Source organism: Strigops habroptila, chromosome 8 (genome assembly GCF_004027225.2).
Source record: "Strigops habroptila isolate Jane chromosome 8, bStrHab1.2.pri, whole genome shotgun sequence".
Lineage (NCBI taxonomy): Eukaryota > Metazoa > Chordata > Aves > Psittaciformes > Psittacidae > Strigops > Strigops habroptila.
This window is the reverse complement of record NC_044284.2, coordinates 30748446-30987840: the sequence shown is the minus strand read 5'-3', so window position 1 is coordinate 30987840 and position 239395 is coordinate 30748446. Positions and strand designations below refer to the sequence as shown.

At 39.8% G+C, this 239395-nt stretch overlaps 3 protein-coding genes across 8 annotated transcripts; 2 read left to right on the top strand and 1 right to left on the bottom strand.

Moving 5' to 3' along the window:
- Positions 1-58102: 58102 nt before the first annotated feature.
- On the top strand, positions 58103-156066 carry SPATA16 (spermatogenesis associated 16). The gene is given in 15 exon segments (XM_030496217.1): positions 58103-58377; positions 67374-67383; positions 68413-68425; positions 70983-70996; positions 75924-75983; positions 75986-76564; positions 90739-90884; positions 101710-101799; positions 113334-113418; positions 126954-127101; positions 130295-130441; positions 130681-130793; positions 137787-137951; positions 142298-142378; positions 155752-156066. Coding segments are annotated over 15 exon segments (2241 nt in total).
- A 10140-nt stretch (positions 156067-166206) lies between these two features.
- On the bottom strand, positions 166207-198422 carry ECT2 (epithelial cell transforming 2). 6 transcript variants are annotated; one of them, XM_030495739.1, is made up of 25 exons: positions 198351-198422; positions 195155-195312; positions 194063-194142; positions 193862-193954; positions 192744-192926; positions 192003-192092; positions 190862-190969; positions 189622-189695; positions 189334-189464; positions 188337-188452; positions 188053-188115; positions 187444-187666; positions 185726-185862; positions 184950-185069; positions 182942-183010; positions 181844-181954; positions 180737-180833; positions 179729-179810; positions 178718-178796; positions 178409-178528; positions 177074-177212; positions 175107-175261; positions 172963-173070; positions 171648-171821; positions 166207-168264 (listed from the first exon to the last, which is right to left on the bottom strand). In XM_030495739.1, exons 2-25 carry the CDS (start codon positions 195282-195284, stop codon positions 168175-168177), a joined length of 2772 nt encoding a protein of 923 aa, XP_030351599.1. In that variant the 5' UTR covers positions 195285-195312; positions 198351-198422; the 3' UTR covers positions 166207-168174. The 6 variants fall into 6 exon arrangements, with proteins under 6 accessions (XP_030351599.1, XP_030351600.1, XP_030351603.1 ...); XM_030495740.1 differs by having other exon boundaries at positions 171648-171794; XM_030495744.1 differs by lacking the exon at positions 166207-168264 and adding an exon at positions 169477-169922 and having other exon boundaries at positions 171648-171794.
- A 4411-nt stretch (positions 198423-202833) lies between these two features.
- Positions 202834-224372, top strand: NCEH1 (neutral cholesterol ester hydrolase 1). Its single transcript, XM_030495369.1, has 5 exons — positions 202834-203390; positions 213135-213363; positions 215425-215494; positions 217891-218062; positions 219478-224372. The coding sequence occupies exons 1-5, from the start codon at positions 203253-203255 to the stop codon at positions 220093-220095; spliced, it is 1227 nt and encodes a 408-aa protein (XP_030351229.1). The 5' UTR covers positions 202834-203252; the 3' UTR covers positions 220096-224372.
- Positions 224373-239395: the final 15023 nt, after the last annotated feature.

Sequence of the window (239395 nt, the reverse complement as noted above, 5' to 3'; positions counted from 1 at the left end):
TAGACCAGTGTTGACAAGCTGAAGAAAATGATACACTTCCATTCTGTGTTTAGGCAAGTTTGTGTTCAGAGTGAGCAGTGCCATGCAATTCTAGACTGAAAGGATTTTCATTTATGTAAAGGGTATAGAGCACAAGCACCAGCACAGTCACTTAACATGTAACCAAATTAAGAGTTTTAACCCAGTTTGAGGAAAAACTACTAAAAAAGTCAAAGCAGAGAATGCTCACAGCATCTAAAGTCAAGCTGCTTCTGTGCTAGAAAACTGAATTAGGTGCCTAAATTCTTGCAGATTTTGACTCGGTGCTTTTGTTACTCTCTAAAAGGGAAGATTACAAGTACTTGCCAGATTCACAGAAATCTGAAGAGGATGGATTGGTTTTTGCAAAGATCTCAGATAACATGTAGTAGTAGGCATTACTCATAGTTCTGGGGTTAAGCTAAATTTGACCCAGTAACCTACAGTTGAAAGACAGGATCAATCTATCTAGTTACAAATCTTTTAAGACAGCCAACTGATTTTGAATGTTTTCAGAGTCACAGTGATAAAATATCAGCCACATTCTTTTCCTCTAAACTATTCATGTAAGTCTAAGCAGAGCTTTTCAGTAGATAGAAAAATCTAGTTATTGATCACTTGTAATGCTTAATTCAATTCTGAGAGGAAATGGCCTACATTTCATGGATACATTTCATTAAAAAACTAGTTATTCTTTTTGTATTTTGTAAATGCTTTAGCAAAGAGATATCAATGCGAGCTCGCAGGGTAGTACGATGAATTGGAAGATGTTACCAGTCTCCAGCAAAATGTGAGCAAAATGACATTAGTACAGTATGCTTTCCTAATGTGATTGATAGAATCGTGGGAAAATTGGGAAAGAATGGACCCAGAAAGGTCATCGTGTGCATCTCCTTGTCTTAAGAAAGGCTCAAATATAGTTATTTTGCATCTGGCAGAAGTTTGCCTAACTCAATCCTTAAAGATCTCTAATGACACTTTATAGCCACCTAGGAAAATCTATTTCAATGACCTTTATCTGCATCACTAGGAAGTTTGCAGCATTTTTGCTTTGGTTTGGTTTTTTTAATGTCTAGTCTGAATCTTTTTTGTTGCAGTTTATGCTCATTGCAATCTGTCCTACCACCTGGAATACAGAAAACAGTTTACACCCTTCCTTTCCTACAAGATCCTTAAAGTTTTCAGAAACAATGTATTCCCTCCATCAGGTTTCCTTTCCTCCATCCTCTAAACTACTTTTGGTTTGTGTCATTCAGTCATATCTTGTTCATGAGGCTCTGATCATTCCTACTGCTGGTCTGCATCTTGCTTTAAGTGCAATGCCCAAAATTGAACATTATATATTCAGCTAAGCTTTTACCAGCACAAGTTACTTGTACTTGTAAGAGATAACCGTAAGCTGTGCATGTCAAAGCCTTGGCTTCTCTGCTTCTTTTGTGCAACCATGTGATCTTGGTCACTCACTGGTTGGCTTTTAACCCAATATAACTCCTACCTCCGTCTTTGAAGACAAATTTTCCCCCATTTTGAAGTGAACATTTGATAACAACCTGGAATGCATTACTACAGCTCGTCTTGCACTCCAGCAGCCGCAGCTCCAGCATCTGCCTACCCAGCTTGTGAGAATGCCACGAAAACAGGCTGGCCTCCACAAAGCTCTGACAGTATCTGACACCTACAGCATCTTGCCTGTCCACGAAACATGCTGCTCTATTGTGAAAGGAAATTAGACTCATTCAATGCGATGTGTGCTTAGTAAACCCACACTAGCAGGTTTTTTTTCCTTGCTATGTTCAAGTTGCTTATGAGTATTTTAATTTTTTTTTGGGGGGGGGGGGGGGCATCATTTCTTAAGACAGACACTGGTTTTGTTTTTTTTGTCTGTTTTCTGGTACCTCATCCACCTTCTGCTAGTTTGTTGGACCCGAGGAATAACAGCTCAAACAGCACTACAGGCTATTTGTTTGCTGTCCTTGATCTAAATTCAGCAGCCCTAGCTGATCCAGAAGGTTCTAATCTCTTGAATCTATTAAGTTCTTTTTGCCTGTTTCCTTTCTTCCTTTTCCAGAGATTGCATCTGCCAAATGGAGTTCACAAAGTAATGCTCTTTCCCCTCCCTGCCGCCCCCCCCCCGACCTTCCTGAGCATGATTTATCACTTTTCTAACAATATTCCAGCATATCCCATCAAGGCTCTGTAGCAGTAAGTAAAAATCTTGGTAAGTATTAAAAATTCTGCAGATAGATCTTGTGCAGGCAGCTAAATCAGATATTCAGGCACTAACACAGGACTTGCTAGATGAGTTGTGGAATGGAAAGGGAGAAGCTGAGAGGAAAGGTTTGGAAATTGTGGAGTTTTTACTAAAGACTGTGAAAAAGAAATAAACATCTCCTACATGTAGAATATTGGAATGACACAAGCAGTGTTTCACAGCATAGGCCAGAGAAAGATTATCATCAAATATATGCATGGACAGTGTTTGTTGTACAGTATGCCTAGAAAGGTGTGCAGGGTCCTGTGGCCATGTGCCAGCATAAAAATACATCTTTAACTAGAGGCAAAAGAAAACCTGCATGAAGTTGCATATACAACTGAGCACTACAGAACTACAACCTTAGCGGGTACATTTTAACATACAGTTATGCTGTATGAACAGTTACTCAAACTTCTGCTTTTTCTTCAATTTTCTGGGTGTTGCCTTCTTTCAAACTTGTGTACTGGAGATTTACAAAATCATGTATGATGAATCACTGTCTATTTAATAGTTCCAGTACAGCAAGATTGTTAATGATTAATAAATTTGCTTTAAAGTTCTAGCCCACATCCACAAAAGCAACAATAACTATTTTATATATACACATATGTTTATAAGCTTAGCTAGAACCCAGTAAAGAATGAATCCTAAACTTCAGGATTTGCTGTTCCCTGGAAAAAACCCTTGAGAGCTGGTGCTACCTCATATAGGGTGAAGCTGCCTTATGTAGACATCTGCATCAAAGACTTGATTATCAGTGAATTAACACTGATATGAAAATCCTACAGTATTAAGGTCCTTCCCCCCCCCCCCCCCCAGCTTCTATATTTTATAACTTTTCATCTTTTAACAACATAGCTTTTAACAATATAGCCTTGGGACTTTGTAGACAAACACTATCAACATTCATGCTATTAAAAGTATTACAGGTTACTGTAAAATTTATTTACACTGCTATTATCTCTCTTTAAAAGTTTCAAGTTTTCTGTCTTCAAAAGAATCACTTTTCCAGGTTCAGAGCTACTGGGGCCTCAAATGTAGCAAGCTGTGGTAGATCAAGCAGAAGGCTGTGACAGCCATGGCTGAGGAAGCCAACCTTGTCTTCTCCTTTATTCTTGAAGCAAGAGAATAGCAAATGGCAGCCGCTTCTCCATTGGAGAGAAGTGCCATGGATCTGTGCAGGGACATGTTATCTTTGTTCCTTGTGTAACCTGTATTCCAAAATATTACAGCACATAAAGTCATGTAACAATCTACTACCATGTACATGTTCTGGTTTTGTGGCAATTGGGCTTCTAGAAAAGGCAAGGAATTTTATGCTGAATATATTACTGTCATCAAGATGGTTTATAAGGGAAAAGGATCCCCCTTCACAAGAGTCACCAGCACAACAGGAACCCGTGTTAGCTTCACCAACAAATGACTGCACGTTACAAGGAGGTACAAAAAAAGTCTATGCTTTTTCCTTTGGGTTTCACAGAGAAGGAAATCTAGATTAAAACTCTATGACTGAATATGGATGGTCTCACAGCAGCTGTAAGGAAGGAAGATTTTGTGAAGAAAATAAGCTTACAAGATTGGGGGTCATCTCTGAACAAGTGTGTAGGGAGGTGAACTGCCTACCAGTTCATAATACACCAGCACATGCATATCAAAGAGGAAGTTAATTCCATAAATACGTTTTAAAGTCACTAGATCTGAACACTTAATTTACTTGTATGCTCAGCCGCAATTTATTTATAATCTTTATAAGGCCTTGGGAAAAGCAGGTCAACATAAATTATTCTTCAATCTATAACCACATCAAAAAGTAGATGAACGTGTATTCTTAGCTTTACATACTTTTTACATTAGTTACCTCAGCAATTTGATGACAACGGATTTGTGGACTACCAAGTAGTTTTCGTGAATTTTTTTATTTTTAAGAAGAAAGAGTAATTTGCAGGGACGTAACAGAGGAAAGTTTATAATTGAAGTAAAAGCAAGGGGGATGGAGTTGTTAAAGTCAGTTTCAACTTGTTTGATATCCAGAATCAAAGAAATAAAACATATTCTAAAGTCCATGGTTGTTTCTGTTACATTAGAAAAAGCGGTATTTTTCCATTTGGAAAGGTAATTGTTGATATGGTCGTTTGCAAGATTTAAAGTCTATTCTCTGTCAAAAGACCTAATGTTCCTTCCACTGAAGTCAATGACAAAACTGAAAAAAGCTGTTACTGTATCTATACAGTCTCTTTATTGATGGGACCAGAGGTGAAAGAAACAGGAAAGAAACACCTTCTTTCCAATATTTGGAATGACAATATAAAATACTAAACTTTATCCAATCATTTTCAGTTGCTCAATTTCTAAGTTTCAGTCTTCATTCTCTATGTGAAATAATCTCACCTTAAAACCTGCACCAGAAACAGCCTCTAATAAGACACTACTCCCAAGTGCTTTTGTTCCTGAAGGAAAGCATACATTACAACTACTAATCATTAACTTATTTGTATGCATTGTGTCCCATAATGTGAGCATGAAACTACTTTTACATCTTTCAAAGCAAAGAAGGAAGCTGAAACCACATTAGAAAGGCTGTTTTCACTCTGCTAAGTTTCAACAACATGTTTTCCTGGCCAGCAGAAGCCAAGGGAGCTAACTTCTTTTGGAGGGTACCAGAGGAGCACATGGAATTAGCTCTGCACTGATCCAGCCTTGTCTTTGTTTTGCCAGTTTGCCTGCCTTTTTAATAATCTGCAATTGGAGAGAAAGGTCTACAAATTTCTAAGTCCTACATACATTTCTCTGCAGCATATTCAGTTTATAGCTGTGCAAGTGGTTTCATATGCCAAAAATCTCACCTGCTGTTTTCAAATATTTCATTTAGGCTAATAGAAGTGTTTACTTTTCCCTACACACATTGCCTGGAAAGAAATCTTGGAAGATGAGAGTCAGAACTTTGACTTGACATCCTTCCTTCAGCAGACAATTTATATTCGGGGAGTTCATGCGTATTTAACAATATTGTTTCAATGCTAACCTAAAAGCAGAACAGGATTGTCCTTTTTCTCTTAAGTTTGATCCCGTATTCGTTTTCAGGGGACAGGAGTTTGTACAGAAATTCAAAATCTCCTTTCACTCCGATGTTCTGTGAAGAAATCATTCCCAGAGTTCATTCCACAAACCCCTAAAACCCAGGATCTTTCACAAATTAAGAAAGATGTTTCTTTGTATACAAAAGAATTGCTAATCCTGAAAGAAGGAAGATACAGTTGTCCTGAAATCATAAATTATATTTCAGTGGCTTCACATGAAAATTCCAGGTATCTCTCCAAGCATTAGCCTTCTTGTAGGCATTCAGACTAGAAAGTCCCACTGAAACAAAACTTATTTGACCCTCTGTTCTTGTTTTAAAATTCTTGTATGCAAAAAGTTCAACATATGAAAAGGAGCACTGTGAGCTTCTCACAAAGGCATGGACAACAAGGAAAAAATATAATTCTGAAACAGGAATACCATCTCTATAGCCACCGCAATGTGCAGTAGGATTATAATATTTATAACCAATTCCTATTTCTCAATTTTTTCCTCCCTGCTATTTTATTTTCAGTCTGCTTTGAGAACACATGTTCCTTTTTGGCCAGATTTTTTAACAAGAAGGAAGATGGGAGAGAAAAGCAGTACTGCTTAAAGCATGGGTAGCTGCAGAAAAGGAAGTTACACAGAACCCTCCTTCAGCTGGTGGAGAAGAAATGTTCCTTCTACTGAAAAAATTACTGCATGAAATTCATGATATCCGATACAGGGGACATCCATCTAAAAAGTCAAAATAGTCTCTTTTTACCTGAACAAGAATCTGTAGCTCAGCAAATATTTTTGAGTTACAACATGCCCACTAATTCTTCACTGCATGACTTCTGGCCAACTGTTTGGTTCCATCTTTCCTGTTGGTCCATTCCTAGCAAGAGTGAATGCCTCCATGCCAAAGCTCACATGAGATTTTTCACCTTCTGGGGAGCCTTTCATGAGGATTCCTCAGAGTAATAGAATCCATTTTCAGAACAGATTTTTAAGAAGCCTTAGAACCTTTTTGGTGCTCAATCTCATCTGCAACCATGACGAAAATGCTCCACCATCAATTACAAACCCAACAGTTCAGTAAGAAATTAAACACACTTTACTATTAATTACTGAAATATAAATACTGTCCTTTCAGCACACTAGAGAGAGAATATAAGTACAGAACATGCCATAAAGATAAATCATACAGCTGACTTGGTAACTTAGGTAAAAGTACAGAGGGTATTAGCGTTCATTTGATAATCTCCCTGGAATGAATTTTTAAGGTGTTTAAGCTTACGACATCAAAGGCAAACTATCACAACTGCAAGTAAAGTAAATAGGAGGAACTGACAAAGCTTGTCTACAATTCATGTTAATTCTAGATAGTACAAAACCAGATTCATTATGGAATCTCAGAGAACAAACAGATATAGATGTCTGAAAGAAGAATCTTTCAGACATAGCAGATGCCTAAACTGACAGGCCATTGTGTAAAAATACAAAGCAAGAAGTCTGATACATATTGCATACAGAAATCCATTACTGTTGCATATATATTCCAGTGACAGACAAAATGAATGGAGAAAAGCACAAACCTACAATTCATGTCAGGTATTATTGAATTAGTCTGAGAATTCAAAGGGAAAAAATGAAGCAAAAAAGGAAGCCCTCTTGTTTTGTCCACTCACTATCACCACAGCCCAAAAGGGACAACAAAAAGATCGACAGATGTCTGCATTTTTATTCTAGACTTTAACACACCAGGTACTACTGATTTTTCTCAACAAATTAAAGACACAAATTTATACACCCTGTGTCCCTACTGGTCAAATATGAACCTTTTTCCTTCATCAGACATCTACTCATATGAACCCTTTCTGTCCAAACTCAAGATAACAGATAAATTAAAAGGAATCACTGTCTGGTCTTTGGAATTAAAAAAACCAACCAACCAAAAACCACAAAAACAACACAAACAAAACAAAAAAAACAAAAAAACAACCCAAAAAAACCAAACCAAGCAAAACAAACAAACAAACAAATAAAAAAACCCACAACAAAAACAAAAACAAAAACAAAAAAAAAAAAAAAAAACAACAACAAAACAAACCACCACACAAAAAAGTCTGGTCCTGGATGTCTTTTTCAGGGAAAGCTTCTGCTTTGTGTGACATGTGGCTCTTCTGCAGGTGTGTGTATCACTAGGCTGCAGCAGCCTGATCTCTTTATGGCTTGCTTGCAACTCTATGTACCAGTCTTGACAAGGGAGGACTGCCTATTTTGCCAGCAGGAACAGTCCCAAGAAATACAATACAATCCCAATCCCAAGAAACATTGTTCTTCAGAGACACACTTTTCCCTTCACTTCTGACTTCTGTGGTTGGGAACAGTAATATGTTGCCTTGTATTAGAAGAATTAATTTCCTGCTTGGCACAGAATCAGTTATTCTGTCCAAAAGCAGTGGAGGCAGAGTTAAGATTCCTCCCATGCCCTTAACTGAGAGTATAGCCAGCAGCTTATCTTGCTTTCTTACTTTGCATCTGGACCTAAGGAAGTCAAAGGGAGTAAAAACACAAGTTCAAAGGAACCTGCAAGGGCATTTCTTTTTATTTGCAAGTTGTCTGTATTGCAATCAAGGCCTTGAAAGAGCAAGAAGAGAAAGGTAGAAATGAAATCTAGTACCAGTCCATTTGCAGGACACACTGTAATCAGGATACCTGTTTTACAGATGTGCTCGAGCAGAAGGGAGGGGAAAAAAGGCAACACACAATTTAGAAGTCAGTGCCTTCGGACTTTTTGAGCAGAATTCCTAATGCTTAAAATTAATCCTACATACATTAATAACAAGTGAGAATCATGACAGTGTCCATTCCTTGCCTCAGAAATCATGGACAAATGCACATAGCCTAAATTCCAGCTGTCTCTACCCTTACTGTCACCCATTCACTGGGTTCCCACAACAGCATACAGGTAGACAACAGTAAATACTAGTCTAAGCATCCAAAATGTAATTAGATTAGAAAAAAAGTTTCTGCTGAAGTCAGGAACATCACCTGAATCTCCAGTCTTATGTTTCTGAACTGTATTTCAGTTTCACTTCACAGCCTGCCTGAGTCATAGCAAATGCAGAATTTCTTCAAATGCAGACGAAGACTACATCCAAGCTGCTATGCAGAAGTTTGATTGAATATGATTTAACCTAAAAATGTTGCTGGTTAGTGGTTCAGAAAGCAATTAGACTAAAAACAGTCTCCCCCAAATCTCATCTGTTGGCACAATAATGCTTCTACCTACACTTCTACCACCCATCAAGCAACATCGCACCACAGTCCCTCCTTCACTAGCCCCATGAGGGGCTTTTCCCCCTCATTAGCTCAAAAACGGTCACCCACAGGTAAGTGGACTTGTCATATATTCATTTCCAATCCTTGCCTGGTGATGACTTCTACACTGTTACTGCTAGAAAGATACCACGAGAGTCTGAGCTGCTCAGCAATCACTCTGATGGACCTTACAGTGGGTATCTGCATCTTGTATGTGCGAATTCACTAGAAGAGGGAGAGATTAAAAGGACTTCAAACATCCTCTCCTCCCCTCCTTGCCATTTTCTTATTATAGCGTCAATACTGTTCTCCTCTACAGGATTTAGGGAATTCACTGAAGCGATGCATCCTGGTTTCAGCTGGGATAGAGTTAATTTTCTTCCTAGTAGCTGGCACAGTGCTGTGTTTTGGCTTTAGTCTGTGAATAAAGTTGATAACACACCAGTGTTTTAGTTGTTGCTAAGTAGCACTTACCCTTATCAAGGACTTTTCAGTCTCTCATGCTCTGCCAGTGAGGAGGGGCACAAGAAGCCAGGAAGAAGCAGACAGGACACCTGACCCAAACTAGGCAAAAGGGTATCCCATACCACAGCACAGCATGCCTGGTATATACACTGAGGGGAGTTACCTGGAAAGGCAGATCGCTGCTTGGGTTGGGCTGGGTATCGGTCAACAGGTGGTGAGCAACTGCATCATGCATCAGTTGAGTTTATTGGGTTTTTTTGTCTTTCCCCTTTTTCTTTTATATCCTCTCCCCTTGGTTTTTCTCTCGTCATTGTTGTTAGTAGTAGTAGTAGCATGTTGTACTTTAGTTATTAAACTGTTCTTATCTCAACCCATGGGTTTTACATTCTTTCAATACTCCTCCCCATCCTGCCTGGGGAGGAGTGAGGGGAGGGTGAGCAAGCAGCTGTGTGGTACTGAGTTACCAGCTGGGTTTAAGCCAGCCTGCTCCTCCATTCAAATGGTTCCCAACTGGCCATTATTGACCTACAGCAAACGTAAGTAAATGAGTAACACTACTGAACCAAAACAAAACTTAGACCATGGTGGCTAGGTTCTTTTATCACATAGGAATTAAAGCTTTTAAAGGCTTGTTCACATGAAATTCACATGGACGTTTTTCTTGCGAAGCATCCTGCTACAGTAAGGATTTTCTACGAAAAGGATACTTGATGTTCAGAAAAGGGTAGTGGGGCTTAATGGTCTCACTGCAGCACAGGCCAAGCTCCAGAATAAAACAATGTCTTTTGCTCTATGAGTCATATACTCTTGATCAAATAAAGACAATTCCATTAATATGTCTCGTGACAAAACTTTGAGATATTTGGTGGTTTAATATACTGGTGAGAGCAAGAAATTATAAATTCACCCTAGTGTACCTCATCTTTGCTCAAATCCCTTCTTCCTCCTGGCTTTTTTGCTTTCTATAGTGTAACTCCACTGATACTGTTCCTGGATGTCTCTCTGTGTGTATATATTTTTAGAGGCATATAGGAAAAAGAGATGAGATGCTGTGTTTGTAAGAGATAAGGCTCTGATTTCAGGCTTGCTTTCAATTTTAACAGAGATTCAGCCTCACTGTGTGTATTTTAACCATGAAGAACTTTATCTTCCTATTAACATCCACAACAGCTTTTAATTAACATACAATGGCCAAAATGGTGCCCAGTTACAAGACTCCTTAGTATTATATTGCATACATGACAGTTCATTGCTAATGCAACCCATCTGGTTTCTGGAAAGCAAATGTGACTGAAAACAATTGTCTACTACTTTTATTTGGACTGTTTTCAAATGAGTTTTTGTATGAAAGAATGGCCTGTCATGTCAAAAGTGACTTTGACAGGGTAATAAGTACTGCACCTATAAAACAGACTTTGATCCATGAGCAGAGAAAATGTCTCCCAACAATTTCTTACTGCAGTGACAGTGAAATAATGAGAATGAAATCCAGACGGAGTATCATTCAGTATGTTGTTTAACTCCAAGTACTTAAACAGTTGCTTGTGAACCAATTTATTCATTATCCGTTATGGACAGAGTTGGAAACAGCAAGATAGGTCTCTAAATAATAAGCTGAGTCAGCTTGCTTTCTGTCTTATATAGCAGGATAACATTTGTTTTCTACTACTCTGATGGAAAAGTTCCAAGGCACAGTGATAAATTGAGAATATAGGTGATAGGGCCTTGGTATTACATGAGCAGCCAGTTTAAAAATTTTTTGGAGATACACCAGCAACACATCCCATAAGAACCTGCTGCTGCCATTTCTACATTTGCATAAGCCAGGCTGTCTCACAAACTGCTGCTCCTGTTCCTACAGCTTTCCCAAGCCAAACTCTGTCAATCTGTTGCAGTTTTGAAGGCCAAACCTCTTCAATCTGTTGGTGCTGTTTCCAAGTGTGGCTCCAGCAGTTGCCCAAGCCAAGCTCTGGAGTAGTCTTCTGCTGTTTATTCTTAGCTTGCTCAGCTCCAATCCTGGCTAGCTTTAGGCACTTGACAGGAACCCTAAATTATGAGCCTACTCACCACAGACCCCTCTCTATTCAAACAGGAAGGAAGAGCCAACCCTAAAGGTTTGTTTAAGTTCTAGGTAAGCTGAATCAGTGAGGTAGCTAAAGGAGCTGGCATGAATCTGATCCCAAACCCTCCATCAGACTCCATGACGATTGCCTCTTTTCTGTTGAATCACATAATCCAAATGGGGAAACAATTCTAATATGATGCATTTATGCAAATAAGTTATAATGCTTCAATGATATCTTCACTTTTTATTATTTAAATTTCATTTGTGTCTCTAGTGTGGGAGGATGAGAGCTCTGTGGCCCAGTGTGCCATGCGATCCCTACCATGTCATAAGAGACAAGTAGGGCTATCATACCCCTAATGCTTTCCACAGTCACATCTATCCCCTAGCAAGGCTTTTGTAAGTTGCATTAAGCTCATCCATTGGTTCTTACTTGCCCTTACAGAAACAGCAAGCAAAGATAGTGCCTAAAGGAAGACCTCCAGCAGCCCTTTTTTCTTCATAGACAAGAGAGGCATGGGAGAAAGAAGAAATGTGTGTTGTTCCTGAGCTGGGATGATTTTACAGTGACTACACTGTTTCCCTTGCCAATTCTAGATTTAAAATTCCTGCTGGCTTAGTGCCCCTGACAGCAATGCTAGCTGCCTTGAACTACAACAGGTGAAGACCTTCCCTACAGTAAGTTTACGTCTTGTTAATATAGGCCATGCTAGAAACAGGCAGGCAATGTCCCCCACCCAGGATTATCTTTTGCAATTCCAAAAGTGTCAGACAAACAAACCGTAGTGATTAAACTAACTGCACCTGTCCACTTCTGCTATACCTCATCATCTCTAGGAGACAGGCACACAGGTCAGCCATGCAGCCAGAGAGCTACAACCTCCAAAGATAAAGACATTTTCCCCTATATTCTTTACTTTCTGGATTCTATGTGCAAAATTATTTTATTCTGTATCTTGATAAGCACATGTTACACTCAAACAAAGAGTTATAGCAGGTCATATATATCCCCCAGCAGCATGTTCCCATTTCTGTCTGCATATGCTTGACAAGTGTGTTTATTATAGCTTCCTGCTTCTTACCCTCAGAGATGTGCTTTAGTGTTGCTGCTTATTTCACAAGGCTACACAATCAATGTAAACACTTTGAAACTTAAAGGAGGATATAATTAAAAAGGAATATGATCTATTGAAATATTGGCTACACAGCTTGAAAGTAATACAAGTAAATTTGCTATAGAATCAAACTAGAAATACTCCATTTGAAGTACAGTTGAGGTTAACAGCAGGTATAGCTTTAATGGAAAGTCACTCTCTGTGCTTGTCTTGAAGTATATCCCTTATTGCCATGCTCTAAGCGTCAAAACGATATGTAGAAAGTTGGCAAAAAAAGGTCTGGGCCTTTGACTAATTTTTTTTTTCTCTTTTTTCCCCCTCCTAAAAAAACAATGCAGTGTTACAGATACTGCTACATATGTGAGAAAACAATAGCATTTTTTTGTTATAAGTGTTTACATATTTTTGTGATCAAATCAACAGACCTAGCATTTTTGATCTTCACAAAGCTTTAGAAACAATACTCAGTAATGATCAATCATTATAGTACAACCCATGAATACTAAAAATAGCAAATAGCTTTTGCTTTGCTTTCATGTTTGGTTTTTTTTTTTCCTGAAAAGTTGTTCTTTGCAATGTTGTGATCATCTAGCAGGCTGTAGTAATTGTCTGCTACTGTATCTTTATCTGTCATGTGACCAAGATACATTTGAGAACCAAGTGTGCAACTTTTTGCTTATAAATCTGTCATCTATTGAGAAAGATGACTATTTAGAAATCTGTTTCTCTTACTCTGGTTTATTCTGTTGTACCTATTTTCAAAGTGCAGACCTAAGTCTTAAAACAATAAATAACTATATAAACACAAAAACTTTGTACTGGAATAAAAGGCTTCCCTGATTCTCCAGATTCCCATCCACTGTTCAAATAATATATTGCATTTTCTGTATGAATAAGTATATCCTGACACAATATTTAATAAATATTCATTTTACTCTGGTTCACGAAGAACATGTTTAATTCCCTGAAGACTAAGTACACTGTGTAAGAGAGAAACCAGAGATCATCCTAAGGCATACAGCACATTAACCTGTACTCCCATTCTGAACAGTTACTACTCAGAAAAGCAGCAAATGCCCCTGAACACTGGGAAGTACTTTGATGCAAATGCAAAATACATACATAAAAACATAGTGCTTGTATAACTGCAAATTAATTTATGTTGAGAGGATCAGAATGCTAAATACCTTTATCGGAGACAAATGATGTTTTTTCTATTCTCTGAGGGTGTTTTATACATCTCTTGTCAAGTTGTTGCTGAGATACCATGTTATCCAAGCACTTATATTGTGATTTATAAAAGAAAAGAAAGAATTCTGCATGTATTATCATTGATTGTCTACCCCCTCCTTTGCTACTTGTACCTATTGTTTACAGCAGTGTTCCAGCCCAATCAGGTATGGAAGGCTGCTAAATTTCAGTGGCTGTATTTAGCCTTAGAGTTCATAACTTGAATAACAACTGCTAATTTAATGCTGCATAAGGGATAAGTAACTTAAGCACATGTAGTTTTACTTTTTCAAATAGTGTTTTTTTAGAAGAAAAACCCAAGTGACACCCATGCAAAAATCTTGAAACACTTGGAAAGTTAAGTAGTACTACAGCAATAGAATAGGGACCACCCAGCCTCATTAAAGGAAAACCCTCTGGCCAAAAAAAGCTCCGCAAGACAACAACAGTGAAGTTATAAGCAGCTGAGATACCAAAATAAGAAACTTAAAGAAAACCAATTAAAAAAAAAAAAAAACCAAACCAAAAAAAAAAAAAAAAAAAAACAAACAAAACAAAAAAAAAAAAAAAAACCAGCAAAGCTTTCCAAGCCCCTAGCTTTTTTTCTTTTTAAATCCACACCAGCATCACATCTGGAAAATTCCCCTTAAAGCAATCAAATATGATACATTTTTAATCAATCTCAGAAGCTGCAGTCACACCACTTTGATATGCTAGAGGGGAAGTTTTCCATACTTAGCATATAGACCTGTGTCCACTATATTTTCTTCCAATTGAATAGTAAAGCAGGTGAAATTTAACTTACATGCATGATGAACATTCGATGTGTCTACAAAAGAGGACAAAGACATTTCCTCACAAGAATCAACAATATATTTGCACACAGTTATTGGCTAAAAATAAACAGCAGGGCAGTTCATTTTTTGGAATCAAAGGAGAAAGGTGCTACACCTAGCTATAGAAAAAGCTGGCGTAAAATCAAATAACTCTGGAAAAATGATTTACGTGTGTATCTTAGAACTACTTCTACCTCAAGGCTAATATAACAGCATTTCTGAACTTCAAACACACTCTTCAATCATAAATACAGATCATTAACACCAAATAATTAATGCCATGAGTTCTGTAATATCAGATGTATAAATTACTTCCTCAGTGAAAATGACTTGTTCATACCATCAGAAAAGACTGCGAAGTGTATCAGGATGCTGACTTAATTTTATTTTTTTTGATTAAGTGACGAGCCCAATATCAAGATACTGTTTTCTCAGTTCCAGAACTCCAGAAATAAATACCTCCAAGCATCAGAGGAACCATCCTTCCTTGCTCTGCAGTCTGCCAGCGAGTGTGCAGTGACTCCTTCATGGGCAGGGAAGGGAGGGATCCTGAACAGCATTACATGCCTTTGCGAAGGAAGAAGCCCTGAATTTATATGACCCATGCCACAGATGTCAGAAAGAAGAATTTTGCTTTCTAACTTAATAGTTTGTTGGGGTTTAACTCCAACCATCTTCTAGATACCACACAGCCACTTACTCGCTCCTCCCAAGCTGGGATAGAGGAGAGAATCAGAAGCGTAAAAGTGAGAAAACCTGTGGGTTGAGATAAACACAGTTTAAGCAAAGCAAACCAAGGAATTCGTTCACCACTTCCTATGGTCAGGCAGATGTTCAGCCATCCCCAGGAAAGCAGGGCTCCATCACATATAACAGTTACTCGGGAAGACAAATGCCACTGCTACAAGCATCCCCCTGCTTCCTCCTTCTTCCCCAGTTTTACATGCTGAGTATGACGCCATATGGTATGGAATTTCCCTTGGGTCAGTTGGGGTCAGCTGTCCTAGCTGTGTCCCCTCCCAACTCTTTGTGCACCCCCAGCCTGCTCACTGCTGGTGAGAGGAGCAGCAAAGACCTTGACTCTGTGTAAGCACTGCTCAGTAGTAACTAAAACATTCCTGAATTATCAGCACTGTTTCCAGCATAAATTGAAAACATATCCCCATACAAGCTACTATGAAGAAAACTAACCCTACCGCAGCCAAACTCAGCACAACAGGTCATATAAGCCAAATATATAAGGACACACAGAGATGTCTTACCCTACTGTTCAAACACTTTATGAAGACTATATCATATTATCCTTTAGAAAAGGATAACAGCATCCCAGTATATTACTTGGAAACAGCAATGTTAACTAATTCAAAGTTCCTCCCTCCCTCACACACACAAATCAGAAAAAATACCTTTAAAAATAAATGACAGTAAAAGTACCTGAAGAATATAATCTGCCATTAAAAAGTGCCCTAGGCGGTCTGGAACAACAACTGCTGAGTAACCATGATCAATAATACATCAGCAAAGATGCAGCTAATCTTTAAAATCCGTAATGCTTGTTTGAATGGGGTTCTGGGGTCATGAAAAGTACCATGACACAAATTGTATTTACTTCTCTATGAATTAATCTGAAGATGACTTCAAATATTTACTGACTTTGGTTTTATAATTTTTGGCCATTAAATGCAATATTATAAAAATCAAGTTAGATAATTGTATTCGTTGTGGCTATTATACGCACATTAGATTCATAAAGCTCTTTGTAGGTTTTCCTCACCTTTTACCACCAGAGAATCATACAATAGTTTGGGTTAGAAGTGACCTTTAAAGCTTAGCTAGTCCAACCTCCTCTGCAATGAGCATCTGCATCTTCAACTAAATAACATTGCTCAGAGCCACATTCAACCTGACCTTGAATGTTTCCAGGGACAGGACATCCACCACCTCTCTGGACAACCTTTTCCAGTGTTTCACCACCCTCATTGTAAAAAATTTCTTCCTTTTATCTAGTCTGAATCTCCCCTCTTTTAGTTTAAAACCATTATGCCTTGCCCTGTTGCTACAAGGCCTGCTGAAAAGTCTGGCCCCATCTTTCTTATAAGGCCCCTTTATGTACAGGAAGGCTGCTAAAAGGTCTCCCCAGAATCTTCTCTTCTGCAGACCAAACTGCCCCAACTCTCTCAGCCTTTCTTCGTAAGAGAAGTACTCCAGCCGTCTGATAAATTTTGTGGCCTTACTTGGGACCTGCTCCAACAGGTGCATGTCTCCCCTGTTCTGGTGACTCCAGAGTTGAACATGGTTGGTCTCACCAGAGCAGAGTAGAGGGGGAGAAACGCCTCCCTCAACCTACTGGTCACAGTCCTTTTGATGCAGCCCAGGATACAGTTAGCTTTCTGGGCTGCAAATGCACATTGCTGGCTCATGTCCAGCTTTTAATCCACAAATACTCCCAAGTCCTTTTTGGCAGGGCTGCTCTTAATCCCTTTATCCCCCAGCCCACATTGGTACCAGGGGTTGCCCTGGCCCAGGTGCAGGACCTTGCACTTGGCCTTGTTCAACCTCATGAAGTTCATATCTCAAGCTTGTCTGGATCCCTCTGGGTGGCATCCTGTTCCTCAGGCATGACAAACACATTATTCAGCTTGGTGTCATCTGCAAACTTGCTGAATGAGCACTCAATCCCACTGTCTATGTCACTGATTAAGATATTAAACAGTACTGGTCACAATATGGACCCCTGAGGGACACATCTTGTCACTGATCTCCATCCAGACATCAAGCTGTTCACCACTACCCTCTTGATACAACCATACAGACAATTCCTCATCTACTGAGCAGTCCATCCATCAAATCCCTGTCTCTTCAATTTAGAGAGAAGAATGTTGTAGGGGACCATGTCAAAAGCCTTACCAAAGTCTAGATAAATGACATCTGTAGCTCTTCCCTTGTCCATTGATATAGTCACTCCATCACAGAAGGCTACCTAGGTTGCTCAGGCAAGACTTGCCCTTGGTGAAGCCATGCTGGCTGTCTGAAATCATGCTCCCTGTCCGAAATCATGCTCCCTGTCCTCCATGTTCCCTAGAAGATACGCAAAGAATATATCCATCAAAAATAGTTCAGTTTTGCTGAAACTTCTAGGCACCATAAAATGACATAGCTTGAATGTTCACAAACTCATACCACTAAAATAAGGTGCGTCATATTAGTGTAAAGTCCTAGTAGCAACAATTGCTCATCCCCTTACTCTAGGGGTATTGCAGTGTAGTCCTTCAAAAAGACAGAAAAGTCAATAAGCCTAAAATGACTATGTCTAAATAAAAGAGGAGTTTTGACAGCATTAAACTCCTTTTAATACACCTGTAAGTCATTCATCTCTCAAGTTCCAAGTATTCTCTGCTATCATTCACTTCCACAGGAGGCATTAGGACTTAGCAGGATCCAGCTTATAATTCTAACAGCAAGTAGCATATCAAGAGCATATTACACTCCATCACTGGGATTTTGAAAGACTGAGCATTTTTTAATATAGTACCCCAGGTGTTTGATGCTTAAAACATACTCTACATGAGCATCTGCAGATGGCATGTCAACAGGGAGCCATCTAGATTCAAAAGCACTAGCATTCACTTTGGGACCCCCTGCTGGGACCCTAAACAAAACAACCCTCTCCCCCCCACCCTTCAACAACAACAACAAAAATGCACATACAACCCCCTCCTCCCCCCAACAAACATAACAAGAGGATAAAAATAAATAAATAAAGTTCAACAACATGTTGGATTAACCAGTATGAAATCTTCTCATGTCCAGCAAATACAGGACCTGGTCCTGTAATCCTTATTCAAGTAAATTGCCCCAACGAAAATAAACAAGACAGGCAATTCAAGCAGACTACTACAAAGGTAACATTCTCCATGGATAACTCAACCATGAATAATTCAGTATAAATTAAGCTCAAGTAAGACCATTACTATTTTCACGTATGGTGAATTGATTTTCTTTCCCTATGAAAGGAGACTCTGGTTGCAGTGCTTCTAAAATGAAGACACAGGACACATTGATTTGATTGAAGCATGCTGCAGATGATATACTTACGTTTTGCCTCATACCACACGGGAGGGTGGGGAGGGGAATCTTCTCCATTGCAATTTTGCACAGTTATGTACAGCATAGCAAAAATCAGTTAAACATGACAGATCTAAAAAGGAACATAAGAAGCAAGGAAAAGTTGTGCAGGTATTTCCTGGTCCTGTAAGCTAATTGCAACATTTAGAGGCTCTAATTCTAGACAGAGGTTGTTCAGACTACAAACAACACTAGTATGACCAAAAGTATCAAATAGTCAATAACTGTAATTTATACACAGGCTGCATAGACAGGAGGCACATTATGAATAAATGGCACATAAATCGAGACCTATATGTGAGCAGAACACCAATTATATTTGACAAACATATGTAAAGCACTGCCTACAGAAAGGCTTATATTCAGAGATTTATAAGAACAAATGCAGAACTACAGTGTATAGATTATGTTGGCTTTCTGAGATAAAGAAAAGCAACTACATTATGGAAAAGGAATAAATTAGTTGTTAATTTTCCATGATACCTTAACATAGTCATTTACTAGCATGAAAACATCTCAAATCTAAGACTATTACACTCTACTGTGACACTCTAGACAGTAAAAGCTATTCTATCCACTGCCATCATCACTTAATATAATAACAATCTAAAATTAAGATAAATTGACTCTCTAAATACTTGAAAAAGATTATTAGAATGAACCATGATGGAAGAAACCACTTGCTTGAAATCTATTTTTAAATAATTTGCATTATTACTGTTCACTTTCAAGAGTTACTTCATAAAAGATAATCCAGATATTTCCAGCATAAAGTAATTGTTTATATCTGCAGCTGTCCTGTAATCACCTATTCCTTTTAAAAAAATAAGTATTGCTTGCCAATGCTCATAAAAATTGGAACTGTTCTTGCATGTTAAAATGCAAAACATTTTAAAAGCAGATCAAGATAAACCTGATATAATTCGCCAATGAATAACAATTGTAAATTAATTACAATTAATTGTTACAATGAATAACAATTGTAAATTAAAACAACCATTAGCCGGTTGTTTTATAAAGGGTGTAGTCCCAGTACTTTTTGTTGTTGTTGTTCCTATGTATTACCTAGTATATCAAATTTTCTATTAAAATCGAGCAATTTGTTTAAAAGATTAGGAATAGTGTCTACCACAGAGAATTACTAGTTTATGAGAACTGTCTTGCCTAGTTTCAACACTGTAATTGGAATATACCATAAAAACTAGCCTTAGCTTATGTTTACATGTAAAACCTTGTTGCATGATAAGTAAATGAAAAGTCTTCTAAGACAGAGGCTATTTGACTCTCTATGGGCAACACTTAGTACAGAGATTAGAAGCAAAGTCTAGCACTTGCACACTAAGTTTTACTGATATTGAGCAAAGAGTTAAACCTAAAGTGTTCTGAAACAGGAGTCTCCTCTGAAGAAGGACTGTAGAAATACAGATGTTGAAAACTGTGTTTATTGCCACTTTAAATAGCGGTTATGTCAGGCACATAGTATACCATCTACAGCATGGTTCTTTCGGGTGTCAGCCCTGCAAATGACTTCTAGTTTGCCCTGTTTGTGCATCATTATACATTTCAGAAATTTTATGCTCTTTCTTATGCATCTGCAGCACCAAGGATTTCAAAAATGGAGTTACTCTTCAGTTAGGCCACAAGAAGTAAGGCATGAAAACACCAGAGTCCTTCAGTCTACTGAGATGCACAAAGTTAGATTTACGAATGTGTAGGGTACTGAACTGAAGCCTCACTAAGACAAAAATAGGGGAAAATCCCCATAATTTTTCATGGCTGCCTTGAAGTGGTTTTTAAGAGGAAAAACTGTACTGCCTCGGCAGCTTGTTACTTACTTTGCTAATGCTACTGAAAACCCAAGTTTGCCAAGCTAGGAGAAAACAAGTTTGATTCAGTCCTAGCAACAGATAGCAAACAGAAGTAAAGAAACAAGCTGAAAGATTCCTATAAGCTTCAATAGACTTCAGATCAAACACATAACAAATTTGCTTTGCTTTTCTAATTAAACTTGATAACGATAGCCCTCCTTCATTGAGCAAACTCCTGGAATGTAGATATGACCTGCAGAGTAATTACTGGAATGCTATTCTTTAATGATCTAAGATTGCATTGTTCAGTTAAGAAAAAAGTGGACCATCTATCTGCATGCACATTCAGAAATTCAACATATTTTCGTTGCATATGATTTGAGCTAAATACACACAAGAATATTTCAGTCAACTTTGCCAGTTCAAATTCTTCAAACTGACTAATAATTCTAAAGGTAAAAGAACAGGCAGCATGCCATTTCTTAATCTCCTTTTCCTATCCTTCCTCCTATTTCCCTATGGAAAATAAAGAAGTAGTAAATCCTAGCCCAAAAGAACAAACTTTTAATGTTCTTTTCATACCTTACACATTGTTGCCAAGTTTATTTTGGTTTTGTTTTTCAAATGAATCATAGAATTATAGAATAGTTAGAGTTAGAAGGACCTTAAGATCATCCAGTTTTAACCCCTCTGCCATGGGTGGGGACACCACACAGTAAACCATGTCACCCAAGACTCCATCCAGCCTGGCCTTGAACACTGCCAGGGATGGGGCATTCACAACTTCCTCGGGCAACCTGTTCCAGTGCCTCGCCACCCTCGCAGTAAATAACTTCTTATATCTAACCTAAACTTCACCTGTTTAAGTTTGAACCCATTATTCCTTGTCCTATCACTACAGTCCCTAATGAAGAATCCTTCTCCAGCATCCTTGTAGGCCCCCTTCAGATACTGGAAGGCTGCTATGAATGAACGAAAATATATTTAATATAAAGTACTAGGAAATTTACATTTAATTTTTATTATATGACAGAAATAACCATTATGGTGTGAAATACACATAAATTAGAAAGTACATACTAAGCAACACACAGTACCTAATAAAAGTCAGTCAGTACTTGTCTTCCATTTGGCTGCTGAAACAGCAAATATTCTGTCCTGTCTGTACTCTGGGCAAGAATCTTACAGAAAAAAACCTCCTTAACAAAACTAAGTATTATGATTTCACTTACTTGATGTGAATATAATATACATGTTTGCATGTTAATTCAGTGACAAGTTTCTATTATAAGTTTCTATACACATACTGTAATATTTCTCTTTTTCTCTATAAACCATTTCTTAACAACAAATTATAGATCAGAATTTTGTATTTCTAATTTAGCCATTTGCTCAAGGTGCCATTTGCTCCATTTTCAACAGTGTAATTCATGAATGTATACAAGGACATGAAAATTAGCATTAAAATCCTCAATCTGATAGAAAGTAAATTTGGTAATTAAAACCAAGAAAACAGATCTTTGGTTTAGGCAATACTGTCTTCATAGTCATTGGCTGAATACATCAATTTATCTCCACAGCAGCCCTGTCAGTTTAAAAGCATGTCTGTCTCAGTAGGGTGAACCAGGGTGGCTGAGACAAGGTAATAGCTCCCTGCCTCTCTGCTGCTGAAAGGGACAGGTCTTGTTCCCCACCTCCCCTCCAGGCTCACTCTGCTCAACCCAGACCTTGCCCAGCACTGGCTGTGCCATCATGTCATCTTCTTGATTCCATTCACAAGCCCAGCACAAAATTAACCATCTTTTTGTAAGCTGGTTTTTTCGTTCGGTTGGTTGGTTTGTTGGTTTTTGTTTGGTTGTTTTGGGGTTTTTTTTTGGCTTAGTAAGTTGAACTGACCCAAGGATAGGTAAAGATAAAAGCTACAGCTGACAGTAGCTGCACAGATAAGCCCAGAAAGCAAGAGCGGAGGAATGAAGATGGAGGAGAAAATGGAATATTCCCTTTAGCTGCAATAAGATCAGCTTGAGCTCATGAAAATCTTGGAAATGTCACTGATGGAAAACCAAGATAAAGAACATTAAGAAAAATTCCAGCTGAAACCAGACTAAAAGCCAATGTCAAACACTGTGAGCTTAGAGAAACAGTCCTCTCTGTGATCTTTTGAGGGCAAAAAGTGCTTCAGCTAGCACTAAGGGTAAAGGCAATTGTATTTACCTACAGTAAAAGGTATAGGCAGCCACTGAGCAAAGATCTGAGCTGTGCTGTTTACTGCAAATAAATGGATATAGAAATGGCAGCAGCTAGAGACAAGTGACATACTTAGGATGGGCAGGGGAGTTTGAAGCATCATTTTGAATTGTGATACTGCATCCTATTGCATATCATGCTCATTATTAGTTTTTTTGAGGTTGGGTTTTGGTTTTTATTTTAAACCTTAGATGCATTTTGAAGTTTGCCAAACAATACTGTGAACAAATATTTTCAAAATGCATACCATCTTTTGCTTTGAAAGCAGGCTACCGATGATGATGAAAAGCACTAAGACACTTTTTTGATAGGGTGTCTCAACAAAATAGATATTTGTGAGCAACAGGAAGGCTCCTAAATGATGAATACAAGCGCATTTGCAAATCCTTCCCAGAAAGACCAAACAGTGTAAAGCAATATCTTAAATTTTATTTTGCCTTCAATTTAGTAGTTCAAATCCAGCCTAAGCTGATAGTAGAGGCAAATAACTATTACTATCTGCTGGCTCCTGAGCAGCCTATGCAAAACGAACTGCTAGTTTTAGACCTGTTTATATTAGATAAATTCTCACTTTGTAAAAATCACCTCTGTAACCAAACACCTTCATCAGCAACCTCAATGTCCTCAGCATGTGGAAACAGATATACAAAAACTTTTTACTCATAAATTAGCTAGTTCTTTCCTGTCAGTGCAGGAATGGGGTTGCTGTTGATGAACTATATTGCAGTTATGCCTAACCTATTCCTGAAGTACTTATGTTTTGTCTAGGGGCTTTTACACACCGAGAAGCAGTCTTTTCCATTATTTCCCAGGTGACCTAGATCTAAGTGTAGTGGAGGATTTCACAATTAGCCTATAATCTCATGAGATGCAGCCTAAATTTTTCTTCTTAACTCAATCACATTTTTCCAACTTAAACTCTCTTCTGTTCCACATAGTTCTTGCCTTTTCTGTTATCTGAATTATAGTAAAGTTTATAATGCCTCCTTCTCCCCCTGTACATCAGAAAACAAAATGTTTCAGGTTTCCAGGGGTTTTGTTTGGGTGGTTTTTGTTGGTTTTGGTTTGTTGGGGTTTTTTTTGTTTGTTTGTTTTCTCTCTCCTTTTTTTTTTGTTTGTTTTAATTTTATTGTTGTTTTTGTGGTGTTGGTTGGTGGGTGGGGTTTTGGGGTTTTTTTTGGGGGGAGGAAGGGTTGGAGGGTGGGGGTGGTGATTTTGTCATCCCAACTTCACATCTCGCTGGTAGCTTTGAGATTCATTTCCTATCTATATTTCGTATCTCCTAGACTCCACCAGATCACACAACAGACTGACTCCTGAGATGGATGCTGGGGTACAGACTCCCTCCAGGAGCCATAACCCCCACTGCAGGACTGCAGTGTGGCTTTCACTAAGGGATACCAGACATCAAGCCCAAAACTGAGGCAAGCTCCAATGCTTGCACAGTGTGCCAATATGAGAGACATGGGTGCAACACCAGAAGAAGGAAAGGAGGGAAGAAGCAAATTTGTTCATTACTGAAACCGTGAAACTAGACAAGTCCACTGAGTTTTCCCAGCTTGAGATGAAAACTAGGTCCTTGGCACAGCTCCCCCCATTCCCTCCTTTTCCTAAAATACTGCTTCATTAATATCTCTGATTTAAATTGCTGAACTTGCTATACGAATAGAGCTGCGCTTTCCACCATATGGACCATGCTCATGTACCAGGGCATGAGGAGGTCCCCTGAAGCCTCCAAGACCATTTCAGGCCCCTTCCCCATTCTTCTTTCTCAGGCACTCCACAAAAATTATCTCTGACCCTGATCTTAAAGGTAATCTGCAAAGGTTTTGCTGAAAATTAATAGCTTGTTTGAGATCCCTGAGGAAGATAAAAGTACACAGCTTCTCTAAAATGGAATTACTGCAGTACTAAAATGAGATGTGAAGGACAGACTGCCGATTACTTTACATCTTCACTTGGGACACAAAGCTGTGGAAAAAGCAAGAGGTGACTCAGAGACCCCTCAGCTCCCTTCATTTCAGAGGCAGCCTGGAACCTGCTCAGTCTCCACATGATGACCCCATGCCAGGGGTGCTGGCTCAAACCCTGTCAATGGGGAGCAAAAGGTAGTCATTCCCATCCTGCTAGTCACGGCCCTACAAAGCCCAGCATGGACTGCAGGCCCTGGCAGCATCCTTCCCTTCCTTCCATACCTTCCTACTTTCCTGTTTCACAGGCTGGGAGTCAAGCCAGCACCTACCATGCATCAGAGCCATGCAGGCATGAAGGAGTTTTGGTGGGACAGGCCTTCAGCTTTCCCCACCAGACAGTTCTCATGGGCAGGAGGTGCCTCCAAAACACCCTGTACTTAATTCATCACCTCCAGAGCTCCCTAAGAATATTTCCTGAAGACCTGAATTCTCCCCGCTAGCCTTGAAGAAACATTGGAACACAGTCAGGTCCCATCCTACCTACATCTGGAGCCTCTTCCTCATTTTCCTCAGTTTTGGTTCTTTTTCCTCCTCTTTTCACTTTTTAAATTTAACCTGACTCGACAATTTACAACATTCTTCACTGCTTTGCACCTTGCGGAGCCCCATCTGTGTGTGCAAAATGCTTCCAAATACAAATGTTAGTGCTCTGGATTGCAGTGTAACTGCTGGAGTTTCAAGGATTTGTGTTTTGGGGGAAAGGAAAAAGCTCTCTGTCTCCCACAGAGGGGAAAACAAACCTGTTCTTTGCATTTAGGTTTCTTAAGTATGGGATTTGATGGAAGGAGAAACATTGATAAAATGGTAATATATATAGTATAGTCGTAAAGGAATAGGGAAATATTCCTTCTTCTGCTGGAGAAGGAATTACAACAGCAACACAAGTCCAGCTGTTCAGTCGCCTTGCTGTGTTAATGGCAGTGAAAAAGAACAATTCAGACCCTATCTTCTGCATGTCTTGCAACAAATGGGAATCCAGCAACCCTGTTACCACAGGCTGCCATGGTTGCACATTTCAGCATCTGTGGTACATGCCCTGTGCCATTTATTCAGTGCCTGGGCCCAAGCGCCTCATAGGGGAGGCATTATCTATCACGGGCCATTTGCTGATGTGGCAGCAGCATGAAATCTGCTTTATGGTGTCTGCAAATGCAAAGTCAGCTATAACATGTCTGTAGCAGTCACCTCATAGCGCCAGGTTTTCCATCTTTTTTTTTTTCCCCAACTGTGAAGCTCTAATCAAAGGGAATTAAATTCCCTTTGAATTTAAGTGAACATATATGTTTTAAGTGGGGGGGGGAAGGTAGAAAATTCAAGCAAACTTCATTGAGAAATGCTGATGTGGGATTGAAGCTGACTGCAGCGTTTTTTGGTGGAGATTACAACAGCCTTAGTCTAAAGCTGTCCTTCAGCTACCAGCACCATTAAAGGAGCAGCCTGAGCAAGCCCCAGTCACCCTGTCTCACACAGCCACCCCTCCCAGTGGTGCTGCTCCAAGAGGTAAGCAGACAATCACTCCCTCAGACATAGAGCCTTACACCTGAGGAAATGGCTCTTCAAGTGCTGTGCACCCCATCAGCACAGTCTGAAGTAGTACATGTGTGGGGCAGAAACCATTTTACTCCAAATAAAATACTGGAGAAGGGAATTAAGGGAGACAGTTAAACCGTCAACTTGGGGCATGAAGGGTGGGATTTTTCTACTTTAGAATGAAAATCTGACCAAGTTGCACGGTCAGCTGTTGACTTTTCTTTAAAAATTTCTCTACAAACTGTGGAAGGGAGCCAGTCACCAGCTTCAGCAATTGAAACTTGATATAGTTATGGGAACTGTACGTGCTTGTTGTAATGAATATTTTCCCTGAGTCAGAGGAACATAAGGAAATCCAAGAATTGCAGAGAATGAAGGAAAATTGATTTACAGGGTAAGTTGTAATTGTTTCAGACTTTGTATGCTACAGAAAATAAAGGGGGTTATGTTACTGTTTCCCTTACATTACTAAAGGTTCTTTTCTTAAGGCCAATGGAAACTTTCAAAGTGAACTCTACCTGAACTACAGTAATTGTTTGTATGATGGTTAAAATGATGCAATGTGGCATATTCTGAAATGTGCATGTAGTTTAGATTAATTGCACAGCATACTGACCTTTTACAGCCTGCAGTGATACTGTAGCTCTGTGGCAATACATAATACAGTGAGGCAGGAGAACCAAGTTTAGGGTTAGCCTATGACTGACTTGAGCTTTCCAGCACATGTGGGTACCAGTAAAGACAACAAATTTCCGTGGTCCTCACCTTACTGCAAGATCTGTCACTACTCATGATTCTCAAGTGAGTCATTTCAGCAGAAGGCTCTGACTAAAGCCTTTTGGTCCACTCTCACAAAAGAAACAGTAATAATTACTCATATCAAACTGAATAAAAATGAAAATAATTGACAAATTGGGTTCCTCAGAACTCACTTCAAACACTGGTAGGGCTCTTACTGTGTAAGCAGGCTTCACTGAAGTCAATAAATTCACTAACTGATATAAGCTGACAACTGCCCACAGAATTTAATGGGAAATTATATACTTTCTATAGATTTTCTCTACGGCTTATAATTACAGTTCTCAAATTCTACAGGATGATTCAGTGATCAACCTTCTACTTCAGACCTTTTCTTACAAAGGGTCTCAGCCCACCATTTTGGAAAGTAAGTGAATGAGAGAGATTCAGAGCAGCTTCCAGACTAAGCACAACCCCAAAGTTACTACTTATTGCTACACAATGTCCAAAAGATTACATTCACAGAAAAAAGTTCCTTGCAGTTAATACATGAGCAAACAAACTCAAGAACGGTGGCACTGGCCATCAGGGAGATCCATCTGGGTGCAGGAGCCTCCTTGTGTGGCTCAAATAGCCACAATCTACAGTTCACACTTCGTCCCTTTTCAAACCAGCCAAATTTGTTCTTAAAAATAATACAAATTTGTATTTAAAAGTTGAGAAAAAAATAAATCTTTTACAGATTTCCAAACGCATTCAGAGCTCAAGAAAAGTTTGGAGCTTTGTTGGCAATATTGTTTTAACTGGGGCAGAATATACATGAAAAGTAATTTCTTCAGAGATGGAGAAAAATAAATTTTAGGACAGAACCTTAGGTTATATCAGTTGAATTACACTGATCTACTGATCTAAGATAAGACTTTATTAACTTGAGACAAAACGGTGGAATTCATTTTTAAAAGTTACTGCAAAACCTACACAGAGAGCAGACCCTCCAGTTCTGTGAGAAGTAAAAGCCGTCTCTTCCAGTGGAGTTGCAGATTCATTTGTCATAAATTTAGAAAATACTTCTCAAGGTAGTGGAACTTGCTTTGCGGAGAACTTTAGTGCCTTTAAAACACTCTTAAAGACATTAACCTCTATATTTAATGTTACAGTGCTCCGTAGGTAAACTTGGGGCAGAAACACCTCATTCCAGGGTGCGCATCCCCGAGGTGCTGTGACAAAGATCACCCCAAGACAGCAGTAGTGTTCAGACTTCTTCCCTTTGTGTTACACCCTCGTAACACCAGCAATATTAACCCACCTTTCCTCCAAGTAAAGCAGGATCCTGCTTTTAGAAATAGACACATATAAAAAAAAAAAACCAAAACCCACAAACAAAACAAAAAAAACCCCACACAAAAAAACCCCCAACAACCCACAAAACAAAACAACATTAAAAGAGTACATATATCAAAAAATAAACAAACTAAACAAACCCTTCAGCAAGCTAAGGATAATTGTGTAGGCAGATCAAGATTGATGGTAAAACCCAGGGTACTGAAGTAGTAATTAAAAATAAACAAACAGGAGATAAAAATAGAATTTAGACAAAATATTTTCCCATAAAGTTTATACAGTAGACAAGCACCCTATCAAAAAACAGCAGGAGAAGAAATTTCTATTTTAAGTAAAATGAGATTCATTCCCCTGTAGCAGGCAAACTGCAACCTCCAATTAAGCCAATTATCAAAACCAGACTAAATTCCAATTTTTGAGATTTGTAAATACTTCAGAATATTGGAAAAATTCAGAGACAGCCTGGTATGACCCCTGCAACGTACGCCAGTTACATTGTCCTATATCACCTACAAGGCCAGGAAGAATATGGTGCTAAATGCTTTATCCTAGCTCCTGTACCTTACTTATTTAACACAAAATCAGAATGTAAGTTCAAGTGCCTTCTACTTAAATGACAGTCCCTTGAAAATGAGAGAGTATATTAGGGCACATCATCAAAAAAGCACAAATAAGCTGGAAATCTTGCTTTAATTCTCTCTTTTTCCGTACTTTGAGAAGTGCAATGATCATGAATAGGTGACACAGGAACTCAATAATTAATGTAACAGACATGTAAAATACAGAACCACAAAAGGACGCTCTCACAGCCCACTAATGATCTTTGTGCACAACATCTTCGTATTTTGCCTTTTGGGAGTAGACTCAACTTAATTTCAAGTGAAAAATTCAGAAAGAAAATGGAAGGGATAAAACAAGAAGGAAAATTAGTCTGCAGTTTTTTACTTTTATGTAAAATTTTTGATACTTCATTATAGATACAATGCAGTTTTACTTAAACAGCTTTCATTAACAGTGCACAGAGTAATTTAGAGTCTTAAAAGATACAAACTTGTAGTTAAGTTTATAAATGCAGGGCAGTCTATTTCTTCACTTGAGAAACTATGCAACATGTCCAAAAAAATCACACTTAAATCATAGGATACCAGATTGAAAGGAGCCTCAAGGATCTTCTGGTCCCACCTTTCTTGGCAAAAGCATGGTCTAGACAAGAAGTCTCTGCACCCTGTCCAGCTGAATCTTAAAAATGTCCAGTGTTGGGGAATCCACCACTTCCCTGGGGAGATTATTCCAACGGCTGATTGTTTTCACAGTGAAAAGTTTTCCTCTTATGTCCAGTTGGAGTCTCCCCAGGAGTAACTTGTACCCATTACGCCCCTTTTCCATGTGACTCCATGTAAAAAGGGAGTCTCCAACTTGTTTGTAACTACCCTTTAAGTACTGGAACATGGTGATAAGGTCTCTCCTGAGCTGCCTTTTCTCTAGGCTGAACACACACAGTGGCAGGGGAGGGACAAATAAGTTCAGCATCGTTGGTAGCACTATTAGGTCATTTTGCTCTATCTACATTTATACTCACATTGTTCCAGTTAAGCTATAGTTACTACTGTTCCATATCTTCAGGGTAAAACAGGTTCCTTGAGAAATATCCCTGTTAAACAGCTGCGCTAAAGCACTGCATCCCAGTCACTAGATGCACCATAATTCAATTTTACATACAGATAGAACTTTTTCTTCTGGACGCTCTTGAAGTTTTACATAAAATCCACCAAAGATTTGAGGTGGAGTGTGAACAGCAACAGAGGGCTGTGGGCCACAAAAGGAAAAGACATTTAGGGCAGCAATAGCAGAGCCAACTGTAATTCACAATCGAGCACCTTAATATCCAGATTTTTCATGCTCTGGTCTGAAAAATCTGCTCAATATACACAGCTTCTCTTTAATAGGATCAGGGCTCTGAAATAAGCCAAACCTACCTATTGCTTAGCTGGCACTGAATTTGCTAAAGTATTTTTTCAGGCTTATACCTACTAAAAGTCTTGAAAAGTGCAAGCCTTACTGAGGTCAGTAAGAATAGGAATATTCCACAGAATATAGGGAGTTTTGGCGTCCGCTCAGTCCTGTCTGCATCAATGAGAGGAGTAGCTCTTGGTCACTGCTTTAACAATAAAATTATTACTAGGACTAATATTCTCAAATTCCTCTAAAATCATTTTGACAAAAAATAGAGTTGTGACTGCAAAATGGGGGTAATGAGAACTGTTTTATCCTAAATATGAAAAAGTACCAGTGATAAAGCACAAATTGTTTCAGAATTGATGGAGAGCAGCTTTGCATAAGTATTGTTGAAAAGTCCAATGACCCATGTTACAGAGCGCTAGCTGGCAAGCTCGGGGGGGCGGCAGTTCTCAGGAGGGTTCAGTGCTCTGCTGCAGTTTACAGCAGTCCTGTCAGCAGTGAAGCTCTCTTGGATTTTAGCTATGGCCTGGGATCATGAAGCCAGATTCCGTGGAGAGCCTAAAGGCTGTTTAGAGAAGTTAGAGGTGTTCAAGTCAGCAGGAACTGATTTAATTTAGCTCATTTTTAATCCTCAGGGACTACCTGACACTACATTCCCAGCCTCTAATAAGTGTTTTTTGGGAATTTAGTGAAGAAAGACCATATCCCAGAGGAAGGGCATGCAGCGATTGAAACAATTCACGGTTAAAGGCTAGACTTGTGAGATTGAATGCTTTTCTTAAAAATAGGCATCACATTTTAGCTGTTGCAGATTTTCATTTTTTGAAGTGTTAGTACAGAATAATTATGTTACTAACAATCTGGAATAATGGAATTACCCAAGCATGTCCTGGAACCTGAAACAAAGGTACAAGTAATCTCCGGCTCCAAAAGTTAAACTAACCCATGGAAGCATGAGAAACTAGTGCTGGTTACATGACAGCTTACTGCAGAACTGTTGCGTCGCCTTACTGTGTACATTGGCTTCTTTGAGAACCAAGACAGTAACAGTCTGATCAGATATAGCCATTTAAGTGTCCTGTCAATGATAATGGTCCACAGAAACTCTCCAGCAATCCAGTAAGTTATAGGTTAATTCACTTGAATACATGAATTGAGTTTTCACTAGCCTGGGAAGAACCAAAAACTCAAATCAGTGAGCCAGTGGGATACACCTGTATTTCTTATCATATGATTCTGTCATTTTACCCTTTGAAATTTAAGTTATTGAGAAGATTCAAAAGAAGTACAGAAAAAAAATACTGCACCGATCCACATTGTGCAACTGCTAGTGTCAGATACCTTGCCTGAACTAACATCCTCTAGCCCAAAAGCACCACCTTAAACCTCAGCATAGTATTTTCTGTAATCTTTATAACACACTTGCATCCTTGCCAAAGTATGTAGCTATGTATGCACTTGGCAACATAAAAAAATTCGAGTAACATAGGACTATATTAAATTATGCATAATACAAGAGCAAGTGGCAGATGGCATTGTAGAGTATGCTGAGATACTGGTATTTATACAATAAGCATTAAAATATATGTGTCTAGATAAATGAGGTTATTTGAAGGTATGACGCACCTAATGCTGAAATAAATGTTTATTTTCGGGTTGTATGCATCATGCACAGGTTATTTTAGACACTGTATCTGTCAGATTGCAAGATTGATGTCACGCAGAAATGCAGACACTAGTAAAGGGAGCTCACAGTAGCATGTAGAGGAGAGATGAGTATTAAGGAGACAAAGGCTTCATAAAACAACAGCATGGAACAAAAAAGCTAGCTTGACACCAGGGAAAAGAGGAGGGACAAAGGGAGGTGGCAGAATGTTTCAAAATGCTTGAAAAATGAGATCAGGAAGTTAAGAGATACGTCTTGGGGGAAAGAAAAAATGAACACAAGATATAATAGCAGCTGCTATAGAATGTGACAAACTCCTAGGAGAGGGAAAAATCCTACAGCTTATGTTTCCCTCCTGCCCTTCACTCTACTCTCTTACTAGTGTACATGACAAAGGAATGGCAAGACCTGAATATGAAAATACTGTAGCAAATCAGACCAGTGTCCACCTCCTCCAGCACTCTACAAGTCCTCCCTATTTGGACTTGCACTAACATCCTGCTACTGAAGTGAGCAGTTGAGGTGTGGGTCCCTTCCACTGCCTAAATAAAAAGGATGTATAATAAACAACCAGTGCAAACAGCAGGGAATAGCATTGCCTTAAACTACCTTGTCAACAGGTTTTTGACCTTAAGTATTGTTGCCCCAATTAGATACTTGTGACCCTCTGGTTATAAAAGGAGGTAAAGATGCACTCACAAAGACCTCCCATATTTTTGTGACAAGCAGCAGCAGAGCTGTAGGAGGAGACAGGTCACATTATATTCTGTAAGGTTTTACTTGGAAGAAATTAAAATAATCACATGGGAATAAAAAGGAAGCGTTTGAGGAGGGTGGCAGGTTTTGAAAACTTGGTGGGGACAACAGTGAGACTTGGGTCATAAAGAATATTAATGATGGAGGAAGAACGCAAATACCACAGCTTCTGAATGGAAAGGCAAAGTTCCCCTCTGCAGTGCTCCAGACACACTAACAACCCTGCATGTTTTAACTGTTGTCCAGCCTTTCTCGCTTTGTGATAATATCACTGCTTAATTTATCAGGCATGTAAGCGCAGACCTTTCACATACGGAGGTGAAGTGTCTATGACAAATTAAGCAATTTTTTTCCTTTAAAAACTTCAGAAATAAAATGAATTTAAAGTCTCGTTCCACTGGTGCTTTTAGAAGCTCCTCAAATAGTCTATTCCAATTCCACAGCAATTCTATAAAACAAAATGAATAGCACAAATCCAGCAAATATATCTCCTGCCAAGATGAGCTCTCCTGTTTTAAAATCTTTTATAGCATCTAATGTATTTATTTGCATCAAGAGGGCATTATGCCAGTTAACATCTGTGTTCTCTAGAGTTGGTAATTCTGCCTCCCATAACTAGTCATCAATTCTGCATGAAAATACACAACTGTCTTTCCACTATAGATTCTATGTGCTGCTTAATTTTTCCATGGACATTTAGAGAAATGTTTAGTGAAACACTTCTGCACAAAAAGATACAGACAGGAAAGGATGATTCAAATGTCTTTGGATGCCCCACCCCTACCTGAGGTTGTCATTTATGGACCTTTGGATTCAGATCAGACATTCCATTATGAAAAAAATTAAAGGCAAAATCTTCTGCTAATATAAATTGACATAGCTTCTTTGAAACATAGAGAAAATTTCCTAGATGTCTATCAGCTAAAGATTTGGTCCTGAAACCTTGAGGCAGTTCACAGCATGCGAATGAAGTACACATATACTTTAAGGTGGATTAAATTACCTCAACCTCAACAATAAAATCAAAGCAGGTGTGTCCTCCTGAAAGGCAAGCATAACAAATTTTATAAGTAGTAAGTAATTTTCCCAATTTAAAGTAGCTTGAAAAACTAGATACCAGAATTGTAAACACATTTAACCTCTTCAAGTTTAGGTGCCTGAATACCTGTCAGTATTTAGCATTAAACGACCAGGAAAGAAACCCATTCTTTGCCTATGAGAAATTATAAACAAGAATCAAAGTCATAAGAGACAAAGAGAGGAGCTGAGATTTGGGCCAAGGTCGCGAGCAACTGCATGGATCAAAGGTAAACCATGTGCCAAGCAAAATTATGTAATTCATTAAAATGTAATGAAAGATCCAATTTTGTTTCCAACATCAAAAACTTTCCTTCCTCCGCTGACACTCCTGCCAGCCTGACTGTTGTGGTTTGAGCCCAGCCGGTAACTCAGAACCCCACAGCCGCTCGCTCACCCCCCCCCCCCTTCTTCCTCCCCCCACTCCCGGAGGGATGGGGAGGAGAATGGGAAGAATGTAACTCCCACGGGTTGAGATAAGAGCAGTCCCGCAACTAAGGTATAACACAAAACCACTACTGCTACCACCAATGATAATAACGATTAGTGAAATAACAAGGGGAGAGGATACAATTGCTCACCACCTGCCGACCGATACCCAGCCCGACCCGAGCAGTAATCTCGGCCTTCCGGGTAACTCCCCCCGGTTTATATACTGGGCATGACGTGCTGTGGTATGGAATACCCCTTTGGCCAGTTTGGGTCAGGTGTCCTGTCTCTGCTTCCGCCCGGCTTCCCCTCCTCCCTGGCAAAGCATGAGACTGAGAAAGTCCTTGGTTGGAATAAACATTACTTAGCAACAACTAAAAACATCAGTGTTATCAGCGTTGTTCCCAGGCTGAAAGTTAAAAAACACAGCACTGCACCAGCTACTAAGAAGGAGAAAAATGACTGCTATAGCTGAACCCAGGACAGTATCCACCCCTTATTCCATACCATTCATGTCATGCTCAGATCCCACATCTCTCAGCACACCATCACCCCTGTCCCATATATATACACATATATATATACACCCACACCCACACACAGAGAAAGATATCATTCCCTAGTCCATGGACCAATCCCTGTAAAATTGCTGAACTCATCCAGTCCATGATGTCAGGCTCCATCTCTTGTAATAGTCTTTCAGGGCAGGACGGACGGTATGTAGTGTTGGGTTGTGGCCTGCTGATGATACCGCCAAACTCGTCTGGTCACTGCTGAGCTCATCTGGTTTCCTCAAAATTCATTCTTTGTTGAGGTGATGATCGGAGGGAAGTCAGGGTCAATTGCTGGCGACCTGAAGATATCTAGCTGGTGGGCTATAAAAGTGTTATAGAGCAGGCAACAGCGTACAATTGAGTTCATTGGCTGTTTTCCCCCAAAATCAAATCCCCTCGAGGTACACATCGGACTTCCCCATCTTCCCGCATTACCCACCAAGTATATCCAGGTCCCTGAGCAAAAGCAACCCCACGAGTGGGTTTGCCTTTACCTGAAGCAGGAATAACCCAGACTGTCTTCCCCAACAAATTCTTTATGTGCACCACAGGAACTTTATCCCCCTCTACGGTACGTAAAAGTTCTGATTGGGCTGGGCCAGCCCTGTTGGCAGATCCCCTACTGTTAACCAACCAGGTGGCTTTTGGTAAATGTGTATCCCAGTGTTTGAAAGTCCCACCACCCATTGCTCTCAGTGTAGTTTTTAACAGCCCATTGTACCGTTCGATTTTCCCAGAGGCTGGTGCATGGTAGGGGATGTGATATACCCACTCAATGCCATGCTCTTTGGCCCAAGTGTCTATGAGGTTGTTCCGGAAATGAGTCCCATTGTCTGACTCAATTCTCTCTGGGGTGCCGTGTCGCCACAAGACTTGTTTCTCAAGGCCCAGGATAGTGTTCCGGGCAGTGGCATGGGACACAGCGTATGTTTCCAGCCAGCCGGTGGTTGCTTCCACCATGGTAAGCACATAGCGCTTGCCTTGACGGGTTGGTGGGAGTGTGATATAGTCAATCTGCCAGGCCTCCCCATACTTGTACTTCAGCCATCGTCCTCCATACCAGAGAGGCTTTAACCGCTTGGCTTGCTTAATTGCAGCACATGTTTCACATTCGTGAATAACCTGGGCAATAGTGTCCATCGTTAAGTCCACCCCTCCATCACGAGCCCATCTATATGTTGCATCTCTGCCTTGATGGCCTGAGGTGTCATGGGCCCACCGGGCTAAAAATAATTCACCCTTATGTTGCCAATCCAAGTCCATTTGAGCCACTTTAATCTTAGCAGCTTTATCCACTTGCTGGTTATTCTGGTGTTCCTCAGTGGCCTGACTCTTGGGTACATGAGCATCTACGTGGCGTACCTTCACCACCAGGTTCTGCACCCGAGCAGCGATATCTTGCCACAATGCAGCAGCCCAGATGGGTTTACTTCTGCGTTGCCAGTTGCTCTGCTTCCATTGCTGCAACCACCCCCACAGGGCATTTGCCACCATCCATGAGTCAGTATAGAGATAAAGCACTGGCCATTTTTCTCGTTCAGCAACGTCCAAGGCCAGCTGGATGGCTTTCACCTCTGCAAATTGACTCGATTCACCCTCTCCCTCAGCAGTTTCTGCAACTTGTCGCAGGGGACTCCACACAGCTGCCTTCCATCTCCGATGCTTTCCCACAATACGGCAGGACCCATCAGTAAACAAGGCATATTGCTTTTCACTCTCTGACAGTTCATTATATGGTGGGGCCTCTTCAGCACGCGTCACCTCCTCTTCTGGTGACATCCCAAAATCTTTGCCCTCTGGCCAGTCCATGATGACTTCTAGAATTCCTGGACAACTGGGATTTCCTATTTGAGCTCGTTGTGTAATTAGTGCAGCCCACTTACTCCATGTAGCATCCGTTGCATGATGTGTAGAGGAGACCCCTGCCTTTGAACATCCAGCCCAGCACAGGCAACCGGGGTGCCAGGAGGAGCTGCGCTTCAGTTCCAATCACTTCTGAGGCAGCTCGAACCCCTTCATAGGCTGCCAGTATCTCTTTTTCAGTGGGAGTATAGCTGGCCTCGGATCCTTTATATCCCCGACTCCAAAAGCCGAGGGGTCGACCTCGAGTCTCCCCTGGAGCTTTCTGCCAGAGGCTCCAGGTAGGACCATTCTCCCCAGCTGTGGTATAGAGCACATTTTTCACATCTGGCCCAGCCCGGACTGGTCCAAGGGCTACTGCATGAACTATTTCTCGTTTAATTTGTTCAAAGGCTTGTTGTTGCTCAGGGCCCCATCTGAAATCATTCTTCTTCCGGGTCACGTGGTAGAGAGGGCTTACAATCAGACTGTAATCTGGGATGTGCATTCTCCAGAACCCCACAACACCTAAGAAAGCTTGTGTTTCTTTCTTGTTAGTTGGTGGAGACATTGCTGTTATCTTGTTGATCACGTCTGTGGGGATCTGGCGGCGTCCATCTTGCCATTTTATTCCCAAAAATTGAATCTCCTGTGCAGGTCCCTTGACCTTATTCCGTTTTATGGCAAAACCGGCCTTCAGCAGGATTTGGATTATCTTCCTCCCTTTCTCAAAAACTTCTTCTGCTGTATCACCCCACACGATGATGTCATCAATGTATTGCAGGTGTTCTGGAGCTTGCCCCTGTTCCAGTGCAGTCTGGATCAATCCATGGCAGATGGTGGGGCTGTGTTTCCACCCCTGGGGCAGTCGGTTCCAAGTGTACTGGACGCCCCTCCAAGTGAAAGCAAACTGTGGCCTGCATTCTGCTGCCAAAGGGATTGAGAAAAATGCATTGGCAATGTCAATTGTGGCATACCACTTGGCTGCCTTTGACTCCAGTTCATACTGAAGTTCTAACATGTCCGGTATGGCAGCACTCAATGGTAGTGTGATTTCGTTCAGGCCACGATAGTCTACTGTTAATCTCCACTCTCCATTAGACTTTTGCACTGGCCATATGGGGCTATTAAAGGGTGAGCGGGTCCTGCTGATCACTCCTCGGCTCTCCAGTCTGCGGATCAGCTTATGGATGGGAATCAAGGAGTCTCGGTTGGTGCGATATTGCCGCCGGTGCACTGTTGTGGTCGCAATTGGCACTTGTTGTTCTTCGACCTTCAGCAACCCCACAACAGAAGGATCCTCTGAGAGACCGGGTAAGGTGGACAGCTGCTTAATTTCCTCTGTCTCCAAGGCAGCGATACCAAAAGCCCATCTATACCCTTTTGGGTCTTTGAAATACCCTCTCCTGAGATAGTCTATGCCAAGGATGCATGGAGCCCCTGGACCAGTTACAATGGGGTGCTTTTGCCACTTCCTCCCAGTCAGGCTGATTTCAGCTTCCAGCATAGTTAATGCTTGGGATCCTCCTGTCACTCCAGAAATAGAAATGGGTTTCACCCCTTGATACGTTGATGGCATCAGAGTACACTGTGCACCGGTATCTACTAGAGCCTTATACTTCTGTGGGACTGATGTGCCAGGCCATCTGATCCACACAGTCCAGTAAACCCGATTATCCCTCTCCTCCACCTGGCTGGAGGCAGGGCCCCTCTAATAGTGATCACAAAATTCTCCACTTCTGTCTTGTAGAAAGGGATTAGTATTCCTTATCACAGGAGCTGGAGTAAAATCGGCTCTTTCGCTCCATCTGGGAAACTGCTCGCCAGAGACTGGAGCAGCAGCTTTCCTGGGAGGATCATCCTTGACCATTGTTCTCCTCTTCAGTTCACGCACCCGTTGCTCCAGAGCTGAAGTAGGTTTTCCATCCCACTTTCTCATGTCTTCTCCATGATCCCGCAGGTAAAACCATAGGGTGGCCCGTGGCGTGTACCTCCTATATTTTCTTTCTCGAGCAGTAGGGCGCCTTCTGTTAATAGCTGAGACATGGGTTGGTACGCGTGGGGAGCTGGATAGATCGGATAAATCATCTCTCAATTGTTTGAACTCCTGGGACAGTTTTTCCACAGCTGAAATGATGGAAGGGGTGAGATTGTCTTCGAACTCTCGGAGTTGACGAATCAGGCAATCCACTGTTGGTGATATTCCGTCATTCCAGGTCATTGATGCCAATGTGTGGGCATATGATGATGGCGCACTCCGTGTAAGTTTCCGCCACATGGGTCGTGTACATTCGACTTCATCTGGGTCTACGGATGTGTTCCTGGAATCCGGCCTACGATAGATCATCTCTATAATGGCTGATTCCCTCAGGGACTGGATGCCTTTCTCTATCGTGGTCCAGTTGGCTGAGCTATTCGTAATATCGTCTTTGTAGGGAAACCTTTCCTTCACAGCTGCCAGGAGCCGCCTCCAAAGACTGAGGGCTCGCTTCTCTCTTGCAATCGCTTTGTCAATTCCTCCTTCCTTAGCAAGTGATCCCAGCTGCTTGGCTTCCCTACCTTCTAGTTCGTGACCGTCGGCCCCATTGTCCCAGCACCGGAGCAACCAGGTGACAATGTGCTCCCCTGGAAGACGGGTGAAATCTTTTCGCATATTCCGCAGTTCGGTTGAGGTCCGGGGTCGAGAAGTGACCTCTTCTTCTTCTTCCTCTTCCTCTGACCCACGTAGTAGTAACTCTTGTTCAGATGCTGTTGCATGTAGTAATGGCATTGGGTCTTCATCTTTCTTCGCTTCGCGGGTTGCTCTTTGTGCCTTTCGTCTGCTTTTGCTTACAGGGGCAACAGACATTGTCACAAACTGGACATTTGGTTTAGCTGCAGTGTTTGTCACTGTGGTTGGAGTGGCTGCAGTGTCTGCCACTAGGATTGGAGTGGTTGCAATGTCTATTGCTGGGGTTGGTGCAGCTGTTGTGCTTGGGAGTTGAGTAACACCAACAGCTGCATTATCTGTTGCTGTCGGGGTTTGAGTAGCTACTGTGCTTGTCACTGGGGTTGGTGTGGCTGCGGTGCTTGGAGTAGCCACATTGTCTGTTGCTTTCGGGGCTTGAGTAGCTGTTGTGCTTGTCACTGGGGTTGGTGTAACTGCTGTATTTGAAGTTGGAGTAGTTGCCTTGTCTGGTGTGGTCAGGGTTTGAGTAGCTGTTGTGCTTGTCACTGGGGTTGATGTAGCTGCTGTACTTGGAGTAGCTGTGTTGACTGTTGTGGTCAGGGTCTGAGTAGCTGCTGTGCTTGTAGTTGGCATAGCTGCGTTGTCTGTTGCTTTGCCATCAGATCCAGAGACATTTTTTTCCCTTTGAAGGTGCTGGATAGTGTTGAGCAGGGCTCTGTAGGCATAGGCCAAGCCCCAGCACGTTGCCAAGATTTGTCCCTCTCTGGTATAACCAGGACGACAGCACACCTCGTTTAAGTGTTTTACTAGTTTTTCCGGATGTTGCACTTGTTCAGTGGTGAAGTTCCAAAGCACTGGAGGGGCCCACTGGCCTAGGTACTTGCCCATACTATCCCACACACCCTGCCACTCATAACTGTCCAGCCTCAGGGAAAATCTCCTGGTGGTCCTCCTATATCGTCGTCTAACCCTAGACCAGATTCGAACCTGATACTGCTGAATTTTTGACATTAAACGAAATAGGATGTTCCTACGACGGGATGGCCGTGGGTAAAACACACTCCGTATGTTTGCCAACATGCTGATCCCCAGCACAATCAGCAGGCAGGTTTCAAGGGTACTCAAAGGCCATCTAAAACCTTCAGAACTCTCAACTGCTGTTGCAAATAGGCTGGTGGGGGAACGGGGGGTGAAAGAGAATGCTTCCTTCGTAAGTTTACCCCCCGAGGAGAAAAAAAAAGATATGCAATTGCTAAAATATTTCATTATATACCTCCCAATGTATAGTGGTGATGGCCACGCTGGAAGCACAAACCAGACCAGTTTCATGATCAATGAGTCTATTGTATTACAAGTCATTACCATGAAGTACAGTGAAACAAGAACCTTAGCCCAGGCCCCCCAGCCGATAAACACTAAAACAGCAAATAGTGGCTGTAAGTAAGGTACAACATGCTGAAACTCTGAGATCAAGCGCAACACGTCTGAGAGCCAAATAATCACCATTGTGACGAGTAGTAACAATGAATGCTTATCACAAATATGATTAAACACACTCTGGTCAGATCTGTCGTTATCTCAACCTTTTGAGCCCCACGTTGGGCGCCAAAAAGAACTGTCATGGTTTGAGCCCAGCCGGTAACTCAGAACCCCACAGCCGCTCGCTCACCCCCCCCCCCCCCTTCTTCCTCCCCCCGCTCCCGGAAGGATGGGGAGGAGAATGGGAAGAATGTAACTCCCACGGGTTGAGATAAGAGCAGTCCCGCAACTAAGGTATAACACAAAACCACTACTGCTACCACCAATGATAATAACGATTAGTGAAATAACAAGGGGAGAGGATACAATTGCTCACCACCTGCCGACCGATACCCAGCCCGACCCGAGCAGTGATCTCGGCCTTCCGGGTAACTCCCCCCGGTTTATATACTGGGCATGACGTGCTGTGGTATGGAATACCCCTTTGGCCAGTTTGGGTCAGGTGTCCTGTCTCTGCTTCCTCCCGGCTTCCCCTCCTCCCTGGCAAAGCATGAGACTGAGAAAGCCCTTGGTTGGAATAAACATTACTTAGCAACAACTAAAAACATCAGTGTTATCAGCGTTGTTCCCAGGCTGAAAGTTAAAAAACACAGCACTGCACCAGCTACTAAGAAGGAGAAAAATGACTGCTATAGCTGAACCCAGGACACTGACCAACCCCAGGATGCAATTGCACAGCATTGCTAACTGGCAACATCCTCAAAGTCTGCAAGCTAAAGCTCTGCCTAAAGCACCTAAATCTCTAACTCTCAGCCCTAAAATTCAGTTATTGCAATGACTGGCTTGTCAATGTCTATATCTTCTGGACCTGGTTTTATGAGAAAAGCTTGCGCTTCTAACTATACTTTCTATGAAGAATTACATTGCAATTAGAAGTCTATCCAAGAACTCTATTTGCATGCAAGCAGCCATCAAATGGAACCTGCTAGCATGGTCTGATGTCTAACCTTCTAGTCATCGAGCTAACCATTGCCTAAATGTGAGGTAGTTCATAACGGCTGCTTACAGACAGGCTGTGGAGTATTAGCAGAAGGATGACTGACCACATTTTAGCACTGCATTCAGTAGTTGCTGGGCACATTTTATTGTCTGAATTTTTCCCCAAGACCCTTTATGACTTGCATGGTTGGCATCTATGCTTTGGTTTCTGCATAGCTTCAATTGTACAAGAAAATAGCAATATAACACTTCAGCAATCAAAACAAGGAATTTCAATGGAAGTGCCATGTGCTCTGAATATCCACAGAAGAAGAAACACTTTTGAATGATTAGGTCAACAACATGCCCAGCTTCTCATCAAGAAAACACATAATGGTTTTTACTACTTCTTGAGGGGTTTGTGAGCCAAATTATAGTTCCTATATTATTGTCAAACACAGTACTCAGGTTTCCAGTTTATTAGTTAGAGGCAGTCATTTTATTTATCTGTTGTGGTTACTGGTTTTTCTTTTTCCTTCAGATTTCTCTTTGGCTTAGTGTTTTCTCTTGAAATTGCTCATATTTTGGACAAGAAAACAGATTTTCTGTGATATGCTTTCAATTGGTGATATCAGAAAACAAGTAGAAGAATGTGATATAGGTTTCAGGTTACATGTAGCAGCCAATTTTCTAGGATTAATGTCTCAATTAAATAGAAGTATAACTTCAATATTCTTTTCAAAAATGTGTATCAAATCACACTGTCTTTCTCCTTTCTGGCAAATGTTTTAGTTGCTTTATAGACCAGTGAAGTTCTGAGAGTCAGGTCGTTTTCTGCCTCAATCACAACAGAGTAGACTTAATTTTCAAGCTTGTATACATACAGATTTCTTGCAGGAAGATTTATAGCAGCCCAACTTCAGTCAAGACCTTAGCTAAAGAACCAACAGAGCTTTCAAACTAGCTATGACTGTAAACTACTCTTTACCTCACTGTTCAGATTATTAACTCAATTCACTCTTTTGTCTAGAAATCATCACCTTATAGACAGTCTTTATAGATAGTTCTGTAGAGGGCTAAAGGGGAACCATTCAGCCAAGGCACCTTTTGCCTTCTCAGTCTCAATATAAATACTGAAAATTGTTTCAATCTGGTCTCATATATTTAAAATGGGAAATGCTTCATTTCTACACAAAATGGCTAATGTTGATTTTTTTGGAGGGGTTCTCACTGCATGACGCAAGAATCAAAAGCTAATGAGCAAATCCCAAGTAGATGAAAAATCCTCTGGGGGGATTTTCCTTACTCTTTCTAAACACCCGACTGTGGCATTCAGAGACTCTTTCATTAAAAAAAAAAAAAAAAAAAGTGTATTCCATATTCTTATGTGATTTTAAGAAATTCTCCCACACACCTGAGTCATGGTCAAGCTGTTTAGCCTAAACATACTGTGGTTAATATAAATAGCAAGTTAAATTATTCTTCTCAACCAGGATATTTTAACTCCACCTATATTTTTTCCAGTTACCTCAGACCTGAATGTAAAGAGAAATGGACTACTCAGAACCATTGGAATAGTTTGGCAGGGACTGATGCCAAGCTTATAACAGACTTACTTCTTCACAATGCAGACAGCAAGGATAGGCACTGCCATCTGCCCTAGAATTGAAGTGCAAAAGCCCTCAACACATTTGGTGTTCTGTCTCAGAACTTTAAATTCTCCAGGTTGCCCCTAAACACAAAATAACACAAAAATTCTATTGTTCATTTTATAGCTAAATATTTCAGCATTGTAGCTTGTTGTTTGAATAGTAATTAAGTATTTTTAAGTGCTTTTGAGTGCTACTTTTTTTATTTAAACAGTTTTTGTTATTGAGCAAATTGAGGTATATTCCTGGCTTCCACACTACAAACAATTAATTCGGCAGATGCTGCACCTGTCACAGTTTTGTGTGTCTCCACAAAAGAACAGAGAATTGCATTGGTGCAAATGTCCCTATTGATCTGCTTCTATCAACAATGCCTTCTTTACAGTTTATGCTGACATCCGTCAATTTTCACTGCATTCACACCAGATGATATAGAAACACCATGCATTCCAAACTCTGGCCACAGTCTTGGTAACACAAACTTAAACCATTTGTTTCTCAAACTTCACACTCAACATTCTGGAAAAAATAGTTACTACAACACAAATTCTTGAGTTATATTATTCTGTTCAAAAATCAAAGAAGTTTTTTGTGCATCTGTGTGCATGAAGATCACATATTCTACCAAAGCGACAGAGGGTTATAGAGGTTCTTGTACTTTAGTGAAAAGGTCATTAGACATTTGAAACAGTAATTACCTGCACCTACTCACTATCCCCTATGACATCCCTAATAAGAGGGTCCTTTATGATGCCTCTTAGACAGTATCCTTCACAGACATTGTAACAAGGAATGCAAGAACTTTCTTCAGTTATTTTTACATTTGAAATAAATTATTACATAATACTTTGTGGGGTGCCATCCTTCTTTTATGACCTTTGAACAATAAAGTGCAATGCCTAGTAGCAAAAACACTGACAAAGTAAGGTTAGTTTTCTCTGTAAAGGACTATTAATTAAAGCCCAGAGTACTGCAGTGAGTTAAAATATCTATTGCTAACTTCAGTCTTTTGGAGGTAGGAGGAGGCAGCAAGGGGCCAAGAGAGTTACCCAAGGCAGAGATGTTGCGTGATGCTTACGCCGCAATCAGTTGTTTCATAAAAACAAGATCAGACTATGAACAGCAGCAGCACCAGCCTAGCTACACTTACCTGGGGTTTTTTTTGTCCCAGAGAAGACACTTAATATCATGTTTAATAATCCAAGATTGTCAAATCCAGGATTGCTTATAAAAGGTTCTCTCATTGAAGGCATAGAAAAACTGGTTGGGGTTTTTTTGTTGGTTTTTTTTTAATTTAAGTCTTTGTACTTCACATTTCAAGTGCTTTTTGCTTTTCCTTCTTTTTTGTACCTTTAGTATAAGCTAAAAATATTTTTAATAGTGATTGCCATGGCAATAAGTAAGCTAAGCTCTCAGTGTTTGAAGTTCCAACTAATGCTTGACAGTTCAATGTTGTAATTGACTCGATTTATTTATTATATCTAGTTTAACACAACAAACTCCACACAACACTTAAGTTCATCATGACTCCACACAGGGCAGCACAGGGGGAAATTTGGATCCAGCTAGGACAGGAGCAAGGACATGTGAAGTCTAAGCAATTTCTTGAAAGCAGCAGTGCTATGGGAACACAGCCATAATAGACTCTGCTTTTAGCAAGGAGACTGAGGGTAGCTCTGAATTCCTTCCATTGGCACCTCTACCCAGTGCTCCTGCTTTGCCTTTTTCTTCAGCATAAAGCCTATTTTACCTGCATTTTTGCAGAGGCAATAAATCCAGTCCTAAATGAAGAGACAAATGCCTTTGGAAATAAACTTGAATGTACTGAAAATGCCTCAATGTCTTTGGTGAGATATCAAGAAAATTAATTTCCATTGATATCATAAGAAAACTGTTATTGATAAGGCATTAGGAGCAATTTTATCTCTCTGCTTTTTGTATGGTATTGCTGTTCAAATCACTCTGGAATTTGGTATCTGATTACAGGGGACGTAAAAGACGGGTGATCAAGAAAACTTTCAATGGTTGTTCCTGTTTGACTTGCAATATAAAGGCAAGGAGCCTGATTTGAGAGACTTTAAAATATAAGAAGGACTCAAAATCCAATATAGAGCTTTTGTTTTGTTTTTGTTTGCTTCAATAAATCTACATTTTATCTCTCTGTGGGGCACAACTTTATCTTCCAAACAACGTCCATTTTGAAGATACACTCATCAGCATTGCAGTGATAATTTTTTTGAGATGTGCTGCAGGATTTCTGACTCCTATGGGGTATGAGTAATGGAATAATATAAAGATTACAGCTTAAAGCATAAGTACAGCAGAGTATATTTGCCCTTGCCTTTTGCAACAGACAGTGCTTTGGTATAAAGCCGCACTATTAGAAAAATGTTCAGGCTTACTCAAATCTGTAAGTAAAAATCATATCATGCAGGTATACCAGGTGCAGGTAAATATGCTTGATTCTGAAGCTACCTGTAGCTAGTCACCTGCAATTTACAGATTTTCACCAACTTGTATTTTTGCACCTCCGTTTATCTTTCCTCAAATCAAAACCCTAGCTCATCATACTGCACATTACCACTAGGAACCATTACCACAGCTTGATCCTTCATTAAGGTATCAATACTCATCTCAGCACTCTTTGTTCCAGAATCCCCAATTAAATTATTGCTTTAATTGTCTGCTGTCACTAACAGATAGGGAAGTGCATGTGCCTAGTCCACAGCAGCGACCAAAGGTACTTCCTTAGTGCAGAATTACAGTACAGATTGAAATGTTCTTTCTTTAGGCATAAGAAATGGTCATAAATCACTGCTTCAGCACAGCCATCTCCAAATGATGGAGTTTGGGGTTTTCCTTTTTCCACATTGTGATTCACACTCGTACTTGCCACTGGCCTAATTTTAAAGTTATGGTCCTTTCTGCTTTCCAATCCTTATCAATATTCTGAGACTGCTGATACGCACAATAAGTATTTCCCTGAAAATGGAGGGACTTTTTAAAGTAGTTGTCCATGTTTTAAGTGTCTGGGAATCCTTTTTACATTTTGATGGACATCCATGAATGAGGAAAGGGATTGACAATGACAATAACTGGAGTTATGTTGGAAGGCCAAATTCTCCAAGTTTCAGAGTAAATAATGCAATCGTTTTACCCAGGCTAAGCCTCAATCTCCACTGCATGCAGAACAAGACCAACCCAAAATAATGGGGAACAGTGACATACACCTGCACACAGTTAAAGTGACAGTGCCTCCAACTACACAATATTCCTTTTATGCTGTTTTGATTGTTTCATACTAGATCAGAGATTTAAACTGTGCTGAAGTGGTTTATAGTTCTAGCTAAGTTAAAACCTGACATTTTAATGGCACATTTGAGGAATTTATATAGACAAGTCATATGACCCTGACATGATAGCTTAAATGTAGCCCTGAGTAATTCAGCCCAGACCCCAAGGGTTCAGGCAAAATCATAACTCTCTTTAGTCTTCTGAGCCATTAAAATTCAGCTAGACTGTGAAGTTGACAGCTGTTTACTGTAAGGTTACCTCCTGCCTGCCAAATAATAGGGCTGCAATTGGCACCCTTCCACCCTCTTAGTTGAGAAAAGACTTCCTTATAGTCAGAACAGAACTAAAACCTTTTCTCAAGCTGGAAAGGTGTGTATCTTTAAACAGGCTTAAGTAAGATTGAACTGGTCCATTACCTTTCTTTGGTTCTTTTCAAAGTAAACGTTATCACAACATTTGAGTGGAAAATAAATGCCAAACTGGGATTCAGCCTAGTAACACTAGAAGACCCACAAGAAGATAAAGAGTAATGGCACACATACTTCCAAAGCCCCCCAGCTCTCATTTTTCTCAGGATGCCCACGTTGCTGTAGGAAGAAAACTAGACTTCCTGCCTTGATCCCTTAGCTAAGAAATGAAAAGAAATACTTTCTTCTTTGTCACATGGAAAAAAGCCATCACTTTTTATCACCAGCTGCCAAGAAGATGCATATTAATGATGAAAAAAGATAAATGTCATGTTGAGGTCAAGAAGCAGTACAGAAAGGTCAGCAATATCCTCTTACTGGAGGCCCAAGCCCTTTTTCTCATAATTTTGTACTTCTTTGTTTTACTGTTTCTAAGCCCACTCTCAAGCCTGTTGAAAACATTCTGCATTACACCAGTATTAGCTAAAAACAGGGTAGGGGATACAATGAATCCTCTTCCTTTCTAGCTTCCTAAGTCTCCTGTGTGCTCTCTCTAAAAGCTCATGAGTTTTTGCTCCCTGCCACAAAGCTTGTGCATCTCATCAAAGAGGATAGACCCTCCTCATTTTCCCTCGTAGTCAGAAACACAATGCTCAAAGGTACAATATTGAACCACTCAGGACACATGCAGACAATGAAATCTTTCATTTTTAAGTCACTCTGTCTCTAGATTACATGAAATGGTCTAATCCTATGACTGCTTCTTCTTGTCATGTTTTAAAAGAAAATAAAGAAATATCTGTTCACATCTCTCAAAAACACAGAGTAGGCACCTACCTGCAACAGCAGAGCCAATCAAGGAGCACTGCCATTCCACACTCCAGCAGCCTCAGGTGCCCAATCTTGAGGAAAGGTGAAGGCCTAAAACACCTCTCCTTTTAACAGTTTCTGTTAATTAGTTAATTACCTTTTCATGCACCTGGCTTTCTTAGGTCTTAGGTTCTGTGTAAGAGACCCCAAGTCCCAAACTCAGTGTGGGAGTTGGCTGTAGTGAGCAGCAACTGCTCTGTGGGTGTTTCAGGAACTGACTGGGAGGCAGCAGAATGCTTACTGCTGCTTGTAGTTTTGAAGTCATTTGATACTTCTGAAAATCTTATTTAAGAGCTTTGAACAACGCCAAATGTCAGCAAAAATGGAATGCAATTAAGATGCTTCTTGTGAACAACAAAAAAAAGCCCTTTCCTGAGTGGATCATTACGAAAGCGTTTCCACCTTAAAATGAGCTGCAGAGCAGATATTTGTACAGTCAAGTCATGGAGGCACCAGACCCAGGCCTAGTCCTGGGGCTAGTGCAGCTCTAACATCAAAGGCTCCAGAGGAGATGGCTCAGTACAGCAGCCCCATGTGCTGCATGCTATTGCATTCCTCTCTATGTTACACACTGAATTTTGCTAATCTGGGTTGGTACTCCCATTCTCTTCAGCATCCACCAATGGTCAGCTGTTGTGTTCTCAATAAAAGCAATCTGCACCATTCATGGACATTAGGATCAACTGCAATTCCCATTTATTTTACTTGTCTTGCTCATTATTATTTAGCTTGCCTTCCCTTGGCTTTTGTGTTGTTAGTTCCTCTGTTTTCCATGACTAAGATGGATGTTGAATTCTTTGCAAATGGGACTGTTCAACAGATGGCTGTTCAGTTCATGCTCCATTGGATTGATTGTTTGGTCTTTTTATAATTAGATTTTTCTGGTGCTTCGTATTATTTTAATGAATCCTTATTAATGGATGGGGCTAAACAAATAAGCTTTGCTCAAGTGTAACGACATTAAACAGTTAAGAGCATGCCATCTTACACAACAGTAGCTAAAACCATTTTGGCCTGAAAAACATCTTCAGACTGTCCTTGTGCAAGTGCAGGAAATTGTTTTGGATGCCATTATTTTTAAACACTTAATTAATTTTCTTCAAGCCAAGACTATTTTCTTCCTCTAATGAGAATTATAAAACCTGTCAGGTCTGAGTCTTCTATCTTTAGTCATTTTTTGGAATTATGCAAGTCCAGAATTTAAAATAGAACACATGGAGGCTCCTCAACTCAGTTCAAAAATGGCAGAACTAATTCCACAGAAAGAAAAAGCTGACTTGGAAGCCAAGTGGATCATGGAAAATTTTAGCAAAAAGTGTATTTTGAGAAGGTATGAGTTACTTAAAATACCATGTTGCATCTTAAACTTAACTTTAGCATTTGCTATCAGGAATGCTATAATAACATTATAATTATCTATAATATCAGAGAATTTTCTGTTCATCCTACTTAAAGGTAATACACTGTGAGTCACTAAAAATTATGAAACTGAATTGCCATTTTAATTTCAGGATATCTTTACTTCAACTTGCATGACCCAGATATACCTAGCTAGGAAGCAAGTTTTCCATATATATATATATATTTATATATGTATGTATATATTGACATAGACCTTTGGAAAAACAGACTCAATAAAATTTAACATCTCGGATCTTTTGGATAGTATGCTGCTGGACATTGAGACGAAGTGACTCTGTGATGCTTCTCTTCCCATCTGTTATTTCTGTGATTCTTGGCAGTTTTTCCAACTGACAACTCGGCGGTGAAGGTCTGAATCCAGCGATCTGAGTGGGTGATATCTATCAATCTTGTGCCACACGTATGCAACATTGCTAGGCAACAGGTAGCAGCATGACACCCACATTCTGCAATTTCCTTTTGGTGACTGAGACTTTTACTATATTAATTATACTGAACTTTATTCCATGTATTTCAGGCATTAACTTCTATGGAAAATATTTTTAAAAACTCTTTGAGCTAAGATTACTTTCTGTTGCATATTAAATGAACATATATTGGCAACTGATAAAATCATCATTCTAACAATTGCTAGATATGAATGGTGCACAAAGCCTCCTAAAATTGCAGATAAGTGGGATATCAGATTATTTTGTGTTGAAGATAACTATGCTACAAGGAAAAATTTTTACAAGGACTTCAAAACATAAAAGACATAAAAATGTGAAGTGAGGAGATAACTAGGTAGGAAGTTCCTTTTTTCTCTGCTTGCTTTCCCTACTCTATTTTTTTGCTGGCTTCTCTTTTTCAGTGGCTAGGATGCTACAGAGGGACTAAGCTACAGATTTACTTTTATGCCCCATCACAGACTTTTTGTGTGACCACAGGCAGATGAGCTATGTTACACTACAGAGAGAGCGCAAGTGAGCTGCACTCACTTTACTTCTCTTGAATTAGCCTAGCTTAGGAAAAATAGCCAGCCCTTCAGCATTATTACACCCTTGCAGGTAATGTATTTTTCTATGGATCTGGGATTTCTCAAAGATGTGTTCCATAGTTATTTAAGCTGCAATAAACTGGGTCATTCTACACATTTAATTTTGAAATAATTTGCCTGTCCTTTCTGAATACACAAAGGAAATCCCTGAAATGTACTCAAATGGAGCTAGTCTATTTGTTGTAAAGTGCTTGTGTTAGCCGCTGATGAGTAATAATAAGTTCAGCTTTAGTTCACTCCCTCTGAGAAACCAGCCAAATCAAATTAACAGCAGCAGCATACTTATATTCAAAGTTTTGCCAGCAGTCAGAACGTTATTCAGGGCAGCCCTTGAATCACAACCCAAACTCTCTTTGCAGCAAGACAAGGCTCTTTGAAGGCATCTTCAAATGATTATGAGTGATCAAGAGCAATCAAATTACCATTATTTGCAGAACTACCATTGGTTCCCATGTCTTGGCTAAACATGAGTAACTCAGTATGCCAGTATCATTTATGAGAACTTGGACATAGCTTTAATCAGCTTGGGCTTTCGATTCTCACCTGTATCACTTTGTCTCCCACAGTGTCTGTGAGCTGCTCGTAACCTGTATGTGCAGGTACATAGTTGCTTGATACATGCAAATGCCATATCAAGGCTGACAGCTCCCTAACTACCAACTTAATTTTTACAATTTTAAGATCAATGGAAAGAAGAAAAAATACTCCAAATCTTTATGTAATTTGTGGTCAGTGAGACAAGTACACTTATATGCTGTATTTATAATGCAACTACTGTTATAAATGAAATCTCTTATAAATGTGCTCATGGGATACTGAGTCTCAGAATCAGTACATTTTACAGGCATGCTGCTCATGCCTGCACAATACATAGCATGTCTATCTGAGAGATATTTGCTGCTGTTACTTATCAGGTTTTATGTTCAGGTTATATCTATGACTGGAATGTACTTTCTGTACAGAAATTTTTATCTGTATACAAACGGAATGACTTCAAGAATTTGAAATGCATGAAGAATTTTTCTCCTGCATCTGTTCCTTCCTGACATTGGCTCAAGACTGCAAAGGGAAAAAAATTCCAAATCTGAACAGCAGACCTAAGTAAGCTAGGAAAACGTACTTAGCTGTGAGATATACCAGGAAGAAAACAAGAGAACAGTTGCTTCAGAAGACATTTTTCCTCTGCATTTAGATTTAAAAAACAGTGTTGGGATAGTACCAGATGGGTAGCTTTGTTTGAATACTGTAAGTTCTGCTGGATGATGGGTGGGATCCAGAAGGAAAGTCCAAGTGGACACACTGTCTACTAGCTTAGAGCAGCTGGTTAGGAAATAGTCTGTATCTCTTTTGCTAGACAGCAGCCTGGATGAGGTATTATGTGAGGTACCTGTTAAACGTCCAGCTGTGATTAATGAGGTTGGAGAACGAGCTCTTCTGTTACCAAACACACCTTTTTAACGCTGAGTCCTGCTGGCTTAGGGGAAAAAATGCAGGCTGACAAACACACATAAAAATCTGCATGGATTTTTAATTAGGTTGTTCCCTGTTGCTGCACATTTTTGTGCCAGACATGAGCCCAGAAAGAGCAGAAAATCCCACCATGCTTGCAAATACCCATTGGTAGTCAAATAGGAGCATGACTTTGAGAGTCAGAATTTATCATTGAAAAATACTGTTGTTTAAGCAACAGGCTGGTTTCAGTTTCCCTGTTAGTATTCGGATTTTTGTAATTTCTACTAAGAATTTAGCTGGCAACATCAAAAGCTTTGGCTTGGGGAATTCATAAGCAGGGATATGTTTAATACAATTTCAGATGTATTTGTAGAAGATGCCAAAACTGATAATTTAATTACATTCTTGTTTATGTGATTCATATACCTAATATTCTGAGTACTCTATTAAAAAATAAATACAACTTAATTTTTCATAGGGCATTGCTTTGTTCTGCTATACAAGTAAACAGTTGATTACATGGAAGGCACAGCTTTGATTGGCTGTAAAAATTAGGATCTCATTGTAGCGTGAAATAGCTTTCAAATATAGCTAAAGAAAACAGGCTGCATATACATAACTACATAAAATCCCCAGGGAAAAATTAACACCATATTTGGGAATTTTATGTTGAATCTCACAAATCATATCAAGTCTTGAATACCAGTAGCTTAAACAGAAAAAAAAAAAAAAATCTCATAAACTATTTATCATACACATTTCTTAAAATGTTAACGTTCATTTTTGCACCAAGATTTAATGCAACTGGCATGAGACTGTTAAGTAAAGTCTCTCTCATATCTCTAGGCTATATACTGTGATCAACAAAAGTGTTGGCTTTACCAACATTTTTTTTTTCATAGACAAGATGCAGCTGTAGTTCTGTGGTAGTCGATGAAATTACACCAGTGAAAGCAAGAGAATCAGGCCCACATTTATTAAGTGGGCCTGATTCTCTTGCTCATATTTTATCATAATATACCACTTTATTTTTCTGCAAATATAAAAATATTTCTTTATAGGTTCAGGAGATGCTTAATACATGTCTGCATGTATCTGATCTGCAGCGAAAACCATTTTTCTCCTGGACTGACTGCATAATTTAAGATGTATATGCACTGGGTATCTCTAAAATCTAATGTAAAACAAGTTTGTTGTATTCGTGGATACCATGAAGGTCAAAAGGATTTTTATAGATTTTTTTTCCTTATTTAAACAGTGTTCAGTGATCAAATCCTGCCAATTGTTAAAACCCTGCATCTACCTGCAACTAAGCAAAATTCTTACAATTTACAATAAATACAGTGGTGGAGCATCATAAATCTGGGTATACAGAAATTTAAGACTTTGGGATCTAAGGAAAAAGAAATCTCTGACAGAGACAATATTTGTAGATTTTCTATACAAAGTCAAGATCAATCTCCTTTCAGTAGCCTTTAGAAAGCACAAAGAATGCTATGTGTGTCACCCACTGCAAACAGGTAGTAATATTTGTTATAGTCTTTTAGAACCTATTCCATCCAAATTGGTGCCTCTGCAGAACCCCAGCTGCTATTTTTTGTGCCAGGGAAGAAAGAGAAGTGCAGCAGGTAAGCCATAAAATCACACACATAGTGAATCAATTCTGCACTGATTTGCGCAGTGGAGGGCTGAGAGGAAACCATCGTTGGGAGGCCAAAGCTGGGCTCCAACCACTATGGAATAACTTCACTGTGTTGTAAACCTGCCATGTACAAGAAAGCAGAGAGACCAGACGTATGTCCCAAATGGACCCATTTCACAGAATTCCTCCTTTGCAAAGTGCCCATTGATGCTGCAGCTGGAATCTGCCCAAGTCAGAATGGTTTCACGCTTCAGGAGAAGTGGATGCAAGGGTACAGTTGCAGAAAAAAAGAGCGCTATGGTGAAGCTGTCCCTTATTGCCCAAGAGGCCCTATCAACTAAAAGTATTTCTTCCAGCAAGTGTCAGAATTTTTTATTTTATTAAAAATTTCAATAGGATTTAGTACGTTTGTATGCATGATTGCTCTGTCTTTGTTTTCAATTTTCAGATAATCTGAGCTACATGTTTATAAAATTTAAAATACCAAAAGTATTTTGACACTCAGAGAACTTCAACATCTAAAGCACCTTGGCTTTTTTTGCCCTGCATCTTTTCCCATCCTTTACTCCTCATCAGAGTGGACAGAGAATGCTACCAGGTTGCAGGGGTGACATCTGGCTTATGCACAGGGCAGCTGACAATAAAAAAGGCGATATAGCTATGTATTGGGCATATGTGGGTTTTTCTCAGTGCTGTATGGTTGGTTCAGCTTCACAGAATGATGATTTTCTATTTGCTTTCAAAAAGCTAGAATTATCTTGAAGCTATTCAGCCATTAAACTTCCTCAGTACATATACGCATACACAGATAATATAACTAGGAGACAATGAAAAGAACAGCACAGCTTGATTTCTTATTTCTTTTGTTGCATTGTTTCAAGTTCTCTTCTTGGAGGAAGATGTGTGTCTACTAGTTTCAGTTGGAATATACAAAGCTAATGATGTACATTGCTAATGTACAAAACAGATTTCCTATTACAAGGATTCTTAGACAATAAACATATAATGAGCCCGCAAGAAATTTCTCACTGAAAGCTAATGGTTCCAGAGTCCTTGACCTACGTGTGGGGTTATTTTTGTCAGGATGGCCAAAGTCATCACAAGTATATACATTGACAAAGGAGAAAATGGCTACATCAGTATGTCCAGAAAACTATTCAGACTCATGAATGCAATCTACGGTAAGATCAGCCAAGGTTATCACCAGATGATTCTTGTCGAACTTGCCGCAGCTTGATTGTATTGTAATCAATTCAGCTGAAAAGTCTCTGTGAGAACTGTGTTTTCAGCACAATTTCAAGTTTTGTTTCAAATACCAGAAATCATTTCTGATTTCTTAAAACATCCTAGACAAATGTGAAACTCAGCAGTTAAAGTATGCCAGAAAGTACTTTTAAAAATTGCATTTAAAGAGCATTAAAGGAATATTCTCAAAGTAGTTACCATTAAAGCTAGAGCTTTAAAGCTAGCTCTAAAGCTAATTCAGAAATTTAGGCATGTATAGCATGAAGTCTTAGTGCCTTATTCAGTAAACTATTTGCCCCAGACCATACTGCAAGTTTCAGAGGTACAACAGAAATTTGAACTTGGGCTTCTGTGCCAAACCATAGTATTATTTATCCAGTTAGCCATACCTAATACGAATAAACAAAAAAATCGATATTTCCCAAGCTATTTTATAGCTCATCCTCCATTTTTTTTATGGCATATCAAGCCAAAGACCTACTATATTCCTGTTGTGAAGAAAGATGCTTTCAGTTATTTAAAGTTTGAGGTCTATTTAAAAATGAATTTCATTATAGTTAGATATTCATAAGCATGAAGTTAAGCCATAAATAAAACTGAACATATTTTATCATAATATACAGCTTTATTTATCTGCAATATTTGCAGAAAGAACATGCTGAAATGCACTTCCAAGATACTTTGAACCTGATTCTGGACAACACAAGACAAAATGAGATATGTTAAAAATTATGCTTCTGGTCTTCAGAGGTATTGACCAGCAGAGCCTATATTTAACTTCAGGTAGAATTGTGTTCAGCATGCCTGAAAATTTGCCCTGAATTAAAGATAAGTGCTTTTATGTGGGTAACATCAGCTGAAGTACCACCCACAAATTATACAGTGATAGTTCTTCCCACTGGAAAATTGTCTTTTGGATTATTTTAAAATAAAAGCACAGACCAATGTCAGCCCTCTTACAACCTGCATAGTAATGTGAGGAGGGGAAGAAAAGATTTATTTGGAATCTTCTAATTGACCTCAGTGGAATTGGGCCTGGACCCATTAAAACATTAATGAAAAGCAGTTATGGAGCATGAATAGTACTCAATCTAAAACATTAATGTCTAGGTAATATTAAAAGCAATTTGTTTAAAATTTGCAGGGAAGGGAGGAGCAGGACCCCGGCTGCATTAACAGCTAAATTCCTCCAACTTTCCGTTAGTAGTTTTTATCATTATATTTTAAACAGTTACAGAGACAGAAGTTCATGTTTTTCCTCGGGCTTCTCCTTCCCCACTAACCGAGTGTTAGCAATACTCCTCATTTTCATCTCAGTCCTGCATTATCCTGATTTTTAGACTAATGTGCCAACATACCACAGCTTCATCCTTTCTCAGGAATGGTGTAGGCAGTTACAGATATTAAAACAAGTAGGCCTTCAAAATTAATGTGTTTTGCAGGAAGTAAGCATGAGGGCATCCAAAGCCAGAGGGTATGTTCACAATAAGGGGATTCAATTCCAGCATGTCACAAAATGTTCTCCATCACCACAGCATGGCAGAAACCTTTTCTTAATGCTATGACAGATGTTTTAAACACACCACTTACTCAGAGTTATTGGATATGGGAACATGCAAATCTACCAATAATGCAAGAGCCTATGCTTTACAAAGGGCACAGCTACCAGAGAGGCAACTGCTTCCCTGAGGATTTAACAGTAGCTTTTCAGAGAGCTTCTAGTGCAAACAAAAGCTGCCATTAGTGTATGATTCTAGCTTACAAGTATCTGCATAGAAATCTGCTAGCAAAAGTTAACCCAGTTATCAATGGGAAATTGTGAGTTATAAATGAAAAGCAAACAAACAGATTGGTAGGAAACATTTGTGACCCTCCCTGTGCAGTACATTTTCTCTGGTTTTCCAAGTATTGGCTTCTCCTGTGGTCCTTCACAATTTACTTCCAGAATCTCCCAAAATGAACAATGGCCATATGCATATTTAGCTTTGAACACTTGAATGTTGCATTGCATCTCTTCAAAAGTGAAATAGCCATGTAGTCATCCTAGAACTATAAAAGACATACTTTCAATAAATGATGTAGCAGCCCAGCTTTTGACCAGAAAAAATGTGGGAGAGTATGTGATGCCAATGTGTATTTTCTCTACTCCTCTCGGAGGCACGTAGCAGCAGTGTGAGTCACAAGGCCCGTGACTGCTCCTGCCTGAAGGCTGCCCATGCTGGAAGTCAATGTCTTGACATTTGTCCTAGCTACTTTCCAAAGCCCTCCCCTGCCTGCCTTTGGCTACCTGCAATTTTTCATGAAAGTATTTAAGATAAGCCATTTTGGATAAGGCAAGAAGTAAAGCATTTTGATTTGAGAACTTTGTTTCAATGTCTCGTGAAAAGTGTGGTCTCAACACCTCGTGACTTCGTATTTAATTTGCACTCCCTGCTTGGGCTGTGTCTTACAGAGACCATGGCAGCTTGTTTCTCAGACAAGTCAAATTTTAATAAAACACAACTACTTTCTTTTCTTGGTTTTTTTTTTTTTCCAAGGAAAAAAAAAAAATTGCGAGGATCTTTATTTTTAGGGAAGAAACAAAATCCCCACTAAAAAATTCCTAACATTTTTCAAGTAGGCCTACTTCATATTTTTTAAGGTCTGTTCCTAGTAAGGAATCTTTGCTGTAGTCAGCAAGACAACTCTTCTGCCTAGAAGACCTACTGATATATAGCCAAACAGAGAGCAGAGAAAAAAACCCACTCTTGTATGTCGCTGGACTCTTAATTTATTTTATGAGCCTTAAAGACTACAACTCTCTGCACAGTAGAAATTTCAAAAGATCTAAAAACTCAATTTTTTCTCCTGATGTGGCTTTTCTAAACCTGAAGTTTTACTTTTCATGAATATTTTTAACCAGCACAAACCTTTTTAGGCTTTTTCTTACATCTACCCTTTGTCAAGGAAGAAAGAAGCAATCCTGTGAATCAGATCCCATGTGCATAATCACACAACTATACGAACTAATCACATCCATAAAAAGCATTCCGTTCAAACATTGCTGTATAGGGAATTCTTAGCCTTAAAAATTATGCTGTTTGGACTAGCAACTTTGAATACATCTTATAAGCAATCCATCTGCACTAGTATTTATTTTTTCAACTTAAATCAGGGGACATAAGCAACCTGACAGTGTCTATAATAAGCCTGCTGATTATTTCACTTTTTGTAATTCTTGCTTCTCTTTTTGTTTCACATTTCTGTTATACTAAAATGCACATTGTTAAAATGCTTTAAAAAATTGATCAAAACTGGATTGCCAACTAGGAAATTTAGAGCAGTAACCTCAACAAAATTTATAATGAGCTTCAAATTTGTTAACCCATACAGAGACATCATCCATCAAAAATTATGTAAGTTAGGTGGGCCAGACCTGCCACTTAGCCTGGGAGAACTCATTTACAGCACAGATTTGCCAGCTTTGTTTTTAGCCACCAAGTCATGGCCAGGCCAAGCCAAGCCATGGCTCACCATGTGGGTGGAGGGGTGGTGGCAGGCAGTGTGGTGGCTGAGGATGAGGAGTGATGGGCATGTGGAGATGCTGGGGACATGGGGGACACTGGCCTACATCCCTGGCACTCCCTCTGTTGCAGGGGACACTAGGTGGTGGGGACACAGAAATGCTGAGGACATTGGGTGGTAAGGACATAGGGAAAACCAGGAGCACAGAGGAACATGGGTTGGTGAAGACACAGGGATGCCAGGGACAGCAGGCAGTTAGGACATGGGGAAGGGTGGGGCCCCAGGTGGTGGGGTCTCCAAGGACACCTGGAATGTTGTATTTTGAGCATTCCACTTGGCAGCTGCAGAGGGAGAGCCAAGGGAGAGAGCTGGAGAGAGCTGGCTGGTGAGAAAGCTGCCTGTTTCTATGCCATGCACAGAAGGGGTCTAGGTGGGACCTGGATTATCACATTTAGAATGCTTCCCTTTGAGGAATAACAGGATAATAATAGTTTGCTTTTTCTGAGCTGGCTGTAACTTTGGTACTCACAGTGGGGACAGTCCTGTGAGGGAATGGAGGGCTCCTGGCCCTCACAGAGGAAACCCATACCTCTTCCTCTGTTCATGTTTAAGGGAGTGGGGACTAACAAGGGAGCAGCATTTCATTTTCTTCACCTCACTCAAATTTAAAGTCTCGGCACTCTCCAGTGCAATGCATTTCTTCCAATCACCTGCACTCCCACCTACCTCAAATCCCTTCTTTCTATCTATCACCTAACGGCAGCCTCTATTTCTCAGCCATCTCCACTTGAGGATCTCATCTGGCTATACAGATTTTCTTAAGCACTTGTCTCAACTGCTCTCCTATCTCTCTCTATCCAGAGTTTCTTTCCTCTCTCATTGGACAATTAAGTTAAAAAAAACAAAACAAAACAAAAAAACAACCTTGAAGATTTAGGTGGAGAAAGCCCTCCCCCCTTTTTATTTCAACTTTTTTTCCATTTTGCATCTTCCTTCCAGACCCATTTCATTCTGACTACAGCATTTGGTTTTTTGAGGGAAAAGAGTTAATTATTGTTTATCTAGATCTCCCTGGATCCTATCTCCAAATTACTGCATCATCAACAACCCACTAAATAGACAGTAGAAAAATTCACATAGGGGAGAGACACTGTGAATACTCTGTCTGCCGGGAATGCTTCGATCGGAGCTTGTATGCTGTTAGACAACAGACAGCGTAGCTGCAAAGGTCCAGGAAACTCAGTTTCATTGGTTCTACTCATCATCTAACTACTTGTTTTACGCTCGTATTATCTTCCTGTATGTCTCTATTCCCTCCTCAGATCTTCAATGCTTCTCCCCAATACTGAATCCCTAAGCTTTTCCATTTAATTTCTTTCCCCCTTTTGTTGCTTTAGCTCTGCTGCACTTTTCCCTACAATTCTGCACATCCAACAGCTCAGGAAGTGTAGATGGGATGCAATGATTCATTTGTCCGGCTTCATCTCAACTGCATAGCTAAAGCATGGAAATTTAGATGACATACCCAAGTGGCACCTGGGGAGGCAAATGTGCAGAGGAAGCAATAGGGCTTAAGCTACTGAAAAGCAGAGGGGAAAAAAAAAAAAAGGAAAAAAAGAAAAAAAAGGAATTCTGGCCTGAAAGTAAATTTATTCATTTCTCTGCAAAACAACTATTTTTTGCAATATGGCACATCTGTTCTGATATTTTGTATTTTACTTACTTGATTAATTGTGCAGATTTTGCTTTGTGTTCCTTATTCACTTATTTCCCTCTGGTCATGGGATTCTTTAGCACTCATTGCCTAAGAGAATAGCTTGGCACTGAGATGGGACTGTTTTCAGTGAGTCCCATCATTTTCTACTCTACTCTGAAGTGCTTGCTGAACCCTTGCGGTATTCCAAGTTGTGATCATAACTCCAGTGCATCTTCCTCCACCAGCTCTGTCCTGGGGCCTGCAATTAGAAGGTTTTTGTCTGAGTTAGAAGCAGCAGAGACTTCCTATTTTACTGCATTTTTTAAGTGCATTTGCAGAATTTCTTTAGAAACTAAGGTTAACAAGTTGCTCTGATGTGTGCTCAGCAATTTAGTCTCTTGACACATTAAAAAGGACCTTCCTTAAAACCCTTTTCTAAACCTATTTTAGAACTTTTTTTTCTTTTATCTTGTACGTAAGCGGAGCTCAGGTCCTGATGAGCATAAGCATACCTCCTTCAGTGGTCCAGGATGGGAATAAGCCTCTGCTTTACACTCAGTAATCTGAGATGCAAGTGGTAGAAGAAGAGTTGTGGAGATATAGATTCCCTTTCTGTTATTATATACAAGCAAGACACCTTCCAGCAGGTTCAGTTTGTTCTGTTTTCAAAACACTGGGCTGAAGGTATTCACGAGGAGGTGAGGAAGAGCTGAGCTAGACTTACTAAGCTGGGGCATGTTGTAAAGCATTTAGGACTGACTGCATCAGGGACAGCCATGCAATCCCTTTGGATGGTTGTACTCCTGTGCTCCAACAAGCTCTAGGACCTGGACTGAGCCAGTGCTTCACTTCCCAAGCACTTCCCCAACAGGGGCATTCTTCAAGAGCCCCTTGGCGAGTACAATTATACTGAGCTGGCTCAGTGTCATTTTGTAATGGGACTTAGGGAAGGCAACTGCAGGAACCCTGAAAGTGAGAAGCTAATCTGCCATGGGTTTCCTGTATGTCTCTGGGATTCATTTCTCCGTGCCTCATTCCTGTATCCCCATTTTGCTGCAAAGGATAAGTCTTTAAAAATGTCTTTTATAATGAATACGTAGAAGTATTATAGTAACCTGATCTCAGATGGCACCATTTAATTTTATTGTAATAACAGTAATGAATGTACTAAGCACAAACAATGTGCTCAATGTAGAAATAGATTTAATACATTGAACTGGATTTTGAAATTGGTTCTCCATGAATGGACACCCATTCTTGTTCAGATCAGAAGAGGCATCTCAGATGGTACTTTGGCAGATGATAGAATACCTGTCATCCTCATAGCAGGATAAAGTAGAGAAGGAACATTAGATTTCCACACCAGGCCTGTGAAAAGAATTTTATTTTTTTTTTCAGATACTTGGATTTTATTTCATTATGTTTCCTTTTCTTCATTTAATTTACTTTAATAATATGTTCCAATCTCTTCATCCAAAAGTATCTGTTTTATACTTGGGGAAATACAATCTGAAAAGAAAATGTAGCTTTTTTCCAGTAAAGTTACAAGAATGGAAGACTACTAATTTTAACATATTGCCACTTAATGCCATCTTGTTTGCTGATAAAATACATGGTAAAGTGTTTTCAGTAATCACTTCTTGAAACAAAACAGAGCTTTCCTAGCTAATGAATGGAGATACATTTATTTATTTATAGGATATTCATCATTCTAATTCCTTTGTGTTTCATAGATATTAGTAAGTTGATCCATGTGGTACTCAAAAGAAGCAAAGTCATTAGCTCCATGAGGCACAGACATCTGATGATCTACCCACACTTACCAGAAAGATGCATGTAAAGTATAATTAGAATGAAAAAAAAAGCCTCCAAACTTGTTCTTATTACAACCAATAACCTAACTTTACTAATAAAAACCTTCCTCTGTCATTCAGTCTTGCTAACTTTAAACATTAAACATCCTCAGGCAGGCAACCAGGAGCATTTAACTTGATAAAAATGGGGGGTGAAGGGGTGAGGGTTTTTTTTTTTGGTTGTTATTTTTACAAATACATTCTTTGACTTCTTTCCTTTTATTTCCTGAGCCTTTACATGATACGTGAGTTATTTTTCCAAGCTTTTTCCTGCAGCCATAAGGGCTAGAGAAATTGTTTTAAAATAACATTGAGATTGTCATCTAGTTGCATACCTTCTAGAAGCTGAGTTGTAAGCAGCCTGCTAAATAAGACAAGGTCTGTTGTATTTCAGGGTGGCCATACTGCCATAGAATCAATAAATGAAATATTTCAACAGGTACATTCCCTTTGTGGTGCCTGCTTCTTAAAAGGTCATTAGTTGTATCTGTGAAAATTGGTGGTAGTGCCAGGACATCCATACATAACCTTGCAAAACTATTTAGGAAATATGGATTAAATACTGTGGTAATAGTATTCAAATACGACCACTGACAAACTTTTATGGGCAATCTTCAGACACATGTAAAAGTGAGCCCTTTGAAGTGTTTTGCATCTGTTTATCTTTGCTCTAGCAGATTCATTTGAGGTTTTACCAAATGATTGAAATGGTAAGTATAAGGCCAACAATGAGCAAACTCCATGTATTGTTGCTGTTTTGAAAGAAAAATCAATGTAAAATGTTTTGCTGCATTCCATATTTCTTCGTTATAAATATAAACCCTAACTCTGTAAGTGCTTGTTTGCATGTCTAATGTTATGCGACTCAGTAAGACTACTCATTCCTATAAAATTAAGATGCTGCATGTGTGCGTTTGCAGGACTGTGACCGTGAGGAGCACTTGCTCAATGTAATAACTACCAGTTGAAAAACAAAATAAAAATCAACTCTAATTGTGCCCATTTAAATTCAAACATTGAAAAATAGCTTAAATATGGTATTTCAGGATGTAAATTTTATAAAAAGTCTGAAGATTTTAGGATTCTGTTAGCTCTTTAGACCCTCTGTAATGAGGCTATTACATAGCATTGCTCAGATTGATGTTGAAATAATGCAGCTGCAAGAGCAGCTGCAGCAAGAATTTACAGAAGCCAGGATCCAAAGCAGACCCTGCTAAAAGTCTCTGTCTTTAGCTTTCTATCATCTGGGTATTTCCCCCCATTATTTATTAGCTTAATTCCAACATCCTCTGAAATGATACCTTGCTGGGAATAAGTGAGAGTTAAAGCATTAATGGCTTTACTTAGCCTCACAAATGAAAAATTTGGAATTTACTGCCTTCTGCAAACCAAAGACACACTGACAGAAGCAAATGCTGTTTTTTCATAATGAAGAGTTCAAAGTTGGTTGACACCAAGACAGTAACAGTCAAGAAGAAAACATAACATCAAAAAGGAGGAAAGATACTTCACAGTCAGGTATACAGTATGTAAGTGTATCTTCATGCTTCTGATATTTAAAAAGACATTTTTGCCCCTGGGCAGGAGCTGATGAACTTGTGGGCTGCCTCCCCAAAATGTTTGCCTGTCATGTGGCTTGCAGGCAGGTTTGAAGGAAGATGCAAGTCCAGCACCCAGCCTTATGTTTCCTTTTTCATGACATGTGGGGAGTGACAGGAATGAATTGCAGCAGCAGAGCACTGGGCCCTGGGTAAACCCAGATTTTGGTAGTCCCAAAGGGATTACAATCCTCACCCCATTTCCTAACCCTCAAGTTTGGTGATAGTAACTGACACCTTGGTTCTTGTTGGTTCTTTAATGGACAGGATGATATTAGGTAAAAACAATATTAAAAAATTTTTAAACAAAGCTTTACATAACTTAAAACCAACATGAATAAGTCGCATCACTCAGTCTTTCATAATCATCTTGTAAAACCTTCAGAATAATAGTTCCCAGGGAAATTTACAATAACAGATAATACAAAGAAACAAACATCATAATTCAACTCTCAATTCTGAATGCACAATAGCCTGTTAATTCAGTAGATTCAGTTACTGGCCAAAAGTGATGTGTACTCAGGACACAAAAGCAATTGTAAACCTCTGCTCCTCTTTAAATTTAAATTTCAGAGCTAGGAGAACACCTTGGAAGATCTCTACTAATGGCAAAGTTCTTAACATGATGCTTGCATCCCAAGCGTAGCCATACCAAATACTTTGCGTTCCTCCTGGCAAAATCAACTGGATGAAAAGAACTGATATAGTTCTCTTTCAACTGACTTAACGTGTTCGGTCACCTTATTACAAGTTAATATTCAGGTTGCAATATCTTGCATTCATTGGAGCTTTGCAGAGTTTTCTCAGGAAGGTCATAAAATAAAACATTAGAGTAGTATAACTTAAAGGTTACAGAAGCGTGGGCTACAGAATCAGCATTAGTCTGTGATAGCATTAGTCTGTGATAGCATTGGCTCCATTCCCTTTGTAGTTTATAGGAAATAAAAGCAAAAACCAACCACACATTTAGTAAAATGAACAAAAACATGTTAGAATCAACTGCTGGATCAGATTTTTTTGTTGGTTTTCCAGCCACTCACAACTGCCACTGGATTTCCCTTTGCTGTCACTGATCTTATAGAGTTGAGTTGTTGCATAGAACCATGTCAAAGACCATGTTCACTCATGCATCCTGAATGGGAAATTTGTACCTATAGAACTTATGCCATGTACCTTTCCATCAAGGAAAGGAAGAAAAATTTCCTTACTGTTCTTGTAGGACTTCAAGGTTAAAATCCATAGCAACAAAAATTATGCATCAAAGGTAATAAACATTCACAGAGATTAAAATAATTGTGCAACGGCCAATTTCTTCACTGGAAAATTAAGACACCAAACCACAAGAAGAAATTTAAACCAGAAACAATGCCAAGAAACTAAAAGCTGTCAAAGTAAAATAACTGCCTTGAATGTTAATCTGAGATATTTCAGCCAGGTCTTTTTCACAACCTTTTCTTTCCTGCTGACTTTATGTTACAGCTCTATTACCTGTACGAAGTTGCTGAATTGAAGCTCTGCCTGTTTGGAGCTCTCATCTGTGCGTGCTTTAGCTCTCAGTTGTTAGTGAATTCACTTCAGCTGCCACTATTAAACCATTGCATATCAAATTACAAAACAATTAGGGTGAAATGCATAGTTGTAATACACAGGTTTTAAAAAAATCCAGAAACCCTACCTCTAAATTTTCTAGGTTTGTAATGATGACTTTGGAAATTATTAAATATCTTATTAATATAGTCCCCAAATTACTGACATGTGCTTCATCTGGTGTCAGTTTTTTATCTTTCCACCTTTCTCTTTTTCCTGCCTCCCAGACTTTTTTTGCCTAGGAATATTTAAAGTTCATTATTCCACACTGTGAGGAATGGAAAAAGCATAACTTGAGTATTTGCTAAAGCTGCTAGTGAAACAGAAGATACACATGCTTTATTGTGTATTCTGACCCTTGAATTTTTGCTCTTTCTGTCTAGCATTACTGTGGAAAAACTTTATATAAGATGAAATCCCTTGGAGGTATTCATTAATATAAGGCAACTGTAGCGATTGTTTGAAGGAGTCTAGAGGATGGGTCAGTGATAGCTGCCACCATTGTGCTCTGAATCAGGAGGCAAAGAGGGACGGATGCACATCTATGGCTAACTCATTTAATACCTCTGCTTAACATCTCTGCATCCCAGTGGGACTCATAATATTTAATTACATATCTAATGGGAAATTCAGCCTCACCCTGTGAGTTATTGTGCTTCCTCAATTTCTCTTACATTGTAGAAGCACAGCACTTCACAGGACTGGTCCTGCCATGAAAATTAATTAGTTTATGCCTGAACAGGGCTTTCAACACACAGATCATTCTGTATGACAAAGTAGTACTAGATAACAAACCAAGTTATTCAATTGAATTATGGAGCCATAAGAAAATTATTGTCTCTTATTTTTAATCAAGCAGACTCCAAGCCAGATTAGTCCCTGATGATGATGCTTTGGCTATTTCAACAGGTTTTATCACCACCAGCAAATCTTCCCCCTCTTCTTGCTCCTGTGCACCCTACCGTTTTCACTGCTGTATACATAATCCACTCAATAAAGCTAGTTCTTGCCTTCATTGAACAGTAATTGTTAAGACAGCTTGTTGAAGGTAAATAGTGAGCCTTGTTGGTTTGGAAACAAACCTCTCCACCTTGTTTGGTTTGGGTTTGGTTTCTTTTTATAAACATCCTTTTTAACCATCACTCACTTCAGGGATACCTGAATTTAGAAACAGCTCTGAAAGTTTGAGAAAATTAAGCATTGTTAGTTCTGCCTTTCTTTTCATGGCATCAGAAAAATCTCAGGTTATGATTTCATACGCATGAATGCTTCAGTGCCCTCCCACCAATTGTCAGACTCTTTATTAGCCTGCATAACCCAAGCAGAATAATTTCAATACTGCCTTTAAGGGTCACTTGAGCAAGAGCTTCAAGACAAATTGTACTGCAGGCGTCATAGAAATTCAGTAGCTAACTTGGCAAAAGAGACCTTAGTTTTGTTTGCTGAGGTATAGAGATATATTTTTCGCATGGTCTTCCTTGAAAAGATTAACTTCTGATCACAGGAACCCATTTGTAGTCAAAAGGTTCATCAGCTTCCATCTTTCCAGACTATTATCATTCCAGTTAATATCTTTCGGATAGATCAGTGTTAATTTATACCAGTGAAAGATCTGGACTGGGTCTTCAAGATTTCCCATTTCTCATTTAGGCTGTGGTCTCCATGGTCCCTTGCTGCAAGAGCTTCTTTATTACGAGAAGAGTGGGAAGGACTTGCCAGCACCCGTTGTCTGCTCCCTTGTTCCCTCACACTGCATTGTACTCTACTGCTTGTACACTTTTTCTTCCATTTATTGCTCTTACATTGGAAATCAGATACAACAGTCATAAAGAACAACAGCACCAAAGAAATAAAAGCCACAACAATAAAAGATGAGAAGAAGAAATTCCAGTTAATGACATCTACCTGGGGCGATTCTCCCTACAGAGAAGTGGAGCAATATAGAAGGAAATTCAGACGGAAGATAGCCCTTCAGTCCACTGAAATTAACTTTGCATCTTGATATGATGGCCTTTAAATCTCAGAGCCTACTTGCTGACTTCCTTTTCTTCTTCCCCTCATTCTCATGCCTTCCTTTTCTCCCTATTTGGTTGACTTTGATTTTGGGGAGGGGTTTTTTTGTTATGACTAGAGCAAGAATTAGGCACACAAAGAAAGATATTAGATTTTTTACTAAGTGTTCAATAAAATTAGTGACTTATGAAGCTCTAGCACTGATTTGCCAAGTTTCTGTAGCCCCCAGCCTCATTCTAGTCACACCATCTAACCAAAAGGAAGGATTGCCATCAAAGTTGTCTTTGGTCAAGTGGGGTGGTCCTAGTTAGGAGCTTGGATATCACAACCAACTTTTTACCATATAAAACATCTCACAAGAGGTAGAGGTGGAGTTTTGCATTTGGTGAACAGAAATACCAACAGCTAAAATGGGATCTTTCATCTAACACCTCTCTTTTCAATTAACATGAGTTAATGAGCAGAACTGAGGGGACTGTAAGGGGATGCTGATCCTGGGGTGGTGACCAGCAATTAGAGTTGGGTTCAATCATGTTCATCTGCTTGTCTGGTATAGCTAGAGCAAGAAAAGGATCTGTATCCTCAGCCACATCTCTGTCACGATGTGTTTGATCTAAGTGCCCTGCAAGGTGTCAGGGACCTTCTTTGTTGTGGATCTGGCAGCTGATATGTTTTGTGTACTGCACAATTGGTAATGGAAGTCATTACACGTTTGCTAACATTCCCTTCAGGTTTGGGCTTTCCTAGGGCCTGGTCCCATAGGAACGTGATTATTTTGTGAAATAAAAGAGAGCTTTCTCTGTACCATGAGCTTTCATTGAATTCCTGCCTCATCCTGGAGGCAGGGTTGCCCAGAGCAGTTCTGAGCTGCAGACCTCTTAATAGCACGTTGGCAGATCTAATCAAGCCCACAGCAGAGTCTGCAAAAAAACCTCCAAAACCAAACTTTGCCCCTCTGCACTCGTTCTTTACAAGTATTCAGCTCCCACCATTTCAAAGCAATCTTTTCAGAAAATCGATAGTTCTTCATCTCCTTCAGAATGAGAGCAAGTAGGACACTTGGACGTTTGCTTTGTAATCTCTTCAAAAATTGCTTTCTTGTCTTCCCAACAGAATTAGGAAATATTGCAGTCCCCAAAAAAAGTCTCAAGTTTTTTCAGTACAAAGTCTCAGTTGCAGGACCAATCTTTGCATTCCTTTTCATTTAGGGATTACCCTAAGCTAACTGGTCTGTTTATACTTTAGGCACACACATATATCCTTGTTCCTCACACAGAGGAATTATTTGTTCTCACAAGTCCACGTTTCAGGAGCCTGCTGTAGAAACCTTTACTATTTTAAAATTTCCGTTTTCTCTCCCTCTTTCCTCTCAGTGGCCCTTTAGCTACGAAAATGAACCACTCTGCTCCTGCAGTGCTGAGCTGCTGAATCCAATCGAGGAAGGCTGGCCAGGCTTCACATCCCTGTCAGACACAGCGTTGACCTTTTTTTCCTAATTGACAATGCGAGGCTTTGTGCTAATAGGATGACATCATTAAGCAGAGCTGAAACGCTTTCCCTGCTATCTCTTTTGTCTCTCAGTATTTTTCTCCCACACTTAGAGGAAGTATTTGACTAGGAGGGAGTGTAAGGAAGACAGTTACACAGTGCCTAAAAAACAGCAAGAAAACATCCTCAATTTCTCTCCATTTTTCCTTAGTCACACTAGTTACCAACCACATATCCTGAGCCCTCACTGTGTACTGAATCTTCCTTTTCTTCTTCCAGGTTTTTATCACTGATGCTGCTGGGGACATTCTGGTTTCTTCTTGACTTTGAATTATAATTGTAGTTGTTAGCCTAATGTCCTTTTATTTTAATCTTTATCCTCTAATTTTAATCAAACAACTTGTTAATAAGATCCTTGTGTATCTCTACAGCAATAAATGGTTACGTGAGGTGTCTAATTTTGTGTTAAAATGTTGGCAATTAACTTTCACTGTGATACTAAAATATTTAAAGTTTTAAAATAACACATGGAGGGGAATAATATGGAGGAAGCATACATGGAAGGGAAGAAGCCCCAGCGAAATGGAAAATAGTAAGAGCTTTGTTTTAGCTGTCTTGTGAGATTGGCTCACCTATTTCAGTGAGTACTATAACCTCTTAAGATGTTGCCTTCAAGCTTTAAAAAATTGCCTTCATGCTGGTTAAGCATGCAGTCTTGGCCCAGCTAACAAAGCAAATAGAGACATGTGATGGGCTTTTGCTGGAGAAAACAGAAAAAGCAGGAACTTCCCAGTTCTGCCTGTCCCCCTCTTCTTTTCCCCTCTCCCATGGCTGACATATGGTATATATTTCCAGCCTGCTTCAGTGCCTAATGAAATGGAGTAACTCAGATCCCAGATACTTCTGTGAATCTGTTTACTCCAGCTGTTTCAATCTGCACAGTAACACAACAGCAGCTAAGGATAGTATTGACCAGCTGGGAGAAGCAGCCTTTTAAATCACTCAAGCTAGCTCTACAGGACTATCGCTGTCTATAGCCTTACCTCAAGAAGGGCAAGCAGGAGTAAGACAAAACATAGAGTGAAGAAGGGAAAAGGTTCAGGAGGGAGAGGAAGCAGATCCCATTACTATTCAACACATCCACAGTTGGCAGGAATAGGGATTTATCTATTTTTCTTTTTGCCCAATCAATGCCCAGCTATATCATAGAAGACTCCTGGATTCCTGGACTTGTGACAGTGAACTTCATGTTATCCTTTAAATCATGACACCTTTCCTTTCTGCATTTAAGCACTGTTCAAGAAGGCAACAGCCACCATGTTATTAACATACCTTGTGAAAACTTTTCTTGATTAACTGTATTTCCTAATTATTTTTTTTTGCATATTATTCCTAAAGACACATTAAGTATTTTTAACCAGGATTTATTTCTTACATTCTGTTTCTGTCATATTTACCTTCAACTTTAGTTAACTTCCATAAGCTATTGTGAGTAATAGAAGGAATTGTAGTTGTGTCACTTTGAACAACAGTAAGCTTATTGTCTTTGCCTAAGAGTGCCTAGTAAACTAGCCGTCTTATAGCTGCAAACAGTAATTATTGATACATTTTAATATTTCTCTTATGTCTATAGCCTAATCAGATTAGTGCTATGTTAGTTTCAGCCTCAAAGAGCAATTAGGAAATTAGGATAGCATAGTTAAATCCCTGCGAACTAATATTAGAAAAAAAACCCACACCATCACACAATTCACCTTGCCAAATTTCAGGCCAGAGCCCAATTTATCACTTTTTTTTTTTTTCTTTTCTGAAGAACAGGTTAAATACAGTGAGTGAAAACAGTCTTTAGAGTGGAAATGCTGACAAAACCTTTACTGCAGCAATGTGGACAATGCAGCTGAAATAATAGCAAGTATGCCCTTACCACAGCAAGAAAAATATAAGGAGTTCTGAATTTGCACTGAATGAGCCATTATTTATGTCTATCACAAAGAAATAAGAGTATAGAACAAAAAAAAAAAAAAAAAAGAAAAGATACATTAAGGGTGGTTCCCTCCCCCCCCAAAAAAAAACCCTAAAAATAAAAAAGATCAGATGTGACTCAGGCTTTCAAACAATAAAAATAGCAAGATAAAAGAACTAGGTTGCTTCATTGCCTAAAGAAATGGCTAGAATCTTAAAAAGTCTGAAACCTGATTGTGAGAGATTCACTTTATGGGCTGCTAAGAAGGTGCTGACCTTCGTCATCAATAGATTGTCTGAGCCTTTGTGGCATTCAGCAGTAAAGGAAGTGCTTTAAAAGTCATCCTGCTGAAAGATGGACTGGAAAAATCTCCAGTTCAGATCTCAGCCTGGCTGTTGTCAGTGCACATGCTCGTTCAGAAAGTCTGTCTGTAAATCTAATACAGATAATCCTGCTTCATTTTTAAGTGATAAAACTGGAGCATCCTCACCTTAGAAATGGATCAGGATATCTAGAATTCAATATAGGTGAAATCACTATAGAGGAGGGCAGCTAATGACCTATCTGTTGTGGGGCTTTGGATGTGCTTTGTTATAGTACTATATTTCCCTGTCTGTACTAGAGGACATTGAAGGAGTGGGATAACACTTGTACAAGTACCAGTGGTATAATTTTCTTATACTCACTCCATAGGTTTGGATGCACTTTTGCCTGTTCCAACATTTGCACTGAAATGAACTGTAGCAGATGACTGCCCTGTGATTTCAAATGGCCTTCTGGGAGAGAAGGACTGTTATAGATTAAAGAGTTCAGCTCCTACAACTTTCTGGAAAAGTCCCATCACTGTCTAAGTAGTACACCAATATGGCAGTTGTCATGATATGGATCTTCTAGCAGGGTGAATTAGCCATGGTGGTGTATCGGGTTAATACAGTGACATGGCTGCTGGTATGCAAATGAGCTCACTGAAAGACAGATGGGGTATCTTTGCACAAAATACATCTGTGTTGCAGATACAGTCATACCCTGACTGAAAAATGTTGCGATGTTATCCTCTAGAAACCATACAGCATTGAACATTCACAGCAGAGAGCACAAAACACAGATGGACCACTAATGACTAGAGCTTCTGGGACAGCAGATGAGGTACAGCTAGACCATCCTGAACGAGGCAGTTTGTACCTTATGCTGCAAAAGAAGCAAAAAAAAAAAAAAAAAAAAAAAAAAACCAAAACAGTGACAAGAGAAATCTCTGCCAGTTCTGGTCAGGGTGTGGGGGAAGGAGAATTATTGCTGTCTCCAGATCTGATGTCTAATGTCTCGAGTTTTAGCAAGGCATTTATGGAGTGTGTTCAATGTCAGAGCATGAGTCCACTTGGACTGCTGTCAAATGGTCAATGTAAGGAACCGACTTCAGAGTGAGAAACAATCATCGAGTCCTCTTTCTGTTTCCTAGCTGCTGTACCATTCCCCTATACCTCTGAACCATGCAAGGGTATGACCCAGCAGGCCAACACTTGCATCTTCCTCCATGGTCTTTGTCACAAACGCAGTTGTGATCCTCAAACAGCAGCTTGTACCAAAAGATTTTACTGAAATGGGGCAACAGAACTTGTTCTGAAGCACAGCCTCATTGAATTCATATCCCAAAGAGCTAGTAACTACTAGAAGAAGTTCCTCTCTCCTATCTCTCTACTTAAACCAGTGCTGAACATAGCTCAGTGGTTCTGCCTTGGTATATGTAGATTCAGGAAGACAGCACTGCAGTCTTAAGTATTTAGAAAGGTTTTACTTCACAACGATAAGGGCAAAAGCTTCTTTGGCAGAAATCAAAGTTTAAATCCTGAAATAAAAAGGGCTCATCAAAGAACTGGCAAAGAATTTAAGAACTAGGTGCCAGCTGAAATGCCTGTGTGATTTATCAGCAGGCTCTTCTCTAATCTGATGTAAGATAATAGGAGGAGGTGTTGAAAGCAAAATAAAACTAGATACAGAGCAAAAAGCATGCTTAATAGGGTTCATAACATTACGCACATACGGAAATTTACATTGTCTAGTAGGCAGGTTGCTCTCCCCAAGGTTTACCAAGGTATATTGGGAAATAACAGACAAACCCAGAAGATTTTAAAGGATAAATTATCTTTTTATTTTTTTTGCATCTATTTTTTCTCTCTATTTGAAGAGATGTGGTTTCCTTACCAAAAGACCCAACAAAATACTTATATATAGTAGCTGGTAGTACCATGGACAGACATCTCTTAGCAAAAATTAACCCTCAAATATGCAGAAAGCTGAACTTGCTTAGAACTGATCAGGAAGATCATTCCTGAGAGCTCACAAATTTTGAGTAGTTTAGTTAGTGACTGTAGCACTAAATTGTCTCATCTATATTCCCCTGCATAGTGATTCATTAGAACCACTTTACAGTAAATGCTTCCAAAATAAAACCCAGACATTTCAACCAAAGTCTCAGGAAAATACTTAACTGACAAAGATAATGATTTTCTAAAAGCTTTTCCCTGGAAGTGTTTTTTGGTTTTTTCTTTTCTTTTATTGAGGCAGTGATTAAAGTGATCCTGCCTGAGTTAAAATGTGCTTCCATTGCACAACCCAAAGTCATGTTAATCAGCTTGAATACCTAAAAATACAATAGAAGCTGTATAAATCTACTTGATAGAGCAAAGTTCATTTCAGGTGCTGGTCCACCAGAGAAATGTCCATATGTGATGAAAAAATTACTGGTCTGTATTTCACAGTTTGTGCTCTGCTCTTTTTTATTCCATGGCAAATTATTTTTAGATTCTTAAGACAGTCTTATGGCAAACAGTTTGGTTCAGCCAATTTCCCATTCACACTGATATCAACTCTGCTTCAGATACAAGGCTTTGCCTTTGTTAGCTTTGTGGTGAGGAAAATACAGCCAATTGTATCTTGGGCTGTATCCAAAGAAGCGTGACCAGCAGGAAGAGGGAGGTGATTCTGCCCCTCTGCTCTGGTGACACTCCACCTGGAGTACTGTGTCCAGCTCTAGAGTTCTCAGTACAGGAAAGATATGGACCTGTTGGAGACAATCCAAAGGAGGGCCACAAAAATGATCAGAGGAATGGATCACCTCTTCTAGGAGGAAAAGCTGAGAAAGTTGGGGTTTGAGGTTGTTCAGCCTGGAACAGAGAAGACTCTGGGGACACCTTATTGCAGCCTTTCAGTTCTTAAAAGGGACCTATGAGAAAGATGGGGAGAGACTTTTTAGCAGAGCCTGTTGCAATACGACAAGGTTTTAAGCTAAAAGAGGGAAGATTCTGGCTGGATGTGAGGGAGAAAATTTTTACAGTGATGGTGGTAAAATACTGGCACAGGTTGCCCAGAGAGGTGATGGATGCACCATCCCTGGAGACATTTCAAGGCCAGGCTGGATGTGGTTCTGGGTAATCTGATCTAGTTGAAGATGTCCCTGCTCATTGCAGGGAGGTTGGACTAGATGACCTTTGAAGGCTCCTTCCAACCCAAACTATTCCATGATTCTATGATTCCATGATTCTAATCCTGCTTGAGGGCTCCTTGGTACTATATGGCTGCTTAGAGGAAAATTTCTGTAAACTTGTAGGTGATGTAGATCCTTAAATCTCATTTTCTAGAGTTCTATAGGGCCTTCACTGAACAGGCCACCCAAAAGGCTGTGAAAGTCCTGTGTTCTCCCTCCAGAACATGGTATAGCCATACATTGCAGGGCCACATGGAGGTCCATCACAGGTCCCATATGTGTCAGCTATGTTGGCATGACATAGCACTAAGATCATCAGGGTCATCCCCTCAGCTGATGCTGCGGCTGGCTGGAGTATCATCTGCTCTGCTGCACAGTGAAGATAAATCATAATTTCCTAAATTACCTAGTGCTGAAGCCAGCACTGTAAAACACAGCTTCCAATCTTTAGGCTATGCTATCGTTTGTTTTAAAAGGGATTGAACGTCTTACAAACAGGTAAAATTGCTGCCAGATGCAAGTACATTAGCCTTTTCCAGCTGCTTTACTGCTGCCATTCAAAATAGTCTGCTATAAATATGATTCCTTTGAGCTCTATTCTGACAAGTGCAGAGCACTATCTGGGCGAAGGGCCGGTGGTTTTCCATCCCCACTGAACTCAGTAGGAGTTGTGATTGCTCAGCACATTGCTGAAAAGGTCTGCTGAAATTACCTTAAATGACACAATTATCCCCTCACCTCTTGCTCCTTCTCTTGCAGTCGTGGAAGGAGGAATAAGTTTCTCCACAGGCAGTTCTGCTGCAGTAAAGTTTTCAGCCTGGAGATGGTGAACAAATGTCAGAATCAACAAGTTCCCTGCTTCTGGGCTGGTGACAGTCCTGCCTGCAATCTGGCTTAGCCAGGGAAGAGGTGCGAAACATGGCAAAGATTTGAAACCCTATTTACACTAACATTCAGTATCAGCTTCTCATATGGCCTAAAATGGCTTCACCTCTTCCCTTTACCACTTCCTATAAATTTCTGCTCATTGCCTAACTCCCACTGCCCTAAACAACAGAGGTTCACTGTATCACAGCAGTCAGGACACATTCTAGGAGCTTTTACCCATGCAGTAGCGCATAGTGTAGGGCCCTCACTAAAAGTCTACAAGTTGCCTATTGTTTTAAATCTGTTTCTGGCTGAACAGAAATGGATTTATTATGTATCTTTGCTTTGTACAATCTGTACCTGTAGCTAAGTACATTAAACTGGTGCTAAACGTATGGAGGTCTGTTGAACAATAACACAATGTTAAAGACTGAGTGCTTGTGCTTAACAAACCATTCTGAAAGACGATCATCATTAAAGCTATTTACAATTATACTTGTCATAATTGATGGAAAAACTGGAGAAGACAATTTCCTGTGCCTTCCACCTTTTCACTCTGAAGTCAGCAGAGGCAGATGAAAATCAACATTTCTTTTGAATATGACCACAGTTATGAGTTTACAATGCAGGTTAAGTCATCTTCCCTATTGTATAGGAACTGGTGTTGAAAAAAGGCTTGTGAACTTGATTCTGCACCTTGTTTTACAAGTTTGAATCCACTACTGGCTCCCTAAACTGAGAATTAGGGTGTTAACTCTTAGGGGAGGGATGCTTCTTACCAGCAACACTCCAGTGTCCCTTGTAGACAGTTCAATAAGAAACAGCTTTGAAACCCAAATCCAGATCTGAATTTGGCTCAAAATATACAGCTGGGACCCCACATGGAGCTCATGCCCCTCTGGAATATATTCACTCTGCCTTATTTTTCAATATCGCTGACCCCAGCGACTGTGCTTACCAGTTCTCAAAAATCAGAACACAGTGATTTTTTTGTACCATGTAACAACATACAATGCAAGTCAATCAGCCACAAGGTTTTCGTTTGAGTTGGTTTTTTTTTTTTTGCTTAAAAGCCAGAATTTCCCTTCTTGTTGCAGATATAAAACTGGTACACTGATGTTATTTTGCATATACAAACATCCGTTATCAAGAGTTTAAGGGGCTTAAACTTTTACACGGGAAAGAGAAAGCAATTACAGCACGTCTAATATTCTACGTACTACCTATTGAAGAGTTTCCTCTCATAATAGTGCCCGCGGTAGTGGAGAAGGTATTAGCATGCTTTTTTTGGCTTTGGAACTTTTGAGTATTATTAACTTTTCTACATTTTCTCCTAGGACTCTTTCTTTGCTCAAGTTATGGCATCAGAAAGCAACATTGACTTCCAAAAAAATATTTTGTAAGCATGAATGGCAAGGATGAAACCTCTCAGCAAATGCATAGTACTAAGCAGTTAAATGTAGCAGCAAACAAATTGAATGATATTCCAGCAGCACTGCAAGAGGTCAAAAAACACCTTGGAGGTAGAGGAGAAGAAAATATAATGGAGAGAATAAAAATGGCAGAGAAAAAGAAAAAAAACCAGAACAATGATGTAGACAGAGCAAGCCATAAATGGAAATTAGAAAATAATGAAAAACTAGCTGTGCAACCAGAAGAAACAACATTAGAGACTGGCAATCCGTTAATGTTGACAGCTCTGTCTCATATTCCTCTGAAAAGCCTAAGTGACATAGAAACGAAGTTGGTCTACATTGATGAGGATGACATTTTCCTTGAGTTTGATGACCCTATGGTGCCTACCAGCACACAATCAGGGTTCCATGATTCTGAACAAGCACATGCTCTGAAAGCACCTGACAGCAGCGCTTTGCCCCACATCAACGAACAGCTTCAGATGACCCTCCAGGAAGCCAGCACTTACTACAGACAGAAGAACTATGCAGCAGCAGTGGAGCAGTTATCAACAGCAATGGAGGTATGGTGTTAAAGAAGTATGATCACCATAGCAAAGTAAATGAAAGGCTGTCATTGTACTAACTGGGTGTAATAATATCAAAGCAAACAAGGAGCACAAACCTGGGATGGATGCAGTTTAATAAAACCCCAAGATGTAATTTCCCATGAAATCTGAAAATTAAAAGCTAAAAATAAATCATAGAAGGAGGGTGGCACTGGACTGAATCAAAAAAATCTCAGCTGATCTTGTATTTTTCTTTAAGTCTTCAACAGTATTTATGTATGAAGGAAGTTTAAGTCTCATAGAGTGGGGGGGGTCAGAAGGGGAATCTCTTTTTAATCCTGGCTCTATCAGGGACAAATAACACCTCAATAATTAGGGAAGTCCCCACTCTATCCCAGCTGTCTATGCACTACTGGTTTAAGTGTTAATCATGCATTCTGATAGCCTTTTTTCTCTAAAGCCAGAAGATGGCCACTGGATCTGTGTGGAAATCCTTTTCTTTCTGCATGAGAAAGGACAGGGCCAGTAGTGAGCAACCTCCTCTGGACACAAACAGCTTTCTCTTCAGCAGCTATGAGTCCAAAAGCTGAGGTTTTTGTGAAAAGGAAGTCTTCTTGCCTCCCTGAGATACTAAAAAAATTATATGACCTTGGCTATGATCTTTGAAACTAATCTGTGATTTTCATGACTTTCTGTCTTTAAGTGCTCAAACTTGATCTGTCTGAAACACATCTGTTCTTCAATAAGCAGTTATTTTTACATTTTCAAAACCTGAGCCCTTTCCAGTTTCAGGCTGAGCCCCCAAAAGGAGGTATCAAAAGGCCTTTGACGTATTTAAAATCTTAGCCAGCCTTGAGTTTTATCAGTATAATAGGAAAGGAAAAGAATAGAAGAGGGAGCTCCTAACACTCTGGCAAGGTTGAAATTAATTTCATGGGGGGAGGGAAGAGAAAGGAAGTGTAGGAAAACCTAGCAGGTGGGTCACAGTTATATCCACCAGCCTCCTGTTTCCTGGAAGCCAAAGCTAGAAGCATTTACAGTAAAACTGATTGTTCAAAGTTCTATCATTATACCCAGATTTCTCTAGTGCTGCTAATCTCAGTTAATTATATTGGAAATCCCTTGTATTATGACCATGTAATTCATGATGTGCCAGTAGAAGTCATGGTTCATAATAATCACATAATGGGCAAGGACTTAGACGTAATCAGATTTTAGTTACCCTGTCGTGTTTCTATAATGCTGCTGTAAAACCGACATAATCACGAAAAAGCACCAGTTATTCAAACATTTTTTATCAGATTGATGTACAGTATCTTTCTCTCTCTTTTTTAAACAATGTAAGATAACAAAAATTGGATTACAGTTGCTGGGAACAGACTATGATAAACTGTTTGCTTGTGTGCAGAATGAAATTTAATAATGGCTTCAGCATCTCAATTTTTAGTAATGTTAAACCTGTTCAATAGTAACACTCTGCAGCCAAAGGCTGCTTTCAAAGAGGTAGGATTACAGCATTTTGAAAACCATATCTCCAAGAGCATAGCTGTCCTATAAACCTTGAAAGATATCCTATATCCTCACAATTAACCCAGATGCTAACATTTACTGTGCAGATGAGGGCTTGACTTTTTCCACGATACATGATGCAAAAAGCCAGTCTTAGTAGCTGTAAGGATTTTAAAGGCCAGTGTCTGCTTCTCAAAATAAAGAGAGACACTTTCTACTTTACAGGAATATGGTTGGTGATTAGAATAGAGGACTTGCAAGCTAGACTCTCTGGACTCTAATGTTTTATCTCCACTCTGACCCCAATCACTTCAGCTGTACACTTGACATCCTGAGAAAGAGTCCAACTACACTTGTGTCAGCACTGTACTGCCAAACTTAATTCAAAACCATTTATGAAACATTAGTTTGCAGTTGAAAAACAAATATGCTATTCCTACTTTTTTTTTCTACAACACCAAAGGCATTTTATTTTAAAACAATAAATATTATAGAAGTGAGTGAGTAGAATTAGAACTGCCAGCCTTTTTAGGATTCCCCTTCCCCCCCATTCAGAAATGAGCTGTGGTGGTGACAAAAGTACTTGTCAATTGACAGGAAAGGAGTACCTGCTGCCTCCTAAGAGGAAAAGGAAAAGCTAGCTAATAGACATCCTGGTTAAAGATTAAGTAGAGGTTAAGGAATTCCTGCCTGGGGTTGTGGACAGAGTGGTTGGGAAATCACAGAATTGTAGGGCTGGAGTTTCTCAGCAGCCTCTTAATCTGGCTCTTCCCAGAAGTAAAAACCAGAATATCCCTGAAAGACACTTCTGTGTCTTTCACAAAAGTGTCTTACACAGACAGACTTCTCGTCTATATAAGCAAGCTGATAGGAAGTTTTCCCATGTCTTCCATGCTGCAAAACAACTCATAATGGTTTTTGTATCCTTATTTGACATGAAGAGCAATTAACCAACCTATTCTCTTTGCACTTGCAACCTCTTGCCATATCTCTTTTTCAGTCTTCCCTAAATTAAATAAATTTAATCCCCTTAATATTTCCTCCCAGGTCATGCATTCTGAACTTCAATATCTTTTTTATTGCAACGTCTCCAATTTGCCTACTTATTTGGATTTCTCTGCACAAATTGGAGATGGTGCAGAGAAACCCAGCAAACTTATGCTGCTGAGATTGGAACTGTGGTGGATTTCCCATTGCTTTTTGAAGAAATAAACAAAAATTCCTCTGCATTTCACATGGGTGAAGAGACGTGTGATATGTAATAAGCTCAAAGTTATGCTTTATGTTTACAAAAATTTACAGATTTTTTCAGATTTAAGGAAAGTAAGGCTTTAGCCTGACATTGCAACATTTTGAGTAAGAGATCTTGATACAGAAAAGCATGTGCATAGCATTAAATTTGAATATCATTAAAGCTAGTGCTACCTTACATACTGCAGACATACATTTGGCTTTTCTTTAAGCCAAAATTTCTTCTCTAGATCCATCTATTTATGTTGCATTATCACTCTTTATATCATGTCATTTTTCAGATATGCAAATAACAGGCAGTTCTGAAAGTCTAGCACTGAAATTATTGGATTTAAAATTATTAATCAGAAAGGAAAATTAAAATGCATGTTCGATTTAGAGACTTTTATATGTTAGACAGCATGCTGCTGATTACCACAGACATCAGGAAGGCAGTGTTATCAGGAGAACTGGTGGCTTCTCACTATTTCTGCACTATTTAGCTACCATTAAATTAATCAGGAGAGACTTAGCATTAGTCGGCTGCATTATAGTTGGCCTGGGAGAGGAAAAAATAATGCTCCCTTGGAGAACTCTCACCATTAGAGCATAAGAATTAAGTACTTTATGTTGCTACTGAGGAAAATAGCTGCAGAAATTGGGGCAATAGTCTTTGCTCTTCTACTTCCTAGCTCAATAATACAGTATATTATATATACTACATTGAGAAACACTAAATTTCCCTAGATTTTCGGCATCCATCTGTTGGAACATAGGGAAATAGGACTTGAACATCTGGACTGGGATATGGAGGGTATGAGAAATCACTCTTTCGTTTAAACCCTCGGTGGAAACCATATACATGTATCTACAAAATCTCTAGCCAATTATTAACAGCTTAGCTACAAAATAACATTAAACCTTTATGAGGATTGAAAGATCTTGTCTCAAACTAATCTCCTAATATCAGAGAGCGTAAAAGACTGCAAAAACATCCGCCTGTTTAAAACCTGCACAAATTTAAATTTCAGACCCTATTGTTCTGAAAATAATCCTCCCCTGTGATTAAAAAATAAATGAGAAGAGTTCATGACTGCTGTGCACAAGAAGAAGTCCACAGTATCCTGGCACACAGCTTTTGGTGTAGAATATCTGAGACATGAAATGAATCCCATGTGTGAGGTGAAGGCTTCAGTGTGTGATTGATTTACAGCACTGCTGTTGTGGTGCCTTCCATAACCTGGAATACCTTCATCTTCCACAGATGGCTATTAAGGGCACCATTCCTATGGCAGGGAGATAAATATTAGTACCATTTTTTTTGTGCACCTTGAGTTTCTAGATTAACCTTTCCTGTGCAACAATATCTTCCATGCAACAATATCTGCAAAAAGCTAATATTTTGAAACTGGCTGTGGCACTCCTTCCTTGTGGACATAATTACCTACCAATAGAGAGTTAGGCAGCATGGTTCAACCAAGCCTTCCATCAGTTTCATCACACAAGAAGCAAAAAATTAGCATTTTCTATATAAATACCTGTGTGAAAAGAGGTACATCTTAAGCAGTGTATCCACTGGCAAAGTACATGAGAAAAGCACAGATGGCTTTCTTTGGGTCATTGCTGCAAGGGCATTCCTGGGAGCACTGTAGGATTAAGGTCTTTCTTTGGATGTGCTCCCTGTTGTGACCACTGGATCAGTGCTAGCTGCTGCAGAAAGACTAGGGCACAGCCACATTTCTGCCCACCCTTCCTCCTCCAACATTGTCTCTTTTTGCAGATGGGTCTTGAGGTCCAAGAATCCATCAATGTATAACAATGTGTGATGCCTTGCTTCATGGAACATAGAATTCCTGGTCATCTGGAATGAACAGGGCATATAATGGGACTTAATAGAGTTTTCCTAGAGTATCCCCTCTCAACAAGAGCTGTGCAAGGACTAGACACAATTTAACACAATGGAAGTCCTCAAGGGAAAGCCTCATGTGAAAGGCTAAATATTTATTTTAGCACCAACTTTCTGGAACTAAAAATCAGACTCAAATTATCTACCCTTGCCATCAGCATAGATCCTCTAGAAACTTCTTGGGAGTACACTAGGTCTTGGACAGAGAACATCAAAGATGACAGTCACTAATTCCCCAAAGCCTGGATGCAAGATACTGACTTTACTCTCTAGAAATATTCTTTTAACATATAATAACAAAGTAGTTTCCTAAATACGCCTTTAACTTTCTTAAGAAAAAAGAAAAAGAAAGAAATTGGCAGGTTTTCTCTCCCTATAGTCCCATCACTATATTTTTAGGCTGCAAAACCAAGAAATTGACTTTCCCCCCTCCGCTCCCACTACTGATTGTCTTTTATGGCTGCAGAAGATTTTAGACCAGGAATGTGAAGCTTACGGATGGCTCAAATCTGGCTTGTGGAATAGAGTAGGAATCTGTTATAATGATCCATTTGGACATGCTCCCCTATTTTGGTCACTGAATTTGAATCTATTTATCTTCTAGACATTTCCAGCATGACCATCACCATGAAATAAAGCTGAGGAACTGCACAGCTATTTCTCTATAAGGATTCTTGCCCCTGGTCTTCTTGCCTCAACGGTTGTTACATGCTGGCTTATAAAGTACTTTTTTCCTCAAAGAATACTATATGTTGACCATAAAACAATACATTTCCTTACTCATACGCATGTACAAGAGCAAAATTCCTATTCCAGAAAGGACAGGGTATATTTTCTGATCATTTTGGTGCCAAAGCAGATCAGTCAATTTCTAATTAACTCTAATTAGCTTCCTCACATGCTATTAAATTATTTACCTGGAGGTGACAGGCACCCAAAAGCACTAAATATTTTCTCCATACATTGTAAATGTTAAGCAGTATATTTGATTAAAAATAATCATCCACCCCTTGTCACTTACAATCAAAAGCCTCATTGTAAAATATGGTCTGCATGTGTTTAGGTCAGTCACTGAGAAATGGAGACAAGGTCCACATAGTAGACTCCTCAGCAGGTAACACCGGAAAGAAAAGAGAAAGGAGGAAAAAAAAAAAAAACCCAAAGAAAAAACCACACACAAAAATAAAAATAAAAAAGACTTGGGACAGCACTGAGAGAGGCACTAGCCCATCCTGAAAGACACAGGCTCAGATTTCTGCTGACAATGAACATCATGGCTCAGGGCATGTCACTGCCAGCTGGATCCACAAGGGGCTTCTCTGAAAGCTGGGCAGCTAAAATTCTTTAGATGCCTAAACCCTACAGCTCCCCCCATGTATTGCAGGCATTGTGGTACCCAATGACAAAGGTGCGATGCTACCTCACCTCTCTCTATGTGCCTTAAAGCCTGCCTCAAAGTGGAGTTTCTTTTATGCTCAAGGGCCCTAAGAAATTGGAAACATTTATCCTCCCAGCAGCTGCCTGCTCCTGGAAGGAAGTGCAGGAACAGAGAAGGAAGAGAAATCCGTGTTTGATTTGTGGCTCTAGGTGCTCCCTGGCTAGAGCCAACACAGCACAAGAATGCAATGGGCAATTGGCTTAATTTATAGTAAGAAAATTAGGCAAGTTAGTAGAAGGTTCAATCACCAAAAGCAGCTAATTCAGGAAAGCAGCAGTCATAGAAGGTGTGCTGTTAAAGTATTTTCTTGCTCAAATGTCTTTAAATCATACCACCGCATACCTACACAGACCCTGCATAGAAATGCAGGCTGAAGTGGGCACCGAATTGGAAAGTGTTCATGGACTGATTTGAGAGTAACTTTATCCATGAGGACAGTTTAGAGAAAGTGTGTTATTAAAGTACTTTATTTCCATTTAGAGATTCACACAGGCATACACAGACAGTAGGTGGTGACAGCTGCTACCAGAACCATTTGTTATCTTACTCCTGTTCAGCTTTTGACAGTGTAAAATGAATATAAATGCTGAAAAGCTTTAACAGAGGTGAACCAAACAATAAAAAGTAGGGGGGAATGAATTCTGGTTAGGTTACCTTAGGGAAGAGCTTTATTTTTGTTTATTCCTGAGGCATGAATATGTGCTGTGTTTCTAATGCTGACAATACTGTTGAGAGAATTCTTGTTGGATTTTACCAAATCCAGACCATCCTGAGGCAGGAGAGAGGGGAGAGCTGGCCTTGCAGCTAGTTTTAATGACATATCCAGAAATGGCATGAAAATAAGTCTTCAGCATATTATTGCTTTTCCCTAATAATCCTGTCCATCAAAATGGAGTCAACCTTTCACATAGTCTGCCTTAATAAAAGTGCTGGTGAGATAGCTCTGTGTTTGGACTTAGCAGGAGCAAATCTCTTGGCATCGAGGGGATTAAATTAGTTGGCCTGAAATTATATTGCTTTTTCCAAGCAATCACGACAGCTCTCAAAATCTTGCTACAATATAGTCACATCACACCAGCTGACAGTTGCCTTCAAAAAAAACATTCATTTTGGCCAGCTCCTCCTGTGAACACTATCAACAGACTGATGCTCCTGCTGCAAAGTTGAATAAGCATTTTGAACTATAATCCTATCAAGAGGAGGTACCGGTATCAGTTTTGACTTCTGATTGTTTGGTTTTCATAGAATCATAGAATGGTTAGGGTTGGAAAGGGCCTTAAGATCATCTAGTTCCAGCCACCCTTCCATGGGCAGGGACACCTCACACAAGACCATGTCGCTCAAGGCTCTGTCCAACCTGGCCTTGAACACTGCCAGGGATGGAGCATTTACCACTTCTTTGGGCAACCTCTTCCAGTGCCTCACCACCCTAAGAGTAAAGAACTTCTTCCTTATATTTAGCCCGAACTTCCCCTGTTTAAGTTTAAACCCCTTATCCCTCATCCTATCAACAAGAGAAATAGCTCACACGGAGTATTTACTCCATCCCCAGTTTGGTTTGATCTTGGTGGAGGACTGACAAATTTTGTATTTCAAATACAATCTATAAAGGAGATTTCAGTATGCTGGACAAAATATAAAGTTCCTCAGAAACTCTTGTATATTTATTCCACGATATATGTTTCATTATAGCACTTTGGGGTTGTTTTTTTGGAGTGGGTTTGGGGGGTTTTTTTGGTGGTGATGGGTTTTTTTGGTTGGTTGGGATTTTTTTGCTTCTGTGTCTACTTCTTTTACCCTGATAATGGAAACACTCGATAAAATTGGGATTCATAATAAGAGGGACAGATTTATAGTGCAGCACACAGATTAAGCTGAAGCCAAATGGATGATATTTTCCAAAACCTTTGTTCCTGATGTAATACTTCTGAAGCAAATTATTTACAATATGAGAAAGACCCCTAAGTTTGCACTGAGGGGAGGTAAAGCCTTTAATCTGAAGTTGGGCCAATAAACAGGAATGACTTAGGCTTAGGAGTTATGCAGGGAACATCGTTAGCTTCTGTGGGAGGGAAAGATTCACGTCAAGATTATTTTTATAAAGCAACATTCACCTAGAAATGTGCACAAACTAAAATGTTATATCCTCCAAATTTGGTGGGCACTCAAAAAAAAAAAAATCTCATTTTTGCGGAAAGTTATTATTTCCAAAAAGTGCCAAACCAGTGATAGATGTGCAAAACATGTCAGCCTTTGGAGAACATAAAATTTAAGTTTGAATTTCTCTAACATTCTGCCCCACTTGGTAAACAAATCCCTTCCACGCACCTCTGTTTCCTGCAAAAAGGCTGGTTGTAGTCAAAGAAGGAATTTAAGCATAGGCATAAACAGAATTTAAGATAAACCCAATGAAAATCTTGGAAGAGCAGGCTCAATTCCACCCCACCAGATGCCACAGTGAGGGCAAGCAGCCTGGTAAGTTCATCTGGTAATGACGAACTCACCAGATCCATACTTTTCTGGTAAACTGGTTTTCTCAATAGAAATAGGGAACATTACTCTGAACATAGGACAACTGAGGTATGCTTGGCTTTCAGCCAGTATTGTGTAACTAATAATATGCCCAAGATAGCAAATATGTCCTGCACACACATTATTACAGCATCCAGTGCTAGCTCTATACAGAGTAGCTAATATGCCAAACATGCCATACGTACATATTATTTGAATTACCATTGCAGAGCATATTGTAGGAAGCCTAGTGAATTTAATTCCTCTCACCTGACATCTGCATTCATATTTAGTAGTGAATTATATATTTTCAGTATGTTTTCTTGCAAGTTATTTACACAAATCTCATTAACAATAAGGATGGGGGTTTATATACAATTCCTGCTCTGCTGACTGAAATTGCATACCAAGATGTCAGTATGACTTTGAATAGAAGCTGGAAAGTTATGCTGCATGAAATCATGTCATTGAGAGAAAAATCCTCTCTTTCTTCCCCATACTGACCTTTTTCCTTTTTTTTTTTTTTTTTTGATTCTCCACCGAGACAAAACTGCCATTAGCAGTTTTTTTGTTATCCTGGTTTCCTGCAGTATTTTTGATAGTGCCTAATAGTTGTAAAGACTGGATTACAGGACAATATACAAAAAGCAGTTTGTTTTCAGCATTGTGTGAGGCTTGCTATCAGATTTTGAAAGTTATTTTCAGAAGTAGCCTTCCTTAGCAGACACTTTCTAGGATGCAGTTAGTGTTCAACTTGCCAGGTGCCTGGTGTGTAATGCAGTGACATTACCAGGCTGAGTACTTGGATGGATCTGAAGTGAAGGCATCTGGTTAGGACTGTTGGCTAGTCAGAAGAAAAGGCACTAAATATTTTTTGCCTTTTCAGATTTGTCTCTGATTAGTCACTCTAAAAAATCACAGCAGGGAAAACCACTGTTATCTTTAGAAGAGAGGCATGATTAAACATTCCTCTGCTAACAAAGGAAAAAAAAAAAAAAGAAAAAAAAAAAGAAAGAAAAAAGGAAAAAATGCAACGCAATCAACTCAGCCAGGCTAGCAGATTATTGCTGTATTCAAACTAACTCAGCCCTTTCGTCTGAGAGAGGAAAGCATGAGTGATCTCATGGAATTTGCCAAAGAATCTTAGTGCCACACTATTTGACCAAATTTACTTGTTTTCCTAAGCTAAATTGGTCTTAAAATATGTATCTATAACTACACACATAGATAGATATCTATTGGGCATCTTTAAAGCAAACTATATTCCTGAATTTAGCATACACCAAACCTATAGTAGTGATCAGCAAACTGTTACCATTGCCAGTTTCTTACAACCGAACCTTTCACCTGGTTTTCAGAGAAAACAGTTCCAAAGTGTCAAGGTACAGATACCAGACCTCTAATCTTATTCTTCCAAATTACACACGTGCTAACCAGAAAGCTACCTTAATCATCAACATTTCCACTGGTCTTTTACCAAAGCCATGGCTGGTCCGGGGGGGATCTTCTCCTCTCTTTCTTATTAGCTAATGCCTGGGAGGTCTTTACTCATAAAATTTCCTTGCTTGCTACTGCCAAAATTAAAGCCTGAATACCACAATAAAATTTATGCTAAGTTCACAGTATCACAGACTCATTCTGTGACCTTTGACAAAGTACTTTATCACAAGCATTTATATGACTGTGGTTTCAGCAATATTTATAGGGTCCTATACACTGCAAGAGAAGCCTCCTTTACCAGTGAAAGTACAACATAGTGTCAGTTCACCCCTAATACAAAAATTGCCCATGTCGCTTTCATTCCATACATTTCATTCTTTGAATGGGATAACTCAGTAGTCTTCTAAAGGATGCGTGTTCACAAAACCTGCTTGATAGGCTTCAGTTGTAACAAAGGCCTCTATGAAAATATAAATATCCTTTGGCAGGATTTTTAAAATTAAATGTTATTTCTGGAAAAACACTCATATCTACTGGCAGGGGCACTCTCAGGTAAACAAAGTCTGAAAGTAAAAAATACTTTTTGATTTGCTAGCTATGGTAAAGGACATAAACTGGCACATTACAAGTTTTTAACCCCAGATTGACTGTAAAGCTTCAAATGTTTAAATTTTTTGCTTCAATTTTAAAGACTCTATAACCTTTAAGATACTGGTTAGATTTCTGCAGACCGAAAGCTCACTAAAGTCTTAGGCAAGATGTACCCCCAAATTTCCCAGTTTGGAATTAAAATACAACTCTAATATAGCTCTGGGGAAAAAAATAAAATAAAATAACCAAACACCCTCAACAGTACAAAAAGGAACTGCCTCTCCAAGCCAACATCTATATTTGAATGTCCTTGTGACAAGACCATAAGGTATTCAGAGGAGTGAGAGGGAGCTGCTTTTACTTAAACATTCCAAAAACACCACAGGCCTTTTGATCTTCAAAGTTGGTGTTATTGGACTGCATACTGCAGCAAGATAAATAAAACTCAGTTCTGCTAGGTGAAACATGAAAATTGCAAACAAATCTCCTCCCTGCTCATTATGTATGTGCATGGCACAGCCTTTCTTCTTCCCTTGCTCTCAGTCCAGCTGGGTTTTCCAAAGTTACAACGATCCGCAGCTACAGAGGCTCCTTTGGATCCCAGGGAAATTTTCCTTTTCCTCTTCCCCTTTGAAACTGAGATGTGCGTCTTTCTAAAACTCTTCTTCACATCCCCCCCATGCTGAAAATCTCAGTTCACTATCTCCTTCCTGCCTAACTCCTCCCCTGGGAGCTTCCCCTAATCAGCTTTCTCAAGTGCTTTCTGGCATGTTGTTGCCTCACTCTCCCAGAAATGCTCACTCAGACTTGCTATTCAGTGCCAGACAGGCCAACACAAGGAAGTGGTCCTTGTCCTACTGCATAGCCAAATCATTTTATCAGAAAGGCCAGAAAAACACAGTAAAGGGTGATAAAACACACAGAAAACGTATCTCTTCCATCAGAGCTTGGAAAACAATGTGCTTGTCAGGCAGCACTAAGATCATTCACCCAACTAAAACCTTTTCCAGTGGGATGTCTATTGCTACCAAAACAGTCCCTTACAGCAGTAAGTACATTTAATTATGTAACTTGCCAATACCAGACACTAGGACTATTTTGTATATTCATAACTTTTCCTGCTTAGTACAGAAGGAGCCATTTCTATAAAATTAATTTGAATCTGATTTTTGGTGCATGTTGCTGCTGTTTGTAAACAGCAAAGTGGAAAAGTCTCTCTCAAATGCACTGACCCACTGCAGAAACACTACAAAAAAAATCAGGAGAGTTTGGGACATAAAAAGTATATAACTTAGATACAGGATGCCCCAAATGCATGCACATCCCTTCAAAATATTACTCTGATTTTGTGAGATTAAAGATTGAGTTATTATTCATTTCTTTTAACTCTTACTCTGAGATGTCTTAGAGAAGACCTGACAGAACCCAATATTCACTGTATTTAAATATATTTTCTGAATCCTTGTCTGTCCAGATATGGTTTACAGAGACTCACGTCTTGGTTTTTGTCAAAGATAACTGAGGGGTTACACAGGTCTAAACATAACTCTTCATATCAGCAGTAAGACTCAAGGAAACACTGAATTGCAGCACTTTATACTGACGGGATTCCTAAACTATATTTTTCTTCTCACAATCATTCAAGAACTTGAAAGTCCAGAGAGTAGCCTGATATCTCTTATTCCCATAAATTTAACAGAGGTCACAGCATGGCCAATTCAGCTGAAAAGTGTTATTACAGAAAAACTTGATGATACTTTTATGTTCACTGATGTGAACATAATTCTCTGTGTCTTTTAGGTACATATAGCATGTCTTATCCATAGAGACACTTCAGTAGATATATATGGTACCACGAGCAAAGTTAAAAGTGATGAATTTGCTGATTTATAACTTCTACTGATAACAAGATGATAGAAAATCTTAAATGTATGGGTGTTATTATATACACTGTGTAACTTCGCTCTGTGGAGAAGGCATGTGAAAGAAAAAAATATTTATCACACCTGAACTAGGGGGATGCTTCCTCAAATGACCTTTGTTGCATGTTAAAAATTGAGCTGATCTCTAACCAGTGCACAAAAATCTTAAAGATAGGGATAGCTTTGTAGATGCTAAGTACGGATGTGGGTCTATAATCCTTCTTGCCTTTAAGGATCACAAGCAGGAAGAAAGATGCATATATAGAAGAGCTTTTTTTCTGGACAGATTTAATCTTCTAAAGGGATCTCAAACTGCTGAGCTGATATTGCACCTCCTAGAGATCAACCACTGGATTTCAACTATGTAGGCACAAGAAACTAATTACTATAACTAAACGCATTAGTGATGGGGAGCTGGCAAAACTGGGTTTAAGCAAGAGTGCCTTGGTTATACCCCATTTAAAGTAGAGGCTACATTCATTCACATCAGGCTGCAGTTGTATATCAGTGCCATAAGAATCTTCAACACTGCTCTCAATGTGATCCAAGATTTTAAGCGCACAGCCTAGATAAGTATTAATTTGTTAATCTTCATTACAGATCTACTTTTAAAGCTGATTCGCACTGAAGTTCACTTAGATTAAATCATTGCACACTACACAATCCTGTTAGGGATGTTTATCCAAGCAAAGAACATTCAATTGCATTTTCATTAGTAGCACTATATGGTTATTCTCCTTAAAGACAAGGCTCTTACATTTCATCTATTTGCTTACAGTTGACTTTTCTTAAGAACTAAAAGTCAATTTTTACTACTCTTGGGCATTACAAAATCAGGTAGATTAATAAAACAAAGATTTGAGGACCAAAGGTGGTCCTGCCCAGTACTGCAGCTCTGCTAGTACTGAGGACTCTAAAACTTTAAGGCGTTGTGGGTTATCTAATTCTAAAGATGCACATTCTTAAATAAATAATTTACTGAGAAAGTCACTGGCTGTGATGAACAGCAGGAGATCTATCTATCAGGAAAAGATATTTTTTTTAAAACAGAAAGTATGATGTTTCTCTCTGTTAAATTCTATATGGATCAAGAAGATAGGAAAGATGGTTGATCTCATCCTTTTTACTTTCTATAGCAGTTTTCTGGAAGGACAAGTCCTCCCATTATATGAGGGACAGAGTTTCTGGTTTCCTTGCCTTGTATCACACTCTGCTTTCCTACCCATGGGACAAAGGCAGCAGAGCCTAAGGCAGAGTTCACCACTGGCTTACTGAAACAAGTAAATAGCTGTCTGAGCCTCCTCCTTCAATCTCCTTCTGAAGACAGCCATGGATTTTGGGACCATGAAGTTGAGCCTCTACTTTTTGAAATGGGGAAAAATACAGTTTCTTTCCTAACAGTGCTTTTTAGTTTTTAGTTTATTTTCTGCTCTCTTGACTATCCCTTCCAGGAATACGACACTGAATTTTATATTATACTCACATGTATTTGTCCTGGGTTTTATAGTGCTAACTTTGGTTAAAGTCAGGGTATATTTTACTTGGAATTCCATCTACTCAATTTATCAGTTATGAAAAGCATTTCTACCTAACAAAAGGCATATTATAACATTAGTAAATGATGTTTTTGTTTCTTGTACAGCTTTTCAGTAAAGGTGCTGCTATAGACAATCCCTTTGAGTCACCTCCAGAAGATCTTTCTAGTATTGCCAGTTTTATTGAGACAAAGCTTGTAATCTGCTACCTAAAACTGAGGAAACCTGGTGAAGCTCTGAATCATTCATACAGGTAAAAATAAATATTGATTAGATATACTGCTAAGACTGAAATAAAAAAATAAACAAAAGACCATGAATTAAACCTGTGCAGGAAGAAACAGTCTAATAATGAGAAAAGAAGAATCAATAAAAGTTACAGATGACACTGATGTTTAGTGTAGACTAATTCAAAATCTGAGATGTTAAGCCACAATAGCCCTGTATACATTTAACTGCTTTGATAATGCATAAGGTAAGGATTTGCATGCAAGTCATATAGTTCAGGGCACCCTTAAGACTGAAGCTAGACAAATATAAACATGCTCAGCCTTATATGACAGTAATGATATTATGAACTCTTGATCTTCTTCAAGCCAGATTAGGCCAGGGATAGCTTCAAATTATTTTCATTACGTAATTCCTCATAGGCTCACCTGTGATCCACAAGACCAGCACCGCCAGCAATGCATAACGAAGCCAGAAACAAAACTTGTACATGGTGGAGATGAAATTCCCATTAGTTTCAGACGAGTTCGGATTTTGCTGGGTTCGTGCTGCCCTTAATTAGCATTCAGGCATAACGATAGTTTCTGTTAAGCATGTGCATATCCTGCCAGCAACACCTCATTACTGAGGCCTCCGTTCATTTTTTTTTTCCTTTGGATGAGATGTATTAAGATGGATACTGCAATTAGTGCAGAGTGAGGATTTTTTCCATACAATCATTCCAAATGAATGTAACTACAAAAGACTCATTACAACAAAAGAGCAGGCACATGCTCATGCCTAATGCACAGAAGACAGTGGTGAAGAATAATGTGTTGGTATAGAAATACAATGCTACCATGGCAGCAGGTTCATTTAGCTACATGCAAAAGTCATGGGAAGTCTGAGAATCCTGACTTAATGACAAGGTCTTCATCTCCCGTTCCCACTCATCCCCACCCTTTTCCCCAGCATTTTTTGTCTGTAAAGCTATGCCTACAGGGAGCTTATACACACTGGGGGGATTCATCCTTCAGACTAGTTCCAAGTACCATTCTGGATTGATAGCCTGAATGCTCAGGAGTGGTTAGAGAACATTAGATGCGCTCCCAGGGCACATATCTAGCAGGGACTCCTTTCAGGTGGAGTATTCTGTTAGATTAGCCTAAGCATAGGAAGCGGAGAAGAGGAAGACTGAGATTCCTGCCCACAGCAGGGGGGTTGGAACTAGATGATCTTAAGGACCTTTCCAACCCTAACTATTCTATGATTCCTGTTACAAAAAAACAAAACCAAACAAAACAAAAAAACAAACCAAAGTCACAGCAACCAAAAAAAAAAAAAACCCACAGAAATCCATAAAATGCACTCATACAAACTAAAAATCAACCACATTTTTTTATGGCTTCTCAAAGACCATGTTAGAAAAGAAAAAAAATATATATGTGTAAGTTTGACTGGACTCCCAACCTTTAGAAAAATCACTCTTTTATTCCAACTGGAATTACCAAGAACACTAAAATAAGGAAGCATTTGGACATTATAAATATAACTGGAACTTCCTTTAAATTATCTTGGTTTCAAATTAGTAAAATGTATTTACCCCAGTGCTACAGAAACTAAAGCCTATTCAGACATGCTTTGGTTTCAATTGTCTATAACAGAAATCCATGACCTACAAAGAAAATACATGTGATCAGATTGAGATCACTAGAAAACTGAAGGAGGGAAAATTCTTCACTTTTTCTTATTTACAATTACAACAATTTGTTCTTCACTCTGTTAACATAGCACAAAGAAAAGTGGCAATCAGTAATGCCCATTTTCAATATAATTATCTAATAACTTCCAGAATGGGAATAAACCTGCTGACCATAGTTGTCACATTGAAAAATGCAGCAACTGGTACAATAGTATATCAGTAAAAAAAAAAAAAAAAAATATCCTGAGACATAATTAACAAAAAGACAAAACTTTAAATATGATCAATTGCTATATTTTTCAAGATCAAATAAATTACTGTATGCTTGGCTACTAAAAATAGCTTACTGCCATCAGTTAACTGGCGTATACAGAATTTTTATTCCCATTGAGTTTTTATGTCATCACCACATTGTAGTGGCTTGCTGGTAATCTTTTGGCATTAATCATGAATCCAAACTAAAATATTCATTTCTGCATTTATTTGCATTTACTGAACTATTCTTTCTTTAATTTCATGTAAATTTCACAGCTCCTGCATTCATTTCTGAAGCCTTATTAGCCAAAAATCAATTTTAATATTCTCACACATAGTTGTATCAAATATATAGAAGTGGGGTTTGCTAGGAAGAAATCTTATAAAATATCACGACTAGAGGAATAGAGAAAAATTCCAGCAACTTTGTTTTAAAGTATTCAAGAACAGGCATTTGCAGGGGAATAGCTTTCCCATTCTTAAGAAAGGAAAGGGAGTACAATTTATATCATCAGCCTTAGATCCCGTATGAGAAGTGAAGTCTTCCTGAAAACTGGGAATTGTATTCTCTGGTTTCTTAATATCAAAATTTCAGGCTTTCTTTAGCATCACTGGCACAACTGAGGACACTGCCTGGGTTCTGATCATTTGTCAGGCTGATAACAAAAGATTTTACCCTTTGCGATCAAACATTATTAAAACCACTCTCATCCATCACAGCTCTGAACAAACCGTGGATTGACCTCACCAGGCAACGTCTGCAGTAACCTACTTGACCACCAATTTTCATCATAAGATAGCCATCAAAATAATTCCTAACTTGCAGTCTGAGGCTATAAAATGAATCACACAATATTTACATGCCCTGTGGTCCTTCTGGCCCAGGCATTATGGCATACCAGGGTTTAATGATCTTAATAACCCCATATGGCTTGCTGAGAAATTAGATTTTCCCTTTGGTTGCAGAAGGCAATTTTCAATTATAGCAGATGGCAAAACAGTGAAGGTCCAAGAAGTCAAGAACTGAATAAGAAACCTCAGATTAGTACTTAGGTCTTATGGTGCTCAGCCTAATAATGTCAGTGGTTGCATTTCTGCCCCAAATGAAAACAATCTCAAAGCAGAGCATAGCATTTCAGCAGAGCAGTCCCCCAGTTATGTCCATTCTTCAGAGGGCCAGGCCCAACAAAGAAATCCATAAAGCTGCAGTCGCATGTGAAGAACAACCCACGGAGTATCATGTACACAGCTCGGCAATTGTTAAGATTCAACTTTGTTTGAAATTGGAGAGAGTGATGCTGAACTCCATGATAATTTAAGATGGACAATCCTTCAAAACATGATATACATTACTTTCTTGACGAGACTCTATATCCTCTTACAGTTTCATTGTTTATTTTGCTTTTTTCCTCCAAGCAAGCTGAAACAAATCTGTATTAACACCATGTGTATTTAAAGGGTGGCTACAAAGAAATTGGAGACTCTCTTTTTACAAGGAGTCACATGGAAAAGACAGGGGTAATGGGTACAAGTTACTCCTGGGGATATTCCGTTTGGATATAAGAAGAAAAATTTTCACCAGGAGAACAATCAGCCATTGGAATAATCTCCCCAGGGAAGTGGCGGATTGCCCAATGCTGGACACTTTTAAGATTCAGCTGGACAGGGAGCTGGGACATCTTGTCTAAAGCATGCTTTTGCCAAGATATTTTGGACCAGATGATCCTTGAGGTCCCTTCCACGATGGGATTCTATGATTCACCAGCTGCTATGGTCCTCATGGCACACACTATTTGAAGAATGACAGACACAGCTTGATCTAGTTGCCTAAACAGACTGCTGTTCATAGAGATCCTGCACATGGATCAAGCACCAGAAAATGTGGAACAGGTTAATGTCACCTACCCAGCAGCAACTAACAATGAGCATTTTGTTTAATTTCTGTCTACTTTTGATTACTCCTTGCCCAGCTGTAGGATGGCTGCTGGTGCATAGGGATCCTCTGGAAATAAGCTACTCAGCAGGGAAATGAGGCTGCCCACCGTAAGTGAAGAGCCATACCTCTTCACAATGGGATTGCCATCATGCCATAGGAAACCAACATCTGTTGATGGGAAGTGCCATCTGGAAGGATGCTTGCAACTTGCCTCCTCTGAGAGCACCCCTGGGCTTGACTTCTTGCCCTCCTTCCCTCAATATGGAGATTGTGGATGTAAGAGCTGGGAGGAAGATGAATCAGACATTGTGGCATGTTTCTTTAACATCTCTAAGTAATGCCTGAAAAATATGTCCACGATAATGCGGAATGCTGTACAGAGCTATTCAAAATCTTTGGGGGTTAGAAAAGATTTTCCTGTGTCCTTGAAGACTCTGCTTTGCAGCACGACTTGCTGCCAATTCTCTCCCTTCCTTCCACAAAGGCAATGTATAGAGAATGTAATAAATCTGTAAAGCTTTTTCTGCTATGCCTTTTTATGTGTTCAGTGGAAGGCGGGGCTCTCTAATGCCTCTTGCACAATTCTTAGGGAGACACATGAAGTAGAAAATAGCACCTCCATTAAGTAGTACATGATTGCTTTAGTGATGACTTAACAGAGGGAATCTCTTCTGGAGGCACACGGGGTGGGGGGGGGTGTGGAATCTAAAACAGCTGCAGCCTCACAGATTTATTTCTAAATCCTTTGCATTTTTCTCTGTGACTGTTCAAACACTTAAAAGGTTTAAAATAATTATTAATGATCAAGCTTTATGCAATATCAGTCAGAAAAAAAGGCATCTCAAAACTTGGTCAGTGTATTATAGGCAGGATAAATCGGGACTCTTTAATCCAGATTAATTCAGAATTTTCAGACTAAAAATTCAATATTCAGCTACTTCTTCATTCCCTAGCTTCCTTATTTTGAACCTTTAAAGTAGGACTATATTAAAGTAAGTTGAAGAATAGAATTCTAGTGAAATATTAAATAATCAAAAATAAATAATGCAATGATGCTATGATACAGTGCAGTCAGTGGGCATTAAAAATGGAGACAGAATAGAAGAGCAGCATACACTTTTAGGTAGAAGTAGAAAAACGTGAAGCATAATGGCTGATGCTGCTAATCTGTGGGAAGTCTGTAGTGTAATGTATACTTTGCTCTAAACTACTCTCATAATCTCTTACCTTCTCAGAAAAGTGAAGAAAGAGAAGAATTAGCAGCACCTAATTACTTCAGCAATTGTGTTAGGCATATTGCAATATACATAATAGATGAGATATTATTAATACAAACCTATTCCACCGAGATGCTCTTGGTAATATAAACCAGAAGTACTCTTAAAAAAATAATTCCTTCTCATGCAGCATTTCAAATATTTCTCTGTACTTCAACTTTTTATTACTTTTTAAATGAGAAGCATTTTCTCTGAATTCTGATTCTCAACTCTGAATCACACGTTATTTCCAGGTTGGTATATCAGCAACATAGTTCCTATTTTATGGGCTGAGACTTCCTTCACTGAGGTCAAAGGCTATATTCCCCTTCACTTTAATGATGCTATATTGCAAAAACACTTTATCTACACAATGTCTGGTGGGATCCTATTGAGGAAAGGCATATTTGGTGGGGGGTGGAGGGGAGAATGGGAAGAAAAGCTCTGGAAGAAATACAGAAGGAACGATCTGGCAACACTGAACTGTTTTGTAAGGGTTGAGATACATGACAGCAGCCCTAATGGCATCAGAAGGTTTGGTAACAAAGACAACGCTACTTGTACAGCTGGAAAGTGAGTGGGCAGTGCACTGTGCACACAAGATGGGAAACACAGAGTATTTCCACTTGCATTAAGATGTTTTGGGAGCTTTGAGACAAGATCTTTCTAAATATCTTTTTGTTCTGGACTGGAGAGCATTCTCCTTTTTACCACCTTCACAGCTGAGGAATCAAGACCTGTATAGCACATTTATCTTATGCTTGCAATTCAAAGCAAATTGCTGCTGCAAAACCTTTTAGCATGGCAGTTATATCTCACTTTACTGACAGAGAAAAGGCGTTGTGTGAAACCTTTTTTGGGAACCCACACTTCCTCCCATCCTATCTGTTTATATATGAAAACTTCATGAGATGGTTTCTTCGGTGCACTGAAGGTCCTTGCCCACAGATGCCTAACTGCATTTTATTTCTAATTAGTTGTAGAAAAAAATCCAAATGCACACAGACAAGTCAGGTGTCCTCCTTCAGCGTAAAGGGATTTAGACCTGTTCCTAGATCCACCTAAGTTCAGTAGATTTTATGCCTTTGTTTGCAGCTGTTTCAGTGATGACAACTATATTAGAAGGGATTCCTAATGGTTTATCAAGTTACCAAAGAGACCCATTCTGGACTCTGCCAGATTTGCCTTTATGGGTGCTCTTACAGCTACATCTACATGGCCTCCTTGTCCTCCAGCTTTTTCCTGTATAACACAGATGTTATATAGTTTTGTGTGTCACTTCTTAAAAAAAAGAAAAAAAAAAAAGGAGTGACAAGGGCAGGGAGGGAAGGGTGCTCCTTCCTTGAGGGACCAGAGCATGCACACCATGGAAAAAGGCCTCCAAGTGCAGGGCAGGCATCATCACAGCCAGGCATTTGGTGGCAACAGAAACTCCCCATGGACCCATGTGTCTGAACCTGCACAGCCACCAAGAAACCAAAACCTAGCTCAGGAGAAAGGCCCTACTTCCCTCACATGTCCCTTCCGGCAGCTCTCCTCACCACAGACACCCTCCTTCTGCCTTTAATTATTAATGCCCACTAGCACTGAAACAACCCCAGTCTTGTCCTCTGGGACAAAGCGCTTCAGCATGCCTGCTTTCACAAGCTTACTAAATATTTCCACCAGCTTGTTGCAATAGGGAGGGTTTTTTACCTCTTCGGGATGTTAGCTTTGGTAAACTCCCACATAGAGCACAGAAGCCTGCAAGCTTTTGTGTATCCAAGACACACACTCTTAGTGCCCTATAACAGCACTGGGAGGATAAGTGGTTTGGAATACAAAGTTGGTTACAAGCAAATGTACCACCATTAAGTGCTCAAATAAAACTTAAAATCGTAACATAGCTGCACATACAAACTGCAGGAAAATATGAGGAGGTTGATTCCTGGCTACCATAGGGTTCAGGAATTTGACTGCCTCTACTAGAGTTGAACTCTTAAACCAGCCCTTGGGATCACTGAACAGAGTATGGCAGACTCAAACAGATGTAAGAATAGAACTACACTGCAGATACTAAGCTCCCTGCCATATAGATGAAACAAGAAAAAAAGAAGAAAGTTGAGGTTCAGTGTAACTGTACAGGATTCGTCAGGTTCATCTGTAAGTATACTGGGGCTGGATCATCGACTGTACTGACCAACAGTATTCACTGAAGATAAAAACACTGTATTGGTCTACAGCAACTGAATATGTGGTTCTGCTGAATACTAGTTGACACATTACTTGCACTGACATCGTATTTAATGTTGTGGTGAAGAATACCCCAGCAATTGCTTCTGTACTCAGTACCAGTGACACATGCACGTGCCAGCACAGCACCCTTTATACTACCCAAGCTAGCTTGATGTCTCTCTGCAGAGGCACATATTGCTTTAGCACTGAATTTTCACTTCTGATAAATCTCCTAATTCCTCTCTAATAGTAAATTATAATTGACTATTAAAATGTATTTGTAAAGATCACACTGTATCACAGAAAAGCAGGGACAACTAAGAAAAAGAAAAAGCTTCTGCTACTCTACTCAAAGAATTAACTGCATGCACCTCTACAAACAAACTAGCTTTTACTCACAGTACTAGCAAGAAAAATTAGTTTATCTGCTTTAGTGGTGAAGTGTATTTTTTACACTTGTTTCATCTATAGAATCATCTCATTGACTTTTTCTTGGCCTATAAAGGCCAAACAAGAACGATGTGGTGGATAGTAGCAGAGGCACTTTCTCATGTCACTCAGATTAGAGTTGAATCCCTGTTGCATTTGGGAAGGAATTTGATAGAGGATGTCCACCTTAGAGAAAAAGCAAAGTGATTTTTAACAGCCAGTTTTGATGTAGCAATCCAATTTTCTTGCCACACCTGTTTTCTTAACACCAGGCAGCAAGACTGAAAGAAAAACTTGGAGAAAACCAGACTAACGTGTGCATCTTTGATTCGCATACTCCAATTGTGAGAGAGTTGATGACTTCTTCCCACCTCCTCACAGTTTGAAAAAAAGATAATAGGACAAACACTGTATTATTTTTAAGAGAAGATGTCAAGATGAAAAAATGAAAATGTCAAAAGAGGCTGATATACGGCATTACTTAAGGACTGTTTTGTTGAGAAAAACTGACCAAATGATTTACGAAAGGCTTTTAACAGGGCGGTCTTTGGATTACAGCAAAGATGAAAAATAAATGAAAATCTATTTCAAGTTTACTTTAGCCTAGTCATTTGACAGATGAGGGCAAAACCTGGCAAGAACACAAGTTTTAATCTTCAGATGTAGTGACTTTATTTGCAGTTTTGCGGATTAGAAGTTTTCTCTGGGCAAAATAAGAACTATCCATTTTCAGACATTTCCTGTTGAAACTTTTTCTACCTGAAGCTCTCATGACAGCACATGAGTAAAAAGACCAAAGGACCAATGCTTCTACTGATGGCACAAATTGCTGCACACAGAGATTGTCCTGACTGTATTGCAGCTGGTGTGTCCACCACCTTCTTCCCTTCCTAACTCTTCTGTCAAGCCTCCCTCTTGAAACACATCCCTCCTAATTAATTACAGGATAAACCAGCCTAGTATCAAGACTGCTCATGGCTGAAGGTGGATCTTGGAGCATGGACTTGTTCTCAGTATGCACAGCCTGGCACATTTCTGCCTGGCCAGATGAGCCCCCCATCTGCTCCTATTTGAAGGAGAACTTCCTGGAATTAGGGTTTTCCTTTTAACCTTTGTTTGTATAATTCCTTTGCTTCCTATTCTCATTCAGGTTTTTTTTTTTTTGCCTTTTCACCAAAATCGCCTGAAACACAAAATCAGGTTTAAAAGCCAAAGGGATAGCTTTGCAGTTTGAGTGCACACCTGGCATTGAACTAGCATGGCTCATCACAAAGGCTAGTAAACTGGAGCTGCATCAGTACAGCAAAGGTTTGGGTAGAGTAGTAACACAGCAGCAATTATTTCCAGAGTATAGGCTACAGACAGCCTAGCAACATAAAACCAAACTGCCAGGAGTCAAAGGCAGCTTTCTGATATTTGCTCAAGCTATTAGGGCATACTATAATATTTTTTAGTATAGAGTTTACAGATCAAGAGAAGCAGTCAAACTTATCAAGACCAGTTAAAAAAAAAAAAAAAAAAAAAAGGATGGAAAATAGAGAGCCGGTATCTAATTCTATGAAAATCTGCCACAGTTCTATATTTATTATAAGCCTATCACACCACATCCTGCTCAAAGACTTACAGAAAATGTGTTGCTAACTACCAAGGAATTATTGATTTTTTTTTTTTTTCCCCCCTCTCATAGTGCTATTGCTTGGCTGCGGTAGAGCCAATAACTTGGGGAGCAGGGGGAAGGAAAAATCAATATTATTATTATCAGCTATTGACTACAGTTTACAGCAGCCATAATCTCATAGAATAGGTTGCAGAAGTGCCAGTTGTCATCCATGGAAGATATTACTGTTTTGGTCAAATCATTAAATGCTGATAGTATTTGATGTTTTGATGACTTTGCTTCGGTTAAATTAAGTTTTGGTGACCATCAGTATTGTCTAAACTTCAGACCTGAACCACGTTCAGCTTGCAGTGTTTGCAGTTGGCATTATCTTTTCATTACTGCTAAGAGTGATTCGTTCCTCTCATTAAGAACAACTAATTTTTAACATCTCATGCTGTTTTGTACATTGTATTTTAGTTCAGTATTTAGATGTGTCCCCAGTCACTAAGGTCTCCACTTCCTCCAATAATGTCTTAAGTTACATGATATTCATTTGTCACTGTTTTTTTAACCCCACACCTTTTTCCCAGAGAGGTAGGTCCTGGAAGGTAATGCTTTCTCTCAACACAGTTTCTGAGCATTTGTTCAAATGTTGGACTGGGAAAGCATAGTTCTGAGTTCTACATTTTCTACATACACGTAACAATAAATATTAAATTTGGCATCCTACAACACACTATATGTACCTTTTCTCCAAGCACCAGAAGTGCTGACCAGAGAAGCCAATCACTTGTTGGTGATCTCAGAAGTGGAACCAACTAGATGTAGAAGAAGCTGTCACTCTTGCCCTCCCCCTGCTCACATCAGAAGTCTACCCTGCCTGCCAATCTAACTGCTTAGCTTATGTTATTTTTACCTTTCTACCTCTTTCTGATATTGACTTAAAGCCTGTAATTTGTTACACCTGGAATTGCATCTATTAAAGGTAAAGATCTAAGAAACATGCCAAGGTCCACCCACATAGAACCTATCACTTGTACAGAAAGTATTTCACAGATCTGCCAAGTTAACATTAAAACACATGCTAGATACACAGTTTTTCCAGGTAGATTATCAGACAACTGCCACTCATTTTTGTGGAGGTAGGAGTTCACATGAAGTTGTACTGTAGCATTTTTGCTTATGTTTCCTACAAGCTAAAGGCAATATAGAATATTACCACAGGAACTTTCTTCCTAGAACAATATACAAAACCCCGATGAAACTGCATTTATGATATAACCTCAATAAAAATTTTAATAATGTTGTTCATATATCACAGCTGTCAAGGGAAAGAGAGAGTTCATATTACATTTGAAACATACAGTGTTGACCTGTATAGAGTGTGTACAGTCTGATTCTTACAGTTTGATTATTAGCAGCTTTTAATGGTTTACAAAATAGAAATCTAAACTTCTCTCTCTCTCTTATCTTTTGAAGGAGCATTGTTCTGAACCCATCCTATTTCCGGAATCACCTGCGCCAAGCTGCTGTGTTTAGGTGCTTAGAGAGATACTCTGAAGCTGCAAGGTAATCCACTGCTTGTGGATTTCTAATGGTTTCTCTACATCTCTTTCATTCCAGATCTCAGTAGTAAGGATACCATCTTATATCCAGGCTTTTCCAAATCAGTGGGAGCTTTGTGTTGGCTTTGTGCATATGATCTCACATGCAACAGAGCTCCAATCTTCCCAGTTGGCACAGCATGAATAATCCCAATTATGTCCCTAGTTGCCATCAGGCTAATGCATGCAGGAGCATTTACTCCTCCTGAGGCACAGGAGTGAGCCCTGATCAGGTCCCTGGGCTGTGCTTGGGCAAAAGTTACATGCACACAAGCATCTTCTGCTTCCTGGTTTCTCCATAACCCTGGGCAGAAGCTCAGGTGGGTTCCAAGCGGATGGGGGCGGTTGGAGAATCAAGATCTCTGGGTACACTGTGGTATGCTGCAAAATTTAGCCTGCGTGCAGCTGATGAGATTGGTGGTGTGAACGGGAACTGCTGGCAGGAGGAAAGCCTACAAGAGGAAGCTCCGCTTGTATGCTTCCATTAATGCTGCCAAAAACTAAAAGTTTCAACATGCAGCAGAAGTTTTTAACCACTTAACATACTTAAATGAAAGAAATGCATGAGGAAATGCAATGGTGGCTTGGTATGTATTACCATTAGTACTAACATTAGACATTTACAGAGGACCGCTCAGCTGAAGACCACAAGGTATATCACGAAATATTTCACAAATCATTAGCTAACTAATGGCAGAACAGTGAGGGCAAATAGGCAAGAGATTGAAAGGGTCACTCTGCTCATCATTTAAGATGGATGCTAGTGGTATTGCTCTGAAGCTATTAAAATAGCAGAAAACTAGTTTGTACATGGAGTGGAAGACAACTTTATCCAAGCAGACATGCAGAATTGCAGAGAGAATTTGGGAAGATGAACTTCAATTTTCTGTGCTGGACTCCAGCCAAAAGCTCTGGGACAAGCACTTTCCTTCTGCAGGACACACTAGCTTTCACAGGTCAGGATAGGGAGAAGAAATCCGTTCCCAAAGGCAAGGAAACAGTTTTTCCAGATTTCCTTAGATATAATTTCAGGCAAACCTGGAATATTTCACTTGCCTGTAAACCCACCTTTGGGTTTGGGGTTTTTTTGGGGGGATGGAGGGAGGTGGGGTGGGGTTATATCTCACTGATAACAGCCTCTTATTCTTAAGTCTTGTTAGGGCATCGGTTCAAAGAGAAATTGTCACCACCTGAATCATCAACAGTTGAGGTCCACTGATCAGCCAGGCATTTGAGAGCTCTGTTAGGAGAGTATAGTTCCTTTGTGACAGGTAGAGAATCATGCCCAAGACACTTTTAAACCCAAAAATTCACTAGAAGCCCAACAGGTGAAGTGATACAAGGCAATTGTTTGGAGTGCAGCAGGGGAAAGAGGACTTTTCTAAATAAACACAATCATAAAAGTTAAACAATACACTCTCAAACACTGATCTTTCCTAAGCAGCAACACACAAAAATGCCCATATTTGAGACAGTATGAGCTAAGAAGGTATTCATAAATATGATTAGAAAAAAAAAAAACCCACAAAAAACAAAATTGTGGTTGGTGTTACTGCAGATAAGCAATCAGTAAATTTACTACATCAGCAGGCACAAGGGAACACTGTCAGCCTGTTTTTCCCCCCCACTGAGTATCTTTCAGGGGACTAGATTTTAAATGAGATTACGTATTTTGTAAAGGAGAGGAACACTCTGACAGACTGAACCCAGAGTGGTTCCAAAAGCAGTGACTATAGCAGTATTCAGAGTTTAGCCTAGTTTAACATAGTGTTATAGCAACTGTGCAGAGCTGCTTCTGCAGATTGTGTTAAACTAAGCTTAGCACTGTTTCCATCATCTCAATGGAGTTTTTGGTCTTAGCTGAACTCCACTAATGGTGCAGAATGTACTCCAGTCATTACAGACAGACCACGGCACAGATATTCAGTTGCAGTTTCTGGAAAGACAAACTTGGGTTTTGTTAGCATAAGCCATCATTTATTTCTGCTTGCTTTTTCCATGAGAAAAAGGTCACTCTATTCCTTTTTCTGCTTTTAAGTATCCCTTGCCTTCCCACCCCCTCTTGTGATTTTTAAGTTATTGCATAGTCCATTAAATACACCCAGAACACTGTACGAGTGAACAGGAGTGGCTGGTTGTGAACAGTTCTGCTTGGCACAAGCAGCATGGATAACCACATTTAATTCAGCCTACCTATCAAGTTGAAATCCCCAGAGATTTTGTCTCTGAAGACACACCAGACTGAATTCTTTGGTTCAGAGAAAGTAATAGGTTAGAGTGGGGTCAACTGTAATTTAAATGTCTCTCAAGTTTGTCTGTGTGTAATTTTCACTAGTACAGCAGGAGAATAAGCATATGAAGCAGTCTAAATGCAAGGACATCTGAATTAATGTAAGGAGTCTGATAAGCCCATATCTGCATCACTTCTGAATTTTGTCAGCTGCAATAGCTATTCCTACAGGATAGCACTGTGATAGGATGCTACCATGTAGAGTGCAGCCTAAGGCCATTTGGCATTGTAAAGCAATCCTAAAAACACCAACGTGGGCTCACAGAATTTGCAAATGATGAATTTCAAAGTGCTGCAACCACTTTCACTGAGATGTCAGCTAGTAAATACATTTCTCCTCTATTGGTATCTCTGATGTTAGAAGACTGCTCTTGACAAACACAGTAAAGATTTAAACCTCAGAAGGGAGAAAGCCTATTTCAGCTGAAAGATCACCTCGGCCCTTGAACAAGTGAGCATAAATGCATTATATATAAATTTAGTCTAGAAGTTACTGGGAAGTTTTAGACATTAGAAGGCATTTAGGTTTAGGATCAGCCTCCAATAGCAGCTACTAGAATCACTTATGATCAGAATGGAAAGTCACTCCAAAAGAGGGGGCTCACTTCTGTCCCAAAAATAAGAAAATGCTCTTGGAGGAGGCCAATGAGAACTCAACTTTCCTAGCAATATACCCAACCCAAATTATTCTATGATTCTATGACTACTACCTTAGGGAAGGATGAGATAAAGGACGAGATAAAGGATATGTATGTGCAAGGGGATGTGTAAGCCACAGGAGAACCTCGGAGGTCCATGCTCTCTCTGAAGACAGAGCAGACAAACCACCATCTTTTGCTTTCCAGAACAACAGTGCTAGAAACGGAACATGCATGCAGGGATGAGCCTCAAAGCTCCTGAAGGAAGAGTTATGAGAGCCTACATGTCCTTCAAGTCACCAAGCCCACAGGCTGTGACCCCACAGCTGCACCCACAGGAGAAGGTCTAACCAAATGAGCAATAAGGCATGAAAGCAATTTTTCTTTTTTACTCAAATAGTGCAGGCTATTACCGACCCTGAATAGCCTTGAATCAGTAGTAAGGTGCAAAGTTTTAACTTACAGAAAAATATAGCCACCTATTTGCTTTGAAACTGGAGTTTTAAGTACAGAAGAGATTTTGCCCCTTTTTCTCATTAAGCTGTGTAGCTCTCATCTTTCTGCTAATCAAAATGCTGTGCTGATTTAACAGTGTCACTGTGTTCTGTGAAAAGCTTAAGATAGCTCTTTTAGCACCAGCTAGAACACTAGTGACTTGAAATTAGTTGTATACATGTAAGGGAAAACAGACTGTCTGTCCCTCTGCCAGAACAAACAACTCATATTCATCTGACTGCATAGAGTAGGGGTAAGCAAGCATTGAAGACGACGTTTGAGGATCTTAATAGCTGTGGCACAGCTGACTCAGCTTTTTGACATTCATATTAAATATATATACCTAACATAAGCTAGATAAATCCATCATCTGAAAAGCAAACTAGGTCTGCAAGTGGTGAACCTCAGTCCTCTGTAAGAGTTCAGGTCTGCGTCTCCTTTTGGTCTGACTTGAAAATAGAGTTCGTGAAAGCTAGGCGAATAATTTGGGTTAGTTTGTACATCCAGGTTTGTTCTACAAATCATAGAGTTGTACTAAGGAAAGCTATAGTAATAATTGGGGTTGGGGACACACTGCTGAGTGCCTCTAGACCTGTGCTACCTGCCTTTGCATCCGGCCTGGGTTTTGTCTCGGAAAAACAGATGAAAGTTTATATTATTTCTCCATCCTAACGGTTTCAGTTTTCCTGAACTGGGCGGGGGGAATTCTATAAAGGGGGGGGAGGAGGGGAGGGAATCTGCTGTCATGGCAACGGACCTCCCCTCCCGTCCGCACTGGGGGTTCCTCCGGAGCCCCGCGGTTCCCCAGCACGCAGAGAGCTCTCCTGGCCAAGGAGGCGTATGTGTGTACCCTTGTTTCGGGGACCGCCCGGGGGTCGGAGCCCCGGGACTGCCCTGGTCTGGGAGCTGCAGAGCAGCGACCTCCCGCACGCAGCCCCGCGCGACGCGCTGACCACCCCGAGCCTGACCACCCCAGGGCTGCTCCGCGGTGGCGGTTCAGCGGTCAGACGGCTCCGGCGGGGAGCAAGGCCCCCCCTCTGCCGGGAAGCGCATTGCACGGGCAGAGCACGTTGCGCAGAACTAGGAAGGAAACGGAATCCGGTTCCGCCCCACCCCCTCCCCGCCCTCAAACGAAGGGATCCGCCAGTTTCTGCTGGTTTTGTGACCTCCAGACGCGTGAGAGGAACACTGCGGAAGCAGCGGTGCGTAAACGGGATCCAGGAAAGGAGCTCCGGCAAGTGCTGGGGTCAAAGCCCAAAGGAAAGTCCACACAGCCTATTGATTTGACACCAACATAGGATGTTAGACTCTGTCTGCTGGCTGTTATTTCTGTGTCACACATGTTATTCTTTATCATTTGAGATTGTCCACATGTCAAACAACAGCTGGCTCCAACAGGGTCAGATCAGAGGCAAGAGGCAGCTTTCAACACTCGTGTTCTCCACATCTGGAAGATCTTGTACATTTGACAGTACAAGATGTGTCCCTAACCCAGGGAGCAAGAGACAGAGAAACACCAGAGAGCAGGGCAAGCACCAACAAAGAGTCCAGAACAAGCACAAACCATGGATCTCTGGAAGTGTCATTGCATCTCTACCACAAGCGGTTCCAGCTATCCTATCCTGTCTCCAAATGGCTCAGCCATGAAGCTAACACAGGCAGTGGGGCCCCCCACACCTCCTGGGATTTGTAGAGCATATCCATTTTGACTAGTGTTTGTTTCATACCAGCTCACGGAGAGCCCAAAATCTTGCTGGGCAAGCAAGCAACCTGTTTTCTTGAGCATCTCTTATTTTAAAAGATTTGTCATTTCCCTGTGCATCACTCAGCTCACGATTGTAAAGCAATTTCCATGTCCTTGTGTGGCAGTTCCCATTACATGAGAAACGCTTGTTATCACTGCATAGCAATCTCAGTACAATGCAGAAAGTTGTTGCCTGCATGCAACCATGGGACAGATAATAAATATCATAAATGTATTCCAAGTACAGGTGCCATTTTCTTTGCAGGAAACTTATTTCTGCTTTCTGGCAATAGGCTAATGACCCAGAAACTTCAGCAAAGACAGCAAACATACTCCGTCACCAATCTGGAGGGGCTTGGCAGGACAGAAGAGCAGCTTCCAGTACATTTAAGGTTCACTTGTGAAATGCTTAAAAGGAAGTTTTAGCCAGTCCTCTACAGGAATTAGCAACATTAAGGTGTTATGCATAGATAACATAACTTTTTGCCCTATTTGGGGGCTAGCCTACATATAGGTAAATTCTGATGTTAGTATTTAATTTTTGCTAATATTCTGGAGTTCTGTTTATCTCTCATCACATAATGGTTTCCAAGTGTCTCCATAACATCAGAGTAATTAGTTTACATTTACTTAGGCTATATAGAGATGTTTAAAAATTAACTGTTATTATTTTGTTCACTTTTCAAATAGGATAATTGCATTAAAATTATTACCTCCTACTTATTCCAGTTATAAACATCACTTTCCTTTTATAATCTCAGAAGAAAATAGGAAAGGTCATCCAGAATAGAGCAGTAGCTTATTTTGTAACTTGCTTCTCAGTCTCAATACTATTGTATTAGAGAGCTCAAATACCCAGGTGTCTACATCTGAGCTGATCTAAATGGGAATATAATAGGAAAAGTTCCCCTTAAACTGAAAAAAAAAAAAATAGATACTTACCCTTTCCAAACAGTAGGTCTGCACAGGACTAACATCACACAGCAGATGCCAAAGCCTCCTATTAGTACCACGTACTGTGGATCCAGGTGAGATCACTTGAAGTAAGGAGCAAAGGTGATTTTCTGCTACTTGTCAGGCTGTAATGTGCCTAGGCTGTGACTATTGCTAAGGCTCTGCAATCTGCAGAGAGATTTTCCTCTCCCCTTCAGGGCTTCCTTTCTTTCTGTGCAGCTCAAGGGGAGCAGTCAAGGCTTAAGGAGCTGACCTTGAGTCTTGCCCTCATATTTTTCCTAGTACTTACAGTGGTAAATGAACACACAAGTACTTAACAACAGTGCTAATTTCTTGTCTTCTTTGGAAATGTAATACTTCGGTGCATTCCAGAAAATTCTGCATATTTCTTATACCTGTACTATCCATTTTCTTGTCACGGACTAGTGTGGCTGCTGCAAAGGATTTGGCTGTACGCCGGCTATTAGTGTCAGCAGCCGTCGTGCAGCAAAAGCTACCTTTGACTCTTCTATTACAAGTTCTATAACATGTCTGGAGATGGGCCGAGGGAGAGAGTTTAGGATCTGTGGTATGCTCTTGGCTTGCACATATAGAAATATACCTTATTATTCTACACCACCAAGTGGCCAGATTAAGCAGATATTGCAAAACACTTGCTTCTTAACCCAGGTGGGTCAGGTTATGTCATGGAAGTTCATACTGACCTGAACTAGCAACTAGGAAAAAAACATTTGAATATAAAGCCTCATGTTTTGAAAGAAGGAAGTGTCACATTTTCTGCCACTTCCCATAAGGTGTTCCTGAAGGTGCATTGTCAGAACTACTTCAGTTCTTATATCAGACGGGGCTCTTTGGTGGGCTGCACACCTGAAACTCAGGCATGTTGTAAGTATTTCAAATTAGTAAGTCAAAACTGGCAGATGGTTCTGTAGATATGAAGTAAATATTTCTGAAAGTCAGTGAAGTGGTTGTATCAGAAGCTGGGCAGGGCTTTGAGCAGACTGGTCTGGTGGGGTGCGTCCCTGCCTATGGCAGGGAGGTTGGAACTAGATGGTTTTTGGAGTCCCTTCCAATCCAAACCATTCTAGGATTCCTCTGTATCTTATATTCCTTGTGCTCAGGAGAGTTCAAAGTTGAACCCTTATGTAGTAACTCCAGGGGTACAAATCAGAGCGAGGTCTGTTGCTGGCCAACATTAATTGTCCAAAACCTCAACATGACGTAACAGCTGATCCCAACTGATAACATTACATATCTACATATCACATTTAATATAGTTTTGATATTGTAACAGGAGAGGGAGGGGTTCCTCATTCTGTTTCTGACAATATCAGTCAATGTATCAGGAAGTTCCTTCTTTCAAGGACTTCCGCTTTCTGCTCTTCAGAAATCCCTGTTTGGGAGGGGAATTAATCCTACCCATCCCTACTGTACTCACCATATAACTTCTTTTTATCTGGAGTTCCAGTGAACAATGAAGCACTCAGTTTCATTCTCAAGATACATATTATCCCCATAAACCTTTAATAAAAATGCAGTCCTACAGTATGTTCTAGAGTTTTGTATTCTTCATTCCACCTATAATTTTACATAGAAAATTGACAATAATTCACAATAAATGCCTAGTTTAGTCATTACAAATTCCTCTGTTGATCTGTATTTAGTATTTTATCAGTCGGCAGATTGGACCAATGTTTTCAATGTGCAAGTAGAAATAAGGTTACAGCTGGTTCTGTAACTAATTTTCAAACTTTTTTTAACATAGACACAGCATGTATTTAGTATAGGTGAAAGTGTAAGTGATATTGGGCTAATGCAAGCAGGAAGAGATTAACGTATACATACAAACAAAAATGGCAAGAGTAATCTGAATTACGGAGTTACTTGTGGAAGTGACTATTTCAGCTAAACTCTTTACCTGTTCCCTGGACAATTTCATCAGACAAAAGAAGGGAAGCTTCAGAGTCAGGCAGTTTGAACTCCATCCCTCATTTTTTTTTTTATTTTTGTCTCAGTTTAGGGAAAGCAAATTTCTCTCTTCTTCATTAGTACACTGCAGGAAATGGAAGCATTGCATTGTACAGTGTAAAAAATTATCACAAATGAGTCTATTTTAAAATAAAGAAGGGCCCTCCAAATAAAGAAGAAAACCTCCAGATAGCCGTATCATTGAAGGAAGGTTGGACAGCTTTGCTGAAATGCTGTTACACATGAAGCCATCAAAAAAGAAATAAAAACAACTATGGTGTCTTGAGATATGTGCATACAATAGGGTTTCGCTCTGATGAAGGAGGGAGAAAAAGATGTTAATAATCTGGGTCACTAGCTCTGGATCTTAAATAATAATTTCATTAATAGTATTTCATTAAATAATATTTTGCAGAAGTCTCATTTCAGAGTGTCTCATGGGCTTACCTGTTGCTTACTGAATGTCTTTGTTACCTGAATTTCTGTGGGCCACATCAATAAGTACTCACCTGGAGTTAGGAACACAGTTAAGTTATTTAGACTTTCATGTATTTCAGTGGGAGCCAGGCTTTTAACCTACCTAAATACCTCAATCGGTCCTTTGGTTTCTGGGAACTTAGGTGCCTAAATATTTTTCAGTGCCCAGCCCTGTAACCATATTCAGACAGCATAATTTCACCTGTGTCCCTGTGTCTGGAAGTTTATAGTTCCCTCTTGCATGTGTCACTTTGGTTCTGTGAGTTGAGCTTTGGGGGCCTTTAAAGAACACTCTCTGACTTGGGCACATTTGGGGTTGGATACAGGCCATGCACCTAAAGCCTTAATGCTTGTGCTTCTTTTGAAAGTGGAATTTTCTAAGCCCCTTGTAAACCCCGAGGTCACAGTAGCAAGTGTGCTCCCTGATGGACAAGGAACTGAGAAGCAAAATTGGGGTGGAGGCATGTGAAAGGCTCAGAGGGGTTTTATGTCTATGCCTGGCCATTCCTGGTGCAATGCATGGCAGTATGGAAGAAACTGACTAGGGGCAAAAGCAGACATTGAAAAACTAAACACAAATGCTGGAAATGTAAGTGTGCTTCTGATTATTTAAATAAGAACAAATTAAGGAGGAAGAATAAAGAGGAAAGGCGTCTGTCTGGAGTGCAGCAATGCCTGGAGACCTCTGCCACGATCAGAGTGACATTATGCTGAGCATGCTGCAAAGAATTAGCAAAAGATTGTGCCAGGAGAACTCGCACACCAAATAAGTAGATCAGTCAAATATGATCATCCGCATTTTACAGCTGATGCTGAGAAACAGAGAAAGATGAAGAAACTTGTCTGAGAAATTATTCCAGTTTTGTCCAGGGCTCTGCACACGTCTCCTCCTTTGAAAACAGTGCCACACCGGGAGAAAAGTCTTGGCTACCATCAAGGAGCAGGAGGTTGCAAAATAGATGTCATGTTGTGCTGCCAGTGGGATGCATTCTCATGTCGCCAGTCTGCAGCCTGCAGTAGGGATGGAGAAACACGCTGCGGGTGTCTCTGTATCGACTGATCGCATTCGACCCATGGCAGTGCTCCGCAGCAGCAGGCAGGGTGATGCTCGCGGTTAAAGATTTGCCAGTTTTAATCTTTGAAATGACAGCGGTTGAGTGGTGATAGATCTATAGGATTTCAAATTGTAAATGACCACTTGCAAATGTCCGTTGACTCCAAGACAGACAAGGCTTTCGTGCTGAAGAATTGCTCTAAATTTAGATTGAAAGTTCCTTCTCTCTGATGAGGTGGCTGCAGGAGGCCACCACTGCTCATGTACACCATTACAGACTAGCTGTGCCATTGCCATGGGAGCTGGAAGCTTTGTAGATCACCTCCAGTAGACCAAAGGTACACAATAACATGACAAGTTCATTCCGTCGTCCCTCAATTCTGTGTCACGTGGTTATTTCCCTTTTCCACCTCAGAACATAGCGAAGGTCTTTCCTCAAAACTATCACCAGATCGAGCAGGCAAAGCTAGATGCTTTGCTCACCTTCTCTGCTTCATCCACAGGATTCATATGTCATCCCTGGGATTAAACACTGGCACCATTTGGAGTCAGTGAGAGTTTTGCCAATGAATTTCAAGGCAATGAGGATTTCATCCTTTGTTCATCCTGTGCTGGCTGGGCTAATGATGTTCAGTTAGAAACCACTCTTTGTTCTAGTGCAGTCAAGAGAATTTTTGCCAATGATTTAAATGAGCATTGGGTAAAGCTTATGGCTAAATCCAGTCCTTATGCAGAAATCCATGGATCCTACTGAATTGCTTTTCTCCTAGTGAAGTTAATGGGAGCTGCATGAGAACATCTAAGGGAAGATTTAGTTCCTGTTTGTAACAATATGTTACCCCCTGATACTGGGCTTGCTTTGAAATGTTTATTGTTAAATCCATGTATTTTTGGTTATATCTCATTAAGAACATAATACAGCCTTGGAAAGTACATTTTGAAAGGGTATTACAACAGGATTGGGATTACTGTTTGTGAGACACTTTTAACTAGGGGAAAATTTCAAATTCAATTTACAGTAATGTCAAAGCACAATTAATATATAGGCAATGATAAGGGGAACATGCAGAAGTACACATTGCTAGCACTACATCAACAAATAAACTTTTGGTACTAGTAATTAGGTACACAAGATTATTATATGTTTAATTGACTAAGTGACAATTTGGAATTACATCTAGTCACATTTAATTGGATTTGGAATCTCTAGAGGACAGGAAACGGAGAGCAATGTGGAGAGGCAGCCATAAAAGCAAACTGATTTTCTAAAGTCTGTTAAGACTCTGCATTAATATCCATTGCACAATAGTTTTTTAATATCCCTCAGTCTAGAAAGAGCAATGCAATGATTGTCACAGACAGTGGGAGTACTAAAGCATACTCCATTAGGTAGCAAGATGGCTGATTACTTTTAGTTTGTTTTGTTGGGGTTTTTTAAGATATAGTTTAATCAAAGCTGAAGTATGAGTTTGCTATAGACAAGTAATAAGCTCAGATGGCCAAGCTACAGGGTGTTATACAAGTTGCTGGTGTCCTAGAAGAAATGTACTTGCACGTAACATATCTCATCCACAAATACTATAAAGAAAAAAAAAAAAAATCCAGACTAGAATATTGTATAGCAGTCATTAAATATTTGCTCAGAGTAAAATATGGAAAAGCTATTAAAAGAAAATGTAGGGATGTTTGCTTGCAGATAGTTTAGCTAGCTAAAAAATGTTTACTAATCCTTATCTTTCTCAAGTTGGACAAAGACTGCGAGTCGTGTAATCTTCTGATACAAACCTTGTGTTACACTCTCTAAGTATTTCCTCCTTTGAATATTGCTATATACATCCTTCCCTCCCTGTACACTCATTTATTCTGCTTTTGTCATCAGGAGCGCCATGATCGCTGACTATATGTACTGGCTGACAGGAGGCACTGAGCAGCATACAAGCAAGCTCATCAAACTGTATTGGCAGGTAAAAATTGATAGCCCAATGAGGAAGGAGGTGCCTATCTTACTATTAAGACCAAAATGAAGGATTACTGCTTAAAAGACTGCCGACAAAGGTAGCTCTTGGGCATATCAATCAACAGGACACTATATAGTACTACAGTATTTATAATGAAGTAGATCTTCTTGGACTAATTTTAAGGGCAAAATTCAAGGTTGTTAACCCTTGGCTCATACTTCAATTTTATGGACTGCTATAAAATTTAATTCTGGATGCTGTATAGTTCCCTAAGCTATTTTTTGTGAAGTCTTCCTACCTTAGTGACACTTTCCTTTTGCAATTTGCATGATGCTAATCTTCTGACACCTTTCCAAACTCTTCAACTGGAAGGGGAGGAAAAAATTACTTTAACAAATGGTCTCAGAGGAACCTAAAGTGCTCTGTGAAGGATGGCTAGGTAAGACCCCAGTCCACAAAGATTACTTACGTGGGGAATAGACCATTGACTTCAGTGAGGCTCGGCTCTGGAGAAATTTGAGATGGCTGTTCAGCCCCATCAGCACAAATTTAAGTTTAAGGGTACCCCCTTCCTCACCGAGGAGAGCTCTCACACAAACTTGGAGGTGAATGGATGCTAGATCCTTTGCTGGGAAAGGCTTATTGCTGCAGGAGCTTACCACTGCCACTGGTGCCCCAGTCTTCACCCCCCTAATTTCAATGTGAAAAAGGTGCATTTCAGAGGAAGTGCAGTTTGAGCCCCAGGTGGTGGAAATCCCTTCTGCCTCCAAGAGGGGATCTGGCCCTCAGGTCTTCCTTGTCCATACAAGGGATTTAATGATACTAGGAACAATATATGTCCCTAGTGATAAAATTTCAGAGTCTGATTCAATCCCATTTGTGGGCTTATTCTGTGAGAGCATCTGTGACATCTGTACTTTATGTGAAGTGGTGCAAAATATGTCTGACACAAGTGAGGGTAATAAAGGTTAGAATCTGGTATTTTATCTTCACTTCCACAGTAAATTCCTCCTTTTTAAAACTATTATTAGTTGCATTCTTATTGGTAAAATTGAATAAACCTCAGTCCTGGGAGCTGCTGAATTTCAGTACTGCTGTGAGTGCAAAGTGCATCTCATTCAGAGAATTACCCACTGGGCTAGTGTTTGCAGTGCCTGTGAACTTTCTTATTTGCTTTCCAGCAGAGAATTTCTTCTGTACAGAACAGTTTGATTTTTTTTCCCACTGGGTCAGGCTCATTTAAAATCTTGAGTTCACAAACAGGTTTCATGAAGGGGTCATTTCTTCAAATGGAATGTCTTTTTTTGTCTCTTAACACTCATATCCATTGACTTCCCTTCTTGATGTCATGGACATGAAGTTTCAAAGAATAAATCTTTAAACGAGGAGCTGTCATAGCTGTCCTCTCCCCTAGGGGTTCAGACTCTCCTGCTAGGTAACAGGGCCCACAAAGTGGCATGAAGGACGAGATTTATCACAGTGTCTTCCCATAGAGTCTAAACCAGAAACTGCGGTTGGGCTAAGATGGGAACAAACCAGAACTGAAGTGGGGCTACTGAATTGCTCCCAGACATTCCCGTCATCTTCCTAGATAGCAAGGGCCAAAGGATTTTGGCAGTGATAGGACTCTGGTTCATCTTGGCTTCACTCCAGAGCTCATAGCTCATTTCTCTTCCTGAAAGAGAGTTGATGTGTGGGCCTCCCTGGACCCATAGGCGCCACCATGCTGCTTGTGCCCCAGTCCCTCTCCTTCTCTGCCTTTCTCCTGAACCTAAGTTGCTGTCATCTTTCTCTGCAGAAGCTTTGAAATGTCAGCAGAGATCTAACCATTTGTTTGATCCCCCACCGTGCTTGATTTTCACTGGGAGACAGAGATTGCTCTGCAATTTTGTGCCTTTTGTGCATATGCCTTAGCGTGGGCTTAGCTAAGGAGTCAGCGGTATCTATATGCTGACACACACGCAGTGGAGGCAGCTGGGTGCCCAGTACCGCTCCCACTCAAGTTAATAGCTAGCACTTAAGAAACGCTGTTCATGAAGATATATCCCCAGCACCAGTAACAACTTTTTCCTTCCCAAGCTGACGAGTTCTGTGCACTCAGCATCACGGGTGACTTCAATGTCATTAGAGCACACAGCAACAATTACACAGGATGATGTAGCATGTGACACTGCACTGGGACTTTCCACCACAGACAGACCAAGCAGAAGTAACATAATCTTTTTTATAAATATTCTCTCTATTTCACGGTGTAAAGCTGAAAATAGCTTGTCACAACTATACATGCTCATGTGCCTTTGTAACCAAAGCAACAGCTATTGATGCACGCTTTTCTTGCTAACTACTCCTCTGCCCCAGAGCTCGCTAGCGTTGGCTCACAACCGTGAGCAAAATTTTCTGAGGAAAAAGGGAATAGATGGTGAACAGGATGGTTTCTTTTTTACTTCTGCAAAGAAAGATTTTTAGATTAGATATGTCACTCTTTGCTTTGATCAATGGGTCATGTATATAATCTTCTGGTGTGTCACTGACTACTTTTGTTTCTTCTTTTCATGATTCTTTTAACTGCTGGAAAAGGCTTTTCCTCCTCACAGCCTGACTTCTACTTCTTTCATGGCTTCAAAACATTGTAAGACCACTTGAATGCTGCAGCTGACATCTTTACTGCAAAAAAATCAGGCCCTTAATTCACATCTGCAAAGCTCCTTATTATTTATCCTACTTCTAAATCACTGTTTTTTCTCTCCTGATCTATTCCTCATGCTCAGAGCCATTTTTATCTTGTATATCTCCTTTAGTTTTCCTCTCCTGATTTTAGTTTTATACTTTCTTTTGAACTTCTTCTATCCTTGACATCAACTGCCAGAAGTCCTCTTTCTTCACAGCTCTTTTTAAAACATCCTTCAACTGCTCTCCTCCTCATTACCTTTTACGTATTTCTTCTTCAGCATCAGTAATCTGTTCCATGTGACTTTGTACCTACTCTTATGCACACTTCAAGGTTCAGACTGCCAGATTTTTAGGGCCAGATGGAGTCATATTGATGAATTAATTACCTGACTTCCTGCATAAAAACACCACAGAATTGCACCCTTACCTTCCTACATTGGTGCCAAAAGAAGAAAGCAGAGTCTGGTTTTGAGAAAGTTACCCAATCTCCATTGAAACAGTTTAATAATAGACTATTTAACATAGCCCATCTCATAAATGATTTGTTTCATTGTTGTCCCGTTTCTCCTCAAGTTTACAGACTGGGATCTTACGTGTCCAGTCCAAACCTCCAGCAATTTATATTAAGCATTCATCTCTGAAAGCTTAAAGATCCTTTAGTACTTGTAATCTTCTCCCTGTATATGTACCTATGGATCATGATCAAGGCAACTTTAAATATTCTTTTTGATTAGCTTTTTGATTAGCTTTCTTTGATTATCTCCTTTAAAGTAAATCATCTATTTCTGGATCTTCTGTACAGTGATATGTAATATCTAATGCCCTATGTTGGTTTTGAATATTAATACCCACCTTCCATTCCAGTGTGAGATAAAGGTATAATACTGATGAGAGGTGAAAAAGTAATCTGCATTGGATAATATTATTCAGTAAGTTGGGCCTTTTTTCTGTTCAAGTATTTTATTCCACGGATTGAAAAATATAAATTCTAAGTTAATATATAATCAAATGGATGGGCTTTTTTTTCAAGTCCGCTACAGAATATGCTCTGGATGGTTTGTGTATTTTCTGTTAGGTTAAAAATAGGTGACTTACTTAAATAGAATTCATCACAATAAATAATAATGTGAAAGTTATTAAATGTATTATGGTTGATATCTTCAGAGTGGTAGCAGCAAGACAAAGTTTAAACTTACTTTTTATATTAGTTAAGTAAGGTCCCTAGCATTTATTGTCAGCAACGTAATTTCTCAGCTGGTAATATTAAAACAAACAATAGGCTTGAGATATTTCATCCCATAGAAAAAGTCCCTCTCCAAACTGTCCAGTTTTACTCACACCTTTGTAAGTCCTCTTTCTTTTAGCCATTATTTCCAATGGCTAAAAACTGCACTATAAGATGGATGTTTTATTCCATGAGTAAAAATATATCACACCGATACCACAATGTCAAAAATGCCCAACATTTTTAAACATGAACTTTGCAAGTATCTGGAAAGTCACAGCCTGATTTCACCAATATCTGGCACTGACATCTTAACATAAAGTGCCCTTATTACCGAATTTAGAAACATCTTAGGCTTAACTTATTAGCACACTACAAATTTAACTGCTTTTATTATTCCATTGTTAAAACCATGTGGCCTATTTTATATTAAAGGTTCAGCTCTAGCATCTGTTATACACTTCCAACCAAAGTCAGTCCCATCTAGCCTAAGTCTTCTACTAAGTGCCATTGCACCAGCAATGCATATTTAGTGCAGAAACCAACAGAACCCCAGGAAGGCATTTCAAAGCTTTTAGGTTCATATCTGTAAGCTTCCATAGCCATCTGTACCAAAAGCCTTAATTCCATAACGTAGCCAACGTGTATTTGCTACAGCTCAAATGGAGACCTTTTAGCTTTAGTTCCTGTTCAACCCCAGTGTTTTGGCCAAGGTTGCAGCCATCACAGAGCTGCTCTTAGCACATAGAAAATACTGGCTCTGTGACTGCTGCACATGGAGCTCACAAACTTGTGTGTCTGAGAACATTTCTGTCAGCTAAATTCAGTGTCACAGAGAAAGCTTCCAGCAACATATGCATTGGCTGACATGGAGGTTTGGGTATTCAGACATTTGTTTTGCTGTCTCGGTGCTGTTGTGAACACCAGGTGCTTCCATTTCAAAAATCTTTGCTGTTGCAAGCACAGAGAAATACCACATCACACAATAAACCAAATGATAACCCAGCCCTGCAAGGTGGCTGAACACCTACAGTGCGGCGATGAATGCTGTCAGCTCCTTTAGAGCTCAGCTTTATTTCACACCTTGTGGGGTGATGAGCCAAGTCAAGAAACTTAAAAGGAAAAAGCTCTTGGTAGCCAAAACCTCCTCTGCAGTCTCAGCGGGTGACAAGGCCCGTCAGCAGTCCTGCATGCTCACACTTGACCCGGTGTCCTGCTATGGAACATGAAGTTTCCAAGCTGGCAACAGCAGGGATGTTTTGCAATCCTCCTAATGGAATGACTGATAGGAGCTGACAGGCAGGCTCTATGGGCAGCCTGGGCATCGTATCACTGAGAAAATATATTTCTCATTAATTCTCAAGGCTATTTTAGCAGATCTTGCTGTGCCACACTTCATTGCAGAAAAGTCCCTTCTTTAATCAAATCTGGGGAAAACCCCATTGAGGTCAATGACTGTTGTGTGTACAGGCAGAAGTCAGTGTTTAATATCTGCAAGCCTATATTGTCTCAGAGGTCTGGGGAGCTTGTTGCTGCTTTTAAGAATTAATTTTGAATTTTCTCATGTCAGAAAAGAAGTGACATTTCTCTTACCCTTCTCCGTAAAAACCAGGAGGTAATCCTCCTTCTTCTGTATCTATGGCCATTTTGAAGGACAATACTTGCCTTGAAACACTGAGCTTTTAATTTTCTGGTGGAAAATTGGGATGTAATGATTTTCCTCATCCTGCACATTAGAAGGAAAAAAAAAAAAAATTTAGGCGATAATATTTTAGCCCATACAATCAGTTTGTTCTTAAGATACTGCACTGGTATTCAGATGATCAGTGCAGCTTCTGACCAGTTCATGGTTTTACTATGTTCTCAGTGCCTCAAGGATGAAGCAACTTACTAAGATTAAAATTATTAACACTTTTTCAAGGCAGAATGGGCCTTTTCCTACATATGCCATTTCAGGGATTCAGACCACTCTGGCTTTAGAATATACTGTTTTTAAGACATAGCACTCGGCTGCAAAAAACCAGCTTCATTCTCTTCTCAAAAAATATGGAGTAATTGAAAAGGCAAATAGCATAACAGAGGGTTTCTGTCATGTTGATACTGATTTGGGAGCTTTTTATTGCTGTTGTTATTGCTTATATTTCCATTCCAAAAACAATTCTACATGTACAAAAGCAAGGAATTTAATGTTTTTCTTGTATTCTTTCTTCTTTAATAGTACCTACCTCCACATGTTTTCTACCTACTTTTGTTTTTCTGGTACTGCATCGTGCATGGTAGAATAACTGTTGCTTGAATCATACTTATGTTTACGTGGTAAGAGAAATTATTAGTTTAAATGTCACAATTATTAAAACAGATGGATTGTCTCTAATTACAGGAAAGATGGATTTAATACTAGCCAAATGCAGTATGCAACACATACCATACTGTAGTTGGTAGCTGTTGAAATCCCAATACGAAACCCTATTAGGGTTTTAACTGTTAACAGAGGCCCGTAAATCATGTCTCAAAGATGCTCAACAAGAACAACCTGGCCAGCAAAGCTCCAGATCATTTAAAATACCTACAGGGTAGCTCAAAAGTAATGTACATATATCACAAGTAGAATTTTCGATTCATTCTGGCTTTTACTAGGTTGCAAAGCAGAGCTTTAAGATTTACAAAAGCCTGAGAAATCAGCGCAGAAAACCAGCCATTTTGTGCTGTTCTCAGGCCTTATTGTTCCTTCAAGTTGCAAAGGTCCTTAAGAAGTTACACATTTGTTATTCTCTTCCATTTTTGTATACCATCTCCTTTCTCTGCGGAGATGAAGCTACAGGCAGAAGTTCGTGCTGTTCCCAGGATCATTGCTGGTTATGTGGCTTTCCATCTGCACATCTGCTCTTGAAGAACTACAGAGGACATCACACAAAAATAAATAAAGTCACTTTTCAGAAACACCACTATATACAGTCAATTTGTCTTCTACTAAATTAGCAGCTATTCAGCCACATAAAGTAGCATGCTATTGCAATGATTCAGGCATGATTTTTCATTGGCCCTTTGAACAGTGCTGTCCATTTTACAGGCTAACTACATCAGTCACCATCTCTGGTTGTCTGATTCATCTTTTCACATTTAAGTCAAGCTTCCAAAATACATTGAGCTCAGTCCTAGGAAGGACTGACATCTCCTTCAGTTACTTTCTGCATTTTAGTTGCCTTTTCTATTTTTTTTCCTTTTTTTCTCTTTTGGGACTAAAAGCCCTGAAACCCCCTACAACAAGTATCCCACCTTTCTCTCAGGAGCTTTTCCTTGCCAGGCTCACTCACTGCCTATTAAGCACTTGTCTGCATCACCAGATGGATGCAGCATCCAGCTGTTGTCCAGTGGGTTCCAACTACATTCACATAAAGCACTCAAGCGATGTTCAACCTTTAGCTCTGCATGTCTGAGTTAAGATGTCCCTCTGAGTCTAGGTTATAAAAGCTGTTCAGCTGAGTGCAGTTTATAATCCCCTTTCAGACAAGAAAAAAACCCCGGTGTTTACACTGTGAACCACTGCTGACATAGCGGGAGCCATGTGGAGCTGGCCCAACACCTACTGAGGACTTGGGATGGCAAAAGGCTTCTCCCAGCACTGGAAGGTCAATCCTGCTGCTCAGAGCAGTCCCAGTGAATTTTGTTTTGGGATTAGGGTATTTCTCGTGACAAAGAAAGGGGCAATATTAACAAAACTGGTTAAAAGCTGTGGTTTTGGCCAATAGCTTCACTTAGAGGATAATGAGCCTGTTTACAGGGCCAGTTCTTTGATCATAGAATCATAGAATGGTTTGGGTTGGAAGGGACCTTAAATATTATCTAATTCCAACACCCCTGCCACAGGCAAGGACACCTTCCAGTAGACCAGGTTGCTCCAAGCCCTATCTAACCTGGCTTTGAACACTGCCAGGGATGGGGCAGCCACAGCTTCTCTGGGCAAACTGTGCCCGTGCCTCACCACTCTCACAGTAAAGAATTTCTTCCTAATATCTAACCTAAATCTACCCTCTTTCAGTTTAAACCTATTGCCCCTTGTTCTATCAGTACTTGCTCTTATAAAAAGTCCCTACCCCATTGCCCCATTGCAGATTGATGTCTGCTCTCTGTCTTGAAGCTAGAGCTCCTGCCTGGGATGGCAACAAACTAATCTGAGCAGTAACAGGGGCTCACCTTGCCAATGCTCTGGATCACCCTTGCAATGTAAATATAGCCTCTGTTTCATTGTTCTCAGAGTCGCTCCACTGTAGCAAAGAAACACTGAAATCCTTCACATTTACCCCTGTGCTGAGATGAAAGGGTAAGACTCTCAGTTGGCGGCAAGTGATGCAAGAGCTGAGGACTCCCGTGGCACTCTCCGTGCGCATGAGTTTGTGAGACTAGAGCTTGTGGGTAGAGAGCTTCCCTGAACTAGAATTGCATTTCCACATTTGTGCTCAGTGCCTGCTTTCCCACCTGCCAGCAACAGACAGGGAGTTTCAAGAGCAGCCTCTAGCCTTTTCCACACTCTATGTATTCTGGGGGGTTTCTCTAATGAATAGCAATCTCTTTGGAAAGTTGTAAAGAATGGATTTCTTTTCTCCCAAAACATAAAGAGATACTTAATAGGGTATCAAACAGGTCTTGAAGCCTAAGGTAACCCATTTGCAATACCTGTGCCTTTCAGAAGTCAGCAGACTACACAGGTCTATCACTGTGGTGCTCTGCAAATCCGCTTCCAAAATACACTGCATACAAAATAACTCACAGAGACTTAAATACGTTAATAGCTTAAGAACCTAAATAAGCTGATATTTGATGTGACCTACATTAATGGGGAGGCATTACATGGCAGATAAGCAGGAAGTTCTCATCTATTGTATAATACATTATTTATTCATACCAGAAACACACTGAGAAAAGGATATGCTCTGGCATTCTGTCTATTTATTTTTCGTGCAGGGAAAAAAAAAAAAATAAAAATGATGTAAGAAGATCATGCTGGTGAGAGGATATTCATATCACAACAGAAACAGACTTAGTGGCAGAGCTGCCAGATACTTCTTTATGGTTGGAAAGATATAGAGAAAAGCACATGGGTTGCACTGCTGTGCACCCGTAATTCTAACTACCAGCCTAAGAGTGGAAGCAGTTCATAGAAGAGGCTAATGGCTTTACCCTGACTGATATCATTGCATTAATAAAAATCATCTGTAAAAGCATCAATTCCTGCTGTACTGTAAATGAGACAGTGGCTGAGTGTGCACTGCAGCTGCAAGATAAGGCACTACAAAGATATCTAAATTTTTGGCTAATTCTAGATGTCAAGATAATTGGATTTTCCAAATTAAACCTTTCTGTAGTTAAAGAGGATTAAGGTTAGGGACTGTAGCAGGGAAAGCTGCTGTCACTGTTTTGAAGAATTTTTTGCTACAGTGCCATATTTCTTCTTCTATGTCTGCTCTAAGCCCGCATAATGGCAAGAGCTTCATAAAAGTATTGAAGTAGTTATATCGTTTGCCATCAGAAGTTGGCATGGGAAAGCTTTGTTTCTTGTGCATCTACCTATTCATTTTATGAGCTCGTAACAGGATTGTAGTGGGTGGTGAAGGGCCAGTATAAGATTATTGTCGTGGTTTGAGCCCAGCCGGTAACTCAGAACCACGCAGCCACTCGCTCACTACCCCTCTTCTTCCTCCCCCCACTCCCGGAGGGTTGGGGAGAAGAATCGAAAGAATGTAACTCCCACGGGTTGAGATAAGAACAGTCCAGTAACTAAAGTATAATACAAAACCACTACTGCTACCACCAATAATAATAATTATAAGGAAAATAACAAGGGGAGAGGATACAATTGGTCATCACTTGCTGACCAATACCCAGCCCGACCCCAGCAGCGATCTGGGCCTTCTGGGTAACTCTCCCCAGTTTATATACTGGGCATGACGTGCTGTGGTATGGAATACCCCTTTGGCTAGTTTGGGTCAGGTGTCCTGTCTCTGCTTCCTCCCGGCTTCCCCTCCTCCCTGGCAGAGCATGAGACTGAGAAAGTCCTTGATTGGAGTAAACATTACTTAGCAACAACTTAAAACATCAGTGTTATCAGCATGGTTCCCAAGCTGAAAGTCAAGAACACAGCCCTGCACCAGCTACTAAGAAGGAGAAAAATGGCTGCTATAGCTGAACCCAGGACAACTGTTCAGGCTAAAGTTTGATTTTTATTAAAAGGTGAAATGTAACATTACTACATTTGATAGAATGTAAGGATATTGCAGGGCCAAGGTGCTCGAAGGAGTATGTGGTGTTGGGTCAAATATATGTTTAAACCCTTGATCAAAACAAATTTTTTGTTTAAGAATGTCTTTTGGCTTTTTGTCATGATAGAAATGTACATCCCTCAAACCTTGTGAACGCTTGTGTTTCATGAAGGAATTATTTGGTATTTTAATAGAAGTGCTGGCAATATAAATACTCCTTGAGACACTTTGTCTCCAGATGGTTTCTCTGAAGACTTTCTCTGATACCCCACACTTCCAAAACAGGGATATAAACCTCCTGACATAGCAAAGCATGAGTCAGTCCCATAACTACAAAAAGAAATCTTCCCTATCATCAGATTGCTCTACAGCCTCTTCTTGAGCTACTTTTGCGTCTTTGCTGAAGCAATAGATTTTGTCCACTGCTAAGATAAACCACCAAATTCAGTGGACTCATGTCAGTCATAATCCTTATGTTATTGTACATTGCTAGAGGACCTCTTTCTTATAGTTTAAAGTCATCTCAAGGACTTCAGTTTTTCTAACTCTGCTGGAATTGAAGGCTGGACTGTAGCATCATGTGATGAGAGGAGATATCATTGCAGAGCTCACTTGCAAGATATGAAAAAAAAAATCATCTTTCTTTATCACATTTATCAGTTTAGCAGCTACCCCCATACTCGTGAAACAGCCTGACACTTCTTCCACTCCAAGGCCAGAACACCAACATCCTCCCTGATGTATCTGAGAGGACACTGCAGAAAGGACCCTTCAGATGAAAAGACACCAAAACATGTGCAAAAGCGGAAGAAAAAAAACCCCTACGGTTGTCCTGTCCTCTCTGCAGGAACTCTCTTGAAAGTCCATTGGAGCCCTTGCAATCCTCTCCACACCGTGACTATATCCTGAGTAGCTGCATGGTGTACAGCATGACAGATGATGTTCTGTAGGCATTCCTGTTTCCTGGACACATTGCCAGATATTCATCCACGCGTATGGACTTCAGTGCATAAAGGCTTAAGCAGAAAAATCCTTAGGGATTTCATCGTATAAAGTTTTCTCCTCCAAAGTTTTTATGGGCTCAAGTTTTATATCCTGAAAGACTTTACCCCATAAAAAATCCAAGAGGATAATAAAACAAATAGCATTTATGTCCAGGGTCAGTAGCTTGGGGAAAAAAAATGCTCTTGGGTAATAATAATACCTTCAGTAGCAGTATTGACCAGAAACTACAGATCTATTCTTTTCCCCATTGGCTGACATTTTACCATTATTGCCCTCTGCTGTGCAGAGCAGCCATGGGTACATGGCAATGCAGAGATATTATAGCCATGACTTTGAACTGTTCTTGGGGATGATGAAGCCAAAAGAGAACTTTTCAGGCAGAATACAGAGCTTGTCTAGTTCAGATTAGGAAATGACTGCCCATCTATAGAAAATAAGCAGAATGCCCAATATCTCACACAGAATAAGGCTGACCTAATTCTGTGCCTATATTTACGTATGAAATTCAGTAAGACTTGAACAAGTACCTCTGCTTTTTTAAAAGAACGTACCTTGGAAAGCTAGATTGGTACCATTGTTTTGCTACTGAACCTCTAAGGGCCCTGGCTGACAAGATAATTAAAGTTCGTAGAAATATGAAATCCTAAAATAATTTTCCTATAAATCAGTGCAGACTGGTAAGTATTCCCACCGGGAGGAAAGGGCACAGGATCCATTCATGGACCTCCAATCTCTTGGCAGGAGGACACACTTGCAATTTTCTGGTCTGATACCTCCATGTCTGTAGCATTAACCATGAATAACATGGCTGTGCCCATGGAAAAATGCAACTCCTTCTCACTGTGGGGGGAAAACTACTACTGCCCCAGGTGGTCATGATACTGTTGCACACATCTGAAGCTTTTTAATTTTCCAGGGCTAAATACGAGCCACTCCAGACTGCTTCCATTCCAGTAAATGCAAGACAATGGGCTGACTAAATACTGTAATCTAAAATATGAACAAATCCCCAGTGATACCCTTGACATCCAGGCAGAGTATTCAGTGTAAGAGTACGCAGGATGCATGTATGGCAGCCTATCCCAATATCTGCTTAAAACAATTCTATAGAATTTCTGCACACCCCATACCAATAAACAGAATGGAAATAAAGTGGCATAAGACCATATTAGAGGACCTGTTTAAAGCCATTAAAGAGAGGACGCAAATGCTTAACTAACTGTCACTCTCAGCCTTCCATTCTGGGTTGGTGGGAGCAGTCATCAGCTAAACAAATGACTCATGGAGGCACACTGTGTCTTGGATAATTTTATATAGGTGGAGAATAGACTGGAGAATGAAAGGGAGGACTTGTCAACAAAACACCAAACTAGTCCCATCATGATACCTTCTGTGAATCACTTCTGTGTATAAAGTGACCTGGGAGAGTCATAAACCCTGTTAAAAAAAGTGCATCTTTTCCTCTCATGTTTTTCTGACCATCTCTATTAACTTTGTGTTAGTTGTTAGTATTAACCATGTTTATGCTATTGCCGAGACACCTTAATGAAGCCTTGCAGTTCTCCCAGTTTCCAGAAAGGATTGCCCATGTCAAGGAGACAAAATCTTTGTTAGCAACAGATGCAGCTGCAGCAGCACTGAATGTGGTCTTAGCCAAACCCAACCCAGAGGGAGCTGCAGCTCAACTTCGCTTGTGCTGATCAATAAGAATACTGAGCAAGGCTGTTTCCAGGCTGGTAGCTCCTGCCAGTTCCAGCACCAGTTCATTGGGGTCCACTAAGTGTGAAATCCACCTCTGCATAAGACCAGCACAATGCATCATCTGAGTCATTTTTAAGGAATGACAAGGTTCATAAGCTTCGTGTTGCCCTCTGCACAGGAGTGAATTTTACTCTTAATGCAAATGGTGTTTAAATGCAATATTTGAAGACTAGCATTCCGTACAGGCACAGTGTCCAATTCATGCCAACCCAAGGGGTAGTATGAATGCTTTGTATTGTTTAACCAACTCCCAAGGACTGAATAAAACCCTCAGATGAAAGATGTGACCTTCAGAGGGCATGGAATAACTTTTTCTTTTCCTCTAAAAGAAAATTTATCTAATACTTTTCTCCTCATTGAAGACATACATAGACTCGCTGCACTGAAAACTGTTTACAAATGTTCTTTCTCCATTAGATTGATTTTCTGAGTATAGATAGGTAGTGTTTTCTGGAACTAATTTAAATTCTCCTCTAATTAGTATTCAAGACCAAAATGTGTTATCTTTGCATGACTATGCAATTATTAAAGGGAAAATATAATCTGTGAAAGTATTTTTTTTAATTTTTTTTTTAACTAGCCATTAACCAACATGTAATATATAATTTTTTTGCCTGTTTTAGGCTATGATTGAAGAAGCCATCACTAGAGAAGTATCTTTTTCTGTTATGTACACACCACTTGGGACAGAAATCAAGGCTGATGAAAGAAACAAGTTAAAGACCAGGTTTGCTAAAAAGCACCCTGATTATGTGGAGCACATATATACAGGTAACAGCAGATTTCACATGTCCTTAAGCGCTATATACTGTTGCTTGAGTGGCTGACTTAAAAAGGGTTTGAGAGAGTCTGGAGATTGAGCTCCAGATGTTTCTACACTTTGGGGGGGAAGGGGGAGGAATAAATTTCTAAAATTTGCTTTATGATTGCACATGATTTAAATAATCAAATCAGTACTTAGGCCAAGTACAGACTTTACACTGCAAATCCCGTAAAGATGATTTTTATCCATGTAGCCCCATGTTTGAATTGTTGAGTTTCATTGTTGTAACTAATATTTTGTTCAAAGGTAGATTTGCAGTGCATTGCAGTGGCAGTGAGACCCAAGCTCATTCCCATCTCTGTGGGTTTCCATCTGTCACTGATGGTCATCCCTGCAGCAGGGGCTTCACTTTCCAAAAATATCCTCCCTTCTATGAGCACTAGTAGACTGACTGCTACTTTTGAGAGCATCTCAGCTGCAGGAATGGGAATAGATAGCCAGGTGTCCTTTAGCCTGTTGAAGACAAGTAGAATCCAGAGTGAACAAGGCCTTTGCAGAGCCCGTTGTCATCTCCTGGCAGAGTGAACTCAAATAACATCTCCTGGAGTAAACAGATGCTTCAATTCTGGTGACCATAGCCTTATTTCAGGAGGAATAGGAATGACATTTTGGCAAAAGAGAGGCAGGGGGATAAAAGGCATTTCTTACTATCATTATCCTGATGACTTGGAGCATAGCTGACTGATAATTCTTGACCTTGAGTTTGATTTAGAAATGTAAAGGGGAAAGTAAATGTCTCAGGTGAAATTCTGGAAAGCCTCTATCTTTGTCACACAAACTAGATGTGTAGCTCACCTCTTACTGCCACTTCCAGCAGGGTGACCCAAAGGGCTGAGGTGCTGCCTACTCCCTGCAAGAGTTAGACCCAGGTCAGCCAGCTTCATCCTTGCAGCACTGCTGAGCCCCAGCACTCAGCAGGTACATAAGGCTTCCAAAAGGACACACATTGCATCTTTGGGAAGGAAAAGAAAGCCTATTTGAAAAACATAAATAGGAATTAGGAAACCAAATGTTTACCACAGAACTCTGCAAATATTGAACATGAGTAAACTCGTTTTGTTCATTTTTGTTTTGCTTTAGGGAAACCAGTGTCAAGCAAGATTGTGTCTTGCAAGTTGCAGACCACGCATGTACTGGATTTCTGGCAGTAGCTTTGGGGTTGTTTAAAGAGGGAAAATGAGGGCTTACCCATCATGGTGGCTGTAGAATCCCTGTCTACTGTTTACTTGCTGATGTGACTTTGCAGAGAATTTCCTGGGACAAAAGTATTGGCATTAAAAGGAGCATAAAATAAAACTCCCTGAATCTGATTTTAAAAAAGATGAATTCGTATTTCACATAGACCCCTCAATTTACTTGAGGAGACTCAAGTAAAGAGTGAGACTTCCAGGAGCACATGAGCAACAAAGGTGTGCAAGTGTTGTGCTGAAACTCAGTTTATGTTCATAAATCACTGAATGACTCTGAAAGTGTCATCAGCCATTTTCTCACTCCTCCCAGTAAGGAAAAGGAAGAAGTTGAAAAAAGGGGGGAGGTGTAAAAATCTCAGTCCTATGGTACTTTATAAATATAACATGTAGTCAATTGTAAAATAGATTGAATAGAGCCAGATCTGCCTTTGAATATGTTTGTTTACAAAAATCTATCGGTTAAAAGAATTGCTTCAATTCTACACAAGTTTCTCTGACTGCAGGTTCTGGGATCACTGAAGTTTCTAGGAATTAAATGGGACAGAATGCCAAGAAAAAACAACATGGATATCAGGGCTTTGAAAGTGCAGCACTGTTGAGATGTCTCACACAGATGGGACCTCTCCCAAGCTTGCTCCTTCCTGTCCTGTAAACAGAGCAGGCACAGCTCCTTTTCCAAGATGATGCTGAGATAACTCACAACAGTGTTAGGTGAGGTCCACTGAAGCAGAAGGGTTATTCAACTTGTCTATTCAGGTCTGACCTAAAATCACACTGCCCACCAAAAAAAAACATCACAAAGCAACAAGTTTAGCTCATTGTCGGTGTGGTACCACTGAGCATTTAACCTGCAGGTCTGTATCTCACATAGCTGAAATTAAAAATCTGAGCTAAACCCCATTTTAACAGTGGGTGTGAAATACCAGACGTCTCATGAACATGTTATTTTAAATAACCTTCCTATTCTGTAACAATTATCTGTCCAATTTTAGTCCAAATTCTGCTAGAGTGTAAGGATTGAATTGATTTCAAAGTTTTCCTTATTGCCAAGGAAAAGGAGCAGATACACATTTAAATCCAAGTGTACAATGCAGTTTGTTGCAAAATTGAAAATCCATCAAAAGCAGAATATGCTGCAAGGGAAATATCAGGTCCATTCGCTTTGATTTATATAGGGGTAAGCTCAGAGAGCTCTGAGTGGGGTTCTCCATTTGTCACTCTGACCACGCAGCCTGGCATCTTAAAAGCAGAGCTCACTGAAAACAGAGCACTCCTTTGTGAAAAGTGACACTGACATTCAATCTAGGTTTATTTTTTGCAGGGCAAGAGGGGGGAGGAAAGGACTGGTCTGGTTCCCTAAGCAAAGGTGGTTTATACAGTTGGTCTGAGCATCTGTCCTTGTTGAGGTCAGGGCATACCAACTCAGCTAATACACAGGGGTTTTGGCAGCAGCAGTCACAAACTCCTGACAAGGCACAGCACATGCTGCTAACATGCCAGCTGGGTGGATCAGAAAGGACACGCAGGAAGCCTGGGATTATGGTGGTGGTGATGGTTAAAGAACAAATCTGTAGGAAATAAAATCTCAAAAATTCAAGGAATAACAAAACAGCTTCTTTTGCAGTTAAAAGATCACTATGTTATGTTACTGAAGTGGTGAGTTATTAATGCTTTGTATTATCAGCATTGAAATGTACATAAATGGAAAGAACATGTTTTATCTTATGCATCAGCAAAATTTAAGCTGTTGATGGAAAAGGTTGCAATATCTGGAATTTCAAAACCCAGTTATAGCTGGATGGGCTGACTTGGTCACCTTTGTTTTGGCAAGCTTCGGGGATTACATTTCACCCTTAGACTTCCTTTCTTTTCCGGGGGGGGGGGGAAGTAACTTGTGTTACAACTGAAAAGAAATGTGACAGTGGAAGTTATTTTCATTTCCCTATTCCAGATCCTCATGGACTTCACATCTTGCCACAGACAGCTGAGTGGCTGGCTGAGCCTCCCCAGAAGTACTCACTGACTCTAGGTTTCAGAAACAAACATATTGGAAAAATCTTGGAAAGGTGGTCAAATAAAAAACTGCCAATCTTTTCAGGTATGCCAACTTGCTTAATAGCTGGGACAGCTCAGGAGAGACCTCCATGATCCTTGCTAAATGAGGGAGGGTGAGGGGTTTCGCAGGACTCGTTTCTCTGTGCTGGCAGCCCCGAGTGTCCAGACATCTCTCCCCATCCTCCTCTCCCCTCCTTCAGTTTCCCCGTCTTCCTGCTGGATCGTCTATGGAAAATGTATATAGATAAACACAGTGTATGGTTTTGTGATTTCATTTCCTAGACCGCAAAGCACCTTTCTGTCCTCTCAACAAAGAAGAAACAAAAAGATACTGGGATTACACTGGGGAAAAGATCATACCAGTAATAGATTTTATAAGAAGTACCAAATTAACTGTGAGTATAAAATTCCCTTTCTGGTGTATAGTGTGTACGGCAGCATAAGCCTGTGCGTGTGTGAATGATGTGTGCTTTTTGGTGGGTAATTCATTCTGCACATGCTCCTCCTGTGTCCAGAAATGCTCAGTGAATTGCATTAGGAACAGAGTTCAAATGAGGTTTAGATACTTTTTAAAAGTACCCCTGATCATTTAACAATGTACCCAGTTTATTTAAAATCACTTTGCATGCAATTTTCTCAAATCTTTATGGCCTATTATATTGTACGGCTACTTCACATAACCATCAAAACGACTTGCTATATTTAATACCCGTAGTTTACTGCACATATCACCAGGATCTCCATCAAGAGTTAATAATTGCTACTTGAAGGGTTTCTAGTGCTTTATACCCTGATCCCTATGTAGTGAAGTATGTGAAATAACCTTCAAATCTGCTACAACCATATTGAAGGTATATTAGTTAATTCTACTCCATACTTTCTGCAATAATGTACACAGCTTTTTAGCACCATGGCTTTTGATTAGCACAAAAGGTCAAAAATCAAATTTGCATGTAGACTAGACTGTTTTAATGCAATACTTAAATTATTCTCCTGAAAATAAGTGGAAAAAGCCTCTCCTCCCCAGATTGTAAATGCTAATGTTAGCGCTTCTTCCCTAGCAATAACAGTTTTTTAGTTTTCTGTATGTTGAAGGCATCAGAGCCATTTCCTCGTATGGGGTGTCTTAGCAAATCACAGGATTTATATTCTTAGGTTTTGATACCAAATAGGAGGTTGACAAAAATTGCTACTTAGCAACCCCTAGCAAGGAGGAAACATTAGCTAGATATTTGGGGAAGCTATATCTCCTTTACTTTCGGAGAGCAGCTGCTGAAACAGCAGTAAGTGCTTGAACTTACGTGGTTAGTGGGAGGTAAAGGTGCTTAGTGCTTCACCAAAATGGGCGCTCATAAAGCATCTGCGTCAGTGTGAGGCAGGTGGAGGAGGCTGAGGGCAGACATCCCCAAGGAAACACAGAACTACTTCTTTCCAGTTCTTTCCTGAAGCCATGTGCTACTGGCTTCAGATGACCAAAAGCCCAAGTTATTAATGTGCAGACTAATGGAAATGGCACCTTATGGAAAGTGAAATACCCGATACTGCTGTGTGCATTGCACTTCGAATGTTTCAGAAGCTTGAAGTATAAAAAGACAGCAGGTGGGTCTGGATACAGAATAAAACCCTAGTCTTTCTGAAAGCCCCACTAAAACTCCAATTAAAAAAAAAATATATATATGCAATACTGTCTTTGGGTATAACGTAGAGCTTTCAAAGGCGAGATTCCTCTATTGCAGTTAATCAGTCTCTAAAGAGTATCAGGAGAGAAAAAAAAAATTAAATCTCATAGTCTTTGGATTCCCCATAACAACCCTGATCTGTAAATGAATTTGGAGGAACTGGATCACATGGTACAAGCAGAGATACATGGTATCTGGTATCCAGGGTATAGGGAAAAGGACCTCATCATGTAAGAGATGAGAGTAGAGTGGTGCATTAGGATTGCGCAAGCCAGCATCCACTAGCTGTATGAATTCACACTGCTCCTACACAGTAATATTTTCTACCAGCTCTAGACCTCACCTCATACATTTAGTCTTGCTGAAACAAAAGAGAGCTCCCAGCACCACTGACGTCACCAGCAACTATGCCTTTTTTTCAAGGAGGTCAGCACAACATTCCTGTGTTTCAGGCCAGGTCTATCCCAGTGCCACCTCCAGCATCAGCAAGAATGGGATAACAGGTCTGAACCTCGGTCCTAGAGATTTATAACTAGCACCCAAGGGGTCAGTATGGGAGCTTTAATGGAGAGGAGGAAAGACCCAAGATAGAAGAAATTATCACTGAGTTAGAACAAACAGCTGCCAATTCCAAATCCGTTATTGGTGGAAACATATTCGCTTTCCCTTCGGTTTTCATAGCGCTGAATGATCCAGGCAAGACAGAACCTCTGACCCAAAGAGCAAATGGCAAAGCTAATTATGCCTGATAATACAGATAGGCACGGAGCCAGGACTGCTCTGCTACTGGTGGTTAAAATCTCTTTATAGGCCTGACAGAAATTTGGCTACTTTTGCTTCCTTGAAAGTATTCCAACATTTTCTTCAAGCTAGAAATATGATTCCATCTTATTTCCGTTACACACAAACTAAATTAAAAACTTCTGCAAGAAAACCTTCAGATACAGACTCTAGCTTTACAACTTACTTTAAGAAGATAAAAGAATATATTTGGTTTTTAATAGAAAAAACATTCCTTTCTGCCCTCTTCTGCATTTGTGGGTGCACACATACAATCCAAATACTTGTCCTTGTCAGATTTTTTTTTATGAAAACATGTCAGTGCTAAAGCAGAGCTTATTAAACCATGGCAACAATTAATATGTCAATTCTGCCACCTCAGTTTTGCAGCTACACAACCTAGAGTTAATTATATGATTTATACACACACCACTGTTTGTAAGACATGAAGTTAAAGGTTAAAAAAACAGAACATTTTCTGTTGGCCCCTCTTCGTCATAAAGAACAGCCAGTCCCTTTTAAATCAAGGGGACATTTATATATTGTAAAGCAGGAAGCATTTGAGAATGAATGTCGCAGTCTGGTCCCCTTGCAGCATCGTCTGATGATGGTGAGGAAATGCCAGAAACCTCATCTATACAGACATATGTACCATGACACAAAGGTTATTTTATTTGCCTTAAATATATATGTGTGTATATATATATTAGTCAGAACTTCAGCTACTCATATTCCAGTCAAGATTACCAACACTGACAAGGGGTTATTCTATCAAGTGATTTCACTGGGGTAATTTCTGCTGCTTTATACACACCAAGTTTGCCTTTCTCCTGCTGCAGTCCCATGTCAATGGCACAAGATGCTACTTAACAGGAGAAACAATGGCCAGAGGGGCTCATATTATAAAGGTGAACAAAACCTACTGGATGATTCCCAGCATGATGTGTACATTTACAGATCTCACTGTTTTGATGTCTATTTCTTAAGTAGAGGGAAAGTGTTTACTACATACAGATTTCAGCATACACATTTTCTGGAGGATACCAAAGGCATTAAAGAAACATTATGATGGATTTTTTCTGCTTGTTACTGCAATACACTACAGAGCTGCTTGCAAGGCATAACTTTATTCAAATTTTGAGCTGAAAAATAGTAGTAAAAACTCTACAATAGAAAAGAACTACTGGGGGGCTTCTGCAAAGTGGTGCTCTTAAAGCTGATAGTCACACATATTGGATGTGAGAGATCCTGCTTTAAATCCGGGCTGACCAGCCACTTCATTTTTCTTTTTCTTTAGCACTCAGCAATTAAACTTTATTTATAAATAGAAGTGGCATAAAGGATGAATCCTTTCTTGAGTATAGAGGAAAGTAAAAAGTGGGGGTACCATCTCAAAATTCTCAATACATGAAAGGACACGTGATTCACTCCTCTTACGTGTTCTCCAGCTCCTTTTTGCAATGAAAGCCTGTCCTAGTTATTGCTGGGTATTTAGCAACAGCAGGTAAGCTCCATCCAGAACAGGCCGATCTGCTTTTTGTAGGTGCTTTTTTATCCCAAGGTCAGAGGAATGAGGATGTCACAGGGCTGATCTTTGGGTATGAGGACCATATTTATCTCCTAGAAGGAAGGTCTTCAAAGGCTCCTCTGGGGATAAACATCTTTTTATTTTCCTTTTTTTTTGAAAAGTTTAAAGGGAATTGTGCAGCAAAAAGTTTGCTGGGAAAAGCTCTCTTGAGAGGACCCCACCTCAGCCAGGACTGCCCATTATGAGTAAAGTCGTCAAGAGAAAATCCATCAATTGCTCATTTTTACTTTCTTCTTTAAATTCTCCTTGGAATACCAGACAATAAGGGTAAGACCCATCCAGAAAATAACAGCAGTAATACATTACTGCATTTCTAGCCAGGATGCAATTGTGATTCCATGTACTACATTTTTTGGTTCCTATGCTACCTGATTCCCCAAATGTGCATTTCATCTCTTTGTTAGAGGAGCCAACTCCTTTCCACTGGAGTCTCCATTTAAGTTTGGTCTTTACTTAACCTTCACTGTGCCTACCTGAGCTGTTTTCATCTTCATCTGATTGCTTGACCACTTTATTGTGTTTGTTACTACAGCTTAGTAGCCCCTTGAATTCTGCTATAGTTCATATAATTCTCATCATGTGGTTCAGCTCCCTGTGGAATTTTTGCTCTTGCCAGGAGCAGTTATTTACTTTCTCTTTCTGCATTTTTCACTGTCACCGAAACATCACCTCTGACAATGTTCAACCTCCTCTAATCCCGTAAAAAAAACCCACTGTTGGCTACTTATTTCTTTATTTTCAACCTACTATAAACAACTTCCACAGAGTGCATGTTGGCACAGATGCCAAATTTGTTTCCCATAGCTACATGGCATGCTCTCATATTTTTTCTGGAGAGTCAGCAAAGGAAAAAATGTTTCTCGTTGCCCTTACTTTCTTAATCATTGGAGAAGCCCCCAACAGACACAGCATGATGAGAGAGGATTTTTACCTGCTTTCTTAGCTGATGACTCAATTTCTTAGTGCTTACACAAAAAGCTTTTGGGCGGATTTCAAGAATAGCAGGGAAAAACCTTTTGCTGCATCTAAAATGTTGTGACACTATTCAACTTATATAAGAGCTCTCTTTCTCTCTCATTAACTGCTTGCTTCTCTTTATTTTAATGCACAAAGCTCTACCTGGGGACACAGCTATCTGGCTTTCAAATACCAGTGCTCAGCTGGAGATGGGGTTCCATTTTGTTCCTTGCTTTAGCGCCATGCAAACTAGACTGTGTCAGGATTAACAATTTCACGTATCAGGGATCACAGGATTTTTTTTTTCTTGCTGATGTCTCCTACTAATACTAGGTCAAGGCTTCAGAAAAGGAGTTTTCAAGTGATAAAAATAGTTTGTAAGAAGGTTGTCCTGGTCTCCTTTCTTAGAGGTAGGTTAACAGAAGTTCATGAGAAGGTAGGTCTGGAAGGGCTCTCCTGGCTCCTCAAGTCAAATCACAAGCAATTATACACCACTGTGTCACCTAATATCCTATTCATAAATTGAATAAAATCCATCTTAGAACTAGTTAGGCTTTCTGCCTTTCCTGCTCTTGGTGAAACGCACTTCAGACCTTCAACCTGAAATGTAAGAAGCTTAATTGCCGTCCCAGTCTTTTTGGTACCTATTTATACACAATGGTCCTTCCGTTATCGTTGTCTTTTATCTCTCCTTCCCTTTTCAGTTGTTTGCTGTCTTTGGAATTTAGCCCTGCATTATGTTTATTGAGAAGAATAATAAGCTCTTGGCATTTTCATTAATAGACTAATCAAACCATACTTCTCTCAAATGAGGTATCTGCTACCGTGCTGGCTTCTCTGCTCTATGATGCTTGGGTTTAAATTAACCTCTCCAAACACAGCTGACTGGAGCTATCTACAATACTCCAGAGAACTGCTGACCAGAGTTCCTTTTCCCTGTGCAGTGCCCAGTTCCTCTTTCAGCTAATGGAAATACCAGTTCATTGGCTCAGCGATTTCTTTTTCAGTTGCTTTCATATCTGGAGCTCCCAGATTATAGCTGCATTCCTACCACTGGTCACCAGTGCATGGTCTTTTATTTCATACTGTTTTACAATTATATTAAGTATTATATTAAAAGGGGTAAAATTAACTATACCAGGACTATTTTTAGTTTTCTAGAATGAAAAAAAACTAAGGTTTTTTCCATTATTATTCTTGTAAGATTTATAGAAAGCAAGAACAGCATTCTTCTTATTAAATTCTTATACTTGATGCAAGAACTACGTTGATAGTCGTTTTGATAACACCTGATGCTTGCCCCACACAAATTTCTGCAAAAGCAAGATCAAGATCAAACCAAATGATGAAGATTCTTTGCCAAGAAATGTTCATTTTAAAATCTGGACACCATTTATTGAAAAATAAAGGCCATTCGAGACTTTCCTTTCACCCCATTCAATATACGATTGGACCTAGAACCACCTATCTGGAAGCAGTATGTAAATGGCAGCATCAGTGTGCTGTCATATGTAACTGTCAGAACAAAGGTCTGCTAAAAATACTGGAAGTGGTTTTGAAAATCGATGCCAATTCTTGGAATTTCAGGCACCTAAATACATTTAAAACCCTGATTAAATGAATGGAAATTTCACTCTGAAGGGCTGAGCATTCAGATATGCAATGGCTACATCTCACCGTGTATCTAGGCCAAATTGCTTTTGAAAATCTCGGTAGGGTGCTTATTTGCATTTTTGGCATCAGAATACTTTCAAAAATGTGGTGGTAAGGCTGCCATCCATCAGACACTTCAGCAGGTGCTGAGATTTTACACAAGTGCTTAGCTGAGTTTCTGTATTCACATGTTTAAAATTTACCATGTGCCTAGCTGCCTGGAGGATCAGAGACCACCTCTGCAGGTTTTAGTCCCACAGGGTTATATATTTGAAAACTATGCATTTGCCTAGTCTGCAAACAAGCCATAAGCTGACACACTGCACTGTTTCCTCAACCTCTTCTCTGAAACTTTAAAAGCAATCCATAAACGTCAGGTAATATTTAACAGAGGGGATTATGGAAAAGCCATTTCCAAATGAGAAAATTGTATTCAGGTTTGTTATCTGCTGCCTCCCCTTCACATATATTACATGTTTGTAATTTATGTGATTTATGACAGCATATTTATTTTTCTAGTACTACTAGAGAGATTATGGCAAGAAAGTCTTTTTTTTTTCCCTCTATAAAGATTGGCAGCAGCATTATCTTAAAGGTGCTGGATGCCATATTGCTTATAGTATTACCAGCACAAATATATATGATGATAAGCCTCAAGACATTAGACTCAAAGGATGAGTGTGTTTTTCTGTGACTCTCCTCTAACCTACTTGCTTTTGCTGAGAAAACAGGACAATCGCTGCGCATGTTCACGTGGGATAGAGAAGTTGCATTACGCCAGCTTCCTCGGCCGTTTGCAGAGAGTCGAGGAACAGTCCCAAGTGATTAATCAAGCGATGGCTGAGCTAGCAACCCTTCCCTACCTGCAGGACACCAGTCAGAAAGATGTCAGAATGGTAAGTATTCATTTCTAATACTTATTTTTCCCTTTAGAGGCAGGAAGCCAGGGAGGGAAGGGCTGGGGCAGAGCATTGCACTGCAATTTGCTCTGGAAGTCATTTTTCGAATGTGTGGACCTGAAGTAGTTTTAAAATCCTACTGCAGTGCCTTGTCAGAGGAGGTGCTTATCACCTGCAAGGATGACTTTTATAGAACCAACATGACTCATCTGTAGGCATATTTTTAAAACCTCTTCTTTTCCCCCAAACCTCCCCAGATCAGTCTGGGAAAATGATTGCAATTATTCAGATCGTTCTACTTTAAAACACCTAAAATCAGAAGCCACCTGCAGCAAAACAGGCCAAATCTAGTTAAAGCTGAGGAGAGGAGGGAAAGGAGAAAAGATTTTCTTTCCTGGCTCCATCTGTGACTTGCTCCCTATCTCTGAATAAACCTGTCTACCTGCTGTGCTTTTGTTTTCCTTGTGCAAAATGAGGTCAGTGATGCTAGTGGGGCTGTTGCAAGGCTAGAGTCATTAATAGCTTAATCATATATGAACAAGTTGCAATCAGAAAGTACTGTATGATTATTCTTCCATGAGGCTGTCAGGTTTTCTGATGGAGGAGGGCAGGACGGAGCTCACATACATGCAACTCTTCAGAATTTCATTCTAGAAAAAAAAAAAAAAAGTCCCTCCAGAGTCCCTGTAATTAAATGTGGTCCGATTTTGATGATCCAACTTCAGTTCACTAAAAACGCTTGGTTTTCCCAAAGCCAGTCCCTTGACATTTGTTTGCAGTCCTGCAAAGCTCATAAGCTCTGTAGAATTAAAGCTTCACAGCAGCTTGCTTTAGGGAAGACGAGCAGTGGCCTGCAACTGCAGGAGGTGGTTGCCAGACTTTGAAGTCTGGGCTTCAGATAAGGGGAAACGACATTGCAAAGAAACTGTGTTATTAAAAGACATTTGCCTTTTGATGAAAGTTTCCTAGTATTAAACTTCAGCAGGCCCACATTTCAAGGCTGACTAAAGGGTCTTGAGTTATTGGTACATATTTCAGTGATCAGTTTTTCTCCAGGGTACAATATTTTTAGTACATCACACTTAAGGCACAGGCTATTACACTGTTGCCTGTATCTTGTCATGTAGTAATCATAAGTCTGACCTCCCTTGAAAGCTTTTTGAGGGAGGCTCTAGGCCACCCAAGGCATAGTTCTTCAGTCTCTTAGGGTAGGTCTGGGCAGAACAAGGGTCTGTGCTGGGACATTTAAGTGGCAGATTGTAAATCTTTCAACGAAACACATATGATTTGTTTACTAAGCCCAAGGTAAAAATGTTTTCTAAAAGAGCAAAGGCAGAAAATCTGTACCAGTTACTCTGTCCAGAGCATTAAAATGTATTAATTCAGCATTCATTTATTTTTCTTTGTCTTGTCATCCTGCTGAAAAATATCTTTAGTCTGTGTGTGCAAATGGAGGCTCAGAGGCTTTGTAGCTAGGATATTTTAGTATACTTCAGGCACGACAGTGTTAAGACACAAGACTGCAAGCGAGAACTTGCAGAGTGACTTCACCAGGGAGTGATTAATGGGCTTTACCTTTCCTGGTGACATTAGCCAGCATGGCACAGGCTCCTCTTATGCCAGGAAGGACCATTTGCCTACCACAACACACCTGCATCAAGGACAGAACATTGCTGCCCATCACTGGGATTTAGTGATGGGGTTACCTTCTAGTGATTGTCACTTGCTCAGCCTACCTGTCATCCTCCTCATTTCAGTGGGGTCCAGGCAGGGTGAAACACTTGCAGGACTGGGCTATACTGGTATGATTCAGCAGCTCCCAGTGCATGCTGCAGAGGCAGCCCCGCCATGTCCCTAGGCTTCTCACTCTCCAGCAACATTTCTAAGATATCTAAATTTCTTCCTGAAGAAAACTGAGCTGGCCAAATTCTAATCTCTTGCACTAATAAAAATTTAAAGTAATTCCTCCAAGGTCATTCTGACTTTACATTGGTAAAACTGAGATAAGACTTTACAACCAAGCAAGGCAGTTAAATCATGAGTTATAAAATGCTAAAGATGCCAAATGTTTACTATCACATACAGTATAAGTTGTATAAAGTTTAAAACACACTGAATTTATAATAGTGCAATTTGCACTGAAACAGCAAGGATCCCAAAGACATTTGAGGTATAAACTCTTCTGTGTAAATGTCTTCCGGTAACTAAATAAAGAGAGTCCTAATCTATGGCACAGAGAAACTCAACTGAGGCCTTTTTAGATCAGTGTTTATTCATAGACCCTGGAAAAATAAAGATTTCAATTAGCTTGAACAGTTGAATATAAGTAGGGAAAAGCCTTGAAGAACATCTTTCCAAGGTTTATGATTTCAATGTCACCATATTTGTACATCATAAATCAAGTTGAAAGCTTGTTAAAAAAGTATAAATCTATTTCAATTTAAAATCAAATGAGGGTAAGATATTTTTTTAAACGCAGCATTCTTCCTTCAAGAGGATTTTAAAAAAAAAGAGCAGGTCTGGGAGAACTGCTTTGGTTGGCGAACTGCCTGCTCTGGTAGCATTTTGTCTGCCAATAGAGTGACTGAAAAATTTTGGATGATAAAAATTAAAACTAGAGCACACACTGAGCACTTTTCACTGGCATGTATCGATATCAGCAAAACTTTAACTGAAATTTTTCTTGTTTTAGCTTCTTGCCCAAAGCAGTGAAATCTCCAGCCTGGTTCAACTGGGCTCCTTAGGGGTGACAGACCGATGTCCTGGTCCCTGCCTCGGTGGGTGCTGTTCCACTAGTTCTTCAGAGAGAATTACTCCAAGAAAATCAATGGAGAAATCTTCTTCTTCCCCTACCAGTTCCTCCTCTACCTGGTTTGATGCAGGATCTGTACTTTGCCCATTCTGCCCTTAATACCCTTAATCTCTGGACTGTGTCTATTCTGGATTCATAGAAGAAGATTATCTGTCATAAGAGTATTGTTGTGGAAAATTTCTGACAGGTTCTTGACTCTTTTCACATCAAAGTCAGAGGCAGAAATTTGGGGGGGGTGGGGAGTGGGTTCATGAATACTGAGTCATGACCTAAAAAAATAAGTTTTCATCAAAAGATGGGACCAATAAGATTCAACTTAATGGTTGTACAAGCACAGAGAAAGCAGGCTGGAAGCAAACATAGCATGTCTATTTAGAGATTCAAAGGAAGATTCCTGCATCCTGTATTCAGTGTTGGGACACAGACAAAGAATTTTAACTTTAGAAACCTGAATATGAAGGGAAACTTCAGGAAATACAAATCTGCTCTTTGAATCTCAAGGCAGCATTTTTATAACTTGTGTAGATGAGCCTAAACTCTGATGTTTTAAGTTTCATCACCTTATTTACTTATGTTGGACTACTGCCCATCTAGGTGCAGAAAGAAGAGACAATTCCTCTATGAATGCTTATAATTATACTTGTCCAATTACTTGTAATGTGTAACAAATTTGGGAAGGGATACGGAAAAACTATTGTTTGGGTTCACTTTAACCAGCTAAAGATTTTGGAATAGACCTAATAGAGCACAACAATATCACAGGTATTGGATCTGCTCCATCTCTCTCTGTTCCTGAATTAAGAACAATTGAAACATTTTCAAGTGTTTGGGAAAGGTGCAGGGTGAGACAATGCTGTGACTAACCTGGAAGGGTACTGTGGGAACACTACAGCTAACCTGAATTTTATCCTTCCTTCTAACAGTAAGGACTGATTAGCAAGTATTTTCCTACAACTTCTTTTTATAGTTTACACTAGAAATTGTCAGCCTTGTTTTTACGCTCTGTTATGCTGCATGATGGGGAGAAGAGAAGGTTTGCCAAAGAAAAAGGATAGTAAAAGCATGGAAAATGAGCTAGATACTTCCAGCTACAGTAAAAGCATCTCAGCTTTAGTGTTGTCCTCTTGTGAGGTTTTACATGCTGCTTTAAATTATGATACATTAGCCTTGGGAGAAAATACTAAAAAGCATTCATGTACGACAAAGAATATCCCAGACAGCTAAAGAATGAAATATGGAGCCTTTATTTTCTACAAGCCAATTCCTTTACTGAGTATAAACATTTACTGCATTAAAACGTATAGGCTTAAATACAAATTTTCCAGAGGATTTTTTTGCCATTGTTAAGTATTTTACATCCACAATAATACAGTGTAATGGCTGAAGCAAAGATGAGGTGCTCATTGTGTGAAAGATGAGTAATAAAATCATCAGCGTACAAATGATTTTTTAATTAGGTTTTAATCTGTGTATTTAGAGAAGTTATTTCTGTGTGAATTCCACGCTGATAATTTTTATCTTGGTGCCACAGCTGCGGTTGCTAATGGCAGATGCCATGGACACCCTTGAAGGAAGGAGGAGTAAAAGACGTGTGTGGAATAAAATTCAAAAGGTAAAAACCTGCAGCAAAGGACAAGAGAGTATATTGTTCCCTGGGGAGTAAATGTCCACCTGAGCCATATCTGTTCAAAAGATAGAAAAGAAAGTAGGTGCCATTTGAAACCTGACTGCATGCCTTGAACTCTGTCAGTGTTTTAGGCTTTAGCTCCTATAGTTGAACTTTGTCCATGTTAATAGTCTCGTGTGGTTATCTAATGGAGAAAAAAAAAAAAATATATATATATATAAGAAAAAGAAAACAAACCTTGAATAGCTTATTTTTGGCTGATAATTATATTTTCATCTTTGTCATATGAGGTACTGTGCTAACTGGGGCAGGAAGTTGTTAGGGAACAAAATTCAGCCCAACAAATTAGGTCCATTAGTGGAGCTCAAGTGAAGCTTTGGTGATGTGAGGTAAAAGACATGTAAATACCTTTCTGGTGTCCCTGCACAGCAACCAGTCAATTTAATTTTTAAAAGATTTGTGTAATGCAAGGAGTCTTGTGTTGGTTGTCTGTACAGATGAATCTGACACAACATAATGAATAATAGGTCAGTCTGGGAGGTAATAAGGGTATCTTATGTTTTTACAAAGTCTTTTGAACCAAAGCAAATCACAGCTCTGGGCATTCAGCATTCAGCCTCTTCTGAGGAAAAGGAAAGCAATTCACCAGGAAGGTAAAATGTTGCTAATGCTTCAAAGCAGTGGTCTCACCCAATATCTTATGGCTCTGTCAGTTCCCAGACAGATGCACGCTTGCTTTGGGTGTCGGCTGCAGCAGGAGGCTGGAGAACAGAGGGTTTGAATTTCTGCACTGGCAGGACTTGAAATTGTCCTTTGGGATTTAGGGTTTGCAGACAGATCTCAGGGAAGATACTGAAAACCAAACCCTGGCTGCATTGGATCAGTGTAACCAGGATAAGCAAATAAGACAGAGGTGTCAGAAAGAAATCACAGGGATGGAGGGTAAAGGTATTTTCAGAATCCATGTTTCCAAGTGATTTGAATTGAATTAAAATTTCTGAAGTCATCTTCTCTGAAAGAAAGTCTGAGTAGGTGTATTGCTTCAGTTAGCTGTCAGATCAGAGCCTCTTAATAAAGTTTTCCAAGTACAGAATGTTTTCAGAAAGTAAGCAAAACCCAAATGCCAAAAATTATAGACAGACTGGGTTTCATTTCTTTCAAGCGCTCATGAGGCAAAACAAAGGATAAATATTCATACTGCTTTTACATTGTGCCAGGATAGTCTCTAGATCTCTCACACCTGCCTACAGATCATATGAGAATCTTTTGCAACACAAACACTACGTATAAGATGAATTATATATATTCAATTACACACATATTTCCTGCTATATATAACTAATATTGATAACTAGATGAATGCAAAGAGTCAATGATATATTTACAAACAGCCTATTCCCTGTACTTCTCTAGCACTTATTTTTTGCATTTGCAGACAATAGACTTAAATATCAAAGACAGTTTTCCAAAGTTTTTCCAAAAGTCAGGATTTTAATCCACAGTTAGGTGTTTGAATGGCCAGCCCAATGTTCACTACTCTGAACCACCACAGCTGAGAGGTTGTTGAGAAAAGGTCATGGCTGAAAGTTAGGCCAAGTACACAGATAACTAAATACTTATTAAAGGCTCATCAAAAGTTTGTTGGTGGTACCAAAATTATTCCCACATATTTCAAGAGACAGTGGCTAATATTTCGTTGTAAATTCTTTAAGGCAAAGTATTTTCTTTCAGTGTATTCATATGTATGTATGTACAACCTTTATATTTCTCTGGGTACTTTCAGTATGATCTTAACATAAATCAAGCTAACGTTTAAGAATGGACTGGTGTCCCATGTTAGTCCACATGAACCGCATAATTCAATATTTATGAATAAAATCTGCTGAATGCATGAAAATGTGCTCTCTGCCATTTTAAAATTTGGTGCTTCAAAATTCGTTTGCATTCTAAACATAGTTTCTCATTTCATTTTTGACAGCTCAGATAACTATTTGATTTGAGGCATCTTGTTCTAAGCGGAACTCACTGTTTGCTTCTTAATACAAAAATATTTTTCTATATTATATCAGAACAAAGAAATGAAAAGCATCATCAAGTATTTCATTTCTACTTTGTTTTTTTCCAAATATTGGTTTCAGTATATTCAGCATGCTCTTAGGAAGGAAAAATCTCTTTAAATAGAGACGGGAAACACTCAGGGAGCTTGTTGGGAAGGGTTTTTGTTGGATTTTTTGTTGGTTTGTATTGGTTGTTTTATTGGTTGGGGATGGGGGTTTTTTGGCTTTGGGTTTTTTTTTTGGTTTTATTTTAATCAGCTTTAATTAAGAATGTTACGCTAGATTAAAGAACTCTAACACATTACAAAGAAGGGTTTAATCTCATGATTAAAAATTGATGTGCTGTGAATTACTGCATGTCACTTGTGCTAGAACCATTTCAAAAAGTTCAATATTCCTTGGTTTTCTCATCAGTTGACACTGATTGTAGAAGCCTACAAAGAACCTGCACACAGCCCTAGTTACAATGTAGTTATTTGTATTTTTGGTATTGAATTAATTTACATATATTTGAAAGCAAAAGAGAACATTAAGGAGTTTATACAATCAGCTATAAATGCAAAACTCAGGAAAGTTGGCAGCTACGTTACCACCAGTGAAGTTTGGCTTTTGCGATAGAAACAGCTGTTGCACCTAATGAAGCACTCAAAGTTTTTCTCTAATGCAGCAGAATTATAGCCGTGCCTATTTTCCAAATGGTTAAAGGGTCTGTCAGAATTGCCATTACAAACTACTGTTTTCAGAGTTTTATATTCTAGAGTCAGCCATAAAAAAATCATTCAGGTTGAAATTTGACATAGAAAGGCGCAAAGCCTGACACCCAAACACTTTTGTCACAGTGGATGGTTTATCAAATTAATTTGAAATTAATCTGGGCAATTTTGAATTTACAGGACTGACAAAGTAGTAATATATGCATAGCTTCAAGTGTTTTGGGTGCTGCGCTGCTCATCCAATTCACTGACAAATTTACGTTTTTAAGCAAACTAGTTTATCAGATGGGCTAATTTATTTTTGGAAGCTTTAAATACAAAGAAATGAAAAACGACCTTGTAATTAGGTGGAGAAAAGAGAACATTGCTGCACAGAAGATGCCTTTCTCAGTATTACCAGGTCTCAGACTCTCCAACCACAAGGAGAGCTGACCCAGGAGAGCCTAGATTACCTTGAGAGATTAAGAAACAGACGCTTTACTCATGTAGCCTAAAGAATACCTTAGAGGCAGAAAAAAACCCAATTGGGTCAGTTTCCCAAAATCCCTATTCTCCAGAATTTTACTGACACTTTTCCTTAGAGTCCCCTTGATAAAGTGTGAGCTTTGTATTAGCAATTTGGGGAAACAAGATACCTGAGTCTAAGACCTTTCAAGTAGTTAATGGAGTGACTGAGTCCCAGTCTACTTCAGGAACATGGGCATTCCCAAAAAACTTCTTACCACCCTCCTTCTTTTCATATTTCTCAGAAATTCCCAAACCGAACTTGCTGGTGGCCAGACTCCTGGACTTACAGAGGATTCAAGGCAGCATCCTAGGGCTTAAGAATTTTTTTTCAGTTGCCGGCTCTGTCCAAATTGTGTTATAAGTTGAGCCACAAAGGTCCTTAAATATCACACTGTCAGCATTAGATGAGAATCGACTTCTCTGAAGCCACCCTTATGAATGGGTAGCCCACCTAAAGTAGTTAATGGGAAATGTTATGGGAAAGATCACCAAACCATCTCTTTTAAAGAGGCTTAAGTCTTCACCAGTGAACAGAGGTAGAAATATACTTCTGCTTACTGGATTTTGAAGTGCAAATTCTCTTCTTAATTTAAATTACATTTGAATTTATTAACAAGACTGACTTAGCTCAGTGGTTTATGCAGTGATCTCTGATGCATGAGCCTCAGCAGCAATGAACAGGTAACTTCCAAGAGAGATTAAGGGGAGCTAATCTGATCGTTCACCTCTGTCCCACAAAATCTGGTGCAGCCACTGGGTCTTAAGCAGATGGGGACACTAGCAGAATACCCAGGTTATTGACTAGCTTCTTTGCTGACATCTGATGTGAAGATGAATGCTGGGACCAGTGGTAAAGCTTAGCCCTTAGTAACTCAAGGAACCAGGTCTCTGCATGGCCATTACAGGACTTTATAGCAGCTATAGATAGACAGAGGGGTTTAGATATCTCAGATACCTAAAATGTAAGGAAGGCTCCTGCTTTCCTCTATAAGGCCTTTGCTTCTCTGTAGACTTGTAAAAGTAAAAATAAAGAAATAAAGAGAGATTACTTTCCTATCTCATAAATTCATTAATAAAGCCTCACAATATTGTAACAGTGAGAGGAATTACATTAAAGAAATAGATAGATACTTTAGAGACTATCAGCCAGAAACTTTTGACATCCAAAGAGAAGAGAGCCGTGTAAGTGCAAGTGCCAGCATGACTCTGCTTCCCCTATGAAGATAATAATGTAGTTCTACTACTCTTCTCCATTTAGCCCCTAGGCTTTCGTAGCAGTTTCACAGGATCCTCTTAACATCATTTCAAGAGCCAAAGGAGAGACAGGAGATGGCAAATAAACACTTTCCCGCATTTCCACATGTGAGACACTTCATAAAACCTTCACATCTGAGTTTACCTCAAGGGCATCACATACTTTGCAATTTAGATAAGTTATTATGCCCATCATTTGCTGAGCTCAGTGGAATGCCTGTTTCATAAGTCTGAAAGCAGAGCAAACATGGATGAGTGAATAAAAGAACAGATGTAACTTACATAAGGAGAAGTATATAACAAAAGCTGCACTAATATATGTGAATATGAAATGAAGTAAAATTAGCCTAACATATTATATAATCTTTTAGCCAGGCATATGGATTTTCAGCAGTTGACCTCTGCTTACTACATCTCTGCTGCCTGCTACAGCAGGGGAACACTACCTGATGAACTGTGCTCTTCTACTGACATTATCTCTTAATTGAAAATCAAGCCATGGAAAAGAGCCATAGACTTGCTAGGCTTTCAGTCAGTTGGAGGAGCAAGGAGGGAGATTCATAGTGTGTTGATGGAAAGTGGTCATGTTGCTGAGTAGTATTTTCCTGGCTACTAGGACAGTTATTTGATGTATATGACTTTGTAACGTCTTGTAAAGTCATCCAAGTCCATGCCACAGCCACAGAGAACTGCGCTTGTTCTCAGAGCATGCAGGCTTCAAAAGTTGTTGTGTTTTGGTGCACTGTCTTGATTCAAACTTGGCGTTTCCTGAATTAATAGAAGGAAACTGGTTCCTGTTTGTTGTCTTCAGGGCTGTGGTGCAGCCGGGTGTTTCATGAACGCATAGACCTATTGTGAAAAGGGGAAGCAAAGGATAGGAAACGAAAAGATAGGAAAAGCACGGTTCCAGAACAGGAGTGGAAGTTTAATGTGTAATGTCTAACGTGCAATGAAGTCATAAAAGAACAAATGCAAAAGGAAAATAATGTTATTGGCATTGGTTCAGGTAGACTGATAGTGAAGGAAAATAAAAACAGAGGAACCAGGTAGAAATGCAAAAATTTTTGTTAAGAGTTCACCAAAGTTTGGCTTCATGCTAAGATGAGATAAAATGTATTAAGACATTCTGGAAAGGATTAACTGCGAATCAGCAGCAGCCTGGAGAGGGACGAGAATTTACTGTGGCAGATGTTTCTAACCTGACACTGAGTAGTTTTCAGACCTGGCAGAGGAAGTTAGGAGAGGGAGCAGGAAGTGAGATCTGCCCCATTGAACCTGAGGGAATTCAGAATAAATGTAGGCAACCAAACCATCACATTAATAAATTCAGCCCCGCTGCAGGGATGAGAAAAGCATGATGGCATTCACAGAGAGTGATGACAATGGGATTTCAGCAGTTATCAATACCCCTGGTGCCTAATATAGATTCCTATCCTTGTGAGTCTCCAGTTCTTTGCGCCTTGCATACAAGAGATGAAAAGATGCCCCAGCAAGACGCCTACATGGCCCTCAGCTACACTGGAAGAAGCAATTGCATCCTGCCCATTTCCCACCCTCCAGACACCAGTAACCTCTATGAAGCTGAGCTATTTAGTGACTGCACACTAAACAGCTATACCTCCTGATCACCACTAGATCAGCATTGCAATATAAAAACAGGGGCTGTGACTACAAAGAAAGAGTGAGCTTTTGGGCATACAAGGTTTTATTTAAGTCTGAAGCAGACATGGAAAGTTTCAAGTTTGTTGTTCAGCTCCAGAAATAAAGTTTCTGTGCATAAAACCATGGGATTTTTTTCCAGCTAGATCAAGTGGTCTGATAGCAGATATCATCTATACCCATAACGCTGACGCCGTCACAGCTACAACAAAACACTGCTAATGCTATTGGGAAGGAGTGTTTTGTGATGAGAAAGGCTCTGGTCTATTCCACCAAGCTATAGGGTGTGGTAAATCACTGGAATAATTTTAAATAGCAGCAAATCTGGCAACTGAGCAGTAAATGTCCTAAACATTGGAATAATGTAGCTGGTTGTAGCTTCCTGGCAGTTAAATCACAGGCAATTCTGGGCATTAACAATCCCCATGTAAGGATTTAGATAAACATTTCCCCAGCCATTGCTAATCATGCTGTCAGTTATAAATGAGCAGTCTGCTTACCTGCTGCCCTCTACCAGAGAAGGTCTTCAGCCCTATGAACACTTGCTACTAGGTATTGCTACTGCTGTGAAAAATAGCATGAGTCAACAAGACTGCTCATAGTAAACGCTGTGCTAGATAGTGATTTCAGGAGAACTTACAAAGTACAAAAGGACCATCTGAGTTGTAAGGTAGGTAATACGTGTATTTCATTACCAGCATCAATATTATTTTTATTTAGTTCCTCATCAACAACACTCTCCTCCATCTGCTTTTAGCATTGGAGCTTTGCTAGTGTGCTAAGAACCTACTGGCAAACACTGGTTTTCAGAGTTTGACTGAACTCCTTCCTTTACAATGGAAATATGCAACTGGCTGTCAGACTTCTTCCTTTAAAGAAAGGCAGTCCATACAAACGAGGCATGTGAAAGTGCAGAAATGGAGCATGAGAGGTAACATATTTTTGTCTCTGGCACTAACATCTGAAGCTATGAACATTTCTACTAGCAGGTCCAAGGCAAGAGTTGCACAGTCAGTGGGTTACATTGCCGAACAAACGTGGGGAAGCACCTTTGGCCTCTCCCTGGCAGTTCAGATCATGCGCTACTGTGCAAACCCACTTCCTTCCAAAAGCAACCATAGTAGCTGAAATGCCCTTCGCTTAACACAGGAACAGTAAAATCATTATTTTTACCCGGATACTGAAGAACCTTTGTTCTAACTGACTTTAATGGAAAGTACAGATTGGGATTTAATTTTTATTAAAATATCAGTTGCTTTTCTTAAGCTTTTCCTCCATGCTCTGTACAGCCATCTCTACTTACTCGTAGACCCTTCAAGTACTGTTCCTTTGGTTATATTCTCTCCAAAGAGTGCTTTAGCAAGTAGCTCTGAGAGACAAAGGAAAACGTTGAGAGGTACTTCATGTTTAAAGGCAGCTCATTTGCCTTCTATTACTAATAGCTCCCAAGTAATAAAAATAGATTCTGTATGCCAGAAGAACCTTTTTGCCATTACATGTTATTTATAGCTCCCGCAGGTTTTCAAAAGCACCTGTTTCTTCTCTGAGAGTTACTCCCCTGATTTGTATTGGGATTTAGGAAGTTCAGATGTTCAGGCATTATAGAGAATGCATACACATGCATCCATGCGAGACATACTTTTAACGATTTTACAGTTTACAGAGTCTGCTTGCTGCTTATCCATCTAATTTTTTTCTGAACAAAATTATCTTCCTACTGGACTTTGTCACTGTGGGAACCTGGCTCTTTCTCATTTCATTCTAAACTCTTTAGCACATACTATAACTGATATTTTTCATTTGTATTCAAATTCATGCCAATCCTTTAAAAGACATGTGTGCTTTCAAGTTAGCTTGTGATGAGAATAGCTCCCCCATTTTTGGATAAGCTTCCTTTGGACAGTCAGTAAGCCATCAAACATAGACATCTGTTCCTTGGAACAGCCCCCTTGTAGCAAAGGTTGACAAGTTTCATGACATCTGTGGCCCATCAGGACTTGGACAAAACCACACTGAATGATGGATAGTATTGCAGTGTTCCCTCATCGTAGCTGGTGCATAGCACATAATTAGGAACAATATGTAGGATGTCTTATCCTGATGAGTACATAGGAAGAGAAAAGAATATATTTGCATTGTGGTATTTCAGGGCAAAACTTGCCTTGCATGCAGGCAAGTTCAGAAGTGACTGACACTGCGTTACCAGAAATACAGTAAGTTCTTCAGAAAAGGAGATATGAACTTGCCATAAAGCCCTGCTTTGAAGAGGAGGCTGGTCTAGATGACCTCCATTGGTCTCTATGCTGAAATCTTCCAATGATTGTAATTCAGCTGCAGCAGCAAGTGCTGCTTACATATCCCTCCACACCGTGAGTGAATCAATTTGGATGGCATCCAGAGAGCAGGGCTGAATGCTCGCAGCAGTGAGTCTCTCCCCTTTATCCATTACTGGACAACATGTACAAAAGGTCAGGATTAGAAATATTTTTATGTGCCAAACAAAGACTGTATTGTTCTTTATATTTGCATGGATCTACATAATGTCAACCAAAGGGAAGCCATATATTGCCTCACCTGATTAGACCCACTGCAGTTCATCCCTCCAGCTAATCCTGTTGCATTGCCTGTTACCCAAGGAGCTTTGTGTTTTTATTGCACACATAAACTGTATTAGATAAGTGTACCAAAACCATAAGTATTTACACATTCTGCCCAACCTTCGAGAATGATGTAAAACCATTTCAGTTAAGAACAAGCTGATAACCACAGTATTCACATGGACCACAGATCATTTTCTTCTCCCAGCAAACTCAGAACTGGAATTCAGAGCAGCCTAATTGACTTATAGTCCATCCAGGTACTTCTGGTGCACCAATTCTGCTTTTCGCCTTCTCACTTCATGTCAGAATAAAAATGCCTTGACGTGTGGCACTGAGGAAAGTCAGACACCTCACCATTCAACTGATTTTACCTGGGAGTAAAAGAACAGGAATACTTTTGAGACATGGCCTGTCAGTGCTGCAGCTCTGTGCTGGGGTTTCAGCAGCATGTGCCCCCAAGGCAGTAGCTTCTTGGTCCAAGGGCCACACAGAGGTTTTGTCCTTCCCATTCATTAATCTGGCTTTAAAAACAGTGTCATTTCCTTCAGGTGGGCCAAACAAGTTGCTTGTCTTGTCTTGTTTCTTGTTTTCATTTAGCCACCAGCATAGAGATGTCTTGATCCTAACTTAATTCCCCTTAAGCATCAGGCATGCTGACCCAGCATTAGCCCACTGCTTTGATGCCCCCGTACTTTCATGGACTCATAGGTATAAAACTGAAGGTGGACAATTGAAAGGCCAACGCTATATATTTGCGCACTTGCAGAAGTCCAGGTGTTTTCTTGGTGTTAATTCCCTTGGTTTTTGTTCTGGCCCTTCCCAGATCAACAATTTCCACCACTGATATGTTTCACAACGTAGTATCTATACAAGAGTTTGAAGCACAAAGGAGAATTTGGAGGCAATGTAAAATTAATGCAATATTAACATAAAGAGCACAAAATAAACTCTACAGAGTATCTGGTTCATTTTCTAATTTCTGTCCACAGACCCTTACACTTCTCTGCTTATCTTGATCCCAAAACACCTACAGGTACCATACAGGTGTGCTGTGAATTGAGCATGTAATTTGCTTTAAAGGCATCTTTTGTTTCTATTTCTTCCCATTTGATCTTCATTCTGTCCATTTCCTTTTTCTCCTGCTCCCTCCACCTGATTACAGGGGCCAGACTAAAGACAGAGGGAAAAATCCAGAGAAAGAACTAGCGTCAGGAGCAACTTGACATCAGGAGCTAATGAAGAAAAAATGGGAGGAACTTGAATAGATGAGCAGTTGTGCACCAAGAAGCCTCTAGACAGGCCAGGGCTATAGGTATTGATCCAAAGTAGAAATGCTACCCCTGCACTGCTGATGGGACAAATACTCAGGATATCTTGAAAGTAAGGTGTCATAGCAGTGGAGGATTAGAAATAGGTTGAAACCCAATTTGTTTGTCTTCGTAAGTTCTCAGGTCACCAAGCACTTGAGAAAAAGACCATAAAGACACCGTATAGCGGGTTAGATGAGATAAGTGTGGTTTCATATGTTCAGGAGAGTATTAAAGGGACTTCAAGAATGTCAAGCAGCAAGTTCAGCTACAGAGAGCTGAGTGCAGCCCCTGCAGATGTGATGCGATGCTGCTGACCAGATCCCAAGCACAGACATGGCATAGTCTGTGCCACACATGGACGCTATGTGGATCAGGGAATTAGAGGTGGGAAAGTGTCATCCAAGTACAAATAGAGCAAAGGACTCAGCAACATTGCTGATCTCTCTGCGGGTTGGGATCAGGCCCAAAATAAGTCTCATGTGAATCACTGGCAACACCAGTAGTGAATCCTCTGCCATGAACCCAGTCCTGCAGAGCTCTTAGCTTGGGCTTCAATGCTGCTTTAGCCTATAAGGTAGCCACAGGGCTCAGCTATATAACCCTGGGATTTGGTCTCAGCATCAGTCTTTAGCCATCAGTCTATTGCTCTGCTTGGGAGTAAGTCACAAGTCTTTCACAAAATCCAACTTCCTACAACAGCTGTTGCTCTAACACTAGTCAAGTTCGGGCTGGCTACAAACTATGTCCTTCCGCCTACTCCCATCGACATGGATTCTTATTTAAACAGTTATTGGGGGGGAGGGGGAAGAAAAGAAAAATAAAAAAAGAAAAGCTATGGATTTAAAAAATTTGCATTTCCCAGTGAAAGCCCTGAAGGTGGCTCACCGCAGTCAGACAGAAGAAGAGCAGGCACAGGGAGGTTTTAAATTAAGGCAAAAAGGCAGAACATAATGCTTCCAATTTACTTTCTTAAAATGAAATGTGCAAGCTAGAAAGCCACGAATTAGCACTACTGAACACTGCAGGCACCAAAAAGAGATTTTTAAACCAATCCCCCCCTTCCTTTATCTTGTCAAGAGACTGTATTTTCATTGTGTTTGTATGGTAATTTAAATCATGCTAGGGCTCAGAGCATACAGTGTAATTGTAAGTCGGCAAGGGTTTGAATGCCATCACTGCAGTGAAAATAACATCATCAGCTCATCAGCTGTGTCAGTAACATTGCAATTATGTAAGCAACTATTATTTCCACCCCTGATACGCTATATTAGAACGTATTTGGGGGGGGCTGGAGCTGACAGGTATTCTGTAAATATGAAAAGGACAAAACAACAGCCGAGCCATGGTTCAGAGTAGGAATATCATTCCACCAGGGCTTTCTAGTGGCATCACCAGCAGTGCAGGCACCACTGGATGGTCCTAAAGGATCTGCTGTAAAACTTGTTGCTTTTCTGGTGTCCCCTTTGCCCTTACACCACAACCTATCCATCACCCAGGACCCATTTCCTTTCCTCTTACCATCTTTTGTGCTCACCCAAACTCAATCACTAGCCCCAAAATAGAAAAGATTACTTTAAACTGCAGAAGAAAGTTACATAGATGTTTTCATTTGGTCTGTTGCAGAACAGTCTTGTGGGTTTGGTGGTTGTGTTAAATATAGCTGAGCCCCTGGATTGGAGCTTGGCACTAAGTGATTAGTCTTTCTTTCTGAGACTTTCCGTGTGCTTTTGGCCAGATCAATGATTTCCTAAGCTTTTATTTCAGCTTCTTAAAAATGAGGCTAGCATAATGATGCCTTTCTCTAGTCCTCTGCATGTTTATATGGTGAGCACGTCACAGCGGAGCCAGCCCCTGAAGCTGACTTCAGAGAGCCCCAACCTCCCTGTGCTCCTGTTGCAATGGATCTCTTGGCAACAGAGGAGCGAAAGCCCACACACAAGTGCCTGTCAAGGTTCATCAGCACAGTAGAAAACTCTTTTCCATGGCATCATACATGGTGCTATGCAAAGGCGATCTGCCGAAAACATCACCCCTGCAAGCTTCATGGGGAGGAGGTGGCAGAGCTCCTACCCCAACCATGTTCCTTGTGCCCTCAGCACCCCAGGGAAGCAGATGTAATGGTCCATAAGCTTTTCTACATGCCTCATTTTCTCTCTCTCACACACACCCCTCACCAACCCAAAACATGGCTAGAGTGCATGGCACAGCTTCAGGTTCAGGGCTGAGGAGCACCTCAATAACAGATCAATATACGAATAAATACAATAGGAAGCCACACTCAGACTAATTCACAGCCAGGTGTTCAGTGTTGTGCCTAAAGAAGCAATGCTGCACTGAATGTGTGTCAGGTTATGGATTCAGCCTTTTTTTTTTTTTTTTTTTTAATAAGATTTCAGTTTAAAGTGCAATTGGAAGATTGATTCTTTAGATCCTCACATTAAAAAGGGCCTAGGTCTTGAGCATAATTCAGTGTGAAGGGAGATGATTCTCATCCTCACCTTACAGAAATGCCGCATATCGTAAAAGCTGACAGGGTATGAATAAAGGTAAGGTGTGGGGGGATATAGCCATAAAATTATGAATGCCTGGTATTTACAGAATACCTGTACACAGTACTATTAATCTATAGTTTTGGTTGTTTTGAAATCACCCCTGCAAGGAAGATGTGTCTATCTGAATGTACTCTTTATTAGAATAATTACATTCTTATTTTGGGAGCACACTGAGGTCATCTATTCTTTTACTGTATTCTCTAGCGTATTATATTCATGGGAAAACACATTTATTCAGAACTTCATTTTGATTTAATAGAAAAATAGTTCTTGCCACAGCAATGTGGAATACTCATTTTTCTCCATGTGTTGATTTTGGCATATAAATGCCAGAAGCCTCTGTTCTCTTTCCTTATCAAGAAAAACTTGCCCGAGATTAATTTCCTCATCATCCTTTCCTTTTAAAGTGGCTGTTTTTCAATGCCATTTAAAAACAGAGTTGTGATAAATTCCTGTTTTCAATGTGCAGATTTCAATGAAAGAGTCTATTCCACAGCAGTAAAGTAATTGAATCCAAATAGAAAGGGACTAAAAAAATAAATTATGAAATCAGGTGCTGTTACTCCAGCCAACTGTATGAGAGGTGCCTTCATGTATTTTTCTTTCTAATGACAATTAGTTTTGAAATAAACTAGTTGGAAAAGCTTTTAAAATTTTTATAGAAGGGGAAAGTCATGCTTTTGACACCACTTCTTTATAATTGCAGATTGGACTAATTGAAGATTACTTATACCAAGTAGAAGACAATTACTTGAAGAACAAAAGGCTGAGAATAGCTAGGATGGAAAAAATGAAAAGAACTCAAAGTACACAGCAACATTATAGGAACTACAAAACCACCCCTTACCAGCCCAAAAAACATGGCCATACAGCAAACAAGAATGTTAACTGTAAATATTTGACAGATGGGTCAGCAAAAGCCACCTTTCCAATTAATGAGCCTTCCTCTGACTATGGGGTATCTTTAGCAAAACACTCCTGCACTTCATTAGTCTTTACTGGTTGGAATAAATCTCTGTGAAAGGCTTGTTTTAAATTGTCTTGTTTATTTAAATAGTAACACCCAGCAAAGAAGTGGCCTGTAATGTATTTTCTGTTCTGAGAATATTCTGCCTCCAAACTCTATAAAATCCTGCTGGCTTGATTATCACCCAAGCAGCACTAAAAAAACCAGGGTTCCCTCCATCCTCAGCTAAGAAGATTCAGACTCACGTTGCCTTCTTTCCAGGTTAATGCCTCACACCAATACAGTACAATCTATAGGTGAAAAGCCGCATTCTGCACCTTACAGCTGTGGCAACTACAAGTGGAAGAAGCACAACACTAGGAAAAGAGAAAGGAAAAAAAAATGGAGCCGAGCTGTTGTCCCATGGTTAAGAATGTGAAGTCCTCCTCTCTCATCTGTGCCCTTATGATGATTTTTTTTCCCCTTCATTAGATGGTAATTGTTTTTTTAAAAAAAACACAAAAACACTCCACGGAAGAGAAGAACTGCACCTCCCTCCTTCAGTGCAAATCTCTTGCTTAAGGATCAGCCACACATCTTGCACTCCCACAGCAGCAGTCTGTAGTGTAGGCACATCTTACATCACTTTGGTCTTCAAGGGAGGACAGGATCCCAAATCCCCTGACACCTGTCATCAGTGAGCAAAGCAACACACCTGCTTTTCAAGAGAGATCACCTTATCAGATGATGTTTGACAGGCATCCCCAGCTGATGTGTGCAGTCTCTTCTAAGGCTGGCATTTCCTTTATGTTCACTCTGTTTACTTTGTAAGTAAAGAACCTCATTCTATAAAAACAGTATTCAGTTTTATTAGTTTTAAAATCAGGGTGATTTTAAAAACAAAAAGATTGAAAGAAAGGGAAAATCCAGCGCCCAGCCCTAAGATTTAATTAAAAATCCAGGACCTCAAAGGTATTTAGCACTCAATTCCCACTATCTATTTATCACAGATAGGAGTCTAAATCCTACAGATTTTTAGCTGCTTAAGACCATCTTCCTAGGCTCTCATAAAAGATTTTTGAAAAACTAAGAAAGAACTGGTAAAAGCTTTGACAGTTCTTTGTTCATTGTTAACAGAGTAAGCATACAGAAATCTTTTTGAGAAAATCTGAGCTAGCCTGAGCTCCTTAAACATGTGGGACAGGAAAACAAAGAATTATTGCCCTTTAGAGATGGCATTATTTTGCTATGGAGTTGGTTTTGTCAGATGAAGCTTTATGACATGTAGTGGCAATCATTCATCTTTGATGAGCAGACACACACTAAATCAGAAAGACTGCTCTCCATGGATCATCAAGTCACAGTTAACACAGTTTGGTAAATCATGCAGGTCTTTAGTAAATACTCTTAATATGATGCGAGCTGGCTTACAATTCTGCAATATTTAATGCAAAATCAGGTATTTTTACCTAGAATGATGAAAAGTAGTAAAGTGCACTGAAAACAGGTGATATTTAGGAACGAAAAAGCAACATTGCCAGTGAAAAACAGTTGCCTGTGCAACATTAAAAAGTTGAGCTGAGTGCCCCAAGAAAGATGTACCAGTCTCATCATGGAGTTTTGTAAGAAACTCTGATCCAAGACAAGATGTGACATTTCATTTTTCAGGTATCAAGCAGGGCAGAAAACCTGTCTTATGATGTAGATCAATACATCACAGAGAGAGAGAGAGGCCATAGCCCATATCAATCTGTAAGGCGTCAGAAACATCTAGGGCAACACTTTGCTACAGTGCCCTTTTACCTCCAGAAAGCCACAGCCTAAAGTAGTTGTAAGGAGATGAATTCAGCTATGAAACAACACAAAGCAAACATGCAAGGAGCCTCTGTCACGGAGAAGGGTATTGCTATTTTCCAAAAATACCCATCTGTGATGCATAGGCCCAGGTCCAAATCTGCTTAGTATTTTATTCATGACTCTCTGAGAGTCAACATTACTCTGCTCAAGGCCAGGTTGGGCAGGCCCTTGAACAATTTGGTCTAGTGGAGGGTGTCTCTGCTCATGGCAGGGTGGTTGGTACTAGATGCTCTGTAATGTCCACTCCAACCCAAACCATTCTATGATTCTATGGATATACTATGTTTTGGCTGCACAGTGGGGAAGAAGGGCAGGGGGGATTTCTGATGTTTGCTGAGTGCAGTATCGTTTCCAAAGCATGAGATTCACTAGGATCACCTACAAAATTAAAATACATAATAATTAACTTGCCTTTTAAAGAAATGGCAGACTGATTCTCCGGCCTCTTAGCTGGAGATTTCTATAATGTGATGACATATGCCATGGCTCCTCTCATTCAGGAAATATTACAAGTTGGACTTCATTCCTCTTCCCCTTTTTTAAGAGCACATTAAAAACAGTCTGGCCCATGGTTGTGGTGGCTCTTTTGCTTCTGTACACAAGGACACATGAGACCACTCCCCAAGAGTTCCACTTTCAGGTCACTTCTCTTTCAAAGACTGGTTTCCAAATGAATGATGGGGATTTGTTTCCCTCCATCTCAGATTTTTTTTATCACAAAAATGATTTATCTGTTGACAACTAGGTTCACCGGCCCCAGGCAACTGATGTCAGTTGAAACCACTCAATGAAAAGCACAGAACACTATACCAATTTCAAGAAGGGAGGTTGGGGTGGCCGGAGAAAAGAATACTGCCTCGTAATTCTTCTGCTCGCTGCTGCAATCCTTACTTCCTTGTAAATGCCAGAATTTCTGTACTAAGCCCTGGAAGGGACAATGAGCACAAGCAGAGTCAGCTGCTTCAGGTGTTAAGTGTATGTTTACTGTTGAGTTACAACACTAATTACGACCCAGAGAAGGTAGACCAGGGAGTGGTTGGTCTTAAAAAACATTTTTCACTTTCACTATATGTGAAGTCTCTCCTGTCAAAGGGGTTTGGTAAAAACACCTGACGAATACAAGATTGTGATTCAGTGATGGTTCCATAGCTAAAGTATCAATTAAATTAAACACATCACCAGAGGAAGATGATGAGATGCACTTGTGACATCCAGTGGTAGGGAATAAATCAGTAGCCTGCTGTTGCTAATCTCGCTCTGTAGTAAATGAGAAGGACAGTACTCAGAAAATAATTGGGAGCACCTCAGTGATGCTCCTGCCTCTGCAAGTATCTCTGTCTACCTCTGTTTCACATCAAAGGTGAAGGAGAAAAGAACAGTTACATCAAGTTTTCCTCCAAATTTGACTATACAGATTGCAAACTCCTGAGAACAAGGACTGTCTTACAGTCCATTCTAGATGCCCTCTTAGGAATTAGCATATTAATACTTCTTAAGAAAACATCACTTAAAAAGGAGTCTAATGTTAAGAAATCTATAAACTAATCATGAGTTTATTGACACAGAAGACATAGATGGGATATTAAGCACCACAATATTTCCAAAATAAAGTCCATGGCTAAAATTAGAATAATCTATATACGTGTACACTGTATTCTACTTCCAATCCAGCTGAGAAGTCATACAAATGTAACCTATTGCTTATTCAGGGCTAGATGTGGTCACACATCTTTAGTCTCGGAAACCAGAACAACAGCAGGTGCCAGTTTTACATTTTTCCATTTGAACTACAATCATTTTCACAAAAGCCAATTTCACATTGGGCTCTCTCTTGTTCTTGTTGTAATTCATCACGAGAAGACATGAGATCTAAGATACCTTAGCAAGGCATAGCCCATGAATAATACAGCGCATTACTTTGACCTTTTCAGTTTGCTTTGTAGTGTGATTGGCCAACCATTCCTGTCCCTCCCCTGTTGACCACCCCATTAACCTGGGAGGAGAAGGTGGAACAGACAGACAATTAGCCAGCAGAATACTAAAAAGGTTAACACAGGAATGCACAGCCCTGGCTTTCTTGAGCTTTAATGTGTAATAAGATTCTGCAATCTCTTTCTTCTTTCAAATTATATAGGGAAAAAAAAAAGAAGAAATTGGACAAGATGAACTTTGTTCTCATTTCAGATTATAATCATGTAGTTCCTATCAGATGTCACACTTGGATGATTCCAGTTTATGCATGAATAAACTGAGAAGAATGTTTATTTTTACCTCTCTCAATATGGAGAATATTGAATTGGAGCGGTGAACTTTTCCTTTGAAGCTGGTCATTCTTGAATAAAGGAAGATGGGAGAAAGTAGAGTCGAAAAAGCTCCATACGGCAGTCATCTTTAAAAAGGTCACACTTGCTACACTAACTATGAGCTGAGTCATTCCAGTCATTTTCTAGTCAGAGAGAGGAAATGGTGGCATTTTTGCATCTTGTGGGCTGTCAGCTGCAGAAAGCTTTATCTCCATATTCACCAAGAATACCAGGGCAAGAAGATCTCACATGTCTCAGGCACACACAGGAAATGAGGCACAGTAGGTCTTGGTGAAGGTTCAGAAGTGCCTGTACGTTTCCATACATCTTCGTAAAATATTCTACTTTTTTTTTTTTCAAAAGATGACACTGTCATGAATGACACAGAGTTATATAGGCAATTTCCAGAAAATGTTTCCTGAAGCCTTGTAGTCAAAAGACCTGATTTCCTTTTTCTAAACATTATTCTGGTGTTTCAGTTACGATGGCATGGGATAGTTTGTTTTTTAAATGCTGCCATATTCTTCGCTTTGTATGACTGTGTGACTCTGAGTTGCTATTAACAGCAATGATATTAAATACTTTGGATGGAAGAAGTGGGGGAAAAGAGAAAGGAACCTTTCTGCTACCCATTAGAACACCAAATTTCACATTTATGACAAGTATTGACCCCAATAACGCAGAGTCTTTTTTATTATATCACAGTAATAATATAATCTCTATTTTGCTTAAGGTGATATTCAGACAGGAAGAATTACTAACAAAGAAAAGACAAAGCTTTAAATTACAAAAATGACTTCATGGTTTTGCTCTATAATACATTTTAAGTCCAGAAGGGACCATTAAGATCACCTGTATGCCAAGGATTTTTACACTGTGCTTTTTGATATATGGGATCTCAAGTAACATACCATTTCTTTTGACCCTTGCTCTTGAGCATTATCTCTGATGGATTTTTACAAACTATGCATTGAAATATTCACACGCTTAGAGGCATGCTCACAAATTGAAATTGGTTAGAGAAGCATAATTTCTTTTCAGAGGAGCAGTCATTCTTTTTAGGACAAAAGTTTTGCTGTGGTTTTGTAACAATTTCAGTGAAATCAGCACAAAGAAAAGTTAATCATGCTGCAATATCTTCAAAATGTTGATTTGAAAAAATCTGTAGCAATTTTAATGAGCTCTTATTCTTGATTTAAAGTTTGGAATTGAACTGAATGTTTCTGTGTATTTAGTGACAAAAGTTATAGCAATTACACCATTTACCAACTGTCCATAACTCTAGCCACTGCCATTCAGCACTAGAGGGACATCATCGTCATCATGAGAACTCCAACCTCAACAGCTTGCTTCTGTGGATCACTATCACAAATTAAAATATATCATGAATTAGGAGAGTAGTATTCCTGTCAAGAACCAGATTAAATTCTGGGTATGTTGAATAGAAGAGGCAAATGAAGAAAAAGACAGACAATCCATTCCTGCTTCTGTTCTATTGTCTAGGTGACCTAGGGAGCGCCTATGGCACAGAATGAATTGTCCCCTCCCAAAGATAAAGGACTAAAGATCTTATCGTTCTTTGTGCTCACTAAGTGAGGGCTGAGGCAATCTGTAAGAGAATGAGAGTGCCAGGAAACATGCTGAGTTCTGCTGCTGTTGTGGTTTGACCCCAGCTGGCAACTAAGCCCAGCACGGCTGCTCACTCGCTCGTCCCCAGTGGGAGAGGGGAGAGAACTGGAAGAGTAGAAGTGAGAAAACTTGTGGGCTGAGATAAAGACAGTTTAATAGGTAAAGCAAAAGCCATGCACAAGCAAAACAAACCAAGGAATTCATTCTCCACTTCCCATGGTCAGACAGGTGTTCAGCCATTCCCAACCTAATGGTTACTTGGGAAGACAAACACCATCACTCCAAACGTCCCCACCACCACCTTCCTCCTTCTTCCCCAGCTTTACATGCTGAGCATGACATCGTATGGTATGCCATATCTCTTGGGTCAGCTGTCCCCTCCCAATTCCTTGTGCACTCTCAGCCTGCTCGCTGGTAAGGGAGTGCAAGGAGCAGAAAAGACCTTGACTCTGTGTAAGAGCTGCTCAGCAGTAATTAAAACATCCCTGAATTATCAGCAGTGCTTCAGCACAAATCCAAAACATTGCTACCAGCTACCAGAAAATTAACCAGCACAGCTGCCTTGAATAGTTTCTCTCCAAATCCTCCCTTATAAGCAACACAGCAGTAACTTTATTTTTAAATATATTTATCCACCACTGTTGGTAAACATGCCTTAAGAATTTTTGTTTTCCAGAGGGATGAGAGAATCAGCTTTTACATAGCGACAAATAAGCAGAGAGAAGGCTTTTTTTTTTTTTTGTTAAGATATGGAGTCTCACTTCTTGTGGAGGTAAAAGCTGGAGGTGCATAAAACCAAATTCTGCCATTTAATTAGTAATCAGCAATGATCTGTCAGTCAGAGTTACTGTAAGTCATGAACTTACAAGTCAAAGCAAAAATGGCAAGTAATTAGACTGTATCCATTAGAGCTTTACTAGCACTCACTCATACAGATAGGGTTTCAATCTGAGGAAGAAATGGAAGTGTGAAACTCCTTATTATATTCAGCTTTTTAATTAGCAATCAGTGCTGATTTGTCAGCCACACCAACTCTAATGCACAAGCCATTAAAACACAGAAAAAAAGGCACATTTTCAGAATAACTTATGCTTATATTTACATTCCCTCCAGGCCAAAACATTGGAGAAACTACTGAAATATCATCTTTGCCATCACAGAGCAGCAGAAAGCATGTAGAAGCTTACAATCCAACATAGCCAATGAATTACTGACTGTTTGAGTAAAGACCGAAGTTGAGTTTGTGAGAAAGTGTCTCCAAACTATCTGACAAATAAATATTACCATTTTAATTGCACATGAAACAAAATCTCTAATAGCTCAGGTAATACAATTTATATCCCAGTCAATCCCATTTTAAAGAATCCATTAATAAATTGACAGCGTGCTTACCAGGCTGCTACATTTCCTTGATCTTTGGCTGAAGAAGGAGGTGGTTGAAGTGCAAAACGTCATTCTTTACCCGATCTTCCCAGATACCTGAGCTAGTGAAGCAGAATGCAGCCTGCTTCTGGTCTTCAGTAGGCACAAGATTTTACTTCCCCCAAAATAGGATGGGCTCTACAGTACTCCTGGTAAGCTGAGCAGCAAAGCTAGGCTTTCCAGCCTTAGGCCAACAGCCACATCTTTCTTCCTCAGTCCTCAAAGAAACTGAGGTGCTAGAGGGAAAGGGTGAATAAAGGGTATAGATGTTCTCTTTTCACCCATGTTAATATAAGTAGCAGAACTTCGGTTGCTTAATTTCACCAGTAAACGGCACCAGGCTTCACTATGCAGGGTAAAAAAAAAAAAGGATGCTTCACATCTCTTTGTAAGTACCTTTTTCTTTTTCACTATTTCATACACATATGTATTTATAGATATAACACCTTACTTCAACAGTGGAGGGTAGCTCCCACTATAGCGAGGCTCCACACTTACAGTGCCAGTATAAGGATCAGCTGATAAAGGCACCAAAACAGCTTAAAATAATTACAATTTGCAGGTAGGGTGGTAATTGCACTTCTAACTGCCTAAATTAGGCATACAAATGCATGGTTGCATTTGTTAGAGGCTGACAGAATACTTTGTGCCAGCTGAAAATTCAGCCCTGAATAGTGGTAATGTTCTTATCTAAAAATGACTTTTGTTTGCCTAACGTCTGACAGTGTAACATCTATTTCACTACATGTTTAATTAGTTTGTTTTCATGGTGTTCTCCCTTCCATTTTAGATTTCATTACTGATGGGAGAGAGCAGGTTTCTGGCTCTGCACTTAAAACTGGTCCCAAGGCAAAGAACATGGCACCAATTCACCCTTGCAATGTCAGCTGTATAGAGCACTAAGCCAACATTCTAAGCTCCCTACAGCTTTTGTGTTTTTAAAGCACATTCTAGCTAGCCCCTGTTTTGTTTCTGATGGCTGGCTTTCAGAGGTTGTAAACATCCATCTCACTGTGGAGTTTTCAGTTCCTATTTTTGAAACAGCAACTATTTTTTCTGCAAAATACGGGTCAAGCCGTCCTGTTGAATCTACAACAGATTCACAATCAGGTGCTCTCAAGCAGCTATAATCTCTCCGCCTTTTCTTTTTGAACAAAAACCTATAAAAGGTTAATCATTTTAGACCATAAATGCCTTAACAGCTTGCTGTGAGTGTATGTTTATGAATTCTAGGTGTAGGTTTGTGAATGGCTGCACCACTCAAGCCCAGACTGAGCTACGTAAGGAAGTTCACATGTTTCAGATATCGACAAAAGAAGAGTTCAGCTCCAACCGGTGTTCAACTTCCTACGGTCTCTTGGCCAGCTGCCAACATCTTTAACATCTCAGTGGGGATTCTTCTACTTTTTTTTAAGCAAGCAAGCAAACTATTGCTTCCTTATGTACCGCCCTGCCTCACAAGCTTTAGTCTACGTATTCCCTGCAAACTACCATCCAATAGCCATACAGGGTCCTTACACACTCTTTATAGTATAAACTTCTGAGCACTATTCCGCATTTCAACTAGTAACAAAGATAGGTTGGTACCACAATACATAATTTTCTCCAAATGTTGCAGGGCATATTTAAACTCTGTCACAATGTACTTACAACACTAATTCCAACTCACAGGAATTTTCTTCTTGGAGCAGTACTAACCAGAACCACAAGATACATATGGCTAACAAAAGAAGCAGGCAGCCACACTGCTAGAAAACTGCATTCTCCTTGAAATTTTGGATCAGACAGTGAGACATCCCCACCTAACACCCACCTAAAGGAAGACCCTTCCCTGTTTTTCAACTTTTAGAGGCACCAGTTTAGGACAATGGTTAAGAGTAAGAATTCCTGTAGCAAAGAACACAAGCTCATTGAGCTATTTGGTTTTGTACAGCCTACAAGAAGGTTATCTTTTAAACCATGATTATTTTTCGACCTGCTCTTTGGAGATTTCCAGCCTTTCTAAATGAAAACAACTCTTATATGCCAAATGTGCGCTGGCTCACTCTTCAGCACAGTGTTAAGTGAATGAGAGCTAGGTTAGAAAGAAACGTCCCTTTTATCCCAAAGTTTGTTCTGTAAAGCATTGCAGGATCATGGAACAGTTTGGGTTGGAAGGGACCTTAAAACTCATCCAGTTCCAGCCCATGGAACAGGGACACCTTCCACTAGACCAGGTTGCTCCAAGCCCCATCAAACCTGGCCTTGAACACTGCCAGGGATGGGCAGCCACAGCTTCTCTGGGCAACCTGTTCCACTGCCTCACCACCCTCACAGTGAAGAACTTCCTCGTATCTTATTAAATCTCCCCTCTTTCAAAGCCATTCCTCCTTGTACTGTCACTACATACCCTTGTAAAAAGCCCCTCTCCAGCTTTCTTGTAGGCCTCCTTTAGGTAATGGAAGGCAGTTATAAGGTCTCTTTGGAGTATTCTCTTCTCCAGGCTGAACAAGCCCAGCTTTCCCAGCCTGTCTCCATAACCTTGTAATACTGTCATGACAAGACACTGCCTTACTGAATGGGTCAGATGATTCCTAGTATTTTCTCCAATATCCAAGACTTGTTACAGCGCTCTAGCTAATTAGATTAAGAACTGTCATTAAATTATCAAATCAGCACATCAGTGTAATTACTACCCATTAGATTGTTATTTTAACCCAAAATCTCACTCTTTTCCCTTCTATCTCACCAAAAAAACAGTCAATATCTACAAAGCAGTTAAGGGCTTTGGTATAGTCCAATACCACACAGTGTTGGTGCATCATCTCACCAGTCTGGGACAAAGCATACCTTCAGTGAACTGCTGCTACAGAACATTGCCTTAGAGCATCATCAAAGAGCAGTAAACAAAGTAATGACTACATTGTCCATTTTGTGCCATCTCATTTAATTACAAGGAGACTGAGCTGCCATTTTTCTCTTAGTCCTAGGATAAGATTTTTTATTTTTTTTTTAAACTGTGCACTTTTTAATAAAAATAGGAGCGTCATGGTGAAACTTGACATCACAAGTTAAGAGAATAATGCATCCAGAATGCAGAAGAGTTAAAGTCACCCTGGAGGCAGAGTCTTCCTCATCCTTTTCCTTCAAGTGTTAGCAAGACTGAGCAGAACTAGTTCCTCTGTTAGAAAGTTATATGCATCAAAGTACAAGCAGCAGGATGCAGCCCTCTGAACAATTATTTTCCATTCATTTAGCAGAGCTGTGCAGTAGTGGTAGTGCCAAGACTAGGCAACATAGTAAGCAGTAGAAGTTCAACTGGTTTTGAGTGCAAGTAAACTGTGTGGAAGCTAAATACAAATAATTTGGAAATTCAAGAAAAGCAGAAGTATAATGACAGGCTGATATGATTGTAAGTTTGCATGGAGTTTACCAGGTCAGAGATGCCCATCCAAAAAATAACCAAAAGAACCCCAAAACTGTTGATTTTTTTTTAGCAGTATTTATTGAACAGTTTATGTCCTAGAGCCACTTTATTGTGTAAGTGTCAGTGCGTATTTAGGTCAGATGTTTCTTTTGAATAGATAACAACAAAAACCCCCTGGATACATCTATCCAGGGGAAGATTGGAAGATAGTGAATATATTAAAAAGAAAAAAAAAAGTTTGGTTCTGGCAGATTCAGGCCTGCCAAGTTATATACTTCATTCATAACAGCTACATAGATAATCAGAGTACATTTGTAGGCTGGAGCCCAACACAACTCTTCCTGTAAAAAGACAAAGTAGACTCTCATAGAAGCCTGTTTAGCAAAGCCATAAGCAGTATTATTTTAAACAGTTTATTTACATTGCTTGAATTGGCAAAAAGAGATATAAAAACTAGTTAAGTCTGACACATCCACAAGCATCACTAGTTACATACAGACATAAGACAAGACACTGGTGGTTAAAAAGGAACCATAAGTTGAGAACTCCTACTAATACAGAGTGACAGTTAAACGATTAATGAAATGCAGAAATATACATATTTAGATAGTTCCTGAGATAGCATTGCATCATACGAAGTGTTCAGAGATGAAAGAAGTGAACATGTAGTTTTGAAGGAAGACACAAATACATGAGAAAGCCACATAAAAAGCCTTGGAGAATTACACCCAAAATTTGACACACCAAAATAGGGCCCTCAGGTTACGATGTCACACCACTATTCCCATGCATTAAATAATGATTTCTTAACCAAGTATGTGGAAGATGTAGGATTTGGGGGGTTTAACAGCCCTACTAAAAGGGAGTAAAATTATTTTCCTCAGACTTCCACTCCAAAGAAATTCAAAAGAATTCAACTGATTATTTTTGGTGGTGGAAGCTAGTCATAGCCTTTAAACTTACTGTTCAAATAAATGCACATAATATACTGCTGTGTTACAGTGAGACTGCAGAAGACCATAAACACAGAAACTCAATTCTATTTCTTTACAAACAACTTCTTTTATAAAATATCTGGAATAAGCAGCTGTACAACAGGTTAACTGTCATACTTGACAGGTCAGGTACTTCATAATGCACCTCCATTTAAGAAAGTAATAATTCAAACAGAGTGCTCTGCCAATTGATGAAGTTAGGCAAGCATCAAAGCCATTCAAACTAGCTATAAGTTACCTAAACATCATCTTAATTTCAAAATCTGAAAAATTAGTTTATTGCCTAGAGGGGACAATTTCCATAGAAGAAAATGCTTCCATTATGTTCATGAGAAAATAAATTTCTGCAAGGGAATACTGTGTCTTAAATGAAGACCAACTTACTTATTCCACTGATTAGCTGATCTGCTTCAATACAACTAAAAACCCCTTGTGATTAGTGTTATCTAACATTTTGCTAATCATTGCTAAGTGCTAATGACTAAGGTACCATTAATGTCAGTAACAGGTCATTTGAACAGCCAAGCTGCTAGTCAGTCACTACAATACAGCACTGTAATAGAAACCTGCTTCATATCAAGTGGGTTGTTGATCGACTTAATGTATGGCTTCTTTTTTCAAAGATTGAGGGAAGACTGACCAAGGAAGGAGAAGGAATACCCTGTTGGGGAGAAAAAGAAAAAAAAAAAGTTTTGATCATTTATTAACCAGTATCAACAGTGCAGTAGTCATTTCTCTGATACATAGTATAAGGAATGTAACAGTACAGAAGATACTTCAGATTGGCAGCTTTTGAAATTAATGATTCAGCATTTCTAGATTTCCAAGAGAGAAGTTAAACAGCACTAAATGAGTAGAATGAATATATTTTTTAAAAATTGCAGAAGAAAGCTTTTTTTCTTGTTACTGGCCTTGAGAGATTCAGAAAGCAAGAACATGTTTTTGAGGAGTGTTAGCGTACATCTTGCATCACACTTTTTGCAATAGTAATCTCCTTCCAAATTGAAAGCAAGATACATGATGAGGATTTCTTAAAGAAGTGGAGGTCTCTTCAGAGCCTACAACTTTCTGTGTTCTTTCCAGCTTTGAGCCCCAAATTAGATGCTGAATACATGCCTTCTTGGCTACAGAAGGCAGTAGAAATCACAATGATTTGTGAAAGCTTGCTTTAGCTGCACCTGGATGGGCAAAAACCTTACTTTTCTGATGCTAGAAGCAAAGGCTGCTTCTGGGACTTGAAATTACAGTGAAACCAACACATCAATGTGTAGCACTAAAAGTTAACCTCTTTGGATCAGTGAGATTTTATATTCTTTTTACATTAGACCTCAAGATACTTTCACAAGTAGTCTTCTGTTGCTCATTAGGCAGAGCCAAGCTTTTCAGCATACAAACAGGTCAAGGTAGCTTGACAGCTTGGTGCACCTGCATGCTTTAAGAATCTTCTAAATAGGGATATTTTGACCAGGTAAGGATATACTACTTGTGCCTCTTTATAGCACATCTTATATTCACAGTCACAGGCAATATTTGAAAATTAAATCCTAAACTCCCCTTTATATAGCAGCTCTTACTAGACTCTGAAGTATTTTATGCAGGATATTATTTCTATTTACAGATGGGGAAAAAAAAGCCCTTAAAACCATAGGTAAAACTAGCTGCTCGAGACGTCCCTGAAATCAAATTATTAAAATCCCTCAGAACTCTGGCCAGTGGGCTACACTGCCACTTGGATAACTGAACTGAAACACCAAGTAATTCAATTGTATAGAAATTAAGAAAAAAAAATGTTGAAAAATTAAAAGGATTTGTGAAAGAATTAACTTTGTTTCCAGGAACAGAACTAGACCACACGTGTTATCTCCAACCCCATGCACTAGAACAAGTCAAAGAAAAACCCAACACCATTTACAACACTTTGTGGATTTTAGGGTTTTATACAGTTGTACCATGCTGTCTTAGTTTAGAGGAACCAAGATTTTTTGCTCACTTCATGCAAGATAGACATTAACAGTCAGGATTTGATGTACAGAATTTTTCAGCACCACACTGGTTATCATCTCCAGCATCACCACAAGTGGTAGTAGTAATAATAGGGATAGGACAGGATCTGTCTGAGACATGACCACTTAAGCTTTCCAAGGTGGAAGAGGTTTTTTCTTCCACAGCATTTGAAAGACGAATATTTGGAGAGCCAGGACACAGCAGAGGTCGAGGCCTGGAATTTTGAGAGCTCCATTCAACAGAATTGGAGCGATGAACACTAACAGCACATTTGACAGATCCATTTAGGCTGCACGCGGAAGTTGAACAAGCAATCTACAATTAGGAAGGGGTTCAAGAGTTAGTCCAAACAAGAAAAAATCCAAGCTTCTAAGCTTTATCGATATTTTTACTCTATAGTTTTTCTACACCAAAAAATCCCCACATATGCACAGGCCAGGATTTTATTTAAATAAAACAATGTCTGAATAACAGACTCAGACAGGTTTCCTGCAGCTTTAGTTTCCTACTCAAGGACTGCACTGGTATCCAAACTTGAGCAGCTAGAATCCAAACATCCCTTTTTCCCTCAACCTTACAATTCAACCAAAAAGGTTTTATGCAAGTTCAGTGGTGTGTGGGATTGGTAAAAAAATAAAAAAAATAAAAAAGACACACACCAAACAAACAAAAAACAAACACCACCACCCCCCCACCCCAAAAAAATTAAAAGTATGCACAAAAATCCCAAACCACACATGACATCACACCTAGCATATGATCTGCTGCCAAGCTGCATCTTACTACCTCAGAGGTCCAAGAACTCTGGGAAAAATATGAAATGCAAAAATAGTTTTTATTACTCTAAATTTCTATTGCGTTGTTGAAAAAAGCATTTTTGTAAGGGATAGACACACACATGCACACACAGACGCATGCATGACTTGTATTTTCATGAGAAATGAGATACAGTGCTATATCAAAGTGAAGACAGAATATTAGAATTTGAAAGCAATTGTTGAAGCTATCCTAACTGAAGCAAGAAAGTCTTTACAGGGAACTGGGGTATAGCCACACTGGTAGATTTTTTTTTTATTTGCTCTAAAGCAAGGGAGTACACTGTGATTACTTCCTCATTAATTCATATTTTCTCATGCCTATCTCATGTGGGAGAGCAAGGCAATATCTTTCTGTCATACGATTTAATGGCCACTCAAACATACTGAATTATCTCTATATTAAGGTACTGACGTATCAGGCAGTAGCAGAAAGATGCACAGGAGATCCTTTTGTTGGCCTTCTCTCCTACAAACCACAGACATTAAAGTAGATATTTACTCAGCATACAGATCTACTCAAACACTACAATAACAGCAAAGATGATGAAAAAATTCCTCCAAATCTAGTCTGCTTTACTAGACTGCACTGAGAACTTGAGTCTGACTTAATGTAGCAGAAGAAACCTGCAGTAGGTAGCCAGCACAGCAGAAGAGTTGCAGTATGTAGAACAAAACATTATTTTACCAAATTTTCTGAAACGTGTCTAAAGAGATAATTCACTTGCCGTTTTAAAAACTCTCAGGCTGCAGCATCTGTATTTCTCTACACTTCCTTCCCTGTTTGTTTCACAGGATGTCTATCATCTCACTACTTTCACTGATACTTTTACTGTACTATTCAGGAGTGTATACCACATTTGTACATATTGTCCAAAAACCAAAAGCATGAACCAACGTAAGTGTGTAATAAGTTTCTCACTCAGAAGAGGATACATATTCTATCTCTGGCAAAAAGTTAGTTTGATTTTTTTTTCCCCAAACTTAATTGTACAAAGCAACTCTCAGTTTCTAGTACATACAACAGGATTTTCCGCATTTTCAGACAGTAAATCCTCTCATTAACCAACTCTTTCTCAGAAAATAACATGTCCATGAATGCAGTTAAAAATAAAGTTTTCCACTGTGGATCTTGAAATTGTTAAATTAAGATCAGCACCAGGCATTAAAATAACTGTGATCTTTAAAAAGCTACATATTCAGCCTGCACAGCCAAATTACTTACCGCTAATGACGATGTACTAGTCAGTCGGCTGCCTATATAACTCTCATTAGCTGAACTGGGACTTCTTCCTTCTGTTGCGCTATGTGACATTAAAGCCCTTCGAAGAGCTCTCTTTGGTGTTTTTGAGAAAGAAAACGCTCTTGTAACCTGAGGAGTTTGACAAGCAGTTATACACTGACCAAAAAAAAAAAAAAAAAAAAAAAATCAAGCTGCAATAACTACTACAATACAGGCTACTGTTCAAATTCGGAACATCTGTAGGACATGTGTCAAATGTTAATATGAGTCTATCAAAACTAGCTAAACACCACCCCCCCCATAGGGTGATCTGACTTTTAAGGCTCCCCATCACCACTGCTCTTCTCACTATCCACATACGAAGACAACGTGGAGGGAGGGGGGTGGGTGGGATGCAGAGGGCAGAGATCCAGGAAGAAGTCAAAATAAGGTCTCATCAACTATGCTTCCCCACATTCCCTGGGTTCTGCAAAGTCAGCCCCCCCTCTTTGATGTTGCTCTCAATTTAGTTTTCAGCAGCTTCCATGCTACAGCAGCATCTACAGTTTTCTCTAAGAAACTGTCTCATCAGCTTGAACATGCTAAGCCTGCTACAAGGCTGCTGAGAATGGGGAACATATTCCTCCTTCCTGCACCCCTTCTCACATGACACAGACTTCAGTAGAATCAAACCCAGTGTGCAGATAACATGACAGAGCAGACCAGCAGCCTTCTTCTTGCCTCCCAGCCAGATCCTCTTAGAGGAATAGGGCACAGTTCCTCAGCCCATTAGTTGAACGCAGGTAAGCCATACCCAAAGACAAAGCGTACACTGGCAGACAGCAGTGTCCAGCACTTAACTTCCTTGCTATTTCAGAGCCTATTTTATTACCAGGACACACACACACTACACCCATCCTACTGTTGAAGGCTCTTGAATTTAGATAATTGCATGCAGCTTTAAAACTCCATTCAATATACTAAAAACAGTTACAGCTGGGAGTTGGGGGACTTCTCATAATATATTTAAAGGATTCAAAAATATTAAACAAAGTGTGTTCCATAACAGACTAAAAAATGACTTCATACTACTTACAACCATAATACTTAAAGACTATATCCAAAACTACTCCGTTGAAACCTCAGACACTTCCCACCTTCTTTCTTTAAGGAGCTTATACTTAAGAGCTTTAGTTCAGATTAAGTTTGTCTTGTCACTACACTGTAAGTACTACAAAACACCTGAAACAGGAATACTAGCAAAATTCCCTGACTAAAATGGGGTTTACTGTAAAGCACTATCTTTGTAGTATCTTACCTTTTTTGATGTTTTCTTTATTGCCCTGGATGCTCTGCTTAAAGTACTGTCCATATCCTTAGTATTTACTTCAACTGAGTCAGGATCAACAGTATAAATAAGATTTTCCTATAGACAAAAATAGTCTTAAATAATGGTCAAACAAATATCAGCACTTGTAAAAATATCATTCTCCAGTTCATTAGATCACGTTTCAAGGTTTTAATTACCATATTTAACTCCTAACATACAGTTAAGCAGTTATGTACTTTCATCCAATTTCATCAGATTAAGTGCTAGCGCAATCAGTTTAAGAAACCATTTCAACAGTAGTTTTACATTTGGTTGGTTTGATTCAGTTTCAAGTTCAGGGTTGACCAAAGTAAAGGCACTAGTTCTGAAGTATACCTAGGGAGTTTCATGGGTTACATATCTATTTCACTAACACATCTAGCAGTCTTCTAAAGTGAAATCTTGATAGACTTCATGTTTGACAGCTAGAGCTAAGTCTTTCAGCTCAAGCCCAATAGATATTTCAGAATAGCCACAAGGTTTGTTTGTTTTTTCCCCCCATACCCCATGTCTAGCATGTGCAAAGCAATCTCTGGATAATTACTTCTAAAACTGGGGGGGAGGGAGGAAGGAGCAGATGCATGGGAGTGAGAAATTGCTGGGGTGGGGATTTTGTTGTTGTTTTGGTTTTTTATTTTGAGAAAACACAGAGTTTATACCTAAAACCCTCAAAGTTTTGGAAAGGGGAAAAAAAAAAAAAAAAAAAAAAAAATCGGAAGGACACCAGAGAGCAAGCTGTATGGCTATTCCTAGCGTCCAACAGAGGGTAGTTAAAGCCTTTACTGCCACCATGTGGCAAAGTCAACGCTATCTCATTCTCACCTGATACTAGAGTTCTTGAAAACCAGGGAAAAGGGGAAGCATGCTGAAATTGAAGCTCAATTTAATACTTAAATCAGGAAAAAAGTATTACATAGTTGGTACAAAGTAGTAATTACAGAAATTATAACTAATGGGTTTCAGCATAGTGGGTTACAATCTGTCAGCATACGATTCTGAATGTCCTGGGACAAGAGGGAATGATACATTTATTACACAAAGATTGAATTTCTATTAAAAAACCACAATATTTTTCCATCCTTTTGTGTTATACATAACACAAGAGACTGAAGATAGGCAACAGATAGATTAAAGTAAATTAACATTTCTGAATCAGTACCTTTCCTACTGAGTACCTATAAAGGAAGGAAAAGCACAAAGCCAAGTTTCTTTTCAATAAAGTCCAGATTCAATCTTAAAGATATTTTCCAACCTAAATGATTCTATAAGCCAAGAAAAATAAAACTAAGATGCTATTCTGATTACTTAATTACCTCTTCCAAAACAAGCATGTGTTTAAAAATCAGACAACCAAATATTGTACAGTAAGAGTACAATGCAGAACATAAAATATGCCTAGTTCAAATGCAAGTTGTTTCAGCTATAAGTACTCTGCACATATTTTCAGCAAATTTAGATGACTGATATGGATATACTCTCACACAATTAAAACATTAGCTGCCATCTATTGCCATAATTGGAGAGGAGCTACTCTTCAAATTAATTTTCTAGCTGTGGAAAGCCCACACTCTGAACTTCTAAAAATGTAAGGCTGGTGCCTTTTTATTTCGTTGCTTTATTTATTTTCTTGTTTTAAGGTGGTAGGTTTATGTCTATAGGAGGAAGACGCTTCATATCTCTCACATTATAGTGCCCATGCATATAAGGTATAGAACAAAGAATTCAACCTAACACAGTTAAAGCAAAACATATAGAATCATAATGCTGGAACCACTGATTGAAACACAGCTGTGAAACAAGCGAGCTGAAGACAATTCTGTTTAGATCTACAGTGCAGAGTTATTATTTATAACTAATTTGTGATGGGGGAAGGGCATGATTCTTGATTTAAGAAATTAGCTTCTATAGAAGCTAACTTTCAGGCTGTTTATTTTTCTACCTTTTAACCACTCCCTTGCAGACATGCTAGCACAAATGTTTTCTGCTCTATTTCACCTCAAGCATGTCCACTATTAACAAGTTCTTTAGCTTTATGTGCTTCAAGCCAAAGAGGGAAATGTTTCCAATCAGCAACATGGTTCCAGAGTACTTACTGCATCTGCTTTACAAATAGTATTAGCCACGTGCCGACACAACATCTTCAACCAGTCTTCTTTAGGAGGTTCTTCAGTTGTCATCTGGAAACTGAGTAGCTTGTTGTTGAGTTCTGTTGGTGGCCGCACAACTAAGGCAAAAGCTTTATGGCAATCTACAGTTTATAAGAAAGAGGCAAGGAATTAAGACAATAATTTTTTCTTATAATTCAGGGAGGGAAAACATTCAGAAGAGCTAAGCCTCCATCTGCCAGCAGCTAGTTAGGTGCAACATGATTTGGTGCAAGGATTTTACCTTTATTTACGTGATAGCTGTTGTATCACTTGCCAGAGTTCTGTATGCACCCTCCATCAAGAGGCTGCAATCAGCCATTTATGCAACAGTTGCTTATTTACCAAATAATCAGCATACTATAGTCTGCAGACTACTCCACCTTTACTGTATATAGCAGTAAATACCAATTTCATTATCTAACTCAGGAAATGTTGGACAGATCATTTCTTTATGAACAGAGATCAAAGAAAAGAACAGTTACCCTATTTTGTAAAGCAGGAAAAGGCAACAAAGACATTAGTACTATCCATGACACATTAAAATAGTCAAGTTACAACAATTTTACTCTTCAAACTTGACAAAGATTGCTCACTTGATAGCAGAAAAAATAATCTATTGCTGAAACCAGGACTTACTCCTTTATAGCAGACACAGCTGAAGCACACTAAACAGTTGAGAGAGAAAGGATAAACAACCCACTGCCAACTCAGAATAGCAGTACTGGACAAGCAATCCCAAAAGAGTGCATATAAGAGAGAGTAGCTGACCTCTCCAAGATGTACATACCAAAGATCTCCACAGATACTAAATGGTATGCTTACAAATGGCTCCCATCACCCAAGTCCCAAAGTAAACTTAAGTGTTGCACAGTAATCTAAAGAGAATTCTTAAAAGAGAAACCCTAAAGTACCTTTTAAAACATGCAGGTAGTCATCATGTTTACTATCTACACTCTTTGCTATTTCTATTTTCTATTGGGTTTCCATGTTCAGGTGCATCAGAGAACATAAAGCAGAACAAGTATGACTTGCATACCACCACCTACAGTGAAATATCAAATCTATCTTTTTAGGGTATATATCTAGAAACTGAGCTGACCAGACTTCAGTCACTGTCAAGGCTAGAACAGTATAGTAGCATGCGTTCTGCTGCTGTAGGAATGCATTACTTCAGTGAAACCTCTACAGTCTCAGTATGGCAAAGCAGCCAGAAAATTAAGTCATCTAAATCTTTCTCTTAAGTTGCTAAGCACAGCTCCTCCTGAGCATCATTATCAACACAGTTAAACGAAGATCTGGTTTCACAGCAACAGCATTTGTCTCTGGTCAGTCTAACGCTCTAGACTGAAGTTCGGGGTTTGTTTTTTGTTTTGTTTTGTAAGTCCAGAGCTGTCAAGTGTACTCCTCTGTTTAATTCTCACTATCATTTGGCTGGCTTATGCTAACGCCATCTAGTAGCTCTGCCAAATTCAGCATCCTTCAGTGATTCTTGAAAAGGCAAAAATTGTCAATGCAAGGGATTCTCAAGCTCATACAGTGCTTTAAACAGAAGCTTATACTGGAATCACATACCTAACATACCATACAACGTTTTTTCATACAATGAGAAAAAACAGCCATCGGAATAATCTCCCTATGGATGTGGTGGGTTCCCCAACTTTGGATACTTTTAAAGACTCAGCTGGACAGGGAGCTGAGACATGTTATTATCTAGACTCTGCTTTTGATAAGAAGGGTTGGACAAGATGATCCTCAAGATCCTTTCCAACCTGATATTCTATGATTATATGAAATATACCTTAGCATTCTATCCCACAACAGCCCGACCTTCACCCTTTATACTCTGAACCGCAGAGTTCAGAGTTAGTTATCGCATTTACATTAGTTATCGCAGCATTTCAAAGCATACAGACCTTCTGTCTCCCTGATGTCTAGGACTTTCTTGATCTGGGAGAGAGGCATGAGAACAACATGCTTAAGAGATGCAGGAGGCCTTGTGTGGCCATGGGGACTCTTGAAAGCACCAATAACTTTATGCCGTTTCCTTGCAATCTGTGGTTAAATAAAAGACAAAGAGGTAAAAGAGGGTTTATTGCCATTGATTTGTTTCTTTTCTTTTATCTTCTAGTATACAGCAAGGCACAGAAAGCCTTGCTACAGAGGAACATTCTATAGAGTATTTTACTCTATTTACCACAGACTTCAATTCTACCCCACATAATAAGCAAGGGCCCTTTGAAATCTACCACAAGGTTGTCTAAAGGTTTCATGTCCTAGAAGTATCACTTGCTGTTGCGTGTGCATGCAGCCATCAAGTGGGTTTTGCAGTGGACATTGGTCAGTCAGTTTTTACTTCACATTAACAGATAGGTATCTTGGTCAGTCAGTTTTTACTTCACATTAACAGATAGGTATCTTGCATGTTCTTTTAAGTAAGCAATCTACAGTTGCTTGTTCTTGTACAAGAGACAAGCCAAAAAACTTTATTGAAAGTGTTTTCATTTTCCTCTCCTTCCTTTACAAGCGAGGAAGCTGAGTCAACCTGACTCCCAGGAAGAGCTCATCACTAGTCACAACAACAGGCTTTTGTCTCTAAGTGCTGCTTAAGACAGCACTAATTTTGGATTATTTTAGAGTTAGTCTTCTATGTTTTTACTGCTGTAGACAGTAACAAGCACTATCATAAAGTGCCCTTTACAACCTCTGTTTCTCCACACAGGTCTCCAAAACCTAGTTAGATTACTTTTCCCTCATAGTTCTTCCTAATGTACTTTTAGTCTAAGGCATTTAATATGTGATTATTCTTATTTTTTTGTAGTCTAAGCACAGACAGACCTACCCCAGAAGCCTACTATCTACTCACATTAAATATGACTAAACCTTAAAAGGACAAACATCCTTTTTCAAGGATGTCCAAGGTCTCCAGCACTTTTTCATCCACTGGTACTACTCAAAGTGCTATTCAGATAAACACTTGTTTCTTACCATACTAAGCTGCTTTTGAATTTTTGATCTGTCTGCAAGACATAAAGGTTACATTAACACCTCTCAAACATCCAGAAGTGACTAGCTACTTGTGTTGGCTTATGCAATACCTAACAGAAAGGCAACATCAGCATGTGCTGAACTATCAGCCTTCCACGACTTAGAATTCTGCTTCAAAGGTGTTAAATTTTGTTATCTTCATATGTAGTGTCAAGCCTTTTACAAAACTCAGTTCATCAGATATACTTATATTGTCATCTTACCTCTAAGCAATCATTAAATAGAAAGAGTGTGACCTGTTCTCCCCTGTCACAGAGGTCATCACCAAGTGCTACAGTTTCCAAACGCTGAACTAAGCTTCGGTGAGAGGACAAGAGATTGGCCTAAGTGATAGAAGCAAAAAGCTCATTAAGCGTTTAATTCAAGGGCTGGATTACTGCTTGCTTACAACTTAACACTGGAAACCTATTTAAACCAGCACCATTGCATTTTAACCTCACATACTTTTGCAAAAGGAGTAGGCCAGTGCACAGCCATTTTAGAGGTCTAGCAGCTTCAGAGAAATTACTTACTGGACATCCATCAACTTCATAGACAACATCAAAGAACTGCCTCTGTGCCTCTGTTTTTCTTTTGTCTTCATTAATATGTCTGAGGAAAGCATATTATATTTAACTTCAATATCAAGCAACAGCAAATGAATGCACTGTATTCAAAACATCCAAAAATAATGAAGCTAAACATTCAGACATCTAGTTTACACAGCAGCACTGGAAAATACAAAAATCAACCACACTTGCTCATTGAAGTAACCAAATACCATAAGCTAAGCACATAGGAAACTTCAGGCGTAGAATATTCTTGTCATGTTATCAGTAGTTGACACACCATACAGTTAATATAGAATTCCCCTTCCTTGCCCATAAGATTTTGAATTAGAGACCGACCAAGTGCAGCTCTTTATAACCTGCATTTTAACCCTAATTCAGGACTGCAGCTCACCAAGAAGCAGATGCAAGATTACAATTTAAAAGTAGTTGTTGTTAAAAATTGGAAAAACATTTACCCAATGAATACAGGCAGTCTCAATGCTGGAGACATAGACTACACTTCAAAAGAATTGAGATTTGCAGTCTAAACAACTTCAGCTTTAAGCTAATTAACTCATGGCATGGTGCCACGAATAGTTAATACAGGACAGGAGAAGAAACTAATCTTCCACCAATAGAATGTTCTTTCAGTAGATGGAGGCATAGAAGCCAAATTTAAAGACAAAACACGTCTTTTCTGGGGGGAATAGATAGAAATAAGAGCTGGAACAAAACGGAGAACATGGAGGTTCAGCTTTATGCTGAGGCATGGAGTCAGCAGAGGTTCAGGTAGAAGTGCTGGGTTACAAGGCCACAGAGCTCTAGCATAGAATGCCAGAGCAACAGCAGCAGCCAAGGGAGACTGAAGGACACATGCAATTATGTACACTTACACAGAGACTAAAGTTACAGCAACAACACACTAAGAGCAATTTAAAAGGAACAGAGATCTAAATGTGTAACAGTATGTTTCATAGAATGAGCATCGCTTACGTCATCACTTCCTTTAATGATTCAATAGCTCTCTCTAGAGTTATTTTATCTGGGTTGTCTTCTGCTGTATGCTTCTTAATATCTACAATTAAGAAAAAATAAATGAAAATTTAACAAAAAAAACCAAACACACAACCAAAAAACCAAAACACAACCACATAGTACAAGTGCCTGAAAAGAAATACAAAAAATTCAAGTTTAAACTGCAAGTCAGATAAGAGGACTGAAGAAATCACAGCTATCCTGGAGTCCAAATAGCCTTGATTAAGTGGGGAAGTAGACTGAGCAGCAATTGTCCATGCATCTCAGGAAGAAGAAAACAAACAAACAAAAACAAAACAAAAAAAAACCCACACACCAAAAAAAAAAAAACCCACCTGAAAAAAAAAACCCACAAAAAAAAAAAACCCACAAAAAACACCTACAACACAAAAACAAACTCTGAAACTACTCAAAAATCAACAAGACCATGTGCTATATTTGTTGAAGTGCAGAGACAAGCATAGAAGTCTTTTTCTAACTGAAGCAAATGGTGTTGGTGCAGGTTTTATTATTACAGCAAGCGGCTGATAGCAGGTGCAACACATGAAGCTGTAAATCTTGTCAATATGAACTGCTCTCTAGTTTATGCAAGCTGCATTTGAATCTTAATTATATTTGTATTTGAAGAGACAAAACTGTTGTCAGAACAAACTTTTTGTCTACCTGCATCCTGCAAACAAATATGTGAACACGTGAAATTTAGCCAGAAGTATGCTTTCTTCAGTAATTGCTCTCATTAAGCATGATTAACTCCCAGAAAAGCAGTTGCCAATTATGACAAAAAGCTGACATTACCTTGGTTTTAACACTTTCACAGACAAACTAATAAAAATTAAAAAAAAAAAAAAAACCACAAAACAAAAAAAAAAAAAGACAAAAACAACAAACAAACAAAAAAAAAACCACCCACACAAAAAAAAACAACCCACCAGGAAAAAAACAAACAAAAACCCCCCACTAAATTACCATTTAGCAGCAGAGCAACACTAGGCAGCCTTTGAACAGGACGGATAAGGAGTTCAGCTAGACTTTGGCGGCCACATTCAGGTTTAGCTTGATTTATCTGGGGAAAAGAAAAAGGAGAACGGAAATAATTATTTCTTTTTACACACACGCACAGAACCCCAAACTAGGAGAAAAACTGTCTTCCTTGAAACTAGCATTGCAGTAAAAGTTTGAGGATCACTTATCATAGATACTCAGTCATAACATATTGGGTTAAAAACCCCACACATATTCAAATCTGCACAGTATTTATCATATTATATATGTTCTCAGAATGTCTAGTGTTACAATGTCCATATTATCACCCCCTCAAGTCTTTGGGGTTTCAGATGCTAATATGGAGTGGGATGGGGGATGGCCTGTTCTCTTACTCATTCCCCATCTTTCAGATATCAATACTTGGATATAATTGCTGGTACCTCAGAAAACAGGAGCTCAAGTCTGTCAGTGTGATTACTCCACTATTATAGAGATACTTGTTGGATACAGAAGAGGAGTTAAAGCGATGCTGCTCTATTTATCAACTATAGACCTTTATCTGAAGAGCTCAAGAGTCTTAAGACTCATCTTCAGATAACTTTCTTTGAAGATTATCTTCCCATTAGATCTCCACTGTCACACTCCTATTCATTAGTCACAGGAAGTTGAGAAATTCTACCTTCCTGGAACTTCACAGCTGCCAAAAGCTAGTTAAAAAGCTATTTCAGAAACACAAGTCTTTTAAACACAGATAGGGTGGGACCAATAAAAAGCAGCAGCTCTAGTTATCTTTACAGAAAAGAGACAACATATTTGTGAGAAAGTAAGCAGAATGCACTTTTTCCTGCAACAAATACACATAACTAAACTTGAATGCTGTATAACAGAGGAGGAACTCTGACCTCTTAAGAGTCTTACAAGGAGCTTGAGTGATTGAACTTCAATCCTTCCCTATTTCTGTCTCACCAAGAGATGTTCACATTCCTCTAAACTTCCAAAATTCCACATTCTTCCATCTACTGCATTAACTAGCTTACTTGGTAATGGTCTCCATGCTCTACTCAAAGACTTAGTTCTGCAGACACTTACCTTTAGGAAGGCATGAAACCTTGGCTTCTGTTTTTCACATCTAGTAATAGTCTCCTTACTCATTTCGAAGAAATTCACAAATGGAGGGTATGTTTTCAACAAGTCTTTTGACTGAAAGAAACAACTGTTACAGCTCTGCTTTACATATTACATAGCATTGCACATATGTTCATATACCCTGAACCATACAAAGCTGCTCAAAGGTACATTTCAATAGAGAATAATAAAAATTGTGTTGTAAATCCACATGTGTTCACAGAACAAGTTCAGGTAGTTTTGCATGCCAGATGCTCAAGATTCAATGCTGCTGGTTAAATGCAGACAGCTCTCAGAAACATCAATTACGCAAGTGTCAAGCTTAGAAGATGCTGAGCAGCTCAAGTATAAGGCACATTCTCACCTAGCAAGATGCTTTTGGTGAGAACTTTGGAAGTTTCAGACAGGTGTTTTATCCAGTTACTGCAATCACCTTTAAAAGGCACTAAACTACCAGAAGCAATACCTTAGACTGAAAACTTTTGAATGCCAAATCCTTATTTGCCTCAAAATGACCAGGTCAGCAAAAGCACAATACCTAGCAGATACCTAGCAGACTACTTATGTTAAAATGCATTGAAGTCCCAGACCTAGCTTTCCTGTTCTGCACATTCTGTACTTGGAAAGACAAGGAGTCCTTACATATTTCATGTCTGGAAAGAAGAACACAAGAAGTTTCCACAGAAAGTTATTTTCCTAGTTATTTACTATTGATCAGAGGCAGCAGATAGTTAAGGCTACAGGAAGAGCACCATTTTATGTCCGAGTAAAAGCACGTCCATAGTGTTGCAAATTACAGTTCCCAAACCGTATCTATTTTGAGTTTTATCCCCTCATACAAGCGGACAGACTGTTAAACTTGACATGATTACCTATACAGAGTACATCATCTAACTCAACTGAAAAGTCTAAACAGAAAATACAATGATTCAAGTTAGTGTTCTTTCTCACTCAGTAGCGCTTTGCTTGTATCTGCCAACTCCTATAAACAGAATGTTCGTAAGACAAGATAATAGCTCATAATAGCATTAACGCATAAAAAAAAAAAAGAAACAAACTTACATATTTAAGAAAGATATCACCAATACTTTTGCTTTCAGTCCAATTCATCATAAGATCTTCCAGGTCTTCCTAGAATACATGCAGGGATGGGGGGAGAAAGTAAGATGAGAATGAACTGCATAAAGCTGTAAGATGGGATCAGTATTCTACCAAACATATATAATTAGCTGTGTGTTTCTATGCTGACAAAACAGGCAATCCTAAAAGCTGTACAGTTTCAAATTAAGCCCCTACAGTCCACTGAGAGCTGAAAGCAAGAGACCTCTAGCTTACTGAATACATAGTTTTGAATCAATGCAAGCAGAACCTAGCTGTGTATCAGCACTAGACAACTGCAACAAGAGGACACTACTTTGTCCAACACACTACAGAACATAGCCCACAGGATTATTAAAAAAATACATACAGAAGACTGTCGAACCAATTCTAATTAAGAGTGCACAACTAATACAGGACTCTTAAGTCCACAAAATAGGACTGAAATAGAACTAGCACAGATTTCTCCCACTTGCTGCACCAGGGTGTCAAGGAAAGTGAGACCAAGCTGTTAAGCCTGTATCAGCTTAATAAGGATCAAGCTTATTCACTGCCAGCTAATAACAGGGACAGAAGGGCACACCTGAAGGTTCAGGCTTCACCTTAAGTGAAAAGGATTCACCATTAATATCAGTTTGTTGCTGCCACTTCTCCTATTTCATTACACCAAAGATGAAGGAAAACACAACCTAAATACTATCTAATCAACTTTGTCTACACTGCATGCTGCAGGTGAATCCTACTTGACACGTGGACACACATACTCTACTTTCATGTCAGCAGGCACATATCAATACCTATCATGACTAATTAGACTGGATCTCAACAGTTGGAAAAAAAACAAAAACACAAAAAAACAAACCACCCAACCAAAAAACTCCACCCCACAAAAAAAAAAAACCAAAAAAAAAAAAACCCACCAAAATACAAACAACAACAAAACCCCCCCCCCCACACACACACACACACACACACACACAAAACCACACAAACCCCACTCAGTTACAGCCAGTCTGCAAGTCCCTCTATTTTAAAAGCCTACTGTGAAATGCAGACCAGAAAAGACATTTGCCACTATTTGAAGGAGATTTTACAGCTTCGTATTTGAGGAAGACTTGAGTCATAGTCTATTATGAGACCCAGAGATGTCTTCAGAGAGCACTTGCAATCCAGATCAAAATATAAAATAAAGAAAGACTCAAGAAAATAGTATCATAGGAAATTCTAATCAGCTCTTATCAGGCCTTAGTACCAGCCTAGCTGCTTCAAAAGTTGAAGCATGAGCCAGTTTTATGAACTGGTAGTTTCTGACAATTGTTTCAAAGCCTTTTAAGGAGGGATTATTTTTTCCTACTGAATGATAGTAGTCTCCTAATATGAAGATGTCTAAAGCCCAGGAAAACACCGATTTTCATTTTGTTGGTTTTCTTGGGTTTTGGTTTTGTTTTGTTTGGTTTCTTTTGTGTGTTTGGTTTTGGTTTTGTAGTTTATTTTTGGTTTAGTTGGGGTTTTTTGGGTTGGTTTTTTTTTGGGGGGGGGGGGTTGGTTTGCATGTTTTAATTCCATAATTTCAGCTATCCTTCCAAGAGTTCTTGCTTACTGCTTTAATAGGAACATGTATGTTATAAGTACTTGTGAGGGAGTACCATTTGATACCACTGGCCCCTTTTGACCAGTTTTGTATCGGTTACAGAAAACCTCCTACAGGACGAGGTACTAAAACAGGAAAGGGAGAAGACAGCTCATGAATGGTAACATTAGTTATATGCACAATACTCAGACTTCAGATATTTTTAAACAACTGTTAAAACTTAACGTGTACTTTGGATTTACACTTAATTCCACAGGTTGAACAGTACGTAACAGCACCAGGATGAACCTACACCTATCCTGCAGATACAACTTAAAGCATGCAGAAAAGATTCAACATCTGTATCAATGCTTCCCCTGCAGGGGAGAAGTTGCAGCTTGCCTTGATTTTAGTGTGCACATCAAGAATATCTGGAATGCTGCCAAATATGGTCTTAATCTCTTCCTGTGCAAGGATTGGTCCCCCAAGTTGTCCTTCCTTCTCCAACGGAACTTGAAATAGCTGTTGAATTAGACAAAAAAGTTAATGCCCTCCTAACCACCACACATTGTGTTAGACATAGTTATGAAAGCATTATTTTCCCCTCAAGATCATACTTTCCTGCAGTCACAATCTTGAGATACTCCCATTTAGCAAAAGTGAGTTATGGAGGAGTGATTTTTAAAGTTCAAACATGGAGTTCAATACAGCATTACAGCATAACCTCCTTTCATCTACATTTCTACGCATCTTAGCTCATTCTTTAAGCAGATAATCAGCTGCAATGGAAGCAGCTTTCTAAAATTTAAGCTTTCCCTGTAAGCTGTTTGCTCTTCTTCCCCTGCTATCTCCCTATTCACCACCATCTTAAAAATCCCAGTGATGAAGATCCTATTTTCCTAAAATTTGGAATTTCCATACAAACTGCAATCCATTGCTTAGAAATTGTATTTTTCAGCCTTTATTATTAACAGATAGTAAACATTTTTATATGTCAGTAAAATTACATGAGACTGTAATAAATTCATTTAAAAATAAAATTGCATTGTTATCTTTTTTTAAACCTTTGACGTACCCAAGCCCTCAAAAGCCAGCAGATCACAGGTTGAAAATAATCACTGATGTAAACACTAAATGCCTACAATTGAGCACTACTTGCTTTAAAAAAATCAGCTTACCTGAATGATTGTTGTTAGAATATCAACATAGTTACTTTCTGTCTGATACAATTCCTTTGCAACCTGCCATCTTGCAGACTGTTTCAGTGCAAGAGGAGTTGCATTTTTGGAAGGCCTTGCAGAGGATTTTGGTGTTTCTGATGAAAAGATATTCCCAAAAGAAAGAAAGAGAACTTTATTACAAGAGCTCCTAAAGAAAAACTCACCCTCAAAGATGGGGGGCAGGGAGGGAGGGCAGAAATCATAGTTTTTAAGAAAGCTTTTTAAATAAAAATAAAAATTAAAAAAAAAAAGGGTATTCTGTAGGTTATTCTATAATTATCAGAGCTCCTTCTAGAAAATGGCTTGCTTTATTAAAGCCTTATTATAGAACAACAGTAAAATTCCTCAAAATTAGTCTGAAACTAGTAAGCCATTTATGGGCAGGTCAATGATTTAACCCTATAATGTTTAACAGGAAGGGAGGATTAGGTGCTGAACATTACTTATACATACACTATATACGAAGGTACTTTTCTACTTTCACTTTGCCATGAAAACAATTATCTTTCAGCTACCTATCATCCTTGCATTAAGTATGTAGCTCAAAACCAGTTGTTAAAATCAGTGTTTGCATGAAACACCTACACTTCATCCCATGCGGAAGGAAAGGGGGAAGACACAAGAAGGTAATTTCTCTTAAGGCTAAAGCCAAGATGGACCTGGAGCAGTCCATTAGTTTTAAATACTTGCTTGTGTATTGGACATCAGGAAACCTGTACTCACTCATTCCAATGTCAAAGTTCATTACTGTCAGAGTTACTATGAAACAAGTATCTTACCCGTTGTTTTCAGAACAGCACATTTGCTTGAAACTGTCTGCTGATGTTGGCTCAGAAGAAAATTCCATACCAAGGCTTACAAAGGCACTAGCATGAGCTAAGAAAGCTGGTCTTTGAGAGTAAGCTGATCTTTCCAGTTCCTTCTAAGTTATCACTTACAGGTTTTACCTCGCTAAGATTTCTTATTTGACTTGCATACTTGGGCCTTTTTAAAGCAGTAGTAACTCCAGATACCTCCTTTGTATGTTGGAACAGGAGACTTTTTTTTATTTTTTAAAGCTCAGGTATTAGCTTTTGTCTTATCCAAAATTTTGCAGTTTCCTCTCTTCCACAAGAGTCAGATGTGCAGAGATATTAAAAGCCTTTTGACAATTACCTCAAAAACAGTTGGTGATTTAAATTCTTGAGAAGTTTTAGACATGACAGTTTTCTGGCACAAAAAGTGTTACCTCAACAGAATGTTTCAAAGACCTACGATTTGGCTCTGCAGCTCTTTTCACTTTAATTCCTTTAGCAAAGAATCCTTGCCCTCCTTTCTCCAAGTATTCTACTAAAGAGGTTTTTAGATGATTTACTCTTAACTACATTGCTTATTTGCTGCAGATTTTCAGCAGAGTATTTGAAGCATTTTGGAGTAACACTGTACTTCACACTTATCAATTCCATGTATCTTTTCCTTGTTTTCTTTTGGATATGAATATGCTGTGATGACAAGGGGCAGCCAGGCCTCTGTCTGAACTCCTCACTCCAATTCTGCTTTTGACATGCTTCAAAAAGAAAAAAGCCTGGGATTACTTAGCAAATCTGTTGCAAAATCTGCAAAAGCTTCCCTACCACTTGTATGCAGAGAGCTCTTAAACATTGCAAGTGCGTCTGAATGAAAGTTTTTATCTCTACCTCCATTGGTAGTGCTCTGCTCTGGAGTGTTAGAAATATCAAGCAAGGACCCAATCGAAAGTGAATGTTCAGCTGATGGGCGTTTCCGAGGAGGGAATGGCGACACGTCTGTTTCTCTGGTCAGTTGTGCAAGAGTCTCTTTCAAACGGCGCCTTTTGCGATTGCTGTTTGGAGTATTCAGAGAAAGTAGTGACACAGACTTCTTGAGACCAGGACTCTCTGACTGGAGTAAAAGAAAGTTTAGTGTTTTCACTTGCTCTATCCAGCTCAGTTCAGTACAAAAGTAAGTGAATTGTAGAGATCAGCACATAACACAACTATTCTTAGCGAAGCCAAAGGAAAATGAGTGAAGCTTTTTTCCTGCTTCCCGAAGGTTGAACTTTCTTTTAGTCAAACAAAATACTAGCATAGTTTCCAGTTTAAAAAAAAAAAAAAAGAAAAGAAAAAAAAAAATCCGAATTAGTATTCTATATATAAAATACAGAATGGATTCTCTGGTACTTAAATCGTGCTTTGAAACATTTGATCTCTGGCCCAACACATACTATTGTGCATGCCAATTTTACCACCAGATACATGCTGCGCGTTATGTGAAAGAGTTCAACATACCTTCTCAAATAAATACATGGACTCTCCAGCTCTGGCATCCATTTGAATGCTTCCCCAGAACCACTAGAGGAGGAAGGAAAAAAGAAAAAAAAATAAAAAGGAAAAAACCACATTAAGAACATATTACAGGACTTCACCCAAAGTTAAAAATATTCAGAATAATATGTATAATAGTAAGGCAGTTTGCATACTAAATAGACTTTTTCCAGAATAAGCCACATGATTGCATCTCACACACAGAATATCGTATAGCAATACCCTTTCAAGAATTTGCCAGTACTAACCTCTTGCTTTACAACATAAAGGTTTTTTAAAGGTTCAAATGGAAGATCCTTTACTGTACTTTCTTCAACCACTAAGTGCGTACACCTTTCATCACCAACTGGTAAATAGTGTCCTCCTAGATAAAAAAGGCAAGTTAGCAAGACTGAATATTATTATTGTTAGAAATTAGTAGATCACTTGATAGTACTGTGGCACCTATCATTAATGGAAGAAGAGCCAAAAAGAGATGAACTCTTCAGTAACCTGACCAGTTTTGCAGCTTACATAGCACCCCAGATAGTATCAGCAATGGGCAGCTTTTAGGAAATATAGTATGCAGTAGTAAAGTACACATGAAAAGTCAGAGTACATGGCATTTAGGGAGCATTTAAATCTGTCTGGCAATAAATGCAATATTCTTCTGGAAAGCTTTTCTTGTTTCTTGGAAGAGCAAGCTAGGAATACTCACCCTAAAGACATCCACAAGCTTGCTCCATTCCCATGTCTATACTGCTGTCACATGCAACTCAAATTACAAGTCTCCTGACTTGTATTGCTCATTTGCTACGTCATTACTGCCAGTGTGATTATTAATATTGTAGCACACTACTGGAAATTGGAATGCTTCCAATCAAGTGTTCTACCAGTGATGATTCATATCAAAGTTGTAAACACTATAGATGCTTTCTGTGAATTATGTAAACATGCATACCACAAAACTGGTTACGAAAACTGAAGGAGAACATACATATTGTGTAGCAAGTTTTCGAGGATTATCTTCAAGCATTCTATAATTACTTCTTTTTAAATTGTCTAGTTTCAATCTGCCTAGGAAGTGTGAAATCTTCAGCAGCTACCAGAACCTATGCATATACCAACATCTAAAAATTAGTTTATAGCTCTCCAAGTTCAAGAGACTTCATTAAAATATTCACAGTCTAGCATTTCAGCTTCAGTGAAGTATTTATCAGCTATAAACCCCATTCTTTCCACACGTCAATTTTCATAAACAATAACCTTGCATTTCTGTCATTTCTTCCATGTTAGCTTTCTCATCATCAGAGAATCCAAGGAAACTTAACATGCAATCCTGGAAGGGAGGAACCTTGAACTGATTTCTAAAGTCATCATCAGCTGCACAGAAATCACTGAACGAAAAAGAAAAATATAGGTTAAAAAAAAAAGAAAAAAAGACACACACAAAAAGGTCACTAAATCAGTGCTCCATCACTACTTGAACAAAAGCTCACAACACCAAAGGTGAACAGGATGCAAGGTTAAGGCTGAAGGAAAATAAACACCTACATTTCATTCCTTTTCTCCCACGCCTTATAAATCCACTCTGCTTTCACGATAGGAGTGCCAAGACTTACAGCAATCTACAAAACAGGAGAAGTACAAGTTGTACCAAGGATTTCCATTTCAGTCTTTCCCATGCCAAGAAAAATTCATAACTTTGCTTTTACCGTAAAACAGATACTGCAAAAAGTGAACATACTCCTTCAAGAATCATGTCCAACTAACTCCCAAGAGTCTGAATGTATTAATTCTTCAGTGACTAGGAAATCAGATCAATAGTTATTTTCACACTTACTCCAAAGTGAACTGTTTTGTTAGTCTCGTTTCCTTTATCACTCACAAAAACGCAAAAGAAAACTTCTGCTCCAGTGGAATATGGGATCTTTTTTCTGGTTTTGATACTTTGAATCAAGACACACATCCCAGCCTGCTTTTACCAAAGAGAAGGCTACTATTGCAAAAGTAACTTCCATGACTGCTTGAGAAATATTGTAAAATTTTCCTACTTTTTCCCTTTGAGTTGACAGAAAGGAGTGTTTGAACAGAGTTAGAAAGTAGGTCTTCTCTTCCAACTGGAAGATTAGAAAGACTAGGAAAAAAGCAACAGCCTGCTATCAATTCAAACAAGGGAGAGTCAAGGGACACAGGCATTGCTATATCATATTCCATAGTACAAAAACCTACAAACTTGTATTTACTTGTCAACTGGACATACATGTTCTGAAGTATTCCTTTTTTTTTTTTTTGACAACACCAAAACTCACATATATTTATACATAAAGGAAGATTTGAACATTTACACATAAGAAGTTAAAAATAATTTTTAAACAAGATGCACACAAATTGAGTACTAAAGTTTTTTGAAAGTTACCTTGAACTTTCTTGTTTGGACAGACAAAAAAAGCAGGTATATTGATAAAAATTTGTTCATTGATGAGCAAGTGTTTATCAATGTCTTCAGTACTGATAACATCAGCACTTAACTACTTAAGCATTTTGGTTATTTACTATACTTGTCTATTTCAAAATCTTTGCATTGGCAGGCTTTTTTATTATTATTCTCCAACAGAGACAAAAAACATTTCAAAGCACCACACCATGAGACTAAGAAGAACTCACCATCACAAGTTATTGCTGTTAGTACAGGAAAAAAAAAAACAGCAGTTTACCAGCTGAAGTATAATTTACAGACTTAGTCTACAAGAGACAAATTCTGAAAGTTTCCAAGAAGTACAAGTGTACATACTCTGAATTTGTCGCCATGTGTTGAGTTAGCCACCAGATGTGTAACTTTTGAGCTTAAGTCTCTGCGAATAATTCCACCCATATGGTGAACCAAGGTCACCAGCTTAACCTGAAAAATAAAGATCAAATACATTTTCGGTATATCTTTTGAAGTGTACAGTGCAGAGTGAGAGCGATACAAAAATAGTTTACAAAGCAAGCTAACAGGTTACACTCAATGTCTTTGTTCTTAAAACAACTTGTTTTAACTTTTTAAACTTTTTTTAACAGTTAATACAGCCTTGTTATGTGTAGCTTGAGGAAGACTACTCAAGCCACTAGTATTCTCATAATGATCACACATAATGCCATTACCCTCTCATACACAATAGACTTGAAGCATGCTTTCCTTATTGATTTAGTTAGCTCTCTGAAGGGGCAATTGCCAGAATTTACATAAGATTGCAATTTGTTCAGTTTGAATCTAGTAGATCAAACCTAATTATCCCTAATACTGGGGATGGCTTTTATTTTGTTGGGCTTGGGGGTTTTTTGTTGGTGTTGGTTGGTTGGTTGGTTTTTGGAGTTGTTTGGGTTTTTCTTTCCAAATGAAGACGTGGAACCATATAGTTCACTCCCAGGTGTCCAATAGGGAAACTGGGTGTCACCTGCACCACTGAAATGCAAAAGTAAAGTGCTTGAGTGTCAAATAACTTCTACCTAGACATGTCAAAACTAAAGTCCTGATAACACGATAGCATGGCAGCAAGATAATGTATGCAAATGCTCTGAACAGGACTACAAAGCTTTACTTCACCACACTACTACCTGCACAAGTAAGAGGACACTATTTGGTAAACATAATCTTATCTGAGGCCTCAATCCACATATCTTTAAGTCCTACTGAATCAAAGCTGTTTAATATCACTCAACAAAAAAGTGACCAAAAATGGCATGAACAAAGTGACTTGCAAAAGGAAGCAGTTTCATTCCCATCCTCCAATATCACTGCCTCTGGACATGCAACAAAGCAAAACAATAAACAATTCATCCCCCCACACAAGCTCTAGTCATGGTTAAACCCGATAGGTGATTGAATGGAAGATTATTTTGAAAATAAACTTAACATAGTTTTACCAATCCAAAGGAAAAACATGTCTTACTAATTCGTCTTTCTTTCTGAATCCTGTAAAGCACAGTACCAAGTTCAACATACTTGCACAGTACAGTGGACGACAGGAAAAAGGTAAAGGCTGAAAATAAGAAGTAATCATATTAGTCAAAAGCATTCTGCTTCCATTGAAGTTTTAATATTATCTTTAATATAGTACTGTTGTTCCTAGTATTAAGATGCATCAGACACTAGTCCAAGTCTGCGTATAGCCTTTTTTGTGTCTCTGCCCACGGCAGGGGCATTGGAACCAGATGATCTTTAAGGTCCCTTCCAACCCGAACCATTTTACAATTCTATGATTCAGTTACACCTCAGCTCTAGGCCTGCCAGCATTCTGATAAAGTAACTACAGCATCCCCAAGTTCCACAGGTAACGCTCCATCCTTTTTTTCCTCTCTCCAAATCATTCCCTTTACGTGATAACCTTTGGAAATATAAAGCATCTGCTGGAGCATCATTTGTATGCTGCCTTTCATAATGGCACAATCCCAATTAGCGGGTCAACAACCACAACTACTGCAGTAGTCGTAGCCTTCCTACAGTCTTCCTGTGCTTGCTCGCTACATGCGACATTCTAACACAATATTAGAAACTTGCTTTTCTTAAAATTCTCTTGCTAAAAGTATTTATGATTGATTGGCAGAGCAAAATAGATTTCATTTTGAACACTTAATATTTAGAACTCACTGCACCAGAGAACTACTCACGTGATTTCAAAAGAAACACATACCTCTCCTTTTTGTGCACAGTGCAGTACTACTGGAGGTCCAATGACACGGCAATCTGCTTTGCAGAGGTTGTTAAAGATAGAATCTTGAAATTCTGACACAACAAAGATAGACTCAAATTCTGGGGAATCAGAATCTCCAAGCTCTTCTATTGTGTCTGTCTTTATGTAGGGCACTTTAATTTCCTTGATGTATGGGGATGAAGGGAAAAGCATTATTCAGGCAACATACTTACACTAGTATCAAAATTCAACTGATTTTTATTTTGGACCATTAGAAAAAGGTCCAAAGGTATGTTTCAGATTTCAACAAATTTGCTCTTAGTTTTTGTGAAGGCTGAGATGCACTGTTCTCTAGCATAAGAATAGCTATGAACTGCACCTAAAAAGAAGTCTTGAAGAATTCCTGCTTCTGAAGAATAAGAATTCTAGTTACTTCAGTAGTTTAGATATCAGTTCATACTGATAATACAGTACTGGAAATATTTACAGAAAGATATAAAATAAACTAAGCACAAACGAGAAATTAGATTTCAGACTGTCAGAACAGCTTAAAGTTCTTCTGGATGCTACTAAAAAGTAGTATCCAGCTTGCAACAGGAAGCTCTATGCTCTATACTTCAGACCTTCTGACCTAAAGGACAGAAGTCAATTTTGTTCATTGCTTGATATTTTTTAAGAGCTCTAAAAATTTGGTCTGTTCCAATTTCAACCGACAGTTCCAAATTTTATTTTGTAGGTTTTTCACATTAAGAAATGGAGAACCACTTCTTACCTCTAAGTTTAAAGGCACCTTTCAATTGAAAGAGAAGTCAATTAACCAATTATGAGGTCAGTTCATAGCAAAAACTTATGTGCTGACTGAATACAAGAACACAGGTGAACGTCTCCATGAAATCTTCTAGCCCCCGTTAGATAACACCACTAATTAAGAGCTGCAGATATTACTTCCACATTCAAGAACATTCGAAAAGAAATGCCACTTTTAATGAGCTTTAAGTGACACCATTAGCATGTAATGTGACCATTATGCCCAATTAATATAAAGAGTGCGCACATGTCAGTCCCAGTGAAGTCAAACATGCTGCATGCAATCACGTGTGCTTAATTGCATGACATACCATATGAATAATACTTTTTATTAGTTTTTCTTCTGCTTTACCAGGACTAGTTTTCTTTATCTTTATAACTGGTACTTCCATTATCTTAATGGTCTGTGGAAGAGGAAAACTTTAGTACAGAACCAAATTGGTAACCAGAAGTCTAAAAGCATACCATCTCATACCAGACAAGATGGTATCTTTTTATCTTCGACCACATACCTCCAAGGCTTTCAGAAGCTCTTCACGTTTCCCTGCTTCCTGAACCAAAACCACTCTTGTTTCTATTTGAGGTATTTCTTCTGTTTATAGAGAAACAAGGGTAATATTCATATTTTAATGGAAAAATCCACGTTCACTCTAAAGCAAGCATTAATGTATAAAAAATACAGGCAGACTGCATCCTTTCAAGATACCTTATCAGAAACATGCCTGAAAAGAAATGTTACCTCAAGAAGTCTCTCCTTTAATTGAGGCTACCTAACTGACCACAGAGATTAAATTATTTTCAAGGATATGGTGAAATGAGATCCTGCAATTTATGACCAGTTACTTACAGTCAAAGCAAGAACATGCAAGAAGAGTTAGCGAAAGGAAAAAAAAAAATTTTTTTTGAAAAAAATTGACTTAATGTTTCTAGCAGAATCAGATTCCAAGACTTGGTAGAAAATAGACAGCTGATATCTTTTCTAATTTCCGTGTTCCTGGCTCACAAGGTTCATTACTTGCTAGTAATTGCTCAGTTTCACCATGGAATATCAGAACTGAAGTTCAATATCTTGTTCTTTTTCTCCATGTATTAATAAGCTTAAGAGGAAGGGACGAGCGTTGCCTCCATATCATTTGCACCATAAGACTGCCACTGGATTTTGGTTACTGCATTGAAGAAAAACAAAAATGGCTTTGTTGGGTCTTAATTTGAAGATTTGTTCTTGAATTAATTTCAAGCTCGAGACTATTCACTCCTCTATGGTCTACCTGCACACAAGAGCAGTAGTTTCCAAACATTCAAAATATCACCTGGAATTATTCATTCCACAGAAGCATCAAGCGGAACTAACAGCTTTCCATACATCAGCCAGAAGACTCATTTGATTTCATGGCTGTAACCCCAAAATTCTTATAAAAAGATGAGTGAAAAATTAAGACAGTCCTTTGTTAGTGGAAGGATACCAAACCAACACCATTTTGTCTACCTTACATCAAAGTCTATAATTCAGCAAAGCATTTTTGGTTTTTCAAAACCACTAAATACCTACAAAGTAATCAGTCAATAAAAAACATAGTAGTTTTAAAATAAGCTTCTCCCATTACCTTCAACATCCAAAATTGATCCAGGAAATACATTCTCTTTGGAGTTTTCTACAATTTTTGGCTCAACAATAGAAGAATCAGACAAGAGGCTCCTCCCGGTTTCAGACACCAGCATACTGTTGTCAGCCATGATTATGTCTTGCTTCTTTCTTCAACAGCTAGAAGATAGGTATGCTAAGCTAAGTTACAGTTGCAAAAAGCTCATTAATAAGAATTCTAGGACTAAAGCAGTCAGAAGTAATGTCACACTTCTGAAAATAAAACATGTAGACTCTTATTAAACTCCCATTCACACTGATAGAGTAGTTCTGATAGAGTATTAGGAGTCACACAATTTTTGATAGAAAGGACTGACAACAAATCTGTAACAGAAATGATTCTGAACAGGCTGCTTACCACAGAAATAATTTATTTGCATGGAAAACTGCAGAGGGTACTTCAACTTTGAGCAGCAGCGAATCACTAACTCTAGTGTTCATTTTAAAAAAGTTTAATCACAAAACACCAACATCAACTATTATGAGACCAAGATTAGCATTGAAGGGAAACATTAGTAGAATGCTAATTAGCAGGGTACACAACACATCTTGCCTTTTTTTTTTTTTTTTTTTTTTTTTTTTTTTTTTTTTTTTTTTTACTTCTCCCCAGGTGAACTGGCTGGAGTTACTCTAGTTACATAAAAAATACCAGCCACGGAGTAGAACCAGCAGTATTTAATCACAGAATGCTTTTGGTTGGAAGGGACCATAAAGACCATCTAGCTCCCTGCTACAGTCAGGGACACTTTCCACCAGACCAGGTTGCTCAACGCCCCCTCCAACCTGGCCTTGAACACTGCCAGGGATGGGGCAGCCACAGCTTCTCTGGGCAAACAGTGCAAGTGTCTCACCACCTTCACAGTGAAGAACTTCAAATATGTAATCTAAGCCTACCCTCTTCCAGGTTAAAGACATTACCCCTTGTCCTACCACTACTTGCTCTTATATATTTTCTTTATTCAAAGGGAAATAGGGAAGTTACTTTTCCCAAAAAGCATGAGTCTTCAAAATTCGTAAGCATATATCTGTATGATCTAGTCTATTGTCCTATACTAACTGTAATATAGTAGAAGTATCCATACATCATCAGATAAAGAAGCCTTCTGTCTTCTCACAGATAGAACACATCTGTGCTCTCCTTGCCCAAATGAACACACTGGAAAGGCAGAATTCTTACTACTCTCATACCTGAATCTTATACCAGAAAGTTTGTCCTAAGGCATCTGCCCAACACAAAGCACATTTTCTTCTGTGCATGAAACAAGAAACATGCGTTTCCTGTGACTCATCACTCACACAGATTTAAATATTTGCACAGAATTTATCTAGACTAGCCACTGTATCTCAAATGCTGTAGTATAATAACCCTCTATCACTTTAACTGAAGTTGTTCTCCTCCTGACTGCAAATGCCCGTTTAAAACAGTAGCCACCCAAATAATACATTAAAGCATTGTCTGAAAGACATGACACAGTAAAACCCCTAGAGAACAGCACATACTATTTTTCAAGTTGTGCAATGCCTGTCCAATTACATAGCAAAGTAAAAATCAGACGACAAAAAAAAAAACAATGGGTGCTTTGGTACAACAGCAGCGTAGAAAAGAGCTTATCTTCTAGAGTTTAGGACTGACTCTTGGACAGGCTTCATACCTTCATAGTACATCAGGTAAGTTCCTAACTAGTGATGAGCAATAAGTCAACACTACAAATCTATCATCATTCTAGGCATGTTCAGTTATCAAAATTGTCACCCTAGTTACAGTTTTAATGTCATGCACAACTATGCAGGCTCCATAGAATTAAGTTTCCAGCAGTAAATCTCAGTCACCCAGCTAGTTTTTAACAGAATAGCTTGAGACCTGGCAAGAGGAGAATGTAACTTTAACCAGAAAGTCTTCCTGGATCACCTGTCCAGAAGGTTATAAAGATACTGCTGGGAATTGGTATACCATTACATCTTCTTTGGTAGTGAGGGTGGAGGGAAGCATAATCTTGGAAGTCTTAAACCATACTGTTAATAATGATTACCACACAGACAATTACATGTATAATCAAAAAAAAAAAAACAAAACACACACAAGAAAACCCACAAAAACACACACACACAAACACCAAAAAAACCAAACAAACAAAAAAAACACCCAAACAATAAAAACCCAAAAAACCCACAAAAGGAAAAAAAAAAAAAACCACCACCCACATCACACGAAACAAAAACCACCTCCTGTTAAGGACACCATTAAATTTAAATCCTAGAGATTATTTTTTAAAAGTCCAACACATCGATATAATTCCTGTCATCCTGCTGTCGTTACACCTAATAGCACATATATGAACTTACAGAGAACTTCCTAGTGTATTTGGGAGAAGCCCATACTGTTGGCTGGACATTCATTTTCTTTATAGCTTTTCCAAATTATTTATTCATTTATGAGATTCCATTCTAGGTGTGTTTTTAAAAACATTTCCTGTTTTAACGGTCACATGTTGATAACTTCATATTAGTCACTAGACTTAGACACTGAACGTGCCAACACACAGAAGAGAACAAACAGCACACAGAAGATGTGAACATAACAGTTTCCCCTCGCTTAGAAAAGAATCAAAGTCAGAATGTCATCACTACAGGATTCAGGCAGACCTGAATGTCCTTACAGCATTACACTTAAACATTACCTCCCAGCAGCTTGTGGAAAGCCTTACGGTTACAAAACATTAGCACGCTAAAATGTATGGGTTTTAAAGCAAGAAGAACACATGTAAAAGCTTCCCATGCTGCCCGTTCCTTCCGGAGGAACCACCCAGGAGGGTGACCCAGCCGCACTACGAGGAGGCGGCCGGAAGCGAGATGAAATACCGCCAGCTGCTCTCACTTCATGAGCTAGCAGGTGCCCGCGGGCCAGGGCCTCCGCTCTGCCCAGCGGAGACCGCAGCGACCTAAGAAGGGCCCGGAGCGGCGCTGCCCCGCAGCCCCCCGTTCTCACAGGTGCCCCAAGCACAGCTCCCGGCACACCCAGGAGGCCCGAGGCCCACCTCGGCCGGCTTCTCCCCAGGACACCCACACCCTCCGCTGTCCTCCCCGAGCTCGGGCACCCAACTCCGCATCCCCACGCAACACCCGCCTGGTGCCGGCACCAAACCCGGCTATCCCCTCACCGCCGATACCGCCAACCGCAAAAGCAACCTCCGCCATGAGCAGCTGCCACCAACAATTCAAAAAGCGAGCCGCCGCACTAAGTACAGCGCGCATTGGCTGCCAGTCCCACCGCCCCTCTGTAAGCTGCCACCTCATTCGGCATCTCTCAGAGTTGTCCCGCCCCTTCCCTCCTTTTTTGGACAGCGCTTCTCCTCCTTCCCTCTCGGATTGGGTGCTACACCTGCCGCTCATGGCTGGGAGGTCTCCCATTGGCGGTGAGAAGTTTCCTCGACAGACTACCAGGCTTTGGTGCGGTCCTCGACAGCAGGTTGTTGAATGGGTTTTGTGTTGATTGGCTGTGTGGGGGTTTCGAAAGCTTCCAACGGCCGTGACGGAGAGGCCCGGATGGGGCGGTGGCGGGCAGCGGTGGCCGCTGCCGGCTCGAGGCGCTGCCGGCTCCGGGTCAGGGCAGGCCGCGTGCCGGGGAGCTCCAGAGCCACAGTAACAGCCGCCCCGTGGCCGCATGGAAATAGCCGTTAACGGCTCGCAGCGTGTGCGAGAGGGCTCGTACCTCGGCGAACACCCGCGGCCCGGCCCGGCTCTCCTCAGCCTGCCGCGCCTCCCTGTCCAGCTCCCCTCATCGTGTCCTGCTCCAGACTGTCACATCGTATGCTCCTCCGGAGAGCGCAGCGCATCGAGCTGCTCTTCACCCACCTATGGACACTAAGCAACAGGAGGATAAATAGTTACTGTGGCTGCTATGAAATATATTAATGCTATTAATAACTTCATAAGCTCTGCCTTGCCGAAGGTATTGGTGTGCATGTATTATTCTGAGTTTCAAAATAATCAGTTTATAGGAAAAAAGGGAAGAGAGCTGACAGGAGAAAATGCAACAGGTCAAGGTGAAAGCCAACCAGCGGACTGAATGTCACCAACCACAAAACAGGTTAATTATACCAAATGCTTTACCATCCTTTTTAATCTTCTCTAATACTAAAACCTATTGATCTGGAAAGGAATTCTTTCAAAGGGGCTCAAGCACCTCTGAAACCTGATTTAGCATAACATTTCACTGGCCTGATATTAAAAGAATGAGAGGTGTATTTTCTATTTCTACAATTTTCTATTATATGCTAAATTATATGCCAAATTAAGTTCTTAGATCTTACTAATTTTTATACCATATGTTAATAGCATATATTATATATAACTTAGGATATATAACTATATCTTAATACACAGTTTTTTATTAGTTCAGGCATTTTCATGACTGATGCAGCAGCTGTTAGCACCAGTGAGAATACAATGACTTTGTATGATTTGGAAGAAAAAACAGGAAAAAAGCAGAAGACGACAGTAGGTGTTGTTTACGTGAATAAAGATTTGCTGATGAGGTACTATTAGGACTATTTTCCGGAGTAAGGTATTTCAAAATAACAGCATGGGAAACAAGGAGGTCAATTCAATTTTGACGCAAGTCAGCCAATTATTACACACTCCTACAATTACTTTATTTCATATAGAGAATTGCAACAATGACCTACAGTCAAAACACAACCTAACCCAAGGTCCTATTGTCACCCTGAAGTACCAGTTTGGGCCATGATTTTGTGGTGCCAGGCCAAGCCAACCTGCACTGGTTTTTCCCCTGTTCTCTCCTTTCTTTGCACTGTTACAAAGTCCTTTTCAGCCAGGTCTTAGGTTTCCTTCATGCCCTGAACCAGCTACCAAGTTTCTCCTGGGTTTGGAACAAGTTCTGCAGTCTTGGACTCAATGTTGTTTCTGCAGTATAGCTTCTGGAAAAGCTATTGGTCATTGTACATTAATTTCCACTTAACCTCTAGATCCTCAAAAAAGCAACATAAAATGTTGTGCCTGCAAAGACAGGAGAAGCATGTTTATCAGAGCTGAGGATTAACAGCTGATACATGCATCATTTCTCAGTTGAAGGTTTAAAAAGAACATAGTGATACCTAAACATTCAGCAAACACAGGCTCACTATGTATATGAAGAGTGACTTGGGCATTAGCCATTTCTTAAATACACTTGAAAATCAGAATTACAATCTCATGAAGCAACTAGGGTATTCTGATGAACCATTGTAAGCTATCCTTCCTCGGACTGACAGAACTTAGACAAATTTTAGGTAGTAATCACTTAAGAAAAGTAGCTAAGATTTTTTCAAACCAAGTGCATTTATCATAGAATCATGGAATGGTTTGGGTTGGAAGGGACCTTAAAGACCATCTAGTTCTAGCCCCCCTGCAATGAGCAGGGACACCTTCCACTAGACCAGGTTGCTCCAAGCCCCCTCCAACCTGGCCTTGAACACTTCCAGGGATGGGGCAGCCACAGCTTCTCTGGGCAACCTGTGCCAGCACCTCAGCACCACTGCAGGGAAGAACTTCTTCCTAACATCTAATCTAAATCTCCCTTCTGTCAGTTTAAAGCTGTTGATTCTCACTAAAGTTTAGATCAAGAGTGATGACAAAAATAATTACTATTGTTTATATGTCTGACGTTTAAAAATCAAAGTGCTTTTTGTATAAAAGGCTCTGAAATAGAAACACCTATTGGCTTCTATTGTGTAAAATGTAACGTGCAGTTGAAACTCACTGCTCCTTTCAGTTACCTAGACACCAGTAACCCAGGAGTGTAACATTCATTTAATAGTTAAATAGTTTCGTCTCACAGTAACTCCCACAGGGAGAAAGTTCCAGGAGATTAAATCATTACATGAACCCTGTCGCATCCACTCTGTGGGAGCAGGTATCTCACACTTTGTGGAAGAAAGACAATGAGGCCACATCAGAAGAGCTGATGGAACCTCAACAGGCCTGAAGGAGACTCGTTGCCCTGCGTTGTTTCTGGAAGGTGGCTGTCCGGCAACTGCTAATGGCTTCAGGCTGTGTGTTTACGTAGATGGACTGCTTGTCCCCTTGATATCTTGCATTTTGGGGTTTAATTTATTTTTCTCAGACCACCAGTGTTTTATTTTTTCAACCGACTTCTTTATAACTGCCTAGGAAACACCACCACCACCCCAAAAACCAAAAAAACAAAAAAACAAACAAACAAAAAAAAACCCCACAAACCAAAAAAACCCAAACAAACAAAGTCCTCAAAGAGCTATTGATTCAGTTTAGCCAGAGTGGCAGCTTTCAAAATTTGATGAAGTGGGGAGATCAAGCATGGGGGTTAGTAGGAGCATGAGAAACCTTAGAAAAATTCCATTCAGCCTTTTTATCTCTATTTCAAAGAGATAAGTAGATGAGAGAGGAGTGGGACAAGCCCCAGTTTTGCTGGAGTTCTGGGAACAATGATTTTTGGTGGAAGAGACAGGTACAAATTATTACACTCAGGGATGTGGGCTTGGGAAAGCAAGAAAATGGGAGTTTGCCAAGCAAAGGGTGCAGGGGACCAGGGTACAAGGTAACAGAGAACATGTGAGCACAAAATGGTACAGAAATGGGCGACTCGGTAGAAAAAGCTGGAGACCTCAGGAATCTCATAATGTGCAGCTTTCTTGAAAAAGCTTGTTTCCAAGCAGCCCTTTCACAACCGTAGTCTGCCCAAAACTGGCTGAAAATTACAAAAACTCCATCTGCTGCCGCTGTTATGAAAACAGGGTAAAGATGCATGAGAGTCTTATTTCCTCACAAATTCCAGAAACTTTCTACTGTGACCTTTAGAATCAGTGAGGTTTTACTTCAGTTCTCGTAAAGCTGGCTTAAAAACTGACCTTTTACTTCTTAGAAACATGTTTTTCTTTTATTACCTTTTCATGTCAGTTTTTAAAGAAAACTTGTCCTTTCCAGGACTCTATTTACATTTCTATGTGACTTTTTAGTATTATGAATTCACTTCTAAAAGCAATGTTATTGTTAAAATCATATTGTTCATTATTTTTTCCACATTAGATTCATAATGCATGTGAACCTGACTATTTAAGTATTTTATTTGTTGAAGATAGGACTGTGACTAAGCATGAAGTAGTCATTTGTGTCAAGGCTGAACTCTATAGCGTTTTTATTTCCTGTATGTTGGTGATGAAAAATACCTATTTAGAAAATTTTCTTGTCTTAGGTACAAGAAATATTCCCATGTTAAACCAAAATCTGTTACTGACCCAGGGTAGAAAAATAAAAAATAAATTCCCAGTCCAGAATAACGTTACAAAAATCCCCTTTCTGGAATTGTTTTGTGATGTCTTAAATGGGGAACTATGGTTTCTTCAGCTAAAATAAGAGTGTCCTTGAGTTCCTCTTGTTAACACATTGGATCTGGAATTCTCCCAGGTTGACTTGATCCCTGTTACTGCTTTCATCCCACCTTCGTGGCCTCTAGGCTCAGTGCAGAAGGGCAAACGCTGCCCAGACACTGATGTTCCCGTTCTCTGTTGGCGAGGAGCTGCCATTGCACATCTTCTGGTGTTACAACCCTGAATATGGGAACTGGTGGGGATTTTGCTCATGGGTCGGGCTAGTTGCGCACACGCTGGAGGAGGAGCCCAGTCAGCCCAAGGCCAGGGCAGCCTCGTGTGGACCGGCAGGGCGAAGCCAGCCCGGCAAGGCCAGGCCTAGCCTCTTTCCCCGAGCGACCCCGGCCACACGGGGGCAGGGTCCGGCAGCCGTGTGAACCACGGGCCGCCCGGCGCCTGCCTCAGGGGCGGCGGCTGCCCAGTGCCCCACCGAGCGGCGCAGCCATCTGCGCGGAGCGGCCTCTCTGGCGGGCGGGCAGGCGAGACGCGAGCCAGGCCGCCGCCGGCCGGAGCTGGCACACAGCCGGCGGGGACGGAAGCGCCGGGACTTCCTCCGGGGGAGGCCGGCCCCGGGGCGGTGCGCGCCCCGCGGGGAGCCGCGGCGAGGCGGCCCCGCGCACCGCGGCGGAGGCGCTGGTGGCGTGGGTCGCGGTCGCGATGCGGGCCGCCTGGGTGCTGCTGGCGGCGGTGGCCGCCCTCTCTGCCTACTACGTGTACCTGCCGCTGCCCGGCACCGTGTCGGACCCCTGGAAGCTGATGCTGCTGGATGCCACCTTTCGGGTAGTGCAGCAGACGGTAAGAGCTGCATCGGCCCCGGTCGTGGCTCCGGAGAGAAGGACAGACATATCCCTCACTCTCTCCCTCCCACCCCCCATCCAGCGGCCTCGGTTCTCGCCCCAGTGCCGGAGGTGGTTGGAAGCGGCGGCCGCGCCCGTGGTTTGCGATGTCCGCCCGGACGGAGCACGCCTCGGGCACCGGAGAGCCGGAGCGGCGTCCTCTGCGGCGCGGCGGGCAGGGCCCCGGCCGGAGAGCCGTGCGGTGGGCAGCGCCTTGAGGTTGAAGCCGACGGGGGAGCCGTCAGCATCGGTGGCATCCGTGGCGGGCGGGAGCCGGGGCGGGTCGGCGCTGTACCCGGTGTTACCGCATGGAATCGTTGTCGATGTATTATTGCTCGATCTGCCGAGCTGGAGGCAACGGGCAGCTCAGGGGAGGGTCGCCCTACGCCGCTCTTGGTTTCGCCTTGGTTAGAACATCAAGCGTGTGCATTGCCTGGAGCAGAGAAGGCGCCGGGAAGACATCAGAGCAGCTTTCCAGTACCTAAAGAGGGTCTACAAGAAAGCTGCAGAGGGAATACTTACAAGGGCATGTGGGGATAGGACAAGGGGGAATGGCTTTAGGCTTAAAAGAGGATAGATTTAGATTAGATATTAGGAAGAAATTCTTTACTGTGAGGAAGCTCTTCCCTGTTCCCTCGAACAGGGAAGCTCTTTCAGATATTAAACTGCCTTGATCTGGAATCTTATTACTAAACACAACTCTCTGAATGCTTGATTTTTGTCACAAGGCAGCTGCCACTTCATGGGGTCTCCCTTGTTTTCTGCCAGTGTGTTTCTGGTAACATGAAACAGAGCAGAGATCACAAACTTTCTAATAATGGCTTTAGCTGTGAACTTTATTCTTTCTAGGATGGTCTGACCTCTTACAAGGACTGATCAGGCATGGTCAGGCCTGATGTAAGGAACTATGTACATGAAAAATTTTTTTTGTTTGTTTTTTTGTTTGGTTTGGTTGGTTGGTTTGTTTGTTTGAATTTCCTACTAGCAGTTCAGTTTACTAAATTTGTTATGAAATGTACAAAACACAGTACTCTGAGTGGATGAGAACATCAGCATATTCAAAAAAGATTGAGTTAATGGACAGAGGGCCCATAAATGGATACCAAAAGAGTTAGATGGGAATGTACCTTCTATGTTCCTAATACAATAATTTGGATGCTAGGAAGCATGTGGAGAGTGGACCACACATTATCCAGACTTGTATATTCAGCCTCAATAGCTTCTCTGGTTGCCAGTGTTGGAGACGGAGCCCAGGACTAGATAGACTGCTCATCTGAGCAAGTGGAGCATCTTCTCGTGGTCCAAATGTACCACTGAATCAAAGCATTATCTCTAGGATGAAATAATTAAACCTGTTTGCATGTACAGGATAAAACCTGTTTGCTTGTACAGGATAAAACCTGTTTGCTTGCATACCTTCCCATATGTCTGCTATGAAAATTACGCAGACATGGCCTACAACAGCTTCATTCATCAGCAAAATCTATGGCTTGACTTTCACTTGCTCCATGTTTTTAATTCAACTAACTGAACAGCAAGCGCTCAGCTTGACCAAATCCATTAATAAGTATGGACAAAAGAGGCATGATGACCCCAAAGCATGCTGCCTGTAAAGCGTATTGTCACAGCTCAGCCAGGAATACCTGAATCAAGGCCATAACCTCTAGCTGAAGGAGACCTATCTTTAGAAGAATCATATGACTGACTAGGTATATTGCCATTGGCTTATGTACACATTCAGTTTGTTTATGTGATACGTTGGCATCATCAGATGAATTCAGGTGCCTCTAGCTCGGAGGCTGGTATCTCTTTTGGGATATTCTAGAGGTCATAATCCCAAGAGGAGCTGGCAGGACAAAGCCTGATGGGTGACAGCTGGAGCAAGCTGGCAGGCAGGGCTGAGGTGCCCACATCTGTCCCGGCATTCTGGGGTGGGGAAGTTTCTGTTAGGGGAAAGTGGCAATTTCTTAGTTGTTTACATATCTGGCCTAAGAAATACATACTTCTATAGTACCAAACAAGTAACAGTTCCTGTAATGTAGCTTACAAACCAAAGGAAGGAACAAGTGAGTTTTACACAGAGAAGCATAACAGAAGTGAGGCATCAGCAGTGCCATGAATCACACAACAGGTAAGCCTTGGGACATTCACTTCCAGAGAGACAGAGAACGTGCTTTCCAAGTGTTGAAAAGCCTTTCCAGCACTGAAGGACAGCACAAAGTCAGCAATAAATGACTGCCATTAAGAAGGAACTGTGTGAACTGCAGCTAAGGTTGTAAAAGTTAAGCTTGAGTATTTACTTTATTAGACAGCTTTTATCTGTGTACAGAAATTAAAGTGTATGTCCTTTAGCAGAGCTCAGCTTCTTCTTTCTTCATCTACAGCTATTGCAAGATCAAATGGTTTAACATTTCTCTAAATGTGACCACTGATCTTTCACCCACTTCTGAATGTATTTTCAGCTTGCTATTTATTACTTTCCTTTGTAGGTTTGATAGCAGGCAGAAGTACGTTTCTGTTTTTAAAATCTCTGAAACGTACTGTAATCCTTTTTTTCCAAGAGCACAAAACAAACTCCATGATGTGCTTCAAATACAACTGATTGTCTTATGCTTATTTTGAAATAGAATTGTGAAAACTGACAATTAAGCATGACAATTTCTTGGATAGACATAATGTGTTTGTTTTCTCAGTACACTAATAATCACTACTCATAAAACATAATAAGGCTGTCACTGGCTTTCAGCATACTAATGATAAGGGTTTTGCATTTCCATATAGAGTTTCATCCCAGTCAGCTACCAATGTTTTTTACAAGCTTGGGAGTGACTCAGTGTCCTGGCTCAGCATGACACACTTCAACAAATGTTCAAGTATAATCACATGGTTAAAAAAATGCATAATGCTTATAGGGCAGTTTCTTTAAGTAGGTTTGAAAATATACTGCAGAAGGGGACCAATATTGTTATCCAAATCTTAAACTCAGGGGACAGAGATAGGAGGAGATGGAGTGCCCAATCTCAGAAATTCCCATGGGGGAGATGGAAACTGAGTGGGTTTTCAGGGCCTTGTTCCTGTGCCCTCTTTAATGTCATGTGCTGCCCCAGTCTGAAAACAGAGAAACTTAGACTTTAATAATATTAATGAATTGATGTGAAAGTGCTTAACTGAGAATGAGAGCAATTTGACCATCTTACATGCCTCAAAATGGGACATGGTAACACTTTAACAGAAAACTGTGATATAACACCATTTTAGATCAGAAATTAAAAGCCTCGTATGTACATATTTATACAGGTATGTTAGACTTGGCTTCACTGAAATTTGGACAACCGCATAAAATGGGATTGAGCCATAGATTAAACCATAATTACTTGTTTTACTTGGTGTCTGTCAAAAAGTGTTTAAAGCAACATTTCATAATTCTGATGTTAACAGCAGGATTGATACAGCCATTTTTCATTTCTTCCTCTAACCTCTCTCCCTTATTGCAGTAAAGAGAACAGCATATGTTTATTTAATAAGCCCTTTGAAAAAGGTTATTTCTGAACACCCACTGTCATGATACTTGCTATTTTGGTGCATAGCAAGGAAGAAGGGATTTTTTTAACTGGGACAGCTGTTAGCAGAGGTTTGGAAGGACAGATTGGTTGGCATGGAGGCCATCAGGCAGACATATATGGAAGAAGGTAGGCAACCATACAGGGGAGAAAACTATCCTCATATTTGTCCTCATCAGCCACTCCTTCATGCTTCTCCACCACTCGCTGTCAGAATAAAAACTAGGGCATGGGACATCAACATTCAGGATTACAGAAAACAGTAATTAGTTTGCTCCGACATTTTAACATTTCTCTACCCATATGTTCCAGAGTATGTGACTTCTGGACAGATGTAAATCCAAGTTGTAGCCAGCCAAGTAAATTGTTGATATTTTTGCATGCAAGAAACCTTGGACTTGGTTTACAGTAAACAAAGTTGTTAGTTGTGGCAAGTGGGTCTCAGGGCAGCAGCACCTGAGCAGAAAATGAACCACACTGGAAATCCTCTTTGCAGTAACAGATAACTTTTGTCTCTATCTAGTATAAAAGCAGATCATCATGGGTGAATAGGTATATGCACAAAACCTTACATTAAAATGCAATCTAGTTTCTGCTTCTAATTAATAAACTGTAAAATAGTGGTCTTGTTTTCAGTTCTAAAGGAAATTCATCAAACTAAGAGCACTTGTCTTTGAGGACTGTCTTTATATAGCAGTGTTAAAACCATGTATTCTTTAGTGGGCAATAATTCACCTGCATTAAGAAATAGTTCTGTAAAATAAAATAGACATCCACCTTTAAACAGGATAAACTGCCTGAAATGCACAAAAAACAATGTTCTGCACACAGCTAAGTGGGGAAATGATCCTGTTTATTTTTCACTAATCTCTGTTATTGACTACAGATATTGTAGTTGGCATTTTGGAATGCATTTTGCAAAGTGATTCCAGAACTGATGGTAGTGTCTGCATCTGTTAAGCTAGGAAGTTTAGTCTTAGTTCAGTCGCCCAGTTCTAGCATCATTACTCATTTGAGTTGTGAGTGAGATTTGGCTTAGACCCTAGTAGTGTTATGTGAAAAAGGAGCCTTAGCTGTTTGCTTAATTCCTGATCTCGATGAAGTCTGAAAGCTCAGTGCAGGACCTTGGGCCTGACCAGCTGCAAAAGCAGTAGAGGAAGCAGCTGATGCTTTCAGTTTGGCTTTAGAGGCTTGCTGCCGTTATGTGCTGTCTGAATGTGACCTGTTGCAATAATTTCACGGCCAAAGGTCAGAGATACGAGGCGAGACAGTGTCAGCTATGGAAGTCATACAAGGACAAAGAATCCCAATGTGCCAAGTACTGTTAGGGGTTAGACATTAGCAACAGAAAAACCTCAAGGGATTTTTTTTTTTTTTTGTAATATGGAACACATGACTAATATGGAATACAAGTCCATGAGGGAGGTAAGCATCATAGCAGTGAGCCTTTGCGCTTCTTCATGAAATTACCAGCTGAGGAGCCAATAGAAGAATCCTAACAGTTTAGGGACTGATACTGGTGAGTAAAGATGAAGTAACGTTGGCTGTCTAGAGCAGTATTTTGTCTGCTTTTTATCAACAACCCTGACTCTTTTCTCCATTTATTGAAAACGTTCTCCTACATGAGTTAAATATTTAAGTATCTCGCACCCCTCTCCAAAGAATACACCAGAAAGAAAGTGGCAGTCTTGAACAGTTTAGTCTCTAGGGGTTCCCTGGGTTGTCCCTACCTGAAAACCCCTTTATGGGGATGTCCTGGTAAAACAGGAGGAGGTTGGAGCTGTAGTGATTGCTTTGCCTGACTTGTTGGAGAGCTGGGAAGCATTACAGTGTGAGTGTAAATTACACTGCTGCCAAGGCAGCTATGGATCACAGGGAGCCAACAGCCCCAAGATGGAAAGCTGCAATGGGAAATGAGCAATAGTTTGTCAGTAGGGCTACTGTACTATGTCCAAGGTGTTCTTTGCTGAACTGGCTCAAACACCAGCAACATACTCACATCTGCCCCACCAGCCTGTCCAGCCTTCTTCTCCGGGGGTCCTTGTGCTCATCCATCCAGCTCTGCCTCATTTCCCAGCACCTGAGCTCTCTGTGTGTGTCAGCCCATTAGGCAGTCCAGCCCATAATGCTGTGAAGTTCACTGCCCACATTTCCCCAGAAGTTACCCATTCAGAAATCAGAAGTGTTTATTCAGACAGATGCATAAAACCAGTTGTTACCTGGGAAAACTTGCGGCTGTGACCTAGAGTGAGTGATGTGCCTGTGGCTGGCACAGCAGTTCTGGGCTAATTGCCCACAGTGGTTTCATCTTTATACTATCTCCTCTTTTCTGTGAGTTTGCCTTTACTTTTTTCTCTGTAGTCTCTTAATTTCCCCCTTGTCCTTTTGGTTTCTCTCGCTTTTCACTAGCTTATATTATTACAGCACTGTCTTCTCTCCATTTTCACCAGAGAATGTCACTATTTCTTCTCTTCCACATGCATACACACACATAATTCCCAAATATATTTAAGTGCTATATTTGGTAGCCTGCAACAGTCCGGCATGTTGTCACAGGAAGGATGGTAAAAATCACAAATACCAGCAAAGATCAAACCAATTACTGCTCACATGACATGACCAGGTACAGTTTTATCATGGATTCAAAGCAATCCAACCTTGGACTGCTGTCAGAAGGCCCGGTCCCATCCTTTTCCCCGCTCCCTCTTTCCTGCCTTGGGTTATCAGTAAGGTGGTGACCTGGCTGAAGTTTAATATTGTTTCTCTGTTTTTGCTGGGTTCACATTGAGCTGGTGCAGCAAGGGCATGCTCTAAGGCTTTGTGTTTGTTAGTGCCACCACAAGAAAGGTGCCAGGGAAGCAGAGTGAACAGAGTGGGCAGGTCTGCCCTTTGGGTGGCAATGTAGTCCTGGAAGAGGGTTCTAACCCTCCTGCCATGGGCAGGCACACCTTCCACCAGGTTGCTCCAAGCCCCCTCCAACCTGGCCTTGAACACTTCCAGGGATGGGGCAGCCACAGCTTCTCTGGGCAACCTGTGCCAGTGCCTCACCACTCCCACAGTGAAGATGATAGTCACCCTCATAGTGAAATGCATCTTCTTCAGCCAAGAGTTATATTGCAGAGTGATAAGATACTATATATCTATTTTAAATATTTATTTATAGAGAAAAAAAGAATTTTGTTTGTAACAAAACTTGAACTTTGGACAAGACTAGCTCATTGCCAGCAAAAAAGGCAATCCTGATGCCTTATAAATGACATCCAAATAGGCTGATTAGATAGATACTCTTACAAAGAATCTGTCTGGTACATGCTTGGCGAAAAACCACACCTATGCCTGGCAAAACAAAACCAAAACCAAAACAAAACAAAACAAAAAATCAGGGTAGTTGCTTTTGTGCCTAGCTCTAGAAAGTATCTATTCCAGGTTTTTGGATTCTTGGAAAGAGTGGTCTATTATAGGAAAAAAATAGGCATGAAAGCATGTGATAACCTGTCAATGGCCACGGTGCACTGCAGTTTAAAAAACAGAGCAAAACACTTCTTGGTGAACAACACTAACTAACTTTGAAAATAAAACATTTCTGATTCAAGGGAATATGTGGTAATCTCGTCTACAAAGAATGTGAACTAAAGTGGGAGAAAACCAAAATGGGACATCTATTGCAGCACAGTCGGGCTAAAAAAAAATCTACAAAATGTTGTTTTCCCTGGCAGCACTTCTAAAATTGCTGTGGTTACCTTCCCTGGGAATCTCCATGTGGCACAGGGAGGGAGGGTCAGGTCTTCAGCTGATTGCATCAGTGGCAACACAAACTGTGTGCCAAGTTATTAATAGATGTATTGCTCTTCAGATTTCAAACTCAAACTGGGTTTTCCTGTGGGAATTTTTAAGTAACAGTGGGAGAAAAACATGTTCTGAAATTTAGAGATACTAACAGCCTTGTGAATTCACAATTTTTTCCTGTCGAGTGGATACTTTGTGTTTCTCCTCCCAGAGAAAAGCCTTGCAGGATAAAATGATATTCCATCCAAAAAGCAGTAAACATTTTAAAATTTGGATTCCCACCAAACTGTCTCAGCAGGGTGACATTACCACAACCTAAAGCAAGAAAAGAAAGTAGTTTTTGTAAATTCTTGTTTTGGAACTGGATTCCTCTCCCCACTTGCATAACAGCCCATTGTACTTGGCATAGACTGGAGAGCAGGGGGGGAAATATTAAAGCTTGTCTTTTTTCTACAGCAATCTGCAGTGGAAGTGGGGTTGTGCCGGGTCTTTTCTATATAGCACCCACCTAAAAACTAATTTTATTTTTTTTTTTTTACATTAAAACTAATGATAACAGATTTAAAAGTTACATGTAAGGAGTAGGCTCCTTAGTAGGCTTGTAGACCTGAGGAGACAGATCTTCTTTGGCATGGATGCTGCTGAATGCTTCAAAACTTGCTTTTCTTCCAGAGGTCTGTGTTTTTCCTCTGTTAGCCCTTCCTTTACTGTGAGCAGGCACTCCTGGAAGAGAAGCTGAAACTTGGCACTGCAAGTGGCTGCAAAAACAGTACTGCAGAAGTACAGGCAAGAAATTCATCAGGGAAATGAAACAGCTGTCCTTGAGAACAGATAGTAGAAACCAGAAAGAGACTGAAACTCTTATTTGCAATATCACATCTGCCATGAGGAACCAGACTTGACTTCTGCATAGTTTTTGTACAGGTTAAATTATGGCAGCTACTGGTTCTTCACAATGTGAATGCAGTTAGACCGGTACTGGGTGATCCAGCTCTCTCAGGTGTCAGCATCTTTAATTCATACTAGCAGGTCTGCACTGCACTAGTGGTAGTAGCAGAATTAAACCAGTACAGGAGTCTTGTGTGGACAAGCCTCATGACACCTAACAGTATAACTCTTATTCCTAGTATTTGGTACCAGTATATAAAATAAAAGGTCACACTTGACAGTTTTCCTTGGTAGTGGTGGTCCTACAGGTGTACATTAGGTATATGTATTCATTTTACCTCCCGACTCCCTTGCCTTAGAAAGTTGTACAAAAGGCTTAGATGATTATCTGATTTCTAGCCTTCATCACTAGGACAGAGATGAACTTTGAAAAAGGGAAAAGACCCCCACTACTTTTGCTTTTTAATGGCCAGTCTGGACATCATAGTCCCTGCAGTCCTTTGGCTCACTCTTTGCCACCCCGTCTGCACCATGTGGGGAATGGGAACAAGTATGCACTACAAATAGTGTGCAGGTCATATGTGGGGAGCAAGTCGTGACCATTTAGGTTGGAGAAGTGCCTTGGATTCCGGTACTGTTTGCTGAGAGAAACAGGTTTTTAATCTATTCAGGGCAAAGTTTAAAAAATAAACACTAAAATTAAAATCCTGGGTAGCCAAAGAGGATAAAATCTCTCTCCTCCTACAATAAGGAGACAGAAAGATCAGATCATTGTTCATTTTCGTAGTGTTTTACCCCTACAAAAATGTAGCACGCTTTAGTCTCTGGGGTTGGGGGGAGGGAGGGAAATCACTATGTCACTGTCTTGATGTGGTTCTTGGATAGTGTTTCAGATCCGTCCTAATTCAGCAGGTAAATACAGGACAAGGCAATAAATGACTGTTATATTCCTTTAAGACCATCCCTGTTTTCAAATTTCTTTGCGATCCTTGAGAACTTTCTTAATTGGGAAGTGGAAAGACTTAACGCTTTGGGGTGGAACAAGAGAAGTACTTTGCATTTTTTATATGTTACCACCACAAAAGCTTTGCCTGTGTGGTATTGCCCTCTGCTGGCGCTGGTCTGAGGAGCTTCACAAGTCCCAAAATGGACCATGCTGGTGAGGTTCATTTCCTTTCAGGGTATCTTTCAAGGGCAAGGATCTGAGAGCTCATTCTCAGTTGTCTTGAGCCACATAGTAGTCATGGTTTGATTTATTTTATGAACAGGGTTTTCTCTTAATACAGTGTTAAAAGCATTAGAGGTCTTTGATAATAATTTGTTTTCCAGTGAATATTCTAAGAATCCATATTCATTTTCATATAGGACCTGCCCTTTGAAGACAGTTGCATTAAACATCAATGCAGTATTGTATGATGTGCTTTGAAGTAACAGGAATTTTCTTTTTTTCTTCTTTTTCCTCCCCCTAGTGCCACCTAATTCACTATCTGAGACTCAGCCATCACTTGATAGTTCTGAATTACTTGATTTGTACCTTTGACAAGCTGAAGTCTGTCTCCTCCGAAGACATTAACATCACGGATGCTGTTTTTGATGGTGTGGAAGTCAGAGTTTTTGAACCCCCTGCAAAGCGAGATGAAAGGCTCAAGCGCAGTGTTGTTTACATCCACGGAGGGGGCTGGGCCTTGGCAAGTGCAAGTATGTGTCTGCCAGTAATTAATAGGATTCTGGTCTGGTTTTCTCCTGGCAGGAGAAGCCAAAAGCTGTTTTTCCTGCCAGGGACGACAATTTTGCTAAGATGTACCTGAATTCAGTAGTAACTGTCTCCGCTCTGGTAGATCAGGTCTAAGGAGAGAGGGGAGAACATACTGTGAACACACAGCAAAAATGCCTATCTTATCTGCGCATGAGCTGTAAAAGGACAAAAAGGTTAACTTTGTTATATCCTGAGAGGACAAAAGAGGTTATTGTTTAAATTCTTGGGATGCCTGAATGGGCTGTTTGGGCCAGTCCCCTGTTTTCTGTGGTCATGTACAAAAGTCAGTCCTTGGGGATCAGGATCCAGTGACTGCGCGTAAGGGTTTTGCCCCATTTTCGCAGAATAATTATCAGAAGAGTGAGCTGAACAACAGTGCGTGTAACAGCATTGCTAATGTTTGGCTCTTAAGTACGCATACTTGGGAATACATGTTGCTGATCACCGACAAGAGCCAATGTGGTGGAGAAACAGGTAGAGATCAGATCTGGTCATGGCCTGGCCCCCTCCCTTAAGGGACCTCTACCACCACTAGCAGAAATTACATGAGTAATTAATGCTGTTTACTCCAGTTAACTTGGAAACCATAAACACGATCAGAGAAACTAAGGTATAGCTATAGACAACAATAAGCTAATCACTGATCCTTCCACATTGAACACGAGGAGAAAGGGTTTGCAGTTCTCATGGCTGCTCCAAGATCCAGAGCCCAGAGGAGTCTTCCCCCTTTTCCTTCCCCATTGCTTCCTTGACATCATGAAGCCCGTACAGCCCTGAAGCATTCTATGGCTTCATCTATAGAACAGTAAGGAGTTTTTCTGAAATGTTCCAAAACAAATACTGTATTGATTGCATTTGGACTATGCATGTATGAGTCACTTAGACCGTGATTTAAGTGAGATTTAGGTCCTTAAATAACTTTAAAATCTGTTCTTCACGTGCCTTGGGAAATCCCAGTCTCTTTGTCCTATAGTCCTATAGAGTCATGGAATAGTTCGGGTTGGAAGGGACCTTCAAAGGTCATCTAGTCCAACCCCCCTGCAATGAGCAGGGACATCATTCACTAGACCAGGTTGCCCAAAGCCCCGTCCAACCTGGTCTCAAACACTTCCAGGGATGGGGCAGCCACAGCTTCTCTGGGCACCCTGTGCCAGTGCCTCACCACCCCCACCTACAGCAGTTAAAAATTTTGCAACTCTTCCTGCAGAGGAGTTGTGCTTTGAGATGGGTTTTCTTAGGCCTGACTAAGGGAGGTTTATTAGTGCCCTGTAACAGTAACAGTTTGCATATGACTTGTGCAAAAAGTTTATATTAAATTACCATGCTTAGTTTGGATTACTGTAATTCAACTATGTCAGATGCTATCCTCGAGTCCAAGGTGCAGAAGTTAATGGCACAAATATTACAACTAAATATTAAATTCTAAGACTAGCTACTTTAGAAAATATTTAGTGTCTTAGTATATTTTATATTACCGGGAACTAACGATTAAGTAACTGGAAAGGAATAAAATTAAAGAGAATCAGTCCACTGATAAATAGGAGAGCTGTTATTAATCCTCCCTTAAATGAGTAGTTCAGTTAACATTAATAGGGCAACTCATTTGAATCAAAGCAATGCATGGTATAATAAAATGAACAACAGGCGGTGATTCATACAGTGATAACTGTCTTGGATGCTAATGCCCCCAAGCCACAAGGTACCTTAAATTTTGCCCAAATGAGAGAATTGTGATAGGTGGGTGGAATGACATCCCCCAAGTAACCAAGAAAGAGATGAGAAAGCAAGCATTAGACTGCAGGACTTCTCAAGGTGTGAATTATGTTCCTTCTGCTACAGTATGTATTTGGCACTTTATCTATTGCAAGCTGATCTCATTTACTTGCTCATTTACTTATATTTGTATGATGTCTTTATATTTTCTGAGAAGGCTTACGTACGGCTTTCCATCTATTGACACAAATGGACTTGTATGTCCCTAACACTGTGTCCTTTCATTCCAGGAACAAGCCTTTATAACAATCTCTGCAGAATTATGGCTGAGTCTCTCAATGCTGTTGTCGTCTCAGTTGAGTGAGTAATCTAAAAGTGATCAAGTAATTTTAAGGTATTAGAAATATATAATACAGTTCCTTCGGCTTTTCCCTTGTTACTGGTTTGTGTATAGGGCTTTAACTTCGTCAATAATTGTCTATACCAGTCTGATATTTTTATCCTTTTAAAATTAAAACAAATTGGAATGGTATCAGAAATTCATTTGGGTTTCTAATTATGTCAGAGGTTGTTTTAGAAGGCAGAAATGTGGGAAAATAAAGTAGCACTGAATTCATTTGGACAAATACGAAAACGCAAATGTTAGTGCATATTGCAATTGTATCTACATTTAGGGAGATGAAACTTGAGATCACTCAAGTGTCAAGTTATGATTCTGTAAATACTTTTGAACTTTAAAAGCAATCAAAAAACCCGAACACATCTGGACGTGATATATACCTGAAGAAAGGCTGAACCACATCACTATGCCTCCTTTTGTGGCAAGAGGGACTTTTGTGATCCTCAGTTGCCACTCCTACAAGATATATTTTTAATATACATTTAAAATAATGCTTTTATATATTATATTAAAATAAATATATTAAGTCCATCTCAAGTCTGTCTATAAAGCACAGTTTCTAAAACATATTAAGCAAGGATCTGCAACATAAAAAATATCATATCATTTTACCCCTGCTCATTAACCAGAACACACTGTGGAGTCTGGCAGTTTCCTGCTGCTCTCTCCATCTCCCACTGTTCAGTCATCTCACTTAAGCCTTGTACTCCACTCGAGAGCAGAGGACTGCCAGGGTGCCAGACAACAGAGAAGCAGGGCTGCTTTTTTGACACGATGAACAATTCCAAGGTAAACAAATCTCTTAACTAGCTAAATACATTACCTTGATGACTCCAACGTGATTGGTACTTTTCCCATCCTTACTGTCAACTTCAATATTTTCTTTTGCAAACCCAATCACTTGATACAACTACTCAAATTTCCCACCTGCAGTTGATTACATACCAAGCTCTGTGATCTAATTGCAACTTAATTATATGGAGTTGATGTTACTCATTTAATACTTATTATAGCATACTTTAAAGGACCACTTTTTTTTTTTTTTAATAGTTTCTTAGTAGAAACAATGAAAACTTAAAAAAGCAGCTGTTGGTTATTGCAGACAAGCAGCGATCACAGTATTGAAAAAATCCTTTTCATTCCTTTTCTAATTGATGGTGGTTTAATTCTACCTGTTTCTCTGAGTTATTGTTTATCTCTTCTACTTAGCGATTATATCCTTCAGTCCAGGCGTTTGTACTCAATCAGTGAAGTCTAATTAGATTTCTCACTGGTTTAATTGCATGTCTTGCTTTTATGATCTATACACAGTCGAATACGCAGTTTTGCGAAGAGTTCCCAAAGGACAGTCATACTCCTATATATGCAGTAAATAGATCGCTTTCTGAAAGCAGGTCAGATTTGGAGTTTGAAACTTGCAACCCAAGTTTAAAATTTATTCTGATATGAAGCTTTTTTTAGCTTATATTCTAAAGAAAATGTTTTGAATCAGAAAACTGAATTTTGTTTTGCTCATTTCGCTCAGCTCTACTGGGAATATGTAAAATCTGTTGTTTGAGAAGCTACAAGCAGAAGGCATGCTTTGTACCATAAGGCCTAGTAACAACTCTTACATGACAAATTATTCAGAAAATATGAACAGACTTCTCCTGCACTAGAATTTAGAAACTGAGAAAATGTCATGAATGGGACTTGGCTACTGGCTCTTTGTGGGCAGACTGCTCTCTTTGTGCCTTAGTCTCTCCACCTGTGCCATGGGTATATTTCTGCTCCTCTCTTTGATAAAGTAGAGGAATTATTGAATATGTGGCATTGGAGCAAATTAGTATTGCCTCACTTCTTGGTTATTTTTTGTTTCATGGCACAGAGGTATAGCAAGGTTCATTCTCTCCTGAATGTAGGTAAAAAAATTCAGGAAACAGAACTGTTTAGGTGTTTGTCTCAGCAGAATCTGTTGAGTGTATGTGACTTACCCTCCATGTTACCAGTTAAGGTGGGGACGTGGATCAATACCAGGCTGATCGTAATGACTCCCTTGCCAAGGGTGATTTAAATATTCATTCATTTTTATAATGTATGATTAAATCCTCTATTGGGAAATCCTAGGAAAGTGCTGCACAGCTTTATACTATCTTGGGATTATTCACATCTAGTAGGTTCATACTACTCTTTCAGAATTAGAACATTAATTGTAAGATTAAGCCTTACATAAGTATTACACATGCATATTTTTCCCATAGTTTTTACCCTAATTAAATAGTTATTTGCCATTAAGGAATATCTGATACTGCCTATTAATCCTGAAAGAGAAGTACATTGAGGGTAATAAGTGTCTCTCACCTCTTTTCTTTTCTAGATACCGACTGGTGCCAGAGGTGTGCTTCCCCGAGCAATTCTATGATGCTCTTCGTGCTACTAAGCATTTTTTGCAGCCTGATGTCTTAGCTGAGTATTCAGTTGACCCAAGGCGAATTGCAATTTCTGGAGATAGTGCAGGAGGAAATTTGGCAGCTGCTGTCTGTCAGCAGGTAAGTTCCAGTGTCTGTTTTATATTACACTACGACAACCCCTAATTCAGTGATGCATATAGGTAGACAGATTCTTTAAGGTGATGTGCCAAGCCTTAAGACAGAATGGTAGAAAGCCAGCATCTAGTCACTTTACGGAAGAAAAATGAGTCCATCACAATATGAATCACATAGCTTGCAATATCATACTACAGTGATGACTTGCTATCGGCCAGATTTTAAGAGCAAGTAGCTAAATTACTTTCTTTACCCTTTTTGCTGGTGAATTCTTTATTTTTCTAAGCAGGTAACTAGGTACATCTGTAGTTTATCAATTTAGCTTCCTGTTTTTAGGTGCTTGTCTCTGAAAATATGTTTTTATTTTGTTCAAATACAAATGAAGGACCAAAAAATACAATGAATGAAGCTTACTTCTGCTGTTAAATTGTCTTCCTGTAGCATTTCGCAATTTTAAAGAAATTTCTTTTGTGTATCTGCAGTTTAAATGTAATCTGAATTTAATCTAGTAAAGATTTTAAAGGCAGCCTGGGGTGAGCAATAATACTTTTCATGGTTGAGTGAAGCGTTATTATTAGCTTTTTTCAGATTGCCATAACCACTGGTGATAAGAAAGCAGTACCATGTCCAGGCAACTAATTATCATGACAACCCTGTAATAATGAATTAGGGTGAAAAAATTAATAAGAAACAATTACACTAAAAGTTTTGATATTGAGGACTGATAAGCATAATAGTACCATGTTTTGGAAAAAGCGTTCCTAATTTGTTCTCCTGATGCATAATTCTTTTTAAACAAAGTGAGGTATGATAGAGAACTGTGTATCTTGTGTAGAAGATGAAGCAAAACAAGTGTTTGCTGATCTTCTAGTAGAAGAATTGAGGGGCACCAAATGTATAATTGGTAGGCTCAAATCAAATGCAGATGGCAGGCAGGTTCAAGACAAATACAAAGAGGTGCTTCTGCACATGGTGAGCCTTTGCTAGAGAAAACTGCGGATGCCAACAACTTGCATATGCTGAAAAAAATCAGGTAAATACACTGAAAAAAACCCAATTAGATAAATTCATAGTTCCCTTGATTCAGGAAGTCTTTCAGTTGCCAATTGTTAAACTGGACACTGTGTTAGAAAAATGCCACTTTATGGGGTTTTTTCATTTCTTATACCCTTCAATAAACTTTTGCCACTGATTTCTGTTGGAGACAGGATACTGGGTCTGCCTGAATGACCATCCTTACAAGAGAAGAAAAGGATCAGGCTGCTAGTATTTCAGGAAGAAGAGCAACATTATATGCATAACAGCAGAATTCAGCCTAAAAGTTGACAAATGAATTGTTGCTTGTATGAAGTTCTAGATCGATACTGTAATTTTTATTTTCTTTATAATCCCAATTCTATTCTGTATTTTTCCCACAGGTTAGCAAAGATGAGCATTTGGCCATCAGACCGAAACTGCAGGCTTTAATTTATCCAGTCCTTCAGGCATTTGACTTCAATACACCTTCTTACCAGCAGAACATGAATATGCCTGTTCTTCCTCGTTATGTCATGATCAACTATTGGATAGATTATTTCAATGGTAACTATGACTTGGCTCACTCACTGCTGATTAACAACCACACTGCTCTTGACGTTAGCCAAGCTTTCTCCTTCAGAGGACACCTGAACTGGACGTCTCTGTTGCCTTCATCATTCAAAAAGAACTACAAGCCTGTAATACAAACCACTGGCAAGGCTGAAATCATCCAGGAGATACCAGCACTGCTTGATGTACGAGCAGCCCCACTCCTTGCAGACAATGAAACTCTGCAGCTGCAGCCAAAGACTTACATCCTGACCTGTGAGAATGATGTCCTGCGAGATGATGGGGTGATGTACGCCAAGCGCTTAGAGAATGCTGGCGTGGAAGTCACACTTGATCACTTCGATGACTGCTTTCATGGCTGTATGATATTCACCATTTGGCCTACTGATTTCTCTGCAGGCATTCAGACCAGGAACAGCTATATAAAATGGCTGGATGAAAATCTCTGAAGAGAGCATTTCTCTAGAAGACACAGGGTGCACAACTCCCGTGTCCCTGCAAAAGAGCAAACTATTAATAAGTGCACTTTCCCAAATTCTGGCTCCATCCTTTCAGCTGCAGCTGCTGGGGGTACAGACCACTAACTACAGCATTTGCTAGCTCAGTTGGCCTTACCCAGCAAAGTATTTTGAGAAATACTTTTTCAAACTTGGATTTTTTTCACTGTCTTTCAGATGACTATTGCCAAACATAAACAAATGTTGAGCAGGGAGATCAGCATTCCTGTAGCATTCTTAACTGGCTGCAACTTTCCAGCTTTCACCCTTAATTAGGCACAAAGGCGCCAGTTTACAAATGATGTGAGGTAAAGCCAAACACCTACATCTACATCTGAATATGTATAAGTGGGAGCTAATTTCAACAGTGTTGAGCATCTGGTGTCAAAGAAAGAACAAACCTCACCTTTGACAGCAGAGCCATGCATCTGAATGTCAAGCAGGGATTTAGGTGTTGGCTTTTAGGCACATAGACAAATGGCTAGTTTAAATTTTTTTAAAAAAGCTCTTCTGGGCAGTTAAGATGATGCTAGACAAGTCTTTTAGCCAAACATGCAATTCAGCTTTGGAATTTGGTCTTTATTGCTTTTTAGTTATTTATATTTTATAAAAGCACAGGACTAATATATTTTTCAGAAAAGTATTATAGCATACATACAAATATGCATACAATACGGCGTACGATAAAATACCCTATCAGCAGAGCCCAGATTGCTTATGTGAGTGAGCTTCAAAGCTGACTACTTCTTTGGCTAAAGAATGTGACTTCATCTGTGTTTGAAGACTCAGCTGTATGACCTCCTTACAGAAATACTGTGCTTACTAAAAATAATCTGCTGTGTGGTTTGCACTAATGTTTGTAATTAATAGTAGAAGTTTTTGTTCATTGACTTTTCTTTTGTGCTCATAGTGTTTATTATATTTCATGCTTCCTTGAAGGAGGGAAGCAAGCAAATAGAAGTGGGCTCTTATCTATAGGGAAGATTTAAATCTGAGCTCTGCAGCTAAACTTTGTCTCGCAGACTGACCCAAAACACTAGGTGAGATGATCTCACTATTGTGCACAAGTCTCTACAGTTTGAGCCAGTCTGTAAAATTCAGAGAGGCAGGACAGTGAAACCACATATTACAGTGTATATTGTCAAGGATGCTTGCTGCTTGCAGAAATGAAGGTTGTGTCAAAAAGCCCAGTGTTTCTAGGAAAAGAGAAGAGAATAGCTGCTCCATGACTAAGCTAACAGATTAAATTCATCCTCAGCTTTACCACAGACTTCCTGTGAGACCCCAGGAGAACAACTTAATCTCTTTATGCCCCGCTTTGTTCTTCTGCAAGAGGAGGAGTAGTAATTTCATACCTCACAAAGGAGCTGTGAAGCTGAATTCACAGGCGTTGGTGAAGCACATGGATGTGACGGTGACTGGCAGGCACTGAACTGCTCCCGTAGCTTTTGACTTTCCGTTTTTCTCTGATAGCTGTCTCAGAGCAGCCTGCCCCAAGACAGGTGGTACTGCAAGGCCTTGAGTTACACCATCTCCGCCCTGTCTCCTATCAGAGTACCATAGGATGAGGCTTCTTGCCTGTCAGGAGATCATAACAAAAGCAATTTCATCAAAGCGTTTCTTATGGCAGGATTCGGAAAAGTTCATTAAAAAAAACCCAAAAACAAACCACCACCACCCCCAAGGTACTGGTAGATCCAACTGCCTTCTGTCATTTAAAATATACACAGAACAGTCCACTTTCACTGGTGTTTAAATTAAATGAGAATGGCTTTGCTGAATCATTGCTTCCTAGAAATATCAGGTTGTTAATGTGTCTGTATGTATTAAGAAAAAAGAGATGTAGGCTCAGTCATGCGGGCTGAAACTCATTTCTGAGCATAGGTCCACATGGAGATGTCAAGGCAAAGCTTTTTTAAACAGTGGCCTAGATTCTTCTTCCGTTTAACTCATTACAAAGACTCAGTGCAAATAGAGCAGCCAAGTGACAATCTGAATCAGAATAAATTGTGGTCAAGATATCCAATTGATACTGCAGAAGAATTCAAACTTTTTTTCTGGATTTAAACCCTTTTTCCTTCTTTCCTCCAGAAACACAATTTCAGTAGATTTAATTTACACTTAAACCAGGCAGCAACCAAGTCCATTCGAAAGACAAATTACTGATCTGTCCTTTTCCCCTGTATAGAGACAGCTCCATTTACTTGCCTTTAGACCATGATTTAAAGATCAAAAAATATGTAGTTACACTTTGTTTCAACAAGCTTCTTCCTGGCTTTCCCATTTAAAGAGTAAACCCAGAAAAGATGTAATTTATATTTACCTGCTGTCCTTAAAAGATAGTAGTAAATGTAGTACTGGAAAAAAAAGTGGTTCATATGCTTATAAATTCTGTAATAATTAAGTTTGCCTGCGAGCTGTCTGCAAAGCTTTAGATCAGCATTTGTTTATAGCTAAGTTATAAATATCTGCTATGAAGCTATAATATAATTGCTGCTGGTTTATTTTTTTAACTGAAATGAAATGGAAAGCTGGAATATATATGTATATTCATAGAGTCAGTTGTAAAGTTCCTTCATGCACTGAAGCACATTAAAGACTTGGCACAAGAAATGGTAGCAAGTATATAACTGGACTGAATGTGTTTACTATATCATCACCAGCTTGACATGCCATCCAGGATCGCAGTACAACTCGGATGCGCTGTCACAGTATTAACTAGTTCCATCAGAATATCTTGACTACTTTTATCTTGCAGTTATATGGTTTAAATATGTGATAGCTGCAAAGATATGTGATGGATCCTATAACATCCAAAAAAAGGTCTCAGTTTCAGCTGTAAAAAGACCTTTTAGTATATAACTGCACAAGACACTTGATTAAAATTCAGTATAAACCTTGAAGTAAGTGTCAGTCCAAATGCAGCTTTACTCCTACTTTGCTTTGTTCTCCTTTGCACAAGTCTCTGTGCCTGAAATTGAAAGTTCAAAGTTGTTTTCAGCTGAGCTGCTGCAAGCTCCAAGAAACTGAGCACTAACTCAGACGAGAGCTCAGCTGAGGCTGGCAGGCACGCTTACAGAGAGCTGATGCCTGATAGCAAGAGATTAGGATTAATGCATGTTCCAACACCTCAATTTATTCATGTGTTTAGTCCTTATGTCTCCTGAAGTGCTTCCTCGTGTGCACCTAGAACCTTGATTCCTTGGTTATTTCACAAAGCGGTTTAGGGCACTTTGCACATTGTAGGATCAGACCAAGTATTTGTAGCAATATTTCACCTGTGCATAGTAAAAAGTCAGTCTTCTAAAAGAAGATACTCAATAAGTATGTCTACTTATCTTCATTACATCAGTGAGTATGATTAATGAATCATACTCATTAATCATTAATACTCATTAATAATTAATCATTAGTCTGCTTTTTGTAGATAGCTTTGTTTTCCCTCCTAAAATTAGCCTTTATCTGCCCATTGCAAGACTGTCTTGTTCCTGATGGCCATCAAAGCATTCGAATGTAAGCTTTTACATAAAAAAACAACCAAACTCAAATAACAGAACCTATAGTCATTTGTGTCCTGCTTTGATAGATCTGAGAATTATTAGCAGGTCCCTAGTATTTTAGCCAATATTTACAGGAATAAATGGAGGTTTTGTCTCCCTAGCTTAGGACCTCTAAAAGGATGGGTGTCCAGCGTTTCTGAAAGCCCAAACCTGTTTAAAGATGTTTCATGATGCTTAAAAGTAACAAATAAGTTGAATTTCCCAACCTTCATCTAAGTAATGCCAAAATTGCATCCCTACCCAAAGCATAAAGGCCATTGTGGGTTTAAATCTCCCCAAACTAAAAAGAAATGCTTTATCTTTACAGCATTATTTTGTTGTGTTTGGGCCTCTATATTTTTTAATCTTTTACCAAATTTTATTAAAAACCTTTTCAAATGAAAATATTAGAAGTAGATTAACCTGTGTTAAACTTTTTAAGCTGCTATGATCTGTAACAATGATGTTGTTAAAAAACCCCAGCTATTTTAATGTTCTCTTATTTATGATGTTCAAAACCTGAAAGTACAACATACTTGATGTGAATGCATTCAATATCTCATGCATGACCATTTTTTTGTTATTTTTTCCCAGTGCAGGTGAAAGATCTTGTAAGATCTAATTAGAAAGTGTGATTGAGATGTCCTATCAAAATGAAGAACAAATAAATAAAGTGAAATATATCTGTGATTTTTTTTTTTTTTCCCCCCACAGGACCATGAGAAAATGATTTTATTTTCTGATGTACAGCATTTCCAATTTGAGTTTTCACTTAGCAGAGGTCAGTGAAACAAAATGGGAGACTTCAGAGTTCCTGAAGAAATGTTGAACCAAAGTCAAGGTGGTTATTTTCAAGGCAGGAAACCTTTCCTGTGTGTCTGTGGGCTGCAAGGGTGACCTCCTCTTACTTTATTTCTGCCAAATGGTTACTGGTGAGCACATTTGCTGGTGTTGAATAGTGGACAATACCTGCACTAGTGCTGCTGCTCTTTTTCAAGATGGACAGCGGAGCTCGTGTTCTCCATTCTGATCTATAAAAATATTTTTATATGTTTATAACTCATGTCCATGTTTGAAACCTGTTTTAGCCAGCGAAAGTCTTAGTTCCCTTTTCATTCCTATTTGCCTTCCTTTCACATTCTTTCTGAACTGTTATCCATTTTCTTCCCCTGCTGTCTCATTTGTTATGGTCATAGCAGCATTACTTTTGAACTATCCTAATGTGAGGGTTTGCCATTTTGTCCAGCAGGGTCCAATGACTTTCACAGAATATAAAGCTTTTCTCCTGCTGAAAAAGGTTCTAGGCAAAAAAAGCTTCAAAGGACTTACAAGCCTATTTTTAAGTCAGCAGGAGTCATACTCCTGCCTGTATTAAATTGAATTCATTAAAAACAGGGTGGGCCTCATAGAACAATTTTTCCAGTCATGCTTGCTTAGATTCAGTAAAAAGTCTGCCTGTGCAGGCCTTGGCAGGACCAGGACAGTGCCTCCCATGGCCGAGTGCAGCTGCACACCTCGTCCCATGCCGGATGCTGCTGCAGCAGGATGCATAGTGAGCAGCCGCTGAAGGACCCGCTGCTGCCTGTGCTGCCCTTGCACCGGCATTGAGCTGCCACCCGAGGGCTGACAAAGGGTCTGGCACAAAATCTTCAACAGCATCTTCAAATGGCGTTAGATGAGGGTGCGAGGCATCTTAATGCAAGCATTAATCTACTATAGATACGGCATACTTCTTTTGCAGATCTATGCTGCTGCTGAGTACTTGTCCAAGTGGGGCTGGCCAATGTCAAAACTCATAGGAGAGCCAAGCTTGGAAACTGAGCCTGCTGCCAAGCACATCTCTGAGTGCACTGGATGCCTCCATGGTGCTGGAGCTGTATTTCCCTGTTCCCACTGCAGCAGCCTATTTCCCACCTCCTACCCTCAATTGCAGGACTGAAGCAGCAGTTTTATTTTGGTCATACCCAGGGGAAGCACACATGTTCTTGCTTTCATTTTTTTCTGGCACTAATCCAATGGCATTTATTTCTTTTATAAATGTTTTTTAAATTATTGGTAGCACATCGCTAATGTAAGACTAAGTTTTACCCCAATGTAAATTTAATAATTTTTCACAATGATTTTCTATAGCATTTTAAAGTGTTTATCAACTCTTCAAGAGGAAGACAGTCAAAAGAAAACGAAAAAAGAAACCCTGCAATAGCTCCTTTTAAACTGTTTTTACAAAAACTCTATTTTAAATAACTCTTTGTGACTTATATAAGCAAGAGAATACTAAATATTTCCATCACAACCACTTGTTATTTTCTGAGGCACAACCTCTACAAAACCACAGCACTTCCCATCATAAGACAGTCTAGGGATATAGGAGAGGCAGAGTTTGTCAAAGGAGAGAGTATATTTATTAAGAGGTTTAAAACAATTTTAAAATTTAAATTTAAATTTAAAACAAGAATAGTTGGGGTTACAGAAAACTACCTCTCCTACAAACACTCCTACCGTGCACACAGTGCCATCAAGATGTGGGATTTAGAGTATGGCGAAGGAGTAAAGAAAGGGAATTTTTACTGTTAACCTAGTAATTTCATTACAATTGAATTTTAGTCTGAGGTTTTTAATTATAATAATTCATACTATAGACAGCAGAGGGAGCATGTTTCTAGAAACACACTATAAAACCGAAAGCATTATTGTGGGAACTGCACCAAAACATATGTGGAACCCAGCCCCTGACTTGCGAATTCATGGATAGACAAGGCATAAAACTCATGCTAATTGGAAATTATCCAGATTTCTTGTAAAATATACAGATAACCTGAGAAACTTTCCTCAGCATGAATCATTTTCGGTCCTTGGCACGCCATGCGGACTTTTTTCAGGTAACCTAGCTGCTATTAGTTGACATTTTGCAAACCAGTTGGGGCATATGTGGTTATTCAGGTTTCGCTGAAGGCGTCTGTGCATGTTTCTAGTTTGCAAATCCAAAATGGTGAGGGAGTACACCAAGGGCAGGCCCACCTTACTGCACCGAAGGCATTGCTATGTGGTCGTGGAGGGTTGTATTTTCAGGACTATCATCTCTATTGTCTTCATACACATCTGGCTTTATCAGTGAGGGATGAATGGAGGCATAGCAGCATCTCCAAAAATCTATGGAGAGCTGTGAGTGCTGCTGGAAATGGTTGCGTTTTAACCCCCAGGGGTAATTCCTGGAGAAATGGGGCTATTTCTTTGTGCCATGGCACTTCTGCTCTTTTAATGGCTCATAAAGCAACTCATTTGTAAGAAAAAGGCCGTTTTTACAGGCTTCTAATGCTTGGAGGAGGAAAGGGCCTTTCTGAGAGCCCCACTGGCAAAGCAGCCCTGACACTGTTCTGGGGTCTGTGGGAGCCGGTGTTACTTGGTGCAGTCAGCAGTTGATGTTTGGATTATTTTAGTAATCAGATGAATTACCTTTGGTGGTTTCCACCATCTGGCACATGCACACACTCCACGCTGTTAGCTGCCATTGCATCTTCTGCTCCAGCACATTCATTCCTGCAATGCAAACATGCTGTGAGTTATGAAACACTGCCAAGTAAAAAGAGCTCAGCAAAGCAGCAGGATACGTTTAGTATGACTATATCTACTTATGAGGGGTTTTTTCCTCCACCCAAAAATCCCATGCTGAAAAGCATGCAAAGGCATGAATTAGAAAACTGCCTCGCCTCCCTGCTGCAGCCTGAGAGGCTGGGTTCAAAGGGTCAAGCTCTGTGCCAAGCAGTGAGACTCTCAAAACTTCTGTGTTTCCTTTTGCATTCCTATTTTTCATCGACATTTCCTCTGCAAAAGTGGAACAGAGTTTACCAGATTTTCAAAATATCTTACCATTACATTTCAAACCTGGCGCTTGATTGCCCGTGTGGATAGTCAAGATACCATTCATTATTTTACAGTCACTGCAATGAACTGGAGGCACAGGTTCCAGACTTAAACTTGACTTTAAGCCTGGTTTTGAGCACAAAGAGCCAGCTGCTTAGTTCAGGTCTTGTATAATCCACTCAGATTTCAGGTGGTTAATCAGAAATCACATCATGGATTTGTATTTAATGTTAAGCCTCCAGGTTAGCATACAGGCAGGGCGTCTTGTATACAAGGACTCTCTTTGGACACAGACATAGACTTCATTGGGTGTTGCCCGACTCCACAACAGAATTATGAAAATCAAAGACAAGGCTACAAATGTGAAAATGGCCTATGGAATTGCATGTCTCACCATGAGTGATATGGAGAAGCTGGTGAAACCAAAGCTTTTAGCCTGAGGCAATGTATATTTTTAAGAATACTCTAAGGACTTATTATAAATCATATTTGTGTGTCTTTATATATACACACACATATATATGCATATATATGTTGCAATAGTAGAAACCTAGAACCACTTCATTGAGGATTCTAGACTGACTCTGGGTTTATAATGGTCCTTTTCATCAGACTAAAATGATGCTATTGGCATGAAGTTGGGCTCAGGTCTTCTATTTTAATGAGCAGCATCCTCTTGACTTCTTGGGCTGGTGATGTTCTCGCCTGAGTTTCCAATGGAGTGACTAATTTTAAGCAAGATCTAAAAAGGTCTGCTAACCTGTCACCTTGAGGCAGAGGCATATGGTTACTTCCCCCAGCCACCCATCCCATCTCTTTGGGCCTTTACTTCAAAATGTAAATCCCAATTTTCACTAAATTTTCAGTGTCACATTGAAATGCAACTTTATCCTGACTAGAGTTTGTTCTTACCGTGGCACCTCTCCTGTGCGTGCCCGGAACAATATCTTTTGAGCTGTGAAAACTCGTTTACTGTTTGCATATTAACCCAGCAGAGCTGACACAGCTGGGTGCTCTTCCTTCTAAAACTTCCTCAACAGACTTGTTTACTAACCTGCAGTCTGGTAAGGGTAGCACGGTTAACTCAGCACCTCTTTGGTGACAGGGGTCACCAAACTTTACTTGCAGGCAGATGAGCATCTCAGTTTGACCCAATCTCAGTTTCCAGAGCTGGAGTTGGGAGCAAAACAAATGATCTTTCAGCTTTCAAATCAATGAGGGCAGAGCAGTCATTAAAAGCTAGTATGTGCCAGGATCCATAATGAAATTTTGCAATCACTCATTTTCCAGAAGAAAAACAAGTTAGAGCAAAAGGTGCTTTTCCTGTTAATACCTCATCCTTTCCCTAAGTAACGCCTCAGGAGCCAGTGGATCTTTGCTGAGTGAGAAAAAGGGCACTTGAAGGGGGAGGAGTGTTTAAAAAGCAACAAAATCAGCAAGGGTTAGAGATCAGCTGGGCTAGCCTTTCATGTCCCACTAGTCATGGCAGCAGCAGCCCTCTCATGGGCAGACCCCTGTCTCAGGAGCAGGGTTGGCTGTTGACTCCCAGGCAGAGCTGTGGGGAATTCCACTGCTTATACGACTCCTCCGTTCTCTCCTCCTGAACAGCACCTGGACACCCGCCAGCTCTTTATAAATGGTGAGGCAAAACAATGAGGGCGTTTACTTATTTAGGCTCGCAGGAAGAGATTGTGAGTTTAATCAAAACAGCTGCCAAAAGCCGGGATTCACAACCAGCCTGGCACTCAACCACATTCATTTCACTTGAACTATATGATTTCTGTAGCATGCCTGTGCAAAGCACAATCCACCCATTCACCAAAGTGTCTACAGTGTTTGTTCAGGTAAGGGTTTTAGTATGTAAACACACCATCATGAGCTGGCACTTGCAGTACCGAAGCAGGTTTGCTATTTTCTTCCTTGACAGTGATCCTACAACACTCAAGTTGCTGCAGGCTTGGGAGCATGGAGTGTCCTCTGAAAATACTATGCTCCTCACAGTAGCTGAGGTGGCTTAGCTCTTTAGTAAGGGAGAAATTAGATGACTGACATATTGGCATTTTAGGACCTTAACTACAGTCTGCTGCAGCCAACAGAGAAACCGATGCTGTCCTAAGGAGCTCTGGGCCCATGACTCATGGAGAGGGAGCCCCAAGACCTCAGTAGTGGGTTGTTGCTGCCTCAGCCATAAGGGTCTATGAGCACCCAGCATCTCTTGAGCTTTGTTACAGTATCACAGGGATACAACTAACTCAGATTATAAAACTTTTGTCCAAGTATTTATAGTTGCTTCATCTAATGTGCTGGTGAAGGAGCCTCTGAATGCAAGGAGAGCAGTAACTGGAACAAACAAACAGGGCATAAATGGGATATTACTATACTCTTTTGAACAGGCAAACTGCAACACAGGTAGGTAAGGCCAAAACTTTCAGGCTTGGTGCTTTCTGCTGGATCAATAAATTAATCAGCCAAGGAAAGAAGAACGTGTGACTGCTGTCCCTTATATGCTCCGCCTCTCCACTCAGCTTGTTTCCTGTTCCCTGAAATGTTTGAAAACAAATGAGCCAGTGTGGTTTCAGTAAAGAGTGCTTAAATATTAAACGAGCCTGCTGCTCATAACTACTAAGGAAGGAGGTTGGGTGAAACGCCCTGCCTGTTTTCTGACTCAGCCTGAGCTGCCATGCAGTCCTGGAGACACCATAAATGAGAGGTCAGCATCACTTTCACAAAGCTGTTAAAAAGAAATCTTGGGAAACATTAGGAACTAGCGCAAATCAGGATAGGTCTGCTCTTCAGCAAAACCTTGCTAGACGTATCCAGATTTTACCAGCCAAAACCAAATCCCTTACAATTAAGGAAAAGAGTACTTTTACATGCTTTGAACTATGCTATGTATCTGAAGTTTTGGTTGCCCTGAGTGTATTTATGTTTTCTCTCTGATTCATCTTGAGCAATAACTGTTAAGCAAAATGAGTCCAGCTGGGCAAAGTTGCCTAGTTTCATACACTCTTTTACAACCCTTATCAGGACTAACAAGAAGGGGTAAAATGTTGCAATCAAACAACCCACAGAGATACCACCAGTCCTGATGCTGCCAACCTTACAAACACGGTTGTTCCACTCTTTGCCTGTAATTTCAGTTTTTATCACTGTTGGGATTTAATGTGTCAGGTATTTAACAGATTCTCATGCAGCACGGCATGCAGGGCTGGAAATGCAGGCCCTGGCTAATTAAAAAGTCACCTTTCTTCCAGCCTGATCTGTTTTAACTCTGCAGAGGTGCCAGCCTATCTGTCTTTCATCACCTAACTGCAGAGGCAGATACATCACACAGAGCCTGACCTCCAGATTAGTCTTTCTTTCTTATCTTTTTATTTCTCCTACATGTACTTCTTCATGCTTTAGACATTGGGTTTCTGTGAAAATACTGTCTTGGTGGCAGCCACAGGTGAAGAGAAGGTTTAAACTGAGGGCGACAGGGGTTTCTGTGAGGTCTTTGCAATAAAGAGGCAGCAAGTCTCTCTTTCAATGGTCTGTTTCTACCAGAGGTTGAGATGTGTTTTTCAAGTGTTTTGTGAGCAATTCATACAACTCTAGCATATATATTCTCACCATAAAGAAGCCCATAAAGCTCTGTGGTTTTAGAGGCACTAGCATTAGGCGTTCTTGGATTCTCAGACTCACTGACAAGGCAAGTAACCTGAGTTTGCATAGTTAATACCATTTTAGGCTTTTTCATGTTTGTTTAGGTTTCGGTTGGGGGTTTTTTTTAAATATTTTAGCAGAGAAATAACCACAGGAATCCAAGGGCTGTGTCCAACAGCAGTGCATTTCCTGGCTTCCCAACTTACTGTAACTACATTCCCTGTGAGAATTTTGCATTTCTTTGACCAGTTTTTTTAATCTGAGCACGAAGAGGAGGGACATTTGCACTCCCCTTACCTAGGTGTGCTCCTCAGAGGATACCACCAGTGTGGCTCACAAGCCCATAGTCCCTGCTGAGGTTTGTAAGTAGAAAGGATCTGCCCAGATCAGCATCACTTCCTCTCTGTACATTTCATCACAGTTGGAGACAACTTTGTTTATACGCAATAACGTCCATAGTGCACCAAGCCAAACACTTGTCAATTTAAAAGCATTATCTAATAACATTGTGTAGGTATCTGTAAATGTTATTCAAGCTACAAAATGTTTGCTTAATTCAAGTTCAAGTTCAGACCATACTCATACTTGGTGAGCCAAGAAAAGCCAGGTGAGGTTTTCCAGTATGGTGACATCTTCCTTTTCTCTTCTTATGCAATTAGGCATGCAACTTGCTTATTCCAATTAATGTAGTCTTTAGAGAAAAATAGAATCCATATATGAAATCTAATAACACAGGTAGATCTGCAGGGATTAACAATATGAAGGAGAACATTGTCAAGCATATAATGATATTTTTTCTGTATGTTTGCTACAGCTAATGCTTTTAATTGCATTTTCCAGTTTAATTCTAGTAGCCAAAGGCTCAATGCACAAGGCAAATAAAAGACAGGATAATTGGCATGCCCAAGTGCTTCTTTTCAACTTAAATCAGGCAGACAGCAAATATGAGTCGAGCAAAGAGATCACTGTATTGCAGTCTAATTCACTCAAGATTTTGCCAAAATTAATTTTACACTGACGGATGGAAAAACAGACCTGGGAAATGCATCGAAAATGTCAGGAGGGACTGGAACCACAGTATCCTCCCTTTCACATCAACATTTCACACAAAAGAGAAAGCTTGTAAGCAGACTGATCAGGGAGGAATAGGATCAGAGAGAGCCATCTTGCTGGTGTATTTCTTCATTCCCTACATTTGCCTGAAGATGCATTACTAAAAGATTCTTCTGCAATTACAGGTGCAATTAGTAAAAGGCTTTTGAAACAGAAAGACCTTCCTACAAACCGAACAGAAGCAACAGATTTTATTATCCATGCCCAGCTGTTTCATTTTTTAAGACAGCAGCCGTGTGAGTACATACTGAGGTGAACTATCACACTTTCAGTTGGCGCTACACAGTAGTTTGTGTGTACACAAGGAGCTGCAAGGCAATGATTTTGACTCTAAGCCCTCTAGGGCTAAGATTATCTTTATGGGCTTAGACAAATATAGAAATACATGACCAGAGCTTTAGTTTTAAGTCCATCAGAGTTGCAAGGTGAAATAAGTAAAAAGATAAGTACTTTTCGTTGAGTTTCAAGGCAAGGTGAGTATTCTCCTGTTTGATCTACAAGTTCAGCCAGAGTAAATAACTTCAAAACTGCTAACTTCCATTAAGCATAGTAATTAGAATCATAGAATCATAGAATAGTAAGGGTTGGAAAGGACCTTAAAGATCATCTAGTTCCAACCCCCTGCCATGGGCAGGGACACCTCGCACTAAACCATGTGGCCCAAGGCTCTGTCCAACCTGGCCTTGAACACTGCCAGGGATGGAACATCCACAACCTCCCTGGGCAACCCATTCCGGTGCTTCACCACCCTCACTGTAAAGAACTTCTTCCTTATATCTTTGTCTGAGTCCTAATGCACCTTTTGTTTGAAGATAGAATAAATAGGTGTTCTTACTTATCAACACTGCAGACCTTACAGTTTCTTTGGAGAAAGCTTGATTCTCTAGAGCTTTGCATGACAGCAGCTGAAACACAGCTGGGCAAATTCCCTGCTAGTGTTATTTGAAATATTTCTATTAACTTTGTGAGAGTTTCACCCATTTATGCCAGTAGACAGTCGACTCTACTGCATGTACATACGTTCTGAGTTCCAAAATACTTTTTTAGGCATTTTTAGGCATTTTTTAGGTTTTTTAAGGCGTTTTTACTAACCACAATGAAATGATGTCTGTGTTTGGCTTCTCCACAGACTATTTGGCCATCTAACCTAAAAAAACCACTACAGTGATCCTGTCGATCACATCCAGTTTTGGAAAGCTATGCTGCATTGAGTACAGTATTTCCAGGCTGTAAGCCATAAAACAAGCCTGTTCCTGCTGCAGTTCACATGGCTTTTCCTACGAACTGGAATGAGGGCAGGACCACATCCAATGCGTAGTCCCAAAGACACTTGCACATATTTCAAACCCAAAAATCATCAGCTGTAAAAACAAAACATTTGTGGAAACTCCAGTCAGGGAGTAAACTGCCAAAAAAAAAAGTTATTCTTTGTGTATGTGGAGTTTTTTTTAGTTCCTGTTTTACTCTGTGGCCTGGCCCAGGGCAAGGACAGGTGAGTGCTAGTTCAAGGGAAACAGTGGGAGCAAGCAGTTGTGTGACAGGACGGCCCCTTTTCAGCATCAACAAGCCATTAGTTTGACTTTGTTTTAGTGTAAGGTTGCACCCTAACATTGCAGTGCTTGTTCCAATAGATCCCTCCTCCTTTTACTGAAGACCAGCTCCTGAAGGGTGTGACATGTCTCCCTGGGTTGATGATAATCCCATTAGCTGGGTGAGTCTCCCAGCACAAATTGTGCCCCTGCATCAGTTCTGTGATTTCTGCAGGGATCTCTTGTGTAGCTCGGTCTCAGTGCATTTGCCTGCTGATGTCTCAAGCGCAGTGTAAAGCATCTTCACACACTTTTACATTTACTTTACAATCTTCAGTTCAGGTCGGTGTTACTGTGAGCACTTCTTTATGGTCAAAACAGTGGTGTTATAAGGGATGAAACCAGATGTTTCATGTTTATCCAGTATCAATGATTTCATAACACTTAGCTTGCAAGTCATGACTAGATTATTTCAGCTGCCAACGGCACAGCCCAACCATCAAGCTGTGTTCTCTCCGCTTGGTGCACTCACAACTCTGAACCTAGCCACAGGAATGTTGAATTACCACAACTAGGAAGAAATTTTTCAGAAATACATGTTTTGCCTTTCAAAAACTGGATTTCACAAATAAGTAACACATACATACCATAAAAATGCTCCTTAATGCACAAAAGTTCAGTCTCTGAAGCATTAAGTTCTGTGGTGATGAATGAGGGAAGCACGATGCTGACCAACAGCTGACCTTTGTGCCGATGCTGCCTCTGACAGGATAAAGCACGGATCCCTTGGCAACTATACAGATTTGGCAGCATTAATACTGTTAGGTTAATTAATACTGCCTTAAGCTGAAAACAGCCTAAGGCCTTTATATTTACTTGAACTAATGCTTCCCACACCTGCCATTTCTTTTCAGAAGATACTTATCTTGTCCTCAATCACCCAACACTTACACCCTGCTCACTTTCTCTTACCTTTACAAGACTTTTGCACTCTGCTGTAGCTGCTGAGACTCTACCAAAGAGCAGAAATGAGGTGAGAAACTTTGGAAGCCAGGTTGGACATTATGCCTTCTACCTACATGAATCTGAGAAAAAAAGAAAGAAGTGAATACAACAGATTTTGCAAGACCTGCGAAGTCTACAGGTCAGTGCAAATACACTGTGTAAAACCACGACAAACATACATCAAGCCAGGCTGTCAGAAACAGCAAAATCACCTGATGCGGATTTTGGAGAGCTACATGTTTACCAAAAAGTGAACAGCATTTGCTTGAAAAATATGTTCTCATGATAAGAAACTTCAATATCAGATGTCTTATAGGCAAAACAGATAACTGGTTCTACTATGGTAGTACTCCGAGGATGAATGTCATCCAGAGCATTTAAAGCACAACAAACAAAATTTTGCTAAGTGCACCAAACCAGTATTACTGTATACTGTTAGGAATTACACAGACTGTGTGCAGGAATTCAAATGTATGTATATTTAGATAGTAGTGCATTCATTCATACACCTCTATACCTATGCGGGCATGGAGATTTTAATCCTGAGCAGCAGCATGTACCAGGATTATCTGATTGGTAGACTTTTGAAGTAATGTGTTTCTCTTGACATCCCTTCCCTGTGCAATAAAGCAGACGTTTGTCAAGGCATCAATAATTCAGTCTTAAAAGTCAATTCTCACAAAGTGCTCTTCAGGCATGAATTCTTCATAATCTGCCTGTGGGGGAGTTGGGAGTTGAGATTCTTTCACCTGATGGTTCCCTTGAATACAGGGACACACTGCGGCAGAAAAGCTGAATAATTTGGCTAAAGTCAGAGTAAAAATCCAACAAAGAGCCCAGTGTAGCTCTCAGGAGCTCTGGGCTGGCAGGTCTCTTCCCAGACCACACAACTCCATCAGTTTGATGCAGTTTACCGCATACAGCATAGAAACAGGTGAATTATCAAGCATCGATTCATAAATGTATACTTGTTAAAGAAAACAAAAGTATGTTTCCAGCCCTAAAAACTGCAATAAGAAATTCAGAGCTCAGAAAAACTCAAAAGCAAAGGAAGGGAAAACCAGATGTTTTCTCTTCGGACCTTTTGGGACCTGGCAGCCCGCTGCAGCAGGGAGGATGCAGTCATTCAGACTTCAGCCAGATCTAGCCATGAAATCATAAGGTCAGAGGGTTTTGGGTTTTTTTTCCTTTCCATGTACTCCATCATTAGCAGTGACAAGAGCTGTCGGATTCTGGAGGCTCACCTCATATGACATGTTTCACCTGAACTGGTTCTAAGGAGGGGAGTGAGCAGAACCAATAACTCACAAACTTCTTTCTAGCAGGATGCAGGCAGGCACCAGCAGCTTAAATGTCAGACTGAAGACACAGCTCCTACCTGTTGTACGCTTGCAAGTCATGACTTCATGGTACAGCATCATTAAACCACTTTGTTCACAAACAAGTCTCTGGATTTAAAACCGTTACATGGCTGCAAGGATCAGGCACAGCCTAAGTCAGACAGACAGCAAACCAGGATAAAGAATGAGGAATGCAATTTACCCTTCAGGCCCTTGTTTTGATTCACAAAGTGCAAATGAAGCAGAAGTTATTGCTTTTTCCTACAAATCTTGCCTTAGGACTATTTATAAAATTCTGGAGATTTCCTGCATTGCGTTTTAAGAACCATAATCCAGAGCCCCTGGCAGCCAGCTGGCTGGAGATACTACCTCCCTCCTATTGAAGCAGAGACTTTGAAAAGAAGGAAAGAGGTTGTTAAACCTATTCTGATGTGCAACAGGTTATTTTCTGAGTAAGGCAATGATGCCTCTGTGAATTCAGTGCCTCTAACCTTCAAAAAGATTCAGTGTTGAAGAAAACTCATTCACTTTTGACACAAAGAAACTTAGAATCAAAAGCAACTTGTTGAGTGGTTGTACCAAATCCTCCCAGCTCTTTTACCATGTGGCAGATTCAGGGTCATAATTCTCAAAGGCAACAGAGTCAACCTGATTCCTGCAACACCAGTGTTGCTCTTGCTCTGTCTGCAATGCTGTTTGTGATGATGGGAATCAGAGACCGGCATCAGGGGCATGTTTAGCAGAGATGGAGCACTGCTAATCTACAATGGGACCTGAATCTGGGCTCACATCTACATTGGTCCTGTTTAAATAGGAGCCTGTTCCTACACAGTGCACAGTGGAGGCAGGAAAGCAGGCACTTGCTTGGAGGAGAGAAGGGGATTCCTCTGCGTGCTTTATCAAATGAAGCAGCAAAACTCACCTCAGGAGCTGTGGCCCTGTAAATACTGGGGCTTGACTGAGTTCTTCCAAAACAACAGGGTGCCTCATCTGCAGGCAGGAAGCAGTGCTTGAAAAGGGAGGTTTTGCAAACAATGTGCTCACATCTGCTTTCCTTCTTACCAAAACTTTCTTGCCTGCCAGCTTCTATCTCCTGCTGCTGTACCTCTCCTCCAGGCTCAGACCCCAGCCCTTACCCTGCTCTCTGTGCATATTTACATACCTTGGTTAACCGAGGGATGTTGAATTCTTTGTGGGAAGCTTCAAAGGGCTTTACTGCACTGTCCTGCTAATGATTTGTAAGCATATTATCTCCAATCTCTGCTATCCTCATCCAGCTATTGTGCTCCCTGTGGAATGTGGCCATGTCACAATGCAACACAAGCACAAGAAAATAAAACAGATATTATTACTAAATCCACTGTTTTTCTGTTTGTAGTTTTCAGGCTAGAAATATAAGCAGTTATACAACATACACATTCTCATACAATAGGCATATATGCTGTCAGGGACTTTCAGGATCTATCTCGTTTCCCATATCTGTACACATCAGCTTTCAGGAATGTGTGTAATTCTTTCTCAAAGAATTTGATTCATTCTCAATGTGGACATAGGTGGCAAATCTGAGATTGCTGGAGGCATGGCTGGGGAGAGCTGCTGTGCATCTGCAGCTACATCCTCGAGTGATCCTGGAAAAAAATTTTGAGCAAAGAAAGAGGATATGACCAGAAAAAAACAGGCTATGTATGGAACATTTATAAAATATTTCTAACTTCCACCTCATGAATGTCTTGTAAAGACAAGGAAATTGCTGTTTGATAATAGGTTCCAGCTACAGAAAAGGGCTCTCTAAACAAGCATCCATTGCTTGTGGACAATTCATTAGTTTAAACCAATACAAAATTAGAAACAGCACCTCTTCCTTGTTACAAAGAAGCAGTGGTGGTAAATGTGTTGGTAATTAGGGAAGATACATTGAAGAAAATAAAATCTAGTTACGTACAGAGCAGAGTTCTCTTTGGGTGTCCGCTCCAAACACATCTAGCATGGTCTCTCCTCTTGGGCAATCCTGATGGAGGCAATCCTGATAACTCCTTCTGTCTAGATTTGTGACAGCAACTCATTGTCTTCTGCTATCCTGTAATTTAAATAAAATCTGTATATCCATCAGCAATCAGCAGAACAGTAGCCCTGGCAAACATGGTAGGCTCCATAGTAGTCTCACTGCTCAAATTCAGATTGCAATTTCACACCTGATTCTTCTATTTCAGTTGATAACAGTGAGTTCAAAGGTCCCATGTTTCCTATTTTAAGAGCTAAGCTGTAGTTTCAAAAGATCTCTCTAGTTAAAATTCATATCTACCTCACAATATTCATAGCTACGCCATGAGGTGCATTTCCACAGCTCCACTTTCCACCTATCTCTCTAAAATATGTTACGAGAAAGAAGGACCTGTATTTCCCTAAATAAGGTAAATGTCCTTTACACAGCCAGGCACTGACAGGGAGTAATGTCAGTGTAGTTTAAAGCTGGTTGGAAGCTATGGTAGAAGGAGCTGAATGACTGACCCATCACCCCTTCTTTCATTAAACTGGAGCTCAGGCCACAGCTTGGATGAAGGCTTCTCATGCTGCCCTGCGCCACCTTGCCCCTTAAATATATATCAACAAAACTCTCTGTGTTTCCACACCATAAGCCTGGCTTGGGAACTGAAGATTTATTTCAAACCTGGTCAAAAAGGGGCTGGGAGCTGTAAATCCATATTGCCATTGGGACAGTCAAAAGACCACCTCAGAGAAGCTGTTGGTAATGTCTCTCAAGCTGTCTCTGACCAACACCTCACTTGGCCCCACGTGAGACTTCCCAGAATAAACTATGGCTTGGATGCACTGCCCTAGTGCCTCAAAATGCTGCAGAAAGAGAAAGTGGGTTCAACTGAGCCTTCATTTACAACTTCTTTTGCATTGAACCACTGCTAAATGTGAAACTGTTCGTAACAAAGAAAACGAAAGCAAAACCAAACAAAAACTCTCGGGAGGAAATGAGTATTGTGTTTCTCATAAATAGTAGTTCTTTTCCAAAATTGCTGTTTCATAACAGGTAAGCTTTAGGCAATCCTTCCCACTAATCTGTTTGATAGATGAGCTTCAGCAGCCTGAAAATACTCTATAAATATTTATAACAGGAATAACTAGAAAGCCATTCACTGAATCTTCTTTTTTCTCAAAAGTATCAACTTAAAAGAATCTGGCCTGGAGATGAGCCAGATTCAACTGCTGT

Coding starts and splice junctions, on each gene's coding strand:
- ECT2 (XM_030495744.1), bottom strand. CDS start 195,284: ATGGCTGACAACAGTATGCTGGTGTCTGAAACCGGGAGGAGCCTCTTG. Junction 192,093..192,743: donor ACTGTGCACAAAAAGGAGAG/GTATGTGTTTCT, acceptor TCTTATTTTCAG/CCTTTACCTTTTTCCTGTCG. Junction 178,797..179,728: donor TCATTAAAGGAAGTGATGAC/GTAAGCGATGCT, acceptor TGCTTTCCTCAG/ACATATTAATGAAGACAAAA.
- NCEH1 (XM_030495369.1), top strand. CDS start 203,253: ATGCGGGCCGCCTGGGTGCTGCTGGCGGCGGTGGCCGCCCTCTCTGCC. Junction 203,391..213,134: donor TTCGGGTAGTGCAGCAGACG/GTAAGAGCTGCA, acceptor TCCTCCCCCTAG/TGCCACCTAATTCACTATCT. Junction 218,063..219,477: donor CAGCTGCTGTCTGTCAGCAG/GTAAGTTCCAGT, acceptor TTTTTCCCACAG/GTTAGCAAAGATGAGCATTT.